This window comes from Giraffa tippelskirchi, chromosome 9, assembly GCF_054371585.1.
Source record: "Giraffa tippelskirchi isolate mGirTip1 chromosome 9, T2T-mGirTip1v1.2.pri, whole genome shotgun sequence".
Taxonomy (NCBI): Eukaryota; Metazoa; Chordata; class Mammalia; order Artiodactyla; family Giraffidae; genus Giraffa; species Giraffa tippelskirchi.
Window position 1 is genome coordinate 50,780,797 of NC_137283.1, and position 258,006 is coordinate 51,038,802.

Sequence of the window (258,006 nt, forward strand, 5' to 3'; positions counted from 1 at the left end):
TGAAGATTTTTTTTGCTCCAAGCCATATGTTCACGGGTTACTAGCAGCATTTGGTGACACTTCTCTGCATGAAATACACTCTTAAAGATGAAATGCATAGGGACTTCCCTGGTGGTCCAGTGGTTAAGACTCTGCACTTCCAATACAGGGGGGCGAGTTAGATCCTTGGTTGGGGAAGTCAGGTAAGATCCCACATGCCATGCAGCCAAACAAACAAACAAAAAAAACAAAATGGTGAAACACATAAAATATCATTGTAGTTCACCATTAATAAAAATTTGCAATTGGTTTTTCTGTCTTAAAATTAATTTAGTTTTGCCCGGGGTTTTCACTGCTGCATGCGGGACTTTTCCAGTTGTGGTGAGTGGGCTGCTCAGTGCAGTGGCTTCTCTTGTTGTGGAGCGTGGGGTTTAGGGCTCATGATTTTGGGGTTTGCTGAATTTCAACATGAATTGAGAGATTCATCAGCACTCTTACAAAAAAGTTAGACCATAGATTTGGGAGTGAGACCCTGAAAATATACAAGGGGGTATACATTTGGATAGATTTAGGAAACCCTTACCCCCAGCCACATTGAGCCTCTGTTGCTAACAGAAGCAGTGCCTCCTCCCATTTGATAAGGCTGATCTCTCTGCCTTAGAGACACTGTAATGACTTCACGTGAGTAAATTACATAATGAGGGCACACCAATTCTCTGCCTATACCACCCCAGTCTTTACTGCTTCTAGACCTAATAACTAGTGTAAGATCCCAGCATGCTCTAGGACAGGGGCAAAGTATAACCCAGGGTAGAAGGCTTCCTTACAAAAAGAACTGTAAGATTTTGTTGATCTACATTGGGACAAACAAGGGGTATATGTATAGGATTGGATATGAGGGATTCTTGATTGGGTAGGGTTGGGACCAAATTTATGAAGAGCACACTTGTAGAAATTTGAAATTCAGTTTGGTGGTTCAGGCAAGAAGGAATGATTCTATGGATACCTGTTTATTGGGTTGTCTTAAACCTATGCAGTAGTGGACTGTTCAAAAGGAAGTTGATATGCCAGAAATTCCCTGGCTTAAAGTTGAGAGAGAAATGCAGAGAGAGAGGGATTTAGATAATAACCCCCTCAAGAAGACATTGAAAATAAATTGTGAGAGGAACACCCACATCCTCAAAAATTGTAACTGGCAATCCTCTTTTGGGTGGGGAAAAGTGGGAAGTACTGAAACTCAAATGTTAGTATTGTTGTTTTTCCCCCTGACTTCAACAGGAATAATGAAACCCAGAGAGGCGGAGGCCTGGTAGAAGCACTTAAGCAACAAAGACTAATAGACATCAGGGACACAGAGCTAATAAGAATGGATTGACCCACAGGTATCTTTGCTGGAGGCTCATTTTAAAAGGTATTCCCATGACGGAAAGAGCATGGCAGCCAGGTCCTTTGTCCAACCCACTTCATCTGCAGTCCCCCTACCTCTAAGTCTAGGTCTGGTGAATGAGGTCCTGCCTTAAGGAACTATTGTGGTGAATTAAGGCTCCTCTCAAATTCCTAGACTGCCCGTCCTCACCAGCTCCAGGTCAGGTACCACACCAAGAAGGGCAGGGGTGTCAGGAAGCACCTGCCTTTTAGTTGTTGTTCAGTTGCTAAGTGGTGTCCAACTCTTTGCGACCCCATGGACTGCAGCATGCCAGGCCTCCCTCCCTCACTATGTCCCAGAGTTCGCCCAAATTCATGTCCCTTGAATCGATGATGCCATTCAACCATCTATCCTCTGTTGCCCTCCTCTCCTTTTGTCTTCAATCTTTCCCAGCATCGGGGTCTTTTCCAGTGAGTCAGCTCTTCGCATCAGGTGGCCAAAGTATTGGAGCTTCAGCTTCAGCAGCAGTCCTTCCAATGAGTATTCAGTGTTGATTTCCCGTAGAATTGACTGGTTTGATCTCTTTGTTGTCCAAGGGACTCTCAAGAGTTTTCTCCAGCACCACAGTTCAAAAACATTAAATTGGCAGGCCCCTAGCAAGGCCAGTCTCCTCAGATGGACTCTAACCCTTCGGTCTTGGGCTGATTTCTGGGTGGAGACAGTCTAGCATGAGGCTCTGAGAGCGAGAGCTGACTGTGCGCTCTCAGGCCGGCTTGCAGCGCTGAGATGCGCCGTGGTCCCCATGCCGCTACTCAGCTGCCGGCTGCGAGGGGGCGCCCCATGGCGCTCCCGGGCGGCCCCCATAGCCTCCTGGTCTGGCTTCTGCTCCTTCAACCCTGGCTCACGGAGGCCTCGGAGGATGGGTCGGCGACGCCGTTGCCCCCTCCAGCTCCCTCGGGAGGCGGCATCAAGAGCCTCACGGCGGTCCAGCCAACCCCCGGAGGCGCTTCGGAAGTCCCCAAGTTGGTGGGGTTTAGCTTAGGTGACTCTGCGTTGGGCGTCCAGAGGGGCAGGCTGAGGCGCCAGGGTGGGAGCTGCTGCTCCCCCGGAGCTTGGGAGGATTGGGGTCTGAATGAGTGCAGCCCTGCAGTGGAACCCGAGGCCGGGTGCGCCTCGTGTGCGGATCCAAGGCCTGTGGATTTGGAAGCGCTGCCCTGGAGCCTAGGAGGAGGCCTGGAGCCTAGGAGGAGGCCTTCTTGAGTCGGGGCCTGTTTCTCAGAGGTTCTCCTTGCCACCCTGTCCTCACCCCAGCGTGCGGCCAAGTGTTCCTGAAAATCTTGGGAGGACAGGAGAGCGAGGAAGGGAAGTGGCCCTGGCAGGTGAGCCTGTGGGTCCGTGGCAGACATGTGTGCGGAGCTTCCCTCATCACAGAGAAGTGGGTGCTGACTGCAGGCCACTGTATTTTAAGGTGAGTAATGACAGTGGAGATGCGAGAGTCCTGCCCTCTTCAGACACCCTTTAGTTTCTATTGCCCTGCAAGTTGATAGAAAACCCAAACTAAACCAAAGCCCGCACAATCAAAATGGGAGAGATTCTGCATTTTGGTAGTCTTGTTACCAGGAATGCTAATTTGATGATCAAAACCAGTTGTTTGGGTGAGCAAATCAATTTTGAGAGTCATTAGGAGGGGTTTTGGGGGATAGGGGCATGGAGAGAGTGGTGAGGGAGGTTGGGGCCAGATTGGGAAACAGCTGATGTGTGTGGAAAGGCACAAAGGATGCTTCCCAGGGTGTCTATGAGGGACATGTCCTCTTCCCACAGCCGTTACCAGTACAGTGTCATGATGGGAGATTGGAATATCCAGGGTGGATTATCAGGGTTGGTGGTCCCTGTCAGCCACGTCATCATTCACCCTCAGTTCTCAACAAGTGGAACCGTTAAAAATGACCTTGCTCTTCTCCGGCTCCGCTACCCTGTAAATTTCACTGGCCTTATCCAGCCTATATGCATCCCTGAGAAGACTTTCCATGTGCAAGCTGGGACCAGGTGCTGGGTGACCGGATGGGGAAGGAAGCAAGAATTTGGTGAGACTGTGAGGAAGGTAGTAACCTTGGGTAGAGGGGGGCAGCCTTATCTTTGGAGTAAGCAACAACCTTAAAGTGATGGGGCGGGAGGAAGCTGACCACCTGGCAGGTGGGTATGGGGGCAGCCAGGTTGATGGTTCCTAAATGGCTGGAGCCCAGAAATTGATTGAGATCTTTTGTTGCAACACAAATATTTGATGCCAGCCATTTGTGAAAGGCATCAGTCCTGGGAACCAGAGCTGTTCTCTGAAGAAGAAATACATGGGCGAAGCCTGCTTCTTCAGATTTGTGGGGAAGTGTGCCTGGCTGGTTTGGGGGTATTTTTAGGTTCCTTGGGGACAGAACCGGATGTTCTGGAGTTCTCTCCAGGGTTAACTTCTGCTCAGGGCGTGATGAGTTGTCTGCCAGTCAGAGCTGTCTATTGCTGGAAGTACTTGCCCTGGTGCATAATGAACTTCCTGTCCTTGGGGGTCTTGGCAGAGCCAGAAGACCCCTGCTGGTGAGGCTATAGGGCCTCTTATCTCTGGAAAGAACCTGGATTGTTGCTTTTGGGTGTTCCTTGTCTGAGCATCTGTGATTCTGCTTTAAAGTAAAGACACTTTTGCTGATGTACGGGATGCCTCTCATTATTACTATTGATATGCAGAGTGACAGATGCTTGGTTATCATTTCTCACGATGGTCAGGCTTGCCTCTTCCTGTCCTGATCTGTTCTTCCTTGTTTTGTCGTGGATTTGGTTCCTACCTTCTCTTCTCCCCTTGTTAGCTTGGGGCTTCAGTTTCTTCCATTGTCAGATGGGGACAGTAACCTCTATAATGCCTTCTTCAAGGGGGATTCAAGGTGTTGGGGGCTTATCATTCAGCTGTGCAGATCTACCCACTGCAGAGTTTCTTCTTTGTTTGTAGAAGGCCCACTTGTGTCAGAATCTCTCCAGGAGGTCGACCAATATATCATGTACTATGAAGAATGTAATGGGCGGCTCCAGATGGCCCTACACACAAATAAGGATGTAGTACAAGAAGCAGTGATCTGCAGCTATAATAGTATAGGAAAGGATTCTTGTCAGGTAAGTTCATGGGTCCCTTGCCACCTCTGTATTGAAGTTGTCCCCTCAAAGTATCCTTGTTCCCCAGGGACAAGGCCTGGGTTATTTCCTACCTTATCTTTCAGGCTTTACTTAAGGAGATTCAGGGGAGAACCCCTCAAGATACCCGTGAGCTGGCCTGGCCTGTTTCTCCAATAGGGAGGAGCCCCACATCCTGGGGGTGCTGCCAGGGTGAAGTGAAGTTGGGGGTGATGATGATAACCGTGTAGTTCCTATAACTGAGTTCTTTCTATAGTCACTTCCTGTGCCAGTGTCAGCGTTCACCCACATTAGCTCAGTTTCCCAGCTCACAACCCTGTCACCTAGACATTATACATCTTATTATACAGATGTGGTCCCTCCAGAGACATAAGTTCCAGATCCCCCTGGGAGTGTCTGTAGGAGCCCTGGGCCCACAGCCTCCCCTCTGCCCCGAGCAGCCTTCCTGAGCAGGGGACCGGGGACAGGTCTCAGAGGATGAGTGTTTGGATTCTGGCAAGAGGAGAACATCCCTGTTGGGAGAGGGGGCAGTGAGTCCGAGGCTCAAGGTCTGAAGCACTGGTCATGTTTAGGGAATGGATTTCAGGTCTGGAGCAATGAGGAGGCCAATATGGCCAGAGTAGGGGCTGGAGTCAGAATGTGTGGCCTACAGTGCTGTGCTGTGGTTTTTGGTTCTGTCCATGAAGGACTGTAGGCCAGGGGTTTGTTTTCTCCATGTGGGCAATGGTGCTGAGTCCCAGGTGGGACCTGGGCTCATGGAGGGGTGGAGGGGATCTCAAACACATTGTCATCAGTTCTTGGTAACCGATTGCACATGAGGATGGGAGTGAGGGAGAGCTTGAAGAGAGCTCTGAGTTTCTGACTGAGCTGGTTGATGGCGAGCACCAGAGCAGTTTTGGAAAAGGATGTGCAGTGTTTGCATGAGCTGGGATGAGTATGTGGGATGTCTTGAGAGTGTAGCTTAATATATGGAGGCAGCTGGCTATATGGTCAGGAGCTCTAGAGAAACTTAGGCTAGGTGTACGGATTAAGGGGCTCAGTGCAGAGGTGGTATTTGAAGTGTTTAACAACCACTGTAGTATAGGAGGGCTTCCCTGGTGGCTCAGTGGTAGAGAATCTGTGTGCAGTGCAGCAGCTGCAAGAGACCTGGGTTTGATCCCTGGGTTGGGAAAATCCCCTGGAGGAGAGCATGGCAACCCACTCCAGTATTCTTGCCTGGAGAATCTCATGGACAGAGGAGCCTGGCGGGCTCAGAGAGTCAGACATGACTAAAGCAACTTAGCGCATATGCACGTAGTATAGGAAATGACCAGTCATAATATCTTCAGAGGATACTAAAATTTTCCAATTGACTCTTCAGTTCTCAGTTCTTATAATCACAGAAATCTGGGCTTGGGAGATGTCTGGGGAAGGCTCACAGTGTCTTGAGTGCCCGTCTCCCAGTGTCGTGCTGTGCAGTCAGCCTGCCCAGATGTGGGTGCTCTTCCATTCCTGCAGTTTGATTTCTTTCTCTTTTTCAGGGAGATTCTGGGGGCCCTTTGGTCTGTCGATACAGTACCACATGGGTCCAGGTAGGGATTGTGAGCTGGCGCATTGGCTGTGGTCGTAACAATATGCCTGGAGTTTATACAGAAACTTCCCTCTACGCTAAGTGGCTAGTTGCAGTGGTGAACGAGGCTACCTCTTTGTATCCAGTGGTGCTGCTGTTCCTATTGCTGTGTGTGGTGTTGTCCCTGGGCCTCCTGGTGACCCTGTGATCACCCTGGTCCACGGTCCCCCTGTTTCTGAGTCTCTCACCTAGCCCTGCCTCTGACCTCCCACTCCTACTTTAGTGCCAATTCCTGGATTCCATTTGGTATCCACTGATCTTGTGGAGATCCACATGACAGAGAGCTGGCAGCAAGAAGCCCTGGAAGTTTCCCAGCCTGGTGCTTCAGGAACATGCCTCATTCATGTCTACACCTTGGCCGTGCTCTGCTTTCCAGGAAGGAGTGGGTGAAACCATCCCAGCTGGATGGACAGTGACCTGCCAGGTGGACATGATGCTTCATCCACATCATGAGGAACATCTGGCAAAGAAGAGACATCATCACCGGTGAAGCAGTATTAGATCTGACACTTTTATCAAACCAGTCTGTGTGGTCATTGTTGGGAGAGAGCAAGGAGGCGTTACCACCTCCACATCTGACTCAGTTATCTGGGTTCAGAAAAGATCCCCTGCTCCCCAGTGTAGATCCACCTGTGAGTATCTGCCTCTGCCACACAAGCCCTCCGGGGGCAACTCAGTCTTGGAACCCCCTTCCCAGGGCTCCAGTGGCCACATCCAGGCTCACCCCAAGTTGTGTTAAAGTATTAAGGAGTGTGGAGATTTCTGATGTCAACCCAATAAATGTTCGGAGAGTCATGTGTGTGTTCTGCGTCTCTACTGGTCTGGGGTCACTGAAGAGAACTTATCTCACGTTTAGCTTAGGAAGGTGTTCATGGTCTTTTAAAACCCTGGAGTGATGTGATGTGATGTGAGAGGACAGATGGCTTTAGCAGTTGGGTCCTGCTGCTGTGTTCCTCATAGCCATTAGCATCTCTGCAGGGAACTTTGCAGGTGAGTTTGCTAGCCACTGCATCTGGGAAGGAGGAAGTGAGAGAGAAGACTGGAAGCTGGAGAAGGGTCAGGGCATAGTGCCCAAACATCACCCCACTTTTATGTGTGTTTCCGTTGCTCCCCTTCTAGGTATATGGAGCCTGGCGCACCAGACTGCCTTGGCCAGGCCATGGAGAACAGCACTGAGACTCAGGGAGGGGACAGTTTGGGGTGCTTACTGGTGGTTCAGATGGTAAAGAATCTGGCCGCAATGCAGGAGACCTGGGTTTGATCCCTGGTTCGGGAAGATCCCCTGGAGAAGGAAATGGCAACCCACTCCAATATTCTTGCCTGGGGAATTCCTTGAGCAGAGGAGCCTGGTGGGCTACAGTCCATGGGTCGCAAAGAGTTGGACACGACTGACACACACACACACTGTGTCTGTACTGGCTCGTTTCCCTCACTACCATATGGCCCCAGATTACCTCTCTGTCATTGTGCAGAGCATTTCACTGTTTCTTGATTTCTTTCATGAAAGTTTGAGGTTGCCTTCTTTTAGGAGGGGATTAGTGCATTTTGCATATGAGGAGAAGGTGCATGTGAATAGTTAGGTGAATAAAAAAGTCAACTTGATAGTCTTCTCTTAAGGCTTCTTTCAGATCCTTCCTTCTGGGCATATACGGTATTAGGATAAATAATACATTTCCAACCTTCCCACCTATCTTAAATTTGGCAATAAGTTCTGGTCAATAAAATGTAAGTATTGATGTTGAGTATGAATTTTGGAAGGTATTAAAGATACCTTTTAAAGAAAGGAGAACAAGCCCTTTGTCACTTTCTTCTTTGCTGACTAGAGTATATTCATGGTGACTGGAGCTTGAGCAGCAATCTTGGAACATGAGGAACATGTTAAGGGTATAGAACAGAAATTCAGGAGGAACTTCACTCTCTGGAATTTATAGAGCTGCCATCACATCTCTTTATGCAAGAGAGAAATAAACTTCTCTTTTAATTGAGCCACCATCATCTTCAGTCTCAGTTACTGATAGAAAAATCTCACTTTAACTAATTCAGATGGTATTATTTATAGCTTTATTTCTGGATTATTATGAATATAAGCTTTTAAAATCATTTCTTGTTTAGACTAAATTATTTTTATTCCTACTTTGCTATGTGCCATTGCTTCCTTCTCTAGTCATATTTAAACATTGATAAGGTTAGAAGTTTATGTTGATGAATGACTATTATCTCAATTCATTTCTCTATTATTTTCTTTATTGAGGTATAATTTATATATAGTAAAATGCACATATTGCAGTGTACTCTTTTATGAGTTTTAAAAAATACATACCCATGTTAACATCACCAAAATCATGATGGAGAACATTTCCATCAATCCAGGATGTTCCTTTATATTCCTTTCTATCATCCCCTCCCAGAGATAACCTTTGTTCTGCTTACTGTCACATTAGATTTGCAGATTATTGTATCTTACATTAACAGAATCATACAGTCAGTGTTCTTTTGGTTTGCCTTCCACATACTGTTTTTGTCTTTTTTTTCTTCCAGTTTTATGGAGATACAATTGACACATAGCACTGTATAAGTTTGAGGCGTACAGAATAATGATTTGACTTACATATATCATGAAATGTTTACTGTATTAAGTTTGGCGAGCAGCCATCATCTCATATATACAAAATTAAAGAAATAGAAATACAGTTTTCCTTGTGAGAACTCTTATGATTTGTTCTCTTTGCAGCTTTCATATGTAACATACAATATTGTTAATTATACTAACCATGTTGTACATTACATCCCTAGAATTTATTTATCTTATAACTGGAAGTTTGTACCTTTTGACTGCGTTCATTGAATTCCACATACTGTTTTTGAGATTCATCCATGTTGTCATGTGTATCATCAGTTGATTCCTTTTTATTGCTAAATAGTTATCTATTACATGAGTTTTCACAGTTCATTAATTCTCTTGTTGATGGACATTTGGGATGTTTCTAGTTAGGGGCTATTATGAACAAAGGTACTGATAAACACTCAGGTACAAGACTTTTCGTGCCTATGCTTTTGCTTCTTTTGGGAAGAAACATAGGAGTGGAATTGCTGGTTCATGGAATAGATGTATGGTTAACTTTATTAGAAAATTCCAGAGCTTTCCAAATTATTTGTAAAGAGGCTGAAGTTGAACAGTTCTGTGAAGACCTACAACAACTTCTAGAACTAACACCAAAAAAAAGATGTCCTTTTCACCATAGGGGACTGGAATGCCAAAGTAGGAAGTTAAGAGATACCTGGAGTAATAGACAACTTTGGCTTTAGAGTACAAAATGAAGCAAGGCAAAGGCTAACAAAGTTTTGCCAAGAGAATGCACTGGTCATAGCAAACACCCTCTTCCAACAACACAAGAGATGACTCTACACATGGACATCATCAGATGGTCAATAGCGAAATCAGATTGATTATATTCTTTGCAGCCAAAGATGGAGAAGCTCTCCACAATCAGCAAAAACAAGACTGGGAGCTGACTGTGGCTCAGATCATGAACTCCTTATTGCCAAATTCAGACTCAAATTGAAGAAAGTAGGGAAAACCACTAGACCATTCAGGTATGGCCTAAGTCAAATCCTTTATGATTGTACAGTGAAAGGGACAAATAGATTCAAGGGATTAGATCTGATAGACAGAGTGCCTGAAGAACTATGGATGGAGGTTCATAACATTGTAGAGGAGGCCTCAAGAAAAAAGAAATGCAAAAAGGCAAAATGGTTGTCTAAGGAGGCTTTACAAATAGCTGTGAAAAGAGTAATGAAAGGCAAAGGAGCAAAGGAAAGATACACCCATCTGAATGCAGAGTTCCAACAAATAGCATGGAGAGGTAAGATAGCCTTCCTAAGTGATCAATGCAAAGAAATAGATGAAAACAATAGAATGGGAAAGACTAGAGATCTCTTCAAGAAAATTAGATACCAAGGGAACATTTCATGCAAAGATGAGCATGATAAAGGACTGAAATGGTATGAACCTAACAGAAGCAGAAGATATTAAGAAGAGGTGGCAAGAATATACAGAAGAACTATACGAAAAAGGTCTTCATGACCCAGATAACCATGATGGTGTGATCACTCACCTAGAGCAGGATATCCTGGAATGTGAAGTCAAGTGGGCCTTAGGAAGCATCACTACGAACAAAGCTAGTGGAGGTGATGGAATTCCAGTTGAGCTATCTCAAATCCTAAAAGATGATGCTGTGAAAGTGCTGCACTCAATATGCCAGCAAATTTGGAAAACTGAACAGTGGCCACAGAACTGGAAAAGGTCAGTTCATTCCAATCCCAAAGAAAGGAAATGCCAAAGAATGTTCAAACTACTGCACAACTGTACTCATTTCACATGCTATCAAAGTAATGCTCAAAATTCTCCAAGCTAGGCTTCAACAGTATGTGAACTGAGAACTTTCAGATGTTCCAGCTGGATTTAGAAAAGGCAGAGGAACCAGAGATCAAATTGCCAACATCCGTTGGAACATAGAAAAAGCAAGAGAATTCCAGAAAAACATCTGCTTCATTGACTACACCAAAGCCTTTGACTGTGTGGATCACAACAAACTGTGGAAAATTCTTAAAAAGATGGGAATACCAGGCTATCTTACCTGTCTCCTGAGAAATCTGTATGCAGGTCAAGAAGCAACAGTTAGAACTGAACATGTAATAACAGACTGGTTCCAGATTGAGAAAGGCTATATACTGTCACCCTGCTTATTTAACTTATATGCAGAGTACTTCATGCAAAATGCCAGGTTGAATGAAGCACAAGCTGGAATCAAGATTTCCAGGAGAAATGTCAATAACCTCAGATATGCAGATGATACCACCCTTATGGAAGAAAGTGAAGAGGAACTAAAGAGCCTCTTGATGAAAGTGAAAGAGGAGAGTGAAAAAGCTGGCTTAAAACTCAACCTTCAAAAAACCAAGATTATGGCATTCGGTCCCATGACTTCATGGCAAATAGATGAGAAAACAGTGGAAACAGTGACAGATTTTATTCTCTTGGGCTCCAAAATCACTGCAGATGGTGACTGTGGCCATGAAATTAAAAGATGCTTGCTCCTTGGAAGAAAAGCTATGACCAACCTAGACAGCATATTAAAAAGCAGAGATATTTCTTTGCCGACAAAGGTCTGCCTAGTCAAAGCTATGATTTTTCCAGTAGTCATGTATGGATGTGAGAGTTGGCTCATAAAGAAAGCTGAGCACCAAAAAATTGATGCTTTTGAACTATGGTGTTGGAGAAGACTCTTGAGAGTCCCTTTCACTGCAAGGGGATTAAAGCAGTCAATCCTAAAGGAAATCAGTCCTGTATATTCATTGGAAGGACTGATGCTGAAGCTGAAACTCCAGTAATTTGACCACCTGATGCAAAGAACTGACTCGCTTGAAAAGATCCTGATGCTGGGAAAGATCCTGAAGGCAGGAGGAGAAAGGGACGACAGAGGATGAGATGGTTGGATGGCATCACCGACTCAATGGAGAGGAGTTTGAGCAAGCTCCGGGAGTTGGTGATGGACAGGGAAGCCTGGCGTGCTGCAGTCCATGGGGTCACAAAGAGTCGGACATGACTGAGTGGCTGAACTGAACTGATAACTCCTACTAGCAATAAATGGTGGTTCAGCTTGGTCCATATCCTCCCTCATCAGTACTTGGTGAAGATTGCCAGTTCTAACAGGTATGAAGTGGTCTCTCACTGGGGTTTTAATTTGCATTTCCCTGTAACGAATGATATTTAGCGCGTTTTCCTGTACTATTGCTCATATGTATATTTTCTTTTTTGAATCATCTTTCTAATTCTTTGGCTCATTTTAAAACAAGATGCTTATCTTTTTATTGTTGGTTCCTAAGTCTGTGGGTTGCTTTTTTTCACTTTTTAACTTGTGGTTGCAAAGATTTTTCTTCTATTTTTTTTCCCTAAGCTTTGTAATTTTAGCTTTTACGTTTAGGTCTGAGGTTTATTAGATTTGGGGATGCAGTGTGAGATAGGGAAGAAGGTTTTATTTCCTGTAATGTTTATCCAGTACCAGTACCATTTGTTGAAAATACGTTTATTTTCACATTGATTTGCATTGGCGCTTTATCAAAAATTAATTGACAGTATATACATACATCTATTTTTGGACTCTGTTCAGTTCCTTATCTATTTGTATATTCTTACGCTAACTTCACAGTGTCTTAGTTACTATAGCTTTGTAGTTAGTCTTGAAATTTGGTAGTGTGATACTTCCAAATTTGAAAAAATTTCATGTTTTTCAAGCCTGAGCTTTTGTTGTAGAAATTGAAAAGTTGATTCTAAAATATATGTGGAAAAGCAAAGGGCCTAGAATAACCAAAATAAAGAACTACAGGATGTCAAGACTTAATATATAGGTATAGTAATCAAGACAGTGTGGTATTGGCATAAGGGCAGACATACAGATCAAGGGAATATAATAGAGATTTAAGAAATAGATCCACTTTTATACGGCCAGTTGATTTTAACAAAGGTGTGAAGATAACTCACCTGGAGATAGGATAGTTTTTGTTTTTTTTTTTACAAATGATGCTGGAACAATGGGACATTCCTATACAAAATAAATAAAAAATAAAGCACCTCAATCCTTACCTTACATTATATAGAAAAATTAACTCAAAATGGATTATAGAACTAAATGTAAGAAACTTGGAAGAAGAATCTTTGTGACCCTTGAGTAGGCAAAGATTCTTTATATAGGACAGGAAAAGCATGAACCATTTAGGAAAAAAAAGATTGGATTTCATCAAAATGAAAATCTGCTGTTCTTTCAAAGACACTGTTAAGAAAATGAAAATAAAAGCCACAGACTAGAAGAAAGAAGCAACAATGTGTAGTCAAAGACTTGCGAATGTTTATAGCATCTTTATTCATAATAGCTCAAATCTGGAAACAACTCAAATGTCTGTCAACAGATAAATGATAGTCACTGAAATACTACTTGGCAATAAAAGAGAATAAAGGGCCATTATATGCAGGAACATGAATGAAATTCAAAAACATTATGTTGAGTGAAAGAAGTCAGAACTGAACGAGTACAGTATTCTGATTCCACTTATATGAAGACCAAACAAGCAAAACAGGTGACCAGCAGTTGCCTGTGATGGATTTGAAGAGGACACAGAGACACTCTCTGGGTTCTTGACATCTTCTATATCTCTTTTTAAGATTATTTATTTACTTAATATTTTTTTTGGCTGCACTGGGTCTTCATTGCTACAAGCAGGCTTTCTTTAGTTGTGGTGAGTTGGGGGCGGGTATTCAGCTGTGGTGTACGGGCTTCTCATTGTGGTGGCTTCTCTTGTTGCAGAGCTTGGACTCCAGGCATGCTGGCTTCATTAGTTGCGGCTCGAGGGCTCTAGATCATAGGCTTGGTAGTTGTGGTGCGTGGGCTTAGTTGCCCGGTGGTATGTGGGATCTCCCCGAACAGGGATCAAACTCGTGTCCCAACTGGCAGGCAGATTCTTAACCGCTGGACCATCAGGGAGCTCCAAAATTTTCTGTATCTTGATTGAGATGGTGGTTACAGGGTCCCATATATTCATTACAACATTAAATCATGCATTTAAGATCTGTGTATTTCACTGTATGAAACTTTCACCTCAGCTTTTAACAAAAATAGGCTAGTGTGGCATTCTAATTAGCCCCACTGTCCATTCTCTTCTCCTTTCATAATAGTGGATGTCTTATGCAATGACCTGATGCCTTAGGTAATTCTCATGAGGTGCTTGCAAATATTTAACAAGTTGCTCTGTAGGGAAATAAAGTCCTGATCTCTAACATTTGCACATTTCCGTGATAGAAATACTTCCATCCAGGCTGATTTCAAGCTATTAACATGACATTATTGAGTCTGGAGTTGGGAAGAGATGTGCACCATTATACAGAATTTCTACCATACGGCTACAGTAGATATAACCTCAAGAGCACAGGTAAATACAGTAAAATAATTAAAAAGTGATGGATTTTGATTATTTATTACCTTTGTTTTTAATGTAATTTCTTTAACTGTAGGTTTTATACTTTAATTTTTAATAATAATAGTAATTTAAAACAGCCAGCTCACAAAATTGCTGCTAATTAACAGCTGGCTCTCATGAACTGGTACAAGCCAGCTCCAGCACCCACTGGATCATTTCCCTAGAAGCAAATTCTGAGACAGGGATTCATGTTCAAACACTTAAGAGGGTCATTTTCAGGGGGAACCTGTATGAGTGTGAAGGAAGCAGGATAGGAAAGGGGAAGAAGTTTAGTAATAAAGTGATGATAGGTGAAGTCTATGCTCAGCATAATTCTGGGATCTGTGTTATACTAGAGAATTCTTCCAATCTTAAGGCACAGGAGCTGGGCTTTTGTGCCCTAGTATCACTAAATCATTGGGCACACTGGGAGCCAGGAAGGATCGGAGGTAGGAATGCAACTCCTTGTCACCTCCTGTAATGAGACTCCATATTCCCAAAGGTAAACCTCCTGAGAATGATGCCGGTGTGAGTTCGTAGTAGCTGTAGCCAGAGCAGTTTGGGGATGGGTACCCCAAACAGGTAAAATGGATCCTCAGTGATCTGGGTGGTCACCCACTTAAAAATTACCTCTGTCAGCTTCCCTTGAAGCTTAGGGGGACCATGTATCTAATTTATGTTTCATTAGATATAAATAGAAGTAATTTGTGCTTTTGTGGGGATGTGCCCTTCAAAGGGATGTGGGCAGACTTTCTTGGCTCTTTCTCCTTCCCAAAGTGGAAGATGAGAAAGATGTAGGTGCCATCTTGGATACAAAAGTGTATGCCCATTTTAAGGGTGGCAGAAACTGACCTGGGTTGCCTATAGTTGAACTGGTATGAGAGAAGTAAACTGTTTTTTAAGCCACTGTATCTTCGGATATCTCTGTTACCACATTTTAGCCTGTACCTTAACGAATAAAGTGAACAAAGAAACAAGAAATAACAGATATCTAAAATCATGACTGTGTAAAACAATTTATAATTTTTATGTTTTTTTTTTAAGCAAGACAAGACTAACCCAAACAGAATAAGAGAATGTTCATGAAGAGCAAAGAGAACATGTTCATTACAGAAAAAATATAATTATTTGTACATGACCTGGTTGTCAATATAGAAACCCACCAAAATCTACAAACTGTCCAAACTGACAAAGTAATTTGATAGCATTATTAAATAAAAGAATAACATAAAATTGCATTTCTGAAAGATGTGCGTGACTTTATGGGAACACTTATGAAATTTTATTGAAAGATGTGAAGGAAGATCTAAATAGGGGAGATACCCCAAGTTTATGAATAGGAAAGGATAATACCATGAATATGGCAGTTCTCCCAAAAATGGTCTTTAGATTTAATGTAATTCAAATAGAATGTTCAACAGTTTAAATAATTGTCAAACTTATTTTAAAACTTGTATGGAGTACCAAGAGTAGCCAAAACCCTAATGAAGAGGTTGAGGTAGAAGAATGCATTCTCTCATATGTTGATGCGCAAAAGCTCTGGTGGTCAAGAAACCATAGTACTGGTATAGAGATAGGTAAATTGAATGATGGAAAGACTAGAGAGGCCAGAAACAGACTCAGTAGCTATGGACACTATAGTATATATAAAACAGGTGACATTGTTGATGAATGGGAGCATAGTAGGCCGTTCAATACATAGTGTTAGGAGACATGGTTAAGTAGAAAAAAATGAAACTGAATTCCTATCTCATACTATGTATTTAGTAACTACATGGATAAGAGACTAAACATGAGAAACAAAAGTTTAAAACTTTTAGAAGAAAATATAGGACAGTATCTTTAAAACCCCAGGGTGTGGAAGGCTTTTAAAAGTAAGACCCCAAAAGCATAAATGATAAAGGAAAAGATGGTTACTTCTGACTGCATTACAGCTAAATAACTTTCATTCATCAAAACATGTAATCAAGTGAAAAGACAAATCATGATTATGAATGATAGTTGAAATACACATTACTAACAAAGGATTCAGTTCAGTTGTTCAGTTGTGTCTGACTCTTGAGACCCCATGGATTGCAGCATGCCAGACTTCCCTGTCCATCACCGTCTCCTGGAGCTTGCTCAAACTCATGTCCATCGCGTTGGTGATGCCATCCCACCATCCCATCCTCTATTGTCCTTTTCTCCTGCCTTCAATCTTTACCAGCATCAGGGTCTTTTCCAGTGAGTCAGTTCTTCGCATCAGGTGGCTGAAGTATTGGAGCTTCAGCTTCAGCATCAGTCCTTCCAATGAATATTCAGGACTGATTTCCTTTAGGATGGACTGGTTGGATCTCCTAGCAGTGCAAGGGACTCTCAAGAATCTTCTCCAAAAAAAAAAAAAAAAGAATCTTCTCCAACACCAACACTCCAACAAAGGATTAGGATGCATAAAAAAAAAAACTAAACAGAAAGTACTTTAAAATCAGCTCAAATGTAAAACTGAGTAGATGTTATGAGCAAACATTTTATAGAAAGAAGGCAAAGATGACAAGTAAGGGTATGAAAATACACTGAACTTCAGAAGTCTCTTTCACTTCGAATGGATCTTTGGAAACTATGCATAATTTTGTAAATCACTGAAAAATATTGGTTCACTTTGTTATATAGAGTTCCCAAATGTTGACACATTTCATTACACAATATCAAAAAATCACACTCACTCATGTTACCACTACTGTTGTGAGAAAAATATTTAATTATTGGAAAGTTGTTGAACTCATGATAGCAAATATAAATTTTCTGAAACTTTTCACCTCTAAGCTCAAATCTTATCATTGGCAACAAATACTGTCAGTTGTTTTCTTAAAAGTTGCAGACTCTTTAAAGAAACTTTATTCTTGAGCATATGTCTGCCAAATATGCAAGTCTAAATTATCACAATTTATTAGTCACTCTTTTAAGTAAAACTGATGTCCCATGATAAAAGCTTAACAGATGTACAGTTTGCTTGAGTGAACATCCTACTTTTTTATACAGCAGAAGTGCTTTGTGCATAATTGTCATTTCATTACCCAAAATCTTAAATAAATGTGGACCGAAAGGTCACTACTTAATAAAATTAATCATTTTTACTTCCCCATCAAGGACATTTGAAAAGTGAATCTGGATCGATTGATTTCAGGAGTGGGATGTCACCCTTAACATTATGTTGCAATATGTAAAACTCTTATCTTGCTGAGGACTCATTCTGTGTGTCTTTCTCTCCCTGGCTAGCTTTGAAAAAGCAAGCTGCCATGAGTCCCACAGCAATAGAAAACAAATTCAGGCAACAACTGATTGAGCTTGGAAGGAAACTCTTCTCCAGTTGAGTTTCCCAGTGGATGAGAACCTGGCCCTGGCTGACACCTTGATTGCAGCCTTACAGAAGACCCACGTAAACTGTGCCTAGACTCCTGGCCCACAGGAACTGTAAGATAGTGTTGTTTTAAGCCACTGAATTTGTATTTGTTATAGAACAGTGAAAACTAATACAGAGGCCATTCCAGTATTTGATCAATCCTCTAACTTCTATATAATGAAGTTTATGATTGTTCCAGTGATCCTTTAATCATGTACCTACTCGGCACCTTCCTGATCAAAGAGCAGACCCCTATATGTCAGGTGGTGTTACTCAGGATTCCATGATGGTAAGTTACACGTTTCATGAGCCCGCTGATAGTGGTGTCAGCAAAGGCATTATCAGCAGGCAATGCTAGCTATGTAAAGAATATACATGTGTATATGTAACTACTCAATGAGGTTCTAGTGCCACAGCTGCCTCTTTTCAGCTAGCACTAAGATTTTGAGCCCATCTGTGAACCAGGCCCAGGCTTTTTCTTCTTTCATCAATTGGTCGTAGATACTGCCATTCGGGCTATGGGTGTGAACTGATGGAGAAGCTTCAGTTTAATACAGATAAGTGCCATGATGGGGGATGATGGTGACTACGCCTTTTCTTTGCACAGCTTACTTGTGTCTTCAAGACCTGCCATGAACTAATCCCAAATGTATGGCTTCCATTGAGTGATGAATTGCTTTTTCCAACTGAGTTTATGACTTAGTTTGGCTAAATATTCACCTTATGATAGAAGGCACTGGTCTCTTAGTCACATAATGTCCTGTGGTCTGGCATTTAGTTTCTTTTTAGGATTCAGTAGTGTGCCAGAAGTTGTTTTTCAAAGAATATAGTTTCTTTGCAGCATAGAGTGTGGTCTTGCTTCAGAACTGTAGGGATCTATATTGTGACTCTATAAATGGACATAGCAAAGACTTCTTACAAGCATTTTAATTCACCACAGCAAACTCTAGCACCATAGTATTTGCCAGGTCATATAGACCAATACTTTGACCACTTGATGTGAAGAACCGACTCACTGGAAAAGATCCTGATGCTGGGCAAGATTGAAGACAGGAGGAGAAGGGGACGACAGAGGATGAGATGGTTGGATGGCATCACCAACTCAATGGACATGAGTTTGAGCAAACTCCGGGAGTTGGTGATGGACAGGGAAGCCTTGCGTCCATGGGGTCACAAAGAATCGGACATGACTGAGCGACTGAACTAATAGACCAAGTGGGGCTTCCCAGGTGGTGCTGGTAGTAAAGAACCCTCTTGCCAGTGCAGGAAACATAAGAGACGTGGGTTCAATCCCTGGGTTGGGAAGATCCCCTGAAGGAGGGCATGGCAATCCACTCCATTATTCTTGCTCAGAGAATCCCATGGACAGAGGAGCCTGGCAGGCTGCAGTCCGTCAGATCGCAAAGAGTCGGACATGCCTGAAATGACTGAGCACAACACAGCACATAGACCAAGTGATGTGGCTGCTTCTATCACAGTCTGACTTTGCCTCTCTCTTTTTTAAAAGAACTATTGAGTTCTCTTCCTAGTCATTTTTAAAAATTATTTTATTTCTTTAGTTTTGGCTGTCTGTGCTGAGTCTTCGTTGCTGTGTGGGCTTTTCTTTAGTTGTGGCAAGCAGGAGCTACTCTCTAGTCACAGTGCGTAGGTTTTTTATTGCAGTGGCTTCTCTGGTCTCAGAGCATGGGCTCTAGGACTCACAGACTTTAGTAGTTGTGGCATGTGGGCTCAGTAGTTGCAGCTTCCAGGCTCCAGAGCACAGACTCAGTAGTTGAGACACACAGCTTGGTTGCTCACGTCACGCAAGATCTTCCCAGATCAGGGATCAAACCCATGTCTCCTGCATTGGCAGGCAGACTCTTTACCACTGAGTCACTAGGGAAGCCTCTGATTTTGTCCCTTGACAGAAGGAACTGCAAAGCATTGTGGCCACTTTTATGTATGCAATCTAGGTTAATCTTCTTTTCTCAAGAGTTTTAAATTTTATCACATTCTTTTTGCCATGTAAGGTAATATAGTCACAAGTTCCAGTGATTAGAATGGGAATTTCTTTGGGAAGCCATTATTCTGTCTACTACGAGGTTGTTTCCAGATGTTGGCTACCATGAATTTAGCTACTATAAACATTTGTAAAAGTATTTGTGTGTTTGTGCCTGTATGAGTGTGTACGTAAATCTTTATTTCACTGGGATAAATGCCCAGGAGTGCAATTACTGAGTCATATGGCAATTGTACATTCTGTTTTATAAGAAACTGCCGATCTGTTTCCCGAAGTGGCTGTAATATTTTACATTCTTACCATGGTGTATGAGTGATCCAGCATATCTGCATCCGTGTCAGTATTTGGTGTTGTCACGATTTTCAAAGTTTAGACAGTCTATTAGATGTGTAGTGATATCTCACTGTGATTTTAATTTGCATTTTACCTATGGCTCTTTGCATGTGGATGTCAATTTTAAAAAGATATCAGTATCATGCCTAATTCAGTGTTGCTAGCGTTCAGTGCAGCGTTTATATTGAGGACTTTAAATTTTTACTGCCAACAAGAAGGAGAGGGAAATGCCAGGAAAGGCCTAATCCAGCCCCTCAGGAAGTGATGGACGCATCTCTGTGCGGCAGTGGCATGGCTGCCAGTCTCTGAGGCCAGGGACCTTGGCCAGGGGATGTCAGGCATCTGGGAGTCACTCATTAATGAGTCCTCTCAGAGCCGAAGAAGAGAAAGGAGTCGCCTGAGTCACAATTCCGTGGCCCTGCCCGGCCCAGGCCCCGCCCCCCTGCTGACCCCACAGGCGGGGGCGGGGCGGGGTGGGATGGGTTTCCCCTCCACGACGGAGCCTTGTTTCCCAACCATCAGGAGGGCAGGCGTGCAGCCGCCCCGAGGGGTCGCCGCAGAGCCTGGAGGCCACTACCAGAGGTGCCATGGCATCTCCGGGTGTCCTCCAGGGCGGCAGCGGCTCCCTGGGCCTCCTGGTCTGGCTCCTGACCCTTCAACCTTGGCTCAGTGAGGCCCTGGTGGGCGGGGAGGGGGCGCAGGGCAAGTCAGCTCTGCCCTCACCCCCTCCACCTACCTTGGGGGGTGGCCGCGAGGACCCCGGAGCTCGCCGTTGGGAGCTGCCTCCTCCAGGAGCCCCGGGAACTTCTGGGGCCCCTGAATCCCGTATGACTTCGGTAGCCCCCAGTTTGGTGGCGTTTACCTTAAGTGACTCTGATTCATACAAGGCTATGACACCCTCACAGGCACCAGGAGAGACCAAAAAACCCCTCTTTCCTTCAGGTGATGTTTCCTGGCCAAGCCCTGTGGCAGAGAACTAGCCTGGCGTGAGGGGCAGTGCCCCCGCCCCGGGGGAGGAGACTCTCTCAGGAGGCACATGTTTTCCCTGGGCCATCGGAGCGGACCCGCTCTGCCCCTCAGATCTGAGAGGCCATGGCCATTCTCTGGGGAGTCTTAGGGGAATACAGATCTGACCTGGGGCTCGGAGGGGACACGGCATTGTTTTGAGGGTTCTGAGACTTATGAGGCTCAGCAGACTCTAGTGGTGGTGGTGTCAATGGCTTTACTTTCAGTCCTCTCCCTTCATTGACCTGCTCTAGCGTGTGGCCATCGGTCTGCGAGGATAGTTGGTGGAAGGCCGGCCGCAGAGAATAAGTGGCCGTGGCAGGTGAGCCTGCAGGTCAATCAAAGACACATATGCGGAGCCTCCCTCATTGCCAGCCAGTGGGTGTTGACTGCGGCCCATTGCATATTTGGGTGAGTTTTGGGGGCTCTGGGCTTTTGGCTTCAGATCAGGCTGTGTGGCCTGGAGCCAGTCCTAACCCCTTCCTGAGCTTTCTCTTCCTCATCTGAAACCAGGGGTCACAGTCCCTGACTATAGCTCTTCAGGCTATAGTCAGAGGTAGGTAATGTTAGGGCCCTTGATAGGCTGGAAAGTCAAAACCCCAAATCAGGTTCAAAGCTACTTTTTTTTTTTTTTTAAAGCCTGTGCTGATTAGCCTTCAAGTCAAGTGGCAAGAAGTGGGGAGAGATGCCAGCTGGGAAACAATATGGGCTCAAAGACTTACAAGAGGAAATATTTAAGGGGAATGGACAGTAGCTGATCAATTTGGCTTTGCTTCCAGTGGTTTCAAACTTCAATGAGCATGGGTACACCCACAGAACTTGTTAAAACAATAACTGTGTGTCTCCAACCCCAGAGTTTCTGATTCAGTAGGTCAGGAGTGGGACCTGAGAATTTGTGTTTCTACCAAGCCCCCATGTGATGTCATTGCTGCTCATCTGGGGACCAAACTTTGAGAACCACTGGATCAGGGGTCTGGGAAGGGATGTGGTCTGGAGGGAGGGAGGTGACTGATGAGCGGCTTTGGAGATAGGACCAGGCTGGGAGCCTAGAAGATGTGGAAGGGGAGTGTAGAGCTTCCAGAATCTCTCTGCAGCCATGTGGAATACACAGCGAAGATGGGAGACACACAGTTGGCGCATACCTCCACAATGGCTGTCACGGTCCCAGTCCAAGATATCGTTATCCACAAACATTTTAATCCTCTCGGACTAATCGAAAATGACATTGCCCTTGCCCTGCTCGCCTTCCCTGTGAATTTCTCCGTGAGCATCCAACCCGTGTGCCTCCCTGAAAAGGCTTTCATGGTCCAAGCTGGTACAGAGTGCTGGGTGACTGGATGGGGAAGACTAGAGGAAGAAGGTGAGACTGTGAAGCAAGATGGCACCAAACTTGGGCTAGGGAAGGGGCTGCCTGGTGCCCATGTGTGGGCCTCCAAGCTAAAGGGAGAGACAGGGAGGCAATTTTCTAGCAAGTAGGTAAGGGAGGAGGGTGGAGAAGATGCTGGTGGGAGTGATTTGATGGTGTTACAAATTTTTGTTAGTATGTCAGGACCTGGGGGCTTGAGTGACAAGCAAAGTGGGTTCTCTCCAGGGTGGATTTTTAAACTCAGAGGATGTTGATCTGCCTGCTAATCTGAGCTGTCCCAGATGGAAGTACTTGTCTTGGTGGACAGGGAGCTTCCTGTGACTGAGAAGAGGCCATTGAATGCCTCTGGAAGAACCTGTAGAGACTTCTATCCCTGGGGAGAGGGTGGATTTGGTACTCTTGGGGCACTATGTGTCATGAGAGTCTGATCCTGCTCCAAACTAAAAATATTTTACTGATGGACAGGACACCTGTTGCTATTACTAATGATGCTCAGAGTGACAGATATTTAGTTTTGATTTCTCAGGTTGCCTCTATCAGTTCTTCTCTACCTGTCTTGGTTTTGATTCTTACCACTCCTCTCACCATGTCAGCCCTGGGCCTCATGTCCTATAGTGTCAAATGGGAACAATATCCGCTGCCCCTAAGAGGGTGTCTGTATGTGAACACACTGTATTAAGACCCAGAGTGGGTACCAGGGGCACCTGTCTTGTCCCACTAGGCAGATCTAAACTACTCCTAAATTCTCTCTACAGACAAATCACCAGATTCTCCACAACAGCTTCAGGAGGCTGAGCTAAACATTCTTCGCTATGAGGCTTGTAATGAGGTGCTCAGAGAAAAGATGGAAAGTCAGTTTGATGTGGTCAAGAAGGGGACTGTCTGTGGTACCAGCTCCAAAGGAAAGGATGCCTGCCAGGTGAGCCCATGGGCCCTTTGCTGCCTTTGCATTTTGGTTGTCCTCCCAGATGTTCCTCATCCACAGGCAGTAGGACCTGCATGATCTGGCAGTGCCTCTGTCACTGTCTTCAAGTTGAGGGTTTAAGGGGACAAGCCACCAAGGCTCTGCTGGTCTGGTCTGACCTGATGCTTTGGTAGAGAGGACCTGATGCTGCCTAGAGGGAGACGGGAGGAGAGGAAATTCAGGCATGACATGCCAATAATACAAGTCATGTGTTATAACCTATTCTAAGTGACAGGCAATGAATACAGGGAAGGATTTTATTCATTATTAATATCTCAGAGTACATACATTTTCTTTGAGAATATTCAGTTTTTGGTATAGACTTTATTGATGACATATACAACTTTGGTAAATGTTATCAATTCTCAGATCTCATACACATGGAAACCTAGGGCTGGTGGAGCCCTGGTGGTGCCTGGGGAGCCACATGCATGTCCATCATCCCAGTGCCTTGCAGTGCTACAAGGCTGTTATGACGTTGATCCTCTTCCATCACTGTGTTTCTTTCTCTTTATCTAGGGAGATTCTGGGGGTCCCCTGGTCTGTGAATTTAATAATTCATGGGTCCAAGTGGGGATTGTGAGCTGGGGCGTTGGCTGTGGTCGCAGAGGGTATCCAGGAGTTTATACAGAAGTGAGTTTCTACAAGGATTGGCTCATTGCTAGAGTGAGTCAGGCCACTCATACAGACTCAACGGGCTACTTCAGCCTGACTCTGTGTCTGGTGCTGCCTTGGAGCATCCTGCTGACCCCATGATCACCCTGGTCACATTTCTTCCAGTTTCTGAGTCTCAGACTAGCACTGCCTCTGACCTCTGACTCCTACTCAATGCCCTATCCTCAGTCTCATTTGGAATCCACTGACCGTGTGGAGACTGAGGAATGGAAGCAAGAAACCTTGAAAGTTTCCCAGCCTGCTGCTCTAGAAACCTACCTCATCCACACCTACACCTGGGTTGTGGTCTGCCTGCTGAGAAGGAGTGGCTGAAACAGTCCCAGCTGGATGGACAGTGACCTGCCAGGTGATGCTTCATGAATCTTGGAGACCATCTTCACATCATCCCCGGAAGCAGCATTATCTGACACTTTATCATATCAGTGCACATGGTGATTGTTGGAAAAGACCGAGGCATCACCTCGTCCACATGTGACGCAGTTGTCTGGGGTGGCGAAAGGTCCCCTGCTTCCCGATGTGGACCCATCTTTGAGGGTCCAGCCTCTGCCACGCAAGCCTTCCTGGGGCAACTCAGTCTCGGAACCCCCTTCCCAGTGCTCCAGTGGCCACATCCAGCCTCACCCCAAGTTGTGTTGAGATATTAAGGAGTATGGAGGTTTCTGATCTCAATTCAATAAATGCTTAGAGAGTCTCTTCTGTGTTGTGAAACTGCTTTTCTGAAGGTTGTGGGGTTGCATATAACATGCTATAGAGAACTAGTTTCCCATTTAGCTGAGGGACCTTTCATGGTGTCCATTACTCTCTAGAAAGTGGGAGATGAGGAGCCTGTCTACCTGGATGGAAGTCTGATGGTGTCTTAGGCAGTGGGTCCAGCGGCCTCTTTTAGGCATTAGAGCTCCTCTTGTAGGCGTCAGCATCGCTCCAACTGGGGCTGTTGGAACTGAGTTTGGATGGGAGCATGGAGGCAGGAGGGTAGAGACGAGGGTGTGACCCACTCACACAGCCTTGCACCGCTCACGCTGCCCTGTGATGGACATGCCTGGAGGAGACCCCGTGGTCCTGGTGACAAGAGACCTGGAACCCAAAGACCTGAGTTCTCACAGGGTTAGGATGGAAGGTCTGGCTCTGTGTGTGTGTGTGTGGCTTCTCCATCAGCAGACCTAGGGCCCCATAGTCACCTGGACTGGCTGCTGATCTTTTCCCAGGCTCTGCATCCTGTCCACCCATCCTTCCTTGGTCTGTGTTCAAGCTTCCAGATATAAGTGGACTTCAGAGGAACCATGGGCTTCCCAGGTGGCTCACTGCTAAGAATCTGCCTGCCAGTGTAGGAGACGCAGATTCGATCATGGGTTGGAAAGATTCCCCTGGAGTAGGAAATGGCAACCCACTCCAGTATTCTTGCCTGGGAAATCCCATGAACAGAGGATCCTGGCAGCTACAGTCCATTGGGTCGCAAAGAGTCCGACATGACCGAGCACGCACAGTTACGTTCTTGTACTGATGTTTACAGAAATGAACAGTCGAGCGGACTCGGAGGCCTGAGTCTGGCTGTTCCATAGCATTCTCACATGCAGCTTTCTTTCAGAACAAGCTCCCCTGTTCTTTCCAGTGATGTTCTGTTGCTGAGAATGTCAGTATGGCTCCTCATTTCCCGCTCTCTGCCTCCACATTGGCTGAGACTCAATATGAGCACTGAGTCCTCACCAGAGTGTCTCCTGTGGACGACCCTGGGCTGTGAAATGTGGTTTCTCCTGGGCTCCCCAGACTCTGATGGCCCTGGGCAGGTTCCCTACTCTGGTTTCCTCTTGGTGACATTTTGTGCTCAAGCTTAGGAGACTCTGTGTTTCCCTCCTCAGTCTTCCCCCTTCCAGTTCCAGGTTTCAGATAGAGCAATTTGAGGGAGTGAATGAATGGAAAGTGAATACTGACCTCTCCTCTGTCACCTTACTCCTTTCTCTCAGGGTCTCTCAGCTCATCGCTCTGCCCCCCTTTTCCCTCCCAGGTTGTCTTGTCAAAGAGGGAAAATCCCACATGGGAAGCAGATGTTACAGCCCCTGCTGGGAGGAGAAGTCACAAGCCCTGGGAAGTCTACAGCCTCAGTGTGGGTGCACTTTGTTTGCTGATAGTAGAATGTTCTTCCTGTGGTGGGCAAGGGATTTCAGTTCAAGTAACTTAGATGTTGAGCATCAGCCTCTGGGTCCTAGAAACATCAGGCACGGCCTCTCAGAAACATGAGCAGCAACTTCCAGTGTAATGGCAGTCATTTTTACCCTTTCTGGCAAATATATATGGACTTTCTGTTGTGAATTAGGGACTAGGCTCTGAGCAGAAAGACGTGGGGCTCAGGAGGGAGGGAAGAGGTGGTTATTAGGATGACCCTTAGGTCAGGGCTTGGTGGCTGGATAGAACCACCCTCTGAAAGAGCTAGGTAATAGGGAGAGGAGGAGATTGACAGGCGGGAAGTGAGTTCTAGTAAAATTGTTGGACTTCAAAAGACAAGGACACAAAACCCAACACAAAATGCTGCAGGTTTCCAGTCATAAGGAGTAGTGAGGCATACCAATGTGAGTTTCTAATGCCCAAATTGTGGTTTGAAATAAAAATTTTCTGCCCACAGAAACCAGGGCTTCTTAGAGAAATAGCTTGAGTAATATCCAGGGGTGGGCCAGGAAATGTGTGAATTCACCCTGAAATATCCTGTCACTCCAGATGGTGAGCAAGGTCTCCAAATGACAAGGATCCTAGGATCATGTCCGAAGGACTCAGGAGCTCAGTAGTGAAGTGTGGCATTTCTGCCAAGTCACACCTGTTCTCCAGCATCTGTGAATATGGTCATAGCTCCCTCACTGGCAAGCGCTGCACTCAGTTCACTCAAGATGACACCCCTTCACAGCAGGTAGCCCATGTTAAATGTCTGTCTGTCAAGCAGGAATGTGAAGGCCCAGCCTCCTTGCCTCCTTTTAGGACAACTTGGAAGGGCTTCCTGAGGATCAGCTGAGACCTCAGTTGCAACCCCATGACTGCTAAGCTTCTATTGCCCAGTTGTGCCTCACCTGCTCCCTTCCTGGTGTGAATCCTCCCCAGAGCCCTCCTCAACAAACCCTGGCATACAGATCTGTCCCAAAGTGTGTTTCCAGGGGACTGATCTAGGACCCTTGGTCAGGCCAAGGTAGGACAATCTGACTTTCAGTGAGTGCTTCAGTTACCGATTGCTGGGTGACAAACCACTCTAAGACCTCGTGGTAAAATCTTCAGGTTTTGTGGTGATATGTTGTATGAAGCAGCTCTGAGCACTGAATTAGCCAACTCTGAAGAGTTGCTTCTCAGGCAAATGCAGGATTAGACTCCTGGGAACCTCTGATCACAACATTTTCACCAAGTGATAAAAAGGGAATCTTATTTTATGTTTCTTTTTGCTTAAAAGCACTTTATTTGATACACTCTGTTGATTCAGTGCCATTGACCTCGTGGCCAACAGCAGGGTAGTTCATACCTGTGTGGAGGTGACCTAACCCATCTGTTTTCTCTGCAGTGTGCATCCCAGGCTGGAGCCCTCAGGAGTGCTAGATAGCACTCCAGCAATATGAGTGGAGCCTTTTAAAACAGTGAACTCACCAGCAAATAGCACAGAAATGCAAAAATATGTCACTGAGTAGACTAGGATTCGGACATCTGTTTATAATATGAGAACTGAGACAAGAATGCCCAGCAACACCTTTGGTGACTTCACCTAAGAACATTACTTCCACTGTATCTACTACGAAATGTCCCGTCATTTTCATTTTTTTCTTCTTACTTTTTTGTTTTAAGAAATTTTCTGATATTGTACTTTGATCTTCTTGTTTTCATGTTTCTTTATTTGATGTTCATTGAGCTTTTTAGCTCTCTGGAGTTACAGCTTTTATCACATTTGGAGAGTATTTGCTATTTCTTCTTACAATATTTTTGTCTCTTCTGTCTTGAAACACTTTGGAAGTTCAGTGACCCACATATTAGTCCCCAGCTCACAGTGCTGTTTCTTTATGCTTTCTTACTGGTGTTTCATTTGAGATGTTTTTTTTTAATTGTCATGCCTTTGAGTTTGTTAATGGCTTCTTCTAAATGTTTATTATGGTGTTAATCCCATCATAGTGTATGTTTTCCGTCTCACACATGCAGGCTTTTATATCTAGAGTTTGGTTGGAGTTCTCTTAGATCTTCAGCATGTCTACCTAATGTTTGAGTGTGTATGTAGCACTCAGTCCTAGTGGCTGTTTTACTATTCTGTTAATGCCTGTGCATTTAACGTTTGTGTCAGTTCTGGGTTTGTTGTGATTGACTGACTATTGCCTTAATGGGTTGTATTTTCTTGCTCCTTGAGTGGTGAGTATTAGGTGATTAGATACCAGACATGGTGACCTTTACCTGGTGTTTGATATTTTCCTAGAAATATTCTTGGGCTTTATTTTGGGATGCAGTTAAATTCCTTGGCAACTCTCCCCACTCTCTGTCTGCACTGCAGCCTTGAAACTGTCTCAGGCAGTCAGCAGAGGCAGTAGTAGGGCTCACTCACTCAATCAGCAGTCTGTCCTTCGTGGCCTGATGTCTAGTGTCTTAAAAAGGGTTGTTTCATATTTTTGTCATTTTTTGGCTTTTTGAGGCAGGAAGGGCAATGCCTGTTGGTCTCTCTTGGCCATAGGAGAGTTCACAGATGCATTTAGTAGTATTCTTTAAGGATTAAACATATGCTTAAGTTGCTTCCCTTTTTTCATTTTGTAATATGTTTTTTCTCTTGTTTTCTAAAATGTCTCTTATTAAGCTTTTCAAAGAACAGAGTTCAGATTGTGTCAATACTCTCTTTAATTTTTCTCTATTTTATTTTTTCCTGTTCTTGTTTTTCATTATTTCCTCCTTTCTCCCAAACTTTTTCAATGAGTTTACTCTATGGTTTTTCCCCCATTTTTAGTTGAGTTAGCTCATTTGTTATCAGTTCTCTTTGTTTTCTGATATAGTCACGGCTATAAATTCCTTTCTGGGACTACTATGGGTGTATCACGTACAATTTCATAGGTAATGCTTTCCTTGGTATTGATCCCCAAAATGTCAAATTCCCTCATGATTTCCTATTTTTTTTAAAATAATTTCTTAGTTTTTACAGGAGGACCATTATCTAGAGTTTTGGCTTTGTTTCAGGAAGAGGTTTTTTTTTTTTTTTTTTAAGTTGATTTTCATGTTATTGAAGTGTGGCTCATGAACAAATCAACACATTGATTCCTTGAGATTATTGATTTTTTTGAGGGCCTTGATTCTGAAAGTTCCCTATGTATTCAATAAGAATTTGTGGTCTCTGTTGGTAGTTGTAAAATTCCTCATAGTGCAGTTAGGTCTAGGTGATGAGTAGTGAGTCAAATAGTCTATATATTTGCTTACTTTTGCCTATGTAAGTTGTCAGCTCCCCAAGAGCAGAGTATAAGAAGCCCCAGTTCCCATAAGTTGGTCCCATTTGCTTTACCTTTTAAAGGCTTGTCATTGCATCCTCTTCTTCATGTCTTGTTCTTACTGTAATTCCCGTTGTCCCTTGTACAACGTTTGCCTGAAATGCTCCATCTAATAACCAAATTGTTACTCTTAGCTTTTTTTTTTTTTTTGGCACCAGTGTGACCTGACATTTCCCTTTCTATTCTTTTATTTTCCATATAAAATAAAATAAAATAAAATAAAATTCATTTTATTTTCCATGTATCTCTTTGTATAAATTTGTCTCTTCAGAGAGTCTATTTCTGGACCTTGCGTGTTTCTCCAATATGAAATTCCTTTTGTTGTCTGGTATGTTTTACTCATTCACATGTATTGCAGATGCTACTATATGCAGACTCAAAACTGCTGTTTTCCCCTGTATTTTCTATTTACCATACTTTCTTCTTCTTCTTTTTTTTAATCTTTAAATCATTCATTGGGCAGATTGCTTTTCTTTTCTTTCTTTTTTTTAAAGGGTTCCTGTGGTTATATCACGCTGAGGGATATAATCCAGAATATCTCTAAGGTGAAGGACTTAATTATATGTTGAGGGGTCTTAAGAACACGAGCTAGAACAGGTCTTTGTTGAGTAAGCTGGAGGGGAAGATCTTGGAGGAACCTCTTTGGGATTCGTCCCCGGTCTGGTGGTGTGATCCCGCCAACAGGAGGGCAGGCGCGGAGCCTCCGCGAGGCGGCGCTGCAGAGCGCAGAGGCGAGCAGAAGTGCCCATGGCGGCCCCAGGTGGCCCCCGCTGTGGCGGCTCGTTGGGCCTCCTGGTCGGGCTCCTTGTCTTTCAGCCTCTTCTCAGTGAGGCCCGGGCAGGCAGGAATGAGAGGAGAATGGTCTTGGGCTCCTCATCTGGGGGTGGGGGTGGGGGTGGGTCATGGGATTTGGCGGGTGGGTCATGGGGGATGGGAAGTGGGGTTTGAGGGTGAGCAGAGTGCCATGCCAAGAGCCCAGTGATGTCTGGGGTGCATTTGGGTCAGCGCCTCTTCCCATTGTGCTTTCATCTTCCCCAGGTGAAGGTGATGGACCCAAGGAGGCTTCTACAATGAGCCCCACATTGCAGGGGACCCCCTCAACTTCAGGACACCCGAAATCCGTGAATGTTCCAGCACACACTGTATCTCCTGTTCCTCCCATAACTCCAGCGGGAGAGACCTTGAAACCTGCACAGACTGCTACTTTTGAACTGCTGCCTCCTCAAGGTACCGCTTCTGTGCAGGATGGCATAGGCCTGCCTGGAATCCCCTGAGGCATACTGCCTGGCCGACAGGGTGCTGAAGGGTCAGGCTGTCCTGGCAGAATTGAGAGCAAACCTGGCTCTGCCCTGAAGCAGGGTGGACGTGGTGTCGGTGATGTTAGAGAGGTACTGGTAGTAGTGGGGGTGGAGGAGGTGGAGGAGGTGGAGGTGGTGGAGGTGTTAGAAGGGAGGCAGCAGCTTCACCTCCAGTCCTTCTTTTTCCTGAGCCCAGGAACATGTGGCCATCGGATTATGAGGATAGTTGGTGGAGTGCTATCCCCAGAGACAAAGTGGCCCTGGCAGGTGAGCCTGCAGATCAGCAATGTCCACAAACGCGGAGGTTCCCTCATTGCGCCACGTTGGGTACTGACGGCAGCTCACTGTGTAAGAGGGTAAGTTTTGGGGCGGTGGGCTTGGGCTGCAGGTCATGCTGACTGACAAGGAGCTAGGCCTGCCCCCTACCTGAGCCTCTACCCGATCTCTCCATTCTTTACCTTAAAATGAGGTCACAGCCCCGAGTTTGTATTCACTCTGAGTGAAACACGAGTCTTGGATTTCTACCAAGATCCCGGGTGCTGTTCTGTGGTCCTGGGACCTCACTCAGAGAATCACTGACTCCAGTGGTTAGGGATGAGGAGGGGATGTGGTTTAGAGGGAGGAAAAGGCTGATGGCTGGTGTAGGAGATGGGAACAGGCTAGGAAGAACCTGGAGCGGGTGGAGGGGAGTGTAGCCCCTCCAGCATCTCTGTGAGGGGCATGTTGTCTTCCCACAGCTATGAGGAATATACAGTGCGGCTAGGAGACACATTGTTACAATCGAATTCCCAAAAGGCAGTGGTCATTCCAGTTCAAGACATCGTTTCCTATAGCTACTATACTTCTTACACTATGAGGCATGACATTGCCCTTGTTCTGCTGGCCCACTCTGTGAATTATTCTGCGTACATCCAGCCAGTGTGCCTCCCTGGGAAGGATTTTGAAGTGAAAGCTGGGACACCGTGCTGGGTGACTGGATGGGGCCGAAGTTTACAATTTGGTGAGACTGGCAGGCAGGATCTGAGGGGGGATGTCTGATGCCCTGGGGTTGGCCTGCAGGCTGAAGGGAACCCGTGGGCATTGCCTGTCCTGGAGTCTGTGCCCTGTACAGACACCTGTCACTGCTACTGTGGATACTCAGAGTGACACTTGCTTTTGTATCAGGCCTTGTAAGAAGCCTTGTCTCTTGGTGTCCTGATACGTTCCTCCTTCTGACTTGGCTTTGCTTCTTACCTCGTCTGCTCCCTGTGTCAGCAGTTGGCCTCAGGTCCTTCTGTGTCAAATGGGACAGAACCCACTGTCCTTCCTTCTCTAAGAGGGAAGGAGTGTGAATGCCCTGATCAAGACCCACCGTGGGATCTAGGGGACCCTGTCCTGTTCTACTCATGCAGACCCACTGATTACTGAATGTCTCTCTGTAGAGCCATCACATTTACCTACTCTTCAGGAGACTGAGCAAGTCATTCTTTACTACATGAAATGTAATAGGATGGTCAAGAAACAGGCAAATATATTTCCCAAGGTAGTTTGTAAAGGAATGATCTGTGGCTATCATGAAAAGAGTGGAGGTCCCTGCAAGGTGAGTTGATGGGTCCTTGTCATCTCTGTATTGAGGTTGTGCAGTTTCCTCATTCCCCAGTAGCAGGGCCTGGGTTATTTCCTATCTCTTCTTTCAGCCTTTACTTTAGGAGATTACCCGGGGAACCCCTCAAGACATCTCTAGCAAGCCTGGCCTGTTCCTCCAATAGGGAGGAGCCCCACATCCTGGGGGTGCTGCCAGGGTGAAGTGAAGTTGGGGGTGATGGTGATAACCGTGTAGTTCCTATAACTGAGTTCTTTCTATAGTCACTTCCTGTGCCAGTGTCAGCGTTCACCCACATTAGCTCAGTTTCCCAGCTCACAACCCTGTCACATAGACATACATCTTATTATACAGATGTGGTTCCTCCAGAGACATAAGTTCCAGGTCCCCCTGGGAGTGCCTGTAGGAGCCCTGGGCCCACAGCCTCCCCTCTGCCCCGAGCAGCCTTCCTGAGCAGGGGACCGGGGACAGGTCTCAGAGGATGAGTGTTTGGATTCTGGCAAGAGGAGAACATCCCTGTTGGGAGGGGGAGCAGTGAGTCCGAGGCTCAAGGTCTGAAGCACTGGTCATGTTTAGGGAATGGGTTTCAAGTCTGGAGCAATGAGGAGGCCAGTATGGCCAGAGTAGGGGCTGGAGTCAGAATGTGTGGCCTGCAATGCTGTGCTGTGGTTCTTGGTCCTGTCCAGGCAGGCCTGTAGGCCACCAGAGCAGTGCTGGGGAACATCAAGCAGTGTACATCACTCCTTGATGTGCAGTATGTGTGTGAGCTGGGGGTTTTGCAAGTCTGGATGTGTTTGGAGACAGGGGCCACTGGTAGAGTATGTAGTTGAATGTGTGGAATTGGGACTGGGAGAGATTTCAGGGTAGAGGTGAGGACTGTGGAGCTCCCATGCAGGAATGATAGTGAGAGAATTTCACAGCTGAGGAGGTCCAGGACTGACCAGTGGAATAGACTCTGGCCTTAGCGCCCAAGAAGGGCTCTGGAAGCTACTCACAGTGCCAGGGGATGCCCCTTTAGTTGTTGGGTAATGGAAGGTTTGGAGAGGGGCAGGGGCAGGGGAGGGTTAGGGCACTGAAGGAGAATTTGCACATATCCCGACAGAACTGATGTTTAGGGCTTACTGGCCTTATAGCTCCTGTAGGTTCCTGAGCACCTGGGAAGGAATAGTATTTCGCAGGTGATGTTAAAGTTTTCAGCTCTCAAATGTCATTCAAGGAAACCTGGGCCTGGTGGGTACCTGAGGAAAGACCTTGGTGCCTATCTCCCCAGGACATTATGAACTATCAGTCCATTCCGATGAAGATCCCTATTCGTTCCTGTGTTTGTTTGTCTCTTTTTTTTTCTCCAGGGAGATTCTGGGGGTCCCCTGGTCTGTCAGTTTAATAACACATGGATCCAGGTGGGGATTGTGAGCTGGGGTGTTCACTGTGCTTTGAAAGAAGTGCCTGTAGTTTACACAGACATTAGATTCTACAAGGATTGGCTTTATGGTACAATAAGTCAGGCTTCTATTCTGGGTTCAGGAGGATTCTTTATCCCACTGGTGTGTCTGGTGTTGGCCCTGAGCATCCTGGTGACCCTGTGATCACCCTGGTTGATACTGCCTCCTGTTTCTGAGTCTTATGCTAGTACTGCCTCTTCCCTCCCACTCCTACTCAATACTGTTTCCTCAAATCCATTTGGGATCCACTGACCCTGTGGAGATCCACATGACAGAGAGTTGGCAGCAGTAGTGAACTCTGAAGGTTTCCCAGCCCACTACTCCAGGAACCTTCCTCATTCACGCTACACCATGGCCACACTTTGTCTGCCGGGAAGGAGTGGCTGAAACAGTCCCAGCTGGTTGGACGGTGACCTGCCAGGTGATGCTTCATGAATCTTGGAGACCATCTTCACATCATCCCCGGAAGCAGCATTATCTGACACTTTATCATATCAGTGCACATGGTGATTGTTGGGAGAGACCAAGGCATCACCTCATCCACATGTGACACAGTTGTCTGGGGTGGCGAAAGGTCCCCTGCTTCCCAATGTGGACCCATCTTTGAGGGTCCAGCCTCTGCCACGCAAGCCTTCCTGGGGCAACTCAGTCTCGGAACCCCCTTCCCAGTGCTCCAGTGGCCACATCCAGCCTCACCCCAAGTTGTGTTGAGATATTAAGGAGTATGGAGGTTTCTGATCTCAATTCAATAAATGCTTAGAGAGTCTCTTCTGTGTTGTGAAACTGCTTTTCTGAAGGTTGTGGGGTTGCATATAACATGCTATAGAGAACTAGTTTCCCATTTAGCTGAGGGACCTTTCATGGTGTCCATTATTCTCTAGAAAGTGGGAGATGAGGAGCCTGTCTACCTGGATGGAAGTCTGATGGTGTCTTAGGCAGTGGGTCCAGCAGCCTCTTTTAGGCGTTAGTGCTCCTTTTGTAGGCGTCAGCATCGCTCCAACTGGGGCTGTTGGAACTGAGTTTGGATGGGAGCATGGAGGCAGGAGGGTAGAGACGAGGGTGTGACCCACTCACACAGCCTTGCACCGCTCATGCTGCCCCGTGAGGGACCTGCCTGGAGGAGACCCCGTGGTCCTGGTGACAAGAGACCTGGAACCCAAAGACCTGAGTTCTCACAGGGTTAGGATGGAGGGTCTGGCTCTGTGTGTGTGTGTGGCTTCTCCATCAGCAGACCTAGGGCCCCATAGTCACCTGGACTGGCTGCTGATCTTTTCCCAGGCTCTGCATCCTGTCCACCCATCCTTCCTTGGTCTGTGTTCAAGCTTCCAGATATAAGTGGACCTCAGAGGAACCATGGGCTTGCCAGGTGGCTCACTGCTAAGAATCTGCCTGCCAGTGTAGGAGACGCAGATTCGATCATGGGTTGGGAAGATTCCCCTGGAGTAGGAAATGGCAACCCACTCCAGTATTCTTGCCTGGGAAATCCCATGAACAGAGGATCCTGGCAGCTACAGTCCATTGGGTCGCAAAGAGTCCGACATGACCGAGCACGCACAGTTACGTTCTTGTACTGATGTTTACAGAAATGAACAGTCGAGCGGACTCGGAGGCCTGAGTCTGGCTGTTCCATAGCATTCTCACATGCAGCTTTCTTTCAGAACAAGCTCCCCTGTTCTTTCCAGTGATGTTCTGTTGCTGAGAATGTCAGTATGGCTCCTCATTTCCCGCTCTCTGCCTCCACATTGGCTGAGACTCAATATGAGCACTGAGTCCTCCCCAGAGCGTCTCCTGTGGACGACCCTGGGCTGTGAAATGTGATTTCTCCTGGGCTCCCCAGAGTCTGGTGGCCCTGGGCGGGCTCCCTACTCTGGTTTCCTCTCAGTGACATTTTGTGCCCAAGCTTAGGAGACTGTGTTTCCCTCCTCAGTCTTCCCCCTTCCAGTTCCAGGTTTCAGACAGAGCAATTTGAGGGAGTGAATGAATGGAAAGTGAATACTGACCTCTCCTCTGTCACCTTACTCCTTTCTCTCAGGGTCTCTCAGCTCATCACTCTGCCCCCCTTTTCCCTCCCAGGTTGTCTTGTCAAAGAGGGAAAATCCCACATGGGAAGCAGATGTTACAGCCCCTGCTGGGAGGAGAAGTCACAAGCCCTGAGAAGTCTACAGCCTCAGTGTGGGTGCACTTTGCTGACAGTAGAATGTTCTTCCTGTGGTGAGCAAGGGATTTCAGTTCAAGTAACTCAGATATTGAGAATTAGCCTCCAGGTCCTAGAAAAGTCAGGCATGGCTTCTCAGAAATGAGAGCAGCAACCTCCAGTGTAATGGCAGCCATTTTTTACCCTTTCTGGAAATATATATGGACTTTATGTTGTGAATTAGGGACTAGGCTCTGAGCAGAAATAAGATGTGGGGCTCCGGTGGGAGGGAAGAGGTGGTCATTAGGATGACCCTTAGGTCAGGGCTTGGTGGCTGGATAGAACCACCCTCTGAAAGAGCTTGCTCCTTGGAAGAAAAGCTATGACCAACCTAGACAGCATATTAAAGAGCAGAGGCAGTACTTTGCCAATAAAGGTCTGTCGAGTCAAAGCTATGGTTTTTCCAGTAGCCATGTATGGATGTGCTGCTGCTGCTGCTAAGTCGCTTCAGTCGTGTCTGACTCTGTGCGACCCCATAGACGGCAGCCCACCAGGCTCCCCCATCCCTGGTGTTCTCCAGGCAAGAACACTGGAGTGGGTTGCCATTTCCTTCTCCAATGCATGAAAGTGAAAAGTGAAAGTGAATTTGCTCAGTCGTGTCCGACTCTTAGCGACCCCATGGACTGCAGCCCACCAGGCTCTTCCATCCATGAGATTTTCCAGGCAAGAGTACTGGAGTGGTGTGCCATTGCCTTCTCTGATGGATGTGAGAGCTGGACTATAAAGAAAGCTGAGCACCAAAGAATTGATGCTTTTGAACTGTGGTGTTGGAGAAGACTCTTGAGAGTCCCTTGCACTGCAAGGAGATCCAACCAGTCCATCCTAAAGGAAATCAGTCCTGAATATTCATTGGAAGGACTGATGCTGAAGCTGAAACTCCAATACTTTGGCCCCCTGATGCGAAGAACTGACTCCTTGGAAAAGACCTTGATGCTGGGAAAGATTGAAGGCAGGAGGAGAAGGAGAGGAGAGAAGAGAAGATGAGATGGTTGGCTGGCATCACCGACTCAATGGACATGAGTTTGAGCAAGCTCTGGGAGTTGGTGATGGACAGGGAGGCCAGATGTGCTGCAGTCCATGGGGCTGCAAAGAGTTGGACACAACTGAGCAACTAAACTGAACTGAACTGAAAGAGCTAGGTAACAGGGAGAGGAGGAGATTGACAGGTAGGAAGTGAGTTCTAGTAAAATTGTTGGACTTCAAAGAACAAGGACACAAAATTGAACACAAAATGCTGCAAATTTCCAGTCATAAGGAGTAGTGAGGCATACCGATGTGAGTTTCTAACGCCCAAATTGTGGTTTGAAATAAAAATTTTCTACCCACAGAAACCAGGGCTTCTTGGAGTAATGATTTGAGTAATGTCCAGGGGTGGGCCAGGAAATGTGTGAATTCACCCTAAAATATCCTGCCACTCCAGATGGTGAGCAAGGTCTCCAAATGACAAGGATCCTAGGATCATGTCCGAAGGACTCAGGAGCTCAGTAGTGAAGTGTGGCATTTCTGCCAAGTCACACCTGTTCTCCAGCATCTGTGAATATGGTCATAGCTCCCTCACTGGCAAGCGCTGCACTCAGTTCACTCAAGGTGACACCCCTTCACAGCAGGTAGCCCATGTTAAATGTCTGTCTGTCAAGCAGGAATGTGAAGGCCCAGCCTCCTTGCCTCCTTTTAGGACAACTTGGAAGGGCTTCCTGAGGATCAGCTGAGACCTCAGTTGCAACCCCATGACTGCTAAGCTTCTCCTATTGCCCAGTTCTGCCTCACCTGCTCCCTTCCTGGTGTGAATCCTCCCCAGAGCCCTCCTCAACAAACCCTGGCATACAGATCTGTCCCAAAGTGTGTTTCCAGGGGACTGATCTAGGACCCTTGGTCAGGCCAAGGTAGGACAATCTGACTTTCAGTGAGTGCTTCAGTTACCTGTTGCTGGGTGACAAACCACTCTAAGACCTCGTGGTAAAATCTTCAGGTTTTGTGGTGATATGTTGTATGAAGCAGCTCTGAGCACTGAATTAGCCAACTCTGAAGAGTTGCTTCTCAGGCAAATGCAGGATTAGACTCCTGGGAACCTCTGATCACAGCATTTTCACTGAGTAATAAATATGCAACCTTATTTTATGTTTCTTTTTGCTTAAAAGCACTTTATCTAATACACTCTGTTGATTCAGTAAGGCGATGGCACCCCACTCTAGTACTCTTGCCTGGAAAAGCCCATGGACGGAGGAGCCTGGTGGGCTGCAGTGCATGGGGTTGCGAAGAGTCAGACATGACTGAGCGACTTCACTTTCACTTTTCACTTTCACGCACTGGAGAAGGAAATGGCAACCCACTCCAGTATTCTTGCCTGGAGAATCCCAGGGACGGGGGAGCCTGGTGGGCTGCCGTCTATGGGGTCGCACAGAATCGGACATGACCGAAGCGACTTAGCAGCAGCAGCAGCAGTTGATTCAGTGCCATTGAACTTGTGGCCAACAGCAGGGTAGTTCATACCTGTGTGGAGGTGACCTAACCCATCTGTTTTCTCTGCAGTGTGCATCCCAGGCTGGAGCCCTCAGCAGTGCTAGATAGCACTTCAGCAATATGGATGGAGCCTTTTAAAACAGTGAACTCACCAGCAAATAGCACAGAAATGCAAAAATATGGCACTGAGTAGACTAGGATTAGGACATCTCTTTACCATATGAAAGCTGAAACAAGAATGCCCAGCAACATCTTCTGTGACTTCAACTGAGGAACATTGCTTCCACGGTTTCTATGTCCTGTCATTTTTATCTTTTTCTGACTTTTTCATTTGTTTTGAGCAATTTGCTTACGTCGTACTTTGATCTTCTTGTCTTCATGTTTCTTTTTTTTCGTGTTCAGGGAGCATATTGTAAGATCTCTGGAGTTACACTTCTTACCAGATTGGAAAATATATAGAATTATTTCTTTGACTGACTACTTTTGATCCTTCTGCCCTGCTATACTTTGGAAGTTCAGTCACATGTGTATTTGTCCCCAGCTCACAATGTACTTTATGCTCTTGTATCAGTGTTTCATTATGAAATTGTTTTTAACAAAATTGTCCATCTTTGAGTTGCCCAATCCATTCTTAAAATTGTTTATTATAGTGTTAAACCTATCATCAGTGTACCTTTTTCATCTCATACATGCAAATTTTCATATCTAGAGTCTGATTGGAGTCCTTTTACATCTTCAGAATGTCTACCTAAAGTTTAATTGTGTATGGTAGGACTCAGTTCTAGTGGCTGTGCTATTGTTCTTGCCTGTGCATTTAACATTTGTATCAGTTCTGGGTTAATTATGATTGTTTGATTAATCCCATGATAGGTGTATTTTCCAGCTTCTCGAATGTGGGTGTTAGGTGATTAGATACCAGACATTGTGACCTTTACAATGGTGTTTGATATTTTCCTAGAAATATTCTTGGACTTTATTTTGGGATGCAGTTAAATTCCTTGGAAACTGATGTTCTCAGGTCTTGTTTTTACCTTTTTTAGCAGGCCTGGAGTGATTCTCAGTGTAGAGACTATTCCCTGTTGCTGAGGCAAGACCTTCCTAAATACCCTAGGGAATGTTCTGTGAATCTTGAGTTTTTCCAGTCTGGCAGATGGACCAAGCACTATTCTTGGTCACCTGTGGCCTTGCAGGCATTCTGATTCGAATCTTCTCAAGAGGTTGTTTGTCTGGATTTCGGGTAGGTTCCCAGCCCAGCATTCAAGGGGGTGCCCTCACTGATCTCTGGAGTTCCAGCTTCAGCATCAGTTCTTGCAATGAATATTCAGGACTGATTTTCTTTAGGATGGACTGGTTTGATCTCCATGCAGTCCAAGGGACTCTCAAGAGTCTTCTCCAATACCACAGCTCAAAGGCATCAATTCTTTGGTGCTCAGCTTTCTTTATAGTCCAGCTCTCACATCCGCACATGACTACTGGAAAAACCATAGCTTTGACTAGATGGAACTTTGTTGGCAAAGACGTCTCTGCTTTTTAATATGCTGTCTAAGTTGGTTATAGCTTTTCTTCCAAGGAGCAAGCATCTTTTAATTTCATGGCCACAGTCACCATCTGCAGTGATTTTGGAGCCCAAGAAAATAAAGTCTGTCACTGTTTCCATTGTTTCTCCATCTGTTTGCCATGAAGTGATGGGACCAGATGCCATGATATTCATTTTTTGAATGTTGAGTTTTAAGCCAGATTTTTCACTCTCCTCTTTCACTTTCATCAAGAGGCTCTTTAATTCCTCTTCACTTTCTGCCATAAGGGTGGCATCATCTGTGTATCTGAGGTTATTGATATTTCTCCTGGCGATCTTAATTCTAGCTTGTGCTTCATCCAACCTGGTATTTTGCATGTTGTACTCTGCATATAAGTTAAGTAAGCAGGGTGACAATATACAGCCTTGAGGTACTCCTTTCTCAATTTGGAACCAGTCTGTTGTTCCATGTCTGGTTCTAACTGTTGCTTCCTGACCTGCATACAGATTTCTCAAGAAGCAGGTAAGATGGTCTGGTATTCTCATCTCTTTAAGAATGTTCCACATTTTGTTGTGATCCACACAGTCAAAGACTTTAGTGTAGTCAATGAAGCAGCAGTAGATGTTTTTCTAGAATTCTGTTGCTTTTTCTATGATCCAACAGATGTTGGCAATTTGATCTCAGGTCCTCTGCCTTTTCTAAAACCAGCTTGAACATCTGGAAGTTCACTGTGGCTGTATCATATATGATTTCATAGGTAATGGTTTCATTTGCATTGATCTCTAAAATGTCAAATTTCCCTCATGATTTCCTAATTTTTAAAGGTGCACCTTTATCTAGAGTTTTGGCCTTTTTTCAGGAATAGAGTATTTTTTAAAGTTGGTTTTAATGTTATTGATGTGTGGCTCATGAAGAGAATGTGTATCACAGTGGTTCCTTGAGATTATTGATTTTCCTTAGGGCCTTGATTCTGAAAGTTCCCTATGTGTTCAGTAAGAGTGTTCTCTCTCAGTACTTGTAAAATTCATCATAGCGCTGTTAGGTCTAGATGATGAGTTATGAGAGTCAAGTAGCCTATATTTTTGCTAATTTTGCCTACATAAATTGTCAGCTTCCTAAGAGGAGTGTATAAGAAGTCCCTGTTTCCCATAAATTGGTCCCATTTGCTTTCTGTTTTAAAGGCTGTCACTGTATCCTATCCTTTATGTCTTGGTCTTACTGTACATATCTCCCTTTGTCCCGTGTATCATTTTTGCTTTAAACGCTATGATCTAATGACCATGTTGCTATACCAGCTTTTGTTTGTTTGTTTTGCACCAGTGTGACCCGGGCATTTCCCTTTCTATTCCTTTATTTCCTGTGTGTGTGTATTTCTTTGTGTAAGTTTGTCTCTTCAGAGAGTCTATTTCTGGACCTTGGCTTTTTTCCTCCAATTTGAAAGTTATGTTGTCTGGTATGTTCAACTCATTCACCCTTATTGCAGATGCTACTATATTCAGGCTCAAAACTGCCATCTGTTCCTCACTTTGTATTTATCTTGTTTCTTTTGATTTTCTTCTACGTTTCATTGGACAGATTGCATTTGTGTGTTTGTTTGTTTGTTTGTTTTAAGGGCTCCTCTGTTTAGATCACGCTAAGATATCTAACTCAGAATATCTTTCCTTTAAGATGGAAAATTAATCATAAGTCAAAGGCCTTAAGAACACAACCAGAATAGATTAAAGCTCATGGTTGAGGAAGAAGGAAGTGAAGATGTTGGAGGAGCAGCCTTGGGATTAGGCCCTAGGCCTGTGTTCCTGGCAACCGGAGGCCAGGTGCGGAGATGCCGCGAGGGGGCGCCGTAGAGCGCAGAGGCGGTTAGAGGAGCCCATGGCTTCTCTGAGCGACCCCCGCAGGGGCGGAGGCTCCCTGGGCCTCCTGGTCCGGCTCCTGGTCCTTTGGCCCCAACTCAGGGAGACCACGGCAGGCAGGGATTGGACTCGGATGGGCTAGGCTGCTTGCGTGGTGCTGAGGGTGGGGGTTGCTCGCAGGGGGCGCGGGTAGGTACTGGGGACTGGGAGGTGGGGTTCGGGGGTGGGGGTTGGGAATTTGGGTTTGGAGATGGGACGGTTTCCCGGGAAGAAGCCGGTGATGAGGGTCCTTGTTGCGGCCAGCTGCTTTTCTCACTGGACCCTCATGTTCCCAGGTGAGGGTGCCAGACCCAAGGAGGACTGTGCAATGAGCCTGGCAACCTCAGAGGCATCATCAGCTTCAGGGCACCTGAAATCCTTGCAGGTTCCAGTACCCACTGTTGATCCTGTGCCACCCACACCCACAGCGAAAGAGACTGTGGGATCCAGCCAGACCCCTGTATTGGAAGGGTTGCCTCCTCTAGGTACTGCCTCTGTACAGGGCTGGACTTGTGCTTGGAAGCCAGCTGGGATCATGTCCTGGCCAGGGGTGGGGGAGTAGGGGTGGGGTGGGTTGCAGGGTTAGACCATTCTGGATAATTTGAGAGGAAACCTGGCTCTGCTTTGGGAGGCACAGGTGGTGGAGGTGGAGTTGGAAGTGGTGTTGGTGTTGAAGGTGGTGGAGGTGATGGAGAAGGTGGAATGGAGACAGCAGATTCACTCTAGTCCCCTTTACTGAGCCAAGGAGCCTGTGGCAATCGGATTTTGGGGATAATTGGTGGAAAGCCTGCCCCAGAAAGAAAGTGGCCCTGGCAGGTCAGCATGCAGTTCAGAGATCACCACAGATGCGGAGGTTCCCTCATTGCCCCACGGTGGGTGCTGACAGCAGCTCACTGTGTAGAACAGTAAGTATCTGGTGCGGTGGGCTTCATGTGTTGTTTGGGTTACATGAAACAGAGCTGTTCACATCCCCCTACCTGAGCTCCTACCTGAGCTTTCCTTTCTTTACCTTATAATGAAGCCATAGCTCCTAATTTGTGTTCACTGTGAGTGAAACATGAGTCTTGCATTTCTGCCAAGATCCCAGGTGCTGTTCTGTGGTCCTGGGACCTCACTTGGAGAATCACTGACTCCAGTGGTTAGGGGTGAGGAGGGGATGTGGTTCAGAGGGAGAAAAAGGCTGATGGCTGGTATAGGAGACGCGAACAGGCTGGGAAGAACCTAGAGCGGGTGGAGGGGAGTATAGCCCCTCCAGCATCTCTGTGAGGGCGTATTGTCTTCCCACAGCTTTCGAGAGCTTACAGTGAAGATGGGAACCACATATTTATATTCACATTGCAAAACTACAGTAGTCGTCCCAGTTAAACACATCAGTTAACATAAGGATTTTGATTGGAACCTTACCCCAAATGACATTGCCCTTCTTCGGCTGGCCCACTCTGTGAATTATTCTGCATGCATCCAGCCAGTGTGTCTCCCTGAAAAGAATTTTGAAGTGAGACCTGGGACACAGTGCTGGATAACTGGATGGGGCCGAGCTTTAGAATTTGGTAAGACTGGCTGGCAGGATCTGAGGGGGGATGTCTGGTGCCCTGGGGTTGGCCTGCAGGCTGAAGGGAGGGACAGGGAGGCTGGTTCTCTACAGGTGGGCAATGCAGGAGGTGGAGCTGAGGCTGCCTGGGAGTGACTGAAGTGCAGTGGGGCCTCCTGTTAGGTTAGACCTGGGGGCTTGGGTCCCAGTATGGTGAGTCCTCTCCAGGGCGGACTTCAGCTCCAGGATGACAAGCTGTCTGCCAGTCAGAGCTGTCCTGCTCTGGAATTACCTGCCAGGTGGGGAGGGAGCTTCTTGTGCCTGGGTTGTAGGTCTAGCTAGAGCAGCCCTGGGAGAAGGCTGGGTTGGTACCTGTGGGTTGGTATCCCAGAGTCTGTGACCCTGCCCTGTACAGACACCTGTCACTGCTATTGCTGATACTCAGAGTGACAACAGTTGCTTTTGTATCAGGCCTTGTAAGAAGCCTTGTCTCTTTGTGTCCTGATACGTTCCTCCTTCTGACTTGGCTTTGCTTCTTACCTCGTCTGCTCCCTGTGTCAGCAGTTGGCCTCAGGTCCTTCTGTGTCAAATGGGACAGAACCCACTGTCTTTCCTTCTCTAAGAGGGAAGGAGTGTGAATGCCCTGATCAAGACCCACTGTGGGATCTGAATGACCCTGCCCTGTTCCACTCATGCAGATTCTCTTACTCCTGAATTGTCTCTGTAGACCCAACTTCAATGTCACCTAAACTTCAGGAAGCTGAGCAACTCATTATCCCCCTAAAGCAATGTGCTGAGATGGTCGAGAAAGCAGCAAATGAATCACGTAATCGGGTTCAAAAAGGGATGGTCTGTGCCCAGAACATAAAGAACGAAGGTCCCTGTAGGGTGAGTTGACGGGTCCCTTGCCACCTCTGTATTGAGGTTGTCCCCTGAAAGTTTCCTCATTCCCTAGTAGCAGGGCCTGGGTTATCTCCCACCTTCTTTTTCAGCCTTTGCTTTAGGAGATTCAGTAGAGAACCCCTCAAGACATCTGTGAGCTGGCCTGGCCTGTTCCTCCAGTAGGGAGCAGCCCTCCCATCCTGGGGGTGCTGCCAGGGTGCAGTAAAGTGGGGGTGATGATGATAATTTGAGTATATCCCTGCAGGACCAATGTCCAGGGCTTACTGGCCTTATAGCTCCTGTGCGTTCCTAGAACTTGGGAAAGAATAGTATTTCTCAGATGATGTTAAAGTGTTCAGCTCTCAAATGTCATTCACAGAAACCGGGGCCTGGGGAAGGACGTTGGTGCCTGTCTCCCCAGTACTTTCATAGTTGCCAACCTGTTATGATGATTATCTCCTCCATTCTTTTGTTTGTTTCTTTTTTTTCCTCCAGGGAGATTCTGGGGGTCCCCTGGTCTGTCAGTTTCAGAAATCATGGGTCCAGGTGGGGATTGTGAGCTGGGGTGATCGCTGTGGTTTGAAAGAAGTGCCTGCAGTGTACACAGATGTTAGTTTCTACAAAGATTGGATCACTGCAAGAATGAGTCAGGCATCGGGTCTGGACTCTAGATTCCTTACTCTACTACTGTGTCTGTTGCTGCCTCTGGGCATCCTGGCAACCCTGTGATCACCCTGGTCCCTGCCATTCCTGTTTCTGAGTCTCATATTAGCCCTGCCTCTGAGATCCCACTCCTACTCAATGCGCTGTCCTCAAATCCATTTGGGATCCACTGATCCTGTGGAGATCCACATGACAGAGTGGCAGCAAGTGGAGACTGAAATTGTACCTGCCCGGTGCTCCAGGAACCTGCCTCATCCAGGCCTATCTGTAGGCCGTGCTCTGCTTGCCAGGAAGGAGTGGGTGAAACCATCCCAGCTGGATGGACAGTGACCTGCCAGGTGATGCTTCAGGATGCTGCACGAGTCTTGGAGAACATTTTTCCATTGTCACCGGTGAAGCAGTGTTAGACCTGGTACTTTTTCAAACCAGCCTACCTGATGATTGCTGGGAGGGAGTGAGGAGGCCGCGTCATTTCCATATCTGACTCAGTTGTCTGGGTTGGGAGAAGGTCCTCTGCTGCCCGGTGCAGATCACTCTGTGAGTGTTCAGGCTCTGCCGCACAAACCCTCGTGGGTCAACTCAGTTTTGGAACCACCTTCCTAGTGCTGCAGTGGCGACATCTGCACTCACCACTCAGCATTTAGGAGAGTGGAAATTTCAGGTATGAAACTAATAAATGTTTGGCGAGTCTCTCATATGTTCTGAAGCTGTGCTCTCCTGAAGTTTGAGGTGTTACACATAGCATACTAGGAAACTAGTTTCCCATTTAACTGGGGGAGTTTTCATGGCATCCATTACTCTCCAGAAAGTGGGAGATGAGGAGCCTGTGTACTTGGCTGGAAGTATGATGTGTTAGGCAGTGCAAACTGGAACTTCTTATATGCTCCTCTCAGGAAGGTGACAAGTTATGTAGGCAAAATTAAGCAAAAACCCAGAGGAGTTGCCTCTCACAATTTATCATCTAGACCTAACAGTGCTATGAGGAATTTTACAACTACCGACAGAGAACACTTATTCTTATTGAATGCTCAGGGAACTTGCAGAATAAAAGCCTAAGGAGGGACTTCCCTGGTGGTCCAATTTTAGGATTCTGCATTCCCACTGTGGCGGGATGGGGGGCCTGTGTTTGACCCCTGGTCAGGAACTAGATCCTACCTTTTGTAGCTAAAAAGATCATGTGTGCCACAACTAAACACAGCGCAGTTATAATTTTTTAAACGAGCCTATGGAAAATCAATAATCTCAGGGAATCTGTGTGATACACATTCTGTTCATGAGCCACATATCAATAATATTAAAATCAATTTTAAAAAATCCCCTATTTCTGAAAGTCAAAACCCTAGTGAATGGCCATCCTTTAAAAGGGAAATCACGAGGGAATTATAACTTTCCAGTTTCCCATAATTGGTCCCCCGTGCTTCACCTTTTAAGGGCTTTTTCTTATGTGTCTTCTTATGCATCTAACTCATCTAACTCCCTCTGTCCCTTACACAGTCTTCTTTTCATGCTCTCATTTAATAACCAAATGTTAAAATGTTATCCTACCTGTTTTTGTTTCTTTTGCACCAGTGTGTCCTGGCATTCTGCTCTCTATCTCTTTATTTTCCAGGTATCTGTATCTCTTTGTGTAAATTTGTATCTCCAGTGATCTACTTCTGGACCTTGCCTTTTCCTCCAGTTTGAAAGTTGTTGTTTGGTATGTTCAACTCATTCACGCTTATTGCAGATGCTATTATATTTGGGCTGGAAACTGCCATTTTGGCCTGTGGTTTTCTATTTATCACACTTCTATTTGTTTTTCTTTTATGTTTCATTGGGCAGATTGCATTTTTTCTTCTTTTTTTTTTTTAAGTCTCCAGTGTTGAGATCACGCTGAGGCATCTAATTCCTGATATCTCTACTTTAACGTGGAGAACTTAATTACGAGTTCAAGGGCCTTAAAAGCACAACCAGGCTGGATTGAAGAAGCAGAAAGTGAAGATGTCGGAGCCGCAGGCCCTGGCTCTGTGTTCCCTCCAACAGGAGGGCAGGCGCGTAGCCCCCACGAGGGGGCGCCGCAGAGCGCGGAGGCGGCTAGAGGCGGCCATGGCGTCTCCGGGAGTTCTCGGCGGCGGCGGCGGCGGCGGCTCCCTAGGCCTTCTGGTCTGGCTCTTGTTCCTTCGGCCACAGCTCTGTGAGACAGGGCCGGCAAGGACTGGAGGTGGCTAGGCTGCTCTGCATGCGTGGCAGCTGGGGCTGACGGCTGGGGGCTGGGGGGCGGAAGTGGGAGCTGGAGATGGTGCCCTGGGCAGAGGCCGGTGCTGACGGGCCGCTCTCCAGGGAGCTCCTTTCTCACTGGTCCCTCGTCTCCCTCAGGTGAGGGTGCCAGACCCACGGAGGATTCTGCAATGAGCCGGGCAATCGCAGAGACCCCCACAGCTCCAGGACACCTGAAATCTGAGGAGGTTCCGACAGCTCCAGGGCTGCCTACACCCCCAGCGGAAGATGTTTTGCAGACCCCTCCTACCTTTGGAGGGCGGTTTGTACAAGGTACTGCTGCTTTCTGCACAGGGCTCTACAGGCCCGCCTGGAACCAGAGGCAGCACATCCCTGGCTGGGTGACTATCCTGGTGGGTTTGAAAGGAAACCTCAGACCTCAGCGGTGAGGGGGTGGGGCGCAGATGCAGAGATGGTGGTGGTGGTGGTGGAAGGTGGTGGAGGTATTAGAAGGGAGACAGCAGCTTCACCTCCAGCCCCTCTTTTTACTGAGCCAAGGAACATGTGGCCATCGGGAAATGAGGATAATTGGTGGAGTGCCAGCCCCAGACAGAAAGTGGCCCTGGCAGGTGAGCCTGCAGATCAACGATGAACACCTGTGTGGAGGCTCCCTCATTGCTCCACAGTGGGTACTGACTGCTGCTCACTGCATATTTGGGTGAGTGTTTTCGGTTCTGGGCTTGGCCTGCTGCTCAGGCTGTGTGAAGTGGAGCCATTCCCGCCCCTTTCCTCTTCTTCATCTGAAAAAGAGGCCACAGCCCCTAGTTTGTGTTCACTGTGAGTGCTACATGAGTTTTGCATTTCTACCAAGATCCCAGGTTCTGCTCCAGTGGCTGTGGGACCTCAGTTGGAGACCATTGACTCCAGTGGTTAGGGGTCTGCAAGGGGATGTGGTTTAGAGGGAGAAAAAGGCCAATGGCTATCATGTGTGCTAAGTCACTTCAGTCGTGTCCGACTCTGTGTGGCCCTATGGACTGTAGCCTAACAGACTCATCTGCCCGTAGATTCTCTAGACAAGCATACTGGAGTGGGTATCCACGCTGTCCTCCAGCGGATCTTCCAGACCTGGGGATCAAATCCAAGTGTCTTATGTCTCTTGCATTGGCAGGCAGATTCTTGACCACTGAGCAACCTGGAAAGCCCTGATGGCTGTGGTAGGAGATGGGAACAGGATGAGAAGAACCTGGAAGGGGTGGCGGGGGGCAGTGTAGCCCCTCCAGCATCTCTGTGAGGGGCATGTTCTCTTTCCACAGCTTTGAGGAATATACAGTGCGGATGGGAAGCACATTGTTACTTCCCCAATCGGGAATGGTCATTCCAGTTCGAGACATCGTTTGCCATAGCTTTTATGATGTTAGAACTTTGAGTAATGACATAGCCCTTGTTCTGCTGGCCCACTCTGTGAATTATTCTGCATTCATCCAGCCAGTGTGTCTCCCTGAAAAGAATTTTGAAGCGGAAACTGGGATGCGGTGCTGGGTGACTGGATGGGGCCGACAGATGGAAGACGGTGAGACTGGCTGGCAGGATCTGAGGGGGGAAGTCTGGTGCCCTGGGGTTGGCCTGCAGGCTGAAGGGAGGGACAGGGAGGCTGGTTCTCTACAGGTGGGCAATGTAGGAGGTGGAGAGGAGGCTGCCTGGGAGTGACTGAAGTGCAGTAGGGATTCCTCCTGTTAGGTTAGACCTGGGGGCTTGGGTCCCAGTATGGTGAGTCCTCTCCAGGGCGGACTTCAGCTCCAGGATGACAAGCTGTCTGCCAGTCAGAGCTGTCCTGCTCTGGAATTACCTGCCAGGTGGGGAGGGAGCTTCTTGTGCCTGGGTTGTAGGTCTAGCCAGAGCAGCCCTGTTGGTGAGTCTGTAAGGCCTCCTATGTGGGAAGAAGCTGGGTTGGTACCCATGGGCACTGCCTGTCCCGGAGTCTGTGACCCTGCCCTGTACAGACACCTGTCACTGCTATTGCTGATACTCAGAGTGATGACAGTTGCTTTTCTATCAGGCCTTGTAAGAAGCCTTGTCTCTTTGTGACCCGATACGTTCCTCCTTCTGATTTGGCTTTGCTTCTTACCTCATCTGCCCCCCATGTCAAGCAGTTGGCCTCAGGCCCTTTTGTATCAAATGGGACAAAACCCACTGTCCTTCCTTCTCTTAGAAGAAAGGAGTGTGAATGCACTGATCAAGACCCAGAATGTGGGACTTCCTTGCAGTCCAGTGGTTAAGACCCCATGCTTCCACTCCAGGGGGTGTGGGTTTGATCCGTTGGTTAGGGAGTTAAGATCCTGCATGCTGCACAGTGCAGCCAAAAAACTCAAACAAACAAACAAAAAAGACCCAGAATGGGATCTGGGGGTCCCGTTCTATTCTACTCAAGCAAACGTTTTATTTCTGAGTTGTCTTTCTGTAGCCACAGTGCTGCCAAAAAGTCTTCAGGAGACTGACCAAATCCTTCTTCGCCACACGTTATGTAATGAGAAACTGCAGACACGGTTAGGAGATCGCCGCACATTAGTTCAAAAAGGGATGATCTGTGGCTATCACAAAGATCTTAAAAACCCCTGCAAGGTGAGTGGATGGGTCCCTTGTCATCTCTGTATTGAGGTTGTGCAGTTTCCTCATTCCCCAGTGGCAGGGCCTGGGTTATTTCCCACCTCCTCTTTCAGCCTTTACTTAAGGAGATTACCTGGGGAACCCCTCAAGACACCTGTGAGCTGGCCTGGCCTGTTCCTCCAATAGGGAGCAGCCTTCCTATCCTGTGTGTGGTGAAGTTGGGGGTGATGGTGATAACCGTGTAGTTCCTATAACTGAGTTCTTTCTGTAGTCACTTCCTGTGCCAGTGTCAGCATTCACCCACATTAGCTCAGTTTCCCAGCTCACAACTCTGTCACCTAGACATTATACATCTTATTATACAGATGTGGTTCCTCCAGAGACATAAGTTCCAGGTCCCCCTGGGAGTGCCTGTAGGAGCCCTGGGCCCACAGCCTCCCCTCTACCCCGAGCAGCTTTCCTGAGCAGGGGACAGGGGACAGGTCTCAGAGGATGAGTGTTTGGATTCTGGCAAGAGGAGAACATCCCTGTTGGGAGGGGGAGCAGTGAGTCCGAGGCTCAAGGTCTGAAGCACTGGTCATGTTTAGGGAATGGGTTTCAAGTCTGGAGCAATGAGGAGGCCAGTATGGCCAGAGTAGGGGCTGGAGTCAGAATGTGTGGCCTGCAATGCTGTGCTGTGGTTCTTGGTCCTGTCCAGGCAGGCCTGTAGGCCAGGGGTTTGTTTTTCGTGTGGGCAATGGTGCTAAGCCCCAGGTGGGTCCTGGGCTGGTGGGGGTGGGTAAAGGGGTTGTGTTTGAGATTATGTCACCACTTGTTGGTGACCAACTACATGTGAGGATGGGGGTGAGAGAGAGCTTGAGGAGGACTCTGAGTTTATGATGAGCTGGTCGGTGAGGAGGCTACCAGAACAGGGTTGAGGAATGATGTGCAGTATGTGTGTGAGTTGGGGGTTTAGCAAATCTGGATGTGTTTGGAGACAGGGGCCGCTGGTAGAGGATGTAGTTGGATGTGTGGGTTTAGGGCAGGGAGAGAGTTCAGGTGACTCCAGAGGTGAGGACTCTGGAGCCCCCTTGCTGGAATGATAGTGAGACAGTTTCACAGCTGGGGAGGCCCAGGACTGACCAGTGGAATAAACTCTGGCCTTAGAGCCAGAGAAGGGCTCTGGAAGCTACTCACAGTGCCAGGGGATGCCCCTTTAGTTGTTGGGTAATGGGAGGTTTGGAGAGGGGCAGGGGCAGGGGAGGGTTAGGGGCACTGAAGGAGAATTTGAGTATATTTCAGCAGGACTGATGTCCAGGGCTTACTGGCCTTATAGCTCCTGTGGGTTCCTGAGCACCTGGGAAGCAGTAGTATTTCTCAGGTGATGTTAAAGTATTCAGCTCTCAAATGTCATTCAAGGAAACCTGGGCCTGGTAGGTACCTGGGGAAGGACCTTGGTGACACTATCAAGGTCCCTAAGTGCCTTGCTAGAAATCAGCCTTTTTTGATGATGATCCCCTTCCATTCTTGTTTCTTTTTTTTTTTTTTCCTCCAGGGAGATTCTGGGGGTCCCCTGGTCTGTGAATTTAACGACACCTGGGTCCAGGTGGGGATTGTGAGTTGGGGTGTTGCCTGTGGTCACAGTGAATTGCCTATAGTTTATACAGAAGTTAGCCAGTACAAGGACTGGATCACTGATCACATCATTAAGGTGTCCTCTTGTGCCTCAGCTGGATTCTTCATCCTGTCACTGTCTCTGGTGTTGCCCCTGGGCATCCTAGTGACCCTGTGATCACCCTGGTCCACGCTCCCCCCTGCTTCTGAGTCTCACATTAGCTCTGCCTCTGATCTCCCACTCCTACTCTGTGCCATTTCCTCAATTCCATTTGGGATCCACTGACCCTGTGGAGATCCACATGACAGAAAGTGATAGCAAAGAAGGAACCCTGGAAGTTTCCCAGCCTGGTATTCCAGGCACCTGCCTCATCCATGCCTACCCCTTGGCTGTGCTCTGCCTGCTGGGAAGGAGTGGGTGAAACCATCCCAGCTGGATGGACAGAAACCTGCCAAGTGATGCTTCATGATTCTTTATCCACATCTGGGCATCATCTAACAAAGAAGAGACATCATCAATGGTGAAACAGCATTAGACCTGACACTTGATCAAACCAGTCCACGTGGTGATTGTTAGGAGAGACTGAGGAGGCCTCACCGTGTCCACTTCTGACTCAGTTGTCTGGGTTGGCAGAAGGTCCCCTGCTGCCCAGTGTGGATCCGAGTCCCCATCCTCTGCCACACAAATCCTCCTGGGGCAACTCAGTCTTGGAACCCCCTTCTCAGTGCTCCAGTGGCCACATCCAGGCTCACCCCAGGTTGTGCTGAGGCAGTTATGGAGTATGGAGATTTCTGATGTCAGCTGAATAAATGTTCTTTTGTTTTCTGATGCTCTTCTTTCCTTGCAGTTGTGGGGTTGCATATGACATACTCTGTAAAAAACTAGTTTCTCATTTGGCTAAGAAACTATTCATAGTACTCATTAAGCCCTAGAAGGGGAGGTGAGTCCACACCTATTCATTGATGAGTCTAGGGATGGTTTTAGCTAGCAGGTTCCTGCTCCCTGTACTCCTGTTATAGTTATCAGCATGTCTGTGGGGAGCTTTGTACCCTAATTTCATAGCCTTTATAGCTTCGAGTAGAAAATTAAGAGAGACTGGAACTGGGAGTAAATAACTGGGAGTAAAACTTACTCAGGCAGGGGCATGAGTAATATTATTCCTCCTCCCCTGCTTCTGCTTGCTGCTCACCTCCACTTTATTACCAAAGGTCTGCATTCCCATCAGTTCAGCTCAGTTCAGTTGCTTAGTCGTATCTGACTCTTTGAGACCCCATGGACCGCAGCATGCCAGGCCTCCCTGTCCATAACCAACTCCCGGAGTTTACTCAAACTCATGTCCATTGAGTCGGTGATGCCATCCAACCATCTCATCCTCTGTCATCCCCTCCTCCTCTCGCCTTCAATCTTTCCCAGCATCCGGGTCTTTTCAAATGAGTCAGCTCTTTGCATCAGGTGGCCAAAGTATTGGAATTTCAGCTTCAGCATCAGTCCTTCCAGTGAACATTCAGGACTGATTTCCTTTAGGGTGGACTGGTTGGATCTCCTTGCAGTCCAAGGGACTCTCAAGAGTCTTCTCCAACACCACAGTTCAAAAGAATCAACTCTTTGGTGCTCAGCTTTCTTTATAGTCCAACTCTCACATCCATATATGACTACTGGAAAAACCATAGCCTTGACTAGACAGACCTTTGCTGGCAAAGTAATGTCTCTGCTTTTTAATATGCTGTCTAGGTTGGTCATAACTTTTCCTCCAAGGAGTAATCGCTTTTTTTATTTCATGGCTGCGGTCACCATCTGCAGTGATTTTGGAGCCCAAAAAATAAAGTCTGCCACTGTTTCCACTGTTTCTCCATCTATTTGCCATGAAGTGGGACTGGATGCCATGATCTTTGTTTTCTGAATATTGAGCTTTAAGCTGACTTTTTCACTCTCCTCTTTCACTTTCATCAAGAGGCTCTTTAGTTCTTCTTCACTTTCTGCCATAAGGGTGGTGTCATCTGCATAACTGAGGTTGTTGATATTTCTCCCAGCAATCTTGATTCCAGCTTGTGCTTCATCCAGCCCAACGTTTCTCATGATGTACTCTGCATATAAGTTAAATAAACACAGTGACAATATACAGCCTTGACGTACTCCTTTTCCTATGTGGAACTAGTCTGTTGTTCCATGTCCAATTCTAAATTGCTTCCTGACCTGAATACAGATTTCTCAAGAGTCAGGTCAGGTGGTCTGTATTTCCATTTCCTTCAGAATTTCCACAGTTTATTGTGATCCACACAGTCAAAGGCTTTGGCATAGTCAATAAAGCAGAAATTAAAGCAGAAATAGATGTTTTTCTGGAACTCTCTTGCTTTTTCGATGATCCAGCAGATGTTGGCAATTTGATCTCTGGTTCCTCTGCCTTTTCTAAAACCAGCTTGAACACCTGGAAGTTCACGGTTCACATATTGTTGAAGCCTGGCTTGGAGAATTTTGAGCATTACTTTGCTAGTGTCTGAGATGAGTGCAATTGTGCAGTAGTTTAAGCATTCTTTGGCATTGCCTTTCTTAGGGCCTGGAATGAAAACTGACCTTTTCCAGTCCTATGGCCACTGCTGAGTTTTCCAAATTTGCAGGCATATTGAGTGCAGCACTTTCACAGCATCACTTCATGGCAAATAGATGGAGAAACAGTGGCAATAGTGACAGACTTTATTTTTGTGATCAGAGGCTGGATGACATGTCCCCAACACCAGTCTGGGGATTTGGATGTGCCTTCACTGGCCAGGTTTGGGGGTACAGTCACCAACTTAAGGCACTTGGGGGTACTTCCATGGCACCGGCCACTGCGGAGGCAACGAGAGGCCCAACGCTCCGCAGTCATCTTCACGGAGCCCGCAGGAGGTGGGCCTACGTGTTGCTAAGCGTTCATGATTCCAGGGGCATCATCGCGCGTCATTGGCGTCATCACGTGCTGGACGGGCCGTCACGTGTCTGAAGCTCCGTCATATCCGGCAAGTGAGGGTGACGTCGTCGCGGCGTCCGGGGTTCACGCTCGCCGCCGCTGCCGCCGCTAGAGGCCGCCTCAGGGGCCTTATGGCCGCTTCACTGTCCTACCTCAGCGCAGGGCTTGCAGTCTCGAGGCCCTCAGGGCTGAGCCGCAGCTTCCTGCTGCTGCTACTGCTGCTGCTGAACTCGGGTGAGAGTGCCGCTCCCGCTCCAGGTCCTTCTTCCCCGACGCCGCCCGCCTCCAACCCCCAGTAGAGGCCAGGATGGGCCCTGCGCCGCCCGCCAGCCCGGAGCCCCTTCTCCTCTAATGAGCCTTCCGACCTCTCTCAGGGCGGTTCCCGTGGTCCAGGGCTCGCAAACTCCCGCCCTCTCTGTGTCTACTCTTAGGCCCGCCAGCCCTACAGCCTCCTGAGGCCTTGTGGTGCGAGGGGAGTCACCTCTGCGGTGAGGGCTAAGCTCATGGTCTCCACACACTTAAACCAGTGTTGCCTCCTTCACTTTCTTCTCAGACCCTCTGTTCTTCGGAGGGTGCCTCACTAGCAGTGGCTTCCTTCCCTCAGGAAACGCAGGCCCTCAGGTGCTGTCTCCCTTGACTTCCTCAGCCCTGAGGGCCCCTCCAAACCTGACTGTTACCCTTTCTTTAGGAATCAGAGACAGGCCTCCTGTTCAAGGTCAGCTTGCTCACCCCTGCTCTGGACTCTGGGCCCTCTGCTCTCATAGATCTGTATCCTCTTCCTTTCTATTTACTGTGTTTCTTCACCTTGTCTCATCCCCTCACTGCCAGATTTCTCGAAGTAAGTTTTCACTTCATCTTTCCTTGGGGTGCTTCCTCACTTCTCACTTAATCCTTAGCTCGTTCCTGGCATGTATTTGCCCTGTCATCCCTGACCTTTCCACTCCTCCCTCTTTGATTTTCTCTAATCCCTACGTTTCTCTCAGGCCATGCCTCCTGATTCTCCTCCCGTGGTCTTCTGTGTTCCTCCCAGGCCCCCTATGTTCTGTTCATCCCTGACTTATTGGTGTTCCCAGAAGTCTTGTCTGGGTTCCCTCTTTACTGCTCCCTGAGTGAACTCACTTGCCCTGGGTATTGAGCTGCAGCTGCCATTATGTGATGCTCCCTTGTGAAACAATGTGCCTGGATGCACAGCAACATACTGGGCATCTGTTCTTGAGTGACCTAGAGCCATCGCAGCTCCTTGGGTTCCAAAGTTGAGATCCTCTTCTTCCGATAAACTGGGTTCTCTTATTCTGTCCTCTTACTCAGTGGATAGTAGTCATTCTTCTCTAAAATCAGAAATTGGGGAGTTATCCCTAGACTCAGCTATCTTCCTTAGTCCCACATCCAGCTCATCAAGTCTTTTGCCACTGCCACTTCGTTTAGCCCTCATTTCTAGCCTGGCTTCTGCCAAGTCTTTGGTGGAATCTTACTGCATTCAACCTTGTCACCTTCCTATCTAATCTGCATACTGCCTTCACAATACAAGTCTGACCCTGTCACACCTCCACTGGACTTCCTCCTCCCAGAGTCTCACCCAGGCTTCTTGGCCTGACATATGAAGGCACTTTTGATTGACCCCTGACTTTCTTCCCCTGGTGTCATTTCTTGCCATCGCAGGCTTTGTCCTTTATCCTCTAGAGTCTCCAGCTTACACCATGATGTTTCTTTAATAAAGAATGTCATTGTCACTTTTCATTTCTGTTTTACTCTCTCATCTTTAAGATCTGGCACAATAACCCCTCTTTCCAGAATCCTCTCTGTCTAACTCTCTGTCGTCTTCTGGGCTTACCTGACACCTGGGGCCTTGTCCCCACATTGATCTCACATGAGTGACTGTGTGTTTACTTGTGACTTCTCAGCTGGACAACCTGCCCCTCAAGAGCAAATACAAGATGTATTTGATACGTTTGTGTCCCCAACCCCCAGCCCCTTGGCCTTGGGCTCCAGGGCTGGGAACAGAGTGGGAGATTAGGAAATAATTGGTGAAGGACTGAACTAATGAAAAATGTACTTCTTCAGTGTCATCCTGTTACAACCTCTTATTTCATATTTCATCTCTGTTCCCTGTTTCTCCTCCAGGTTACAAAGGAGACAGCACCAAACCAGGTGGGTAGGGTAAGACCGTGCCTCAAGAAAACCTTGGATCCTGGGAGGGTATATTCTGAAGAGGGTCACAGAGATAGTGTTTCTGGGTCTATAGGAAGCAGAAACTCAGTGTGAATGGGCTGCTTTCTAAAGAACAACCTGTGCCTACCAGGAAGTACAGATTCAACAGTACACAACGAAAGAGTATCTGGGCCTCCTGTGGGAATGCAGAGATTCTTCAAGTTCAACTCCGGCTGTATCCCATCAGGGAACATGCCCAGGAAGAAACCTTTTGAGCTCTGAACTGTTCATTTGCAAATGGAGCCTCTTGGGCCTTATGGAAGTGTCTGCAGAGCCTGGCTCTTCTGGGATCTTCCTGTCTTTTTCCTTAGACTTTAAGGGTGGAGGGTTGTGTTGCTCCTGTTTGTTCATAGGTTTCCATCGTCACAGGTACACCCCGATTTATTGTGGATTGTTTGGTTGATTAAGTTCGTTATTTCTTCTTATATCTTTGCCCCACCCCTATTCCTTCTCTTCACTCTCCTCCCAACCTTTCTTGTGTGTTCAATGCATGTCTTTGTGTTTTGGTATAAATGCATATTGTGGTTTTGTGTGCATATATTTTTAACGTACATAAACAGTATGTGCTCTAGCTCTCTTTCTGTTTCCTCCTCTTTTCATTTAGCTCCTTTAAAAAATATATTCCTTGGAAATAATTTTAAACGTACAAAAGACTGTAAATAGTACAAGGAACACACACATATACATAATTTTTTTCAGAATCAGTTGAGAGTATCATACAACTCTTAATCTCTGAATACTCTGATGTGTATTTTCTAAGGATATTCTCTTAGGTAATCACAGTACAACCTATGAATTTCAAAAATTTACATTGATATCATATTTTTATCTATTGTCCATATTCTAATTGAGTCAGCCCTCTGCATTCCTACCAGCAGTTTGTGAAGGTGTATATATTGTTAATAGACCTCCCACCCCTTGGCTTCATCCAGCTTTTGCCTATCTAATAGATTAAAAAACTGACTCTTTGGTTTAATTGAGATTTTTCTCATTACTAATGAGCATGTCTCATTGTGCTTTTGGCCTCTTGAATTTCCTCTTCTGATAAACTGATTGTCCTTATCCCTTTGTACGTAGTCTATTGTTCTTTTTTTTGATGATTTCCTCAAGTTCCTTGTATATTCCTAACAAAAGCATTGATTTTAGACATTGCAGATATTACCTACTAATCTGTCATCTGTCTGTTAACCTTGTTCCTGGGGTCAAAAATCCTTGATTTTTATGTAATCATGTTAATCAGTTTAATGCTTTTATGGGTTGTGGTTTGAGGTTTGTTTAAAGAGTCCTTTTCCATCCCATGTCACGTGTTTGGCTGTTAACTTTACAGTTTTACCTGCAAGGTCTTCAAGTACTACTAGAGAGGAATTGAGTTTTTTCTTATTTATTTTATAATGAGCCAGTTTTCCAGCACCATCTGCTCAGCAATCCGTCATTTACTCAGATCGTGGTAGCTCCTTTATTTACATTAAGTTCCTGTATTCTGAGGAACAATTTCAAGTTCTCTGTTCCTTTTTTGGGGTCCACTTGTCTGTCCTTGTCAGTACCACAGTTTTTGTTACTATGGCTTTGATGTGTGCCTTAGTATCTGCTAGGACAAGTATCCCTTCTTTGCTCTACTTTATGGACCTTTGTTTTTCTATTTCAATTTTAAAGTAAGTTTATCAAATTTCTTACAAATTCGAACTGGGAAAGTGACTTTACAGATTAAATGGCACCCCACTCCAGTACTCTTGCCTGGAAAATCCCATGGACGGAGGAGCCTGGTAGGCTGCAGTCCATGGGGTCGCGAAGAGTCGGACACAACTGAGCGACTTCACTTTCACTTTTCACTTTCGTGCATTGGAGAAGGAAATGGCAACCCACTCCAGTATTCTTGCCTGGAGAATCTCAGGGATGGGGGAGCCTGGTGGGCTGCCGTCTGTGGGGTTGCCCAGAGTCGGACACAACTGAAGCGACTTAGCAGCAAGCAGCAGCAGCAGCATCTGAAATATTTAGTTATTCTATTTAAAAACAATGGGTCTTTCTCCATTTATGCCAGTCATTTTCAGTGTCCTTTATTAGAGTTTAAAATGAATTGCCACAGACATCTTGCTTAGTGTTGAATAATTGAATTCCAGGGTATTTTATAATTTTTAGCTATAAAATATATCTTATTTTGAATATAGTTGTGCTATAACCAGGTTGGTTGGGGTAGAGAAATGTTACTGATTTTACAAATCACACACACAAAAAGTGCACAAATCATGTGCCCAGCTCATGAAATGATCACACAGTGGATGCATCTGTGCAGTCCCCACCAGTCAGAAAGTAGAGTGGTACCAGCACCCAGAAGCTCCCTTCTGTCCTCCCAGATACTTCCTTTGCCCTCCTCCCACAAAGTATCATTACTCCTGGCTTCTGAAAGTATAATTTTTTTGGTCTGTTCTTTAATGTTGTATGATGTTTCCTGTAGGTTTGTTGCATGTAAATTTTATAAATAAGGATTTTCTTTCTGTTCCTAGTTTGCTAAAGTAAGAGTTTGTTTTGTTTTTTAGTCATAAAGCTGTGTTGAATTTTTGAAATGCCTTTTTCTATATCTGTTGAGAAAAGCATATGATTTTTCTTTAGAGAAAAAGAACTATTTATGTGGAGAATACACCAAGAGTGTTTCCACTGTGGACTGCCCTTGTGCCCTGGGACAATCTCTACATGATCATGGTTCATTATTTTAAAAAATATAATATCGGCTAATATTTTATTTACAATTCTGCATGTATGTTCACATTCATACAGTCATACAACTTGATTGTTGAAACTACTTGCAAACTAACAGTGTGTAAGCTGTGAGTGGGAGGCCTCTGTTGGCTCCATGCTCGGGCTTTTTCTTGAATCCTCTGTGTAAAGATTTCTGACATAGAAGTCTGGAGATTTTCTTGACTCTGAGTAGTATGGGGAAGGAGACTTTTTGCATTTAAGAGATGCAGAAAACCTTTTAAGAACATGGCCTGAGGACATAAGAAAATACATTTCCTCTCTTGGGGCTGCTTCTATGCTTCTCCCATGTTTTGAAGTTCTGTGCTTTTTGCTCCCTGTGTGTCTCAGTATCTCTCTCCTCCTCCTGTCATGTCTCTGTTTTGATGCTTTTTATCTCTGTTATTGTCATTTTCTGTCCAGCTCAGTGCCTTTGGGTAGGAGGCTGCTCTTCTCTCACCTTTAGTTTCCCCTTCTTTGAAATGGAAACAAGTCCCCAAGTTTACAGCCTTGTGCAAATTCCCCTGGGGGCATCTTGGTCTTAGTCATACTCAGCCTCCTCTGGCCACTGTATCTCCCTGGCACACTGTTCCTGAAGCTTGTGGCCAACCTTGGTGGCCGAAGAATTTGGACATGGCCCGCCATTGGCCCTGGGAAGTGAGCCTCCGAGTGGAAAATGAGCACGTGTGTGGAGGGGCCCTCATTGACCTCAACTGGGTGGTGACTGCTGCCCACTGCATCCAAGGGTGAGTATGGCCTCTGGAGACCCAAGACTGTAAAGGACCCAACCTAGACTCCTTGTTTCCTCTGTGAAATAATGTGGGAATATAGGAGGTTGAGGGAGCAGGAAGGGATGTCCAGAATAGGAGAGAGTCACTCTCATGATCTCACAGAGGCCAGGGAACTGAGCCAGGGCATGAACCCAAGCAACAGAGACTATCCTAGCCAGGGCAACAGGCAAACCCAGCATGCACCCCACCCCTCACACACATGAGAACCTGCGTGCATGCTAATAACTGCATGCTTAAACACACAACACATAGACCAGGCCACTTGATCAGCTCCACTGATGAATGAGGAGGCAGTCATGTCTCTGACCCTGAGGGCCCCCAGGCTAAATGGGCAGGATGGAGTGAGCAGGGCAAATCAGGCAAGACTTCTGCTAACAGGAGCATCCTTGGTGGAGGTAGGAGCATAGTGTTGCTTGAGAACCTGACATCCACCAGATGGGGCTCTGTGTCTCCTGTAGCACAAAAGAGTATTCAGTGATTCTTGGCACCTCCAAGCTGATGCCCCTGAACTCCACGAGAACCCTCTTGATCCCTGTGAGGGACATCATTATGCACCCCAAGTACTGGGGCCGGACCTTCATCATGGGCGATGTGGCCCTTCTCCAACTTCACAATCCTGTCATCATCAGCAAGTATGTGCAGCCCATCTGCCTTCCGGAGCCCAACTACAGCCTGAAGGTTGGGACACAGTGCTGGGTAACTGGCTGGGGCCAGGTTAAACAGCGCTTCTCAGGTAAGGAGGATGGGGTTGGGGGTCAGGTATGGCACCCCAGAGGGTACACTCCATTCTGTTGGGGTCTTGCCTGCTGAGTCCCTTCATGGTGCCTCTCACGAAGCTGTTACCTCTGACCCCTGGTTCTTTGGATGTGTTAGGATTGCTCCTCACATGAGAACTGTTGCCATGGTTTACACCATTGCACTTGCTGTGGGCACTTAATTTAGACCTAGGAAAGCCTGATCATTTGCTTCTTTCAGAAGCTTAGAGTTAGGGATTCATAAATTCATTCACTTATTCGTTCTCCTGACAAATGTCAATATTCAGGCATCTGCCACATGCCAGACTCTTGGCACTGAGGGTGTATGTCCTGCCTCTTGGGAACTCATAACTGAGTGTGGGTAGGGGCACAGAATCACAAGGAAAGAGGCAGAGACTTTGTCAGGTGATCATGAGAGTAAGTCAGGAGGAGTCTGGGATGAGCGCTGGGCAGAGGGTCTGCCTGAGGTGCCAGAAGGAGGAGTGAGTGTCAATCAGGTGACAGAGGGCACAGCCGGTACAAAGCTCAGAGGCTGGAGAGAAGCAGCATGGTGTTGGGCTCTCAATTTCGGAGTAGTTGCACTGAAACTTGTATTGTATACTGCTCGGTTCAAAAGCAAAAGATTCCCAGAGAAAAGGATTTTGGAGTAGAGCTTTAGAGAGGTGCTTGTCAGACATGGTCCACACCACAGGGGAAGGGCCAAGTGAAGGAGGGCCTGGAGACGTGAAGGGCTGTGGCCAAGTCTCGATGCTGGAGGTGACAAGACCCTGGGAAGAGGCAGGGTTGAGTGGAATGAGGAGTCATTTCTCACCCCAGTGGATTCCTCCACAGCCAACTCCACGCTGGCCCCAGAGCTGCAGGAGGCCGAGGTGTTTATCATGGACAACAAGAAGTGTGACCAGATTTACCGTAAGAAGTCCCACATCCCCCGCGTTGTCCCCCTTGTGCTGGGGGATATGATTTGTGCCACGAATTACAGAGAAGACTTGTGCTCTGTGAGTTTCTGGGAGGTTCTGGCAGCTGTCCTTTGGTTGGGATGACTCCAGATAGGGGGGCAGTTCCCCAGGGAGGGGTTTGCTTGGCCTCCCTCTTTGTCGTCATCATCAGGCAGAGCCCTTCTCCCATCTTCCTCCTCCGTGACTTTGATTTTTGCCTGATGTTCTGGGGTAAGGTCCTCAACTGAGGAGTGAAGGAAGATTCCAGGTAGTGAGATCCTCAAGGAATGAAACAAGCTTCCAAGCAGAACTCAGAGGGTGGGCATTCTGGGTCACCCAGTCCCTTGGGCCCCAGCTGGACCGGGAGCCTCCATCACTTCTTTCTCTTTGCCTAGGGGGACTCTGGGGGTCCATTGGCTTGTGAAGTCGAGGGCAGATGGATTCTTGCTGGGGTGTTGTCCTGGGAAAAGGCCTGCGCCAAAGTACGTAATCCCGGCGTGTATACTCGTATCACCAAATACAGCAGATGGATCAAGAAGCAAATAAGCAATGGGATTCTCTCAGTTCCCTGCACCTCTGCCTGGCTCCTACTCCTGTTCTGGCTGCTGCAGCCCCACATGGGCCCCTGATCTTCGCTTTCCCTTCTCCATGCTTTGCCTTTGCTGAATGAGGCCAGATCAAGATTAGATCAAGGTCATGGGTCTGTATTCAACAAGAGTCAAGATGGGGAAAACGTGGTCCCTGGGACTGAGTCCAGCTTTGGCCTCCTAGTTGGGAGGGAAGTGGTGGATGACTAGGCCTTGAGTGACCAGGAGAAAGGCAGTGTGGCCTAGAAGCGCTCTGGAATTGAGGACCAGGATAGCAGGGATTAAATTTGTGAAAACATAAGCTGACTCTGTTCTCTTTTCTGGGTGGCCCTGGGGATTGGGGGTCGGTGGGTGGGCAGGGCCTCCTGGAATTAATTCTCAGGAGGCTTCCCAGAGTGGAGACTGTTGGTTTTTGCTAAGCCACTTGTGCTGGGTCTTTGGGAAAGGGCCTGGGCCAGAGGCATCAGTTTTCTCAACTGTAAAGTGGGCGTGAGGGGAGCAACTGAGACATGCACTGAGGTGACAGTATTCCTACTGTCCTATCGTGCTCTAAAATCAGCTTTCTTTTTTTTTATAACTGGCATATAAAAAATGATTACAAAAGTCCTGTTCCTATATTTTTTAAAAATTAAAAATAATTAAAAGCAATATCTGAATTTTTGTTGTGATTTGCTAAAAACATTCAGAAATACACATAAAGATTCCCCCTTGCTCGTTAACCCCCCACCAGTAATGCTGCTCTCCTCTTCAAAAGTAATCATTGTTAGCATCCTTAAATATATCAATGATTTTCTAAGCAACTAGATTCATATATATATTATTAATAACCTACATTAAAAAAAAACTATATGCCTTGAAAACCTTTCTATGTCAATACCTAGAGCTATCATAATTTTACATTATTTCATGTGTACCGTGTGAATGCGTGTATGTCATTTAACCAGCACCAGGTTTTAGGCAGTTTCTGAACTTGTCTGCATTGCAGCAGTGTTGCCATGAATGTATTCCTGCACACTTGGGGATGGAGTGGAGGGGACACACACTGCAGCATGTCTGCAGCTGTCTTCCTAGGAGTGTACTCAGGGGAGGACCGTCAAAGGAAACACAAATGTAGTAATTTTGGATGAATACTGTTTGTAAAATTTACTCCTCCCAAAAGCTGAAGCAGTGTACATTTATTTATACCTATAGTATACAAGAATGAATGTTTCTTCTTTTTTACTAAAAATGGATATTATTAATCTTCAAAAATTTTGCTTATCCAGTGGTAGAAAGTTATATCATTGCTGTTTTAATTTGCATTTCCTTGATTGGAAGAATACCTTTTCATGTATTTATTGAAAAAAAGACATATCTTTCCCCTGATAAAGGCTTTGCTCGTATGCCTATTTTAGTAATTAAGTTGTTTATCTTTTTTTAATGGAAGGTCTTTCTCTTTTCTGAATATTTTTTGTTGTTGTTGTTCAGTTGCTAAATCACATCCAACTCTTTGCCACCTCATGGACTACAGTCTGCCAGGCTTCCCTGTCCTTCACTATCTCCCGGAGCTTGCTCCAGCTCATGTCCATTGAGTTGGTGATGCGGTCCAGCCATCTCATCCTCTGGTCACCCCCTCCTCCTCTTGCCCTCAATCTTTCCCAGCATCAGGGTTTTTTCCAGTGAGTCAACTCTGAATATTTAGCTTTTGAAAAAATCATTCATTTATTTATGACTGTGCTGGGTCTTCATTGCTGCGCATGGGCTTTCTCTAGTTTAGATGAGCAGGGGCTACTCTTTGTTGTGGTTCATGGGCTTCTCTTGCAGTGGTTTCTCTTGGTGAAGAGCACAGGCTCTGGGTGCCTGGGCTTCAGTAGTTGTGGTGCTCAGGCATACTTGCTCTGTGGCAAATGGAATCTTCCCAAACCAGGGATTGAACCTGTGTCTCCTGCTTTGGCAGGCAGATTCTTATCCACTGTACCACCAGGAAAGTCCTGAATATTAAGTTTTTGTCAATTACTTTACAAATACTCTCCCCAGTTGTTGCCACTTATCTTTTAGAAATACGTAGAGTAGAAGGGTAATCCTCCTGTAAAGACTTCAAAAATTATTATTGAATGAAGTCAGTCAGCCTTTATTTTCTTTAAGAATTTTGGGGCTTGCTTAACTTGGCTATTCCACCTCCAGATTACAAAGCTGTATTCACATATTTAATATTTTAATAAATTTGTTTTTTATGTGTAACTGTAATCCATTTGAAATTTGTTTATGTATAGTGTGAGGTCAACCTCTAACACTGTTTACTGTAGAGTCCATCCTTTTCCTGCTGATTTGGACATCCATATTTATAATAACAAAATTCCAATATATTTGTGGGTAGATTTTTTTGAAATCTCTGTTATTTCCCACTAATCTGTCTGTCCCTGGGCTAATGCTGTACTGTTTCAACCAGCTTCATGTTATGTTTTGTTAAACGGTAGCAAAAGCTCTCTTCTTAAAAAAAAAAAAACCAGCTCAATCTACAAAGTTTGCTTTTCTTATAAACTTTATAATCTGTCAGTTTTCATTAAAATTTTTTCCTTAATATTTTTCATTAAAAATATTATTGGTATTTGAATTAAAATTAAATACACAGACTAATTTGAGGAAGACTGTCATTTTTACAGTATTGAGTTACTAACCAGGAATATAGTATATGCCTCCATTCATTCAGCTCATCTATTCATGGATGTCTGGAAAAATACTGAGTTTATTTCTCAGTAGTTTACAAGTTTTGATTATGTTTTTTAGAAATGGTATCTTTTCCATTACATTTAAAAAACTCCATGTATTAGGTATTTTAAAGCTGTTGATGGATTAAAAGCATAATGATCTTGATTCCTGGTCATCTTGCAAAGCTGTGTATTTAATTCAGTAGGTTTTCAGTGATTCTCTTGGCTTATTTTGGGGTAATCAAATTACTTAAAATGGTCACAGCTACCTCTTGTCCTTTTTGAAATTCACACCAGTTATTTCTTTTGCTGTCTCATTGCTGGAGACTCTAGCACAATATGAATTAGTAGCAATAATGGTGAGAGTATATGTGTTGAATTCTTCTTTTATTCATTTCATAGATACTTACTGGGACTTTCCTCTGTGCGAGGCACTGTTTTGGGCCCTGGTGACACAGTTGTGAGCTATTAAGATATTATTTTTATTAAATTTGTTCACGTAATGAAATACATTACTAGATCTCCACTAGATTGCTTAGGTAAATTTATAATATTCTCTGGATTCATTTTTCTACCATTTTGTTTAGAATTTTTGTTCCAGTGTTGGATTGGCCTACAGTTTTCTTTTTTGTTCCACTCTTGGTACCATTACTATACTGGCCTCTTAAAACATGTTGAGGAGCTTTCTAGTATTTTCCTGTGCCCGATAGCAGTTTATATAACACCAGCATTATCTGTTCCTTACGTCTGATAGATAGTAAACATAAAATTCACTGGGCCTGATGCCTTTTTTATGGGGTAGATCTTTGACTGTTTTCAAAAACCTTTTATAGTTATTGGCTTAGTTGGGTTTCCAACCTCTTTTTGCATTAATTTTAGTAAAAAACAAAAAAAGCAATTTAGCTTAGATTTTAATATTTCAAACTGATAAGTAAAATTTGAACCTATAGCTCCTTTCCTATTTTTAATTGTTACTTACATGTGTAGTCTGTCACTTTTCTTAATTATTAAAGGTTAGATTTATGAAATTTTTGTCTATTTCATGGGTATTTTCCAAAAAACTCCACAAAACCTGATGTAGTATTACTGGTTAGCTTTATGGTAGCCATCCTTCCTTCATGTTACCTCAGATCCAGACAGCAGCTCACACTGTCTGCCATGTTGCTCATCATCTTCAGGGAGAAGCTGTCACACTCCCAGCTCCAAAGCTGGGTGGCTCATTGGCTTGATATAATTAGCATAGCCAGTGCTCGGCCACCTGACCCCAGGTGGGTTATCCCAGTCAGCATAAGGTATGGTCCAATTACTTCATGGCAAATAGATGGGGAAATAGTGGAAACAGTGACAGACTTTATTTTTGGGGGCTCCAAAATCACTGCAGATGATTACTGCAGCCATGAAATTAAAAGACGCTTGCTCCTTGGAAGAAAAGTTATGACCAACCTAGACAGCATATTAAAAAGCGGAGACATTACTTTGCCAACAAAGGTCCATCTAGTCAAAGCTATGGTTTTTCCAGTAGTCATGTATGGATGTGAGAGTTGGACTAGAAAGAAAGCTGAGTGCCGAAGAATTGATGCTTTTGAATTGTGGTGTTGGAGAAGACTCTTGAGAGTCCCTTGGACTGCAAAGAGATCCAACCAGTCCATCCTAAAGGAAATCAGTCCTGAATATTCATTGAAAGGACTGATGCTAAAGCTGAAACTCCAATACTTTGGCCACCTGATGCAAAGAGCTGACTCATTTGAAAAGACCCTGATGCTGGGAAAGATTGAAGGCAGGAGGAGAAGGGGATGACAGAGGATGAGAGGGTTGGATGGCATCACCCACTCAATAGACATGAGTTTGAGTAAACTCCGGGAGTTGGTGATGGACAGGGAGGCCTGGCGTCCTGCAGTCCATGGGGTCACAAAGAGACACGACTGAGCGACTGAAGTGAGACCTGAGAGGAGAGAAATACATCCTCTCTCTCTTAACATGGATGATGAAGCAGAAGGATGCTGGCCACCATTTTTCAATAAGGGGACTGACTCACAATGAAGTTGCCAGCACTGAAGTGGGGAGACAGAAATTTTAAGCCTGTTTAAGTGAATGTTTTACTTGGGAACTCCTAAATGGTACAAACTGCCTTTTGATTATAGTGATCAAATTCCCTTCTTTTTGTTTATTTAATGAAAATTCTTTTAGCTTTAGTAGTCCAGTGTTCCCCTTTGGGGGGCTTTATTTTATTGTCCTTTTTCTGACTTCTTGAGTAGTATGCTTAATTCATGCATTATTTTTGGTTTCTGATATTTTTGGTTAATTCCATAAAATTTCCTGTGAGTCTCACTTTGGCCTCATTTGATATTTGACCTCGTTGTCGTTCGTTTCTATATTACTTTTAAATTTCACACTGTATTTCTTACTTAAGCCAAGAGTTCTTCTATCTGTGTGTTGTTTAATCTCTGGACAGATAGTTTGGGAGAGGGATAGGTAAAGAACCTGCCTGCCAATACAGGAAACATAAGATATGTGGGTTTGATCCCTGGGTCGGGAAGATCCCCTGGAGGAGGGCATGGCAACCCAGTCTAGTGTTTTGCCCGGAGAATCCCATGGACAGAGGAGCCTGGTGGGTCCCAAAGAGTCAGACACAACTGAAGTGACTTAGCAATCCCTAAAAATAGTTTGTGCTGCCTGTTTTTGAACTTCATGCGATATGTACCTTTTGGTGTTTGACTTCTTTCAACAATATGTTTTATGAGATTTACCATGTTGCTACATTCTCATTGCTCTTGAGTATTCTGTGCATTCATCCTGCCTTTGATGACAGCTGGTGGGTTTCTAGTTCTGGCTATACTCAACAGAGCCACTGTCAACAGTCTCATGTGTCTTTCCTGCTGCTTACATGCATGATATTTCCAGGGCACACTACAAGAAATGGACCTGCAGGTTGTGAGTTAGGCACATTTTCTGCTTTACTAAATGATCCCAAAGTTTTTCACAGTGCTGGTCCCAGTCCATCTCCTGTAGCAGTGTAATGATAGCAATCTCATTACTCCATGTTCTTGACAACACTAACAACAGGGTGAAGCAGGAGTGAGTCATCCTCCTGTATAGTATGAGGAGCATGGGATTCTTGGGGTGGGACTTCAGTGGAGTGATGAGGAGGGGTCCCAAGATGTCACTTACTTTGCTGATACATGAAGACCCAGGCTTGCAAACTGTTTCCTCTCAGAAATTCACCTTCTAGGCCCCAGACAGCTCACCTCCCTCCACCCATGAGCTGTTCTCTTAAAAGTGCAGAGAAAAAGTGTGGGAAAAAGGAAAACTCAAGTTCCAGCTCAGTCAGTCTCAGCAGGAACTAGCCATCCCCCTGTTGAGCCTCAGTTTCCATACCTCCAGGGAAGCCATGAGAAGGGCTTTGAGGATCTTGAACTGGGCAATGGGGATGCCTCACAGGCCAGGGAGTAGGTACTGTCACAAGCCAGATACCTTGCACTACCGCAGACTCAGGGTTAGGCATACAGCGGCACTGTCAAGGCCAAGGCTGAGCCCAGGAGGTACTGTCATGGGCCAGACACCAGGTGCTGTCACAGGCCTTGGGCTTGGCAACAGGTGCACCATACCAGAGAGGTGTCTGGCAACAGCATCACATCACAACCCTGGCAGGTCATGACCCAGACCACATTGTCTCCTTAGCTTCCTGATTCTGCCCCACTTCCTGCTATATAAACAAACCATGAGTTCTAGAATTCTCATGCAGTGGAGATGCCCTGCCCCCAAGTCTCATTATGAGAGCCAGTGAGAGCTGTTCCCTTGCTTGCTATGGCCTGTGGACAGGGAGATCTTCAGGGCCTCACATCTCCATTTCTTTCTGCCAGGGCTGACAATAACCTCTATGTTGAAGGTAGGGCTTTGGGAACATGAGAGAGAGGCAGGAGGACTCTGCCTGGGTGCCCTTGTCAGCCGTCCTCATGCCTGAAGGGCCTCCATTTGTTCTTGATGGGCACCTCCTCACCAGACTGCATGGTGTGCCAAGCTTGGGGACCCAGACAGTGTCAAGACAGTTCCTATTTGCAGGTGACCATGAACATGAGGAAAGAGCCTTACTAAAAGTAGAAGAAAACTAATAATCTGTGGAATGGATGAGCTTGTTAGGGAGGCACAGTCTCAGAGAACCAGGACTTGTGCTGAGAACAGTGTGATATGTAGGTGACTGCTCACCCCATGGAAGGCATCATTCACATGGCTTATGTCTCAGCATCCCATGAGGTGGACCATTTCACAATGGGAACCTGCGGCCCAGAGAACTAAATGCTTATGGAGCCAGGATTCAATACCAATTTTCAATAGACTCTTGGAGGGTAAAAAGTTTGGGACCCCATGTGACAAAGTCTGGGATCCCACCCTAACTGACCACATGTAATATTGTGGTGGCAGCCCTGGTTCAGATTACCTGCCAGCTGCCCATTCTGTCCCTTGGCAGAAAATATGCTGGCATGGCATCTGTTGGTAGGGATGTGTCCCCCAGCTTAGGGACTTTGTCCTTTTCCCTTACTGTGTGACTTGCCTTCCCAGACCAGTTCCTTAAATGAGGGACTAAATGAATGAGTGCCGTCCTGCTCTCTGCTGTCCTCAGGCATCTGTGACGTTTGGGGCTGGCGAGGATGTGCCCTGCTCCTCGTTGCTGATGGCTGTGTCTGTGATGATGTGAGGGTGAGGAGCTGTGACCTTGTAGGGATGGAAGTCATGAGCCAAGACAGGTGTCTCCATCATCATGTGTGAGTGCAGGTGATGACTTCAGAATACAGCTTGTGAGTGGGAGTGCTCGCACTCTGGAACTCCAAGAAGGAGTGGAGGTGATCGGCAGTGGTCTCTTGGAGCCACTGAGTGTCCCCTGTGTGTGGAATGGTATCACTGTGCCTATGAGAAGATTCATCTGCAACATCTCATGCCCCCAAATTAATCCATCTTGGTTCCCTAAAGATTCAGCTGCTGTACTTGGTGCTGGCATCTTCAAGCTGATTCCTGCAAATCTTGCATAAGCTTTTAGGGGAAGAGATTAGAGTCAGTGTTGTCCTGGACATGAGTTCTGAGGAGTGCTATTCTCTGAAACTGAGGAACCCACTACAGTTGTGGAGCACAGAGGCAAAGCCCAACCCTTCTTCCTAGAGCTGTCAGCTCCTTCCTTGCTACTCACTGGCCCCAACAGCGGGAGTGGGAGGAGAAGGGGATGCATTGAACTAGATATGAGATTTAGATTTTCAAGTGGTGAAGTTCATTCTGTGGAATCCTGGCTCTCCAGGGCCTTAGCCTTGTGAGAAAGGAAAGGGCAAGACTTTGGAAGCCTTCTCTTTCCTCCCAAAGTCTCCATTAGGGTAGGCTGTAATCTGAAACAAGGTAGCCATAAATCCACCACAGTATATGAGAAAGGCTGGAAAATATAGCCACCCCACCTTGGGGCAGACAGAAAGTAGGACAGCAAGCCATTGGCCAGAGACATGGGCAAGAATGGAGCAATGAGAGAGCGAGGTAGACAAAACTCCATGAGATGTGGGACCTGCGTGGGGGCCTGTGGGTCCCTGTAGGGAGCCACTGGTTGAGGGTAAAGGTAACCAGCCTCAGATGTGGCAAGGAAACCAGCCACCCACATCTGATAGCGGTACCAAGAGCCCTTGGACATGCTGGAGCAAGATCAAACATCAGTGGTTTGGGACTCTCTGAGGGATTGCTATGAGGCATGGCCCAGTAGATGTTTCTGCTAATGTATGGGCCGCAATAGATTATTAGCCTGGTCTGTTCATTGTTGTACCCTCTCCACCACCACCATAATTCCCCTCCTGCCCCTTCCCCTCATTCCCAGGCAAGGACAAGCTTCGCTTGCTGCTGCTGAGTCCCTGAAGCTCTGGTTCGCACTGCATGCTGAACTGCTTAGGGAAACACTTGCTGGAACCACGTCTGCCTGAGACAGTGTAAACACAAGTCCAAGTTTGCATGTAATGAGGAGGTCTCTGACCTCCCTGTGATGGCTTCTAGACCAGCCCAAACTTGAGAGCAGGTTACACATTGATAAAAAACCTTTTTGTCTTTAATCTCAGTCTCCAACCTTTGCTGTAGAATTTCTCCTTTTCCTGTCCTCAATGATGTTGAGTTATTAAATACTAGTCCAGGAAGGTTCAGTTCAAAATCTCAGTCTCATAGCCAGTTCAGTGCAGCCCTGTCTCCTCCCACTCACGCTGTTGGGGCCAGTGAGGGGCAAGGAGGGAACTGACAAACATCTTTACTCATTTCCTGGAATAGTCACAGAGAGCGCACCTCCAGGGCTGGTGGTCCATGGAGGCAGGCCCTGGAGTTATACAATGTGACATCACTGTCCGTTGCTTTCTGGCTACAACTGACTAGCAGCCCTGCTCATAGTGCCCCATCACTTAGTCCTTGACTGACTCTCACCCCTCTGATGGTTCTCTCTTCCCCTTCACTCCCCTAATCTTTTGCTTGTGTTAACAAGGGAGGCAGGATGACTCCTGGGCTGTTGGATCTGAACAAGCCCTGGAGAGGTTGTCTGGTCCCCATTATTTGGAGGCTGTCTTTTTAGCCTGGGGCTCCTGCTGCCTCTGGGCCTTTGGTTGCCACTTGGGGGGTGGTGAGAAAAGACCCTCCCCACACGTGCATGTGGCAGTGGCTGCTTGTGACAGCTGGAAGTCTGAGGGCTGCCCCTTGCTGCCTGAGAGGCTGCATGAGGCTGGCATGGCCCCCTCTCTACCTTTTTTCTAAGGGTCCTGGATCCGGGGTTGTGGTCAGACTAACATCTCCTGCAAGAATGTGAACGGAAAGCTAGTGGAGGTAGGCAAGTGGCCATGGCAGGTGAGCATCCTATTCCTGGGCATGAACATCTGCAGCGGCTCCCTCATCCACCACCAGTGGGTCCTTACAGCTGCGCACTGCTTACAGAGGTCAGTCAGGGTGGCCAGCGGTCTCAGGGGCTCTGATTTTTGGCCTGGGAGGCCCTGCTGAATCTAGTGATCTGGGAGTAGGGGCCTGGCTGGGTGGGCCTGGCTGGGTAGCCCTATGCTCAGCTTGTGTCTCTACCCATTCCATGTTTGACCTCACTGCTGGTGATCTGCCTCCTACCCATGACCCTGCAGATCCAAGGACCCCTTGTCATACTCCGTGAAGATGGGAGTTCAGAGCCTCTCAGAAAATGGTACCGAACTCCCAGTCACTCGCATCTTGATTCATGACGATTTCACTAACCTGTCCCAGGATCTTGCCCTCCTGAAGCTCAGGAACTCTGTCTCCTGGTCCCCCCTCATCCAGCCTGTCTGTCTACCTAACCCCAAACTCAAGCCATCTTTTGGATCCCTGTGCTGGATGATTGGGTGGGGAAAAGTGGATATTCACGGTAAGTGAAAGCAAGCTGAGGTCCCAAGACACCTGCCTCTTCAGAACATAGCTCCACCAGGGGCTCCTCCATCCCATTCCTTTATTCACTCCATCAACAAACATTTCCTGAGCACCTAAATGTGCCGCACATTGTCCCGAACTCTGTTGATGGGAGAATATATACAGCACCCTGGTGTAAAAGACACCCATGATGTCCATGGACCTCAGTTAAATCTAATGTCAAACTCTCCCCTTGCAGCCTGGAAGGAAATTAACTTTGTTACTGGGATTCCCTGTCTGCAGGTGGCACAGGGGCCATGGTCTTAGGGGCTACCTAGACATTGGATATCCATTTACACACTTGTTGCCTTGAGCACCAACATTTCCTGTCCCCTGTTGGTGTCACTCTGAGGTCCTAGAATTGAGGAGCCTTTGTGGGGTCCTGCCTTCCAGGGGGAGGCTCAGTCTAGGCTTTAGGGTCTTGCCACCTTGGCAGGTAGCAATGGAGCAGTGCTCAGCCACCCACTCATGCTCATGAAACCTGGATCCTTGGCTTCATTCAGTGCCTGGATGTTGTTCTGAGCCCCTCAGGAGACTTTTGCTTAGACTTTTTAATGAGCTTGGGCATTTTCAAAAGTCAGACTGCGGAGTGGGGCCTTTGTGAATCACTATCCTAGGAAATGGCCCTGCCTCCCTCATTATGAATCAGGATAGCTCCAAGATGGAGATGAGCTGAAGAGATGATGAGGCAGGATCTCTCTCTCTCTAGCGAACCCACAGTCCCCCTACAGCCTTCAGGAGGTGGCTGTCAAGATCATAAATAATGATATCTGCAATCAACAGTACAAGTTCCTCTTCTTGACAGACCAGAAGAAGTTACTTGGGAATGACATGATTTGTGCCAGCTCACATTTGGGCGTGGACACCTGTCAGGTGCGCAGTGTCTAGACTTGGGCAAGAAGGTGACTTTTAGGGGTCATGCATTCTTTCCCACATAGCACTGGGAGATTAAAAATCACCTTTCCCTGGGCTTCCGTTTTCCCACTCTGTAAAATAGGGATGAAAATACTTTTCACTCCTCTCCCCAATTATAGTTAATAATGGCAGTACTTACAGGGAGCTGATGGGTGATAGGCTGTGTGTACTTTCATCTTTAATAGTCATTGCCAAATTGTTTTCCAAAGTGATTGTATTAATCTATATTCTTATAGCAGTGTTTGAAAATTTCATTGCTCTATATCCTTGCCAATTTTTGGTATTGGTCAGGCTAAAATGTTTTCCATTCTGAGGATGAGAACTAGAGAAATAGTATCCTATGGTGGTTGCACATGTTCTAGTTACTAGTGTACTTGTGCATCCTTTCATATGTTTATTCATGATTCTTTTTCTGTGAGTCACTTGTTCAGATATTTTATACATTTTCTATTGTTTGCTGTTTTCTTTTGATTATGTTTTTATATTTTGGATACTGATTTTATGTTCATTATATATATTGAAAATATTTTCTTTTTGAAATCATTTTATATATACTGTCTTTGCTGAACAGCAATTGAGATTTTTTAAAACATTTTTTTGAAGTATGGTTGATTTACAGTGTTGTGTTAGCATTTAGTTTTTATTTCAGTCAAACATATATCCATTTTTTCCCCTTTGGCTTATGCTTATTTAAGAAATCCTTCATTTTCCTGAGGTTATAAAGACATTTTCCTATGTTTTCTTTTTCCTAAAAGTTTGGAAATTTTGGTTTCTACATTTAAGTCTTGAATCATGTGCATTCATTTCGTGAATAGTGAAAGTTAGAGGTCTATTTTAATTTATTTCTGTGTATGGACTACCAGTTTTCCCAATGTCATTCAGTGAAAAAACCATTTCCTCTATTGGCTGTCACCACTAATCTCATAAATCAAATTTCTGTATACACAGAGGATAATTTCTTGAGTTGGACATCTTAACTTTTTTTCATCTTTAGTACAAGTGTTTCTTTTGGTTTTTTAAAATTGAAGTATACTTGATTTATTGTGTTAGTTTCAGGTGTATAGCATAGCGATTCAGTGTTTTTGCAGATTATATTCCATTATAGGTTATTACATGATAATGAGTATAATTTCTGTCCTGTACAGTATATGTTTATTGCTTATCTCTTTTATATATATTGAATAGTAGTTTGTATCTGTTAACCCCATACCCCTAATTTGCTCCTCCCTGTGTCCCTTCTCCCTTTGGTAACCACAAGATTGTTTTCTGTATCAGTGACTGTGTTTCTGTTTTGTGTACAAAACAATACATTCATTTGTATTCTTTTTTAGATTCCACATATAAGTGATATCATATAGTATTCGTCTTTATCTGACTTATTTTACTAAGCATAATGTTCTCTAGGTTCATCTACATTCCAAGTGGCATTATTTCATTCTTTTTTATTGACTGAGTTATATTCCATTGTGTATGTGTAGGTATCATATCTCCTTAAGCCAAATGTCTGTTGATGGGCACTTGGGTTGCTTCCATGCTATTAAAGTGCTGCACTCAATATGCCAGCAAATTTGGAAAACAGCAGTGGCTATAGGACTGGAAAAGGTCAGTTTTCATTACAATCCCAAAGAAAGGCAATGCCAAAGAATGTTCAAACTACCACACAATTGCACTCATTTCACGTGCTAACAAGGTCATGCTCAAAATCCTCCAAGCTAGGCTTTAACAGTATGTGAAATGAGAACTTCCAGATATACAAGATGGATTTAGAAAAGGTAGAGTAACCAGAGATCAAATTGTCAACATCTGTTGGATCATAGAAAAAGCAAGAGAATTCCAGAAAAACATCTACTTCTGCTTCATTGACTACACTAAAGCCTTTGTGTGTATCACAACAAACTGTGGGGAATTCTTAAAGAGATAGGAATACCAGACAAACTTACCTGCCTACTGAGAAGCCTGTATGCAGGTCAATAAGCAATAGTTAGAACTGAACATGGAACAATAGACTGGTTCAAAATTGGGAAAAGAGTGTGTCAAAGCTGTTATTGTCACCCTGTTTATTTAACTTATATATGGAGTACATCATGTGAAATGCCGGGCTGAATGAAGCATAAGCTGGAATCAACATTGCCAGGAGAAATATCAATAACCTCAGGTATGCAGGTGACACCACCCTTATGGCAGAAAGTGGAAGAGGAACTAAAGAGCCTCTTGATGAAAGTAAAAGAGAAGAGTGAAAGTAAGTCTTTCAGTTATGTCTGATTCTTTGCGACCCCATGAACTATACAGTCCATGGAATTTTCTAGGCCAGAATACTGGAGTGGGTAACCTTTCCCTTCTCCAGGGGATCTTCCCAACCCAGTGACTGAACCCAGGTCTCCTGCATTGCAGTCAGATTCTTTACCAGCTGAGCCACAAGGGACGCCTAAGAATACTGGAGTGGGTGGCCTATCCCTTCTCTAGTGTATTTTCCTGACCCAGGAATCCAACCAGGGTCTCCTGAATTGAGGTTGGATTCTTTACCAACTGAGCTATCAGGGAAGCCTGGAGAGTGAAAAAGCTGGCTTAAAACTCAACATTCAAAAAAGTAAGATCATGGCATCTGATCACATCGCTTCATGGCAAATAGATGGGGAAAGAGTGGCAGACTTTATTTTCTTGGGCTCCAAAATCACTGCGGATGGTGACTGCAGCCGTGTAATTAAAAGACTCTCGCTCCTTGGAAGAGATGCTATGAGAAAGCTAGACAGCATATTAAAAAGCAGAGACGTTACTTTGCCGACAAAGTCCCCCTAGTCAAAGCTATGGTTTTTCCAGTAGTCATGTATGGATGTGAGAGTTGGGCCATAAAGAAGGCTGAGCGCCGAAGAATTGATGCTTTCCAACTGTGGTGTTGGAGAAGACTCTTGAGAGTCCCTTGGACTGCAAGGAGATCAAACCAGTCAATTCTAAAAAATATCAACCCTGAATATTCATTGGAAGGACTGATGCTGAAGCTGAGGTTCCAATACTTTGGCCACCTGATGTGAAGAATCAATTCATTGGAAAAGACCCTGATGCTGGAAAAGATAGAAGGCAGGAAAAGGGGATGACAGAGGATGAGATGGTTGGATGGCATCACCAACTCAATGGACATGAGTTTGAGTAAACTCTGGGAGACAGTGAAGGACAGGCAAGCCTGGCATGCTGCAGTCCATGCGGTCTCAAAGAGTCAGATACAATTGAGTGACTGAACAACAACAAATTAAATCTGTAGATTGCTTTGAGTAGTATGGCCATTTTAATAATGTTAATTTTGAAGTCCAAGAGCACAGATTATGTTTGCATTTCTTTCAGTCATCTTCAGTTTACTTCATCAGTGTTTTATGGTTCTCAGTGTACGGGTCTTTCACCTCCTTGGTTAAGATTATTCCTAGGGTTTTTTTACATGATTTTGAACAGGATGGTTTTTTTACTTTCTCTTTCAGATATTTCAGTAGGGTACAAAATTGCAACAAATTTCTGTATATTAATTTTGTATCCTGAAAACTTACTGAATTCATTTATTCTAAAAGTTTTGGATGGAAACTTTAGGGTTCTCAATATAGATTATCATGTCATCTGCAAATGTGACAATTTTATCTCTCCCCTTTCAATTTGCATATATTTTATTTCTTTTTCTTATCTGATTGCTATGGATAGGGCTTCCAGTACTATATTAAATAACAGTGACCAAAAAAAATAACAGTGACAAGAATGGGGATCCTTGTCTTCTTCCTGAATTCAGGAGGAAGGCTTTCAGCTTTTCACCATTGAATATTATGTTGGCCCTGATTTTGTCATAAATGACCTTTATCATGTTGAGATATGTTTCCTCTATACCCACTTTGATGAGGGTTTTTATTATGAATGGATATTGAATTTTATCGATGTATTTCTCAGCATCTACTGAGATGATCATGTGGGTTTTCTTTCATTTTGTTAGTGTAGTGTATCACATTAATTGGTTTGTGTATGTTAAACCATCCTGTGACCCTGGAGTAAATCCAATTTGATCATGGTGTATGATCTTTTTAATGTATTGTTTGATTCAGTTTGCTAATATTTTATTGAGGATTTGTGCATCTATATTCATAAAAGATGTTGACCTGTAATTTTCTTTTCTGATCTTTGTCTAGTTTTGATATTAGGGTAATGGTGGCCTCATAGAATGAATTTTGGAGTATCCCCTCCTCTTTAGTTTTTTGGAATAGCTGGAGAAGGATAGGTATAACTTGTTTTTTCTGTGTTTTATAGAATTCCTCACTGAAGCTGTTCAGACTTGAACCTCCAGGGAAGTCCCTAAAAATAAACTGATTCTTTTTTTTTTTTTTGCCTCATGTGGGATCTTAGTTCCAGGACGAAGGATCGAACCCATGCCCCCTCAGTGGAAGCACAGAGTCTTAACCACTGGACAGATCTGAACTTTTGTTTGCAGGCAGTGTTTTTGTTTGTTTTACAGAATCTGTTTCACTTGTAATGATTATGATTAGTCTATTCAAATTGTCTGTTTATTTTTGACTCAGTATTGGCAAGCTATATGTCTGTAGAAATTTGTCCAATTTTGTCCATTTCTTCCGTATTGTCCAACTTGTTGACATTTAAGTGTTTATAGTATTCTCTTATGATTTTTGTACATCTGTGATATTGATTGTTACCTCTTTTCTTTCTTTCTTATTTTGTTTATTTGGGTCCTCTTTTCTTTTTGGTGAGTCTGGCTAAATGTTTATCAATTTTGTTTATCTTTTCAAAAGAAACAGCCCTTGGTTTCATCCTTCTTTTCTATTTTTTAAAATCTCTGTTTTACTTATTTCATCTCTGGTCTTTATGATTTCCTTCCTTCTGCCAACTTTGGGTTTTCTTTGTTCTTTTTCTAATTCTTTTAGGTGGTAGGTTAGAGTGTTTATTTGAGATTTTTCTTTTTTTTCCTTGAGGAAGGCCTGTATCACTATAAACTTCTCTCAGAATGGTTTTGTCTTTGATATCATCATTGACTCATTGATTTTTAGTAGCATGTTGTTTAGCCTCCATATATTTTTTTCTGGTTTTTCTGTAGTTGATTTCTAGTTTTATATTGTTGTGGTCAGAAAGATGCTTGGTATAATTTCTATTCTATTAAATTTGTTGAGGTTGGTTTTGTGACCTAGTGTGTGAGATAACCTGGAGAACATTCCATGCTCACTTGAAAAGAGTGTGTATTCTATTTTTTTTTTTTTAAATGTGGTGTCCTGTAGATGTCAAGTACAACTGATCTTTGGTGTCACTTAGGAACTCTGTTGCCTTATTGATTTTCTTTCTGAATGATCTGTCCATTGAGATCAGTAAAGTATTTAAGTCTCCTACTGTTATTGCATTATTATCGGTTTCTCTCTTTATGTCTGTTAGTATTTGCTTTGTATTTAATTGCTCCTGTATTAAGTGTGTGTGTTAACAAGTGTAATATCCTCTTCTTGTACTGACCCCTTTATCATTATATAATGTGCTTCTTTGTCTTTTATTATGGCCTTTGTTTTAGAGTCTTTTCTGTCTCATATGAGTATTGCTACCCCCACCTTCTTGTCATTTCCATTTGCATGAAGTATCTTTTTCTGTCCCCTCACTTTCAGTCTGCATATGTCTTTTGCCCTGAAGTGAGTCTCTTGTAAGCAGCGAAATGAAAGGTCTCATTTTGTTTTTGGTATCCAGTAAGTCAACCTATGTCTTTTGATCAGAGGATTTAGTCCATTGACATTTAAAGTTTTTATTGGCAAGTATGTACTTATTGCTGTTTTATTCCTTGCTTTCCAGTGTGTTTGTAGTTCTTACTTGTTCCTTTCTTCTTCCTTTTGCTTTTCCAATGTGGCTTGATAATTTTCTTTAATAGTATGCTTTGAGGTCTTTTCTATTTGGTTTTTATGTATACACAACCTATAATAAGTATGTTTTTGATTTGTGGTTACCATGGAATTTATATATGTTGATCCATAATTAAATCTAGTTGCTTTAAAAAGAAGTCATTCAAGTTCAAATACATTCTAAAAGATCTATTTATTTACTCCCCTCCTCCAGATTTTGTGTTTTTGATGTCATATTTTACATCATCATGCTTGCCCCTTTACTGTTTATTGTAGTGATAGCTTACGGTGAACAGTGTCAGATTCGTGATCTTTGAAGAAGATTTAGCTTCGGGACCAGGGACCAGGCATGATCACTCAAGAGCTTTTGTGTAGCAGAATTTTATTAAAGTGAAAAAGGGACAGAAAAATCTTCTGACATAGACATCAGAAGGGGAACGGAAAGTGCCCCCCATCCCTAGTCTTAGCAAGGGAATTATATATTTTTTAATTGGTTATTACAATAAATCAAAGGAATGTCTCAAGGTTGTAAAGATCTTACTAGACCCACTCCCATAATATACATTTTAAGATAACAGGATTAGTCAGAAGGTTTTCAGGAAGAAGAAACATGTTCTCAAGCAGGCTACATTATTGTTATGTAATCCTTACTAAAGAATGTAGAAAAAAAAGTTTGTCCTTTCCTCCTCCTTGAGAGACCCAGGCCCCTTTCTCCTTCTTGGGGACCCCAGACCTTTTAATCAACCTGCCTAGGAATTGACTGTCTCAGTAGTTATAGTTGCTTTTATAGTTTTTTGTTTGTTTTTTATTCTATGTTTTGAATTATTTAAGTGATCGTCAGTGCTTACTATATAGTTTGCCTTTCCTATTGGGATTTTCCTTTCCCTATAGATTGTTTCTTTTCCTTTTTTTAAAAATATTAATTTATTTATTTTAATTGGAGGCTAATTACTTTACAACATTGTAGTGGTTTTGCCATACATTGACATGAATCCGCCACGGGTGTAAATGTGTTCCCCATCCTGAACCCCCCTCCCACCTCCCTCCCCATCCCATCCCTCTGGGTCATCCCAGTGCACCAGCCCCAAGCACCCTGTCTCATGCATCGAACCTGGACTGGCGATTCATACATATAATAATATACATGTTTCAGTGCCATTCTCCCAAATCATCCCACCCTCGCCCTCTCCCACAGAGTCCAAAAGACTGTTCTATACATCTGTGTCTCTTTTGCTGTCTTGCGTATAGGGTTATCATTACCATCTTTCTAAATTCCATATATATGCGTTAGTATACTGTATCGGTGTTTTTCTTTCTGGCTTACTTCACTCTGTATAATAGGCTCCAGTTTCATCCGCCTTATTAGAAGTGATTCAAATGTATTCTTTTTTAATGGCTGAGTAATATTCCATTGTGTGCGTGTACCACAGCTTCCTTATCCATTTGTCTGCTGATGGACATCTAGGTTGCTTCCATGTCCTGGCTATTATAAACAGTGCTGCAATGAGCACTGGGGTACACGTGTCTGTTTCAATTCTGGTTTCCTTGGTGTGTATGCCCAGCAGTGGGATTGCTGGGTCATATGGCAGTTCTCAGAGAAGGCAATGGCACCCCACTCCAGTACTCTTGCCTGGAAAATCCCGTGGACGGAGGAGCCTGGTAGGCTGCAGTCCATGGGGTCGCGAAGAGTCAGACACGACTGAGCGACTTCACTTTCACTTTTCACTTTCCTGCATTGGAGAAGGAAATGGCAACCCACTCCAGTGTTCTTGCCTGGAGAATCCCAGGGACAAGGGAGCCTGGTGGGCTGCCATCTATGGGGTCGCACAGAGTCGGACACGACTGAAGCAACTTAGCAGCAATAGCAGCATGGCAGTTCTATTTCCAGTTTTTTGAGGAATCTCCACACTGTTCTCCATAGTGGCTGTACTAGGTTGCATTCCCACCAACAGTGTAAGAGGGTTCCCTTTTCTCCACACCCTCTCCAGCATTTATTGTTTGTAAACTTTTGGATAGCAGCCATTCTGACTGGCGTGAAATGGTACCTCATTGTGGTTTTGATTTGCATTTCTCTGATAATGAGTGATGTTGAGCATCTTTTCATGCGTTTGTTAGCCATCTGTATGTCTTCTTTGGAGAAATGTCTGTTTAGTTCTTTGGCCCACTTTTTGATTGGGTCGTTTATTTTTCTGGAATTGAGCTGCAGGAGTTGCTTGTATATTTTTGAGATTGTTTGTCCGTTGCTTCGTTTGCTATTATTTTCTCCCATTCTGAAGGCTGTCTTTTCACCTTGCTTATAGTTTCCTTTGTTGTACAAAAGCTTTTAAGTTTAATTAGGTCCCATTTGTTTATTTTTGCTTTTATTTCCAATACTCTGGGAAGTGGGTCATAGAGGATCCTGCTGTGATTTATGTCAGAGAGTGTTTTGCCTATGTTTTCCTCCAGGAGTTTTATAGTTTCTGGTCTTATGTTTAGATCTTTAATCCATTTTGAGTTTATTTTTGTGTATGGTGTTAGAAAGTGTTCTAGTTTCATTCTTTTACAAGTGGTTGACCAGTTTTCCCAGCACCACTTGTTAAAGAGATTGTCTTTTCTCCATTGTATATTCTTGCCTCCTTTGTTGAAGATAAGGTGTCCATAGGTGCGTGGATTTATCTCTGGGCTTTCTATTTTGTTTCATTGATCTATATTTCTGTCTTTGTGCCAGTACCATACTGTTTCTTTTCCATTTAGAGAAGATGCTCAACACTTCTTTTAGAATCGTTTAGTGTAACTGAATTCTTTTAGTGTTGCTTGTCTGAGAAATTTTTTCTCTCTATTTCTGTTGTAAATTATAATCTTGTTGGGTAGAGTATCCTAGGTTTCAGGTCTTTCCCTTTTCATGAATTTGAGTATATTATGCCACTTCCTTCTGGTCTGCAAAGCTTTTGCAGAGAAATCAACTGATAGCTTTAAGGGGGTTCCCTTGTACATGACTCTGTTTTTCTCTTGCTGCCTTTAGGATTCTCTCTTTAACTTTTGCCATTAAAAATATTTATTTATTTATGGCTGTGTTGGTTATATGTTGCTGTGAGAACTTTCTCTAGTTTCAGCAAGTGGGGGCTAGTAGTTGTGATGCAAAGGCCTCTCATTGTGATGACTTCTCTTGTTGCAGAGTGTGGGCTCTAGGGTGGGTGGGCTTCAGTAGTTGTGGTGCACAGGCTTAGTTGCCCCACTACATGTGGAACCTTCCCAGACTAGGGATCCAACCCATATCCCCTGTGTTGCAAGGTGGATTTTTAACCACTGGACCACCAGGGAAGCCCTGCTTTTTGCCATTTTAGCTACAATATGTATTGGTGTGGGAATGTTTTGATTCATTTTGTTTGGGACCCTCTGTGCTTTCTGTACCTGGATATGTTTCCTCCTTTAGGCTTAGGAATTTTTTAGCCATAATTTCTTCAAATACATTTTCTTTTTATAAAAATTATTTTATTTATTTATTTGACTGTGCTGGGTCTTTCTTAATGCATGGGCTTTCACTAGTTGTGGCAAGTAGGGGCTATTCTTCATTGTGGTGTGTGGGCTTCTTATTGTGGTGGCTTCTCTTATTGCAGAGCATGGGCTCTAGGCACACAGGCTTTAGTAGTTGTGGGGCATGGGCTCAGTAGTTGTGGCTCATGGGCTCAGTTGATCCGCGGCATGTGGGATCTTCCTGGACCAGAGATTGAACTCATGTCCTCTGCATTGGCAGGCGGAATCCCAATCACTGGACCACCAGGGAAGTTCCTTCAAATACATTTTCAATCCCCTTCTCTCTCTTCTCCTTCTGGAATCCCTGTTATGCATACATTGGCACCTTTTATATTATACCCATAGATCTCATATTTTGCTTTATTTATTTATTTTTTTGGTTTTTCATTTGTCTCTCTGCTGTTCAGTTTTGGTGATTTCCATCATTCTATCTTCCAGATCTCTTATGTATTCTTCTTTGTTACTTTGTTGGCTATTCATTACCTCTAGAGTGCCTTTTATCTCAGAAATTGATTTATCTATTTTTGATTGGGCCTTCTTTGTAGTTCTACTTTCTTGTTAAAATCATCTATGTTTATACTGATATTCTTTCTCAATTCATTTAGCATTTTTATTACCAACTTAAAAAACATTTATTTACTTGGCTGCACCAGATCTTAGTTGTGGCACAGAGAATTGTCAGTGTTCATTTCAGCTTGTGGTATCTTTAGTTGGGACATGAGAACTCTTAGTTGCAGCACGTGGGGTCTAGTTCCTTGACCAGGAATTGAACCCAGGCCCCCTGCATTGGGCATGCAGAGTCTTAGCCACTGGACCACCAAGGAAGTCCCTATTACCAACTTTTTGAACTCAGTGTCTGATAGACTGAAGATCTCTGTTTCATTATTTGTTCAGGGGTTTCCTTTTGTTCTTTCAGCTGGGAGTAAATTTCTTTCTTTTAATTTTACTTAACTTTCTCTGTCTCTATGAATTTAGGTGAAACACAGTTGTCTGTTGTGGTCTTGAAGGGGTGGTGTTTTTATGTGGAAATGTCCCTTTGTAGACTGTGTGTGCCCAAGTGTCTTTGGTGTGAAGGCTGGATTTGATGTAGATGCCAGCCAAGTCTTTCCTCATGGTGTGCTGGCCACTATCACCTTGATGAAAGGTGTGGCTGCTGTTAGAGGAGCTAGAGACTGTGCAGGGTGTGAGCTGGGACTTCCTCTCTGCTCCCTGGCTGTGGCTGCCCCGTCAGGGGTGGGGTTTGCTCCCACATTGCTAGGAAACCCTGAGGTCGAGTTCAAGCTAATTCTGTTCCCTTTAAGTATGTGATTTTCTTCTCCCTACACTGGGGCTTTTGCCCCAAAGGAAGGGAGTGCTGAAGTAGTGGGGCTTGTGTGCTTACACAGGTCTGTTGCACTGCCAGTATAGGCTTCTGGGGCTCTGCTCACACATAGCCCAAGATTGAGTCTTTTCCCCTGCTTGGTTGTCCCACATCTGGTGCTGTGTCGTAGTGTGGAATGGGAGTGGGGATGGTGGTGTTGGTTGCAAGGGTTCAAGTGGCTGTACTGCCACCAGAGGTCCAGGCTGTCTCTGTGGTGCTGTTTGAGTAAGTGCCAACCATGGCCACCGTCCCCACATCTGGACCCCACCCCAGACCCCTGTCCTGCCTCTGCCTTGCTAGACTGAGTCTTTTCCCAGGACCCAGCTGCCCTCCATTCTGTGCCAAGCTGTGGCATCACGTGAGTGGGGTTTAAGTTTAAGGCAGTAAGGCAGCAGTCATTAGGCAGACGTCTCTCTAACTTGTCATTAAGCTAGCACTGGCACACTCCTTGTGCGTGACATCTAGGCTTCTCCTGCCGATCTGTCCCAGTGGTTCTCGCAACAGCCAGGGGGGCTTGTCTCCTCCATGTAGGATCCCAGAACTGGGATGGCCAGTCTATGGCTTGACTTGCTCACTCCTCAAGGTGAGGTTTTACTGTGAAGTCTTTCTTCTCCTCTTAAGCCCCTTCCAGGGGCACAGGTCCTGACCCGACGCTTTTTTTCCTGTCGCACTTGGTTACATGGGGATCCTTCTTGCAGCCTTGGTTGTCCAGGAGTTCTGCCAGTTCCAGATTTATCTTTTTTAGTTTCTTTTTCCGTATGGAGCATTACAGAGTATTGAGTAGAGTTCCCTGTGCTATACAGTAGGTCCCCATTGGTTATCTACTGAGAAGTTTAACTTTAAATCAAGTCTAGCTTTGTGCTCGGAGAAGGCAATGGCACCCCACTCCAGTACCCTTGCCTGGCAAGTCCCATGGACAGAGGGGCCTGGTAGGCTGCAGTCCATGGGGTCGCGAAGAGTCAGACACGACTGAGCGACTTCACTTTCACTTTTCACTTTCATGCATTGGAGAAGGCAATGGCAACCCACTCCAGTGTTCTTGCCTGGAGAATCCCAGGGACGGGGGAGCCTGGTGGGCTGCCGTCTATGGGGTCGCATAGAGTCGGACACGACTGAAGCGACTTAGTAGTAGTAGTAGCTTTGTGCTTATTGTGTGGATGTGTATATTCTGATTTCTAAACTGAGAAGTTTATATGACAATGTAATCACAGTGATTATGATTACAATAATCACAGTGAGCAAAACATTCTGATTCTGCCCAGTTTTTACCCAGGATCAAGGAAATACATTTTAAAGGAACAAAAGGGGTACAAATGAAGATGCTTATTGTGTTCAGTGTACCATTTACACTTTTCCCTGTCCTTTACCCATGTTCTAGTAAACTACTTTTCTTTTTATTGATTTGTAAAAACTGTAGATATTATATGCTGTGGTAATTACTGGTAAGAAACATCATGTCTTTTTCAACTTAATTTTAGTGGCTTATAAAATATGTGTATGTACACACGTACTTATGGATAGAGAAGATAGAACAAATATGGTTAAACATTAAATCAGTGGGTCTGAGTAAAAATATTATACTCATAACTTTTTTGTAAGTTTTTTTTATTAATTAATTAATTTTATTTTTGGTTCCACTGGGTCTTAGTTGCTGTGCTCGGGCTTCCTCTAGTTGCAGCGAGTAGGGGCTGCCCGTTGTTGCAGTGGGGCGCTGGTTTCTGACTGCAGTGGCTTCTCTTGTGGAGCACAGGCTCTAGGCTTGGGCTTTAATAGTTGTGGTGCATGGGCTTAGTTGCTCTGGGCATGTGGAATCTTCCTAGACCAGGGATCAAACTCATGTCCCCAGCATTGGCAGGCGGATTCCTATCTACTGCACTGCCAGGGAAGTCCTATAAGTCTTAAATTACTTCGAAATCAACTCCTGCAGCTCAATTCCAGAAAAATAAATGACCCAATCAAGAAATGGACCAAAGAACTAAACAGACATTTCTCCAAAGAAGACATACAGATGGCTAACAAACACATGAAAAGATGCTCAACATCACTCATTATTAGAGAAATGCAAATCAAAACCACAATGAGGTATCATTTCACACCAGTCAGAATGGCTGCTATCCAAAAGTCTACAAGCAATAAATGCTGGAGAGGGTGTGGAGAAAAGGGAACCCTCTTACACTGTTGGTGGGAATGCAAACTAGTACAGCCACTATGGAGAACAGTGTGGAGATTCCTTAAAAAACTGGGAATAGAACTGCCATATGACCCAGCAATCCCACTGCTGGGCATACACACCGAGGAAACCAGAATTGAAAGAGACGCGTGTACCCCAATGTTCATCGCAGCACTGTTTACAATAGCCAGGACATGGAAGCAACCTAGATGTCCATCAGCAGACGAATGGATAAGGAAGCCGTGGTACATATACACAATGGAATATTACTCAGCCATTAAAAAAAATACATTTGAATCGGTTCTATTGAGATGGATGAAACTGGAGCCCATTATACAGAGTGAAGTAAGCCAGAAAGAAAAACACCAATACAGTATACTAATGCATATATATGGAATTTGAAAAATGGTAACGATAACCCTATATGCGAGACAGAATGAGAGACACAGATGCATAGAACAGTCTTATGGACTCTGAGGGAGAAGGTGAGGGTGGGACGTTCTGGGAGAATAGCATTGAAACATGTATATTATCATATGTGAAACAGAACACCATTCCATGTTCGATGCATGAGACAAATGCTCAGGGCTGGGGCAATGGGATGACCCAGAGGGATGGGATGGGGAGGGAGGTGGGTGGGGGGTCCAGGAAGGGGAACACATGTAAACCCATGGCTGATTCATGTCAATGTATGGCAAAAACTATTACAATATTGTAAAGTAATTAGCCCCCAACTAAAATAAATAAATTTATTAAAAAAAAAATTACTTCAAAATCAAAAGTTTTTTTTTTTCAACTTTGGAAGCAGGAAGTTTTAACCCTTTGTGAAATGCTTTACAATTTCACCCTACTTGTTCATGATTTACCTTCTTTGGGTGTGGATTTGTTCTCATAGAGTTAATTAAAATTTCCATATGTTCACATTTATCATTATTTCCCTTAGTGATTGTAGTTTTTGTGCTGTGCTTAGAAATCTTTCCCACCCTAAGATTTTAAAAATTCTCATACATGTTCTTAATTATTTTCTTTAAATATTTTAATTTTGATTCATCTGGAAGGGTGAGAGAAGAAACCAGTTACGTCAACAATTTTTATTGAATATTCTTTTGGGGCAATGAATTAGAAATGTCCTCTTTATTATATGATACATTTCCATCTTATTTTGTGTATTTCTTCCCTTTGCAGTCTCATTCCTATGCCACCACCACTGTTTTAAAATTATTATAGCTCTACATTTCCTTTTTGTGTGTGGTAAGGGAAGTCCTCCTTTATTATTTTTCTTTTTTAAAAAAATGTATTTATTTTAGTTGGAGGCTAATTACTTTACAATATTGTAGTGGTTTTTGCCATACACTGATATGAATCAGCCATGGGTTTACACGTGTTCCCCATCCTGAACCCTCCTCCCACCTCCCTCCCCATCCCATCGCTCTGGGTCATCCCAGTGCACCAGCCCTGAGCACCCTGTTGCATGCATCAAACCTGGACTGGTGATCTGTATTATTTTTCTTTTAAAGAATTTACCTGGATGTTCTCCCATGTTCATTCTAATTGAACAATCTTTGTCTCAAGGTATTTTCTAATTTCTTCTTTGATTTCATTATTGACCCATTGATGTTTTAGTAGCATGTTGTATAGTCTCCATATGTTCTTTTTTCCCCATTTTCTCTTGAACAGTCTTAGTATAATATAAAAGGAAAATCATACGGTGATTTTGGTGGAAATTAATAGACTGATTTAGGGAAAATAGACCCTATTTTGCTTTATTTCTTTGTGTCCCTAGAGCAAGAGTTTATATAGCTTTCTCCATATAGTTATTGCATGCCTGCTTCTTAAGTTTATTCCTAGGTGTTTTATGTCACAACTCTATTGTGAGCAGTATTTTTTTTCAGTGTGTTTTCTGTTTGTATTATATCAATATATTGATTTCTGTGTGTATTTACTTTGTAGTAGGCAAACTTCCTAGGTATAGTGGATTCTCTTTAATTTTGTAGACCCAGAGACATATCATCTACAAACAGTGAAAAATTTGTCTCTTACTTTTCAATATTATGCCTCTTATTTCTTTTTCTATTGTATTGCAATGTCAAAAATCATATTCCAGAACAATTCCTCTGTCTTCCATGAGACACTGTGCTATCTTGTTTTAGTTATATGTCTTATAAACAATATACGGCTCAGTGCCTTATACTTTCCAACACAGTTGGGAGGCTTTCCTTTAATCCATTTACCAAGAAGAAGGTTTCTTTTTGTACCCCTCACTTTATGTATTGGTTTGATTTTTTTTTTCCACTCCACTTTTTCCCTATAGTGGTTTAAAAGTTGTTGTATCTCAGTGTCATTCTCCTGTTGGTCACCTGATATTTTCCACACATGTATTTAAATTTAACACCCAGAGTTAATCAATGTCTACAGCTTCCTCAGCAGAACAAGAACCTTCCTTCCTTTTGACTTGCCCCACTTCCATCCACCAGACTCATTTTGTTGAAAACATCTAGGAGTTCAGCTCACTGAACCCTTTTATTATATCCCAAGAGTTTTTGTTGACTCTCTTGGGCTTTCCAGGTCTATGCCCATATGAGCTATGATTAGTGATGATTTTGCCTCTTTCGTTTTCATGATTTTTACTTTTTCCATTATTCTGGGTACTGTCCCTGAAAGCAGCCTGGAATTGTGGCTCTGCTTTTTCTTGTTGCTGACCTTCTTGGACGTGCTTCCCACACTTCATTATGAAGCATCTTGCTAACATGGCATATCACCTGTGGAGGAGAGAGCGATTGCTTTCTGTTTCACTGTGGCATTTTATTTCAGGAACAAACGCTAAACGTCATAAAACGTGTTTTCTGCAGCTATCAAGATGACTCTATACTCTTCAGCATGCTAAGTTTGTTCTATGAACAGGTTCCTCATGTCCGTTTACCCTGCCTGCTAGGATCAGCCCTCCCTGGTCATAGTGTGCTTTGGTTTCATTCATCTGTTGTATTCAGATTTATAATATCCTTTTTCAGGATATGTTTAATTTATTTCTTCATCCAACAGACCACCCTGTACTGGGCCCTGGACCAGGCACAGGATAGTGCTGGTGCATAGCCCAGGAAAGGTACTGGCCCGGGAACAGCAGTCCTGTGAGACATCATACACGCAGTCTTTGCAATGTGTTTTGTTTTCCTCCAGTGAGACTGGACTGCATTTGAAGTGTGTTGAGAAAGGCACTCCCCTTGTCAAATTATAGAGTCACAACTATGCTTCACTTAAAAGTACAATCTGTGTTCTAGAACATTTGAAATGACATAAATTATCTGCTCCTTGAACTCTAGAAAGAAGTTGCCTATAAAACCACATAGACCTGTTCTCATTTGAATGGGTAGTTCTTGAGCAGTATTTTACGTTATTTTGTCCATGGTTATTGGTTTATGATTTGTATTTTCTTAGAAATTATTCATTTCATCTGGAATTTAAATCAATAAAGAGAAAGTTATAAACAGTCTTGAGATCCTAGAAAGTGTATTTTCCCTGGATCTGATTTTAATCTCTTCTACTTACACTACAAAATATTTGCATTTTCCTTCTCTTTCAGTTTTCCTTGGTAGGACTTAAAAGGTGTTTATCTATTCTGTTGTTTTTTAAGAAAAAGTGATTGATTTTATTTCTCAAGTCTATGATTTTTTTGCTTTCTAATGCATGACATCTCCTTTTTGCCTTTATTAATTCCATTGTAAGTGTCTTCAGCTGAATGTGCAGTGATAAATAATTGATAATAATTTATTTTCATTCCCTCTTGTTTGATGTTAAAAGTATTTAGACTAAGACTATTCTGTGTGCAATTTTGGCCCACTTCCCATGGGCTTTGCAATATATGGTATTCTTATCTTTCTGCATTCCAATTGTAGATTTTAATTCTGTTTTTACTTTAGCATTTTTGAAAGTTTATTTTTTTCCCCTCTGATGGGGGCGTTTCACATTTTGTTATTAGGTTCTGTCTTTATTTCACTGTGGTAAGAGAATGTCCACATACGATCTTTCTTTTGCCTTCCAATTTTCTCTCTCTTTCTCTGTGAGTTTTCTTTAACTCTGGATTCCCAGAGTCCAGTCAACCATATCTCTCAGGTAAGCGTCCTCACACTATTACTAGCTTAATTATCACTGGCTTGATTTTCCCCTTCATCTTCCATTTTCTCTCCCCACATAAGGACCCTACTGAAATGTGTTTAGTAATGTCTTTAAAGATGTCTGTATCTTTGAAAAATGTGTAGCGTGATGTTTGGGTATTTTAATTTATATAACTGATGGTGTTCTACATTCCTCTCCTGTATTTGTTTGTTGAGGAATCTCAGTTTGTTAGAGAATCCACATTAGTTTTATTCTCTCGAGTCATTTCCCCTGTGTGCCCTATGTCAAATCTTTCTCTCTTCTCCATTTTGGGAGGAGCCCATAATTTTCAGTTACTTTCAGTTAGTAAATGCCTTGTCCTATTATAAGTCTCAATTTAAAAATCAGTTTGATTTAAACTTCACCAAGCCCGCTCTACCTCCCTGGAGTTTTGTTATGGAGGGGTCCAAATTAATTTTTCTCTGTCAGTTTCCCTACCATCTACAACAGAGACCTCCTTTTCCACAGTCATGACACTTTCTGGAGCATGTGCCAAGTTTCCTCACTTGCAGGCCTCTGGCTGGCTCTCCATTACCCCAGTGGTCTATTTTTCTGTTTCTGTGCTAGTGCCATAGTTTGTATAATTATAGCTTTGAAATAGATCTAACTCTGGTTAGATATATCTCCAGTCCCCAGCCTCTCCAGTTTGCTCTTTTTTTCTCAAACTTGTCGTAGAATTCATGGCCTTTATCCTTAAATATTAGTTCTAGAATCAGATTGTCAAGGTCCTGAAAAAATCCTGGTAGCATTTTATTTGGAATTGCTTGAATGTTAGAGGTCAACGCAAGAACTGACATTGTCACAATATTTTGACTGTTTTACTCTCTAATGAATAGAGATAAAAGATATTTATAAAATGTGTTTGGAGAATAAAGAATAACACAGTCAACACCCATACCTTCACCACCAAGCCTACAAAATAGTGCATCACCAGAAACTTTGAGGCCCTCATGATGATTTCTGAATACCAAACTGTGAAGGCTCTGATGCTGCTTTTGGTTTTTTCTGCTGGCTGGCATTTGCTCTTGGTGCCTCAACTTCCCTGTGTGCGGGGTGATGTTTTAAGAGTGATGACATGCTGTTTAGAGTATTCTTCATGGGAGTTCACTGAAGCATGGCTTGAAAAGTGAGGTCCTTCAGACAGAATCTATATTTGCTTCTGCCAGGTACCAGGGCATAAAGCCAACCAAGAACCGCTTTAAATGATGTTCTTGGCTCAATTTTTTTTAATCACCCAGACAGTGTGAATTTGAATTACAAGTTCACATGAGGGCAGGTGTTCCCAGTTTATCCTCACGCAGAAGGTGTGGTCCTTTTTGGCAGGAATAGCTTTTTGCAGGAGGTTTCCTCTTGGGCTCCCCATCTTGAGCAGGCTCTGGGTTTTGCATTTTGTCTTTTGCACCCATGAATGAGGCTGTGAAAACCAAAGCTCAGTTTCACTGGGTTTCGCCCATGGCCTTGGGGCAAAAAGTCATCTTCTGGGCTTTGCTGTCAGCTCTCTGGGTTTCAGCCCTCCCTTGGGTTTTGCAATCTGAGGAGTCTATTTTCTTGCCCGCTTACCCATGCATTTAAAATGATAATTAAAAAAAACTCACATGTTATCTTCAGCAAGGTGGGATAGATGATCTAGCCTTCCATGCTGCAGGAAGCCAGATGCTGAGAATTGACAGTTTTACATTGTTTTAAATTGCCTCACCTAAGAATAATAGTATATCTGTTCATTAATGTAGATATTCCTTTATCTTACTAAGTATGATTTTGTTGTTTTTCCTTACACATCTTATGCACTCTTCATTAGATTATGTCTTATGAGACGGTAGCCCACCAGGCTCCTCTGTCCCTGGGATTCTCCAGGCAAGAATACTGGAGTGGGTTGCCATTTCCTTCTCCAAATCTTGGTTTACATTACATTAAAATATATATGTATACATATAGGGAGGGACGGAGAACATGGGCTATTTTTCTGATTTATAAAACTTTTCAACAAAACTGAAGAGTGTAGGATAGTTTAAAAAATCATAAACCCATCATCAGCAGAAATAAAAGCTGTTACCTTTTGATGTTTGCTGTTGTAAACTTTATTCTTACATTTGTCTCTGCTTTGCACGAAAAGAGAGGGGGCAGATTTGCATTGCAAACAGTTCATTATGCTAGCAGGATGGTAGGAAAGGAGAAAGTCAAGGGTAACAACTTGGAGGCCCACCACAATTTAGAGAGAGGGCAGAAGAGGGGACTGCGGAGTTATGGTCAGAGGGTTAGCAGGGGAGTGAAGAGAGAGGCCAGTGTGATCCTGAGCTCAAGCCCCAGAACAGTGCTTCCATGTCACAGGGCAGGCTCATAGCTATGCCTCATTATCAGGGACAGCACAGGCCTAATAAGGCTTGTGTTAAGGACATGGCCTGGGAAGGTGCAAGTTTATTTGTCCAGGACCTGCAAGGAGGCCCTCCTGCTGTCTCTCTTATGCCGCCCTTGCTCCCCTCCTCAGGGTAACTCTGGCAATTCCCTGGTCTGCCAAATGAACAACGCCTGGATTCAGATGGGGGTGGTGAGCTGGAGCTTTAGCTGCAACCGGCGCCACTTCCCGGGTGTCTACACCAGCACCTCCTACTTCACTGACTGGATGAAGCAGCAGATCGGTGATGTGAAGTTCGTTAGCAGGGCCGCGCCAGCCTTCCTTAGCCCGGTCTTCCTCACTAGCTCCATCCTGCTGGTCTCCTTGGGCTGCCTGTGGCTCCTGTGAGTGATGTTTCCCGGGTGGTCCCTCCCGGATGCAGCTGCTTCCTACCCTCTGTCTGTCCTGGGAAGTGGAAACGGAGGAGCACAGGACATCAGGGCAAGTCCATGAGGGAGGGTTCCAGAGCCACTGTTTTTTCAATTGTTCAATGAAGATGCTCTTGAACTTTGTGTCAGTGAAGTCATCATCTTTTTTCTTGACTTTGGCCAGACCCTCAGAGCCTTCCCAACCCCAAGAGGCCTGGCTGTTTTCTCAAGGGGAGCCTCCCTGATAGCCTTCCTTGTACTTGTACTCATCCCATTCCCCTCTCTGGGCTACAGTTTCCTCTTCTACCAATATGAAGCTGGACTCTGTGATCCCCACTCCCTGCTTAGTAATCCCAGCACTCCAGCAATCCCCAGGTCCCCATGGCCCTCCCCTGGGTCTCTGACTAACAGTTTCCCCTCAGTTCCATACCATGAGGGTTGGTTTCTTCCCAGGAAACTCAAAATGACCAAACCTGCACTTGTGGACTCAGTTCCAGAATCTGTGGGCCTCTCCCAAGCCCTCATATCACGCTAAGAGTCTACAGAGCTTGACCAGTTCCTCTTCCCTCCCCGGCAGGAATGAGTGATGATGGGGGGCAGGGAGGGGCAAGGCAGAGCGCCTGCTTAGGTGACTGTTGGGGGTGACTGCACCCTAAGCTCCTGAGCTGCCTTAGTGACATCTGTCATACTCTGAAGAGGAAGAACAGGCCCAAGCTAGCCATACTGAGAGGGCAGAGCCCTACCACCTCAGTGGGAGGTAGCATGGGAGCCCATCAGGCCTGGTGGGCCTCAGGTTCACAGTGGCCGGCTATCCTTGCCCTCGGGCTCCAGAGCATAGTAGGTGTGGTTTGCTGGAGACTGGAGTACTGAATGGCCAGCCCTATTGTCTGTCCCAAGAGAGCAGGCCCTGGCAAAAGTTAGATTGTTCTAGTCTGATTTAACTTTCACCTTTTATTGGGCTAGAATCTCGCAACAGCTTTGAACCAAAACTTCTCATAGGATTTCCCCAGACTACCTTTTAACTGTATTATCCATCTGTGTCACTGAGCCATCAAAATGTTCCCCGACTTCCAGCGTACCAAGAAGAGCCCGTTGGTTACCATCACTCTCTTACTGTCTTTGGAAACCTCACCTGTGCCATCTTTCTAAGCGGATGGATCTGCAAGGGAAGGGCATTTGCTGAATGGAGGTTGAGGGTGGGGGCGGGGGGGGAACAATGCTTAAAACTATGCACTTTTGAAAAATCGTTATTGAAAACATTTCAATCTGCTTAATTTCAGTACCCTGGGGCAAGGCCCCACTAAAGTTACCAGACTGGAGGGCAGATGGGACCGCTTGGAAATCCCGGATGCCAGCCCCAGGGGTTGGGCCTTCATCTCACCGGGTAGGGATGGAAGTGGGCTGCCAGAGAAGGAGGTGCAGAAACTGGCCGAGGTGAGGTTAAGGGACTCCAGGAAACTGCTTGGCCAGACCGCCTGGGAGCGACGTGCTCCCAGGAGGGCAGAGGTGTGGCCAGGAGCCAGGCAGTCCTGAGCACCAGCAAGCCAGAGGGCGACGGCAGGGGGCCACTGGGGGGCGCCCGCGAGGCCGCGGATGCCCGCGCCCGCGAAGCCGCGGATGCCCACACCCGCCACACCACAGAAAGCCGTCATGGGCCGCCAATGGGGGGCGCCTTCGTGGGGCGTGTCCCAGGAGCGCCGTAGCAAGAACGCCGCGGCGCAGTCGCTGTTTCCCGCAGATGGAGCTTTGGTGTGAGCCGCTGGCCGGCAGGCGCGGCCCCCCACGCCCTGGGACGTCCACCCTGGCCCTGGCCCTCGCCTCCGCTGCGCTCCTGCTGCTGCTGCTGCGGCCCCTGGGTGAGGCCCGCTCCGCCCCTCCCCCCACCCCTCAGCTCTGGCCTCCACCTCTGATTCCCTGCCTCCTTCCACAGGTTGCTTGGGCGCTGGCGACGCGCTGGGGTCACTGTCCACGGATGTCCCCACCGACCTTGATGCCCCATGTGCCCCCAGCGCCACCTGTCCCTCGGGCAGACGTCGCTTCCCCCGGCAGGTCACGGGTGGTAGCCAGCCGCCCAGTATCACGCAGTACTCTACTTCTAAAGCCTCTGACGGCGAATTCCTTCCCCGTGAGTACTGTGGCCTCCATGCGGGAGGAGGTGCCCAAGCAGCATTGAGGACCTTAAGGGACAGAGGAAGAAGGGGCAGGGAGAGTGAGAGGAGAGGAGGCCTTCCTTTCACTAGTGCGCACTGAGCACCTATTGGTGGGACCGCGCATGCTGTTGAGGTAGGAGGCAGGGAAGGTCGGGGAAGCCTGGGGTATGCTGTACATCCTGCTTTCCTGAATGGCTGGTGGGGACAAGCTCCCAGCCAAGGCCTCTGGGGGTCTCCAGCACCGCTTTCAGGGAGCCTTCCCTTGTGTGTTTAGGGGCACATCCATAAGCGTTCTCTCTAGCAGTGCCTTCCAAGCTGGTTGAAGTAAGACCCACATAAGGAATACTTCTCATCCTGGAACTCATTGCTCAGAATTTAAGTGTCATAGGAAGTCTCACACTGAGGACCCCGTAGCACTCTGCAGTGCATGCTGCCGTTCCCTCTCTTGTGTTAGCCTTTACAGCTGCTGCTGATGGCCTACTTACACTGATCTCACAATCTACTAATCCATTTGGAACACCTAGGAGTGGGTCTGCTGTGGTGTTGGATACGTGCCTCTACAGTTGAAAGAATTTTTCCGTAAAAGTTCTTCCAAAGTGGCTACACCCGTTGACCTTCCCTCGAGCAGTGAGTGAGCAGTCTGGGGCTGTGATCCTCACCAACTCCTAGCATCAGGGATGTTTAGTTTTGCCTGGCAGGTGGTGGAGAGCAGAATTTCACTGTGATTTAAGTCCACGCTCCCCTGAGGACTAATGGAGCTGAAGAGCTGGGTTCATTTGCTGTTGGGGTTTCATCCTCAGATGTGTGTGCCTTCATGTACAGTGCTCATTTTTCTCTTAGGTTATCTGCCTTTCTCTCACTGAATCACAGGAGGAGGGTCCTAGAGAAGGAGGGAAAGGTCTTCTTGGCTGAAGTAGGGGAACCAGATGGAAACACAGATGAACTTGTGAAGGGCCTAGCCTAGCCAGAGCTGAGGCCTGCTTGACCAGGACAAAGGAGCCAGTGATGCCCAGACTGGTCAGCCCTGGGACCTGAGAGGGATGCCTGGGGGGTGCTGAGGCCCTTCTAAGGCTGGAGACCCCAGTCCTCATGTGAACAACACCATTATTTGATGACCGATGAAGAAGGAGAGTCGTTGGATGGGTGCAGGCCAGCTAGAGTGGTGGGAGATCAGGCTGAGGAGAGGGAGAGGGAGAGGCGCTGTGAGATGTAGTTGGGAGGGTCCGCTCCTTATCAAGCTCCTTTCACTTTCCTCCTCAGCCTGTGGCTTCTCCTATGAGCGGGACCCCACCCTCAGGGATCCGGAGTCCATGGCTCGGCGGTGGCCGTGGATGGTCAGTGTGCGGGCCAATGGCACACACATCTGTGCAGGAACCCTCATTGCCTCCGAGTGGGTGCTGACTGTGGCCCACTGCACGACCCAGTGAGTCGGGGCCTAGACAGACGGGTGGAAAGTCATGTGGAGCCACTGGGGCCTCAGTCATTCTGCCAGCTGGCCCATCAGTGTCAGAATCCCATAATCCCAGCCTCACTCCAGCTTCTAGCAGGGTGGAGCTGAGTCCTCTAGATTCCTTCCTAGGAACTGGAGGCTTGCTCCCCTAATCTGATCCCCTAGTCCTGTGCAGTCATTCCACAGATAGGAAACGAAGACTTGCAAACCACTGTCTAGGCCTCCTTCCTCCTGTGCACAGAAAGAAGATTCTGATTCTTCTGTTCCATACCCTTTGTTTCACTTATTCCTTCCTTCATTCAATCAGTAACCTTGACAGTCTTTGAAGCCAGGCCCTGGCCTGGGCACTGGTAGCAGAAGAGGGCTGTAGCACTCCTCTCAGATTGCTGGGGAAGACAGACAAGAATATAGATGCTCACAGTCTGGTCAGTGTGGGGACAAGAGAGCAGGCGTGCCTGTGTTCTGGAGCCGGGGGCGACCCGAGGGTCACATCTGGCCGTGAGGGCTGGCCAGAGGAGAAGTGATTTCCACGCCTAAGGGACACACTGAGAAAGAAAGCTAGAGGGAGGGTTGGGTGATTGCACAAGGTCTCTGTCACTTCTGGGACCCAGCATGGGTTGTTGGACAGAGTCTAGAGTTTGGAACCAGAGAAAACTGGGTCCACATCCCAGCTCCACCACTTGCTAGCTGTGCAGCCTTGAGTCGGTCGCTTAAGTCTCAATTTCCCTCTCCGTAAAGTGGAAGGTTGTTGTCAGGACTGACCACACAGTATGTGTGTGTGCAGGGCCCCATTCACATCTGCCCTGAGGAGTGGGCTCCAGGACTTGAAGCAGGTGTGTGGCTTCCCTGGATTTGCTCAGAATACAACAGTGTGGTGGAGTTTAGGGGGGTGCAGGCTGGTGTGGGGTTTCTGGGACTAATGGAGGACTCCCCTTGCCCTTCCCCTAGGAGTGACGTTACCTATTCAATACGGGTAGGGAGTCCGTGGATTGACCAGATAACGAAGACTACCATCGATGCCCTGGCAGAAGAGGTCATTGTGCACAGCCGTTATCGAGCCAGTCGGTACTGGTCCTGGATTGGCCGGGCCAACGACATTGCCCTCCTCAACCTTGAGCGGCCACTCCAGTACAGCAAGTATGTCTGGCCCATCTGCCTGCCTGGCTTGGACTATTCGGTGAAGGACTACTCCCTCTGCACTGTGACAGGCTGGGGACTCCCCAGGGTTGATGGTGAGTCGGAACCTTCCTACCCCCAGCAGGGTGGATGGTGTGGGAGAGAACCTGGGTGCAAGCCAGGGTCTACCATGGACAGGCATTTCTGAGACACCTTCCCCAGGGAGCCCACCACCCCACTCCTGTCAGACTCTTATCTCTTTTTCCCTTTGAGGGTTTCAGCAGTGAATGTGTCTAGGGGACCCAGATTGCCCTTGAAACCCTCAGGCCCAGGTCAGGGTATGTAAACAGGCCTTCCTTGAAGGCATAGTGGGCACAGAGTAATATCTTGCTATCTGCACACAATCCCAGGGTATCCATGTTTTGAAGCAGAACAGGCAAGGTGAGAGGAGAAGGGGTCTATGTCTGTAATAGGCTCCCCAGAAGATCCATGGTCTGGCTAAGGGCAGTCTGCACCCGGAAGCTGGGAGTCACCGAGGGTTCCCTCGTGTCTCCCCCCCTCCCACCAGCAGTGGCCCTCAATCTCTTATCATCCCAGTTTAGGAGCCCAGCGGGAAGGAGGGTTGTCCCAGGGCCATCCAAGGGCCCATTTCCTTAGGAGCCCAGGAAGGTCCATCCTCTTCAGGGAACCCCTGTCCCTTTCCCACAAGAGAAGTGCTCTTCCCTGTGGTCTCACAGAGCCAGCATGCCTGAAAGCACCCAGGATCTCCAGCCCAGGTGGGTGGCTTGTCGTCATCCCCACCATGGCCTGTCTGGTGAATAGTTGGGAACGGTTGGAAGTCACCTATCCCCCGGAAGCTCAGACTTAGGGACAGACACACACTTGTGAGGGTGGGGAGGGGAGTGAGGAGTGCCTGGGACCACAGAGGCGAGTCTGGGGAAGCTCAGGGAAGGAAGAGGCCTTTGGGGAAAGCTTGAAGAAAAGGCAGGATTTGGACCTCAGATAGACTTGGTAGGCTTTGGGGATAAACGGAATGCAAAAGCCAAGATGCTGAGATCAGAATGAACTTGATGGATTGGACTCTGCCAGACGTGAGATCAGGTCCAGCAAAGCCAGATCCTGGGTAACCTGTTCTATATCAAGGGGCCTTTGGGAAATGTCAGCTGGAGTGGTAGGTGGGCTAACCCTGGAGAGATCTCCAGGGCTGCTGTGTGGCAAGGAGACGAGGCTAGAGGAGTGGCAAGGAACAAAGGGAAGATGGACGTGAGGCCGGTGGCTGCGGGCAGGAGCTAAACAGCCGAGCCTGAATGGGGGCCCCTGTCCCACAGGTGTATGGCCCCAATTTCGAACCATCCAGGAGAAGGAAGTCACCATCCTGAACAGCACAGAGTGTGACAGGCTCTACCACAGGTTCTCTAAAATCCCCTCTCTGATTCAGATCATCAACTCCCAGATGATTTGTGCAAAGGACGTCGACAGGGAAAAATTCTGCTACGTGAGCATCTCTCGCTCTTGCTCATTTGCCTCCAAGGGCACCTAGCCAGAATTGGGGTGAGGGGCACAGCAGAGGCAGGACCTGTGGGGAGGAGAGAGGGGCCAGGGATGAGCAGGGGTGAGTGAGGAGGAAGATGAAGGAGGGGAATTTTGACAGGGAATGGAGATTGGGGGGAATGAGATGAGAGTTGGGGAGAGAGAGATGGGGAGTGTAAGGATGGAGGCTGGAGATGAGGGAGGAGGATCGGAAGGGTGGGAAGATGCAAAGTGGATGTTAAAGAGATGGAGGGTAGAGAGAGATGGAAGGTGGAGCCTTTTAAGGAAGGTCTCCTGGGTCAGGACTGCGAAGGTACCTCTCAGCTATGAGACACTTGGAGACTGCACAGGTTTGGTGAGGGCACTCTGCTTGTTCCTGAGCTGGATCAAGTCTCCTTTGGACCACATTTGGCCTCCCTTTTGTTCCCCACCTCTCCCCACAGGAGATAAGTGGTGAGCCCTTGGCCTGTCCTGTGCAGAACATATGGCACCTGGTGGGAGTGGTGAGCTGGGGCCCAGGCTGCAAGAAGAGCGAGGCTCCGCCTATCTATGTCCACATCTCCTCCTACCAACAGTGGATCGGGGACCGCATCAACGGGCAGACTCTGCCAGCCCCATCCCGGGCCCTGCTCCTGGCACTCCTGATGCTCCTCAGCTTCCTTGCTGCCCTCTGACACTTGTGCCATCCCTAGGTGCGCCCTTCCTTGCCCAGGCGCTTCCTCATCCTCTTGTCTAGAATGCTACAGGTGCAGTTCTCACAGCCCTCATAGGCAGGGCGGAGACTAGGTGTTCAATTAAATGCTTCTCTTCCCCATGCCTCCTCCTTCCTGGGCCTGCTGCAGTGGGAGATGAGAGAATGGGGAAGGGGTGGGATGGGTGGCTCCAGGCAGTTGATACTGCAAAGTGCAAGAGCCCCAGCTCCATCCAAAGGCTCGGGGTGGCTCCTGCAGGTGGTGGAAGGGAGTGTGTGGGGATGATACTGGAGTCAGATAATTCAGGGCCTAGAATGTACTGCCCAGGCTGATGCTGGGGCTGCCAGGACCCAATGTGAGGCTGGGCCTAAGGGTGCAGCTCTGGGCCACGGAGGTGAGTGTGTTCTCCTTAACTTTGGCCCATCTTCTAGCCTGTGACTGGAGCATACTCTGTCATTACCCTGAAGCACTGTGGTGAACTTTGACCTTCCAACCCTGTCCCCTGCCTGGACATGGGGCAGATGCCCACTGGGATCAGACATTATCCCCACAATCAGCAGACATGCCTGTCATTAAATGGCTAGTGGAGACCCAGGTCAGAGGTCAGGGAGGCAGCTGGTGGGGGAGATGTAGCCTGGGCCTGGACTTACCCCAGGCAATACCAGCTGCTTCTCTGACTTATAGTGGCCCCCACTCCCCTGGGCCTCTGCTGCCCAGCCAGCAGGAGGGCTCTGGCTTGTACAGGTAGAATGGTCTTTGCCACAACTGTATGTATGAGAAGCCCACAGGCTGGACCCCTGGGCAGAGCCAGGGTTCCCACTTGGTGGTGCAGTGAGTACTCAGCTTCCACAGCAGGGCCTTCTGTAATCTCTGCCCTGCCCCTCCCCACTCCAGGCCGGGGGGGCTCAAAGACCCTGTGCCCCTTTCCCTGTGTCAGCCTGGTTCCGTCTCCTCATGTAATAATGATTTAGGTCCAGGTTGGAATCCAGGTTTGACTCCTGTGTCTCAAGCATCCGTCTGTTGACACCAGGAAGTGGAGCAGAGGCAAGCACAGAGTAGGCAGCTTCCTTCTTGGTCCTGCTGCCCTGCCTCAGGGCTGAGCCCCACTGGCCACAGCTGACCCTCTGCCTCTTGGCCTACCACCTCTTCCTCCAGCTTATCTTAATTCAGAATGGGAGAAAAGTCAGGAAAGGGAACGACAGCCTGGCCTTCACCGCCTATCACTGATCACTGCATCCCCCTCCACGTAAATGCTCCAGGGACGGAGTACCTGAGTGGTCATCTCAGGTCGCTCGGGTATGAGAAGGCACTCAGCTTTATTTACAAATCTCTGCAGGCTGCAGAGGCAGTGTGAGCTTTGCCAGCAGCTCCCTCCGGCTCGGAAACCTCCAATATCTCCTAAGTCTCCAGGCCCAGGTCTGAGTTCCTCAGGTGATGTTTGCTGCCATCTAGATACCCCTCTCTGCATGTCCCCTCCCCAAGGATCCAGTCTGCAGGTCAAGTTTGAGCCTTCACCTTCTGGTCAGCAGTGCTGTTTCAGGCATCGTGGTTGAGAGCAGAAGAGGAAGCTGTGCTGTTATATTCAGCAGGTGGAAGGCTGGCTGCTACCTCCATCCTTAACTGCCCCCTGTGGTGGTCTCCTGGGGCCCTGCCAGCACAGCTAAGCCTAGAAAGGGGCCCAGAACAGCCTCAAGTCCCCGTTGGCTCCTTAAATATTCCCTGGGTCCCAGGTGCCAGCTGTCTTCTCGTCTCTCTCTGGTCCACTGGCCTTAGCCTTTTGCACCCCTGGAACCCCCAGTCCTGAGCCCTTGGGTCTCATGCTAGGCCCTCCAGCAGCCTCAGCTACATCACAGTAAGTGAGACAAGTGCGTCCACTGCCTAGAGCTTGGTATCTGCTGGGCTGGGGGTTCTGCCTCTGGTCCTTCTCTGCTCACTGCTCTGGGCTAGAACCCATGCCAGGCTGGGGGCAGCCCCTCACCAGCAGGGCTGCTATCCAGCCAAGTCTGAGAGTCTCCTACTGCTCCTGCTTCCTCCAGTGACCCTCTCCCTCCTTGTGGGCAGCCCGGTGTGGCCTCACATTGGCCCATCCAGGCCGGCCATCCCCTTCCAGAAGAAAACCCACATCCCATCACCCCTTAGCCACAGCTGTTCCTGGCAGAAGAGGAGACAGAGGCATGTCTGGGTGCTCAGAGGCCACTTTGGATCTACAGAGGGACAGGGTCTACAGACCACCTCTGCTGAGCAGCCATGCGGACGGGGTGAAAGGAGTTGGTGTCCAGGCCAGGAGGTGGCACACCTGGTACAGTTTTGTCCTTGCTCCTGTAGGATCTAGGACAGGGTCCTGGGCCCCTGCAACTCCCTCTCTACAGGGAGAGGGTTCTCTGCAACCTCTGGGGTCCATGTGTGAGCTTGGAGTCTAAGATGTCTGGACTCTGGCAGGACCATGAGCCCCAGGGCTGGCCAGCCCCAGCTGCCACTTCCAGAAAGCTCTTCTCATTTCCCTCCTTTCTTCTTCTTGGCCTCGTTCTTCTCATCCTCCTCTACCTTGATGGCCACTGTATCCACACTGTCCTTCTTCTTCTTCTTCTTATCCTCTGTGGAATAGAAGGAAAAGCGTTCAACAGGAGTGAAACAGCCTCCTAGGACCCACACCAGAGCCTCCCAATCCAACCCTTCATTCCTTTTTCCTTCCAAACCACTCCTACCTGCAAAATAGCTTCTTGTTTTCCCTGCCTCACTCTGACCCATTTCTTTGCTCTGGTCTCCAGAACAGGGATGGGTCCCCTCCTTGATCCAGGTGGAGGGGAGGAACAGGGCACTCTGGGTGGAAAGATCAAGGAAAGGGCCAGCTTGGCAGGGTTGGGGGTTGGCGGGACTGGGGGCCAGGCCTGCTCACCTCCAGGGATTTCTGTGAGCTCGTTGAGGGGCGGCACAGTCTCTAGTTTGTCCGTGTACATCTTGGCTGCCTTTCGCTGCAGATACCGAGCTTCAATCTCCTTCCGGGTCCGTGGCACGCGGCAGTTGAAGACACAGCAAAGAGTGATAACTACAGGGAGCACAGAGCAGGCTTGGCAAGGGCCAGAGCTCAGACACTCCAGGAATGGCACCCAAATTCCAGGCCTGTCTCCATCTATCTATGTGTGTCTCACCCAAGAGTCTGTTTCAGGAGGTTCCACATTTTGACAAAACCCCTTTGGACTCTGAAATTTTCAGAAATATCTTTCCTGAGCAGGGCTGGCTTTAGGTAGTAGGCCTATTCTCAGAGAGACCTTGTGCTTGGTGTAATACTCTGCTGTTACTTTCTTAAAACTCTTAATAATCTTTAGACAGGGATCTCATATTTTAATTTTTCACTGGCCCCATATATTATGTCAGTGGTCCTGGCTCTGGCAGTGGCGGGGGGCGGGGGGGTCTTTCTGACTAGATTGAGAGGTCCTGGAGAGCAGGTGGTGAGCTACACCATGACTCAAGCTACAGCCTTCTGGAGAGTGTCCCCTACTTGCAACCCAGGCCTCTGGGCTCCTAGTTCATCCTAGTTTTTCCTCCCCAGGCTCTTGAGAGCACCTCAGACCCCAGAGGACAGGCTGCATCCTCCTCAACCTCCCTGAGGACAAGCCGGGGCTCCTCCTGGCTGTGAGAGCCTGCAGGAGGGCACAGACCTTGCCCTGGGGCGTTCACCTCAGACAGAGTTATTCCAGGAGTGGTTTTCTGGCTCAGGGCGGCTGTGCCCACGCAAGCTGGGCCAAGGCATGGAGCTGGCCTGTCCAGGGACAGGCAGGGCAGGGCTGCCAGGACCCGGCTGGACTGAGTTTATTTTTCTAAGGCCCCCACAGTCTGACCACCCCTCAGGGGGAGGGGATAGAGCTGCTTCCTATTATAAATCAGATGACCAGACATAACTTCCTGGCAGACTTCTCGAGGCAGGAGGGCCAGGCAGGACAAGCCAGGCCTCTTTTGGGGGAAGATAGATCAGACCTATGTGGCCCAGGCAGGAGCACCCTTTGGGGTCATCTTGTGCAACCTCCTCAGCCAGTATTGTGGCCCCATTGAGTCTTCTCCAGACTCACAGAATGAAAGAAAAAATGAATGAGATGGTTTCAAAGCTTTTGCAACTCAGGACAGGACTCCTGAATGAATGGACAGGTTGTCAACAGCATCCAGAAACACATGGTGGGGGATAGTTGTGTGAAGGCCCTAATAGTAGGTCTAACTGTGCACTGCTGCCCAGGGATGGACCTGGGAAGACAGTAGGCCTTTCTTACCCAAAGAGCTGGGCTCTGGTTGTGTCCAGACTCCTGTATGCCAGAGGTCCAGGGTTGGTCCCCCACCCCCACCCTACTTGCTTGAACCACCTCTTCCAGTTACCCCATCAGGTACCTTCTCAGGACCATGCCCAGGCGCTCAGCAAAGTCTGGTCCCAGTCCCTGGGGGGCCTGGACTTTAAAGGGAGCTCAGCCGCAGCTATTGGCAGTCAGAGCAGGATGGAGGCACAGCCCCTCACTCTGGACCTGTCCCGCCCAGCCTGGCCTGCTTACTTCTCTTCAAAGGAGAGAAACAAAGTTTCTTGGATGGAGTTCCAAGCCTAGGAAGAGGCTGGGGATAGGAGTCCCCAGGCTGGAGGGGAACCAAAGAGGCACCCCATCCAACTCCATCCTCTCCACAAGGTTCTGGGAATGATGCTCCACTACTAACAGCTGTACACCCACGCCCAAGCAGACAGGGAAGTGGGAAAAATGTTTCCTCCCCAGGAGCCAGGGTCCCCAACTCCCTAGAGCCCTGCATAGAAGGTAACAAGTGCTGACCTGTTGCTCAGAGGCCTTTGGGACTATCCCTTACCTTTTTCCAGGAAATAGGGTTAGGAATAGAAGTCAGTCTGTGTAGTTGAGGTCCAAGTGCCTCTTTGGGCCTGACACTGCAGCTTTCCTACATGGCCCTAGGCACTTCCACCATCTTGGGCCAAGCAGAGCCCGGGAGAAACCATTGTGTGTCTTGAGGCCCCATGGTACCCTCAATCCTGCTCCTCAGGGTGCCCTGGAGCTGCTCTTTGGACTTGCACTCTGGACTGCTCCTGTGGCCCCTGCAGGCAGATACCTCCCCTAAACCTGCTTCTTGGTACTGGGGGGTTGTTCCCCTCTCTGAACACCTGGCTGGGGCTGCAGCCACACCTGTCTGTCTGTGGGGCCTCCACTCAGAAACCTGACTACTCACCAGCCTTGGCTAGGAACAGAAGGCAGCCTCTTGCTCACCTCCTCCTCCCACTCTGTGAAAGTCGCTCAGTCGTGTCTGACTCTTTGCGACCCCATGGACTGTAGCCTGCCAGGCTCCTCTGTCCATGGAATTCTCCAGGCCAGAACACTGGAGTGGGTAGCTGTTCCCTTCTCCAGGGGATCTTCCCAACCCAGAGATCGAACCCAGGTCTCCCACAGTGTAGGCAGATTCTGTACTGTCTGAGCCACCAGAAAAGCTCTCCCACTCTAGCTGTGAAGAAAGAGTGGGGGTGGGGGTGGGGGTGGAAGGGCACTTCTGGTGCCAGGAGAAGCACATGCAAAATAGATGTCCTTGTCTCCCCTGGAGCCCCTACATCTGGATGGGCCCTTGTGTTCAGCCCTGCCCCCGGGGGACCTCATCCCAGGATAGCTCCTACTAGAACTTAAATACCCCTGTAGCCCCTGAGCCAGGGTGCAGTCAGTAATCGTCTGAGAGGGATTATCTGAGACCTGTGTGGAGGCTGTTTTCTCCCATGTCCGCCCCCACTGTACCTCTCTCCGGAATGCCTTGCTAGCTGCCTGACACAAACCGCCATCCATCCTACCCATCTACAGCTTAGAGGACCCCTCCTCCATGAAGCCTTTACTGGGGAAGTGTGTTCTTTCCCTTTACTGCCTGTGCCCCACCTCCTCCCTTTGGCCCATGGGAACCTCTTTGTACACTGGTGGCCTCTCCTATCCAGTCAGCATTTCTCAGCCCCCCTTTTCTCAACTCCAGACCCCAACTCTGGAAGGACAACTGAAAGAAGCATCCCAAACTGGCTTCTGTTGCAACTTCGCATCAAGCAACTCCCAGATCCAAGAGAGGAAGCGGGGGGGGGGGGGGGTCTCCTGTTTTTAACTGAGGTAGGTGTGAGTCATTCCAAGGAAATGGTATTTGACAATGCTGGGTTTGCCGCCTGGGAGCCACATCTGCCGGGCGTCTGGGTAGCCCTGGGGCTGAGCTGCAGCCAAGGGTGGCCTTGTTGGGGCCCCTGGGTGTGGGTGTTTTAAGCTGGCCAAGCTGCAGGAAAAGCATGAGGAGGCCAGTGATAGGGAAAAATGACACGTCTTCGTCCTGGTTCAGTGGAGTCCCCTGTAATTACCATAATTGCCATGTGGCTGCATCCCCCGTCAGGCAGAATGCTTCAGGTCACCACCAGCCTGTCAGCCCTCCACAGGGACTTTGTGTGGATCAGGAGGTGCCAGAAACCACAGAGGGCCTCCTGTGGGCACCAGGCCTGCTTGCACTGCCCGGAATTGCTGCTCTGAGCCCCTGGGGGTGGTGCTGGGGGGTAACGGGGTGCTGTGCTCCCACTGTGGTGTGGCAGCGGCAGGGGGTAGTAGAGGGGGGCAGCCGCTACTTACTGATGGACAACACGAAAAGCGAGAAGATGCCCACCACGTGCCACAGACGCATGTCCCAGAACACCACCGTCTCCTTGGTCAGCGGGGGCGGCTTGGGCTTGGGCGGGGCTGTGCTGGGCTGTGGGTCGGGAGAGAGCAGAGTGAGCCAGGCAGAAGCCAGAGCCTGGGACTGGCCTGAGAGAGGCCCAGGTCTCAGCAAGGACTCACTAAGTCTGAGCATTTCAGAATCTCCCAGAATCAAGCAAGGGTCTTAGACATTCATAACCAATGCCTTAGACCTTGGGAAGTTCCAGCCTTAGAGCAAGAGAAGAGGGCAGAACCCAGAACCACGGAGCTGGGAACTTGGGAGTGCAAGGGTGGTTAATGCTTGGGGAAACCGAGCCCAAAGGGCAAATGTGGATGGTTTGTTTCAATCAGGTTCAAGGCCTCTTCTCTCCTGCTCTAGGCCTGGGGCCCACACAGGAAGATGGGGTCTCAGGACCAAGGCCAGAGACAAGGCAAGTCCTGTACTGCCCCGTGGAATTTTTTTCTCATGTCCCCCCAGTGTGGGATAGGGTGTGGAACTGCAGCCAGGGCTTCATAACTCTCTTACTTGACCAGGACCCCCACCAGGTGGCCTCAGCAGTTGCCTGTCCTACCTGAGTCACCTCCTCTGACCAGAAAGCTAGGCCAGAATCCTCACCAAAAAAAGGGACTAGATAATTTGTCTGAAATGCAGTAGCGACACCTGGAGGCAAAAAGTTGTAAGCACGGCTGGAGTGATCATGGGCACAGCGCGCCACTTCCCACCTTCCCAGTGGGACACCTCCCTGTCCTGGGGTTCTGAGGACAGAGATAGGGTCATATCCCTCTCAGCCCCAAGGTCAGGGACACGGCTCTGCTCTGGAGGGTATCAGTGAGACCTGTCCCTGACCTGTGGGCCTGAGAGGGATATGACCCTATCTCTGTCACCGAGTTTGGCTGAGGGGTATGGAGGGGTACTTGGAGGGAGAGGGGACCCCCCCCCGCCCCGGGCATCAGTGCAATGCCTTGCCCCTTGATTAACCAAATAAGGACAGACAAGAGGAGTCTCTTCCAGCTGTCTGGAAAGGAAAGGCAATCCGTAGCTCAACCGTCTGTCCAGTCTTTCCCCTGGTCCGTAAGCCTGGATGGAGCACCTACCAAAAGCCAGGTACTTCTTCACCTTGTGGACACCACCCCTCAGCCTGTACTGGGGACACTTGGAGAGGACCAGCAGCCTGTCCCAGGTAACCAAGAAGGTCTATGTGCCCGGGACTGGTACATGATTCCCGACTCTCTTCTCACCTCTTAACCAAGGTGAACTGGTGTAGGAGCCTTCTTTTCTTTAGTCCTCAGTTTCTCCATCTGTAATTTGAGTGGAATGGTTCTAGGGGTCTCTGAGAAGCTTCCTACACAACCTGAGTGGTAAAATGGACAAGTAGACACCCTTCCTCAGCATCATCCCAGGGGCCTGGACCCATCTGTGGAGTCAGACACATGTATGTGGGGTCTGGCACATGTGTGTGGGGTTGGGGCTGGGCATTGTAGGTACAGGGCACATGCGGCTGGAGTACATGTGCATGTGGTTGGGCACGCATCTGTAGAGTCAGGGCCAAGGTCTGGGCAGTGGCAGGGTTCCATGGTTCTGAGGCTCAGTGTGTTGACCCAGCTGGTTGTAAGACTGGGAGATTCTGGGGGCCATGGTAAAGATCTCAGATTCAGAGCCTGGACAGCCAGGAACTCACTTATGACACATTCATGTTCCAGCTTTGTTCAAGACACCCTGATAGGGTCTTGGGTAGGGGGAAACAGGTAATAGTGGGGCACCTGTTTGTGGTGGACACAGCTGGGAGTCTGAACTCTGACGCTTGGGGGCCTGGCCTCCATCAGAATTTCACAGGCTGATTGGAGGGTGATGCCTGTGGGTAGGGGGGGTGGTACCATGGACCCCAGCACCGCTCATATTTCTGGTACTTCCTTGGATCGCCTGGGCTCAGCCAGGCCCTTGTTCAGACTGTGGGCAGATGGTAGGCAGAGGGACTCAAAATGCAATTTCCCTTGATGAACTAGGAGAAGACATTTTCCTGGGGACTGAGGGAAGAGTCCTTGACTCAGACCTGAGACGACCACCTCTGTCGGGCTTCTCCTGTACCCATCAGTTTCTGCACCTGAGGCCTCAGGACAGCTGGTGGGGGCCTAAGTGCACTCCATGGGGCTCAAACCAGCTCGACTCCCCTTACAGACACCAGAGCTGATATCTGACTCCAGCCCAGCCTTCTGATCACACCCCCTGGTCAGCAGCAGGCACAGACTAGCACGGGGGTGCAGGGCTCAGTCTCCACAGAGACTGAGAGAGCCCGACAGAGGTGGTCGTCTCAGGTCTGAGTCAAGGACTCTTCCCTCAGTCCCCAGGAAAATGTCTTCTCCCAGTTCATCAAGGGAAATTGCATTTTGAGTCCCTCTGCCTACCTTCTGCCCACAGTCTGAACAAGGGCCTGGCTGAGCCCAGGCGATCCAAGGAAGTACCAGAAATATGAGCGGTGCTGGGGTCCATGGTACCACCCCCCCTACCCACAGTACCTCAGACCCACCAGTGCAGGGGTGTGTCCCCTCAGACCCCAAAGATAAGGCTCTGTCCTCCCTCTCCCATCCTGTTGCCGAGCACCTGCCTCTTGAGGGTTCTCTGGGGTGCTTGACTATCTCATGCACTTCTGCTCTCTCCACTCTGCCCCTGCCTACACAGGCTCCTACCCCACTCTTCCCTGGCCCTACCTCTGGCCTTCTTCCTCTGGCTTGCTGCTCTAGAATCCTGGGTCTGGTCAGCCTCATCAGCTCCCCTTCCTGGCTCAGCAGGAATGGGGTACAGAGAGGCCAGCCAAGGGGGCTGCAGATGGCCCCCACCCTTCCCTTTCTGGCCAGCCCCTCAGCCATCCTTTTCACCTCTTCCTGGACTATCTCAGCAGCTCCTTCCAGTTCTCCTGAGTATGGGCCCTTTTCTAATTTATTCTCCTTCCAGTCCAGGACTCATCCTGATTCTCCTCTGCTCACACACCTTTGCTAGCTTCCAGTTATCACCAGGACCAAGTAAGACCCTGAATCCCTGGGCCCTGCCCTGCCTGCCCCTCCCTGCAGTGTGGAGTCAAACTCAACACATGGCTGCTCTGCGAAGGGTGTCCTCGTCCTCCTGCCTCCGCCCCCCACCTGCCCACCTCTGGACACCAAAGAGTAGAGTACAGGGACTGAGTGTGTCCCATCAGACACTCGCTGATGCCAGGCTGTATCTCCAATCAGATTGGGAAGCCCTAAGGTCAGGGTGAGTCTCCCCCATCAGAATAATGTTCCTGAGATCAGGGGCTGTGCCCGCCCATCAGAGTAAGGACACTAAGACTGGGGCTGAGTCTCCCTGCAACCTGGAAGCGCTTGGGATGGGCTATGTCTCCCCATTAAGTCAGGTCTCCTAGGCCAAAAGAAAGGGAAAAACCAGCTCCCCGTCAGAAAGGCACCGCCTGGCTCTGCCTGGACGGTGACAGCCACCCCGAACCCCTCTGTGCCGGCCCACCTCACCTCCACCAGCTGCCCGGCGACCCCTGCGAGGCAAACCCCCAGGGTGGCGCTTCCCAGCACCCAGAGGAGCCCAGCGCCTCGCTTCGGCCCCGCCATCTTCGTGCGCGCCGTGCTGCTCCGCTGCAGGTCGCAGGTCCTGGGAGCCGAGGGACGCCAGCCGGGCCGCCTTGGCCGGGTGACTGCCCCCTGGGCAGCCGGCGCTAGGCGCTGGCGATCTGGTCGCAGGCAGGCTGCGAGTGAGCATCATTTATTCATCGTCCGGTGTCCGGTTCCTGGGCTGCCCGCCCCTGCATCACTCCGGGTGGAGGGCCCGCCCCTCTCCAGAGATCACACTCCAGACTCCCTATTCCCCTAATCCGACCAAGACCGACATAGGGGCGGGAGTGGGTGGGAGGGGGGACAGGTTGGGGTCAGGTCCTTGGGCAACAGGTTCCCCCCTTCCCTTCCCCACTCGGGCCTCAGTGTATTCATTTGGGACAAAGGGAGGGGCTGGAATCTGCTGATCTAGGAGGCCCTTCCCATTCTGACGTTCTGAATTTGAAAAACCATACTGGACCCAGGTGGGGTGGGGGTGGATGGCTTGGCAGGCAGGTTGCTATGGTGACAGGCGCTCAGGGATGTCCTGGGCTTTCTGGGCTGGCTTCCTGCCCAGAGGCAGCTCTGGTCACCCTGGACACCAGAGCAAGGGAGAGGGGGAGGGGGAACGGGGGATTATATGGTCAGAGCAGCCAGCTGCGGGTGTGATAGAAGGTTCCTGAAGGAGCCAGCATCTGTGGCCCCACAGGACAGGGTGGGCTCCCCCGAAAGGGCTGGAAGACCATGTTCTGATTGATCCTCAGTGTCTGTCCCAGCCTGAGCTCTGACTCTCACTCCAGTCTGAGCCATGACCCTGACCTCACACTGAACCTGGCCCACACTGCACTCTGGTCCTGACCTCAGAGTGAGCCTTGACAACCCAGGGATTCAAGGAGGATTGGAGGAGCTGTGGAGACCTGGGGAGGACTTTGAAAGAGAAGTGGGGAGGCCTGAGACAGGGAGATTCCTCTGGTCCATCCTCCCCCTTCTCTCTTTCCTTCTTTTGTGTTATTATTAATCTCCTTGCTGAGTGCTAGAGAAGCAGCCCAGGTATTAGACCCCTGCATTCCTCATCCCCAAGGACACCAGTGTAGACCTGTGCAGGCTGTGGTGCTTTGGGCCTTGGGCCTGCTGTTAGAACTGGGAATCCTGCAGATCCAGAGCCTTTTATGGCTCCTGCCTGGTGGTGCCATGTAGATGGGCAAGGACCAAGGCAGGCTGCAGCAGAGAGGAGAGGGCCAGCTGTAGATACCGACAGGCATCAGGGCTGGGACATGCAGGGCAGGCAGGAAAGTGGGAGAGCCAGCAGTGAACCATGATGGCTGTCCCAAGGGGTCCATCGAGAAGACCCTTGACAGTGGATGGCAAAGTCTGGGGACTTTGGCTGGATCACCTCATCCTCCCTGGGTCTTGCCCTAATCAAGCAAACAGGAACTTCACCGAAGCCCAAACTGCTTGCTGTAGCTCTCTGCCCACCATTTTGACCAGCTAGGGAGGTTACCCTTGGGACATGAGGTCAGAGAGGCCTTGGCTGGATTGGGCTGAGGTTAGTGTGCCTAACAGTGGCCTTGGGTAAACCATTACTCCTCTCTGCTTTGATGTCCTCATCTAAGGAATGGAGAGGCCAAAACTCTCATCACAGGGCTGATGGGAGGATTATATAATATAACAATTGTGGGAGTGATGAGTACAGTCTGGCTTGCCTTGATGAGATGGCTCAGCCCAGGAGGGAAGGGTGTTATTGCTTCTTTCCATCCAAAAAGTAGGGAGAACCCAATGAAGAAATCTGAAAGGGAATACAATCATATGTGTCCCCTGAGATGGCCACTGCCCCAAGTGGGATCTACCTCTCCTCAGGCTGTTGAACACAGCTGAAATCTCACTGTATGCCATTTATCAATATACCTTTTTCCCCAGAGGTTGTTCCCAATACAACATCCTAGATCCCCACCTTCCCTAAACACAGTGTCAGTACTGTCATGCAGGCTTTGGAGTCAAACGGACTTAAAGTAACAATGTGGACCCAAAGGTTTAGTGTAGTTTTAAGCTTTAATAACCTCAGAAGTATAAAGCTATAAACTTACAAAAGACCACATTTGAAAGTTTATTTAAAGTTTCTTTTCTGCCTCTGAAGGTGACAAAACTTGACCAAAAATTAGTTATCCAAAGTTCACAATGAAATCAGCTTGAAGAAGATATGTGATGAAACTTTTAAATTGCTTTTATGTAAGTTTGAGCTTTATATTTTATAACTTCTGAAGTTATTAAAGCTTAAAATGAAGACCTCTGGGTCATGGTCATATTGACAGCTGTGAGCCCTCGGTGGGTTAGTGAATCTCTCTGAGCTTCAATCCTTCATCTGTAAATTGGGTATAACTATAGTATCGTGGCACCCGCTCATTACAAGCCTTCAGTAAATGCAAGTCATTATCATTATTGCTCTTGTTGTTAAAGGCAGTCTGAAATTACACTGTATAAAACCCACCTAGAGGGAATTCCCTGGTGGTCTCCGTGCTTCCACTGCGGGGTTCACATGTTCAATCTCTAGTCGAGGAACATAGATCCCACATGCCATGTGGTGCAGGCAAAAAAACAAAACCCAAAACCAAACAAAAATCCTCAGCTATACTTTATTCAATCAGTTCCCTATTCTCGAATACTTGTGTGTTTCCAATTCTCCAATGTTAAACACCATGGTGAGAGGAACATCCTGAAAGTTAAAACCTTTTCCACCTTTTATTCCTCTCCTCTGTTTACATCCGAGAATTGAAGCCCAGGGAGACGTTGTGTCCTACCTAAGGTCACTCAGGAACTGGGGCCTCAAACTCAGTTTTCAGCTTGTAATCCAGTGAGCTCTGCTCATTGTTCAGTACTGTTTCTACTTCTTCTGAAGGTCCACACATACTCCTGCGCTCCACTCCCAGTTGGGCCCATCAGGTCTGGGGAAACAGAGCTCTGGACCCCTAAGCTCTCCAGCCTGGCTTCCCTGAAAGATAGTGTCCTCCTATACATGGTGGCATGAATGCTGGCTTGCAGAAGCCTGTTTGTCCCTTGTGTATTATTTTTAGCTCCTGTGGGTTTCCTGTGGGGATCCAGTCCAGCCTCTAGGGCCTCTGGGTTGGAAGCTGTGGGCAGAGTCATTTGGCAGTGGCCAGGGGACCCTGCAGACATTCTCTTCTGGAGTCTGAAACCCCAGAGTTCAAAGTTCAGCTCTAGGGAAGCAGGGAGTAGGAAGGGAGGATCCCCCTTGTCACAGAGCCAGGCTGAGATCCAGTGCATCTTGGACTTAGCCTAGGCTAGGGTGGGGGCTGGGTGGCTTAGGGCTGTGACACAGTGGTTGGGGCCTGTTGGGAGCTGGCAGCCTCTGACCTTGTTGGCCTTGGGCCTGGCCCAAAATATCTCTGGGGCTGAGCTGGGCCTGGGTGAGATCTGTGTGTTCATCAGCATGTACTTGTGTCCAGGGGCACTTGAGTACATGGGAGTACACGAGTATTCTGCACTGACTTCTCTGCATGCATGGGTCTGAGTCTCAGTGTGTGTTCCGTGGAGCAGTGTGTGAGTCTGTACACATGTACCTATGGACAGAGCTGCCACCCAAGTTGTGCAACACAGAAGCCCTGCCTGTGGGTTCAATAGCAGATGGGTCCATGTGACACAGGTGAATGTACTGTGGAATCATGTGTGTGGGGAGGGGGGGAGAGAAGTTCAGGTGGGTATGTGCACATTTGTGATGGGATTGGGTAAGGGCCCTGGGCTGTACTGCAGGGGGTCAAGAGCAGGGGACCCAGTGGAAGCTGTCTTTGGGGCACTACCAGGGCACTTCAAATTACCCACAACCCTGGAAGGAAGGCTGGGCAGGTCTTGCCCCGTTTATGAGACAGTAAAACTGGGCTTAGGAATGCCTGTGATGTTATCCAGTGAATGGGGAGCGAGTGAGGGAAGACCATCCAGCATCCTTTCTTCATTTCCACTGCCTGTCTCTGGAGGGGGCCTCTTGACCTCAGTCTTGTCAGTGACACGGTTATCCCCTAGAATCCTCATGCTGCGGGAAGTGATTGGAGGACCCAGAGGAAGACAGCGGGCTACTTTGTTACAGGCTTGAACCGTGGGTCCTCCCCCTCCCAGGAGGTCCTCCGGGATAAGGCTTCCTGCCACCTTTTCCAAGGTCGCAGGCCCTGGCGCGCAGACAACCGCTGGCTGACTTCACGGTCTACCGGGCCATGTTGAGAGTCGGGAGTAGGGGCAGAAGACTTCCCCAAGGTCATTCAGACAAGAGTGGCGGCTGGCCAAAGACACCCTGCCCACCAAGAGCAGCCTCGGTTTACCCTACTCTCGGCCACAGGTTTCAGGAACCCATCTGGTGCACCTAGGCCCGTAGGGCGTCAGAATGGCGGGCCGGGGGGCGGGACGCAGATGAGTGAACAGGGAAAGACTCCTCCAGGATGCTTCCTAAGGCGTAGCTGGGCTCTCCTGAGTGTGAGTGTGTGTTGTGTGTGCGTGTGTGTTGGCTGGGGCGGGCAATCAAGTTCCCACCTCCTCTCCTTCTCCCACCCCGACTGCGTCCCAGACCCTAGAGGACGCCAAACTGAGACCTCAGGAAAGGCCTCGTGCGCGGGGCAGACTGACGCCACTTTCCGCCTCCTCCCAGGCGGATCCCTATTCTGGACCACGAGCAACATCCCGAGGCGGGGCGGAGGCAGGGGAAGCGGAGTTGCCTTCGGGGGCGGGGCCGGGAAGGAGTGGGGGCGGGGCCGGCGAGGGGCGGGGCCGGCGAGGGGCGGGCGTCCGCGAGCAAGCAACCGCAGCTCACTTCCCCGCGTGGGTCCCCGCGCCTCACAGGTAAGGGCGGGGTGGAGGTCGCGCGTCTGGGGCAGAGCCCTTCTGCTGTCCCCTTTCCTCGCTCCAGGTGAGACTTCCGTCTCCGCGCCCCCTCGGGCCGCCGCTCGCCGCCCCTGCACGACTACTCAGTCCTCAGCAGCACTCACGCTCGCTCGGGGCCCGTCAGAGTTTGTCCGAAGGCCCCTCCCTCCCAGCGGGGTTCAGCTTCGTCCTCCCTGCCCCTTGGTCACCCTGTCACCACGGGACAGCCTCCCTGGTCCTTGCTTGACAAGAGGGCAGTGCCCAGGGGCTTGGCCTGGGCTGTGGGGTGACCTCGTGGGCAGCACCCAGCTTGGGGGACTTGGCGCCAGGAGGTGACGCAGTCTAGTGTTGCCACAGTGAGAATGGCATGGGCAAACGCCTGGTGACTGGAATAAGATCCCATGTTTGGGAAATTCCAGTGACTGCGTGTGCCTGGCCAGGGAGAGGAAGCAAGGCTGTGAAAAAATGCCACCAGGGAGATCGGGAGGGTAAGTGGGGTCTAGGACAAGGTGCCTGGAGCCACTGAGGCCCAGAGGAAGGGTGTAGGGGAGAGGCCCAGGTGGAGACTGGGACCTGTCAGCTGTGACAGCTCAGCGCCCCCTCCCTTGGACAGCTACTCCTCCCTCCTCTGTCTACCGCAGAGCTTGCTGGATAATCAAGGGGGTTCCAAGGCAGCCCAGGCAAAAGCCTCCACAGCAGGCAGCACTTCCTTGGCTGGCCAGACCAGGAAATCATAGAGTACGGTGACAGGGTGTGGCCAAGGGGCCTGAGGGGCCAGGCCTTGGAGAAGGCAGGGGAGAAAGGGACCCAGCATGGACAGAGGCCAAGAATGCGAGAGAGAGAGAGAGCGCGCGCGAGCCAGAGTGAGCTAGCAGGTCTGGCTGCTGGTTAGATAGCCGCAAGGACCGGTAGCTGACTCACCTGGGCATGCCAAGACTAGCCAGTCTGTCCTCACCCTGCCCCATGGTGAATGTGAAAGCTGCCTGGGGAGCCTAGGTATTTGCTGTGTGCCCTGAGGTGAGTCACCCAGCCTTTCTGAACTGCCTAGCTCAAGTGAGCTTCATGGGACTGGGAGCTGGAGGCCTGGATCTGAGCCATGTATGTGCTCTATAGTTAGTGTCTTTGGGCCCTCCCATTCCTTTCTGGGCCTCAGTTTCCCCATATGTACCTCACATGCAGACTCCTAAGGAACCTTAGAACTGGATGGAGTGAGAGGGTAAGAAGGCCATGCCCTTAACCAGTGAGCCGTGGCTTGGTGATGGGACTGGTGTTTGAGGGAGGAGACTCCTGCTGGGTCCCTGAGGTGTTAGGTTCAGCACCTCTTTCTCCTTCCTTGTACACACTCAGGCACACTCATGCTTGGCCTGGCTTCGGCCCTCACACTTCATTGCCTCTGGGGTGAAGCCTGGGAGCTTCTTATCCTGGGAGCAGAGGCTCTCGGGACTACCAGACCAGATGTTTAGCCTCAAATGCAGTTTTCTCCCCACCCACCACCTCACCAGCAATGCTTAACCTCTGGCCTTTCCTTTGGGCAGTGTGACTCAAAGGTTAGAGGTCCTTCTGGGGCCACAGACCTGGAAGGGTCCCGGAATAGTGTTGCCAGTCTGGGTCTGTAAGACTCAGCTCCAGGGGCCCCAGGCTGCACTGAGAGGTAAGGGAGGCTGAAGAACAGGTCCCCTTACCCAGAGGAGCTCCCCCCATCAGTTTATCCTTTCTGAAAGTGTTGGTCACTCGGTCATGTCTGACTCTTTGCAACCCCATGGATTGTAGCCTGCCAGATTCCTCTGTCCATGGCATTCTCCAGGGAAGAATACTAGAGTGGGTTGCCATTCCCTTCTCCAGGGGATCTTCCCGACCAGGGGACCGAACCTGGGTCTCTTGCATTGCAGGTGGATTCTTTACTGTCTGAGCCACCAGGGAAGCTCCTTTATCCTTTCTAGGGAAGACTGAAAAAGCTGTGATTTAGTCAGAGTAAAAAGCTGTAATTTAGTCTTCTCCATTTCATAGAGAAGGTGATTGAGGCCCAGAGATGAGAAAGGCTCTGAATAAGCTGGGAAATGGCCAAGACTGGGCAGAGGTCAGAAGGGAGCCTGTGGGAGCTGCTGAGGTGTGAGCCACGCGTCCAGGGTGGGGTAGCAACTGCCAGCCCCATGTGGCAAGGGGAGCACCTCTAATGTGGCTTTGGTTGGGGTGGGCCTCACATAGTATCAGGGATCTGATGTTCAAGGCCTCCCAACAATGAGTTATTTGCTGCAGGTCCCCAGCTCACCCTGATCTGGTCTCTAGTCTGTACCTCCTATCTTAACCACACTTTCCCCCCTTCACTTTTAGCCAGTGTCCTCACCTGTCAGCTCTGACCCCAACAGATTACCAGCTAAGGTTGGAAAGTTCACCTTCCAAAGGTTCTTTCCATTCCACCAGTGTCTGGAGATGTTGGTGAGAGTCAGATGGACCCAGGCCACACTTGCTGCACCTCTGACTCCTAGGCTGGGCTTGCTTGGTCTGTCTGAGTTGACTTGGAGCAACCTTCCCCTAGTCCTCCAAAGTAGGCCGGGGCTGCTGCAGGGCCAGCAGGAAGAGAAGGCTGCAGCTGGGTGTCCAGTCATTTCTCCTTCCTGCCTCTCCCTCCCAAGACCTCACCCTCCTGAAACAACAACAGCAGGAAAGGTGGGGCAGGAATGCCTGGGCCGGTGGCCAGAGTTCTGAGACACTTGCCTCACTTTGTTGTCCCAGAGCCAATTCTCTGGGAATCATAGGCTCTGCCAGGGGCCTGGAATACCCTTCAGTGTCTTTGGGGCTGGGTGGGGTGGAGGGCATGATGAGACTGCTTCCCATTTGGTCTTTTGGGTCTGCCCGCATTGCCTCAAATTATGTCTCTAGTTCCACCTGGGTCAACCAACTCAGAGTGTCAGAGTCAGAGACAGTCCGAGTCTGAGGGTCTGGGGTTAAACGAGTATTTAATTTTCAATCCTAAGATGTATAGTCATGAAATCTGGGCAGATGACCTTGTTTGCCAGTAGGAGAAGGTAGGAGAGGGCTTGTGTCTGATTGGAGGCTGCAGCCTGGCTATGGCAGTGGGTTTGAACCTAGGCCCTTTGCTTCCTCTCTCTCCAGTCAGGAGGCTCCTTTCTCAGGTGATCCTGCCTTCTTGGTGGGTCCCTCTCTCCAGAGCAGGAGGTATAAAGACCTGCTCATCCCCAAAGCCCCCACATGTGAAGTAGGACCCGTCCTGCAGGATCAGCCAGGTGGGGAGCATGGAGGGGCTGGCTCCTGCCCATGCTGACCTCACCCTCTCACTGCTTGGCATCTTCTCATCTGCAGCTGTCACCAAGTCTGTGTCCCCAAGTCTGACTTTGAATATCACCACTCCCCCACTCTGAGCCCCTCCATGGCTCCTCTGTCAGCCACTTAGGCAGCTCTTGGTGGGCCCCTGCCGAGCCTGGGTCTTCATGCTGTCGAGCCTTTGCTCTCATGGTTCCCTCACCTTCATGCCTTGTCCTCTCTGCCTCTTTTATTTCTTGTTCATCCTTCATACTCTAGCAGGCAGTCCCCTACTTCCCCCAGACCTCTTCTTGCTTACAAGGCCCTATTGTTTGACAGGGAGTCCTGAGTCATGACCTTGAGAAAAAGGTCATGCCCTTCTGACAGTATCCTTGTTTCCAGAGACTCTGTGGAGAGGGGGCTAGGTCGGAGCACTACTAGATGTTACTCTGAGCCCTTGGGAGCCATGGTGGGTGTTCGAGCAGGGGAATGAACAAGCCAGAGGGCTTAAGGAGCATCTGCCTTTTGGGTAAAAATAGATGTTTCCTTTGGCAATTCTGAGCCCTCTCTACTACTCCTTCAGGCTCCCCTCAACTGAGTCCAAGTGGAGCATAAACAGGAGTCACTGGTCTGTTTAGAACTTCCCTTTGGGCTGACCTGGGCTCCCTGCTCAGTTCTGAGGCAGGGTGGTCATGGGCCTTGCTTTGGGGCATAAGGCCTGAGAGGAGCACTGACCATGCTCCCACAGCTGCTCTAATCTGTGCTCTGTCCACAGGCCTGAGTCCGGCACCCTGGCCATGTGCAGCCCAGAGGAGGCGGCCCTGCTGCGGCTGGAGGAGGTTTTCTCAGCCACCCTTGCCCGCATCAACAGCCTTGTCCTCCAGCCCCTTCTCGAGGCCGGTGAGTTGAGGCTCTCCAGTGAAAAAGGTGGGGGCCACAGGAGCTGTCCTCCTAGGGACAGGAGTCCTCCCTGGTTGGATCTTCTGAGCTACGGCTTTCCCAACCGCAGATGGGAGTATTGGCATTTGAAGTGGGTGGCTTTCGATGGGTCGAGGGTTCTTGCACCCAATTGTTGGCTGCTTCCTTCTCAAAGGGACCCCGGGGAGCTAGACTCTAAACCCCATTCTAACCTAGGTCTGCTGTGCATGGAGATGATATTCCATTTCTCCCAGGGCACAGGTCTGGATTCTCTGCCCAAATTCTCATCTTGCTCTCACCCAGGGCGTGACTGGAAGGCAGGATACCCGGTCTGTGAAGTGACCTTAGGCGGGTGCCTTCATCTTAGGAGCTCTATCGGCGCATCTGTAAATGTCAGGGGACCACTGCACATTCTGGACCTGAGGAAGTTCTGAAACTTGGGGAATGCGTGTACTTGGTGGCCATAGGTCATCAGTGCTGCCCCTATGTAGTGAGAAGGTGGACCTGTGCTCCTGTTTAATCCACAAGGGTACCGCCCAGTACTGCAGCCTGCCTGTCCCTTGCTGAACTCCAGGGGGCATGTGGGCTTCCAGTCCTGTCCCAAGGACCTCCAGGGCTTGCGAGGCTGCTGCCCCTCAGGTGACCAGCCAGGGTGTGTGCGTGCTCCCTGGAAGGTGGAGCGGCCCTGTTCCCCCTCAGACGGTGCTTGTGTTCCTGCCCCAGCTCCAGAGGCCTCAGACCCCTGGGGCCGAGAGTGCCTGCAGCTCCTGCAGCAGCTGCACAGGAGCTCCCAGCAGCTGTGGGACGTGACGGAGGAAAGCCTACACTCACTGCGGGAGAGGCTGCGCCGACCCGAAGCCGTCGACCTGGAGTCCCTGCTGCTGCTGAATAGCGCGGACCGTGTCCTGCAGGTCCACCTGGAGTAAGATAGCCCCGGCGGGCTGGGGGCTGGCGCTGGGACTCACCTGGCTCAGGGGTTCGGCAAAGGTTTGCGCTCAGCCCTGGGGTTGGGTGTTAGCCTGGTGGCAGGCTCAGACACCCCAGATCTGAGCCTGGTGACCTCCCAGGGAAGAAAGACTGAGTTAGAATTGTCCAGTTGGGTCACTGAGGACTCAAGATCAGCAGTGCCCAGAGCCAGGCCCTCAGGGCTGTAGCCACTCAGCAGGTAGGATCTAGGAACCCCAGAAGGGCAGGCCCTTGGGTCTGGAGCTGAGGGTGGGGCCTGCAGGGTGTTCCCCGGTGCTACCTACAGGTACATCGAGTCCTACACATGCTGCGTGGCAGTGCAAGCCTTTCAGAAGGCAGCAAAGAGGAGGAGGTGAGCACAGGGTGCTGCGGTGGGCCTCTGAGTGGGACGTGTCTGGGAGGGAGGGGTTGCAGAAGCCACGACCCCAGAGCAGTGAGTGTCACAGCCCGGGACTCATCCTGAGCACTCCTGGCTCTGGCAACCCCCCGCTGATCCACACCCCTGAAGAGGGGCAGGGGAAGCCTCAGGAGGCTGTGAGCAGAAGCCAGACACCAACTAGCGGGAGTGACCCTGGGGCAGGGGAGCATTCCTAATTCCTCCTCAGGGAGGGCTGTTGTAATCAGTGATCCCTTCAGTCTCTGAGATGCTGCTCCCAAACCTCAGCCACTGTTCTGATGGGAGAGAGCTTTGGGGTCTGGGATTGGTCCTGGGATCTGAGGCAATGGTGGTGGATGCGGAAACAGAGGAGGGGAGAGTGACGGGGCGCTTGGCCCTTCCTCTACTCAGTGAGTACTGGCAGGGCCAGCGGAAGGTGTTGCGGCAAGTCCTGTCGGGCATGAGCTCCGAGGGCTCGGTGGGCACGGCCCTGCTCCAGGCCCTTCGCCAGCCACTCGCCCATCACGTGCAGCAGTACTTGCTCCTCCTGCTGAGCCTTGGGGACACCGTTGGGGAGGTAGGTAGCAAGGGTGCCAGGGGCAGGGGGCCAGGGCGGTATCAATGCTTACCAGACCTGCCTCCGTGAGGAAGCTGAGGGGTGGGAGAAATGGGCCTCTGGCTCAGGCCTTACTCAGGACCCCCTTGTTTGAAAAGGACCTGGCCTGCCATGGGAACATCATCTTGTTCTGGGGATTTGAAGGGACATGTCCTTGCCCTGGGGTATCTGAGTTACATGGACCTGCCCTGGCGGAGCCAGTGGAGACCCAGAGAGCAGACATAGACTCATGTGCTGGGTGTGAGGACACGTGGCCCAGGCCCAGGTGGGGCATCATCAGATGGTCCTGAATCCCTTGGAGGCATCCTCCTGCTGACCTCTCCTCGGAGGAGGAGCCAGCAGGGAGGAAAGAACAAACTCCTGACCAGCTAGGCCAGGGCAGGGCTGGGGCAGTCATCCCAGAGTGGGGGAAGGTTCTGATAAGCCCCCGCCTCAGTGGCTCTGTCCCCCCACAGCATCACCCAACCCGGGAGCTGGTGATACACGCTGCTGGCCTCTTTGGGGACTTGCAGTCCTTCATGAGGCAGGAGCTAGACCAGGCCACAGCCACGCGGGCCCTCTGGCCCACTCTGAGTAGCCGGCTGAGGGTGAGTTCCATGCCTGAAGGGTGCTCTGAGAAGACCTTCCCATCCAGCAGGGGCCCCCTGGGTGGCTTGAGCTGCCTGCTGCATTCTCCATGCTTCAGTTTTTGCACCCGAACGGGGCAGTGGCTAAAGCAAGTGTCTGTGACATTTCTCTGTCCAGCCATCCTCACGCATTTGTTGAGCACCTCCTGGGCTGGGATGTGAGCTGCTGGCTCTGAAAGAGCGGTCACAGAACCGACACTCTCTTCTGGGATGTCACTGAATGATTGCACCCTCGAGCCACTGCCTATACTGCCCCTGCAAGGGGAAAATCCCCTGTGCTCTGACAAGGCATGACAGGCTTGGGGCCCAGAGCAGAGAATTAGGAGGACAAATGAAGGGGATAAGAATTGCCAGAGAGAGGCAGGGATCGTAGAATCTTGGGTGAGAGTTGATGGGGGCTTGGCCGTGGCCATGGCCTGAGATGGGGTGGAGGAGGACAAAGTGGGGCTTCAAGAGAAGTTGTGACGTCTTGCTGGGAGTAATCCAGGAATGAAGCCCCACCAGCTCAGAGCCCCAGTGCCCATCACTGACCTGGGGGCCTCCAGGAGATGCTCAGAGTGTGGGCGGAGGTGCCTGGGGCAGAGGCGAGCAGTGGAGTGGCTGGTGCAGTGTCAAGGATGGGGGTCCCTGAGCTTTGCAGTTCCCTCCTCATCTCACCAGGATGTGCTCTGCACCCCCGCTCGCCGACTCTTGCAAGACAGCCAGGACGTCCCTGTGACAGTCACCCCACTGCGGTCAGAGCGCGTGCTGCTCTTTGATGATGCCCTCGTCCTGCTGCAGGTGGGCTGGGGCAGGCCAGAGGTCTTGGGAGTGGTTGAAAAAAGGAGGAAAGAGACAAGTGGCTGGGGGAGATGAGGGGGCTGAGGCGTGGAAGGGGTGCTACTTGCCCATCCAAGTCTCCAGAAGCCTGATTTGGGGGTTTTGATGCAGTTTGAGTTTTCCTCCACCCCCGAGTACCCCCTCTGTGCTCCAGGTACACTGACAAGACACTCACTAAAAGGCGCCAAGCCCTTTCTCACCTCTGGACCTGGGCACGTCCTGTTGTCTGTGTGGGACCCTCTCTTGTCCTTGCCCATGTCTGGCACACTCCTTCTCCGCTTCAGGCCTGGGCCTGGAGCCACTTCCTCCTGTGGCTATTGCCAGGCGGGAGAGGTCACTACACAAGATCTTCCAGAGGAAGGGAGGTTTGGTCTGGCTCTCAGAGCAGGGATGACATTCCAGGTAGAAGGAGCAGCACAAGAGAAGGTTCAGGCTGAGGAGAGTTTGTGGCAAGTGGAGAAAGGAGGGGGAACATGACCTGGGGCTGTCTGTGTGGTCTCCGGTGTCAGGCTTAGCAGTAGGCACTTGAGGGAGGTTTCCAGCAGGGGCTCACAAGGTCCAAGCTGCATTTGTGAAAGACCACTCTGGTGGCCCTGATGGACAGGACATGGGGGTTGCGGGAGACTGATCCTGGGTCTTGGGTGGGAAGGGAGGTGGAGGGGCTGCCCTGGAGATGGGAACAGGCAGGGGTGGTGGGGGACTCAGTGCTAGGCAAGCTGAACTGAGCAACCTGGGGACACTCAGGGCCGTGCTGAGCTGGTGCTTGGGAGCAAGGCCAAACCGGAGAATAAGTGAGCATCTTGCCCACCTATGCCCCATCTTCTTTCAGGGCCGCAACATCCACACCTTTGATCTGAAGCTGATGTGGGTAGAACCTGGGCAGGACAGGTGAGCGCCCCTCTCCAGTGACACCTCAGGCCTTCCCTCCCTCTACCCCATGATACCTGCCCACTCCAGGCCTCTGACTTGGACCCGCCCCCAGCTCCCTTCTGAATAGAACTGGGGCCTACTCATCACCTCCATCTGTCTAGGTGCACATTTCACCTCCTCACACCGGAGGAAGAGTTTTCCTTTTGTTCCAAGGACCCGCAGGGCCTGGTGAGTGTGGGTGGACTATGAATTCGGGGCCTGGGGTCAGGGGAGTAAGGGAAGGCGACAGGAGGGTAAGGAGAGGGCACAAGTGTACTGCCCTGGAGGCTCCTTGGGAATGTCAAGCCTCTGGAGTCATGGCCAGAGTGAGTCAGGTGTCCGCCTGGGCTCAGGTTATCAGACTGCCATAGAGAGCAGGTGTTTTTCTCTGTAAAGCCAGGGCTGGGGCCTGCTTGATGGTTTTGTTTGGCCTCTCTGGGCAGGCCCAAAACTGCAAGTAAGTATCTCAGGTCTAGGTGAGGCCCTAGGGAGCAGTGTGGAACTGTTGGAGGTTCCCCCAGGTGACAGAGTGGGGAGTGGGGGAGTGGTACCTGGAGCCACCCCAGGAGGCTTCCTAGAGGGGCTGCCTCCAGCAGCAGTGACCTGTCCTGTTTTTCCCCTGTCCTCCCCCAGGTAGTCTGGCAATGGAAGGTTACCCAGGCTGTGTGCCAGGCCTTGCGTGGAAAGAAGGACTTCCCGATGCTGGGAGCAGGCCAGGAGCCTTCTGAACCCCCCACCTGCCGCTGTGAAGCATACACCTTCCGTGCAGAGGGCCGCTTCTGCCAGGCCACCTATGAGGGCGAGTGGTACTGGGGTAGGCCCCATGGCAAGTGAGTGATTGAGGCTCTGGGCCAAAAGGCAGGGGTCCTCCTGGGTGTCTGGGGGGCACATAGGACCCGGATGGACCTTATTGCCTCAGGGCATGAACCAGAGGCTGTTACCCTCTCTGGTCAGTTATGTTTCCCCTCCAGAGTCTCTCCTAAGTCCTCTTGGACAGCACTGGCCCATAGTAGGTCTGTGCCAAGCAGTCTTGATGTCAGTGAGGGTGGAGAGCTCTGGACAGGCATCGGGAGACCGGACTGCAGGGCCCGCAGTTACTGTTCTGTTCTCAAGGCGGGTGAAAGAATAACTGGTGTCTGCATAACATTTTCTGGTGGCCCTTACAAGAATGGCCTGAGGGAGTGTTAGCACGCCCTTTATAGATGCAGAAACCGTGACTTTCTCCAGGCCACAGGGTAGGTTCTAGGGGGAGCCTGGCCTCAACTGCCAATCTATACGACCCCACAGGCAGATAGGCTTTTGAAAAATGTGGCCCTAGTTTGTACTACAGCTGGTGAAACCAAGGCCCAGAAAGCAGAAGGGATTTGCCAAGGTTACGCTGGCAAGCATTCCACTCATTTCTGATAGGCTGCCTACTTCCAAAAAGGGGTTCAGGAAGCCTATGAACAGAAACACAGAAAAAGCAATGCCATGTCAGAAGAGGAGATGAGGATGGTAGAAACCCCACTGACTCCTAGAGCTTGGCTTGAACTTGAATAGCTCTGAGCTTCTTGTTGGTCAAGGGAACAAGGCAACCTGGATGCTTCCAGAACTTTCCCTGCTAGGTGTAGAGTGCCCTCCATGAGGCTTTGGGGGCCGCTGTGCCAGGAATAGGGAAGGGCTGAGAGCCCGTGCAGGGTCATAGAGCTCAGGGCAGAGGCCCAGTGGGAGCAGAGAGTCCAGTCCAGGGGCGATCGAGGCCTCTGAGAGAGTCTACGGTGGAGGCCGGCTGGGGGACTTGTGTATGCTAAAGGATGATCTGGTGGGCCTGACGCCCATGGACCTGATGACTGTGGACCTCGACTGTGTTCCAGGGGAACCCTGAAGTGGCCAGATGGGCGGAATCACGTGGGGGATTTCTGCCAGGGCCTGGAGCACGGGTAAGGCTGGGGCTGACACAGGGCTGTGTGGTGGGGGTTCCTGCCCCCACCACTGTCACCAGCCTGGCCCCACCCTAAATTCCCAAACCTCCAGCAGAAACTTGGAGGCCATCTGGTCCAGCCCCACTAATTGTCCGAAAGGGGAAACTAGGCCCCGAGGAGAGGGCAGGTCATGGAGGGAGTGGTCTAGGGGTAGAAGGCCCTCTCAGGGTGCTTGGGGGAGGGGTGGAGGTGAGGTGTCCTGAGGGGCCCTTAGGAAGAAGAGGGACCTGATCACCTGTAAGATTCTCCTCATTGTCTGCGAAGGCCCCTTGGAAGCAGGGACACTCCTGGGCATGGAGGAGGTGTGACAGGTGTCTGGGCCAGGGCTGTGGCCCCAGGGCTGACCTCCCTCCCTGCTCACCCACACTGGCAGCTTTGGCATCCGCCTGGTGCCCCAGGCTTCCGAGGATAAGTTTGACTGTTACAAGTGCCACTGGCAGGAAGGCAGCATGTGCGGCTATGGCATCTGTGAGTAAGTGACCCTCATCTGACGGGGGGCAGCCTTGTGGGCTGGCCATGTCCTCTGGGAGGCAGGGCCAGCCATTGGTGACCCTCCTCAGGTACAGCACCAGCGAGGTGTACAAGGGCTACTTCCAGGAGGGCCTGCGCCATGGATTCGGGGTCCTCGAGAGCGCCCCACAGGCCCCTCGGCCCCTCCGGTACACGGGCCACTGGGAGAGGGGCCAGCGGAGTGGCTACGGTATCGAGGAGGACAGTGACAGGTGAGTGCTCTGCAGCCCCCCAGCAGGATTGAGGGGAGGAGAGGACTTCACAGACCAAATGCCTCCAGGCGTGGGTTCCCTGTTGTCAGTGGGTCCATTCTGTCTGTCCCCCAGAGTCTTTCTGAAGCCCCTCACTTGCTCTCCATGCCCTCAGTTGTTGCTGAGGCTCAGGTTGAGGGACCCTGACCTTGACTGGAGGTGCACCTCCCCCACCAACTCCAGCCCTTCACTGCTCTGTCAGAGAGGCGTTTGTGCCCCCATGATCTGGTCCCATCAAAGGGTCACAGCCCTTCCAGGTTCTCTGGGCTGAGACAAAGCCCAGTGTCCTTGGCCTGGCATCCAAGGCTTGCCTGCTCCTCTGACCTCATCTGTGCCATGACACTTGTGTACCCCCCAGCCTTCTAGACCACTGAAGTGAAGTGAAGTGAAAGTTGCTCAGTCGTGTCCGACTCTTTGCGACCCCATGGACTGTACAGTCCATAGAATTCTCCAGGCCAGAATACTGGAGTAGGTAGCCATTCTCTTCTCCAGGGGATCTTCCCAACCCCGGGATCGAGCATTAGCAGGCAGATTCTTTACCAGCTGAGCTGCCAGGGAAGCCCTCTAGACCACTGAACGTCCCCACATATCTGACGTATACTGCTACCTCCGTGGCTTTGCATGTGTTACAGTGGCACTCTCACTCCATCTGTCCTTCCTGCCACCTCTCCCAAGAAGCCTGCCAGGATGCCCTCCCCCAGGCAGGCTTCCTTTTTCCTCCACCCTTTGTTCCTCTTGTGGGTCCTGATCTCACCTCCCCATGTCTGACTTGAGTAAATTCATGTCCTTGCTCCTTATCTACCTCTTGCCCCCCACCCCCGGTCCCATGCCAGCAGAGCACACAGAAGGTGCATGGGAATAATTCTGATCTAACTCCGCCATCCTCTCTCCTCCTCCAGGGGTGAGCGCTATATTGGCATGTGGCAGGCTGACCAGCGCCATGGCCCAGGGGTCATGGTCACCCAGGCGGGTGTCTGCTACCAGGGCACCTTCCAGGCAGACAAGATGGTGGTGAGTACAGTGACCCACATGTGTCCTGAGCCACCCTCTCCCTGCTCTGGGGCCCCAGAGCTGAACTGAAGCTGGTCAGGGGTGGATGTGCCCAGGAATCAGGGTTCTGATATGCTACAATGAGCCCAAACCCAGGCCGGAATCCAGTTCTGCCACCTGCCTACCCTGGCCTTGGCCAAGTCCCTGCCCCTCCCAGCCTCAGTTTTCCCTTCAGCAGCTCAGGTTACCTATTTATTGTAATGACTCATTGGAATAGCAATAATGAAGTGAATGGTAATGAGGATGCCAGCAGCCTCCACTGCCCACATTTATAGACCGCTAACTGGGTGCCTGAAAAAAAAGAAAGTGGGAGTGTTAGTCACTCAGTCATGTCTGACTCTTTTGTGACCCCATGGACTATAGCCTGCCAGGCTCCTCTGTCCTTGGAATTCTCTGGGCAAGAATACTGGAGTGGGTTGCCATGCCCTCCTCCAGGGGATCTTCCCAACCCTGGGATTGAACCCAGGTCTCCTGCATTATAGGCAGATTCTTTACCATCTGAGCCACCAGGGAAACTCTGGTGCCTAGCTCTGGGCTAAGCCTCCCAGCATGGTCTCGTGGGGTCCTCCCAGTAGCCCTGGGGTTCATGTCGTCGACCCTAGTGTATAAGTGACAAATGTGAGGCTCAGAGAGGTCAGAGAACCTGCCTAGTGTCACATTCTGTTGAGTGACAGAAATGAGTCTCAAGCCCAGGTATCCTGAGCATGGGCATATCAACCCCCACCTTCTGCCTCACCCACAACTTGCCAGGTGTTTGGCACATAGTATTGCTCGGCCTGATGGCTGTTATTGGTATTGTGGCTTGTTCGTTTAGCTACACTTTGTTCTGGAAGGAATTGAAAGAAGAAAAGATAAGAATAGGCACATAAAATAGATTCAAAAATAAGAACACAAATTGTATCCCATTTGGCTCTGAAGCTTCCTGGCAGCCAGAGCCGCAAGGGAACCTGATGAACTCCGCTGCTCCTGGCATCAGTGACAGGAAAGTAGAGATGGTTCAGGAAAAGCCCAGCGCTTCCTAAGCTGTAGGTGGGAAGGAAGGGTCCCCCAGAAGGCTTCCTGAGAGAGGCCGCTGGAGGGGAGAAGCCAGGTCTGAGGGTGTCAGTCAGAGTAACCCAGGATTGAGGTGCATGGGGCTTGTGCAGTCCAAGGGCTGGCATCCCACCTGGGCACTGTCCTAGGAGGTGTGCCAGGGCTCAGGACCTTCTCCTCTCCCTACCCCCAGCCTCTGGCCCTTCCTAACCCACTGCTCCTACCCTCCCCACTCCTTCTCTAGGGCCCAGGGATCCTTCTCTCTGATGATGACTCCTTATATGAGGGCACTTTTACCAGGGACCTGACCCTCGTGGGGAAGGTGAGAGCCACTGAGACCCTAGTCCACTCTGCGCTGTGACCTTGGCAAGAATCTATAATCTCCCTGCTTAGATCCAGAACTGAGGTTGGGTGGAGAAGGAAGGGGGCCCTCTCCCATCTCCACTATATCTAGGGGGCATGTGCTGCGACCTTTTTCTGCCACGAAGGTGCAATTTGATTGGGTATGAGTCAAGAGGGCATAGGCAGGCTTGCCTTGGGTGCAGAGGGTCTGGTGGTCTCTTGTGTCCCCTGCTGACTCCAGAGTTAAGGATCCACCCCCTCTACTACCACCATAAGTGCCTTGAGTGGGGTCCCCTGAAGGCATTGTCCTTCAGGAAGTTTCTGCCTGAGCTGACCCAGCAGAAGGCAGTTGTATCCCTCCTGGGGCCTTTGGACACTTGGGGGCTGTTTTCTCTTTGTAATGACTGGAGGGTACTGTGGCATCTAATGGATAGAGATCAAGAATGTTGTGAATGGTACAGTCCCATGCAGCAAGGAATTGCCCCTCCTTGGGGCCAGTAATACCTCACGCCCTCCCTAAGGCCACTGCCTACTTCTGGACTTATTCCCTGCTCTCAGCCTCAGTGGTGGTCCCCCTACTCTGATTTCTGAGTCCCTGCTCTGACTCCCTTGCCATCTTCTACCTCAGAGACAAGCCCCTTGGTGGTGGGCACAGCACTTGGTCAGGGCTTCTGCAGGGGTGAAGGATTATGAACCCCTTGGGGTGGGGCAGATTGAATGGATGGTGGGAAGGCCACTCATCAGTTTCTAGCCTTTGTGACCCAGGATGATGGGCATGAGGCCTGTTGTGATTGGGTGGAAGGGCAGCTGGACAGACGGATGGACAGACATCCCTGCATTCCTCTTCCGACTTCCAGGGCAAGGTCACCTTCCCCAATGGCTTCACCCTAGAGGGCTCTTTTGGCAGCGTGTCAGGAGGAGGACTGCATACCCAGGGTGTGCTGGACACAGCTGCCCTCCCTCCAGATCCAAGCAGTACCTGCAAGAGGTGAGAGCCTGACCGTCTGGCCTGTGCATTCTGGAGCCTTTCTTGGGGGTGTGCTTGTGGGTGCCTGTGTTTCTACCCCAAAGACTCAGGTCTCGTTAGAAGCGCTTTTCTGTACCTCCTCTTAGCTCTTTGGAGAGTTCAGAAAGCTCAGGTCACACAACCCTTATCAGAGACTCTGGGAATCAAGGGCTATGTGGTGATAACTCCACATGCCACAGAACTGAAGAAAAATGCTATGTATAGCCTTTGCTTAGACTCGGCTTTTTTTCTAGGGAGGTACAAGATAGTTAAGCAAATGAGAATAAAATAGACAATTAAAGTATGAGTTGAGCTTAAAAGAAAGGGAGGGGCAGATAGGCACTATAACTGAGCATTAGCCTGACTCTGAGTTCCCTGGCAGCCAGGGTGAAAAAGGAAACTTGGAAGTGGATTCACACTCCTTATCATGGGGTATTTGAGAAGTGGATAGACTTCTTCCTTATGGGGACAGAGTTCTTCCTTGGAAAAACAAGTGTTCAAGTGGTGACTCTTGCTATGTCTGTTGAGATGTGGTTGGTGGTTCTAATGGTGCCAGCCTGCATTTCAGAAGTTGATTTACCTGACACATCATCCCAGCATGTTTCTTTTTCTCTGATAGCAGGAGCTAGAAGTGGATGGCAAACCCTAGGGGCATGAGCCCGGGTCAGGTGCAGGTGTAGGAATATTTGTAAGTGTGACAGGGGAGGGCAGGGCTCACCAGACATGCACACAGCCAGACTTGTGGGCCTAGCGACTGAGACAGGATCAAGCTCAGGAAGGAACCAGGTGTGGGAGGAGGGAGAGTCGGGAAACCCTGGGCTTTGGGCCCTTGTCTCTCTTAGGCCAAGATCCCACTCTCTGGACTTGGCCTTCAGCTCTCCAGATCTTTCTGTTTCCTTTCCAGGGCTCTGTGTGCCCCTGTCTCTTTTCTCTACTGTGGAGTAGATTCTCTCTGACCCTTCTCTGCCTCCTGTTTCTCCTCCTGGAGTCTTGGAGGTCAGACCCCTCTGCATACCCCAGTCCATCCACCCTACCGGGGTACTAACTCTGGCCAGGCTGGATATCCCCACCTCTCTAAGGGCTGGACAGGGTCCTACACGGCTCCCTCCCTGTCCACGTTTCCTACCATCTCCATCGCAGGCAGCTGGGTCAGGGTGTCTTCCCCGTGGAGAGCCGCTGGCAGGGTGTCTATGGCCCCTTCTGGGACTTTGTTCGTGCCGGCTGCCCTGGGGACCTGCGGGAGGCCCTGCTGGGCTTCCACGTGCAGAGCTCAAAGGAGCTGCGCAAGTCGCAGGAGTACCTGTGCTGTGAGAGGTGAGGCCCAGGCGTGTGGGGTGTGTGTACCCACGGGGTGTCCAGACCCAGGGCTGGGGGCAGTGGGCTCTGAGTGGGCAGGGGGAAGAAGGCTTTCTGGAGGGGGCGGGCCCGGGCATGGGTGAGATGTTGTGTGTGGTGCCCCAGGACTCGCCCTGAGGACCAGGCGGGCAGGATGGAGGACCTCCTGGAGGAGCTGCTGCAGCACCGGGAGCCCGAGGCCCTGCAGCAGTACCTCAGGAAGGTGAGGCCGCAGGGGAGTGTGCTGACCACAGGGGCCAGGCCTTGCTGAGAGGCCTCGGTGCTCCTGTCCGAGAAGCGGGGTCTTGCCCTGGTAGTGAGCATCTCTTTGTGGCCATTGCACCTGCCTAGGCTCTGAGCAACTCTCTACATCCCCTGGGGAAGCTGCTCCGGACTCTGATGCTGACCTTCCAGGCCACATACACAGGTATCGGGGCCAACAAGCACCTGCAGGGGCTGGCGCAGGAGGAGGTGAAGCAGCACGCCCAGGAGCTCTGGGCCGCCTACAGGTGAGCTCGGTGGCACTTGGGGACAACCACTGCCCTGTGGTCCCAGGGTGAGGGGCTCTGCCCTTTCTAGGCCTCAGCTCTGCCTGCTGCCCTGGGTAGAAATGGTGCCTCTGCCTTGGATCTGGATTGAGAGAGAAACAGAGGATGGGTTGGTTAGTGTGCAGCTAGTGAGCATATGGGTTAGATAGTGGGGAGGTGATAACAAGGCCTGATTGCAGCCGGAGTCCAAGCCCCAGCCAGGCTCTGGGCTGGTCCTACCCCCACTGCAGGCTGGTCCTGACCTGGGCTCACACCCCAGCTTCTGTCCTGTCCTGGCTGAGCTGTGACCCCATCAACCATTATAAACTGAAACCTTAAATGCTGTAGTTCATTCTATTGTGGGGTTCCGGGACACTCAGGTGGACATCCTGTATTCCCATCCCCCTCACTGCTGAGGTTTGGGCAGCTGGGCTCTGCAGGCCTCACGCTTCATGGTGAGCAGAACCCACCTGCCTGGGCTTGGGTGACTCGTTCTGTTGGAGATGGCAGCCATACCGTCCCTCTCTTTGGCTCACAGGGGCCTGCTGCAGGTTGCCTTACAGCGCAAGGGCCAGGCCCCAGAGGAAGATAAAGATGCAGAGACAAGGTGACTGCCCCCAGGAAGTCTGTGAGGTCTTCTCCCCTGCTGCAGCCAGGCTCAGGTCCAGGGGATCCTTATACCTTGCTCCTGGGACTTCCCTCAGGGAAAAGAGGTGTTTCTGAGGAAATATTGGGGATTCATGCTATTGACTACACACTGTTCGTTGACCATTCAGGAATCATAAAGACCTGTGACCTCTGTTCCTTGAGCAGCCTGGGAAGGGGCAATGCCACAATGCATCAAATGCACCTTTGTTCTGAACACATTATCCCAACCCCTCATCTCTTAGGTGCCTGGAGGGTGAGCAGCTACCTCAGGCACCTCCTTCTTCCTGTGCACAGATAGAGAAACTGAGGCCCAGCAGAAGCTGAGCCTGAGGTCACACAGAGCAGGAATTAAGTGGGTCATTAAATCGCTTGGCCCAGTCCCCCTGAGACCAAACCTCACACCTTGCTTTCAGATTCCAGGCCCAGGGATCCTGATCAGAGGGGGCTTTCTGTTACTGCATTGCAGGAGGCATGGGAAACGGGGTTAGACCTTAGGGAGAACTTTCCCCTGAGTCCTAGCAAGCACAGAAAGCTAGGAGGCCGAACTAGACTAGCCTGGAAATGACTGCTGACAGCTTTGCTGCAGGTCACTGGTCCATCAGGGCCGGGTTTTGCTTTCAGTCAAGTGCAGATCAAAACCCTACCTCGCCTGCCATGTTGGTTCTCAGAGTTGAATGAGAGCGTGAGGTGGTCACAGATGTCAGCTGATTGTGAAATGACTGAGAATGGGGCTGGGGAGGGTTTTCTCAGGGATGGGGGAGGTTGGAGGCAGGAACACTGAGGTGGGATGAGGATTTCTTTGGGCTCTTGGGGGCAGCCCAGGTAGATCCCCACACCCGCCCTGCTGACCCTGAACTGTCCTGGTGGCTCTCACTCAGGGGCCTGCGGGTGCACAGCTTGGTGCTTCCCCTCATGCTGCCCAGCTTCTACTCGGAGCTCTTCACTCTCTACCTGCTTCTTCATGAGAGGGAGGACAGCCTCTACAGCCAGGGCATCACCAACCTGAGCCTCTTCCCCGACACCAAGCTGCTTGAGTTCCTGGACGTGCAGAAGTAAGCCTTCCCACCATGCCACGTTGGCCAGAGTTCTTGTGTAGCAGAGGATACAAACTCAACTCCAGTAGTCTTCAGAGAAAAAGGGAAGAGGTTAATTGGCTTATGTACCCATGAAGTTCTAGGGTGTGGCCAGTACGGCTAGATTCAGGTATGCCTGGATCTAGGTGTTCAGCTGCATAAAAAAAGGAAGTGACGGCTCTCTTTCTCTGTTGGTGTGTCTCTGGTTTCCCCATATGGTGACACACAGCACCAGCCACTTGAGGTTTATACTCTCTCAGCGCAGTCCCCACAAGGAGCTGGTGTCTCCTTCCCAACAGCTCTAGCAGAGTCTCTAAAGTTCCTCCCTGGCATGGCTAGGTTCTTGAATGTGCTCCTGAATGCCGGCTGTGGCCCAGATTGGCCAGGCTGACCTCAGTATCTACTGCTGGGGCTGGGGTAATATCACCTGCTCCTAGCTCTTGGACTGAGAGTGGGAGAGGGATGATCCTCAAGGGGGAAACCGAGGACTATTTTGGAAGCAGGTCAGGGCCTCCCTTCTACCCTCAGTAATCAGAACATCCTTTATCCTCCATGCCCCTTCGATCTCTGAGTGTTGAGGGTGTGAATGCACTCCTGCCTCCCACACCTGGCCCCCCTTTTCTCAAGGTAATGGTGCTTCCTATCCCCCCTTCCCCCAAAACCCTTGTTTCCCTTTCTGTTGTGGTGAATGTTTCCTGTGTCTGACCAGTCACCAGCCCAGAGACCTGATTGTCAACAGCTTCCCAAGGGTTTTTCGTCTGCCGCCTCAGTGCCACTTCCTCCACGCTGCCCTCCCTGCTTCATTGGCTCTACTTCCCTTGTATGGCATCCCTACTTCTCGCCAGCCTGTGCCAGCTCACCGAGCCCGTGGAGCAGTCTCCGCAACTGAGCTCTCTGGATGGACCCCCAGGACTTTGCGCAGGAGGGACCCTGGCCTGCACCACCCCTCTCTCTGCTCACTGTGTTTTGGGGCTGCATAGAGGGCTGCCCTCTCAAGGAATCCCTCCTGGCCTCCTATAGCCTGGGTTCCACACAATTGCTCCCAGATGCCATTGTGCATCTCCAGCTCCTTTCCCATGCTCAGCCCTCCTGGGGCACATGGGGGTGCAGGGAATTTGCCCTCTGACTCAGAGGGCAAAGCCTCCCATCTCCCGTCTTATTTCAGGCACCTGTGGCCCTTCAAGGACCTCACACTGACGACCAATCAGGTGAGAGGGTGGGCCGGTTACCTGCCCAGGAGAGAGGGGGCTGAGCCTCATCTGGGCCCCGGGTTTACTCAGGCTTCCGAGCAGCTCTCTGCCCTCATGGTCACGGTCTCAGGCCTCAGAAGCGGATGAGGGAGAAGACAGCAGGCTTTCTGCACTGTTCTGGTTTTCCATGTGGGTGAGTGTGCAGCCACAGTGACCAGCTCAAGCACAGGCTCCACCCCTTTTACTGGCTGTATGGCCATGGGCGAAATACTTGATCTCTGTCCCTCAGTTTCTCCATCTGTGGAAGTACCCACTGCTGCAGTACTAGTACTCCCTCATGCGGTTGTTGTGGGAAGAGGGGAGTAGGCTGAAACAGAGGAGGCACTGGTTTTCAATGTGCTTGCTGGATTGGCAGCATTAGCATTGCTGGGAACTAGTTAGAAAGGCCAATTCTTGGACCCACGCCAAACCTACTGAGTCGGAAACTCAGGGAGGGAACTTGGAATTAGTGTTTCAACAAGCCCTGGGATTCAATAGCTGTTGACATAGGCACTTAGAACTGGGCAGCACCCAGTGACCATTGGCTGTTAATGATTCTTCTCTATCCACCTTGATCTCCCACCTCCTGGAGACCGTTTACCTCACTTTACAGTCGAGTAAACTGAGGCTTACAGTGGAGCTGTGACTTGCCCTGGGTCGCTCAGACCTCTGGGCAGGGCTGTGCTGAAGCCAGTGATGAGGAAGGGGTGGGTGGTGAGGGGCTTGGGAACCAGCCCCAACCCTGGGAAGGGGAGGCTTCATCTAACCCCCTCCCCCGACCACACAGAGATACTCCCTGGTCAGAGATAAGTGCTTCCTGTCGGCCACGGAGTGTCTGCAGAAGATGATGTGAGTCCACAGCCTGGGGAGAGGGGCGTGGGGGGCAGGAGTGTGGGGATCCCCGGTTGGGACTGAACCCGAGGGCCTTGATCTGGAGCCAGTTACCCTGCTGCAGCACCACGGTGGACCCCCGGGAGAAGCTGGAGGTGCTGGAGAGGACGTATGGGGAAATTGAGGCCACCGTGTCACGGGTGCTGGGCCGGGAGCACAAGCTGCCCATGGACGACCTGCTGCCGCTGCTCATCTATGTGGTGTCTCGTGCCCAGTGAGCCCCAGCTGGGGGTGGGCCCAGGAGTTTCCCTTCCCACCCTGCCCGCCCCCAACCAAGACATACTGCAAAGCCTTTAAACACTGGGGTCTATGGGCACAGCCTTTCTTGGGACAGATGGGGAAGCTGAGGCCCAGAAAGGCCCACCTAGAGTCCCATGGGTACCACACACAGCAGGGACCACAGCCCAGGTGTCTAGCCACCCAGACCAGGGCTCCTTCCCAGCTGCTGGGCGCCTGTCCTGATGGGTCCCCTTCTCCCTCTCGTGGTGGTGGCGGTGGTGCTCCAGAATCCAGCACCTGGGAGCCGAGATCCACCTGATCCGTGACATGATGGACCCTCTCCACACAGGAGGCCTGTACGACTTCCTGCTCACGGCCCTGGAGGTGAGGGATGGAAGCGGTTGGCCCAGGCAGGAATGCCCGGGCCTCTGGGGAGACCTCTTTCATCCCAGACACCATCATGGGGATGCACTCACATTCATAGCTAGTGTGTGTCTCCGTGGGAGGGGTCTTCACAGAGCCCCTGCTCCAGCCCTTGTTAAAAGGAGCTGGGTGGGGGAAAGTAGACATGGCACATCCCGGCCCTCGGCTCCCCAGGGCTGAGTGTGTTCCAGGCTGTGTTCCTGAGCACAGGAGGAGAGGGAAGGACCCCTCTCCTTGCAGACTGTGGCTGAGGGCTGAGTTGAAGACACAGTGGTCCAGACCTGGGAGGTGGGTACACCCGTGTCAGGCCTTAAAGCCTGCACACACGGCTGGGCGCGGGCAGGCCAGCTGGCTTCAGCCTTGCCTCTCTCCTGCCAGTCCTGCTACCAGCACATCCAGAAGGAGGACATGAGGCTGCATCGCCTGCCTAGCCGCTGGAGCTCCAGGAAGCCATGGTAGCCCGGCTTCTCCTGGACACACCGCAGAGTTGAGAGGGCCGCTGTGGAATGCCCATGGCCCGGGCCTGGCCCAGCCTGGCCCAGGGGGCAAAAGGCAGGATGGGCCCTGGAGGTGACTTTTTGAGGAGATGAGCGTCCAGTTTCCCCAGGGAGATGCTGCTAGAGTCCTGACTGGGGCGAGGGTGACGGGTGTGGCCCCAGAGCTGGTGGTCTGCCCCCCACCACTCTCCAGGCCAGCCTTGGATGACCTCCTTGACGCTGAGGGCAAAGAGACCCTGACTTCTCCTTGCCTGAGCCTTGCCTGAGCCTTGCCTTCATGTGACTGACCCACTCTGGGCCTCAGTGTTGCCATCTGTAAAATGGTGGACTAGGGGATCTGTAAAGAGCCTTCCATCCATCTTGCTGACTTCTGGCATCCTTCCGTAAGTCTGACTTTACTCTGTTGGGCTGTAAGTGAAGTTCCTGTGTCGGGGGGGTGTCATTCCATTTCTCTTGTCCTGGTCAGAGGCTCCAAACTGCTAGTGACTGCTTCCTTTATTGGGGTTTTTTTTTTCCCATGAGTCATCTTCCGTGGTCCTGCTTCCTTCCCAGCGTAGCCCCAGGGTGGAGCGGCCTCTCAGGCCCTCAAGGTAGGAACTGTTCCAGCTCTACCCTACTGGGTGGTCTCTGGCAAGGCCCTCCCCTCATTGTGTATGCTATTGAGGGAGTGGGCTTGGGGATCTCTGAACTGCAGTCCACATATAATGGCCATGCTGGAGCAGGCTGGAGGGAGAGGAGAAAGAAACTCACCTTGCTAGCCTCACTGTCAGCAGGTGCCAAGGGAATTGGCCTCTGTGGACCTGCATGCAGGAAGGACAGCAGGGGCCCAAGGGTTCCGGGGGGGACTGTGCCCAAGGATTCAGGGGGCCAATCCAAGGACCCTCAGAGACACTAGGGAGCATTGAGCGGAGAGCTGCAGCTGCCTCCAGAAAAAGAGACAAGGTTCCGCCAAGTGAACAGCTGGAATGGAGAAAGGTTTTGGGCTCTGGTTTTGCCAGACATGCCCATGATGTCCTCACAGAGGTCCCTGGAAGAGGACTGAACTGGTGAAGAATAGGGATCCCCAGGATGCCACAGGCATGCCCCTCACCCAGGACTGTGGTAGCTCTCCAGCAGTTGTCAGCTGGTTCTCGTCCTTTAACGAGTGACAGCAGCCTTGCCTGAGGGCAGCCCTGAGAGGTGCAATGCTGCAGCCTCACTCCCCACACACTCCCCAGCTTTGTTGGCATCGGTGCCCACTCACCATGGTTCAGATTCACCAGGGCCTTTTCACCCATCCTCTAGCTGGGCCTCGCCCACACCTACTGAACTGGGGCCTCCCGACAGCGCTTCGGGAGATTCCCAGGGCAGCTCTGCTGTCAGACCCTTTCAGCACAACCGCAGAGCCAGCAGGGGCCTTCAGATTAGACAGCAGATTGACAGCTAAGGTTAGTGCTTCATTTACAGACGAGACACCTGGAGCCAGGTGACCACCTGCCATGTAAGTCCCTTGGGGAGGTTGATGGAAATGGCCACCTCTGGGCAGGTGTGTCCACCCGCAGTGATGGTGTCTCCCAGCTGCTGCAGGAGCCCCTTGGCTGCGGTAAGAGCACTAGTATCCACTCTGCGAGTCTGATTGGAAACCAGGGACTCTAGCACCTCGAGTGATCCGGTTGATGTCAAAAGCAGCCTCTGCCCCCCCGTCTTTCTGGTCCCCATCTCCTCTCCAGAGTGAGGATTCTGCTTTCAGCAACAATCGCGAGGAAGTGGTAGAATTCTTCACAGTCTGTCTCAATCAAGATGCGTGATCACCAGGGCTGGAGAGGAGAGAGGCCAGGAGAGATACTTCCCACTGATGGAGTTCTGACAGGTTCCTAAGGGCCACACTGGCCTTCAAGGGCCTGGACTTGGGGCTGAGAAAGACAGAGACACCTGAGAGTTAGTAAATGGCCTCTCAGTGAGCAGATGTGTCCGAGTCACACAACCCAACCCCTCACTTTTCACTGCAGCCCTGACTCTGGAGTCCCACCTTTGCTCTGGCCCTACAGGCAGTCTCTCATGCAAGCTCTCAACCCCTGCTTCCCCCTGCCCCCTGCCCCACCCTGACTACTTCCCTTCGATAGTCAAACCTGTCTGCTGCCCTTCCTCCTCTCCAGCTCCTGCCCCTTGTTCTGTCCCATAGAAGTGTCCTTCTCTGGTACCACTGGGTCCCAGTCTGCGCCATCCTCATAGGCCCTGCTCCCATGAAGCCCCATGTCCCAAGGCAGGAGTCTCCCTGCTCCCCAGCCCTCTCTAGGATCCCTTCTCCCGCTCCGTCATGTTACTAGTGTGTGACAGGTGGGTGCCTGCTTCCCCTCAGTTCACCAGGGACACTGCTCCCTCTGCTTGCTACGTAGAGAGAAGGGGGAGCTGGACCCGAGTTCTGACCAAGTGTCCCTGGCAGAGGCCTCCCCGGCTCAGGTCCAAGGGGGGCTGGCAAGAAACCAGGAGGGGGGGGTGGTCCCACCAGCAGGACCAGGTGGGGGCTGGCGGTGACAGAGCCAGCAACCAGTTCAGTTCTGCAGGAAGTACACAAGAGGAGTTTGTTTTTGTTTTGACAGTAGAGAGTAACCACAGGGCACCAGCCGTAATAAGCTGAAGCTAAGGGAGTTCATTTCAGCATCTAGAAAATATTGTTTTGTCATTTGGTGGAAGCCATCCTGCCTCCCCAGTCAGTCCTCAATTCAGAGTGTCCTAAGAGTGGGTGTCCAGGACTCAGATCGGAAGGCATGGCAATGGTCTGGGATGAGGTTGTCAAAGCATTCTGAGAAGACAGGCTGAGCCAGGGGTCCTGCAGATGATACCCAAGTCACTAAATGCCGCGCCCCCCTCCCCCCCGCAACATCTGTGACCTCAAGAGGGTCCGAGGTCTCCTCCCACCAGCAGAACAGCTGTCCTTTCACGGCCCCATGGTCAGTATCTGTATGACCTGTCCCTGCGGCACGGGAGTTTTAACCCTTTTAAAAATCCTTGCTGTTTCTTACTCTGGATGGACTCATCCCTAGGAGATTACTACATGGCATCTCAGATCATGCTGGCCATGCTGGCAGGACCACCCTAGAAGCTGTCACCTTGTGCTCATGCTCATTATGTCCCAAACTGCCTGGCCCCCAGCTCGGCCTCGTGCAGATCCTGTGGCCTGGGTTCCTGCAGGTGGGCACAGGAGGGGAAAATGGAGGTGGGAGAAGTCTCATTGTGTGGCTGGGATCTCTTGCAGGCAGGGTAGGCCTTTTCTCATCCTCCGTCCTAATTAAATAGTGTACTTAAATGGTGGTACATTTCTGGAAAATTGCCACAATTAGGGTCCACTTATTATTTCCCCAGTTTTTAAAAAAGAGTCCACTTCATCTTTTCATGGTTTCTATTGTCTGTGGGTGATACTGGGCATGAAATGCCACATGAATGCCAGATGTTGGCACTTGTGACCATGAGGGGGGCATCGCTGTCTGACTGGACGTGTTCAGGGAGTTCAGATATGCAGCAGCACATTTCGGAGTTCTCGAATGGCATGTCCTGCATCCACTCTGCAACTGGGAATTGTTGTGTGGTACCCAGAAAGGAGATCACTGTAGTTGACACACAGTGGTACCCCTGGGACAAGGGTAAGGGGTCTCCAGAGTCTGGACGATGGTGTATGCAGGTGGCTGCGGTCTTTACCTGTGTGATGCAGAACTGGTCATTGGTTCCACTGATGTTAGTTAATTGCCAAAGGGTCCTTTTCCGTGGGTTGTGAACAGAGCGCGTGAATCCTGAGCAGTCTGCCGCCCCAGAGTTTGTCCCTAAGGGGCTGGGACTCTGTCCAGGTTGTTCAGTTGTCAGGTGCCACACTGACGGCCGTTGGCTACTGGCTGCAAGTTGCTGAAAGTATAACAAGGTGTGTTCAGGAGGTGTCTTCCAGGACAAGCACCAGTCTGCATCTCTGTTCCTGGGCAGAGTTTTTTTTGTTTTCCCCCTACACGCTTTAGCTCTTTCCTGGGCATCCTCTAGGACAGTGTTATACTGAAGACCCCACATCGCAGGGCCACACTTCCACGCAGGTGGGAGAGTCCGTTGACGGCTGATTTACTCCTTTCTTGTATGTACTGTTTTCATTTAATAATAGGGGCTTGCTGGGCAGGGCCCACTTTATTCCATGACAGACATGCCAGGGAAGAACAACACAAGGGGAGCTAGTCTCTCTCCCTCCACCAGTGCCCAGTTACAAGCCAGAAACTGGCCCTCAAATGGGATCGGCTGAGCCACAACTCTCAGGCAACTGCCGATCAAAACCCCAGGTGTCCTCTTTGCTGAGTGTCAGCTTCCTACTGCCCCAGGCTCCAGGCTGCGTAATTCTCAGTCCCCCACACTTGTCATCAGAAAGGCTCTTAGGACAAACTAGCCTGAGCGGGAGGCAGCCTGTACAGCCCGTGGGTTGTTTTCTCTAAGCACTTCTGCGTCCACAGCTCTTTGATGTGCAGTGAGCTCCTTCCTCATCCACCCTTGTCTTCTAAACTCCTTTACCACCACCATGTAACTGGGCCAGAGAGCCTGGAGGGCTCCTGTTGGGCACTTGCCCCCATATCACTGCCCTAACCATGGCCTTTCCCCAACAGCATCACCCCTCGCAGTAAGAAGTGGTTCTTATCCTAAAACCTCTATTTCCTGGCTGTGTGAACTGTCCTCCACAGGGAATAACACTGGTTAGTTTCAAGGGCATGGTAGGGTCAGCGTTGGTGGAAGCCACATCTTTGTACCCTGAAAAGGACAGGCTGGAGCCCCAGCATTGTCTAGAGAGGAGCCGTCAGAGATCTCATCAGAAAGAGGCAGGGCTATGGCCTCATGGAGTGTGGCTTTTATCCCTGTTAAGACAGCCTTCTGACTGGGGTTACAAATCCCACATATACTGACAGCTTCTGCCTCAGAAACAGTTTCTCCATTGTGTGATGGATAGCAGTTTGAGGGTTTTTTTTTCCCTTTTCAGTGTGTGGTAGACAGAGAAATTGTCCTCGGAAGGTGTCTATCACCTAAATCCCTGAAGCTGTGAATATGTCACATCGCTTTTGTCAATGTGATTAGGTTGAGGACCTTGCGAAGGGAAGCTGATCCCGGATTTTCTGGGTGGGTCCAATCTAATCACAAGAGTCCTTAAAATTTGAAGAGAGAGATGGGAGAGTATCAAAAGGAGATAACGACCACAGAGGAATGGCCCGGGAGATGCAGGGTTGGAGCACGAGAGTATAAGAGCCTTTAGAAGCTGGAAAAGGCAAATGGATTCTGTCCTGGAGCTTCCAGGAAGGAACACAGCCCAGGGAGAGCCGTGTCAGATTTCTTACCTACAGAAATGAAACAGAGCACATTTGTGTTGTTTCAAAGCCACCAAATCTATGATCATTTGCTCTCTTGGCAATAGAAAACACATATGCTGCTTCTATATTAAATTCTCTTTGTTACTGTAACTGTTGAGGTTTCCTCCTCCCCACCCTGGGCTAATGCAGAGACTCCCTCCAACTCCCTCACATCCTGAATGGTCCTGTCCCTCCAGATGGTGGGCAGTGTGAGCTCAGGGCAGACTCCACCTCTCCCACCTCTATCTCTTACGCTGACTGGCTCTGAATTGCAGGAATTTCTTCCGTCTGATGCGCTTCTGTGTCTCTCTAATCTTGTGTGTCCTATAACTGACCCCTGGGTGGCCCAGATCCCACAGGATTCCCAGGCTCCCAGGAAACTAAGATTCTGTTCCCTCCTTGCTTATGACATCTTCAGCTTACAAATTGCACTGTCATCATATAGGGCCTCCCCAAAGTTGGGGCTTTGGGCCCCAACTTCAGTCTTTCACTTTAGGCACTTCTGTTCAATAGACCTGACTCAGGACAGATAGCAAACCACACACCCTCCAGTTCTCTCTCTTAAAAAAAAAGGGATGGTGTAGCTTCCTTCACAAACCACAACAAACACCAGATAAACTGAATAGTTAAAAGGTAAAAATTAAAGTCTAAATATATTAGAAGAAGAAATAGGGGAATAAGTCCCCGTATTAGTATGTGAAAAGCCATTTTATTTAGGGATGAGCATTAACTTCTATTGATGGTGCCTAAAGGTTTTTGGGACCAAATTAAAATATTAATAGTAGACCACCTGGTAGATTGTACCAACTATCAGTGTCTTGGCTAGAAAATTCATTCAAAAGCTGAAGGGTAAAATGAAGTTTTTGTACATGTAAATAGATAATAGGGATAATAGATTTAATTTTGAAGAGTGGAATATCTAAGATAACTTTGAAGTTTCAAGAACTGTTGACTGAGCATAGCTGTGCCCCTGGTATACTAGAGAACATAGGAGAAAAACCTCTGCTAACTGAGGAAAAGGTGAAATTATAAGTTTGGTTTGGAATCACTATCTCTATAAAAATGGTGATTTTTTTCATGTGTCTGTTACCTATCTATTTGAGAACCATAAGATGAATCTCTGAAATGTTTATTGACTCCAGGGCCTATTTTACTCCTTAAATAGACCCAAAAATAAACCCTGCAAGGTTTTCTTATCAGTACTCCACAGAATACTGATGTAGCACTCAGGTGGCAAAGATGCAGCCTAGTAGTCCTGCACTGGAGGCCAAGAAGACAAAGGTCTGCGTGGTCACCATGGTGCTGTGATAGACAGGGAAGGAGGTGACCCAGACACTCTAGGACACCAACATGCTTGATCTTGGCTTCACCAAAGGTGTCAGGTAGATTCCTGACAGGGGAATCCACAGCAATGCTTCCCAGGGCCAAGGATCCCATGCATTCCAGGACACAATAGAAGGCAGTGACGGAGCCCTTAGTGTATCCAGCGATGATGTGTGTAGACTCATCGAGTGTGTGTTCATTTCAGTGAAAAGAGGAGAGAGTCCCAACGTGATTCTAGATTCTGACTTAGATCAAGGCATGATGGGACAGACAGAGTCAGTGCTCCTGATATCCTTTCCCCTTTATTTTGAAAGCCAAAACCACAGTCATGATTTTAGCCTAAACAGTGAAAATAACCACAGTAAACACAAATGTAAATGTCATTTGCTGAGCTATGCAGGTGCCTGTGTTGAGAGGGCTGATGGAGGGTAAGAACAGAGGAAAAGCAGGAAGAGGAAGGTGAGCAGGATGTAGCTGAGAGTTGGTTGCTGGCCTCGATGCTCGAGTGTCTCAGTGCTTCACAGAGACCCCGAGGAGCACAGCTGTGAGAACAGAATAGCACAGAGTGGTGCTGGCCAGAGCCATCCTTAATGGGTCTTGAGAATCCAGGAAGGTCACTTTCTTTGGGAGACAGTGGTCTTGATTTGAGTTTGAGAACTGATGATCAGTGTACCTCACACATTGGTGTGTATCTAACGAGGAGAGAAAAGACGTACAGTGTCTCCAGTTCAGGGACTCCTACTGATGCCCAAGGAAAAGAGTCCCCTTTGGGAATTTTGAACATCCTGTTCTTCTCGATGCACAATAGCAGACAATAGCAATGAAATTTACAGTTTCTGTTGATGCTGTCTAAAATTTTTTTGAACAAAATGAAAATTTCTGTCACTTTTTCCCTTGTGTAAGGGAGATATTTTGGTTCTTTTCACAGGGAAACTATTATAGAGTCTTAGATATATAAATATAATATCTTCAGGTTCTCTTCCAGATTACAATGTTTCTCCAACCATAGGTTGAGTAATTTATTGTCGAGAAATATGATTTTTACTGAGTATTAGATAAGTTTAAGGAATGACTATTGGTATTGTTAGGTGTTATAGTTTTATACTAGTTATGTGGGAAAATGTCAGATTTTCAGAGAAAATTTCAGAGAAACCTAAGGAGTGAAATGTCATTGTATCTGTAATTCATTTTCAAAAACATTTGCAGAACAGTTATAGGTAAAGCAAACATGGCAAAATGTCAGCAGTTGTTAAATTTTGATCACATATATATGCATATTCATTATACTTTAAATCTGAAAATGCTTATAACATAAAGATCAAAAAAGGAAAGGAAAAAAGCCTCATCTGGGGCAAATTCTCCTAAGTTAAACAACATAATTAAGTTTAATTTCAGTGGAAAATTGTTAATTCATTCCAGAGCCCCAAATTTAAGCACTGAGTTAAAATAACACAAAATTATTTTAAAGTTGGCACAGAGGACTTCCCTAGAGGTCCAGATGTTAAGACTCTGTGCTTCCAGTGCAGGGGGTACAAGTTCAATCCGTGGTTGGGAAACTAAGATCCCTCATGCCATGTGGTGTGACCAAAGTCGGGGGAAGAAAAGCAGGTACAGTTATTCCAGTTTTTAGTGTTATCTGTTATAATCTGACATACTAAGACAGGCTAATTTTGTTAATTTATTTCATGTTTGTCTACCTACACTGCTTCAGGTCTTTTGTGCCTCTTACATATTATATACCTAAAATTTTTATAAATTATGCACTTGACTATCAGTGTATGTTACTTGAGTCTTTCATCCAAGAATCAGTCAGAAAGCACAGGATAGAATTAAAAAGTCTACAAAAATAATGTCAATGAAGCACCAAGATTGCCACCATAGGAAACCAGCAAACCAGGATTAAATCAATGAGACATGACACTGATTCTCCCATTCCTCAATGTCCTCAGCACAGCTCCTTTAAGGAGTAAGATTCTTGGGGCAGAGGCCAGAGATCTTTATTTCCCCCAGAGAAATCAAAGGCCATACACGTCTTTTCAAGTATGCTGGGGAAGCTCAGAGAAGGGAAGGACTTAGGGCTCTGTTTCATGGCTCATGGCTCTGTTGGATACAGACACCTGTCTCCATCCTGTCAGGCCCACAGGTGACTAGTACCTTGGGGTTGTCATAAGAGACCTTTGAGTGCTTAACCACCGGCGGCTCCTGTAGCCTGACAACTGCTGTGTGTATGTGCATGCTAAGGTGTTTCAGTTGTGTCAGCTTGTTGTGATGCTATGAACCGTAGTCCCCCGTCTCCCCTGTCCATGGGATTCTCCAGGCAAGAATACTGGAGTGGGTTGCCATGCCTTCCTCCAGGGGATCTTCCTGACCCAGGGATTGAACCCATGCCTCTTAAGTCTCTTGCATTGGCAGGCAGGGCCTTTACCAGTCTTGCCACCTGGGAAGCCCCTGACAATTGCTGAGATCTCTTCAAAATGAGGCTACCATTGTTTGCTCAGACTCACTATGTATGTGGACACTGAGGGCACTTTTCCCTCCAATGGGAATCATCCAGTTAGAAAAGGTGATGTGAAAACTTGTCCTTGATTTCAGCTGAAGTGATCAATGCCACCACCTCGTCTCTGGAAGATGTTCAGGGCAGCCTTGGCTAGCAGGCTGGGGCTGTTACAGATGGTAGAACCTCCCTCAGCTTCCTCCTTGCAGGAGAAAGTGGAGTCTGCAATCCTAATACACCCTGTGTACCTGGATAAATGCCTTGGGCCAAGGAGAAAGGTCAGTGTAGAGACAGAAAAAGCCCTTTGGCGCTTTCTAAAGTACACATCATCAGGGTTGATGGGATTTATTTGGCTGATGGGTCCTGGACCCTGAGGGACGAGGTTGAATCAATACTGTTGGAGGGTTTCATCCAGCAACTTGAGATCCTGTTCAGTCAGCTTAATTACCTGCTGTGTGAGTCCAACAAAATACATTTGGCTGGCCTGTCAGTGAGATGTATCAGATCAGGAATCAATTTTTCTAAACCCTTTGCATGATTCTTTCCAAAAAAACTGTACTTTCTCTCATTCATGGATTTTACTTCCTTCAGTTCATTCTCTGCCTTCTTTGTATCCTTCCCTCTTCTTGTCCCAAGTCCTCACTAGACTCTGGAGCTGTCCTCCAAGATAGCCTTCTGGGGCTAGAAGGATCTGAATTGGGCCCCTGTCATGAACAAGGAACAGGGACCACCCATGGCTAAAGCCACTCAGGGCTTACATATACATTATGTTTAATAGGGAGAAAGTACCAGCCAAGAAGCCGCAGGGCGCACCCAGAAGTGGGCTCAGGCCTGGCACAACTGAACTGGACCCATGTGAAAAAGTTCTAGAAGCACCACGCCACTGTAATGCCCTTCATTTTTTAGGCCGAATGGAACCAACTGAACAGTTATGAAATAATGAAATCTTCCTGGTCAGGAAGTGCCCTTGTAAAAAGGAGAAGCCCCTGAAGCTTAGCCACTGACATCAGCCTGTTTTATGTGAACTAATTCAGACAAACTGAGAGTTCTCTGCTGAAAGGGGGAGCAAATGTTGCCCGAGGTGACAACCATTCAGCCTCCTTGGCCCTGCTGTGAATGGGGTGTTGTTGAGGAGTTTCTCATAGAGCAATGTGCTTGTGTGAACACTCCATTCATTCATCCAACAGGTAAATTGTATGTCTCGTAACCTATTATGAGTGTGGTTCCAGACCCTAGGGCTGTACTGGATGCCAAGGCAGCCAAGGTTTCTGCTTTCACATTCAGCCTCAGAGCCCCCTGAGGTGAGTCCTGGGTCTTCCTGGCCCCAACTTATCTTACCCTTTCCCCACAGCCAGACCATGTATCTGGAACCTTCCTTTCCTGGTCTTCTCCCACTGTTTGTTTCTCAAGTTCTCCCAAAGCTGGTCTTCAACCTGGTAGATGCATTATTCTGGTGACCTTTCCACAGATTAGAGAAAAGGAAGCAGTGTCTGCTCGTTTCCAAAGAGCAACATCTAGGACTGTTCAGATCTCTGAGAGGACACAAGCCAGAGGGACAGAATGGCTTGGGAGCTGAGGTTCAGGGCCTGATTCATCCCTTAAGCCTCTTTTTTGACCTCAAACAAACTAATCCTATGTCATACAGGTATTATTTTCAAGCACTATACAAGATTCCATAAACATGTTTTTTCCCAGAAGAGAATTCCAATGGAACTTTAAAAATGATAAGTTACATCCACATAGGTGGACATGACCAGTTGATTTTATGATCAGTCCTAAAAGAAGAATTTCATTCTACTTGTATTCACGTGCTTCACAAAAAACTAAACTAAAACATACCAACCAATAAAAATCTCTTCGGGACATGTTCAGCCTAGGAATAGGATAGAGCCCCACCCAGTCAGCAATGCTTGGGTATTTCCAAAGAGAGACATCCCTTTTTAATACTCAGAGATGTGACATTCACAGACTGTTCCACCTGCCAGCACACCCATAAAACCTATCCCCATAGAAACGGGATCTCCAAGTCCAAGACCTCTTCTTCCCACTCATCGCGTCCTTGACTGTGAACTCATCATTCTCTCTGACGGGTCATAGCCTTTGTGCTGGAGACCAGCATGGAACTAGCCAAGACTTCTGATGAGTCTCTATCCCCCATTTAGGAGACCAGGTAGACACTGAAACAGAAGCTTCTAAGATATCCATTTTTACGGTATCTAAGAAGTGTCCTGAGGAGGTAGTGCTCCAAAATATCTGAGCAGTGGCCTGGAAATAGAATTCTTTCTGTCTTTCACACTCTATTTAAAAAGTACCACTTCCATCAAGCTTCCTGAGGGACCTACAGCTCACCAACCCAACTCCCTTGCACCCATCCTAAGTGAACCATTGCTCATGGAAAGGGGGCAGCACTTCCCAAAGAAGGTGTCCTTGGGGGAAGTGGGTGGCTCTGACCTTCTCTTATAAATTAAGCAGTATAAAGATGATAAATTTTAATTGTGTTAGTTACTGTCACCTTTGAACTAGGGTGTAGTGGTCTCATTCTAAACCTTATGAACTTAAGAACCTTGTGAATTTTGAAGGTAGAACTGGCAGGATTTGTGAGTGGTTTAGATGGAAGTTTAAGACAGAAGAGCCAGGGTGACTAGGTTTTAATCTGAGTAACAGGGTGACTGGGGCACTATTTATGGAGATAATGAGATGGGGGTGGTGGAATATGGGAGTGGGAGAGGAGAAACTTTCTCAGAAAATCTTAGAAGAAAGAATACTTTGATCTTGAGCATTTAAATGTGGGAACAACCTTTAAGTGCACTCACTTGAAGCCTATTTGTAACTCTAGAAATTATCATTCTTAGAAGTTTAGCAATCTATTCAGTTGCTTTACACCTCCATTTGCACCATCAATTTGCCCACCATAACTTAACGATGTGTCAGGCACTGTACTTTACTTATGAAGAAAGTAATTTTTAACTGTATTATTTTAAAGATGAGGAAACTGAAGCTCATAAATAACTTGACTAAGGTCACCTAGCTAGAATTATGCACAGTAGAATTCTCTTCTGTACGTTTAATATGTTATACAGAAAGTTAGCCTGACACAATTTATTAGATGCTTTGTGGCTTCAGAACAAACAGCACCAGCTCCCTGGGCCCTGTGGAATACATGCTCCCCTGTCCAGTAGCTTCTGATGTCTAATTCCTTTATGCAGTGTACGCATAGTACTTACTTGCCCAGCCAAGAGAATCTACGAGAGATGTCTTCGAAAAATCCTTGGAATCCTGTTGGAGTATATTTATGGTGACCACATTTCTTCACCAAAAATGGTGACACAGGAGCAGATATTGGCAACACATTCGAAATCGGGGACTGCTCTGGAGAACCCAAGGTATTTAGGCTGCCCTTGAGATAGAACTGGGAGAGGTTTGTTGGCAGAATTTAGTCCATGAGTTGAGTGGACTCTGGGTGCTCTCCTCCCAGTAAGCAACCTAGCACCAAACTTATGAGACTGACTCTTTCCCCTAGAGCACTGTGCACATCTGGGGCCTCAGGTCCCAGCAGACTTCACGGGTGATGTGGGAGGCCCGGTCTCTAAAGAACAGCCCCATCCCCTGATCCAGACTCTGAAATCTCCTTTGAAAATATATATATGTCTATTTATCTTTGACTACACTGGGGCTGCCGTCTATGGGGTTGCACAGAGTCAAACATGACTGAAGTGACTTAGCAGCAGCACTGGGTTTTCACTGCTGGGCTTGGGCTTTCTCTAGTTCTGGCGAATGGCAGCTACTCTTTGTTGTGGTGCTCAGGCTTCCTGTTGCAGTGGCTTCCCTTGTTGCGGAGCATGGGCTCTAGAACAGGCTCAGTAGTTGAGGCACAAAGGATTAGTTGCTCTGCGGCATGTGGGATCCTTCCAGACTGGGGAAAGAACCTGTGTCCCATGCGTTGGCAGGTGGATTCTTAACCACTGGACCACCAGGGAAGTCCTGAAATCTCCTTTAATCCATATTGTTTGTAACTCTGTGAATAAGAGAAATGTGTAGGCAGCTTTGAAAAGGGAATTTATTATACAGATGCATCAGTACCTTATGGAGCCCAAGTTGGGTAAGCGGTCAGGCCCTGGGAAGGATGAGAAGTGGGAGTGGAAGGCCGCCGAGAACCTTGGAGGACACTTTTTTCACCCCTGTATTTTTCTCCAGGCATCTGCTTGCCTCTTATTTCTGAGCAGCTAGACTTCTCCGCTTTACAGTCTGAGGCCATGGTGGCCCCTGGAGCTCTCAGGTTTCCGTGGTATTCATTCAGATGCTCACAAGGAAATGGATTCTTCCTTGATCCACCCCACCTTACCCTGGGGAAATGTCTGCTGGGTCTGTACCATGCTCTTTTCTGAAGCCAAGTCAGGACAGGGCTCTACAGTATAAGCCTGGCTGCTGTGGGAACCACAGATTTGGAAAGGAAAGCCAGAAAGGAACTTCTCTGAGTTTAGCTCTGAGCAGATGCTGCTCAGAACAGCTAAGGGTGAGAGTGTGACCACAGATCTGTTGAGGTCCTGTGGGTGTTTGCCATTTGGTCATGGTCCCCTTGGATCTATGGGGACAAATTATTTTCTGCTCAGTACACTTTCTGCTTTTTATTTGAGGAAACTGCTCCTTCCCCATTCCATGCAAGCCTGGTGGGAAACAGTACTTGTTCCCTCATGACTAGCTTATTCCACTTAGCCTAATGTCCTCAGGGTTTATCCATGTTGTACCATGTGTCAGACCTTCCTATTTAAAGCTCCATAGTGTTCCATTGTATGGATATACCATATTTTGCTTATCCATTCGTTCGTTGGTAGATACTTGGGTTGCTTCTACCTTTTGGCTACTGTGGATAATGCTGCTATGGACATAAGTGTGAAAACACCACCTTAAGATCCTGCTTTCAATTCTTTTGAGTATATATGCAGTAGAATTGCTGGCCCATGTGATAATTCTTCATTTAGTTTTTTGAGGAACTGATACACTGTTTTTCACAATTGTATTATTTTACATTCCCACTAACAGACAGGATTTAAGTTTCTCCACATCCTCACCAATACTTATTTTCTGTTTTTTGGATAGTAGCCATCTTATGAGTGTGAGGTGGTATCTCATTGTAATTTTGATTTGTATCTCCCTAATGATTTAAGGATGTTGAGCATATTTTCATGGGCTTATTGGCCACTTGCATGTTTTCTTCGGAGATTTCTATTGAATTTCCACTTAAATATAGCTACTCAACTACATTACCCATTTTTGAATTAGGTAGTTTGTGTTTTGTTGTTGAGTTCTAGTTCTTCATATATTCTGGCTGTGAAACCCTTATCAGATATATGATTTGTATATATTTTCTCCCATTCCATGGGTTGCCTTTTCACTCTATTGATTGTGTCCTTTTATGTACAGAAGTTTTTAATTTTGATGTAGCCCAATTGATCTATTTTTTCTTTTGTTATCATATCCAAGTCAAACTAAGAAATTATTGTCAAATTCAATGTCATAAAGTTACCCCCTATGTTTTCTTCTAAGAGTTTTATAGTTTTAGCCTTTATATTTAGGTCTTTGATCCATTCTGAGTTTATTTTTGTAAATGGTATAAGTGTCCAACTTCATTTTTTTCCATGTCGATATCCAGTTTTCCCAGCACCATTTGCTGAAATGACTATCCTTTCCCTATTGAATGGTTTTGCCACCCTTGTTGAAAATCATCCGACCACATATGCAAGAGTTTATTTTTTGGCTCTCTATGTTATTACATTGGCCTATGTGTCCGTCTTTATGCCAGTACCACATTGTTTTGATTACTTTAGCTTTGTAGAAAGTTTTGAAATCAGCAACTATGAGACCTCCAACTTTCTTCTTTTTCAGGATTGTTTTTGGTTATTTGGAATTCATTGAATTTTGAATTTTATGGCAGATTTTTCTATTACTGTAAAAATCACCATTGAGATTTTGTTAAGATTGCATTGAATCTATAGATTGCTTTGTATAATACTGGCATCTTAACTGTATTAATTTTTCCAGTCCATAAACATGAGATGTCTTTTCATTTATTTGTGTCTTTTTAAATTTATTTCAGCAATATTTTGTACTTTTAAGTGTACAAAGTTTTTGCCTCTTTAGTTAATTTAATTCCTAAGTATTTTATTCTTTTTGATGCTATTACAAGTGAAATTGTTTTCATAATCTTTTTCAGATAGTTCATTTTTGGTATATTAGAAATATAACTGATTTTTGAGTATATTTTATATTCTTCAACTTTTCTGAATTCACTTATTATTAGTTCTGACAGTTTATTTTGTATTTGTGTGTAATCTTTAGGCTTATCTTGATATAAGAACAAAGATAAACCTTTTATTTTCTTTTTCTTGGCTAGTTGCTCTCACTAGATGTCTAATACTATGTTGAACAGAAGTGGTGAAAGTGGGCATCCTCTCCTCTTGGGACTCCAGTGACACAAATTTCATATCTTTTGCTATTGTCCCACAGGTCCAGACACTCCGCTACTTTTTGCCTGTTTGTTTGTTTTGAGAAAACTATATTCAGGGCTTCCCTGGTAATCCAATGATTAAGGCGGGGGTGTGGGTTCAATCCCCAGTTGAGGAACTAAGATCCCACAAGCCATGTGGCACTGACAAAAAAAAAAAAAAAAATTAAACAAAACTGTTAACTGTGTTCTCTTTCTTATTCAAATTAGATAATTTTATCAACTATCTGGAACTTCACTGATCCTTTTCTCTATATTTTCCATTCTGCCCTTGAGCTCATCCAATGTTATTTTTGTTGTTTGTTTGTTTACCTTGGTTATTAAAGCTTTCATTTCTAAAAGTTCCATTTGATTCTTCTATATATCTTTTGTTCTTTTGCTGATATTTTTTTACTTTTTTCCATTTGCCTAAAGAGTTCTTGTAATTGCTTGTTGAAGTGTTTATATAACTGCTTTAAAATCCTTGTCAGATAATTTCAACCTCTATGTCATCTCAGTACTAAGTGTCTGTTGATTATCTTTTCCCATGTGAGTTGAGATTTTCTTGGCTTTTGGTATGAGCAATTTTGGACTGTATCCTGGACATTTTGAGTACAAGGTTAGGAGACTCTCCTTTTCATATAACTATTTTAATAGGCAGTCAATCTATTTATGTTAAGAATGCGTGTCCTGGCCCACTTTTGTGGGCTATGTTTTAAATATCAATTACTTTTCAAAGCCTTTGCAGTGCTTTTGTGGTCTGTTGCTTGTATGCTACCCAGAGGTCAATTTGAAACCTATGCCATTCCATGCCATAGTTCAGTTATCAAAGTTTTTGCTGTTTGATCCTGATCAGTTTGATAAAATGGGCTCTGTCCAGGACTTGATATACAGATTGAAAGCATCCCATTCTGCTATGGACTGCAGTGTCCTCCCTATCCCCAAAATCCTACCCCTTCCCAAGTTCATATCATGAAGCCCTAACCCTTCATAAAGACAGGTATTTAGAAATGAGGCCTTTGGGGGCTTATTAGGTTTAGATAAGGTCATGCAGGTGCGGCCCTCATGGTGGGATTAATGTCCTTGTAAGAAGAGATACCAGGCTTCCTGGTGCCTCAGTGATAAAGAACCTGCCTGCCAATGCAGAAGAAACAGGTTCAATCCTTGGGTCAGGAAGATCCCCTGAAGTAGGAAATGGCAACCCACTCCAGTATTCTTGCCTGGAAAATCCCATGGACAGATGAGCCTGGTGGACTACAGTCCACGGGGTCACAAAGAGTTAGACACGACTTAGTGACTAAACAACAACAAGAAGAGACACCTGAGAGCTTGTTTTCTCCCTCCCTCTCTTACCCTCTCTCTCTCCCTTTTTCTCTCCTCATGCCGAGTGAGGACATAGTGAGAAGTGGCCATCTATAAGACAGCAAAGAGCTGTCATCAGAAACCAACCATGCTGCCACTTTGATCTTCGACTTCAAGCCTCTAGTATTGTGAGAAAAGACACTCCTGCTTCTCTCCCCATCTCTTTCCCCCCAGTCGCTGCTGCCAGGGCACTGAGGACTTCGTGTGAACCTTCTTGCCTCTTGAGAGGCATCTGCAGAAGCTCCTGGCTGGCCTTCCCACCTTTGTCCTGACATCTTTTTGTGCAAAGTAATCCTCCTGAACCATGTCCATTTTGGCACTCCCCTGGCCAACACCGTTAAGTGGCCCCCTCCAGTGGCTGGCCCTCGGGAAAAGCTCAGATGCTCAGCCAGCAAAGCCCGAATGCTGATTTCTTCAGATTCAGCTCTTGCTACATTTTCTCCTCACTCCTATTCTAGCTTAGCTAAATGTATTCCCTCAAGACACCCAGGACCTGAGTCCTGAATTTTGCGTTCACTGGATCATGCTCAGCTGGGCTTAACTAGCCTGTTCTTAAGAAGCCCTCTTTCGGCCAGAATGGGTCCCCATATCAGGTGGGCACCTTTGCTACTGTGGCTCCAAGTGTTATTTAGTTCTTCACACTTATTACCTTGGCTTTTCTGCTATCTTTTCCCCTAGACTTGTAGCCTCCAGAGACATCACTTCTGTTTTTTTTCTGCTGTGTTTACAATGGCACCCCACTCCAGTACTCTTGCCTGGAAAATCACATGGACAGAGGAGCCTGGTGGGCTGCAGTCCATGGGGTTGCTAAGAGTCGGACACGACTGAGCGACTTCACTTTCACTTTTCACTTTCATGCAATGGAGAAGGAAATGGCAACCAACTCCACTGTTCTTGCCTGGAGAATTCCGGGGACGGCGGAGCCTGGTGGGCTATCGTCTGTGGGGTCGCACAGACGACTGAACATGACTGAAGCGACTTAGCAGCAGCTGGGCATGTGATGAGTCAGAAAATCCACAACAAATTTTCACCTGCGTTTTCTGCTTCACTTGATTGCATTTACATTCCGGCAGCAGTGTTTTGCAGTTCGTGGTGGTAGGCCTTTTCTTCTAAGAGCCTCTCAGACAGAGCCTGCAAGTTCTGTCTTTTCTTCTCCTTTTTAACTTCTATTTCCCTCTTATGGGGCTTCCCTGGTGGCTCAGACAAGAAAGAATGTACCTGCAATGCAGTAGACCCAGGTTCAATCCCTGGGTCAGGAAGATCCCTTGGAGAAGGGAATGGTACCCACTCCAGTATTCTTGCTTGGAGAATTCCATGTACAGAGGAGCCTGGCAGGCTACAGTCCATGGAGTTGCAAAGAGACACGACTAAGTGACTAACACTTTCACTTTTCCTCTTATACCCAACAAAAATTCCTCTTTCATCAGAATGCTCTCAATGATCCCAACTGAAATTCATGGTTTATTCATTGAATTGAATCCCAAGTTGAATGAGAGACCATAGCAGGGAGAAGGGCTCTGAGCCCTGTTTCTAGGATCATATAAGTGTAATCTGAGGAAGTGCTCCCCTAACTCTTCTTGCCTCCCACTGAGATGGTGATTCCCACCTGGGCCCCCTGGGGATGTTAACGGAAGCCCTTTGTGGTATATCAGGGTGTTTAGAGGACTGGAACACCCCACTGTCTCTGTTTAGAATTGCCTTGCCTTGCTCTCTGTGTCTCCTGGTAGCACTGCTTCTTGAATATGTAAGACTTTGCAGGTGCTAGCTACCTACAGCCATCAAGTACTTTACAGCATACGTCTATCTCTCTGCTCCTTTGCCCTGTTTGGGAAGTGCACCAGGCCTAGTTATAATTTTCACTTTAAGAAGCAGCAACTCTATAAGGGGATCTGAGAGATAACTGGGCAGTGACAATGATATTTCAAAGTCCAGAATCTATGTGACAGACATTTTGTTGGGGTGGCAAGATACACCTTAGCTGAGCTGCCAGCATGTGGAGATTTAAAGCAACAAAATGAAGGCACATGGGACTTCCCTAGTGGTCCAGTGATTAAGACTTCTCACTTTCACTGCGGGGGGTGTGGGTTTGATCCTAGTCAGGAGAACTAAGATCCTGCATGCCTGAATGGCCAAAACAAAGAGCACACATGCCGGCAATGGCATGGCAACCAAGTTATATTAAAATTACCCCAATCTTATTGAGTGGTTCTATGTGAACGTGTTTTTGAATAAGCCAATTAAATTCATGTGAAGAAAACATAGTATTAGGTCAATTAATTTATAAACCTTATACTAATGACTATTTACAATATTTTTTATTGCTGCAGATAGGTGCATTTCTCTTATAAAAAGAAAACAAGAGAAAGGATTACATGATCTGTTTCTTAGGAGAAATGTCGAACAAAACTAATGTGCAAATGTTTAAAGTATTGGGTTGGCCAAAAGTTCATTTGAGTTTTTCCATAAGATGTTATCAAAAAACCTGAGTGAACTTTTTGGTCAACTCAGTATGACCGTAAAAATCATCACCCCCCACCTCATGTGCTTAGAATTTCAAATACTGGGATTTCAAAATTAGAAGATGATAATATGGAAATAAAGTAAGCTGCATAGAGCTTTGATGTTAGATAATTCCATCTTTAGAGGTACTGGGAATAATATTCTGGCTCCCAGGAAGAGAGGACTATCTTGGCTAATAATTTCCGCTCAGCACTGGAGAAGGATTCACAAGTAAATCCCCTCACAGGTGCAGGAAACAATAGTATGGGATCTGTATGGTGTAGCAAAGGGACTAAGGGATTTGCACTGGCTTGTCCTGGCAGAATGACCTCAGTGCTTTGTATCCTCTTGTGTCAATGAAGCTCTTGGCCAACGTTAGCCTGCTTTTCTGTCTCATCTGGATTGTTGCGTAGTCTCAGCTTTGTTTCCACTTTCTGCTTCCATTCTTCCCTGAGCCTGAAAACAGAAACAAAATATACACAAATGGAGCATTCCTCTCCATGACTTTTGGTTCAGGGAAGCTCCTTTCCCTTTTATTCTGAAGGTGTTCTATGTATGCTTGTGTTGCTTGTGTGTGTTTGGGTTTTAAAAGGTATGCAGAGGACTTGCAAATTTAAATATATACATATTTGAAATCTCATTTCTATTTGAGCCCTGGTGGCTCAGATGGAAAAACGTCTGCCTACAGTGTGGGAGACCCGGGTTTGATCCCTGGGTTGGGAAGATACCCTGGAGAAGGAAATGGTAACCCACTCCAATACTCTTGCCTGGAAAATCCCATGGACAGAGGAGCCTGGTAGGCTACAGTCCATGGTGTCGCAAAGAGTCGGACATGACTGAGCGACTTCACTTTCTTTCTTTCTATTTGAAGACTATTTTAGTCTTAATTTCTAAAATTTCCTTTGAAAGTGCAATATCTTTAAAATATAAGAGGGAGGGAAGAGCCCTGCCAATCTAGAATTGTTTACCCAGCAAAGCTATCTTTCAAAAACCAGAGGTGAGATAAAATTGTATTCATATAATTGCAAGGTTCATACCATCTACAGGAAATGATGTATCACTTGAAGGTAGACTGTGATAAGTATATAAATCCTAAAGCAACCACTAGAATAACACACAGAGATATAGTTAAAAAGCTAACAGAGGAGATAAAATGGCTAGCATACATATGCCCCACAGCCCCTGGCTATACAATAGCTGTGGTCTTAGTGAACAGACAACAACTGAACTGTTCCCTCTGAGGGAACAGACAAGCTGGCCTGTCCTTTCCTGTGGCCTGTAGGTGACTCCCTGCAGTCATCGAGAGGCTGTATGTGTGAGGGTGGTGAAGTGCCACTGTTTCCAGAAACAGCAACTCAGGTCTGCTCGTATGAGTCACTGCTCTCCACTCAACTTGCTTGGTTAGAACAAGGTTGCACACCAGAGGGCCCAGAACCACACAGGACATCCTGTGTCATTATCCAAATGAGCACTGAGCATTAATTGGTCATTGTCTCCTTTGTTTGATTGCTCTTCATGGATACATCTGTTGCCATGCTCCACAAATTTGATGTAACCCTCACACACTAGAAATGGTGACGGAGAGGAGAGATTTTTCTGGTTATAAAGATAAGAGCTGTGTACACTTGTTAACTTGGAAGAATTTCTTAAATTACTGCCCATAACCATAGATGGTGGCAGGACCACATGCAGGGAAAATTAAAATAATTGCATCCTCTAGGATTGGCATTTTTCTGGGGAAATAAATTTTGCTTTCAAAAAACACATAAGCAAAGGTCATTATGATGTGTCTGTGCAGGTTCATGAATTGTAACAGAGTACCCTCTAGTGGGGCATGTTGCTGGTAGGAGAGGCTGTGTGTGGTGGGGTTTTGCTGTGAACTTAAAACCACCCTAAAAATCAAAGTTTATTTTTAAAAATTAATAATAAAAAAGTAGACAAGGCACATACTTTCTCAGTGCACTTCTTCCCAGCCGATGTTCTTCTGATTCTCGGTAGTAAGTCTGTTTGCCAATTTCCCTTTCCCAGAAGCGTTTGAGCTCGTGACAGGTGTTCCGGCAGAAGACCTCCCGGCGGACGTACTGATTGTTCATCCCCTGAAAAAGAAAATATTGACTGAACTTCCACAGAACATGCTCCCTTGTACTCTGAAAGGTACAGACCCTGCTGTTTAACACCTGAGGGAGACCCCAATCAGGCGTAAAACCTCATGATAGGGAACACTGGTTTATTGATGGGATCCAGGGATGTGACTGCAGAAGCTCCCCACTGAAGCATGTCACAAATGAAGTGAAAGTCACTCAGTCCGATTCTTTGTGACCCCATAGACTATAGTCCATGGAATTCTCCAGGGCAGAATACTGAAGTGCATAGCCTTTCCCTTCTCCAGGGGATCTTCCCAGCCCAGGGATCAAACCCAGGTCTCCCACATTGCAGGAGGACTCTTTACCAGCTGAGCCACAAGGGAAGCCCAAGAATACTGGAGTGGGTAGCCTGTCTCTTCACCAGCATCTGACAAATACCTCTGTCCTTCCTTCCCCCTCACAAATGAATGAATTCTCAGCTTTTTATCAGCAGGAAGTATGAGCCAGGCATTTTATGCTGTTGGTCCCTTTAGTTATCATATCTCCATGAGTCAATATCCCCTTCCTCATTTTCTAGCCGAGACATTTGAGGAGTGATTAAATTCGCTTGAGGTCTCATAGCTGTAACAGACAGAAGGCAGGCTGCACACCTCTGAACATTTTCAGGCTCTTTACTAAAGAGATTTGTCACAGAAAATAGTCCCAACATCTGACACAACAGAGCAAGCAGCTCGGTGTGCACGTGCATGTGTGTACACCCACGTGTGTGTATATGTACGCTTGTGTGTGGAATCATACATGCCAGATAATCAAGAATGCTCACTTTTTACATAAAGAGACCACTGCCCAACTCCTAGACCTCGGTGGGTCCAGCAGACAGGTCAAAACAGGGGCTGAGGGGTGAGAGTGGGTGCAGGTAAAGGAATTAATGGGCAACTGGAATTGTCCAGGGAGGAGCTATGACCAGGTGGCAGATGCAAGGGTGATGGAGACATTCTGAAGAGGTCAACTCCACATGGTGATTGAAAGTGAGGGATGTCAGTGGAGCTGCCCTGGCCATGCCTGTGCAAAGACAGGAAACCAGAGAAAGAGGGTTGTGCAGAGCAACCCTGAGCAATGCTGGACAAAGTTTGAGTTGTTTGGACACTAACATCCAAGGGAGCTACTGAAGGGGCGTGTGGATACTCGGTCTGGAATCAGCATGAAGTTCTGGATCACAGCTCTCCAGAGGGACTAGCAAGGACACTAGGGCAGGATGGAAGTGAGGCAGGTTTGAAACCAGACGTTTACTCCAGACCTATCAACTTGATGCACCTTCTGTTTGCCAATAATTCTCCAGGTCTCATTCTCCTCATCTTTAAAATTTCTCTGAAGATTTAATTTGATCATAAATGTAAAAGTGTTTTGCAGTTTATGAGTTCTGATCTAAATATACATAGCTTTTTGTAATTCTAAAACCTCGAATTGTACAGGATATAGGACAATAATTAGCAATAAGTAATCATTACAACCTCCCCCCAACTTTCCATAGACATGAAATAATTATACTTCTCTTTTCTTTCTGAATCAGTGTCTGTTGACCTTCACTGAATTTGGAGTCACTTGGGGAGCTTTACAAAAAATGGATGCCAGGGATTCCTCCTTAAGAAGTTTAATTTCATCAGCCTTGAAAATGTACTGGGTGTCAGGGTTTTTTAAAGTTCCTCCTGTAATTCTAATGTGCAACCCAAGGTGAGAACTCATTCTTTGATCCTGTCTTCTCATGTGTTGGTCATGTCTGTGTCCAGAGCTGGCTCCAGGGAGGCTAAGGTAGTGAAGGCTGGGCCTAGGTATGTCTCAGCAACAGCTGTCTTTCAGGATAGACACTATTTTGCAGGTAAGGAAGTTGAGTAGCAATCTGACCTTATCAAGATCATACAGCTGGTAAGTGGGGTACCTGTCATACTCAGGGCCAAGGCCCCATCCTGTGCCCCAACTGTCCCCTAAGAAGGAGGAGAGTGACTTTCTTATCTCCTGGAAATGCTCAGTGATCTCACATTTTCCAGGCAAAAGAGCAGAGATCCAACTGACCTTGCAGAAAGCTGCCGGAGCTTTTAGGAAATGAGATTATCCTATGTTTTATTTAAATATATTAAAGTGTGTACTGGTGCTCAATAAATACTTGTTGAATTGAATAAATTCCCCCCACCTCCAAGTTATCTTTATCCTGAAGGTCTGGCTGGGAAGTGGCAGTGGTCCCTGTGGCTGTGCTTCAGGCATTGAGGGCCAGTCTGTGGGGCCAGTGAGGAGCACCCTGAGGTCACCTGCCCTGGCCTGAAGGCCTCAGGGTGCTTCTTATGGGCAGGGACATGCAGGAAGAGGGGGTAGGAGCACCCAGGGTGTGGGAAGTGGACTCTGCAGAGGCCTATGGTGAGAGTCCTGCAGAAACAGAGGGACAGAAGCAGATGGGGTGGCCTGGTAACTTTTTCAGGTTGTGGAAATGTTTTATATCTTGTCTCTCATCATGGTGACACAGCTGTATACAATGCTGAAACTTATCAAACTGTACACCTAAAACAGGTGAATTTTATTACACATAAGTTATGTCTCAATAAATAGAGAAAAACTGTCTTCTATCTTTGGACTAGAGATTCATCCAAGTTCCCCAGTTCTAACTTCCTGGGAGATTCAGCATCTCATTGTTAGGATTTAGCCCATTCCCTCACAGATAATACACATTTCCGGGAACATTTGTGTTTTCTGGGTTCTGAAATGAGGATAACTACTCTAGCTTGCAGAAATGTGACAAAGAAGATATCAGTAGTCGGAAGGTCCTTTGAAAATGTGGAAGATTAAAAAAAAAAAGAAAATGTGTAAGATTGTCCTCGATGAATAAGTGACTATTCATCTGTATCTGCTCAGCCAACAATACCATCCACCAGACTGCATTCCCAGGTGGCACAGTGGTAAAGAATCTCCCTGCCAATGCAGGAGACGCAAGAGATGAAGGTTCGATCCCTGGGTCAGGAAGATCCCCTGGAGGAGGAAATAAGACAACCCATTCCAGTATTCTTGCCTGAAAAATTCCATGAACAGAGGAGCCTGGCAGGCCACAGTTCTTGGGGTAACAAAGAGTCAGACATGACTGAACGGCTGAGCACATAGCACATAGCATTCCTGTCGAGAGACTCAATAGTATTCCTTCCAGTCTATCACCACCAACTCAGAAAAGCCAAAACTTCAATGACAATTATAAACTTTACTTCACAAAATTAATGCATGCTTAAATAGAATAGCAGCATGTAACACCTTCATAGAATTCAGTTAAACAAAGTGTGTTGAATTTTTCACCATCTGTGAGGCATCAGTACTGCCCCAGGGGCCAACTGATTTTAGTGAGTCAGCTGAGACAAAGGCACATTTGCCCATTGTGAGAGCTAATTGCTGTGCCAATCATTTAACTTCCCAAGTCTCTGGTTACTCAGAGTATTGAACCCAAATTGAGGGATGTGAGAGTTATCTTCAAGAATCCTATGACTCTCAGCTAGTTGTGGTTCACTGTGTCCCAGCTGACCGAGGAAATTCCAAGCTGAGGGAGCTTGGCAGCAGCAATGGAATGAACCAGCAGCAGGGCCTGCAGAGATGCAAAACTCACCAGCTCTGATAGGAGGAGCTGTGGTCCCACTGGGTGGAGTAGACCCTCACTACTTTTCTCTCTGTCCTCTCAGCATGCTTTATTGACTATGCCAAAGCCTTTGACTGTGTGGATCACAACAAACTGGAAAATTCTTAAAAGAGATGGGAATACCAGACCACCTGATGTGCCTCTTGAGAAATCTGTATGCGGGTCAAGAAGCAACAATTAGAACTGGATGTTGAACAACAGACTGATTCCAAATCAGGAAAGGTGTACATCAAGGCTGTATATTGTCACCCTGCTTATTTAACTTATAGGCAGAGTACATCATGAGACACACTGGGCTGGAGGAAGCACAAACTGGAATCAAGATTGCTGGGAGAAATATCAAAACCTCAGATATGCAGATGACACCACCCTTATGGTAGAATGTGAAGAACTAAAGAGCCTCTTGATGAAAGTGAAAGAGGAGAGTGAAAAAGTTGGCTTAAAGCTCAACATTCAGAAAACTAAGATCATGACATCTGGTCCCATCACTTCATGGGAAATAGACAGGGAAACAGTGGAAACAGTGGCTGACTTTATTTTTTGGGGCTCCAAAATCACTGCAGATGGTGACTGCAGCCATGAAATTAAGACGCTTGCTCCTTGGGAGAAAAGTTATGACCAACCTAGACAGCATATTAAAAAGCAGAGACATTACTTTGCTGACAAAGTTCTGTCTAGTCAAAGCTATGGTTTTTCCAGTAGTCATGTATGGATGTGAGAGTTGGACTATAAAGAAAGCTGAGTGCCGAAGAATTGATGCTTTTGAATTGTGGTGTTGGAGAAGACTCTTGAGAGTCCCTTGGACTGCAAGGAGATCCAACCAGTCCATCCTGAAGGAAATCAGTCCTGAGTATTCATTGGAAGGACTGATGCTGAAGCTGAAGCTCCAATACTTTGGCCACCTGATGTGAAGAACTGCCTCGTTTGAAAAGACCCTGATGCTGGGAAAGATTAAAGGCGAGAGGAGAAGGGGACGACAGAGGATGAGATGGCTGGATGGCATCACCGACTCAATGGACATGAGTTTGAGCAAACTCTGGGAGTTGGTGATGGACAGGGAGGCCTGGAGTGCTGCAGTTCATGGAGTCGCAAAGAGTCGGACATGACTGAGCAACTGAACTGAACTGATAGAGAGAAAATCATCACAGATACAAAAAAACTGAGCAACAGCAGCTGCCAACTAGATCTAAGTGTAATTTATAGATCTCTATCCAATGATGAGAGAATACAGATTCTTTTCAAGTGCACATGGGGAAAGTCACAAAAAAATTCCTAAAACTAGTAAGTGAGTTTAGCAAAGATGCAGGATATTAGTTTAATACACACAAATTAGTGTATGCTACCATTGGGCAATTGAAAATTGAAATTAAAAAGATAATACCATTTACAATAACACCCCCAAATTAAATACTTAGGTATAAATCTAACAAAATGTGGTTGCTAAAAACTGCAAAATGCCAATGAATAAAATAAAGCTTCAATAAATGAAGAGACATATCATGTTAATGGATTAGAAGATAGCATAGCAAAGATATTAGTTCTCCAAAAATAAATCTATAGATTTATTGGAATTCTAGCAAAAATCCAAACTGGATGTTTAAAAATAAATAAAGGCAAACTGATTCTAAAACTTACATGGAAAAGCAAAAGGACTAGAGTAACTAAAGCACTTTTGAAAATGAGTTAAGTTGAAGAAATTACACTACCTAATGTTAAGTCTTACTGTAAAGCTACAGTAATGAAGATGTGTGATTTCAGCAAAAAAAAAAAAAAACCAAACCAAAAAAAAACACATCAAAGACATGTCTCAACAAATAGTGTTGGAACAACAGGATACCAATATGCAAAAAAAAAAAAAAAAAAAAAACCAACCCCAAATCCTCTAAGGCCCACACCATATATAAAAATTAACTTATTATAGATCTAATATAAAATGTAAAACTATAAAACTTTTAAAGAGAAATTCTAGTTGTTTTTTTTTTGTGTGTGTGTGTGTGTGTGTGACTTGGGGCTAGTAAAGAATTCTTAAACATGACATAAAAAGCACACTTCATGAAAGGAAAAAAATTCAATAAATTGGGCTTCATCAAAATTAGAAAGTTTTGCTCTCCAAAAGAGAATGAAAAGATGAGATACAAATTGAGAAAAAAACATTTGCAAATCGTGTCTATGACAAAGGATTTGTGTCCAGAATATATGAAGAACTATCAAAACTCAACAGTATGAAAGCAAACAATGCAAGTAAAAGACAGGAAAAACACTTTAGCAGACACTTCACCAAAGAAAATGAACAGATAACAAGTAAACATTAAAAGATGTTGAACATCATTAGCCACTAGGAAAATGCAAATTAAATGAAAAGTGCAGAGATACCACTACATCCTTTTAAGAATGGCCAAAACAAAAATTTATATATTGACAATATCAAGTGCTAGAGAGGAGAGGTGTGGAGCAATTGCAACTGTCAATGTATGACTTGTCAAGTTAAACATATTCCCACCATATGACCAAGCAATTGCATCAGAGAAATGCAACCTATGGCTTCCCAGGTGGCTCAGTGGTAAAGAATCCACCCTCTAATGCAGAAGAAGCAAGTTCAATCCCTGGGTTGTTAAGCTCCCCTGGAGAAGGAAATGGCAACCCACTCCAATATTCTTGTCTGGGAAATCCCATGGACAGAGGAGCCTGGCCGGCCATAGTCTATGGGGTTGCAAAAAAGTCAGACACAACTTAGCAATTCACCAACCAACAACAGTGAAGGCAAACTAATGTTCTAGCAAAAGTCTGTACACCTATACACAGTTCTATTTTTCATGCTCGAGCAAAAATCTGTACACCTATACACAGTTCTATTTTTCATGCCAAAAAATGGAGACAACCAACAGTCTTTGAATGTATGAATAACTGTTGAACATCTGTAGGATGAAATACTGTGCAGTAATAAAAAAGAATACTGTTGATATTTTCAATAACTTGGATGAACTTCAAAGGCATTCATGTTGAGTGGAAGAAGCCAGTCTCAACAGACTACCCCTTATAATTCCATTTTTACGATATTCTCGAAAAGACAAGCCTATAATAACTGCCTGGGGTTAGAGATGGAGGAGAGCATAACTTCAAAGCCAGAGCATGAAGAAATTAGGGGTGGGTGTGATGGAATTTTTCTGTATCCTGACTGTGTTGGTAGTTCCACAGAGCTGAATATGTGATAAATTCTTAGGACTGAGCACACACAGAAGAGGCATTTTGCTCTACGTTAACATACAAATCAAAATTTAAAAATAGAACACAACTGTTTTTGGTGTTTCACTGATTTGATAAGATTCGGTCATTGAAAAGTCTAAAGATTATTTACCATCCCTGAAACACCACAGAACCTTCTTAGTTGTTCATAGACCGGCTCCACTGGTATCACCTAGGAGTTGTTACGAATGCAGAGTTTATCAAGACCAAAATCTGAATCAAAACATGCATTTTAATCTGATCCATAGATGATTCACGCACATGGGAACATTTAAGAAGCTCAGCTTCAGAATTACAAAGACCAGAATTTAGTACATCCTCTTAAGCATCAGTCTTCTGAGGAGCCCACTGTAGCTGAGCATCTCTATTTGAACAGATGTTGATTCCTCTGAGGTTTAGCATCTCCCCCTCAATATGCACTGTTTTTGTTTACAGGATTTCGTCTTATCAGAGCCTTGTTAAATGAACACTGGAACGGATTTCTGGTTCTCTCACAGAGCTGTTTTGAATGCATTACTTAAATATATAAACTAGATATGGAAAAGCCCTGTTGAGATTTCTAAGCAGTGGAATTCCACCATTCCCAAACAGGTGTAAGGTGAGAGTTCAGAGGGAAAGATGAACCCCAGTGGCTGAAAAAGACAGGGTTACAAGAACTCTCTCCATTCACTTCCCCCCAAGAAGTGCAAGATGAACTTCCATTCCACGCACACTCAAGTTCAGCATCCTTTACCTTTGTGATGAATCTGTTGCTGTCTTGATACGGTGTCAAGGAGGGTGAGTATTGCAGCTAGGGTTTGCAACAGCCCTGGTCTGGTCCTGAAACCTCAGGGCATCAACCCTTTATATGTGGAGAGGAGGTATTTCAGAAATGACTCAGCCTTTCAAGGTTAAAGGCACCAAATTAGTAGCAGAATCACAGAGATATCATTCCAGGCACACGATGACCTCCTTCCTGGTGAAAAATAGCCCCCATCGCCTGGTCCCCCTACCCACCCCAGGGCAGGTAAGCTTCTGCTTTGGCAGACCCTTCAGGGACCATGACTTGGCTGGAACCAGAGTTATTGTGCAAAATATGCTCTGGATTATCTGTGAGCTTGAACCTGCTGTGCATCAGGCTGCCCTCTGCCCTTCAGAGAGTAAACGAGCCCAGGATGGTGTGACAAGCCACCCTTTGGGGTCACTTTACAGGATGACTTAGAGATGTGTATTGCCCTTTGGAGCTGCTAATCCACTCAGGGAGCTTGGTGATGACATTTCACAGTTTGCTTAGTTCTCCCCCAGTGGGAGCAGGAACTGGACACCGATGACCATCTTCCAGCAAAGGCATTAAACTGAGAAGGGCTTCTCAGTTGAAAGGGACCTTCAAGCAATTTCAAGGAGCTTGTTGTGTTCTTGGATTAAACATCTGAAATGGTCCCTATCTGAGAACAGTCAGGTCATCATCAGACCCTGCTGGGCTACTAGTAAGTGTGCTTATAACTTAGTTATGTGAGTGTCAGTGTCAAAGCTCAAGCCTCCACTGTAAAATCCGAGGGCAGTGAAGCAAGTGGAATTGCTGATGCTCAATCTTCAGAGGTATTTTAATAAATCTTTTCTCTCCTATTGTGAATGCCTCATGGAATAGCAGAACCAGATGGTGCAGTGGAGATTTTCTTATCAGGGAAAGAAGGAGCTACCCCTCAAAGCATCACCTATTCAAAACGATAGCAACAGCAACACTGATATCACTGGACTATGTAAAGGTAAAGATACCCATTTTGCTTTTACTGTTTTTCTGCTGATACATGTTATAGGCAAACAGAGAGGATAGGATAAAAAAGCTGTTAAAATATTTCTTCTGTAAGTTTTTAACTCTGTTTTCCTCTTTAAAAGAAATCCACAACGGAACGATATTTAATAGGTGAAAGATTGTCTTGAAAGTTTTTTTTTAAACTGAACATGCTATATGCATATCTTCCTCAGACTTTAGACAAACCATTAGCAAGTCCTTTAAGAAAAAATGTATCAAACTGAGCTTCTGAAGAGTTGCTGCTCCTTTGGTGCTCACAAGTGATCTGAAAAACCTACTCAAGGCCCTAGCATGGAATTTCACAGCCTCCATAATTTGTTTACTCCAAAGGACAAACATTTCTGATTTTCTTAGTTTGACTGAATTTTGAATTGACAACACAGAATCAAAAGATTGGCAGACCCATGTGACCCATGACATTGCTGAACCACTGAATTCACCAACCCTAGAGGCTTCCAACCTTCGGAAACCATAATAAGTGAGAACATGAATTTCCTTTATAGTCGTTAAGTCAGTTGAGATGTTCTTTCACATCTTTTTCCCTAGAATATAATCTATTCTCTCTCCTTTCCTAATCTTTCTGAATTTTCCTTCTCCTCATCTTTCTGGTAAGGTTTCCATACACACTGGCTCAGACATGCACATGGGAAAGGGCATACACTTGGAGGCTTTGGGCTTCCTTGGTGGCTCAGCTGGTAAAGAATCCGCCTGCAATGCAGGAGACCTGGGTTTGATCCCTGGGTTAGGAAGATCCCCTGAAGAAAAGAATGGCTATCCACTCCAGTATTCTGGCCTGGAGAATTCCACGGACTATATAGTCCATGGGGTTGCCAGGAGTAGGACATGACTGAGCGACTTTCACTTTCACTTTCTTTTGGACGCTCTGGATTTGAATCTCAGCTCTGTCACTAGTTGATTCACACTAGTTAAGTAGTTTTGTTAAGTCTTAGCTTCTTCGTTGTAAAAGAAGAATGATAAAACCTATAGACAGGGACTTCCCTGGTGGTCCAGTGGCTAAGACTCTGAGCTCCTAATGCAGGGCGCCTGGGTTTGATCCTTGGTCAGCGAACTAGATCCTACATGCCGTGACTAAAGATCCCACATTCCACAATTAAGACCTGGCACAGCCAAATAAATAAATAAATATATATATTTTTTAAAAACCTGTAGAGAGATATAATAACGGTAAACAATTGTTTTATTATATTATGAATAAAAACTAACATTTATTAACTCTTTTTAGGTGTCTGGTACTGTTCTAAGCTTTATAGGTACGAACACAGTATGCTATACATTGTACACCTAAGACTGGGGACTATCGTCACTCCCACTTCATAGATAAGACCGCCGCACAAAAGGGTAAGCATCTTATCTGAGGTCACATCAACAGTAAGTGACAGATTGGGGTTTGAACCCAAGCAACGTGACTTCAAAGCCCTTAATCCGTCGTGAGCTCCAGCATTGTTAAAGGTCACACCCAGATTTCTCTGGGTCTCTGCCCTGTGCTTCCATCATCTGTTCCCCAGTGATAAGTTACATGGGGATGGGGGTTGAAACTTCATGCAAAGCTGTGGGGCTGCCAGATAAAGTGAGAAGAGAGGACAGCACTCAGGCCAGACCCGCCTCCCCCAGGGGACGTCTCTTGGGCACCGAGGTCATGTCAGTACTACCAGGGCAGCCCATACAGGCTCTGTCCGGGACTTGCTGTTTTCTTTGAACTGTTTCTTTTGAAATAATTATAGATTCACAGGGAATTACAAAGAGATGTACAGGGTGGTACTGCACACCCTCCACCCCGTTTCCTCCAGAGTTAGCACCTTGTATAACCACAGTACAAGAGCAAAACCAGGAAATACACTGGTACCATCCACAGAGCTTCTTCAGGTTTCCCTCGTTTCACAAGCACTTGTGTGTGTGTGTGTGTGTGTGTGTGTGTGTGTGTGTGTGTGTGTGTAGCTCTGTGTAGTTTTATATGTGCAGATTGGCACATTCACCATCACAGTCAAGATATAGAGTTGTTCCATGGTATGGATCCCCTGTGTTTTCCTTTTATACTCACAGCCACTTCCCTCCTTCCTTCCACCCCAAACCTCTGCCAGCCACTAATTTTTCCTTCATCTCTGCAATTTTGTCATTTCAGTAATGCTATATACTGCAGCAACCATGCAGTGTGAACTTTTGAGGTTGACTTTTTGCATTCAGCCAGATTTCCTTGAGATCCTTTTAAACTGTTGTGTGTATCAACATTGTTCCTCTACATTGCTCAGTAGTAGCCCATGATGTGAATGCATCAGCTTCTTTCATTATTTACCTATTGAAGAATGTTTTGATTGTTTCCAGTTTTTTGGATATTATACCCAAAGCTTCTATGAACATCCATGTTACAGGCTTTCTGAGAACAGACAAAAATCCTTCTCTGGAGTAAATACCCAAGAGTTGGCAATGGCACCCCACTCCAGTTCTCTTGCCTGGAAAATCGCATGGATGGAGGAGCCTGGTAGGCTGCAGTCCATGGGGTCGCTAGGAGTCAGACACGACTGAGTGACTTCCCTTTCACTTTTCACTTTCATGCATTGGAGAAGGAAATGGCAACCCACTCCAGTGTTCTTGCCTGGAGAATCCCAGGGACGGGGGAGCCTGGTGGGCTGTAGTCTATGGGGTCACACAGAGTCGGACACGACTGAAGCAACTTAGCAGCAGCAGCATGGTAAGTATTTGGGCTTCCCTGGTAGGTCACCTGGTAAAGAATCTGCCTGCAATGCAGGAGACCCTGGTTCGATTCTTGGGTTGGGAAGACCCCCTGGAGAAGGGATAGGCTACCCACTCCAGTATCCTTGGGCTCCCCTGGTGGCTCATATGATAAAGAATCCACCTGAAATGCAGGAGACCTAGGTTTGATCCCTGGGTTGGGAAGGTCTGCTGGAGGAGGGCATGGCAACCCACTCCAGTATTCTTGCCTGGAGAATCCCCATGGACAGAGGATCCTGGTGGGCTACAGTCTATGGTGTTGCACGAAGTCAGACACAACTAAGCGAATAAGCACAGGCCAGTCCATGGTAAGTATTAATACATGTTTAGGTTTTTAGGAAACTGTGAAACTACTTTGCTTTGTTTTTTAAAACTATTCTTTTTAAAATAATTTCACACAACAGAAACTTTGTTAAGAAAGAATAGTACAAAGAGTTTCATACCGTCACCAAGATTAACCAAATGTTAATTTTGCAACATTTGCTATAGCATTTCCTACATCTCTCTCTCTCTCTCTCTCTTTCTCTCTACCTATCATCTCTCTGTCTCTGCCTATCCTTGCATCCATCCATCCATCATCTCATTTCTGAACTGTTTTAAAGTAAGCTGCGTACATCATGTCATTTTCCTCTTTGCTGTTGTTGAGTCACTAAGTCATGTCTGACTCTTTGCTACCCCATGGACTGCACCACACCAGGCTTTCCTGTCCTTCATTATCTCCCAGAGTTTGCTCAAACTCATGTCCATTGAGTTGGTGATGCCATCCAACCATCTCATCCTCTGTTTCCCCCTTCTCTTCTTGCCCTCAGTCTTTACCAGCATCAAGTTCTTTTCCAGTGAGTAGGTTCTTCGTATCAGGTGGCCAAAGGACTAGAGCTTCAGCTTCAGCATCAGTTCTTCCAATGATCATTCAGGGTTGATTTCCTTTAGGATTGACTGGTTTGATCTCCTTATAGTCCAAGGCACTCTCAAGAGTCATTTTCCTCCTAAATGCTTCATATTTCAGTGTGTATTTCCTAAGAACAAGGACATTCACTTACATAACCACCATATAGTGGTCAAAATGAGGAAATTTAACAATTATTATCTCAAACACATGTTTTTCAGATTTTTCTCAATGCAACTGATAGCAGTTCTTCCCTCTGAAATCCAATCCAAGATCATACAGACATTGCATTCACTTGTCATGTCTCCTTGATCTCCATTAATCTGGAAAAATTGCTCACCTTTTTAATTTAATTAACTAATTAATTTAGGTCTTTTGTGACAGTGACAGTTTTTAATATCATAGGTCAGTATTTTGTAGAATACCCTTCAGCTTGGCTTTGTGTGATATCTTGTCATCATTAGAATCAGATTATGGATTTTTGGCATAAGTGCCACTGAAGTGACGTTTCCTGTTCAGGACACCCTAGCAGGAGGCACAGATAGCCATTTGTTCCAGTGTTGGTGGTGTCAGTGTTGATCATTGATTAACATAGTATCTGCCAGTTTTATCCACTGTAAAGCTATTATTTCTCCCTTTATAATAATAAGTATTTTGTGAGGAACTAATATGAGACTGTGTAAATATCTTGGTGCTCATCAAACTTTCAGCCTCTAGGTTTAGCATTCACTGATGACTCCTGCCTGCAACATTTTTTATAATAATAAACATTTTTATAAATCTAATTCGATCTTTCCTTCTACATGTATTAGCTGGCATTCTACAGTAGTGTTTGCTCTTCCCAATTATCTGTCTGTCTATTGGTCAGTCTAGATATTGTCAGTATGGACTCATGGATTATTATTTTATTCAATGGATTATAATATGTTATTACCATTTTTTATTTCAGTGCCCAGACTATTGCTGATTTGGTGAGGGGTAGCCTCTTCAAGCTGGCTTCTATGTTTTTTGACACGTCCCCATCCTTCCCTGGTGGCTCAGACAATAAGAATCTGCCTGCGATGCAGGAGATCTGGGTTCAATCCCTGGGTTGGGAAGATCCCCCAAAGAAGGGAATGGCTACCCACTCCAGTATTCTTGCCTGGAAAATCCCATGGACAGAGATGCCTGGCAGGCTACAGTCTATGGAATTGGAATTGCAAGCAGTCTGACATGACTGAGTGGCTAACAACAAAAACAACATCCTTCTTGAGGCTTTCCTTACTTTTTGGCACAAGATGTTCCAGGCTTATCTTCTACCTTTCCTGCCCAAGCCCTGGTATCCGCCACTTCTCTTTGAAGCCCTGGCTCCTTTTACAGAGAAAGGTGTTGATGCAGCAAGACCAGGGTGCTGGGTGTGCCCATTGCATTGGAGAGGTCACAGCTTCCAAGCCCTCTCAGCATCTGGGTTTTGAGCTTTCTGAAGTTGAGTTAGGGGGATGCTGTATAACCTAATGCTGCTTGATTGGTTTCTAGTTGTATTAATTCCTTAGACAGCCCCATACACTGGAAATGGGATGTTTTCTGAGTTGAGGGTTGGAACAATGCCCTCAGTGAACTTGGCTTGGCCTAGCAGGGCAGCTGCGAGAGCTATACAGCTGAAGCAGTCCTTGGAGGATAGGAGCCACAGCCCGAGGAGAAGACTCCCGAAACAGCCACCAGACAGAGCATTTGGAAAATGCAGCTGCTTTGCTCCTCACGTAGCTCCTGTCCCAGAGGAGACCCTGCTAGATGGAGATGTTGTTGCTTCTGCTGTTGATTTTGTTGTCATTGTGCACAGCCTTTCTCCTTTCTTAAAAACAAGGGATTTGTGCTGATTCAATTTTTGTCTCAAAATGGTGAAGGAGAATTCCAGGGGTTGCCAGAGTCCAGCTGGATTTTGTGATGTTGCCCTTAACATGGCATATACTCTTAGCTCTGAGAGCTAAGTTATCAGATATGGTGGTGGGGATGGGCAGAGAGAGAGCAAAATAAATAGCATGAAAACAGGACTCTACGACAGAAGATAACTACCCAGGTTTAAAAACCCTCCTCCAAATGGGCCAAGGGAAACCCAGTTAGTAAAACCAGCCTGCATACCAGGTATCCTAATCATCAAGAGTCATTCAGCTCTAGGCCAGTGGGGACCTGGTCTAGCCAGCAGGCTCACAAATGGAACTTTGTGAGATCCTATTTATAAGGAACAGGGCTGCTTTACTAAGCTTAGGGGCTTTGTGAAAGCAAAAAAGTTATGAATCATTGATTAGAAGAGGGCTGGCAGGAAATATACTTGCAGCCCAGACCAAGGAAGTGAAAGAGTCCCCAGGAAGGGCCACACCTGACCTTTGCGATAGGGCTCTGAGAAGCCCCTCATTAGAGGAAAGTACTTTCATTCAGTGCCAAGATGCAAGTACTGCCCTTCAACAATGTTAGACCTTTTACAGGCAAGTTCAGGGTCAGTAAGGCAGAAATTGGGGGAGGCCAACACAGCCTCTTACTAACCTGGGTTTTGCAACACTGCAAGTATTTATATGGGTTGCATGATATTTCTCGCCCTTAATTCAGCTGCTTTTCTGGGACAAGCTCACTGGAGCAGGAAAGGCCTTCCTAGGGCTGGTAGCACCGAACTTCCCTGTTAAGAAAATGGTTGTCTCTCTTTCTAATACTTCACGGAGTGAGTTTCATTCCCTAAAAAAATCTCACACCACTTTACACATGACATATTAGTTATCCCATTGTTTCATACTTGCAAAGAATGTAAAATTAGTAACATGATAAAATATTTAAATTGAAGTAGAGGAGACTTTACTTTGCCGACAAAGACATTGCTTTGTTGCAAAGAAAGGTCTGTCTAGTCAAAGCTATGGTTTTTCTAGTAGTCATATATGGATGTGAGAGTTGGACCGTAAAGAAAGCTGGGTGCCGAAGAATTGATGCTTTTGAACTGTGGTGTTGGAGAAGACTCTCTTGAGAGTCCCTTGGACTGCGAGGAGATCAAACCAGTCAATCCTAAAGGAAATCAACCCTGAATAGTCATTGGAAGGATTGATGCTGAAGCTGAAGCTCCAATACTCTGACCACCTGATGTGAAGAACTGACTCATTGGAAAAGACCCTGATACTTGGAAAGATTGAAAGCAGGAGGGGAATGGGACGACAGAGGATGAAATGGTTGGATGGCATCACCGACTCAATGGACATGAGTTTGAGCAAGTTCTGGGAGTTGGTGATGGACAGGGAGGCCTGGCGTGCTGCAGTACATGCAGCATGAGTTGCAAAGAGATGGACACGACTGAGCAACTGAACTGAACTGAGAGGAGACTAATTTTCTATGAGGGGGTCAGAGAAAGATGAAACTAATATTTATGTATGTTCTACTGTGAAGCATTTGATGCTGTAATGTAGTTATTTACTGATTGTCCTCACATGAGGTTCTTGTCCCTATTTTATAGACATGAAAACTGAGTCTGGGAAAGACTGAACAACAAGCCTATGATCTCACAGCTAGAAGTGGCAGAGCTGAGGCTCAAACCTACATCAGTCTGATCTCAAAGTCTGCAAGTGCTGTTGAAGCTGGTATGTTTGTACCTGGTTGAAATTGGCCTGTATATTAGGCACATAGGATATAAATAGTAAATGTCCATGTAACACGTGATTAACATTGTGTAACCTGAGCCACACTTGAGGATGCTTCTACTTAAAGATTATGATCTGTCTTTTTTTCTGAGGTGGCTCAGCAGTAAAGAATCTGCCTGCCAATGCAGGAGATGTAGGTTCAGTCCCTGGGTCGGGAAGATCCTCCTGGGGAAGAAAATGGCAATGCACTCCAGTATTCTTGCCTGGGCAGAGGAGCCTGGTGGGCTACAGTCCATGGGGTTGCAAAAGAGTCAGATATGACTTAGAGACTAAACATACATGAAACGTGAAATACAGTCACCACATGCAAAGAGGTCTCTGGATGGCTGGGCCAAACCCAAGAGAAGTCTGGAAGCTGTGTTAGCAGTCCACAGCAGTGTTGTGTCCCTGACTTTGTCATCTCTGGATGACTTTAGCCTTAAACCTGTGCTCCTTCACTGGGACCTGCGGGGTGGTTAAATAAGAAGTAGCTTACCATCTTTCATCTCCCTTCCTCTTCTCTCAGCAATTCCTTTTCCAGGGATAATTCTTTACTTCCAGGCTCTGCCTGACCTAATGGAGAGTCTGGGAGCCCTGAGATATGACTGTGATCCTGCACAGCTGAACATTTAATATTGATTTTGTAGGACGATTTTTAATTTACAAAGTGCTTTCAATCACATTGTCTAATGAGTTATCAACAAGGGTTAGGAAAAGTGGTAAGAAGTGAGGCAAAGATGACAAAAGGTGTAAGATGAGCTTGGGAATGAGGCTGATCCTCTGGAGAGGGGGTGGAAGCTGATGAAGAAAGATTGTGTTGGTGAGCCAGCCCCCGAGCACCAGGCAGAGGCAGGACAGGACTTGACAGAATCACTGACCCACAGGCCCCATTTCCCATGACCCTTGCCCACTGCAGACCCCAACAGATACAGAGCCAGGATCTGTAATTTCTCTAAGAGACAGCTACGGTGAACTCTGATGGAAGCTTCCCTCTGACACAAGCTTCCCTCTGATGCTTCACATGCCTTCGTGTGGTCAGGACCACAGGACCATTTTGTGATGCATTTATCTATGCCCTAGTGGCTTATCCTTAAGAACCTCATTTAGAATGGTGCTTTGCCAAAGATAAGAGTTGTGAAGTTGACAGGGCCTGGGACTGTGTCTCTCTTGGCCTGACCTTTTCCACTCCTTTATGAGTCTGATCCATATTACATTACCTTCAGATGAGCTGTGCTTGCTTGGTGGGGAGTGGGTGCCAGTGAGTAAGCTGCCTGGATTCTACCAGCATTTTCACCAGTCTTCCCTGCCATTCTCTACAGAAAAATGAGAATGGAGGCCGATTTTCCAGCAGTGCCGTGGGGAAAATTATTCTGGGCAAGGACTTTATGAACTCTTTCCAGCCACCAAAATGAGGCTGCTGAGTCCAGGCATGTCTGGCCAAGCACGTCCTTACGTTTCAAGGGCACAGCTTGGGAAGGGCGGGGTGCGGCCCACACAGCAGCCGCTCTCTGGCCAGCCCTGAGGCTGGCCGCGTGGAGGGGGGTCGGGCCAGTGACTGTGTGATGGCACTCCTCCTCCACTCCCTGCCCAGGATGCGGGTGGGTGAAAACAGGTATGCAGAGGGTGGCATCCTGATGCCCTCTGTCAGGGGTGCAGCTGGTGGTCTGTGAGCCAGCACCCAGCCAGGGCCGCCTCTGCACAGCAGTGATACCAGTAGCTGGACCCGAGGGCCTCCCCCCACCCACAGACAGGACCCTGTGCTCTCCAGGATTTCCTGACGATGGTCTGCTCACTGCAGTGATGAGACGTGACTTGCTGCATAAAGTGGGGATTTATTCCCCACAGAGTGATAATACTACCGTTTCAGATTTGAACGCTGAACCTAAGTATTTCCATTTGCTCCATATTTAGCACCACCTGCTCTGTACTTTTCCCCTTTGTGTAGTTGTCTCTCTACACCCCAGGCTATGAGCACCATGGTCTGTGGGGGTTATGTCCTGTGTGTCCTGGTGTGTTTGTCCCAGACATCTAGGACAATGCTTTGTTGCTGTTGTTCAGTTGCTAAGCTGTGTCTGACTCTTTGCAACCGCATGGACTGTGGCACATCAGGCTTGCCTGTCCTTCACTACCTCCCAGAATTTGTTCAAATTCATGTCCATTGCATCAGTGATGCTATCTAACCATCTTATCCTCTGCTGCCTTCAATCTTTCCCAGCGTCACGGTCTTTCCCAAAGAGTTGGCTCTTTGCATCAAGGGGCCAAAGTATTGGAGCTTCAGCTTCAGCATCAGTCTTTCCCAGTGAATATTCAGGACTGATTTCCTTTAGGATTGACTAGCTTGATCTCCTTGCTGTCCAAGGGCCTCTCAAGAGTCTTCTCCAGCACCACAGTTCAAAAGCATCAATTCTTTGTCACTCAGCCTTCTTTTCGGCCCAATGCTCACATCCATACATGATCACTGGAAAAATCATAGCTTTGACTATATGAACCTATGTTAACAAAGTGATGTCTCTGCTTTTTAATACACTATCTAAGTTTGTCATAGCTTTCCTTCCAAGGAGCAAGCGTCTTTTAATTTCATGGCTCTGGTCACCATCTGCAGTGATTTTGGAGCCTAAGACAATAAAATCTGTCCCTCTTTCCACTTTTCCCCTTCTATTTGCCATGAAGTGATGGGACTGGATGCCATGATCTTCGTTTTTTGAATGTTGAGTTTTAAGCCAGCTCTTTCACTCTCCTCTTTCACCCTCTTCAAGAGGCTCTTTAGTTCCTCTTCACTTTCTGCCATTAAAGCAGTATCATCTGCATACCTGAGGTTGTTGATATTTCCCCTGGCAATCTTGTGGGGTTGTGATTCATCCAGCCTGGCATTTTGCATGATGTACTCTGCATATAAGTTAAATAAGCAGGGTGACAATATTCACACTTGTCATACTCCTTTCACAATTTGCATACAGCAAGCATTTTTTCCCCTGCTAAATGTTTGTTAGCTCAAGAAAATCAGTAACAGTAGATTTAATTCGATTCAAACCCATATTTGGGGGATGAGAAGGGGCTAGGGATAGAGGATAGCGTTTAAGGACCTGGAATGTGGAGTCAGTGTTGGAATCTGTCTTCACCTACCAGCTGTGTGGCCTTGGGCAGGTTAGTCACCCTCTCTGAGTCTCAGTTTCTTTCGCTGTGAAATGGAGGTAATAATAGTTACTCAACACTCGTTAAAAGCATCAAATGGGATCACAAGTATGTACACATTTTCTAGCAAAGTTCTTGGCAAAGTAAGTCCACAATAGATGGATGAGTATTGGAAGCTGTTATGAAAACATTAAGAACCAGAGGGGTTAAATGAATTGTCCCAATTAATACAATGAGTACTGTTTATTCAATTACACTACAGTGTGGGGTATGCATGCTTAGCCGTATCTGACTCTTCATGACCCCCTGGACTGTAGCCTGCCAGGCTCCTCTGTCCATGGATTCTCCAAGCAAGAATACTGGGATGGGTAGCCATTCCCTTCTTCAGGTTGCAGCAAAAGAAGCCATTGCAATGAGAAGCCTCGGTACCACAACTAGAGTGTAGCCCCTACTTGCCACAACTAGAGAAAAGTCTGCCTGGAGCAATGAAGACCCAGCTCAGCCAAAACCAAAAAACCCCATGGATAAAAAAGAAGATGATGAAGAGGCTAGCTCGGGCAGAGAGCTGAGTCCCAGGCAGCTGCTGTTCCTTCACTTCCAGCCTGGGAGCCAGGAGACAGGCCTGGTCTTTGCCCTCACCTTGGGGAAGGATGGACCCCTCTACCTGCTGGGGCAACACTGGGCAAGTGTAAACATTGGGCAAGTGTAAACATTGTTTTCGGGCAAGAGCAACAAAAAAAATGCAGTACTCCTGATATATTCGGGGAAATCATCTATTGGATTTTAGTCCAAATATCTCCCGAGGTGGAGGCTGTGCACAAAAAGGCTTAGGTGAGCCTGGCCACCTCCCGTCATGCCAGGTGTCTTGCCCAGGAGTGGAGCAGAAGGGCGCTGGGAGCTGAAGGAGATGCCCTGAGGTGTGAACTCAAGTTACTCAGTACTGCTGTGTGGGGGTTGAACTCTGAAATGTTTTGCCAAAACTACTGCAGAAGAATAAATAAAGGGAAGGAAAGAAGAAAGGGATACAATCCTCTTAATGATCCAGTTAAAATGAGAACCTCATCTGCCAACTTGCTAAAGCCATTATTTTAGAACCAGGCCATGTGCTCAGCTCTGTCCCGTGTTTGGCCAGGGGTGTTTAGCACACGCTGCAGTGAGGCAGCCAGAGGGAAAACTGTTTGGACGAGACTTACAGGAAGAGAGCTGATTCCTGGGAAGCACGGTGGTGGGACCTCCCCGCCTCCCTTCCAAAACCTTTCTTGAGCACCACTTACATGCTGGCACTGGTGCTGGTGGGGATGACGATGAGCAGCCTGCCCCGGCCCTCATTCTGCCCGCAGCACATGGAGGCTCAGGCCTTTAGACAACTTTCTGGCAATGGAGGGGCTGAGACTTGCTCCTAGGCCATTGGAGTCCAAATCCACTGTGCTGGGAAAAAGACCAAGCTTTGGACGGCCAGCGGTTGGCAGCCTGAAAAGGTGTGTCTGCGGTTTCCTGCTCTTCTCCATCCTCTTTAAAGGCCCTTCTTTCTCATCACTCCTCCTCTTCCCAGCAGAGGCCCCACCCAAGGAGAAGGCTTTTCTCCCCTGTGTGCAGGAAAGGGCTTGCTTGCCTTCTTCCAGGGCCAAAGGGAAAAGTGGCTCTTCAATAAGAATTATCCAATCTACTTCATGATCTCCAGGAGCATGTGTATCTGTTGAGTACCTGTGGCTCTGAGCCTCCTTTTGGCCATTTTTCAATGGGCAGTTGGGACAACTCACTTCCCAATGAGAGCCACCTGCCTCAGTGATTGATAGACACCAGAGGAAGGGCCACATCCATTTCAAAGAACATCAGTCAGGTCTGCCCACCTAGCAGTTTCAAATTGGAAGGAGGCTGGGGACCAGTAACACAACCATACAGGGAGATGGTGCTGTCTTCCCAACTCTACACACTAGATGTGGTTGCTGGCCCTGCAGACCAGCGTGCACCGGGCAGCTGTCATTCCTTTTCCTAAGAAGTGAGATGAGGCACAGCTGAACTCAGAACCAGCTCCAGATAGCTGTGCAGAGTGATTCTTGCAGAGAAAACAATGAGCTTCCTATGTTTTCCTGTGAAAGGTTGTTGCTGAACCACAAAAGACGCTGGGATTCTTGGCCTCTGGAGGAGAAGAAATCAATCCGGGGCCAGAGACGAGGCTTGATTGCTCAGAGCTTTTGTGTAATAAGGTTTTATCAAAGTATAAAAGAGATAAAGAAAGCTTCTGACATAGACATCAGAAGGGGGCAGAACCTAGAAATTGACCCTCCCCCTTGGCTGGTGTGCATATCACCTATTGCTATATTACCTGATGCTTCTAACTTGGGGCTTTTAGAAGCTCATGGAGTTACAAGGCAATTAGTTTTATCTTCCTTTGTGGACTTCCCTCCTTCCCCTGCCCAGAGAGGGAGGAATCTTGGACTTGGGGTGACTCTGACCCTTGGTTAGGTTGTGCCTAGCCTGACAGAGATGAAGCCAAGACCGTCAGCAACTGTGAGTGGAGACAGAGCCAAAGCTTTGCGGGAAGGGTCTTAGACGAAGAATCTAACCGAGGCTGTGATGGGGCAGTTGACATTTCTATTTATAACTGGGATGTGTTTGTATAACTGGGTCACACTTCAGAGCAGGAAACACCTTTTATCCAAATATCTCCAAGTACTACAGAAAAATGGACATCTTACTTTTCATGATTCCAAACAAAATTTGATTTTCTTCTCATAGCACATGGGTTTTATTTTGTTGAGCTAGTCTAGTAAATCCTATAATAATGTCAGTTTTTCTGATTGACATTGATTACTTGCTGATGTATCTAGTCTGTAGTTCTTGGCTTTTTTTTTTTTTTTCCTGAATAAAAATAAACCAGAGTGATTTGGAATTAGATAATATCTCACTTGTCTTCTGATTCCTAGTGCATGGAGGGTTCCCTATGCAACTGGGGTTAATCTGTGATGGGTTCATTTACATCACACATTCAAAATAAGAAATAATTGTGTGGCTTAGAAGTGCTGTATCACTTAGGAGAAGAATTATGACCTCCCTCTTCTGCTTTCTTTTCTTCATTTTTTTTTTTTCCTGATCTGGTTTGACCTAGTGGGTGAAGTGGGCCAAGTCTCCTGGGAGATGCAGAGGCTCCTGGAAGCGACCACATTTGGGGAGGTCCCTCTTCTCTGAAGGAACCACAGACCATACTGAGGTCAGTTTTGTCAAACAGCATGCTGCCTGTTCTTCCTATCTTTATCATCTTCCCTCTCAATGGGGATATAGGAGATGGTCTCCAGAAGTGTTAATTGTCTTTAATGCAGCTGTTAATGAGAAAGGAGACGATAAGAGGGAACCAGTTCCCTTCCTGCCTTCCTCCCCCTCTTATTCCCTCTCTCCTCCTTCTACAGTATCTACAGAGCAGCTCTAGGGTCCCTGGAGGTTTGGCACCCAGGGGCTGAGGATGCTGACAGACTAGTGTGGGAGACAGACAGGAAAACAAATCAGGGTGTTGGAGTGTTACGGGATCTATGAGAGACCTGTTGGGGGATTTAGCTCACAGAGTGGTCCTTCCCCCACAGTAGTTGGAGTAGGGGTGGGGGGACAGGAAAAGTAGAAGGGGAAGAAGGGGTAGAGGCACAGATCGTATTTATCACCCTATCCCTTGTGAGATGCTTGTATTATACAGGCCCAGCTGTACCTCTGCCAAGGTGGATATTGCATTTTTTTCTTTTCCATTTATGGTTTATTACAGGATATTGAATATAGTTTCTTGTGCTATACAGTAGGACCTCAGTGTTTATCCATCCTATATATAATAGTTTGTATCTGCTAGTTCCAACTCTCAATCTATCCCTCCCCCACCCATCCCCCTTGGCATCCACAAGTCTTCTATATGTCTGTGAGCCTGTTTTATACATAAGTTCATTTGTGTTATATTTTCAATTCCCTATATAGGAGATGTGATATGGTATTTGTCTCTTTCTAAATTATTTCACTTTGTATAATCATCTCTGGGCCCATCCATATTGCTGCAAATGGCATTGTTTCATTTTTATGGCTGAGTAATATCCCATTGTATTTATGTATATATATGTACCACATCTTCTTTTTCCGTTCAGCTGTTGGACATTTTGGTTGCTTCCATATCTTGGCTATTGTAAATAGTGCTGCTATGAACATAGAGGTGTATGTATCTTTTCAAATTTTGTCCAAATATAGGTCCAGGAGTGGGATTGCTGGATCATATGGCAACTCTATTTTCAGCTTTTTGAGGAACCTCCCTACTGACTTGTTGACTCAGGAGTCCAAAGATCTGGTCTCAACAGGAGACAGCTCTAAAGGGCCATCCCAGCCCTGGAGCTCCCAAGGCATCCGCTGAGGCCTGTTACACATAGCATCTCTGCTGCACAGCAACAGTGCAGTTAACTTCTTCCCGAAGGCAGCTGCCTGAAAGTGTTGTTTCCAGGAGCTCCTCCCAGGAAGCTCCTTCTGAACACCCACAGCTCAGCTTCCTGGGAACCTGACCCAGGACTCATCCTAGAGTAACCATTTTTCCCTGTGCTGTGGTTTCCTCTAGCTTCCTTTTATTTATTGACGTTGTCATCACATAAATCTGTCATGATTTTCACTGAAATAGAGACAACCCTTCTCCATCTAACCACTCATCTTGAAGTAGATTTTTTTCCCCTGTAATTTCATAGTTGTCCCTGGCTAACTGCCTTGCTCTCCCATGAACACTTTCACGGACCTCACAAATTTTTAACCTCACAAATATAAATATTATAAATAATTCTTGCCTTTCCTCTTTACAAAATCTTAACTTCCCATTATAAAATCAGTTATGTGCAATTGTAGTTAGCTTAGAAAACAAGATGAAAATTTACTCATAATCCCTCTACTTGGAAATGACCATTTCAATATTTTCATGTTTCTTACCTTCTATGAACTCTAGTTGAAGCTACACTATACTCTGCCTTTCTCACCTGACATTGTGTTTTACACATTTCAAGTCATTAAATATTCTAAAGATGGTATTTTAAAGATGGTCATATTCCAAGGTTAAGGTTGAGTTCTTATGCAAGAAGCCCTTCTCTGATGTCAGGCCTCTTGGTCAGCAACAGTGATTTGAGTGAACCAGGGAAAGTCCACCCACTTGGAGTAACAGGGCCAGAGGACAAGATGCTTTCCAGCTAGTGTGGACCCAGGTGTGTCTTTATTGTTTCCCATGTGGACACTTTGAGAAGTCTGTAAGGCTTTTGAGGGTAGAATCTAGAGTCTTTTGCATCCCCTTGAACACCATTTCTCAGAATATACTTTTGGTTCATGATTTTAGATAGATATAGGTGAACGTTATTATTATTCATTTTTGTTTTTTAAAATTTAGGGACTGGTATAAATTATTCAGGCTTCACAAATGCTGTTGTTTTGGACAAGTAAAAAGCACTTAGAAAAATAAGTGGATATTCAAGATCACCAATCACTGGGGAAATACAAATCAAAACCACATAAGATACTACTCCATACCCACTGCTGCTGCTGCTGCTGCTGCTAAGTCGCTTCAGTTGTGTCCGACTCTGTGCGACCCCATAGACGGCAGCCCACCAGGCTCCACTGTCCCTGGGATTCTCCAGGCAAGAATACTGGAGTGGGTTGCCATTTCCTTCTCCAATGCATGAAAGGGAAAAGTGAAAGTGAAGTCGCTCAGTCGTGTCCGACTGTTAGTGACCCCACGGACTGCAGCCTACCAGGCTCCTCTGCCCATGGGATTTTCCAAGCAAGAGTACTGGAATGGGGTGCCATTGCCATACCCACTAGGATAGCTATTATGAAAAAAATAAAAGCAGTGCCCAGAAAGCAATAGGGTGCAGGAAAATTGGAATATTTATGCATTGCTGATGGGCATGTAAAATGGTGAAGCTGTTGTGAGGAATGTACAGTAATTCTTTACAAAATTAAAACAGAATTATGATATGATCCAGCAATTCCAGTTGTGAGTCTATACATCAAAGAACTGAAAGCAGGGACTGGAAGATATATTTATACACCAATGTTCACATCACATTATTCATAATAGCCAAAAGGTAGAAACCAAATGCCATTAATGGACGGAAAACCAAATGTGGTATATACATATAATGGATTATTTGGCCTTTTAAAAGAAATGAAGTTCTGACACATGGGTGAACCTTGAAGATAGTGTACTAAGTGAAATATGCCAATCACAAAGGGATGTGTATGACTACTTATGTGAGTTGTCTAGAATAAATTCATGGACACAAACTAGACTAGTGGCTGCCAGGGGCTGTGGGGAGGAAAAATGAGTTGTTATTGAATTTCAGTTTGAAAAGATGAAAAAATTGTGGAAATGGACAGTGGTGATGGTTGCCCAATAGTGTGAATGTACTTAATGTCACTGAACTTTACACTTAAAAAATGGTTGAAATGATAAGTTTTATGTTATGTATATTTTACCACAATACAAAAATGAGTGAATATAAATTAAAATTTTAAGCACAGATGATGTGGCCCAAATAAGGTGGAATGTGAATGTCCAAGTTTGGAAAACACAGTCCCAACAGTGTTCACATTATGGTTAGGAATCACAGCAGTTTCATGCAAATGAGACAAAGCCTTATTTCAATACTCTGAGGCCTTTTTAAAAAAATTTTTTCCATTTCTGGGCTAAAAATATTTTATAGCAATTTGTGGTAAATAGGAAGGTAGAGAAGAACTGTGACATTTGTTGAGGAACTTGTGCTCGAGTTTTAGTTGGTTCACTTAATTCTAACAGAGTGGTGTAGTGACCAGCATGGTTCAGACTAGGAAACTGGGTCCCATTGCCAGTAAGTGGCCAGACCAGTCCTCCCCACTGGGCAGCCCCCTCTGCAGCTCTGAGCTCTCTTGGTGGTATCTCTCACTGCTTCCTTGCTTATCCCATTTCACCTTCTGTCACTGGACATTGCAAAAAACAAAAGAAAATTCCACTCTTTTGGAATTTTGCATCTGTAGGGCATTCATTTGGAAAAACACGAATTATGTACCCAACAGTATGTAAAAAGCGGATGCAGATCTTGTCCCTCATGGCAGAGCACACAAACCAAAGCCACAAAGAAAACTGGGCGCCTCCTTAAGATCTTGGCCTTTCCAGTTCCCTCAGCTTTAAGCCTGTTGTAGTCATCACGTTCCATATGAAAAAAATGACACACCCTCACTGCAGAAAACAGAGAAGTGAGAGGAAAAATGCTACCACCTAGAAGTAACCACAGTTCACACATTGGTCAACGTACTTCCCACTTTTACTGGACAGAACAGATACATATTTTTAAAATGGGCTTTACAATATATGGTTTTATCACTGGCTTACAACTAAACATATTGTGAATATTTTCTTTTACTACCATTGAAATTGCCTAGTATAGAGAAATCATAATGTATTAAGCAATCTTTATATATCGGGGGAATTTAGATAGTTTTTTTAAAGGAGACTTTATTCTTTTTACAAATCCTTCAGAAAACAGGTACCCTTGTTTCATACAGCTTCCAATAGATGATAGAAACTTGCCCTTCAGCTTAGCCTTTTAACTTGCTTTTCTGTAGCCACCGGATCAACCAAGACATTCATTTTATTTTCTCAAATCTCTCCCATTTGCTTCCACTTTTCTACCTAGTCACCCAGGATACACGCACACCTCTGTTACTCTAGCATCCTGTCTCTCGCCTTGGATATCTGCCCCCTCCCTTCTCCTCTGCTCCCCTAACAGGTCCTTCCTTTCCAAGATACTGTCTTAACTGATGTCAATCAACTCCATCCAAAGCCTTATGCTCAGTTCCACATTGAGAGTAACCTTTAATAATCTGAATATAAAATTCAATTGTTTAAAGGAAATTATCTGTAAGCCCTTGGCAGAGTTACATGTATCAGAAACACAGGAATCGGGCACAAGATATGGCTTACTCTTTTATTTTTTTAATTAGTTTTTTGTAGAGGGCAGGGCAGAGGAAAGTAATTGGTGTTTTAAGGAAATCTTAGGGACCACAGGGAAATCTATTCACTATTTCAAGGCAACTAACAAATTATTGTCTCTCAGTTGGGCCATTAGAGAGACAGACTTTACAGGTCATGAAATCTGCATGACAAATGTTGAAAACAAATGTGGGTTAATAATAATTTTGTATAGCGAGGCAGATGCCAGGTAGCATAAGAGCACATGCAGACAGTGTTAATTCTGGAGTCCTGGAAGCTGTGAGGTGCTCATCCATCACATGGCCGTCTGGAAGATAGAGACACTTGGTCATTAAAGGAGATCCCTCTGGCACTTTATCCTGTTGCCCACACGTGTGACTCATCTACATGAGCCCCAAAGCAGTTAGGGTCCAAGATTGAGTACAATGTGTTTATGGGATCAACAGTACCTACCAATTATGTGCAGTCAGACTCCCCTGAAAAAATATTTTGACAGACTATGCCACAGGCCCACTGTTAACTTGGTCTTTCTCAGACCTGGTAATCTAACCCAGCCGGTGACGCCTGTAATTGCTGGCGTGTGGCAGAACTTGGTTGGGGTCTGATGATAAGGAGACAGCACATTTCGGGTTCCAAGTTCTGGGGAGAAAATATGGTCCCTACCTACCTAACCGTTCCACCCACACCTTCCAGTCGCCTACCCTGGGTCTGATGTGTATGTGTATGTGTATTTGTGTGTGCGTGTTCGTCACTCAGTCATGTCCAACTCTTTGCAATCCCATGGACTGTAGCCTGCCAGGCTCCTCTATCCATGGACTTCTCCAGGCAAGAATACTGGAGTGGGTAGCTGTTCCCTTCTCCAGGAGATCTTCCCAACCCAGGAATCAAACCCAGATCTCTAGCATTGCAGGCGGATTCTTTACCGTCTGAGCCACCAGGAAAGCCCACCTGGGTCTGATATCCAATGCAAATAGAAAAGACAATCCCTGCCTGGATCAGTGTCCCATCTTATACTCAATGAAGCATTTGTTTTCATTTTCAATTTGTTGAATACTTTCAATTTCTAATATCCGCAGGGCCAGGACTAGGAGAGGCCTCTGAACTAAGGTGGCCTCTGAAATCTGGCTCAGGTTGGGGTGGGGAGCAAACCCTCTTCTCTTGTTCTCCTTTATGTCCCTGCCCTTCCTGTCACTGTTTTCCTCAAATCCGTAAAAATCAATAAGGTGAAAGGGTTCTGAGACCAATCACCAGGGAGTGCCGTGCAGGGACCTTTTAGGATCCATGAAGAAGCTCCTGTGAAAGGAGAAGGGGGCTCAAATCCTCCCGTGGAATTTAAGGACAATACTTGAAGCTGGGTTTCCCCAGCCCCACCCTGGGCTTCCCTTGTTGCTCAGCTGGTAAAGAATCCGCCTGCAATGCAGGAGACCTGCGTTCGATCCCTGGGTTGGGAAGATCCCCTGGAGAAGGGGAAGGCTACTCACTCCAGTATTCTGGCCTGGAAAATTCCAGGGACTGTATAGTCCATGGGGTTGCAAAGAGTTGGATATGACTGAGCGACTTTCACTTGCAAATTAATTAGCAGATGGCTGCCTTCACTTGCAATCCCACTCTGGGGTGGGCACTAACTGAACTGTCCCCCTGGAGTCTGTCTGGGTCTCCCTGCCCAAAGAAAGGAACACCAGAGAGCATCTCTTGTTGTTTAAGAGGCCAAGGCTTTTCTTGTTGATTTTCCTCTACAGAGTTTCACATCCTATAAAGTGTCAGGTAGACTCAAAGTAACTCTCCACCTGAAAGGTGGCGCAACTAGCCACATACTGAGGAAGTAAATATCAAAGGTGCCAGGATGAACATCCAATCTGGAGTCCTTGATGCTTTTACAAGCAGACCTTTGGCTGACAGTCTCCAGCAAGCCATATGGTAAGAGGAGAGACCCTATTAACTAACTGTCCACTGGCCACTAACTAACCTGAGAGGGTAAAAGAGGGGACCTTCTGCTTACCACAACCAGGTAGGAATGACTGAGGAAAGCAGCGAAGCTGGCCATGCCAGCATTTACACATGGAACACTTCCTGGGCAGCCAGGTGTCATGGGGCACAGACCCACAGTTCCTGAGGATGAATGGACATGCAGATTTTAAATCCCCACTTCTCCTTCCCTCTCCGCCCCCAGCCCCTTTCAAGGACTTACTCTTTGCGAGAGTCATGCTCACAGTTGCGTCCGTAGAAAGAGGGAGGGCAGGCACAAAAGGACCCCAGCATGCAGGTTCCCCCATTCAAACAGCAGGTTCTGTTCAGCTCCTTACCTGAAATGTAAGAAGAGGCGGCTGAGAGGGGTGGAGGGACTGAAAAGTGAGTTCCCTTAAAAGGTTAATATGGCGGTAAGGACTTAATCTCCCCAAAGTGTTTGCAGATGTCTAAACATTGTAAATCTCACTGAATAAGACCCTGCTTTTTAGTGTTCCTTTGGCTACCTGTGCTTTTGAGCAGAGAAATCTTTTTTCATGCACAAGCCGGTGGTGGTACCTGAAATCCCCAGCGTGAAGTGGGATCAGGTGAGGGAAACTTGTCTTCTGTGAGGGAAGCTGTGTTCTGTGGTGGGGTGGGGGGCAGTGTGAAGCACATGCCTGTATTGTCCCCAGAATCAGAACCAGTCCAACCATCCATCTACCCAGCTCCAGAATCAGATGCTCACTCTCTTAGGTGAAAGTGTCAAAAAGATACTCAGAAAACACATAAAGGACCACTAAGGTGGGTATGTCTTACTCTTCTGGATTCCCATGGATGCTACAAACTGGGAAGGCTGGTGACGAATTGCAGGCTCCTCTTGGGACCAAAGGCCATCATCTCTGAAGGCCAGGTCTCCCTGTGACAGATGGGCAAGTTCAAGGTCGCCCAATCCTGAATGACAAAATTAACTCCTTGAGTCTGCGTTCCAGGCCACTTGAAAATTGCTAGTGATCAGAAGAACAAAGTCTCTTACCAGCAACTAATCCCAGTTCAAGGGCTCTGCAAAAGGCCATGATCAAAATCACACTAGGAAGAGGAAATCAGACCTCCATTAGCAAAACAAAGCAAATAAAATCCCTTTGAGTTAACACCATAGGCCACTAGGGAGAGAAATCCTAGAGCACCACTTTCCCTTTTTTGTCCCCTTTCTTTTTAAATGATTAATTTATATAACAACCCAAAGAAAGATGATGAGAATAAAATCCAACTAATTTCCAACTCTTTCCAATACATATCCTCATATGCATATAATTTTAAGTGTCTTCTACCTTCTATATCATATATTTTTCTCCTGCACCTAGTTTTCATAGTAATTTTAAATGGCTGGATGACATTCAATGTCATTGACGAATCACATTTCACAAACTATTTCGTTTATACCAGCCATTTAAAAGGTGCTCAAGGTTAAAATACATTTCCCACTATTCTTATCGGTTTCCAGCTTCAACCTTCTCAGAAGTATATTTTAAATGTTAAATTTCATTGTAATGTTGACCTGTTCTTACAAAAGAGGAGGAAACCACTAGTCATGTCATAGGCAGAGCCAGTAACCTGACTGAAGATGTTAAAAGCCAATAACAAAGGTAGATGCAACTTGAAGTCCCAGGTCTTTTGGAAAAACAGCAGCACTGTTGGCAGCTCTTTAAGGTTTGAACGAGATGAAATAGAACAACGCAGAGGTATAGAACACGTTTCCTAAGCTGGCAAACTCTAATAATAAAAAGTTCACCCTCAAGATCGGTTCATACCTGTAAGAGAAGCGCTCCATCTTCCTCTGGTCTGTGGCCCCTAACAATTTAGAAGGAAAAAAATATTAACCCGGCTTTAATTCACAGTCATTGCCAAAACACCCAAAGGAAAATGTTAATTTCTTGATGTGAAAAAGAGCATTTTAAAAGAAAAATATCCCAGATGAGAAATATGCTTTCCCCCAAAGTTCTTAGAAGCAGAAGTCGGGCCGTCCGGCGAAACTAGGGGACTCCTCACGGGGTCTGTCCTAACAAATGCTTGGACTATAACCTTCAGGGAGATTCTCCTTCCTCAGCCGCAAGCCCCCGGGTTGTGGGGACAGCCCTCCAGTGGGCGGGGAGGCGGCTGCCCGTTCGCATTACAATGCTTAAACACTCCGGGGTGGAGGTGAGAGGCTGTGAGGCGGCCAAACAAAGAGAGAATGGAAAAGGCCATTCTTGTAAAACTGTTGCTAATTAGCCCTAATGTCTGTATCATTAGTTTCGGGTTAAAAATATCAGATTTGCTGTTAAAAAAAAAAAATGGCAAACCAATTACTGTATCGAGGTGGTGGAAAAGTATTGCTTTAATCAGGAAAACTGAAACACCAGGTTTGGGTCTCCCAAGGAGTTGAAGTTTTATAAGTTTTATTTCCCGAAATTTGCTTTCATTTTTGGTTTTCCCAGGAAAGGTGTGTTGAGCCTGTGCTCCGAGAAGGGTGTTGTCTCCGCGGATGGGAGGGAAAGGTGAGGACTCAGGGAAAATTAGGGTTAGGACAGAAGTTCAGGGTCAGGAAGGGGTTCCTGCCCCCGCTGGAGTGAATGGGTGTAAATTCCAGGCTCACCTGAATTGCAAGTGAGGCTGGAAGGAAGCACAGCCGGCGCCGGGCGGGGGGGTGGGCTAGGGGAGGCGGGCAGGGAGGTGGAGTGTCCGGCCAGGGCCTGGCCTTCCTGGTGGACCGCAGGCCGGGCCGCAGCCGCTAGTGGTCTGCGCACTGAGTGCCAGGCCTGCTCCAGGTAAAGGATGTAGAAACACGCAGTCTAGCCTGGGAGGCCATTTCAGCTTTGCCACTGGGTTTCACTGCATTTTAGCAGTCTCCCAGTGCCCAGTGTGCAGTCTCTTCCATCCCCTTAGTCTGTCTGTCCCCACCGCCCCCCACCACACCAGAATTAACCCGATTTAGCTGTGTCCTGTATTACCCTAAAAGTATTTGGTGATTTCAGTAAGCTCCAGATGCTGCTGCTGGAGAGGCCTGTCCCTGAGCCCGAGGCCTCTTGAAACAGAGCAGGACCCTGTGGGACCCTCCCAGGTATAAAAAGTCCCTCCGTGTCCCTTGTCTCCTGTAAGTCACACTGGAGCAGGCTCAAGCAGTTAATGATTAGGACAATAGAGTCACAGAATCTTTAGTTCTTCCCTGAAGGAGGCAGATAACAGTGTTTGATGCACATTCCTGAGCTGTATTGCAGATACCAGAACTGCCACCAAAGGGAAAAGGCTAACTGCATGATGACCAGACTATAGCCATGACATAAACCGCTCCATCTTGAGCAGCACTGATTCTCTGAAAGTGAAAGTGGCTCAGTCGTGTCCAACTCTTTGTGACCCCATAGTCTATACAGTCCATGGAATTCTCCAGGCCAGAAGAGCAGTTCCAGGGGATCTTCCCAACCCAGAGATTGAACCCAGGTCACCCACATTGCAGGTGGATTCTTTACCAGCTGAGCTACCAGGGAAGCCCTATGTCTGGCCAGCACAATTCCAAGAATTGGCCTCAAGAGAATGGGGAAAAAAAACTGATCCTGGAGTTAAGATTAACTGGGCTTGAAACAATCAAGATGACGCTGACACAACCTGCTACTTGGCTCCAACAGATCTTAGCCCACAATACTTCCCTATTTCAAGGTGGATGAGATTGGTTTACTAACCTACTTTCTTGAATTTCCTCTGGGAGTGGGTCAATGCTTGAAGGAATCCTTAAATTGGAATTTTATCTTCTAGTCAAGGGGATCATAATTGGCATGATGACTCTTTGCAAAATGATTACTTAAAATGTTAGTAATGAGATGCATCTTTTGGAGTCTCAGTGGGCATGTGAGGGAACCAGAGAATATTTCTTACACCATGTCAGATCCTTCCATTCTAACAATTCTTTGTTGCCCATGTTCAGATTGAAATTACAGAAGACTTCTTCAGCCTTTTTCCCTAGACGTGGAAGGAAAATCTGACAGTGGAGGTTGTCATTGAGGAAGTGAGACTCTAGGGACTGTCAGCAACTCAGCATTCCAAGTCGATTTCTTTTTCTTTCTTTCTTTTCTTTGGCTGCACTGAGTAGCTTTTGGGCCTTAGTTCCTGATCAGGGATCAAACCTGTGCCCCAACAGTACAAGTGTGAAGTTCTAACCACTGAACCACCAGGGAACTCCTCCAAATCTATTTCTTAATTTTTTACTTCTACCATTAGCTTGGCTTAGCTTGCTACAGATAGAAAAAGCTGTTGATGTATATCAAGATTGAAGATTAGTTTTTCTATAGGTCCCACTTCTGTTCCTTGCTCTCCAGGACTAGCTGACCAAAGATTTGTTCCAACTGCAAGCATGACCTGATGGCTACTTGGAACTCGGTGATGGGGACAGTCATCTCCGAGTATAAAAGACTGCCCCCTCCCCTGCACATAGCCCCTTCCTCTTTCCCCTGGGTAATCTCTGAGCAAACCTGGGGATTTGTTTCTTTGTGACATGAGTCTCTGTCTCTCCAGGGTTGCTGGCTTCCCTAATAAGGTTGTCTTTCCTTTTACCTAACACTTGTCTCTCAGCACTGGACTCGAGAACAAAGAGCCGCTGGGAGTGGGTTTGGTAACACTTTCACCTAACACCTGAGTGCTCCAGATTATTTAATTTGTCATTAAATACCCCCTAAGTCATGAGTGAAAGTGAAAGTGTTAATCGCCCATTTGTGTCCAACTTTTTGCAACCCCATGGACTGTAGCCTGCCAGGCTCCTCTGTCCATGGAATTTCCTAGGCAAGAATACTGACTGGGTAACCATTCCCTTCTCCAGGAAATCTTCCTGACCCAGGGATCAAACCTGAGTCCCCTGCATTGCAGGCAGATTCTTTACTGTCTGAGCCACCAGGGAAGCCCCTAAAGTCATGAGTAGTTTTTAAATATCATTTATGCCTAATTTCTAAAGTAAAAGCCCTGAGTTTACCTAATATTGCCAGGCACACAAATGTGAAACTTTTATCTAGTGCTGAAATGGCCCAGTTCATCTGAGGACTTAATGAAGCTCAGGTTCTTGATGTCTTGGTGCAGAAGGAATTCAGTAAGAGGCCAAGTGATAGGTAAGAAGTATAGATTTATTAATATACTTTGTAATGAAGTTGCAGGAAAATGGAGCCCGAAAGGATGGTCATGCCCCAGGTCTCAGGTGAGTTCCTGGAATGGGCCACCAAGTGAAGGTGCTTGGCTTTGAGTACGAAGGAATTCAAGAGTGAGCCATAGTAAGGTGAAAGCAGAAACACATATTCCACAGGCGGAATGCGGTCCACCTCAGAAGGCAAGAGCAGCACTGAATTGTTGGGGTGGTTAGTGGGAGGATTCTTTCATCTATTTTAAGGAATTAGACCACAGCCCCCCTTTTGGCCTTCCCTCTCAAAACAGTCCTGGTGCCACTGGATGTGTCATTTAGCACATGCTAATATATTACAATGAGCTCATAATAAGGCTACCGGCAGCCAAATCTTCTACCATTTCGGGCCTCGTCAGCTCTAGCAAGTTTCTGTCGTCTGCAGTTTTTGTCAATGGCTGTGTCATTCTTTAAGGACTGTGCTCTGCCCCCTTCCCACGGCAGAACAAATTGCAGCATCTGAGACCATTTCATCATTCCTGTCTACCTGTGTGAATGTCACGAGTCCACAGGTGCTAGAGAAGAGTGGTTATTTGCTTCTACACCAGCAGTTTAATTCTTGGGGGAATTAAATTTTAAATGATTTTTATTGGAAGGTAGGTCCCCATCAATGCAATGGTGGAATGGGATGCAGCCTGTTTACTTAAAGCTGGTAGTTACTCCACAGTGCCTGACTAATTCCTGTTGTGCTTCAGCTCCCTGTGTGTCCTTCCAACTTGTTAAAAAGCTTCATGTGTCACTCTGAGATTCAGAGGGAATGAGGAACTTGGCCTGAAGCTCTAGAAGCTGGATGTAGGGGAGGGCAGTGCAGAAGAGAAGGCTAATCAACTAACCCAGGAGCTTCACGGAGGCTTAAAGAAAGAACAGTACATTCTTAGCACACCTTGTGCTTCACAGTCTTCAATAATCTGATGTGCTAAGCAGATAACAACATTGGCAACGTTAGTCTCACTTTATGGATGAAACAATGGCTCCCATCTGTGGATTTACTGGTCTTTTCCACGGAGGCTGGGCAGGTCTGTGGCAGAACTGGCAGAGGGACACCACCCCTGCACTGACACTTCCTTGTTTAAGGGGCTCTTGTGGAACTTTTAGAACTTGGAATAGAACCCCTGGAAATTACCTCCTCATTTTCAGGAGGGAATCAAGGCCCTGAGTCTGGTGACATTTGCATGACTGGTGTGAGTTCAGCCTGCAGCCCACATAGGATCTCTGCATACCCAAAGACTGGAGCTCACTGAAAAGATCTGTGTTCCCCACAGGGACAGATGGCAGAGAAAGTCTAGTGTATGCAGTAGACAGAATCTGGGCTAAGTTTTAAGACAGGAAGAGGATAAGGGGAGGGGAGGGCTGAAGTGTCTGAGTGGCTAGATATTTGCTGTTGGGCTGGGGATCCACAGGCTGTTCATTCAACAAGTATTTAATGAGGCTACTGTGTTGCTGGTCAAGGGCTGGGCTCTGGGGACACAGTGGTGAGAGGTGACCCCACTGCTCAGTGGGGGAGAAAGGATAGTCATGACTGTAGTTGTGCTGCTGTCTCTGGGTGGGGAGTTGATTGACATCTCTGAGACAGTCACTGGACACCTCTGCTCAGTCACTACTGAAATTGACAGAGGCCACCCAGCCTCTGGCCAGTAATTACTGTGTTAGAGATCCATGAAGGGTCTGAGGTTAGGAGACCCTGGAATGGGGGGTCCCCAGTCACTGGCAGCCCACATTCTCCCTTATGGAGGGCACTGACAGATGGTCTTGGTCTCAGGATGGTTCACTACCACCCTCTTGTCGTCCAACCCAAGTTATTGTGCCAGTGCACAAGGAGGCCAAACAAACCTAAACGTGTATTGGGCACGTGAACTTGGGTTCGACAACACTCTGAGTTGTCTTGCATTAAAAACTGGGGCAAAAGAGAGTTGTGTGTGTTTAAAATATACAAATAAGAATTTGACTTAAAACCAATCAACCAACCAAGACTAGTCAAAGCAAAAAAAAAAAAAAAAAAATCCCAACAGAGATTTCCAGTGTCTGTCTGAATTTCAAGGAAGACAACACCTTTGGAGGTAGGATAAGTTTTTAGCTTTAAAAAGTCAATTCAGTGTTTCAGTGGTGGAGACCATTTAGAATTAAACCTCAACTAAATAGTTAATAAAAAGAACAGCCATTTCTGCAGTGCGATGATGAGGTTTAAGATCAAAGCCTACTTTTTTCATAGGACTCCTAGGGACAGTTGTGTGAAGAACAATGAGCCAGGCTGGGGAACTTCAGCTGAGGAATGTAGATGCCACCAAGCTCAGCACCCAACGGCTTATGATAAGACCCAAGTGACACTCTGGCAGAAGTGGAGCCCTTACCCGTTCATCAACAAGTAAACGGCTTTCTCTTTTCACCAATTAACTTAGCAAATAACCACTGGAAGCCTCTTCTGTATTTGCACAGACCTCTGTGTGGGGTTTAGAAGAATAGATTCTTGTTCTCAAAACTCTGCAGTCTCAGAAGGGAAGACTGTTCAAATGAGCCAATTTAATGCTCTATTGTTATAGTAATTGGGTAAGAGGGACAGAGAAGGCCTTAGGAGGAGACTCCTTGTGTGTGTGTGTGTGTGTGTGTGTGTGTGTGTGTGTGTGTGTGTGTGCGCGCGCGCGTGCGTGTGCGCACATGCGCTGTATGGAGGGTATAGCATATAAATATCTATATAGACATAAACTATCTTATCAAGAAATACTTGGTGTGTTTCTACATTTACAGTGAGCTCCCTTGAATGTATATCCTGGTGACTTTTGGAGAATATATCTAGCCAGTAAACTTCTAGAACTGTAATTGTTTGGTTAAAGGGAGGACATTTCCAAATTTATTTTCCAAGAGGCTTGTGCTGGTTTCCTCTGCCTCCTTTCCCCACACATCCCCCAGGTCCTTAACAGCTGGCTGCAACAAGCATCTTGTGTGAGCGTGCTAAGTCGTTTCAGTTGTGTCTGACTCTTTGCGGCCCAAAGAACCATAGCCCACCAGGCTCCTCTGTCCATGGGATTCTCCAGGCAGGACTACTGGAGTGGATTGCCATGCCCTCCTCCAGGGGATCTTTCTGACCCAGGGATTGAACCCAGGTCTCTTAACATCTCCTGCACTGGCAGGTGAGTACTTTACTACTAGCGCCACCTGGCTTGCAGGATCTTAGTTTCCTTACTGAGGATCGAACCCACAACCCCTGCAGCAGAAGCACAGTATCTTAACCACTGGACCACCAGGGAAGTCCCACAACAAGTATCTTAATTTTTGCTGAATCTGTTTGTGAAAATAGTATCTCGTTGTTTGGATTTGCATTGTTATGTTTACTGGGTGCTTGTATTTCTTTTTCTATGAACGGGCACGTGGTTCTGAGAGGGCGTTTGAACTGGAGTTTCCCTCATTTTGTCAACCCTGTTGTTAACTACCAGTTTTCTTGTCTTTCACCAGCCCCTCTCCTTATGCTTTATCCCCCACACCAGGAGATCCAGAAACCTGGTCTTCTGATTTCTCACTTCCCCAACCTCTAGAGCAGTGTCTGTCTGTCTGTGCTGGTTTCCTTTTGGCTAAATCTTATTCTGTCTGCCGCATCTGTGGCTGACACAACATTACCTTTCGGCCTTACTTTCTAAATGAAAAGGTGGGGTGGGCGTGGACCAGGTCTTTGAGAAGCTTCAAAGGAAAACAACTTGCGCCCCCTAGCCTGAGCTAGGAAATACAACAAAAAATACTCCCTGCCCACAACAGTGAAGGAAAAAATAAGTGAATCTTAAGTACTCTAAGCAGTGCTGAATTCTGGGCAACTTATTCAAGAGAGGTCACAATGTACAAGACGAAATAGTCTTGATGCAGTTACCGGAAACCATGTTAGGGTAGGGGGAATTCTGATTTAGACTTCTTAACATAGCTATGGTTTAGAATTCTCACCAAAATGTTTCCCTTTTCAATCAAATTAATCAAATATTTACTCTGCTGAGCACACTAGAGGAGACAGAGATATCCTAGATTGGACTTTCCCACTTCCTTTCGCACTTCCCCCGGAGAAGATGAGCCCAGTAATGTATTCCAAGTACCATTTTAGTGTTATCAAAAAAACCGCTGATGGGGAAGTAGCCGTCATTTCCTGATGGCCCACTGACCAGGTCAAGGTCAGTGGCCCAGGACAGACAGACAGATAGATGGGCAGACAGACTCTTTGAAGGGACTTGGGAAGGTGAACTGGGGTCCCACTTGGTTTCACAAGACCTGGAGGATCTCATTTTAAAGTGCTTCTTAAGTAGATTTTGTATCAGATTGCATTCAGGCATTCTTCACAGCTCTTAATGGTTTTGAAATGGATGAAATACAAGTGGAGGGACGGAGGGAGGCCAAAGTGCAAAACCCAAGCTGTATCAAAGATGGGTTAAAGTGCTCCAGGGAGAAGATTTCCTGTATGCAAATGACCCTGGACACTTTGAGGTGCACCCCACTCTGGAAACTCAGTTGATCCAGGATAGATATCTGATGTACGGGAACTGTGAATAAATGATATTCTATTAAGCCACTGAATTTGTGAGAATTTGATACAGCCATATGAGATGAATAGGTAAAAATTTTTTTAATGAAGTATGTTTTACATTGATAAAAGTCTACAAGTAATTAGGGTTACAGGTTAGTGAATTATTCCAAAGTCAGAACCATGGAACCACAACCCAGGTCAAGAAGAAGAATATTACTAGAACCCCAAAAGTCCACGTCCTGTTTTTTCACAACCACCACTCACTCCTCCTTCCCCAGAGCTTTTACTTTTTAAATTTCTAATCCCAAAAGTTGGGTTTTCATGGTTTTGACCTTTTTATAACCATCAGTGTGCACGTGTATCTGCTTCTTTTTGCTCTTCTTTGGTGAGAGTAATACATATTATTTGTAGAAGCTTGTTCATATTCAATTGCTGTATAGTATTCCATTGCATTAAATCTATACAAAGATTCAGCACCACTAATTGAAAAGATCATTCCTATAATACTGATCTATCATGCTATTTCATTAGCAATCAGTTGTTCATGTGTTTGTGTGAAGTGGTTTTTTCTTTTTTAATGCCTTATTCTCTCTTCTTTTTTTTTTTTTTTAGTAAGAGTATCACTGTATTTATTCTCATTCAGGCAATTTTTCTATAGCTTCAACATTTTCCTCTCAAAACATAAGAACAAAAGAATCCCAAAGTTTAGAACTGGATCACTTGGCCCTTTCTCTTCTTATCTCCTCCGAGTTCAAAATGCTTGCACCTCTTAATGGCCAGCATCCTCTTGGATCTGCAGTTGGGCTCAACACATTCAAGCCTCAGCATGATATCCTTTGTGGTTTTAGCCTTCTTCTGGAAAATTGGCTTGGTTTGCCCGCCATAGCCACTCTGCTTCTGATCATAGCACTTCTTTCCCTGGGCATACAGGGAATCTTTGCCCTTCTTATACTGGGTCACTTTGTGAGGCTGATGCTTTCCGCACTTCTTACAGAAAGCCCTTCGGGTTTTAGCTACATTGACCATCTTTGCAGTAGAGGTGTCTTCGCGGTGGAAATGAGAGACCCGTCGTCCACATTCCTGCCTCACTTGGCTTGCTCCTCACAGGAAAGGGCTATTCTCTCTTCTTATACCAATATCATTCTGTTTTTAATACTATAGCTTTATACTTTATAATTAAAAAGTCCTTGATATTCAGCATTGTAAGTTATCTCCCTTCCATATTTAAGCTTATAGTGATATTCCTGACCTTTTTTACATTTCCATATAATTTTTAGAACATTTTCTAAATTTCTAAAAATTTCTGCCAGCATTTTGATAAAAGCACACTGATCCTTTAGAATTACTCTCTGTGTCATATTGAGTCTTCCAGTCTATGAAGATTTGTTTAGGTGCTGTTTAATTTCTTTAGAAAATTTTGTATTAATAATTTCTATATAGAGATATTATAGATTTTGTTGGATCATTCCTAAATATTTATTCTTTTAATGTTAAAGTGAATGGTATCTTTTTCTTCCATTTTTGTGGTACTGATTTTTATATTGATCTTGTATCCAATGCTCTTAAGAAATTTACTTATTATATTAGCTAGCACTGCCATAATAAATACCACAGACCAAGTGTCTTAAACAACAGAAATTCATTTTCTCACAGTTCTGGAGACTAGAAGTCCAAGATCAAGGTATTACGAGGTTTGATTTCTTCTGAGTCCTCTCTTCTTGGCATGCACAAGTCCATCTTTTTGCTGTTGTCTCCCAGAAATTTTACAAACTAAGAACTCTGACCTATATGAGAGATCAGGTCATCAGTGATTATTCCATTATTCTTTTTCATAGCATTCAGGTTTTTTGATTCATCTCATTAACCACAGTTTACTGTTGGATATTTAAACGTTTGTTTAGAGGATACTCTTCCAACAAACTGTGACATTCCAAAGGGCAAGATCCTGTTTAATTCACTATCAAATCTTTAATACCAAACTTATTTCCAGGAACATAGTAGGCACTTAATAAATATTTGGTAAATTAATAGATGAATCCCTGTGGAAGAAAATAAGTATGTATGAGAGATTTCTTTCAATTAATTTTATGATTGCAGTTTCCTCTTCCGGTAATGATAGAAAAGGTAAATCAGATCTGCAGAAACCAATTAGAAAGTTGGACAAAATAATTTTGAAAAACTGGCTTAATAATCAGTAGATCACCTGGATTCAATAACTAGTGCAGCCTTCCTGAACCCAGGGCATTGAGCTCAGGCACGACTGAGTGACTATGTCAATGTCAACTTAGTATACCATTTAAAATGGTAGCTTAATTAAAATGCCAACAAATAGAAAATGTTCCATATAGAAAACAGTCCCTCAGAAATCAAACTATTTTCTAATTAGAGTTATTATGTATATATTAGACAAAGGTGTTTTGCTGTTTTAGGGTGAACTGTATGAGGAACTTTTGCCATGAAGGGGCACTGAGAGATTGTGTGGACATGATTACTACTTATTAAGTGACTATCACATTGTCCCAATGTTGGATATCAGGAAAACATATTTGCCAAATTAGTAAAATCTCTAGAGAGAACCTAAACTCATATATGTTTTAGGAAATTAATTTCTTAATTAAATTAAAAAATGTAACATGAAATCAAGATTTTGGACATCTGTTGCTTCAAATACTGGGGGGAAAAAAAAGAAAGAAAAACAGCTCTTATATTTCCTTGGTCATATGGGTTTCTTATCCTGCTTTTTGTTTGGTTCCTAGTTTAGCGGGCTAAGAACGCGGCACCCTTGGCCTTCTCTGGCCTGTTTCATTTAACACTCTTCAGGATTTCCAATGTCAGAAGGCACGGCTGACTGCAGGGAGGTGCAGATAATCCCAGGTTATAGGGCTCAGATTGGCCGGCTAGTCGTCTGCCCTGTGCCAAACCCTCCCCTCCCAAGTCTGTTTTGTCTCATGCCGGGCTGAGTCACATAGAATAGATAGATAGTTTATCAGCACATGTCCTACAGATCATATTATCAGCTTACAAATATAGCCCGTTAGCGCACAGGCGGGCAGGCTCCCTTGGTCGGAGCGTTTCCGGCTGCAGCGTGTGGCTGCTGCAGTGTAAACAGGCAGGCTCAGATTCCGCTCAGAGAGCCGCAGCAGGGGTTCAGGTGTGCAGCGTGATCACAGGTAGGTGGGCGTGGGGGGTGGTGGTGTCAGGGTGCGGCAGCTCCTGAAACTGGGGGGAACTGTGGGGAAAGCGAAGTAGGGGGTGTGTGGCACCTGAGGAGGTGGCGGGCAGTGCCTCCTTGTTTATATCTGTCCCTGCTGTGCCAAGGCTTGAACGTGGATGCAGGCAAAAGATTCTGCATCTATCTGCATTTTAGGGCAGGGCCTGGGATTGAAGGAGAGCCTGGGGGCTGGCCTGTCCAAGCTGCGGGTCTGCTGGCGCCGGCTCCACACACTCCTGCTCCTGCTTAGTGAGTTCACTCCCAGCGTCACCCTTGTGCCCAAGAGTGAACTCAAAACCTTCTGATCCAAAGTGCTGTCCAGGGGAGATAAATCATCTTTGTTTGTGCTTCTTCAGTGCCCGGGAGGGGATGATGATCAAGTGGCCAGAGAAGTCTGTCCTGCAGGAGAGGCTGGGGGTGAGGGTGGGAAAGTGACTGGAAACCCAGAGGAGAATTGTCTAGTTTTGTAAACAGTTCCACTGTGCTGGTGGCTCTTCTAATGACCAGATCCTCTCTGTTAACTCAGAGGCTGAGTGTTCTCCTAAAGAACATTCTGTTACCATGGCTGATAGAGAAAAATCCCCAGATGCTCCTGTATTGTATCTCTTGTGCTTATCTTATGTTTAATTGGGAACAATGTCTGTCTTAATTTCTTCTTTTCTTTAAATAACTGACAGCTTTTTGAGTTTTACTAGATGCCAGGTACTGTCTTAAGCACTTGACACAAACGATCACTCGTGATCCTCCCACTAATCCTGTAAGCTCAGTGCAGCTGTTACAGCATGCCCGCTTGAGAATACCGGGGTTCAGAGAGGTTAGGCAGCCCTCTCAGGATGCAAGACTCCAGCCCTGCAGGCCGACTCTGAGACTGTCTTCTTAATCCTACCTGGAGCCTCTGCCTCCCGTGGCCAGATTTTCTAGACTAAAATATTGCCATAAAATAATGGGTGTGAGGATGGGAAGGAATTTGTGAGCCACTAAAGACCCTAGTCTGCCATATTATTCTCCCACTGTTCCCTGGTGTCACTGGAAGTTCCTCTTGGTTATAGTCATTCCCTTGGATCCAGCAAGGCTGATGATAGGTGTGTTTTGCACACGGAGAACACACCTGGAAGAACACTATGGAAGGCCTGGAGCTGGTCAGTCCAAGGGGATGAGGGTCCCTGGGGGCTCTGAGGGCAGGTGGGGAAGGGGAAAGCCAGCCCTCTCTCCCTGTGTCTGGTCCAGGTGACCCCTGACACCTTCTCCCTCCTCCCCCGTTTGCTACTGTCCCCCCAGCCTCACAGAGGCAGCACCAAGATTGGCTTGGCACCTGAATCATGGAGTTCGTTGAGTCTCCTCCCAGACGCCCCCAGATCCTCCCCACTTTAAATTCTCTGAGATGTAAGCCCTGTGAGAGGACTAGGTGACCCGTAAGTCCCCCTCCCACCTGGAACCCTGGCGTATGACTCTAAGTGGAGACTAGAGTTCTGGGCCAAAGGACGTGTTCTTCCATCGCCCTCTGGCTTGGGATAGCGGACGATTCTGTAAAGTGGTTCTGATATTCCTGACTTGGGGAGGGAGCACGGAAAATCATTCAGCTAAGCCCAGAAGAATCGTCCTTTCCGCTCTCTCACAGTCCCTGTGGGACTATCCGCCCTCCTCCCAAACACACTTGAGGGCATCCGTCCTCTTCTGCCTCCCACAGCAGCTCCTTCAGTCTCTGTGGTCGAATCCACACGCCGCACTGAAATGTATCCCTTTAAACATCTATTCGTCCCTCCAGATTGAGAGCTCAGAGGCAAGGACGTTCATCTTTCTGCATTTAATGAGTGTCTCTTAATGTCAGTTATTTAGGGTTCCTGGGAATCAATGAGCAGAAATACACACCAAGTAAACAGGCTGCATACATGGGGTCTCTGTGTTGAGGTTCAGAAGCAGGAGCCTGGCGCTTGTAGCCCCCTCTAGTTCCTGTGTCTGTTACTGTGTGACTTAGTGTCAGTGGCTGACTTGAAGGGTCAGGCTCTGAGCCCCAGTCTGGAGCCCCTCGGGTGGCTGCTCCTGTCAGTAAACCGTGTTTCTGTCCGTCTGTGGGGAGATAAAGTATAATTGAACAAATGGTCGAATGACTCAACTTGTATGATATGCTGTGAAGTAAGTAAGGAACAGTCTGAGAGACAGAACAGCAGGAGGCTCTACCTTAGAGGCCAGGGAGGCCACGCCAAGGAGAGAACAGCAGAAGCTGAGTTCAGGGGTGTAGGGGTGGGGGGAGTTGTTTGGATAGGGGAAATGTCTAGGCAGAGGGAGCTGCGTGTGCCATCTGAGGGGGGAAGAAGCAGGGGTGGACAGGCTCTGAGGAGGAGAGCGGTGGGGGTGAGTGGGAGGGGATGGCTGAGGGGAGGTCACGCCAGGGTCTTACTAGGCCTTGTAAGGAGCTGCAATCTCCCTCTCAGCCCAAAGGGAAGTCTCTGGAGGACTTGGGCCAGGTGGCAGCATGGTCTGGCTCTCCTCAGATGGTGATGCTCACCATTGTGTAGCAAATAGATTGGACGTGGGTGTGTAGGAAGTCTGGAGACCAGCTGTAAGGCTTTAGCACAACTGGGGCCAGATGTGGCCTGGATTGGTGGTGAGAAATGCATGCCCTCTAAGACCTACAGGATAGATTGGATGTGTGAATGAGTGTGTGTGTTTGTGTGTGTGTGCACGTCTTCATAGTGGGTGATCAGGGTGAGGAAACAGAAAGCATAAAGAAGTGACCTCCAGATAAATATGCAGTCATTGTCTGGTGGGGAATTAAGGCAACTAGGGATGGATAGATTCTAGATGAGTAAGTTTGGAGGGAATTGTGTTTCTTTTGAGATATGTGTGAGATGCCTAAGTGGGTATGTCAAGGAAGCATAGACACCAGATGCCACTATAAATTAAGATTAATTTTTATAAGTGGCTCTTTTTTACTGTCTTCTATATCATTTATTTATTGCTACATAAAAATTATCTCAACATTTAAAAGGATAAACATTTGTTTTCCCATACTTCTGAAGGATCCAAAACCAGGAGTGCCTTAGCTGAATGGTTCTGGCTCAGGGTCTCTTGTTAAGTCTAGATTTTGGCCAGGGCTACAGTCATCTGATGGCTTGACTGGGGCTTGAGGATTTGCTGTTAAGACAACTTCCACTCACGTGGCTATTGGCAGGAGTCCTCAGTTTCTCTCACGAAATTTCTCCACAGGGCTGCTTGAGCACCCTCAGAACATGGTGGCTGGCTTTCCCCAAAGTGAGTGAACTGAGAGAGAGGGTGATAACTCATTTCAGAAGTCACACACCGCCACTTTTACCACATTATATTCGTTAGAAGTAAGTCTGTAAGTCCAGCCCAAGCTCAAGGGGAGAGGAGTTAAGCTCTACCTTTTTAAAAAGAAGAAAGTCGATGCATTTGTGCATATAATTTAGAGCTCTCACATCCACCAGAACTTTGTGTCCAGGAACAACAAAGCCATTCGGGGAGCAGAGAGGAGGCAGATTCAGGAGCAGGGGAGCAGGTGCCACTCAGTCAGCAGCTGGGGGAATGAAAGCTGCTCTCTCTTATTGTTCATGAAAGCTGGGGTCAGCAAATGATCACCCACAGGCTGGGCACAGGGGCACTGCCAGGGCAACGTGAGCCGTGGAGACCATACCGGAGTAACGCCCTTTGTTCCCTTTCCCCCTAGACTCTCAGCACCTGTCTACCTGGCCATTTGTATCTCAGCGTTGCCCAGGGCCCACACTGGTTGCCATTCACATATTTGAGACTCTACTGTGGGCAACTGCCAAGCCCCAAGCAGTTGAATCTCTGCTTGAGAGTTGGTGAGTTAGCCTGTCACTGACCTTCAGCCCGCTGTCCAGCTTGAGATGAGCGGGAGGGGAGGACACACAGGCATCGCTGGGGCAGAGAGTGAAGCTGACTACAGCAGGTCCCCCCTCCCCTGCCCCAAGCTCGTGGCCTGTCAAGCATTTTCCTCTTGGGTCTGCCGCTCGCTCTGGTCCTGAGAATGTGTCCAGTGGGCAGCAACTGGGTGGAAGCATAGATGCGAGCTCGTTGCTTGGGCAGGCCCATGCCAGACAAGCAGGGCGACCAGGCATTTTCTCTTTTGTTATATAAGTACTTTCATAAAATATTTACTGTCTTGCCCTTTACTAAAAGTTTGCTGATCTTGCAGTAAAGCAAATGGTTTTTCCAGGAAAAAAGTTGTTTTTCCACTGTGAATCCAAACTTGGAGCCTCTCTGAAGGTTGACATTGTCACTCAGGGCCTGGAACACTGGAGGGGAGTGAACCTGACCACACTTTGTACCTGTGTCCTTTTCTGTTGTAGTGAGGGGCACAGTGGATCCCTCCCCTCTCACAGTCCCAAGTATTTTCTTCTCTGAAAGGTGCTCCATGGTTGTAGACACTATGGCCAAATCTAGGGAGGCTTGTTCTCATGATTCTGTGCTCACCTTGTGAAGCCAGATCTCCAGCATAGAACTGGCATGAGAGTCCTCTTGGAACCATGAATCCTTGCTGTCAAGTTCTGTATGGGCCCAGCCTAAACCTCTGCCTTCTTATGCTGCCTCAGGAGAGTCTCCTCGGTTGTATTGTTTTCTCTGAGAGGTTAATGTTTTCTTTGTGTCCAGGCTTTGCAGACTGGACCCTGAAGAGGTTAATTTTTCTCTTCTGCTATGGTATAGTATTGCTGTTGTTTAGTCGCTCAGTCGTGTCCAACTCTTTGCAACCCCATGGACTGTAGCCTGCCAGGCTCCTCTGTCCATGGGATTCTCCAGGCAAGAATACTGGAGTAGGTTACCATTTCCTTCTCCAGGGGATCTTCCCAACCCAGGGATCAAACCTACACCTCCTGCCTTGGCAGGTGGATTCTTTACCACTGCGCCACCCGGGAAGCCTTTGGTGTACTATACTTTGGTGATATTTCTATAGCTCTGCAGAAAGTTAATGCTTGGAAAATTGCATTTTATGTAATTACCTGAAAGAGTGGATTGAATGGAGGTCATGCTACAAAAAAGAGATTAGCTTTGTGAATTTGCCAGGGGACCCTCATTCCCCCCAGGCTGCTAAGCAAGTGGCACCTGCGTCCGTCCTTGAATCTGCCTCCTCTCTGGCTCCCCCACCCCCGCCCTGGCTCCAAATGGTTTTTTATCCCTGGATGGAATGACTCATGGGCTCTTGTCGTAAAACCACTTTCCCAGTCTCAGCCCCACCCATGGGGCTGCGACCTCCTGGGTTAAGGTCAAACCTGTTCAATTGTCTAGGGGCCCCTGGACTTCAGCCCTGTCCTGCACAGGGTGCCAGCAGCTGGGTTGGACCTGGGACTCAGGAGCTGGTGTTTCTCTGCTTCCCAGGATCTCTGCTTGTTACAATGTAGATCCCCAGCATACATAGTCACCACTTACTGTTCTTCGAGTCTCTAGTTTTCATTATGCACATTTGTAAGCAGAACACCTGACAGGCAAAACTTTGACTTAAATCCTGGCACATTCAGAACCCCCTTAATTGAAGGGTAGTACCTCTTTTTCTGCTTGGCAGAAAATGAAAATAATGAACGTGGTTAGACGACAATCAGGATAGACTCTTTCCCACCAAAATACCGAGACTAATGTTGGTTTAGTGAAAAGTGTCAGTCGCTCAGTTGTATCCAACTCTTTGTGACCACATGAACTGTAGCCCACCAAGCTCCTCTGTTCATGGAAGTCTCCAGAAAAGAATAATGGAGTGGGTTGGCCATTCTCTTCTCCAAGGGATCTTCCTAACCTAGGGATTGAATCTGGGTCTCCTGCATCACAGGCAGATTCTTTTCTGTTTGAGCCACCAGGTTTACAACTATTTAAAAACAGAACACTAAGGCATCAAGAAGAGGCATTCTCTGTAATAGAGAGACTTTAATTACATATCTCTAAATGCATAGAAATTAATGTACAGATCTGGTTACTTTTCGTGGATTTACTGACCTAAGAAAATTAAAGAAATACCACAAAAGAATCAGAGCCATGACTGGCTGATCTAGAACACACACCCTGGACAGCAGGCAAGTCTTCCAGCTTTAGTTATTCTTGGATGACTGGCTGTCTACACCATTCAAAAGCAGTTCACTTTATTTTGGCTGTTTGGTTTGCTTTTATGTGTAGACTTGGATTCTGTGCAGAGTTTTCCTCAAAGAAACTAGGCTGCCTGATTCTTTCTCTTTTAACAAATATTCTCCATTACTGGCTATAGTCTTTAATCTCTTGTTTTCAGGCTGATGCTTGGCATTCCTTTGTGAAAGCTTTGTTTGTCAAAAGTCGAAGCCTTAAGACTTTTGCAGCTTAGGGGAATTCCCTAGTGATCTAGCGGTTAGGATTCTTTGCTTTCACTGCAGAAGATGTGGGTTCAATCCCTGGTTGGGGAACTAAGATCCCACAAACCACAGGGTGTGGCTTTAAAAAGAAAAAAGTGCTCCTGAGCTAAAGGTAACAGAGTAAGGAAAGTGGTGAAAGGAAAATTAAATGCAGAGATTTCTGGTTTGGAGTAAGATGGAACAGGCAGATTCTTTACTGTCTGAGTCAGCAGGGAAGCCCAAGATGGAGCAAGCACACTTAACCCATCTCTCCCACTAAATGCAGCTTTAAAACCTGGGCATACTGCACAGAACAGCGATATGAAGTCCCTGAAAAGTAAACAGTTGCAAGAGAAGAAGGGAAGGACACCAGAATTCAAAGTAGCACAGAACCTGTGGTCTCTTCCCCATTTTTCCCCCTCAAGTATTCCCCAGCCTGGACTCAAGGCAGCCTGAAACCCAGAATTGAAGACAAAGTACTTAATTTTGCTCCAGGAGTGAGAATGGGGCTCCTAATGCTCAGAGACTGGGGGTAAATCCCTGTCTTTTACTTTTTTCTTTTCTCCACTCTCTCATGCCTCAGCCCACACAGGATTGTGTAGCAGTAGCTGTGAAGGGCGTTGGGGAGAAGATAGGTAGTGGAGGATGTCAGTCACCCAGACTATGAGAGAGAGGATCCTTCCTTTCTGATCAGAGAAACTGTGGTCCCCAGAGGGTGGAGGAAACTCTCATTGAGTTTTCCCTCTCATTGTCCTCCTGCTGCTTGAACCAGTACAGTTGTAGGACATGCACAGTAAAGCAGGGTAGCTAAAGTCTCAGGTCTCTGACCAGAGGACTGAAAAGTGAGCCCCAGGAATCTGGAAGGACCAGAGAGATCACCAAGAGGGAGGGGCTCTGGAGAACAACTCCAAAAGGTTGCTTATGAGCTCCTGGGCTCATCCCCGAGCTGCACCTCTTCGGATCTGACCCTAAACAGCATGTCAAAGTCTGTTAGAACTGACCACCAGGATGGACCATCACGCCGTCCCCGGTGGCCACTAGGTGGCACCCGTGGAGCAGCTGAATAGTGCTGCCAAGTCAAGAAGGATCTGTTGTGCGAATCACAACCTCAGGGGGCAAGTTGGAATTCGAGGTCTGAACGCAACCAAACTCATCACCTGCTGTGTGAGCTATCACCTTATCGCCTCTCAGCTCAGAGTGCATCCTTCAATGTGTGAACTCTGTGGTATACAGTGGAATTCCTCTAAGTATTTGTCCTCTGGATTGAACATCATGTTAACCTTTCTCCCGAGAGGACACTGCAGGGACTGTGTAGTAGGAAGAGGTTTCCTGATTTTCCTATTTGCAAATCATATATCTGGCAAAGGACCAGTATCTGGAATATGTAAAGAACTGCCACAACTCAACAATAAAAAGACAAACAGCCCAATTTAAAAAATGAGCAGAGAATCTGAATAGCTATTTCTCCTGAGAAGGTATACAAATGGCCAATAAGCGCATAAAAAGATGTTTAGCACCATTAGCTATCAGGGAAATGCAAACAACAAGACTCCTTTCACACCCACTGGGATGGCTGTAATACAAAGGGAGATACTAACCATGTCAGCGAGTATGTGGAGCTACTGGGACCCTTAGACACTGCAGATGGGAATGTAAAATGGTGCAAGTGCTTTGGGAAACAGCCTGGCAGTTCCTGAAAAAGTTAAACATGGAATTAACATATGACTCTCCAGTTCTACTCCTATGTATTTACCCAAGAGAACTGAAAACATGTGTCCACACAAAAACTTGACCTATTTGCACCTTTGTCAAAAATTGTCTTTAGGTAGAAGAGTTTTAAGGGAGACAAAAGACAGTCCCAGATGTCAGAAAGGAAAGAGGGGAATCAATTGAGGTCAGTATTTTCAGCTCTTTAGGCTAAACTCATGGACCTCAAATGTTCAGCTGCACAAACGTAAGCCAATTCCCCACTCACATTGGCAAGCCATTTGTGGAGAGCACAAACTTGAGGCAGAAGAGGAAATATTTGGTTTCATATCCCCACTGACTGCTACTTAAAAGTGTCTGGAATTGGAACAGAGAATATTCAATAGCCATTCTATTTGCCAACTGACGCTCTGTGTATTTTGCAGATCAGGAAATGGATTTAGCCAGATTTCAATGCTGTAGGTAGGGGAAGTTTAAAACAATATCTAGAAGCTTGTATTACTTCAATAAGGGAGAAAGTACACCTTAATGGAATGAATATCGAAATGTACTTTTGATCTTTTTTTTTTGCAGTGAGCACTTACACGGTAAAGTTGAGGTGGGAAAATAAAAAGAAGAGAGAAATGTCATTGAGTGGGCTGAGAGTGAGGCAGCCTGGGTGCAAATCTTTTATTCACTTTCATTCTTTCATTTATTCACTTATTCTTTCAATAAATATTTATGGAGAACCTACTATGTGCCAGGTGCCATGCGTGGTGTCACCAAGAGGTGATGACCAAGATGTACCTGAATCTGAATTTTCTTGCATTTAGAAAACCACATAAACAGAGATCAGCAGCTTGTGAGGGTTCATGTCACAGGAAAAACCTATAAGACAAGTGCCCAGGCCGTGTGGTTAGTCCCAGGCAGGAAAGTGCTCAGTGGGGTTTGGTACAATGCTTGCTTTGTTACTTAATGGTGGTTGGTGTTTAGCCTCAGATAACTGGCGTGTGTGTGTGTTTTAATTAATTCATCAAATTTATCTTTGAGCATGTTACAATGTATTTGGAAGATCAGATTCCAATAAATTTAATAGATTGTGGAACCATGAAGCTTGAGGGGGCTTTGGGAACCCATGTTTCAGCTGAGGGGTAAAGAGATAAGTGTGATGTTCTAGAGGAGATGACTCAAGTTGAGTGCTGAATTTTGACTTACAGACAAGAGTCCTCTCAGACGTTAAGGACATTAGAAACTGCCATTCTGGAAGTAACAGGGCATTTCACCATTAGTGATAAAATTGATTCACTCATATTTTTAAAGTTCAAGTTAAAACTATTTTCTTCTCTGTGTGTATGAAGCTGACATATATATGTTTCTTAAATAGGTAATTTCATGCTTCCAAAATGGGACATAAAGTGGTTGTATTCGACATTTCCGTCATCAGAGCCTTGTGGGAAACTCGTGTCAAGAAGCACAAAGCCTGGCAGAAGAAGGAGGCAGAAAGGCTTGAGAAAAGCGCTTTGGAAAAGTATGTGTTCTCTGTACTTGCTTGGCACTTTCTTCAGCGAATAGGGAGGCTGCAGTTATGTTGTGGAGGCGGTGCCTCTCCTCTGAGATTTCTCCCTGTCAGTGACACGTGCTCACTGGACTTCAGAATCTTCACGCCGTTGCCCACAATGAACGTTTGATTCCTGTAACAGTAACACGCGTAGCTACAAGGACCCACATACAGTGCAGGCACCGTGCTAGCCATGGAAGGACAGCAGTGACACGATCAATGTCTCCATAGTAAATTTCGAGAAGACTGCTTTAGCTGCCCTCAGCAGGCTGTCTGATGCTCTCCCCCTGTGTGCCACGTGGGGGCTGCTGTCTGTCCTGCACTCAGCCTCCCCTGTTGAGCTGAACACTAGATAAGATTCATTGCGTTGTTGCTGTTTTTACTTGGATTGGAATGATGTGGTTTGACTGCTATCACATACTCATGAAGTATGAGTAAAAGAGAGTTATTGTGTATGAGAAAACTAAATTGAGTGCTTTGGAAAAACTACGTGTGTGATCAGTATTACCACACAATTGAATTAACACCATACAAGACGGATACAAGTACAGTGAGCTAGAAAGATTGCACAGTCAGGTGGCTTTGCACGTCTCTAATTTTTACTCCTTGTGAAGAAACTCAAACTAGAAGTCTTGGATGGTGTGTTATGGGTGTGGTTTATATAGGAAAGGCAGAGTGGGATTCTGATTGCAGATCCATTCTCAAAGGCAGTCCATGACAGCTGTATCAAGTTGGCAAATGGTGACATATGTTGATGCTTTAGGATAAAATCAAAATGTATAGGATGTGAATGTCTCTTGGTTCTCCACTTCTCTGAACTATTTTGACCAAACGAATACCTATTCTGTCTATGCTGGATAATGAAGCTGCTACTTGTAAACATCACTGTGAGGGGCTCTGTTACCTCACTTTGTGGTGTTTCATTTTGTAATACTATATTTGTCCCAACACTTAAATGTTATAAGTAGAGATAAAATAGAGACCATCATTCTACATGAATGAAACTCAGTCATTTAGAGGGAGAGCTAGAGATGCTGTTGTTAGGCTCTAAGTGAGGAATTTTTCATCCAATGAAGCTACTGCCATCTAGGCTAAGACTGTGGGCTCATTTCCTAAGGAAAGAGTTTTTATTTGCACATTTACTGATTTAATTAATAGAGTCCTAATGATATTATTTTGTATGTTTATATTGGGTTTGAAATTCTATTAAAATTGACTCAAGGGGAAAATTATTCAGTTACATGAGTGACAGAGTATAAAGACAAAGACATTTTATTTATGTTAGTTACTCTCAAGGAAGAGAACAGCATTGTAAAAATAGTTTATATTCTCATTGTGACTTTCCTCTCATTAGGTTTCAAAGGGACTAAGACATAAACATTTAAAAAATAAATCCAAAGAAGATTTAGTGTTTAAATATTTTTAAAGTCACATATCTGATTTCCTTTTTTTCCTCTGTTCTATGTTGACTGTACCAAGATGTGTGAAACAGTTCCATCAATTTGTAGTTTGTGATACAGGAGAGATGTATTGGATAGGACTGAATGGGTATCATTTCATTGCATTGCCAGAATCTACTTTCATGTTCAGTCTAAGAAATGAAGAGGGAAAAATTAGAAACATTAGGCTGAAAAGTGCTCAGTGAATAGAAGACCTCGCTGTGGCTGTGCTGTTGGCTGTGAAATTTCTGGAGGACTTCTTCTGTTAGTTCAACCAGTGTCTTGTATCTAGGGTCTGGCCTGAATCCCTGACTGCTATTAGAGCTAGAGCTACAGGCAAATATTTAAGTTCATTTTTATCATATGGTATTAAAATATTTAAATTATACTGAAAAACTAATAATGAAAAGCAAATCACCCCAAGCCCCTGCTAGTATTTTCCAGAGGAGTCCACTTCTAACTCTTTTCAGCATTTTCTTCTGGTATTAAATTCCTATCTCTCCATGTGCTGGTATTTTTAAATGAATCTGTTTTATTACATTATTTGGTGCAGTGGTAAAGAATCTGCCTGCCAATGCAGGAGGTGCAGGAGATGTGGGTTTGATCCCTGGGTTGGGAAGATCCTCTGGAGTCAGAAATGGCAACCCACTCCAATATTCTTGCTGGGAAAATTCCATGGACAGAGGAGTCTGGCAGGCTATAGTCCGTGGGGTCACAAAGAGTTGGAGATGACTGAGCACACACGACATTATTTATAGACTTCATATATAGATCCTGAAGCACTGGCTAGTTGATTACCCAGTGCTATTCTCCAGCTCAGCTCCCTGTGACTAAGACCTTCGTAGTAGTGTGCTAGCCAATGCCATCAGCAAGATAATTTTCTCAAATGCTCCTGTTCTCCTAGATTAATGACAAAGCATGAATTTCCACTGATACCTGTGTTTCTGAAGAGCAAAAAGTCTGATTAAGGGGGAAATATTTGCACACAGTCCTGGGGAACCAGCCCTGCAGAGATATAGGATCAAGAACTCCAAGCCAACATAACAGCAAGTGCAAACACCCTCAGGCAGGGGTTTGCCTGGGTGGTTCAGGGAAGAGCCAGGAGGCTAGAGTGACTGGGCCAGAAAAAGTAAGGGAGGGTGCAAAAGTGGATGAGGTCAGATAGGCAAGGGGAGGGCACAGATCTGCAGGGCCTTAGGCCATAGTGAGACAACTGCTTTATTGGGTGAAATGAGAAACCAGTGAGAGGTGTGGGCAGAGGCATGACGTGGTGTGACTGATACTGTCACAGGTCCACTCAAAATGCTGGATGAGTGTAGACCGTCGGGAGGCAAGAGTGTTCCCTGCTTAAAGATGCTGGTGACTTGGACCAGGATGGGAGCAGTTAAGATGGTGAGGAGTGGCCAGATTCTGGTAAAAATGACTTATTTGCTGATGGGCTTGATGTGAGATATGAAAGAAAGCACAGAGTCAAAGATGACCCTGAGGTTTGGGGTCAGAGCACCTGGGAAGTCTTTTTACTAAAATGGAGAAAGAAGCAAGTTTCGCAGGTGGAGATCAGGAGTTTGGGTTGGAACTTGTCAACTTTGGGAAGCCTTTTACTTATTCAGGTGGAGCTGTTGGGAGGCGAGGAGGCTGGATTCACTGAGGACGCCTTGGCTGGAATGATATCATTGGGACTCGTCAGCATATAGATGTACTAAATGCCAAGAGACAAGATGATCTGTATCGCTATCAATTTTCTACAAGTTAACGTCAATCCCTGCCGGGTTGTAAAATAGGTTAGCCTAGTCAACGACAAAGGTGCATACCCCTATAGGATTGAATAAAATCCACCAGGGCTCTGGCATTCCAAATAATGATATCTACCAGTCTCTTGCTTTCTTGAGCCTTCCATTTTTTTTCTTACAATTGACAGTGCCTGGTAGTCAGGGAAAAGCCCAGCCCCCAGAGATGTTCCCACGCCGGATTCTTTGCTCTATTTCTGCCCCTCCTGATCACTTGGCTCCTGGGCTTGCCTGAGACCCCAGAGCCAACTGTGATTCTAGTGCATTTCTCCTTCAGGTACCACTTGAGAGTTTTCATGCTAGGACTGACCCTCTACTACAGGGTTTTTGTTTGTTTGTTCGCTCAGCATTTGAGTTGCCTTGGGTCATGTAGAGACCAGGGCTGCAGTCGCAGCCTGTTTCTGAAACAGCTCCCTTTTTAAGCCCGGGACCCCGCCTGCCACCAAGTCCCTGAGTTGGGCTAAGAAGGGCCCAGATGCCTTCCTGCATGTTTTTTGCAGCAAGTTCCTATCCAAGGAGGGCTACTTATTTTGAGAGTGTCTCTGTGTGATAGATTTGAAGGACAACCACAACAAAACTTGTTTTGTATCACACAGAAGGTTAACCTATTAAAGGCTCCAAGCAGATATCAAATCTCTAAATGGAGAAAGACCTCCCTAGGTGCACAGCACTGTTCTAATGACCGTGTGGGCATCAGAAGGGCAGTGAGATGTCCATCGTCATGGAGCTTACGACCAAGCTGGAAAAAGAAGAAAACTATAAAATGATAAGTTAGAGAAGTATTCTGGCCTGGAGAATTCCATGGACTGTATAGTCCATGGGGTTGTAAAGAGTTGGAAACAACTGAGGGACTTTCACTTTAGGGAGGTAGCAACGAGAAGGTACTGTAGGGAGTAATGGGGAGGCTGAGGGGTCCTGGGCCAGCTCCAGTGTCTGACTGAAACTGGAGTTTATGAATAACAGGTTCATCTGTAGGAGTGAAGTTTCCCAAGGTGGTTGGTGGTTGACCTTCTCAAGTTATATTTTATAAACTGGGGCTGTCTGTATATTTCTATCTATATGCTCCTGTGTGCGTGCTAAGTCGCTTGAATCGTGTCTGACTCTGTGCCACCCTATGGACCACGGCCTGCCATGCTCCATGGGATTCTCCAGGCAAGAATACTGGAGTGGGTTGCCATGCCCTTCTCCAGGGGATCTTCCCAACCTGGGGATTGAACCCAAGTCTCTAAAGGCAGGTTTTTTACCACTAGCACCACCTGGGTTGATGGCTCCTGGAAGATCAGCAAACTCCTGCATTTTTAAAAGTTGCATTTAAAAAAAATTTGGGTTGGCACCTTATAATATCAAAGGATATTGTAATTAATCAAAGGAATAGGTAATTTTGGTAAAAAATTTCAGCCCTGTAACTCCTCAAGTCAGATTTGCTGATAATTCACAACTCTGAAGGTTTAAGATTCCTACCCACTTCCCACCCCCAGATCCCCCACTGCAGAGGAAACAGGAAAGGAGGGGCGGGGAGAGGGGGCGGAAGTGGAGGGGAGGGCTCCTCTCTCGCTGCTGGGAAACTGCAGGTGAGGAGGAGGACTGCGCATGCGCCCAGGTGGCCTGCCCGGCTTCTCCAGGCCGGTGACCGCGACCTCTGCTGCTCCGTTTTAGGATAAAGGAGGAATGGAACTTCGTGGCCGAGTGCAGGAGGAAAGGCATTCCCCAGGCCGAGTACTGCAAGAACGGCTTCGTAGACACCAGCGTGAGGCTGCTGGAACGGATCGAAAGGCGCTCTCTCGCTGCGCAGAGCGCGCTTTCCAAGGAGAGAGACAAACGGAGCAGTGAGTTTGTGTTTGAACTTTCCGGCGATCACTGGAAGGTGAGTCCACGCGCTCCTGTCTCCGCAGCAAGTGGAGGCTGGGTGCCGCGCTGCGGCCGATGTCGGCTGCTTAGGCTGAGCTCAGGGCATTGACCTTGGTCCAGCGCGCGCTCTTGTCTTTAGAGAGGTTTTCTCTGGATGCGGAGGATCCCTTGCCTACTGTAAGCTGAGTTCCTGCATCTTTTCTCGGTGAAAGACTGTGTAGTCCTGAAAAGAGCAGCAGGATCCCCTTGGGTCTCTCTCTGAGGGACTGGGACCCCAGCGGCTCCCCAGGCTGGCGCAAGCCTTTAAAATGCCTTTTTTGGCCATCTTTCCCCACTGACGTTAAAAAATAACTCTTTGCCTTTTTTTTTTTTAATTTGAAAAACCCTGAGCATGTAACCTGTGTAACACTCCTCTGACTTTGCTGACTTGTCACAAGAGTGCAGGGCTGCAAAGGAATTTTGCATTCAGATTTTCTCTGAGATTCTGAGGCCAGGGCAGAGATGTCTTCTCTCTCTTTCCTCAAGTCTGTATGGGTGCTTCCTGCTCCGACTCCGCCCAGGTTGCTGCTTGGTTTGGAGAGGCTGCCTGTGGTCTGACAGTTCCTGGTCGAGGCAGCACCTTGGGTGGGTATGCATGGGGTAGGGGAATGAGCTCAGGCTCTCTTCCCTTCAGTGGGACAGGTTTCTCCGGACCTGCCCTGCATCTCTCTGTATGCCACCGTTTTGGCCGAAAGGCCTCTGGACCGGAAACCGAGTATTTGGGGGTGATCCTTTATTGGCCCCGTGACCTGAGGCAGTTTACTCCACTTGCATGCATTTCACCTCCTTCTCTGTCAAATGGTGCTGCTGCTTGCCTTGACCCCCTCTGAGGGCCCTTGTGAGGATTAAATGAGCAGATATTCTGTGACATTGACCCACTAGTGACACATCCCTATAAAAATGGGAGGGACTATGACTAAAACCTCTTCAGTGGCCTTTCTCCTGCATCCCCATCACTGAGATCCGTGGATAGATGGACACCGCCTTTTCTGGGGCAAGAAGGAGGGCCTGTCTGGATTTCTAATTAAATATCACTGATAAATCATTCTCATGTACCATCATCAGACCTGACCTCAGACCCCTGGGGAACCTGCTAAGTCCTCTCGGCTTACAGCACCTTTGGAAAACCACTTTACAGAGCATTTAGTGAGTGCCTGGTGTGATAAGGGGATAGTAAGAGGGTTATGAGCCAGGCAGCTCGGGAGACTCCAGGGTGAACCCTGTGGACAGTGTCTTCATTACTTACAGCCTTTTCACTCTGCTCCCTGAGCTGGTACCCTATCCTCACTGGTAGAGACTCTGGAGCCTCCAGCATTCATCAGTATGAATTTCAGTTGCTGTTTTCCCTCCCCAGAGAGATTTGTGTTTCAGTCTTGCTTCTACATAAGGAGCGAAAAGCTCCATTAAGGGATTTTCACCATGAGTATTAGAGTGCTCGTGGCAGCGAGGGAGTTCTGGCCTCTAGCATCACTCCAGGCAGCAGGCCTGGTCCCTGCAGGAGGCCAGCATTGGATGGACAGGGCAGAGGAGCTTCTGGGGCTTTGGGGACTGGGTGGGGAGAGCTCACCTGGAGTCCCTTAGAGCTGGCTCTGGGGCCGTGATCTGTGACTTTGGGTGCTTGTTTGGAGTTGGAGCTAGGGGGCTAGTCATTCCTTGTGAGCTGGAGGCACCCAGGCCTTGGGTTCTGTTCTCTCAGGGAGATTTCCCCAATTTTATTGAACAACTTTTCAATAGAAAATTTCACTTCTACTATCAGGTTTTTTAAGAAAACTTTTTATTTTTTTATTGAAGTGCAGCCAATTGACAAAGTTATGATAGTTTCAGGTGAACAGCGAAGGGACCCAGCCATACACATACATGTATCCTTTCGCCCCCAATCTCCCCTCCCATCCAGGCTGCCATATAACATTGAGCAGAGTTCCCTGTGCTATACCTGTGCTATTCCCTGTACTATCAAGTTTTTAATGCCCAAGAGATATTTGTTTTGTAAATGAATGAATCCTATGATGTGGCTTTATTTTTCTACTTTTATAGGTAACTCTTTAAATTGGCCTTTAAAAATTTTGTCCTCTTTTCATGTCATGGGGACTTTTCTTATTTATCTTGGGATTGATAGCTTTTTTGGAAGCAATTTCCATCTTTCAGGGTCTCCTTTCTCTTTTAGGGTGTTTTGTTTGGTCTGGCATTTGGGACTATCTGAGAGCTCTGGAGACACGGGGTGTCGGGAGCACTGAGAAGCTAATTGGAAGGTCCAAGTCTGTGTCAGGTGGGGGCTTTGTTTTTTGAGGGAGCCCCCGTATCACCAGTGTGCTCCCCTCCACCCCTGCCCCAGGAGTACATATTTATGATTTGTCTGCAGCTGGTGAGAGCCCACAGAGAGAATACTCTCCCGTCCTGCAGGCAGGGACAGGCCTGGCAGCCTGTGCTCTGGAGAGACGAGGGCTGGGGGCGGAGTCTTGGCATCCATCACTCATCCTATGGTTGCTGCCTCCCCCCTAGATGTGCCTGAAGGTCCCCAATGCAGGGACTCCGGTTAACCCTCCAGCGGATAAGCCTCAGTCTCCTACAGGGACAGTAGCTCTGTGACGTGGATAGGGGCAGAGATCTGGTCCCAGACTTTGAACCTGACCTCCTTCTTTCAGCCCTGCCTTCCTCCCTCACCTCCACACATCCCTGGCTCTTCCACTTTCTAAACTTTGGGGGCATCTGGGGAGAAGTTCAGGTTGTGTCTTTTTGTTCCTGCTGCTGCTGGCCTAGACTGAGCAGGTCGAGGGCGCTGGGTTACCATCTTCCAGCTTTCTAGCTACCAAGACTGTTGCTACTGCCTCTCTTCTCTTTCTCTTTGCCCTCTTGTAAGATTTATGCGTTCAAAAAGAAATTCTTTTACTGTCTTTTTTCGTAGAGAGGAGCAGAAGTGTATGTGTACTTTCAACCTGACATCTTCACCCTGTTCCTTTTATTTTTATTTAATGTGCTATCTTAAGATTTTTCCCATGTTATTTAAAGTGGTTATGGATATAATTTTAGAAGGCATTGTAACTTTTGCAAGCATGCCGTTATAGGAAGAGCAATATGAGGGAAGTTATTTATGAGGCACTTGACCATTGAAACTTCAAGAAAGAGAGCGTTGTTATGACCTGGGGTCAGCTTCCTGATGCCCCAGCTCCTATCTTGTCTGAGGTGCAGAAGGAAACTGTCTGGTCTGATGTGGGTGTCTTTCAGATCAGGATGAGGAGATGCTGAGATGGGTTTGCCAGGCCTGGGTGCTTGGGTCAGTCATACAGGGCCCTATACTGGGAAGGGCCCCGGGCTTGATTTAATGCTCTGCCATCTCCATCTTGAAATTCTTAATAATTTTTAGAAGGGGCCTGCATTTTCATTTTGTCCTAGTTCCTGAAACTATGTAGCTGGAACTTACCCTAAGTAACCCATTTAAATGTCTTTGGATTTCAATGTTCCTCTTTCATTTATTTTAATAAATTTTTTGGCTATGCTGAGTCTTCATTGCTGCTCGGGCTTTTTTTCTAGTTGCGGCAAGCAGAGGCTACTCTCTAGTTGTGGTGCGTGGGCTTCTCATTGCAGTGGCTTCTCTTGTTGCAGAGTGCGGGCTCTAGGGTGCATGGGCTTCAGTAGTTATGGCTTCTGGGCTCTAGAGCACAGGCTCAATAGTTGTGGTACATGGGCTTAGTTGCTGCACGTCACGTGGGATCTTCCTGGATCAGGGATCGAACCCCTTGTCTCTTGTATTGGCAGACAGATTCTTTACCACTGAGCCAGCAGGGAAGCCCTCAGTTTTCTTCTTTAAAACGGGCTTCAGTCATGCCCACTTTGCCTATTGTACAGCACTGTTATGTGAAAGTATATTAAAGATGAAAGGAATTCTGTAAGTTACAAGCTTAATCCACATATCCAATAGCAGTGATCCTAAAGCCCATTCCAAGTACAGGTACCAAGCAAAGGGTCACTGAGGACTCTCTGATTGCTGCCTCCACCCCGCCCCACCCCTCCCCTGTACATTCCTGCCCCATTTTGCTGATGGTGAGCTGTGGTCAGCTCTGTAAGATCAGGGGACATGCATGTCCCTCAATGCTCAGCACACCTTGTTGAAGTGGGAGCTCGAAAGCCCATGAACTGAAATTCTTCAGGTGGCCAAATAGCCCCTCTAAGGTCTAAGGCACTTCTCAATACCTTTACGATTTTATCCCAGAACACTCGAGGCAGGGAAGGTCCCGGATACGGCTGAGTTGCTCTCTGTCACTTCAGAAGTGAGGACCAGAAAAGGGGTGCCCTTGAGATGTGGCTCAGCATCCAGGTCTCCCCACTGTCCTTCTCGGCTCTTATCCTGTTAAAGACTCAACAAAATTTAGAAATTTGGCATAGCAAATATTAAGTCTTTATCAAATGTTTTAAAAAGCAACTATTAGTAGTACAGAGGAAGGGAAATGGAGCACACATTTTAAAATCTAAGTCGTGGCCAGATTTTATTTTTAGACGACATTAAATCCGTATGTTGTAAATAAATAATATGTGTGTGGCTTGGGGTGGGAGCCTGGTTGTCAGTGTCCACCCAGCATTTGATTTTAATAATATGAATTCATGGCCCTTTTGAAATTGGGCTTATCTGCTACTGTGGAGTTACTGACAGCCACAGCATCTTGCTTTCTCTTTGGAATGGCTGCAGAGCTGGGGTGCGTGCGTGCTTGCTAAGTCAGTTTTAGGCTAACGCTCTCACCCATGCTCCCTCTCCTCTGGGTTTTGAAACAAGCTTGTGTTTTCCTTGGCTTCATGCATTCTGCCTCTGAACTCCTACACAGGGAGGAGCTAGTTCTGACAGATGGGTTCCCTTCTGTTCTAGGAGTTCCCAGATTCTTTGAAGGAGCAGACGCATCTGAAAGAATGGCACATCAGCAATACTCTGATTCAAATCATTCCTAAGTATATCGAACTGTTTCAAGCCATGAGGATTCTGGATCTGCCAAAAAACCAGATCTCCCATCTTCCAGCTGAAATTGGTATGTTGCTTAGCTGGAAACTTCAGGCCCCTTGTCTGGGAAGCAGGTGACCTGGAGAACTCTTCCTTCTCCTGCTGCCCTAGGATGTCGCTAGGTGGGGCTGTTTCATGTTTCTCCAGAGCTGCTGGTTCACAGTGTCCCCTCTGGGAGGTGATGCCAGGATCTCCCTGCGTAACTCAGCGGTGCTGACATCTGCCAGTTCCTTAGAAATGGCAAGTCTCATGAGTGAGCAGCACTGTGTTTAGAAACTTTTTGTTTTTTTTATTTTAGCTTTAGAAATACAAACATGCAATAATGTATTTATTATAAATATAAGATACAATATATTGTTGCCACATATTAGTCCATTGATGAGTTTAGTTTAGCTTATGGTATTATTTTGGTCCAGATTCTTTATTTTCAATCATTTTCGTTGTTCACTCGCTTCACTGTAAGTGAAGTCCATGATAATGATCGTCACTGCTTCTCTTTCTCTCACGTGTGAAACACATGGCTGTTCTGGGCTCATAGTTGTTATGATTCTTCTAAGACACTCAAGTCTTTCTGGAGACATATCATCCCCATAAACCTCTGTCATGAGCAGGGCAAAATAATTAAACATTCTAGAAAGACATAAAATGTAAAGTCAACTCTCTCAGCAAGGATTGTTTCCTGGGTGTCAAAATTATACACATATCCAGTGTTCTTCTAGAGCTCTACATTGTAGCCATATTTATAAATATATGTTAAAATATATGCCTATTAAATATATTTATATGTATGCTTATGTTAACGTATATGCACACTAAACATACTTTCATAGAAGAGCTTACACCATGTTCTCCAGCCTAAGCCTTGTTTTCCCTTATCATACCATGAAGATGGGGATGGACTCTAGGGTCAGGCTGATTGGGTCTTTCACTTACTGGAAGGTCACCTTAGGCAGGTAACTCACTGGTTTCAGTTTCTCTATCTGTAAAATGGTGATAATAATAATATCTACTTCACAAGGTTGTTGTAAGGGTTAAATAGTTAATACAAAGAAAGCATTTAGAACAGATAAACCCTCAACATTTGCTAGCCACCACCACTATCATCGGGCTTCCCTGGTGGTTCAGCTGGTGAAGAATCTGCCTGCAATGCAGGAGACCTAGGTTCAATCCCTGGATTGGGAAGATCCCCTGGAGAAGGGAAAGGCTACCCACTCCAGTATTCTGGCCTGGAGAATTCTGTGAACTGTATAGTCCATGGGGTCACAAAGAGTCAGACACAACTGAGTGACTTTCACTTCACCACTCTCATCATCATCATTGTTATCTTTATATAAATGTTATTTTTCAATATCAGAATATCCTATCCTTCCTCATTCTCCCTAATGGCTGAGTGATGATTATGGTATGCTTTATTTAACTTGTTCTTTAAATATTTTACATTTAAACTAAGTAATTGGATACTAAATCTAAGATTCTGAAGACACAATTCTAGTCTGAGTAACTTGGGCAAATACTTTCGTTGTTTTGCATCTTAGTATCCTCCTTTGTAGGATAAAGGGTCAGACTAGGTGATTTTTTAATAATATTTGCCACCTTTAAAATTCCCTAGTTGAGTGTTTTTGCATGTCAAAAACACTGTGGGAGGGGAGGGGAAAGAAATCTCAGCAACTTTACACATTCTATACTGGATATAAGTCATACATAAATATCTTATCCAACTTGTAACTTTGAGTCTATTTCAAGTCAACTGAATGTAATTCAGCCAAATATACCTGTGACTTTGGCTGAGTCACAAAAATTCTCCTCACGTGGCTGAGAAATATATCATATCCCTAGTTTGAAGATTCTTGTGATGGATGAGTATAAAATTTTTATCATTACATAGGGCATTCATAAGAAAAGTAAACGTCAAATAATAAAAAGAGTGTCTTGGAATCATTTAGGCGATGTAACTAACCCTTGTTTTATTCTAGGGAGTTATTTTCTGTTGCTTGCTTGCTTCTTAGATGCTAGTTGAGATATTAACTTGGAGTGTTTGGAATACATCTTCTTTTCAAACACAGCTATTGTGGACATTTAGGACAAATCATTCCAAATGTGCTGAAAAGAACTAAACATATACTAATTCAAGACATGGTCGTTTCCTGGTGGAGTAGGTATAACTCCTTACACACTAGAAACAAATTAAAAAAAAAAAAATCAACAGAATGTGATAGGCCAGAAAGAGGACTGAAGAGTTGTGGTTTTTTTTTTTTTTTTTTTTAAGCTCTTTTATGTTGGATGGTTGTCTTTTATAAAGGAGGTGGAACTGGATCTCTTACAGAGCTGACTTAGAGAACAACTGAGCATTGGCTGAGCAGAGGGGGTGAGGGGAAGTGGTCACGAAATGGTATATTCTGTTTCTCATTATCAGGACAAGTATTTCTGACATTTGACATCAAGGAATTAAGCATGACAGTTAGTGGTCCTCTTAACTCTGAGGAATTATCATTAAATGGGTTTAAAATAGCTAATTATTGAAGTAGCTTAAAACTGTTTACTCAACTAATTTAAAGTATGTAAATTCCTTAAGGCTTTCTTTGGGCTCTAGAAGCTAGAAGCCTCTGGACAACAAATTGTACCCCAATTGGATTATATTCTGCTCACTGGCAATTAGGTCTGAGTGCCCTGGGAGAATGGGCTATATAAGTAGGGGGATTTCATTTCAGTTGGAAAAGATCCTGGAACATTGCAGGAAAGGATAGACTCATTAGCTACTTGGAAATGTAATATGCTGGAGCTATGATGCCTGTCTTAGTCCATTCAGACTGCTATAAAAAAAACAGACTGGGTGGTTTATAAACAAAATAATTTTTCTTGCTCACAGTTCTGGAGTCCAAGATCAGAGTGCCAGCATGGTGGACGGAGGGCCTTTTTCTGGGTTGCACACTTCTTACTGAATCCTCACGTGGTCGAAGGGGCCAGGGAGCTCTGTGGGATCTTTTCTACAGACCATGGATCCCTCATGGAGCTCCACCCTCATGATCTTACCCGAACTTAATTAGCTCCCAAAGACCCCACCGACTAATAATAACAGCACCTTTGGGCTTTAAGATTTTAACATATGAATTTTCAGACCATAGCAGTGCCTTAGAAGTTTTATTTTGGTTTTTGTGATGGGACTCTTGTCAAACTGAAAAACTGTTTTTTCCCGGAAACTCAAGCTCATGGTGCTTGACGATAATGCTATTCACTACCTCTGATGGGGACTACTGAGTTCATCTCAGATGAATAATGCCAAGTTCTTACCAGGATGTTGAGAGAGGAAAAGTAGTGTTTGTATAATGAGATCAGGCATCATGAAAATAAGTGGCAAGAACAGCAATGTGAATACAAACGTATACAATTTCTTTATGTCTGTAAATTATTAAAATGTTATATCTGAGGTAGACTTTCCAAAGCTACTACTTTTTCTTTGCGCTAGCTAGAAGGGACTTGTATACTGTTTTCTCTCCAGTTATCTCATCTTCTCTTTGCATCCCCTTGCGACAGATGCATGTACAGTCGGTATAAATGTGTCCTTAATGTACTGGAGCAAAGGCCTTCACCAACCAGATCAGGTAACTCTTTAATAGACAAATTTACTCTCCTGAATCTGGAGACTAGACAGCTTAGAACATTCACACTATCTGTGCCAATCTTAACTTTCCTTATTTAAACTAAAGAAGGTTTGTGCAGTGTGACCCTGTCTTACAGCAGCTGGGCCTGTGGAGAGCGTTAGTCTGATCACATGCTCCCCAGCCCTCCCCATAAGAGAAACAGTCTTTTGTTATTTTATATTAGCCCCTGAATCCATCTTGCTATTTTGACACCAATACCTGACTATAAGGTCGCAGTTGCAGTGTATACCAGGTAGGTAAGTTAGAGGGGCCACTGATTTTCACATCATAATCATCATCATCTTCTAACAGTGAGACCACAAAAATTGACTCAGAAGTGGCCCTACCTCCAATATACTGTCTTTCTTTGTTTCCATTTCCCATTTATAAAATGGCAAGAAATTTTGTATTTTGAGTGCCTGCTCTGCAAAAGTAAACAATATTTTGGTTTTCTAACTTTTAAAATTAGATTAAGAATGTCAAAGTAATGCTTTAGATCATGCGTGACATGATTTTTGGAATATTAAATATATTTACTCTCGTACTGGTTTCTGATTTGAAACTGGTCATATGTTTAGTCAGTCAAGACAGAAGTGGGATGCGGTGTTTCTCCATCAATCTGTTATTGCCTAATATTCTTAGTGTGTTCGCTTCCCTGTGAAAGGGCTTTAGGCTTTTTAAAAGAACACATATTCTTTAGGAAGCACAATATGTCATAATCACTAAATGCAAATATGAAGCCAAAGATAAATGAATTCCATGCATGTATATTGAGCTTTGTGTGTATTTCAGTACTTAGCTTGCCTCCCATCAGAGTCTGCCCCTAGGAACTGGACCACTTCAAAGCCATTGCCTGTTACTTCATTCATCATATGATTTCAGAGAGGTTTGCACTCTGTGGGTTTTCGGCCCTGACTCAGTCTATGTCGAGGAAAAATCCCCTACATCCCCCTTGCCTATAGTTTCACAAAGGATTAAACAGATAAAAAGTAAGCAAAAAATGCTCTGATCTATGACCAAAATGCTCAGGATAAAAGATGATCAGGCATTTAATCAGAGTGCTTAGAAAACAAACACAAAATTATGTTTCATGCCTTTGCCACCATTATTTACACAAATGTTTTACATCTTCGTTTTGCTTTTTGTCCTTAAAAGACCTTAATGAACCTGCACCATGCCTGTTGATTTTTTCTGATAACAGGTTGTTTGAAGAACCTCAGGGAACTCAACGTGAGTTTCAACCATCTGAAGAGCATTCCTCCAGAACTGGGAGACTGTGAAAATCTAGAGAAACTGGATTGTTCTGGAAATCTAGAATTAACCGAGCTCCCTTTTGAAGTAAGAAAGAAATATTTTTGCATGGTGATTTACTTTTACTTGGTTTATGACATGGAATGGTCTATAATACAGGGAAGAAATTTTGAAAGAAATCCATCTTTACTTATATCACATTTTGCTGACATTTTAATCACCCTAAACCAGCCAATATAAAGTCTTTAGAAACGTGCTTATACTTGGCTACAACCCAAATTTAAGTTCAGAGCTGCTATCAAAAGAAAACTAGGCAAAATAAATCCTATTTTCATGCAAGGTATTTTTATCTAATGTCTATTTAATATGTGATGCCTGATGTCCGTAATGCAGATCCCAACTTGTTTACCCATAATGGAGAATAAAATTGGAAACAATTGGAAATAAATGAAATGGATAAAATTTTTTAAAATTTAAATACAGATAAGTAAATCAGTCCAGAGATATGATTCCAAAAGTCCATTAATTAAAAAATATCCACTTGTTTCTCTTTTGTCTGTATTCATTGAGGAAATGATTTTAACTCATTTTCTGATAAAAGGGAACAGATGAAAGGCAACAGTTTTAGTTGTTAAATAAAGCTCAACAGGCTTCTTGTGCTTGAAGAGAGATAAGGATCTCACAAATCCTGCTGCTAATGAATAGGCTAAAAATAGTGTCACTGGTGAGGCTCTGACAAGGCCCTGGCCACTGACTCTGTCTAGTCCTAGAAGGCATATTCTTCTTCTTTCCTGGAAACTTCTGGGTGAAAGGGAGTGGCTGCTTCCACTCTTCACACCTGTGTGATCCAGGAAATGCCGAGGGATGGTCCTGGGGAGGGGGCACAGCCAGGGCTCAAGATTCTCCCACAAGCTTCTCATTCCCCAGTCCTCCCATCTTTACAGAGAGGCCCAGTCCTCTCCCAGTTGTGCGGGCTGATGGCAAGTCAACTCTCCTTTGACCTTTCTTGCTCCCGTGCCCCATGTCCACTCCATAAGTAAGTCCTGTTGGGCATGCCCTTTGGAGTAACAGTGGAGATTTCTGATTGTTTGCCATGTCTCTTTACCAATTCAAGTGTGAGTCTCCTGAAGATTTGCCAAAACCCATTAAGACAGGCTTTACTAGGTCACACTACTCTTTGAGGCTTACACTTTCTGTCTTCTCTGGCTTTGCACATGCTGTTCCCCACCTGGAGTTTCCTCCCCTACCTTTCCACCTGTCAAGGAACCTCAGGACCCAGTTGAAACACTCCATTCTCTGTGACGTCTTTCCTGACCCCTAACTCTCACCTCACTCCTTTCTGTGTTACTGAATGTTGCAAAATGGAAACTTCTTCACACTAGTTCTTACTACATAAATTTGCCTTGCTCATTTATAAAAGTATAAACCCCTCAAGGGCAGCCACTGTGAGCTATTCGTCTTATCACCCCCAGAATGTAACACAGTAAACAACACAAAATAGGTGTTCAGAATACAAACTATATTCATCTGTTTTGCATATGTTCATATAAATGCCTTTGGGAAGAGACATCAATCTAAAAATGATTTGTTGAACTTAATTTCTACTCTTAAAAAGTAATTAGACACAACATTGTAATAATGATACCCCAATAAAAGTTTTAAGAAATAAATAAAAAATTTAAAAAGTAATTAGAATATTTTGTTATTCCTTCCTAGTTAAGTAATTTGAAGCAAGTTTCATTCGTAGATATCTCAGCAAACAAGTTTGCCAGTGTCCCGATCTGTGTCCTGCGGATGTCTAATTTGCAGTGGTTGGATATCAGCAACAATAACCTGAATGACCTGCCACAAGATATAGACAGGTAGCTACTTGCATTCTGAAGGTGAGGTATATGAATTAGTCACTAACATTTTAAACATGGCTGACACATGAACGTTTTTGAAGATCAACTAATTTTCCAGAGTTTCTTGTTTCTGAGAAATTAGTTTGGTTCTTTATAGAACAAGACAGCTGTCAGTCTACATCATACAGATACATGTACAGCTGACCCTTGAAAAATGAGGAACTTAATCTGCATATAATTTCTTGTTGATCTCTGTACCAGGGGTTCCTCTGCATCTGTGGATTCAACCAACCACAGACCCATGCAATACTGTAATATTTACTGTTGAAAAATATCTGCATGAGTGGACTCACACAGTTCAGACCTATGTTGTTCAAGGGTCAACTGTACATATATATATATATATATATATATATATATATATATATATATACACACACACACAGTTTAAACACAATACATATACACATATATATGTGTATGCTGCTAAGTTGCTGCTAAGTCATGTCAGTCGTGTCTGACTCTGTGCAACCCCACAGACGGCAGCCCACCAGGCTCCCGTCCCTGGGATTCTCCAGGCAAGAACACTGGAGTGGGTTGCCATTTCCTTCTCCAGTGCGTGAAAGTGAAGTCGCTCAGTTGTGTCCGACTCTTCACAACCCCAGGGACTGTAGCCTACGAGGCTCTTCCGTCCATGGGATTTCCCAGGCAAGAGTACTGGAGTGGGTTGCCATTGCCTTCTCCAATATATGTGTATATATATATATACAATTTGAACACATCTTTGTTTTACTTTAGTCCTCAGTAGAATGGAACTTTAGCTTTCCCTTACTCCTCAGGAATAGAAAAGTAAATTCATTATGTATGGAATAGAAACATATCATTCTATATAGGATATCAGGATAATTTTTATTAATTTCATTTTTTGTTTTATTATACATAATGTTTCAAACAAAATTGATATGCTTAGTAAGGTTTTCAAATTCTATCCTTGTAGCTATTTCATTTGTTAAAAAATATTATACGCAGTCATGTATGATAGATTCATTCATTCATTCAATCAGCCAATATTACTAGGCTTCTGTATGGCAGGCCCAGAGAGTGGACTGAGTTCGAAGTGTGAATGAAACAAACTTTCTGGCCTCCTGGAGTCCATAGTGTTCATCATAAAGTAGAATAGTAAGCTGTTGGAACATAGAAACTGAAAATGGCTTGGTCGTGAATGCCATCTCATATATCCTTTCTCTACTCCTGGTACATGTGATATATATGGATGCTTTCCTGGTTTATGAGACTAAGTGGGAATTGTTTTAGTTTGAAACACAAGGGGAACTTTGTGAAATATTTTGTGGGATCAGTAAAAATTTTGCAAATGAGTGAAAGAAAAAGCTAGAGAGGCAGGCACTGAGCTGGAAGAAAATGGAAAACAGAGTAAAACATATTTGAACCATATTTTGCTCATTTTCTTTACACTTTTCAGGTTTATTTATATTTTAAAGTTAAAGTGTGATGAGAGAATAACAACTGTGTTCTCACAAAAGGAAATATGTTATCAAAATTTGTTTATTCTCACTGCAGCTCTAATATGATTTCTTTCCCATGTCTATCTCTGGGAACAGAGTAGATACTAGGTAGAATGGCAGATAGACAGATTTTTTAAGTTCCATCATGGCCTACTATATATTGTGTAGTTTGCTTATCCTGCTGTATCTTCCATTACCAATTAAGTCAGTAAAAACTTAAAAAACAAAAAACCCAAATCATGGCACACGGTATGACTTTATTTAAATCTTATAGCCAGTTTATTCTTATAAGGGTCATATATAAAAAATAAACTAAGTAGGGATTTCCTACTAGAATTTATCTGTAATTCACTTTTCTTAGCTGTGAGGCTAAGTCCTTGAGTTCTAATCCCTTTCACGTCTTCTTAGGCTAGAAGGACTGCAGACCTTTCTCCTGTATAAGAACAAGCTCACCTACCTTCCTTACGCCTTGCTTAACCTAAAGAAGCTCACCTTGTTAGTCGTCAGTGGGGACCACTTGGTGGAGCTCCCAACAGCCCTCTGTGACTCCTCCACACCTTTAAAGTGAGTAGACGGCCCAGTAGAGACCCATTCAGGCACAAGGTAAGAGCAAGGAGCCCCTGGAGCCTGGGCCTCCGTCTCAGGAACCATGTTCATTGGTTCTCCTACTCTGAGAACAAGAAATTCTGGTGCTTTCATATGGAATTTTGAGGTTTTTGGCCAATGGCATGGGGAGGTATAGCTCAGAGAATTTCTGGATAAATGCTACCTGCTGGCTGAAGGCATAGAGGGATGTGTGCCCAGGGCACAAATACACACACACACATAGATAAATACATATAAAATCATAAGTAACATATAAAAAGAAATCTGGATTAAGCCACAAATTAAATATTGGAAGGAGGCTATAAAATGAATGAGAATTGCCAGGTTAATGATGATAACGATGATAGATACGTGATGATGTATTTAACACCTGTCCATCTTGAGACCCCATTAAAATGAAGGGAAAAAAAATGTACAGACCCACAATGATGAAGGAAGCAGCTAAGGCCCTCACAGAATGAGAGGTCCCAACACATTTCTGGGAGATAACTCAGCAGAGGCACACTGGTGACTGATGGAAATAGGATGAAATAGGCTGAAGCTCAGAGGGCAAACCGAGAGATGAGCCATATCCTGGAGGACTCCAAAGATGCGTGGTAGTCGGATTTCAGGTATGGAAGGTGTAGACTGAGTCATGGTGCTAAAAACAGAAGGAGCAAAAGGAAAACTTCATACAAACAGGTGATCCCCTGCCTTGCAGATCGCCTCCTTGATTTCATTGGGCAGATCACTCAGCACCAAGAGTCCAGCCCACTGATCAAAAGTGTGAGGTTTGCTTTAGGGAGGCCCTGAGGCAATGACCCTGGAGTTTTGTGTTTGGAGATTCCCCAGGGGACTGATTTGCTCCCTGAGTGGTCGGCCACGGTGGGGCTGTCTGCTGGGCAAACACTGTCTGCATATAAAGATGCCCAGACAACATTTTGCTGTCTCATTTTCAAAATACGAAGGTATCTCTAAGACTTACCAGATAATTGTCACAAACATATAAATATTATAAACTGGTTTTCAATTCTAGAATCAAACTGCAAACAAGATAAAAAAGTTAAATGTGGTTACAGATCGGAACATGGATGGTGTTGACATTAACAATGTAAAACTACACAGTGTCTGTGATGTGCTTTGAAATGCTTCAAAAACTCAGGTGGCTTGATGGGTGGCTAGAGGGTTGGCTAGATCGGTGGATGGGTGTGTGATAAAGCAAGTATAGTAAAATGTTAAATGTGGAACCTAGGAGTGGGTACAGGGGTGTTCATTGTAACATTTTCCAACTTTGGTGAATGTTTGAAAAAGTTTCATAATAAAATGTTGAAAAAATAAAAGTATAGATAAAAATCGGGAGGGAGGAAGGTTAGGGATATAGAGGGAGTTGAAGATAAGGGGAGGAATACTTTCACCTGTTTGAACAACGTTAAAGTGTTTTTCCATGGTCAAAGATAATTTCAAATAGATTCAGTAGAAACAGTGATTGACCAATGACAAATTTCTTTGAGATGGGAGAAGAGTGAAGGGGTAGGGCTGCTTTACATAAAAAGTATCATTATGCTATTCAAATTTTAAGATATGTACAGTGATTACTTTGATAAAAAATGAAGGATGATAAAATATAGGTACATGTCTTATTTTTGGATTAAAAAAGTGATAAAAATTCAATGAAAGAGATTGCAAATAAAAAGTTAAATGGATCTATCTATATAAGAAGTAAAGCCTTTTTGCTTTCCCCATATTTAGCTATTAAATAAAGTTAAAAGGAAAACTAAGTGGGATATATATAAAGCTAGCAGCTATGTGGCTGATATCGTATATATATACATATATGTATATCGTAATATATGTATGTAACATCTCTTCTACAAACCAAAGAGAATAGACTAAATTCCCCAAGACTTAGTGGGGCCTACAATTGCAACCAAAGACTGTTTGAAAGATTTCCTATTTTGAATAGAAATATTTGTATAATCTTTTACGTCAAAAGATCTTTCAAAATTGTAAAGAAAATAGATCAAATGCCATTTTGGCTTGTCTCCTTTAGCTTCTTTTTTTTTTTTTTTTTTTTGGTTACAGTAGTCCATATTTTAAATATTTCTTTGACGAGGATTTCATCTGAGTCCTTTTCAACGTAGCCACAACATTTTAAGAGTTTGCTGTCACTAATTGGGAGTAATATCAAACATAGTAAGGCATCATATCTGATGGAGAGGTTAAGTGTTATTGTTGACCTCATGGCTTCCTGCCCACTGTCCTCTGTCTGTGGCTAAGTACCTTTCATTTTCCCAACAAGTCTCTGCACAGTCTGGTATAAACTGAATCCAGTAAACCTATTGGATTACTGCACAGTGAAATTCCACCAGTGACACTATTATTATGTGGTCAGCTGTGACTTCCAAGAAGAAGTGAGAAATTGGGATTTAGTGCCACAAAGGTTGACTTCTGAGAAGATTTTTGCACAATTACAAATGCACAGGTGAAAGTGGTGGTATTTTCCATATTCTCTTGAATAGATTTGTAAGTCTTAAGGACAATCCTCTTGAGAATACCCAGTGTCAAGATGGTGATGAAATGATGGAAAGTGAACGAGATCGCCAACATTTTGATAAAGAATTTATGAAAGCCTATATTGAAGATCTTAAAGAAAGAGGTAGGTTATTCATATTTAAAATTATTTAAAATGAGTGTATAGAATTCCAATCACTCATGCAACACATTTATTGCTGTAAGCCAAACTAAAGAAAACTTGATTGGTTAGGGGCAGGTTACTTTGTAAATTATTTTCTGTTTTACCAAAAAAGAAAAAGAGAGAGATACATTTCCTTTCGTTAAATAATGAAAATTTCCTAGTGTATTAGCCTGCTTAATATATCCTCAACCGTGTGACAGAGAAGCTGGGAAACACACACTTAAAATGTGAAGGTTGCGTTGCTGACTTTATGTGGGATTGTAATGAAATGCTATTGATAAAATAGTATTTTAACTAATAGAACGGAAGTTTCCATGTCAAAATCCACTTAAATTTAACTTTTTAAAAAAGTCATCTCTTATATAAATCAAAGTACACCTGTAAAATATCACAAAAGGAAAAAACAAAATGACAGATTAGTATGTGTATGCTAAGTCGCTTCAGTCGTGTCTGATTCTTTGCGACCCTACACACTGTAGCCCTCCAGGCTCCTCTGCCCGTGGGGATTCTCCAGGCAAGAATACTAGAGTGGGTTTCCATGCCCTCTTCCAGAGGATCTTCCTAACCCAGGGATCGAACCCACATCCCTTACATTTCCATTGGCAGGCTGGTTCTTTACCACTAGCGCCACCTGGCAGATTAGTAAGTAGATGCATTTAGTTTTGGTTTCCCATAACTAAATGATACAGAGGAACAGGGCGGTCACAGTACCTCAGGAAAGGGTGGAAGTGTTTTTCCTAGTGGCTGTTTCTGAAGTGTTCCAGAAGCCTTAGAACCCCGTCCTCCTGTCAGAAACATAGACTCAAGGAAAGGTATCAGTTAGTCTTTGTTCTTCTTTTTTGCTACCTCTTTTCTTTTTTTCCCTTTTCTGAGTGTGGGTGCCCACAAGTTATCTCTTAATTTTTCCAGTTCTCTTTTTTTTGATAAGCTGAGTGCAGACCTGAATGAAAGATGTCATGCATGTGGATTTAGGAAGGATGTAGCCCTGGCCCCGTGACTCTGAAGACAAGCACTTGTGGACAGGTTCCCTCAGTCACTCTCAGAAAGTATCATACATGTGAGCTTACTGCTCCCTTGTTAGTAGGTATCTGAAGATGATAAGTCACATTCAGATATTCAGGTATCTCATGACATTAATGAAAAATACCATTTATTGGCAAAGTAAAATTTTTCCAGTTAAAATAAGAAAATTTCTATACAGTTATCTCTCATGTGTTTGTCCATCCTTAATCCCGAATCCTGAAATGTTATGAAATAAATTAGAAATTTATATTAAACATGAAACTGAAATACCAAAACCATTTATTTGTCAAAATTTACCTTTGGGTTGTATAATTTTCCTCTTGCAGAAAACTTTTTTATATTTTATTCATTTGTTCATAATTCTGTTACAGTGCTATTATATAGAAAGGTAAGAATGGATTAGAGAAAATAGGTATTAATATTTACATCTATGTGGCCAGCAATAAAAATGGTTTGATTTTAAAAGTTAACTTTAGTGATAATAGGTTTTGAATCCATTTGTTTATTTCTAAATAATTATCATAATTCTATCCTTCATATGGGCTTCCTGGTGGCTCAGCAGTAAAACAATCTGCCTGCAGTGCAGGAGATGCAGAAGATGTGGGTTCGAATCCCTGGGCAGGGAAGATCCCCTGGAGAAGGAAATGGCAACCCACTCCAGTATTCTTGCCTGGGATATCTCATGGACAGAGGAGCCTGGTGGGCTGCAGTCCATAGGGTCGCAAAGAGTCAGACATGAATGAGCAACTGCACGTGCATGCACACACTCACTCATCCTTCATATATTCATATTAGGCCGAACTAAATGATATTGCCAATATTCAGCTGTGTTTGACCTACAAAAATGGTGATTTCTTAATAGATCAACCTAGATATGGTTGGACATATGCTTTGAATTTTTTTAAGTTTCTTTCTTCTTCATCGTGCTGTCTTCTCTCTTTTCTCTCCCTCCCTTTCAGACTAATGTCTGAGTTACAGAGTTCATCACTGTAAGGAAAAGAACATAGATTTAGTGGGATTTCCTTGGCGGCCCAGTGGTTAAGACTCTGCCTTCCAATGCAGGGGGTGAGGGTTCAATCCCTGGTTAGGGAACTGAGATCTCACATGCCGCATGGTGCAGCCAAAATAAATAAATAAATAAATTTGTTTTAAAAAGTGGATTTAATGAGTCTGTGTGGATGTCCAACCTTGTATGATTCAAGAATGTTGAAGAAGTGAGGCCTCTCCTTGGTCCTCACACTTTAGTGAACATGAGAATCAGCTACAGGCTCCACTCTCAGAATTTTTGAGTCATCAGGTCTGGAGTGGGGCCTGAGAATGTGCATTTCTAACAAGTTCCCAGGTGATACTGATGCTTTGAGTCTGAGAACCATTGGTATAGACCAGCCTTTGAAAAAATTTGGCTGTGAAGAGAGAAAGAGTGTGCAGTAACCAGTGGGAAGAGCAAGAATGATAAAATGATTATTAATGTGATGGTGCTTGGTTTAGGAATACCCCAGACTTCTCTTAGAAACCATATTCCCTTCTACCTGGCATCTATAGTCCTTGGCCATATATTTCTGTTTTATCAACTTTTATTATTTTAGGCTCATACAGTTTCCAGTATGTTGATGTAGCTTGTGTCAGGTGGTTGGAAAGATTGCAAAAGAATGAGAATTAATAATAAGTTAATCTTCAGGACTTCCCTGGTAGTCCAGTGGTTAAGAATCCGCCTTCCAAGGCAGGGGACACAGGTTTGATACCTGGTTGAGGAACTAGATCCTATATGACACAGAGCAACTAAACTTGCATGTTGCAACAAAGACACAGTGCAGAAAAAATATATATATAAATTTAAAAATTAAAAATCAATCTTAAAATAATAATACATTCTTCTATCTTCTATCTAAATATCTCTAAAGCATGACTATACATTTGTCATGATTGACTTAATGGTGATAAATAGATGCGTTTATCTCTATACTTGGACTATGAAATGGCAATAATTTGTATTTTGATGTAGTTACACTTCATAATAAGATGTGGAGTGGTTGAGTATATTTCTTTCTTTTTGTTGCAGAATCTGTTCCCAGCTATACCACCAAAGTATCTTTCAGCGTTCAGCTTTGATGCCATCCATCAGAAGACTACAGAATCTTCCTGACCTGTGGAGCTGTAAATCTTCCTGTTAAGGGTTGTCATAGAGGAATAATGGCTTGGGCTTAAAGGCAAAGTCTAGAAACCACTGTCATAGTTGTTAGGAAAAATGATTTTCAAATTTCAAATATGTGAATACCTCTCTCTGTGGACTGGAGAATAGATAAATGGGTTTATATATTGATATTTAAAGGTTCATTTGCATTTACTTGTTTCCAAATAATACACATTTAATGTTTTAGAAAATGTGTTATTTTTTAAAATTATCACTTAAAAGACCAAATTTTGAAGTTGACTGCATTGTTTTCAGAGATCCAGGGATAAAGGGGTGTTGAAAAGAGTATTTTTATCGACAGATGAGAGTTTATTTTGTTATTTTGAAAGAGTTTTAATGCATCATTTCTTTTACTGAGGACGGTTTTCCTTGGGTTTATACAAATTGCTATTTTCATATGTTTTAAGTTGTATTTTACCAAGTTTAGGCTTTCAGGAAAGACTTTAGGTATAATCTGGGCCTTGAGGGTGGACAGACGGGCTGGAAGGTCTGCCCAGGCATTGGGCTCAGATGGTGCCCTGGTGGCTCTAGTGGAGGACGTGTGGGCCTGGCTGGTCATAGGAAGTCTGGTGGGGCCTACATGGATGGTCAGCCTGCCACGAGTGGGCATCCTGGGGGTCCCAGGATGCATGCCAGAGCACAGAGCAGAGGCATTGCCTCCAGGGACCCGTCCTCCAAGATGGTCATATAAGGTAGCAGGAATGACTAGTCCACACTGATGAGGAATCCCTCGCAAGGCTTCCCTGCAGGTGCCACAGGAAAACTGCCCAAGGGTGAGCCACTGCAGTCCAGAGAGAGCAGAGGAGACTGAGTTTACATTGGCAAAGAAGGAGTTCATTAGAGGGCCTTGAACTTTGGTATCACATTATAGGATTTGGAGAAATTATACAAATATCTATTTTTATGCTATTATCTTGGGCTAAAATAAACAAGATTGTGAATGTGTTGAAGATAAGTTTAAACAAGTAACTTTTGTGACTAAGATGGAAAAATTGCATATATTCATATATGTTTATATCAGTCCACTCCTTTGTGGTCTAGCCGAGTGCTGTCCAGTAGAACTTTCTGCTGTGAAGGAAGTGCTCTGCATCTGTGCTAATTTAGTAACTGACAGATGTATGTGCTTCTTGAGCTCTTGAACAATGTCTGGTGTGACTGAAGAACAAATTTTTAATTACATTTAAATTTAAATAGCCAAAGGTAACTACCATGTTGGACAGCACAAGTCAAGTCAGTTGGGTTTTTCAGAAGTTAATCGGGACAAAAAGTGAGCAATTTTTATTTCTTTATCTGAAGAACCAAAGGGGTTAATACTGACACTCAATATTTTGTCTTCATAGGTTTAATCCTACTTCTAAATATTTTATCCTCAACAGATATAAAGCAGGCAGAACAGTCTAAAGCCACATAGTAATGGTTCCATAGAGCACTGCTTCAACTTAAAGGCAAACTCTGAGAGGTAGGTTAAGAGATGAAAAGAGTAGGAGAGTCTCTTTTCTCAATTAAATGAGAAGTCACTTTAATTGAACCTCAAACAGTTGTGTTTTTATTTATAGCACTTTACAAATATAATGCAAACTTATCAGTTGTACTATGTGAATGACTTTGGAATTTTATTTCATGCCACAGTATATGTTACATAACAACCAAATAGAAAGTGTATCTCAAAAGGGGGGAAATGAGGGCTTTCACATAAATTGACTGTCCATAACTCATGTGAAATTTATTTCAATAAAACCAGTTTTTTGTGCGAAAAAAACCCTTATATTAATGTTACATAAAAATAACTGAAAAAGTACTGAATACATTGATATGTAATTATTTCATATTACATAATATCCCATAATGTTTATTATGTTTAATAACATAATTAAAGAAATATAGTTTAAATATGAGGCTTGTAGAAATATTCTTTACTTTACTCATATAAATGTAAAAATGCAGAAAGATTCTAGAGTAAGCATCTTAGTGGAAATAAGAGAGATCTGAACATTTGACAATGCGTATGGATTGATTCATAATTTGGAAAAGTAATTTACATAGACTATAGATATGAATATTAAAGCAATATGAATAATATTAAATATGAAATGAATTATATGAAATATTTATGAATTATTATAAATATGAAATATGAATTATAATATGAAAATATAATTCTTGGGGGAAAAATGTTCTGGTTCCAAAAGCTTATTATGATACCTATTTTTTATATGTTGCAAGTAAAGGGGTAAAGACACTTCAGTGAAATCATTGAGTAGTGCATTTTAGTTAATAACAAGACCTACATTAGATTTCTTGACTTTAGCTGTCTAGAATGACCATTCGACATGTTTGCCAAACACCAGTTTAGGGTAACTCAGGACTGTGAGGAGTAATCTCTGGAAATAAGTCACTGTCTTTCCCTCCTATTCTTTCCTGCCTATTCTTTCCTTCCTATTCTTTCATCTCCCTACTTTTGAGTGGAAAGAAAACTTAGATACTTTTAGTGATTTTTTTTTTAATTGAAGTGTAGTTGATGTATGATGTTGTGTTAGTTACAGGTGTACAGCAAAGTGATTCAGTTATACATATATTCATTCTTTTTCAGATTCTTTATAGCTTATTACAGAATATTGAGTAGAGTTCCTGTGCTCTATGGTAGGTTATCTATTTTATAGTCTGTATGTTAACCCCAAGCTGCTAATTTATCCCTCACCGCACATTTCCCCTTTGGTAACTGAAAGTTTGGTTTTGAAACCTGTATAGTCTGTTTCTGTTTTATAAATAAGTTCATTTGTATTATTTTTAAAAATTAGATTCCACATATGAGTGATATATGTGATGTTTGTCTTTCTGTCTGGCTTGTTCTCTTAGTTTGATGATCTCCACGTCCATCCATGTTGCTGCAAATGGCATTATTTCATTCTTTTTTTATGGCTGAGTAATATTTCATTGTATACACATACCACATCTTTATACTTTCCTGTGTCAATGGTTGTTTAGGTTGCTTCCATGTCTTGGGTATTGTAAATAGTGCTGCAGTGAGCATTGGGGTGCACGTATCTTTTAGAAGCATGTTTTGTGTCAGATATATGTCCAGGAATAGCATTGCTGGATCATATAGTAGCTCTATTTTTAATTTTTTAAGGAAACACCATACTGTTATCCAGCTTTCCTGGTGGTTCAGTGGTAAAGAATATGCCTGCCAATGCAGGAGTTGTGGGTTCAGTCCCAGGGTTGGGAAGATCCCCTAGGGAAGGAAATGGCAACACACTCCAGTACTCTTGCCGGGAAACTCCCATGGACAGAGGGGCCTGGTGGACTACAGTCCATAGGATCACAAAGGGTCGAATATGACTGAGCGACTGAACACACATACTGTTCTCCACAGTGGCTGTACCAATTTACATTCCCATCAACAGTGTAGGAGGGTTCCCTTTTCTCCACACACTCTCCAGCATTTATTGTTTGTAGATTTTTTGATGATGTCACACTTTCTGACCCGTATGACGTGATACATCATTGAAGTTTTGATTTGCATTTCTCTAATAATTAGTGATGTTGAACACTTTGTCATGTGCTTTTTGGCCATCTGTGTGTCTTCTTAGTTATTGTTCTGTGGTGTACATAGGTTTAAATGCTTATTTTATGGTATGTATATTGGTTTTATTTCTAAAAATTAGGAAATTACATCTAAGCTTTAAAATTTGAAATGGTGCCAAACTTCAGTGTTCATAGGCAACTCAAATATCTCCGCTTAGAGTCTCCAGCTGTGTCATCAGAATGAAAAGTTGAGATGTTTCTGTCATTTTATTGCAGTGTAATATAAATTACAGGAGAAGCAAATTACAGTTGAGTAGGCCTTAGCACCACTCATAATTCTTAGGAAAGAAAGCAGCAGAACCCTGGTACTGGGACCAAAGAAGATACGATGTTACATAGATGAACTTGCCTTGACTGTGAAATTCACCAGGGTGACAGAGAGGACCCAAGGCTGAGCCTGCACCGGTAGAGGTGTGGCTTTGAGGGAAGGAGGGACACTGTCTGGGTTTAGGATTTCAGTCTTTACTAATCAGCTGCTACACCACAAATCTATTTTCACTTGTAACTGGTCAACCCCAGGTGGCTCCTGTAACTCAGGTACTAGTGATGGATTGGTCCAAAATAGATCTGGTTCTCACTGAGAGCACATTTATTCTTGTGACTTTCTGAATATATTTGGTAACCTCCTGAAGGGACTGATAGTCAACATTGGAACTCAAGGAGCCAGGATTGCAAGGCCACCTCTTTTACGAATGCACTGAACTGTCCTGAGAAGAATCACTTTACTTTGGGGGAGTCTCAGTTTCCCCACCTGCAAAAAATAGAGGTGGAGAAGACAATCTTTAAGGCTGATTCCCACTTTAAGATTTAATGATTTGCCTTCCACTAGGAACCCCCTTTTTAAAAACAATTTTAATTTAAAATTTTTTAATTTTGTTTTTTATTTTTGGCTGTGCTAGGTCTTTGTTGCTGCTCAGGCTTTTTCTCTAGTTGTGGTGAGCTGGGGCTACTCTGTAGTTGTGGTGCGCAGGTTTCTCACTGTGGCGGCTTCTCTTGTTGTGGAATATGGACTCTAAGGCACTCAAGCTTCAGAAGCTATGGCATGTGGGTGCAGTAGTTGTGGCTCCTGGGCTCTAGAGCACAAGCTCAATAGTGGCACAGGAGCTTTAGCTGCTCTGAGGCGTATGGGATCTTCCCAGACCAGGGATCGAACCAGTGTGTCCTGAAATGGCAGGTGGATTCTTTACCACTGAGCCATCAGGGAAGCCCTGCTGCTGCTGCTGCTGCTGCTGCTGCTGCTAAGTCGCTTCAGTCGTGTCCGACTCTGTGCGACCCCGTAGACGGCAGCCCACCAGGCTCCGCCATCCCTGGGATTCTCCAGGCAAGAACACTGGAGTGGGTTGCCATTTCCTTCTCCAAGGGAAGCCCTGAACCCCTTTTTATGTTAATGATCCAGCATGCCTTCCCCACCTCACTGGTCACCCAGCTTCCAGGTGTTTATGGGCTGTGGGACCCCCTCATTTTTCTTACATGCTTGTTTCTTGGGCATGTGTTTGTTCTGTCTTGTCTTGCTATTCATTTTAAGTCTAATAGCAGCTTATCTAATACAGGTATGTAGATTGTGCTCAAGTCTGTGAAAAATTTGCCCACACATTTGTGTTGTGTTCCCACTAGTTATCTCTGTGCTGAGTTCTTACAAATATTATTTCTGATATTGCCTTGGAAGATTAAACTTACGTCATAAAAAATTGCATTGTCTAGAAATGCAAATCAAAAATACTATAAGATATCACCTTACACCACTGATATGGTATTACATATTAAAAAAAACAGAAAATAAATGAAATAAATGTTGGCTAGAATGTGAAGAAATTGGAATCCTTATGTTGGGATTGTAAAATGATGCAGTTACGGAACAGTTTGGAGGTTTCTCAAAAAATTAAAATAGAATTACCGTATGATCTTGCAGTTCCACTTCTGAGTATATATCCAAAAGAGTTGCAAGCAGAGTCTCAAGAGATATTTGTGCACCCAAGTTCACAGAAGCACTAGTTCCAACATCCAAGAGATGGAAGCAACCCAAGTGTCTATCAACAGATGACTAGATAAACAAAATATGGTACATACATAGAGTGGAATATTATTCAGCCTCACAAAGGAAGTGAAATCCTGTCACATACTACAACATGGGTGAACCTTGAGGGTATTATGCTAAGTGAAATGAACCAATTACAAGAAGACAAACACTATGTAATTCCACATATATGAGATATCTAAAGTAGTCAAATTTAAAGAAACAGACAGAAGAATGTTGGTTAGCAGGGCCTAGGGGGAAGGAGAAAGGGGGAGTTGTTGTTTAATGGCTACAAAGCTTCAGTTTTGCAAAGTGAAGTAGTTGTAGAGATTGCCCCAGAGGGAGCAGCCTGCAGGCTGGGGCTGTACAAGACCAACCCTGTGCTTGTGGAAACCACTGACATTGATGAGGGGGGCAGACAGATGGAGAACGGGACGAGGGTAAGGGAAAAGGAGCATTTGCTGTAAATGACTTTTGCTTTCATTTTAGCCACGTAAATGGGAGGGTTCCTATTTCTACATTTAAAAAAAGATGTGAGAATGAGTCTTAAAATAGTTCTCATTAATCAGAACAGCAAACTTGTACAAAAACGACTAGGTTTCAGAATCTTGATAAGGATCCATGCACAGGGCTCCACCCTTGGTCCTTCAGAGCAGGGTCACCCTACCCTGATGATTTTGATTGCGCAACCCTGTCAATGAGAAACGGAACACACATGCCAAGTGGGTGTGTATTTATTTATCATATCACTGTCCCATTCTACTAATAACATACATTACAAAACTTGTGACAAGAAATAGTAGAGTACAAAGAATAAGATAAATGGACATTGGGAGGATAACTGCCGACCTTGGCGGAGCTTCCTGCCTCACCCCTCAGCTGTGTGTTAGCTCCTCGGTGGAGACCTCTGACCTAGAACCCGGATTTTCAGGCAAATTCTCAGGGTTTGCTCTGAACAGCAAACACCTCCACAGACTGACAACAGAGGGTCTGTGTAAAATTTTCTGGTGAGAGGCCCCCGGGGTTTCGTGAAATTTCCAAATGGTTCCATGGGCTGTAAACGGCTCAGTCTCAGTTTTGTAGGGAATGAATGAAATTGCAGTGTTTTTGTTTTTTTAAATCGAGGTGAGCTTTACATTAAATTAACCATTTTAAAGTGAACAATGCAGTGGCATTTGGTGCATTCACAGTGTGTGCAGCCATCACCTCTAAAATATTTTTGTCATCCCCCCAAAAAACCATACAGATTATATAGTTGTCCACCATTTCCCCTTTCCCTGTCCTTTGATTGGCATCCCCAAGTCTACTTCCTGTCTCTAGATTTACCTAATTTGAATATTTTGCGTCAGTGGGATTATACAGTAGATGACTGTGTGTCTGATTTTTTAAACTCACTGATCAAGCTTTCGAGGCTCAGATAGTGACTTTTACCAGAATTACAGTTATGATGATAATTATAATTACAATTAAAATTAGGATGAAACTGCAGCAACGCATGCCTATGCTCCTGGGATGCTGGGCTGGGTGGGAATAGAAGCTCTGATCACAGGAGGAATCCTGGTCTCTTCTCTCCCTCTGGAAGCTGGTGTTTGTTCTTGGGCTCCAGGAAGTAGGGAGGCTCTCAGCTGCTGTGGGCTCAGGAAACCACGAGCTGGGTAACACCTTCTTTTTCTTCACTGCCTCCCCTGTGGTGCTCCCGCTCATGGGAGAAGGCATTTCAGCAGTGATCCCGAGGGTGGGTGAGCTTATTGTGGGAAATGATAGGGTTATTGGTGACTGCACGGCCAGACCTACGTCATTCTGGACACAAAAGCCCTGAAGACATGCCTCACAGTTCTCACTGTTATGTGGCCCTTTGAGAGCAATGTCCTTGATCATAGGACTCTTCACGAACTTAATTCCTTCTCTATAGCATTTCTTCAGAATTTGCAACACCAGGTTATTCAGGATCCTTGAGATGTTCTCTTCTGTGAACTCGGGAACCTCAAACGAAGGCTGGGAGCACTTCTGACATCTCTGGGCAAAGACTCTCATCTTCGCCTGCCCCCTGGAATCCCCCTCACTCCAGTGCATGTGGAAAAGGACCTGAACTTGGGCGGAGGCCCAGTTTCGAGAGCACAAGGAACACTGGAACCTATGGAGACAGAAGACAAGACCCATAACTTGGTTCAATGTGACCAAGTTGTGGGCTGTGTGGGAAGGATACATAGAGACGTGATTTGATAGGGGTTGTGGATTAGCGGGGAAGAAATCCTGACCCCCATTGGGTTCCTATCTCCATTGTGCTGCCGACATGCAGTGTGACCCACGGGTATGTCTGCCATGAAAACAGCAAATCACAAACCATTGGAGCTGGAAGGGACTTTGGGCAAATTCCAAGTCCAGTGTGATCATTTTAGAGATGAGGCACACCCTGGAAACGTGTCATGCCTGGAGACCCAGCAGGTGGAAGAGCCGGGACTGGAGCTCCAATCTCTTTACCCCAAACCAAGGCTTCCTCACATGTAGATGTAGGTGGATCAGAGGCTGCAAGTGTAAGAGCCCCAAGAACCCTGAACTGAAATCCGCAAATAGATACAAGTGGATGTGGGTAAGTGCAGCAGTCTGAACGTTTGTGTACCCCCTAAATTCCCATGTTGGGATCCTAACACCCAAGGTGATGGTGTTAGAAAGTGGGGCCTTTGGGAGGTGATTAGGATGTGAAGGCAGAGCCCTGGGGAATGAGATTAGTGATCCTATAGAAGCAACCCTGCAGAGTACCTCAGCTCCTTTTGCCATGTAAGGACACAACAAGAAGCCTGTGGCCCAGAAGAGCAGCTGGCACCTTGATCTTGGACTTCCAGCCTCCAGACTGTAAGCAGTGAGCTGAGACTCTGCTCTGATGCTCCTGGCCTGGGAAAACCATGCACCACCAGGAGAGAAGACTTCTGCTTCCTCTGCCTGGACCCTCTCCTGGAGAAGGGATTGAGCACGGCCCCAGTTCCGGGATAGAGCCCCAGGCCCCCACCCCCCAAATCCTTGAGGTTCCACTCTCCCAACTGGAAAAGAGAGGGCTAGACTTTGAATGACCTCAGAGGGTCCTATTTTAAAAAGACTCCATCAGACTTCTGCAGTGGTGCAGTGGATAGGAATCTGCCTGCCAGTGCAGGGGTCATGTGTTCAACCCCTGGTTGGGGAAGATCCCACATGCCTCAGAGTATCTAAAGCCCATGCGCCACAGCTACTGAGTCCATGTGCTGCAACTACTGAAGCCCGCGTGCCTACAGCCTGTGCTCTGCAACAAGAGAAGCCACTGCAGTGAGAAGCCTGTACAAAAGCAGTGAAGACCCAGCGCAGGCAGAATAAATAAATAGATAAAATTAAGTTTAAAAAAATAATAAAAAGACTCCATCAGCTCGGAGTAGAGAGGCAAGGTTTGCTGTGTGTTGCTCAGCTCCCCACTGCCCTCTACCCCTTCTCTAAGGGAGTCTTAGCACACAGGCCCTCTCCCCTGTAGACTCTGTGTTGGACCCCAGGTGTCCCCAAAGCAGGGAGCATGTGCCCTGAGCCTTGCTCATCCAGCTCTCGTGTGGTTGAGCACAATAGCCTCTGTTCCTCCCTTTCTCTTTTCCTCACTGCTTCTCACCCTCAACACTCACAGCTTGTTTTTTCTCTCTCTGGGCATTAGCTCAGTCTTGCTTTCATTTTGGGGTTCAGTATAATAAGGAAAAAAATTTTAATGAAGCTAAAACATCTTGGATGATGGGCACCTTCCTGTAATCTCCAATTTACAAGCATGAGCAGAAGAAAAGTAACGAGTGTATGAAGTAAGAAGAAATGAACAAGAATTTTCTGGAATATGATCATCGCACTCCCTACTCACCAGGCGAAGGTCCACTGCTGGTATTGTGCCCACCCTGGCTTCAGGATGTTAGGAAGAAGGCTCTTGTCCAGTGTGAGTTGCCATGTGTGCCATGGCTTCACCTCCCGAATTAATTCCTGGAACACTCGCTTCCACACCTTCATGTCCAGATCCATCTCTGCCGTCCCAGTGAGCTGGCTGTGGCAGTGTCACCCCAGCTCTGACGAATCTGGAGTGTGACGTGAGGTTTCCTACTTTAGAAGAGCTCCGGTCCACCCTCTCCTTATGTCCCTGGACTGGGCTCCTGAACCAGGTCTTTGCCTCAGGGACAAAGGTCAGTTGATTCTAGCTCAGTTTCAAGTAGAGTCCGTGGCTCCATGGGGGATTTTAAAAGACGTGGAATGTGTGGCTTCATCCAGCGAAATGTTACCAAAGGAGTGCCCTGGACTCTGTCAGGAGGGGCGAGTTTCAGCCTGGCTCTGCTGTTTGCCCACCTTTAACTGGGAACACACCTTTCTATCTCCAAAGCCCTATTAGTGGTGGAGACAGGCTGCAGTTGCCCTTTCTTATTCTAACATTTGAAAGTCCTTATCAACTGGGCTGCTGTCCTCAAAACCCGGGAGGAGAGACACAAAGTAAGACATCGCCATCCAGGGCCCTCGCTCGAATGTCTGTACCTCTGCATCCTCACTCTTGTTCTTTACTTCTTTGCTTGTGCCAAGCCCCTGTGGGACAGTGTTTCAGAGACACTAAGCTGTCCGAGCCTACTCTTCCACCCACTGGAGACAAAAGCTGTTGCAGTTCCTGTGCCCTGGAGATGAGGCTACAAGGTCCCCACGTGGGTGGGAAGGCATGGCCACACCCTGAGGTGCTTCATCCCCTACTACCTTCAGGAGAGGTTTGGGGCCCTCTGAGACTCGAGGTACCTGACTATAGAGCTCCCCACCTGCTCTGGCCGTGAGTATGGAGACCCCCGAAGTGGGCAAAAATACTGGAGTGGGTTGCCATTCCCTTCTCTAGGGGATCTTCCCAACCCAGGGATAGATCCCAGGTCTCCTGCATTGCAGGCGGATTCCTTACCATCTGAGCCACCACGGAAGCCCCTTTGTCCTCTCTTGGAGCATCTTTATTTGTGTTTTGAGTTTTATTTTTCCATAATTCTGTTAACATTGCAAAAAAAAAAAAGTGAAAAAACAAACAACCATTATTTTTTATTTATTTGGCCAGACCAGGTCTCAGTTGGGGCACATATAATCTTTTAGTTGTGGCATGTGGGATCCAATTCCCTGACCAGGGATGGAACACAGGCCCCATGCATTGGGAGCATGGAGTCTTAGCCACTGGACCACCAGGGAAGTCCCCTCTTATTTTTTAATAAATGTTACTATTAAAACGTCTAACAGCCCTCTGTGTTAAAAAAATTAAACAAGGAATCCATTAGAACGAGGTGGTCGTGCTGCCTTGGTAGCCTTAGAAAGCAAACTGAAACCTCAGCCAAAAGTAACACACTGGAATCCGAGAAAATGAAACTTAAGAACGACCAGTCACAAGCAGTCAACTAGACTTTGTCATATTAGGCCACCGCACAATCTATAGCCAATCAGATAATTTCCTTGTTTAGCTTCTCTGTCTTCTCTATAAAAGTCCCCAGCCCCTGTCTGTGGAGCACACACCCAGCCATCTTCAGTTTAGTGCTGTCTGATTCCGGCTGATATATGCTCAAAATCTTGAAAATGTTAATGTGCCTCAGTTTATCTTTTAACATGTCTCTTCCGCAGTAATATGCATGTGAGATTCATCCATGTCGTGCCATGTCGCCATATTTTTTTGATTCTCAATCTTACATATTCCATTGGATGAAAATTGCAGTTGATTTGCCCATACCAATGTTTGCTTATTACAAATAATAGGAATGTGTGTACTCTTAAGATATATTTTCTCATGCCTTTCTGTTGGTATATAGTCAGAGTGTTCTCTTGCTCTCTGTACATCCTCTCCCCGACCAGTTCCTGCTTCACCTGTACCTTGCTTACGTGACTGAACTTCCCACACTGTTGTCTCCACTCCAACTGCTGATTGTTCTTATCAAGGGGTGGTGAGGGGTGTGCCTCTCCATTAGCTTCCCTGGTAATTAATGAGCCCACATGACCATCAATCTTCCCCCTGGGAGCAAAGACTGTCACCATGTTCTGCCCGCCTTCCACCACACATGTGGGGTGTTGCTCCCGGATCTTGCTTCAGACAGGTAAGCTCCCCCATCCATTAAACTGCTGGTGACTCTGTTCCCAACTCCAAGCTTGCTCTTTGGTATTGAGGTGGAGCATGCACAGGCATTGTAGGTGGGAGGGGTGCAGCCCACCATTTGGGTAGATACACCAGTTTTTTTGTGTGAAAGTTTATGAATGTTTCAATTGCTCTAATCCTCACCAGGACTTGGAATTGTCCAGCCACCAGCCCAGGGGCATGGCCACCAGCCTGAGTCTGCATTTCTCATCTCACTGGCCTTGGTCCCACGGGGCCGTGATGGGGCAGCTTTATTAAATCAGGATGTGTTTCTCTGGAGCCAAGGCTAACTGTCTCTCCCCCAGGGAGTCCTCCTAGGGTAGCAGAAGAGTTAATAAATAATAATATAAGAGTAACTCTAAGGTATAAGGAAACTACATAGTATTATAGGGCTGAGGGAAAATGCTGAAGAGAGGACAATCTTGCAAGGGGTCTGGGTCTCCCTGGAGAAGGTGTGGTCAGTCCAGGGATAGCAGAGGTGGTTACCAGGGGCCATGGGGCCAGGAGGCCTTCTGAGTGCCTGAACTGTGTGGAGCCTTGCCCTGCGGCTACAGGTCAGTGTGTGACCCTGGGCTTGGAGAGGAAGTCTGGGTGCCAGCGCAGAGCAGGCCACACAGGCTGCGCGGGCCTCCCGGATCTGTGTGGAGAGGGCTCTGGAAAAGGTCATCACCAGACCCAGGCTACAAATGGGCAGCCCAGACCGCCTGGGCTCAGGCCCCCCCGCCCTCCCCCCGCCAGCGCTGGAGAAGCAGGACGCCTTTCTCCTGCTGTGTTCTTCCAGCTCCCCCTACTGAGAAAGCTCACTGTCACGCTCCCTCTAAAGGAATTCCAGCTCAGGGCATGCGCTGACCGCTGAGACTGCTGACGGTGCATTCTGAGCTGGGAGGCAGTAAGCTGGTGACTGACACAAACTGTATACAAATGCGTGACAGGACCCCATTGAAGCGGCTGATGGGAAAAGGGGCTGATCTGAATCACTTTAGAAAACAGTGTTTTGCCTGGAAATTATAAGGCTAAAGATGAAAGGAGTTGGAATGAGTGTACTCTAATTGTAATTGGTAAACATGATTTCTAGAGGGCTGCAATTCCAAAATTGCCTCCCAGGTGTGCTGGGATAGAACAAAGAAGTAGATGGGTGATAGAAGGTTGTACCACAGGAGAGGGAAGTTACACACCAGGAAGGAAGGCTGGAGTGAATCCTGAGGACAGCTTAGATCGTCTGCAGCTCAGTACACACTCAGCTGGGTAGATACAGAAACAATGTGAGTACATCTGTGCATGTGCTTTACACACGTTACCTTTACCTTTGGTGCCTCACTCTGTTGAGACAGGCCAGCAGCAACAAGAACAGCTGGTGTTAAGACTTTGGTTTCTGATTCTCATTGTCCAGGAAAAGGAAGGAAGAATCCTTGGTAAAATAGCTGATTGTAGGCTTGGGACAGGAAACATACAAGATCAGCTTGTAGCATCTTGTGGTGCCAGAAAATAAGGAAGTTCTCAAAAAACAAAAGGTTGGGGGCATGCCAAAAGGATGTGGGAACCAACTTGAAACAGATCCCAGCTGGCCAAAGCTGGGGCTAACATTTCTCTAATGGGCCAGACACTGTGCCAAGTTTTTTTTTAAAAAAAATATCAAATCCTCTCTACAGCCCTGGGAGGTTATTACTCCCATTTTAGAGATGTGAAAACTGAGGTCCAGAGAGGTGAATTGAAAACGCCTCTCCTGTATAGCCCAGGTGCACTGTTGGAAGCTGAAGGCTGCCATTTGTCTGTGGCTGGTTTGGGTGGCCCCCAAGTTCCAGGTGACTGGCCCATCTGAGACCATCCATCCCTTCCCAACCATAACATCATTTCTCCCTTGGGCCGTCCTCCCCCCAGCCTGAAAAGGCCCTGCTGTGGGTGAGGAAGCAGGAAACCAGGTTGCTTCCTTGTTCCTGCCTGGCCTGAGGGTGGGGGTGAGGTGTCTGTCTGCGTGGCTTCCAGGGGGTGGGCTGGCCCCAGGTGGAGCGCAGCTGTTCCCCGAAGCAGCATCCGCTCTTCACAGAACCCAGACATCTGTGCTCCCTCCTCCCCTCTCACTTCTAGAGGACAGGCCGGCCTTCTCCAGTTGTCCTTCCTCTTCCCCGGCTGTGACAAGCCTTAAAGGATTCCGAGGAAGCTTCACCAGGGCAGTTTCTCTTCTAAGACCTTTACGTGGAGGGCAGCATCTCTGGTGTGTATCTCATTGACGTCCTCCCAGCTTCAACTCAGTCTACTGCCTCAGCCCCCTACCCCTATCCCCACCTCCCTGGAGCCCAGGATGCCTTGGTTCCCACCTAGCCAATGTTAGTAACAGCTAATGCGCTGCGAGTAGCCAGCATCACAGCAGTGAACCCTGACCCAAAACTTTGAGAAAGACGACGTAGGAGGAACCACTTTACAAGTGTGACCGCCAACATGCGTGGGAACAAAGGCGCCAGTCAGCATGCGTGGGTTCTGTAAAGAGGCTGTACACACGGAGGGTGTGGCTTTGCTGGCTTCCTAGGGGACAGGTACCTCCTGTGGTCCTCTCCTTTGAGGGTGCCCCCTCCTCACCTTAGGAGCCATGTGAGTCCTCAGAGCCGCACCCCACCCCCACCAGGATCAGCCCTGACCTTAGCACCCTTAGTGATTGACATTAAGCCCATGGTGGTCCCTCGCTGCCAGTAGCAGGAAGGACAGGAAGGAGCTGTGGGGACATGCTGTGTAGCAAGGCTCCCTGCTTCCCACCAGTTCTCCTTCTTTGCCCTGCACCCCATTCCTGCTCATGCTTGCTTGGAGAGCTCTGCTTCCCTCCCCAGTGGACAGTGTCTTGCAGATCCTCATGGCTGGTCTGGGTAGGCCCAGAGCATGGCTGCAACCCAGGGGAACAAAGCCTGGAGCCCAGCCAGCAAACCTTGTCGTCACCCTCCAGGCTGCCTGCCTCTGACTCAGCCAGCCTGCACCCCTGAACTCTCTGCTCCCAGCTTCCCGGATCCCTGTTCCAGCTGATCACAGGACTGAGGTCGGGCCTGATCAAGAATTTAATCCACAGAGAGAAAGGAAGAAGGCTGGCAGGGGCTCAGGAGAGCAGGGGTCTGGTCAGGGAGGAAGTGTGGCCTTGGGCCAGGCCCAGGGGTCATGGAGACTCTTTCCAGTCGGGAGCTGGCTCAGCAGCCCCTGAGGGCATGGAACAGTTGGCCTCTCTGCCCCAGGGTGGCAGGTTCTTGCCCCGCTGGACTCTGAGGTAGGCAGGGTGGGGGCGGGGGGTGAGACAGACTGTGCAGCTCGAGGTATCAGCCCTTGCTGGGAACGTTCAGCTCGATGTTTCAGTTGTTTCCTTATTCTTCCTGTGGACCCCTTTGATGTCCCTGCTTCAAATGATGTTCACAGCTCATTGTGATCAACAGCAGTGTGCTGGGGCCTCTAGAGTGTGGAGGCTCATTGCCAGTGTGGGAGGAAGGTGGACACTGCCAGGACATTCAGGCCCTTCTTGGCACTGCTTTCCCAGCAGGGACACAGAGTTTCCTAGGGGAGCAGGGGGGCGGGGTTGGGGTGGGGTGAGGAGAGCACACAGCCCCTGGGATCTGAGGCAGCCTAGAGGGGCTTTGGTGTCACCTTGCTGCCAGGCCTCGGTGTCCTCATCTGTAAGATGGGCAGAATGATGGGGGGACCCACCTCACAAGAATGGCTGAATTGTGCACACACAGCGTCCAGAACAGCGCCCGGCACTGTGCTCAGGGGTTGGGCAGGGTCTGCCAAGCTTGCTTGTTTCTTTTTCTCTCCCTCTCCCTCATCCTCCTCTCCCTTCACTTCTTCTCCAGAACCTGTGCCCAGCTCAATACCATCCCACTGCGGCTCGAGTAACCACAACTTTTGTCCATTTGCAAATATCCTTCCCCTTCCTCTCCCCTGGGCTTTCCTGGTGGCTCAGATGGTAAAGAATCTGCCTGCAATGCAGAAGACACAGGAGACATGGGTTTGATCCCTGGGTCAGGAAGATCCCCTGGAGGAGGAAATGACTACCCACTCCGGTATTCTTGCCTGGAGAATCTCATGGACAGAGGAGCCTGGTGAGCTACAGTCCATGGGTTGCAAAGAGTCAGACACGACTGCAACTAACACTTTCACTTCACTTTCCTCTCTCCTATGGGCTTCCCATGTGGCTCTAGTGGTAAAGAACCCATCTGCCAATGCAGGAGACTTTAAGAGATGCAGGTTCAATCCCTGATTCATGAAGATCCCCTGGAATAAGAAATGACAACCCACTCCAGTATTCTTGCCTGGTGAATCCCATGGACAGAGGAGCCTGACGGGCTACAGTGCATAGGGTTGCAAAGAGTTGGACACAACTCAAACGACTTAGCAAATTCTCCTCTCTGCTTTCTCTCTTCAGCCACTTTCAAAGGTTGCCATTTGAGAGAGGGAGTTGTTTTTCTTTTTTAACCTTTTTATTTTGTCTTGGAGTATAGCCAATTAACAAACAATGCTGTGATTGTTTCAAATTCAGTGATGGTCATCCACATTGATGATATGAAATCAGTCACCTTGGGAACTGGCAAATGCTACAAATCAGGGCTTAATAGACAGCTGTTTTTTAGTGATTGTCTAGAGTTAGACTTAAGAAAGTGGCAGAGAAAAGCCCCATAATGCAGATTAAACTAATGCGTGTGTCATCTCCATAGTAATAACATTGTAAATAGCACAAAAAATTGAGAAAATATTTTTCCAACACTGGAAAATGCTTATATATCTGATTCAGGAAAGATGTTGCTCACATCATTGACAAATAATTGAAGTTTTGTCATGCGTCTAGTTGTTTCTCTTTCATCTTGCTCTTTAACGTAAAAGAAATGTATCAAACATAGTCATGATGGAACTACACTCCCAGAGCAGTTAGTAAGTACTTTGTAGCCCAGCCCTGGTCATGGGGTGTACTGTGCTTCAACTCATACCGCCCAGTGGGTCTCCAAGGGGGGTTGTACATGTTTATATGTTCGTTGGTGGGGTTTTAAACAAAATTCAGTTGTACTTTGTAGTCATATCTCAGGACCAGCAGTTTCCTAGAAACTAAGTCTATCACTGAGCAAACTAGCTGACCCAGACTGGTTGAGAATTACCTGCAATAGATTCCATAAGCAAAGGTACTTCCATAGGGCCACTTGCTGATGTGGGGCCCGGAAAGGGAGGTGGGCCACAGGAAGGAAGAGGTGACGCAGGTGCAGCTGCTCAGCTTCCTGGAGGGGGCTGCTCTTGGCTAGCCCTGAGAAATTTTTATTTAATTTTAATTTTTTTTTAGTTATAATTCCCCCATTTAATATTTGTTTATTTTTAATTGGAGGATAATGGCTTTACAAGATCGTGTTGGTTTCTGCCATACATCAACATGAGTCAGTCATAGATATACATCTCTCTCTTGAACCTCCCTCCCACTTCTCACCCCATCCCACCCCTCTGGGTTGGCCCTGAGAATCTGAGTGGGGAAGGGAGGCCGCAGGCATCAGGGCAGGGGCAGCCCATGAGCACTGCAGGGCAGAGTCCAGCTAGAGCATCTTCCCACAGACAGTGGCAGAGGGCACAGAGTGGGGGGCAGCTCCCCTGGCAGTGGTGTCCCCACTGTCTGGGGCTCCTGTCCTGTGTGCACTGGCCGCATGGCCCACCTGGGAGGAAGCCCCAGCTAGGCTGTCCCGGGGGCAGAAGCCCCGGATGAGGAAGCCATGCTCGCCTCCTTAAGGCTTCTTGAGTTTAATTCATTGGTTTAATTCTCACATCTTATGGATCACTGCCCAGATCTGATCTCAGTAAATCCTTTAGTGCCCTGAAGTCTGTGGGCAACACAGAGCAGCCTGTAAAATGATGAGTAACCATTGTTCAGAAATGCACAGAAACCCTTCAGGGGCTTGTGAATGTGCCCATTGTTCTCCCTGCAGTCAGGGCGGGCAGTTCCTTCTCTCACTCTGAGAGATGCCATGATGTGGTCAACAGTCAATCACAAAGCAGGGTTAGTCCTGAATCTCTGAGAGTAGGCTCTGTGCTAGGTGTGGAGGACTGTGCGGAGAAACACTTCAGCACCGCTGAGTCCCTGTGCAAGGAAGGAACCCACATGCATGGAACAGCGCGGATGAGCCAAAGGCTTGAATGGGAGACAGTCTGCACTCTACTGTTGCTGGTGAGGGTAGGGCAAAGGGGCAGAATGGTCAGGGGGAGCTCAAGGGGGCCATTAGGGAAGTTGTCCCAGACTCCCAACATGTAAGAATGAGACATTGACACGATACAGTGTTTCAAGCGCCCCTGGTGCTGGACACTGTTTTGGGTAATTAGGCATCAGCATTATCTGGGAGAAAACGGATCCATGGTCCAAAAAATAGTTTTAAATAAAGCTCCAGACCTCTCTGCCTTTGGCCCTTGTAAGATCAGCATACTCTGGGCAGCTCCAAGTCAGGGAGCTTCCTCTCTCACAATCCACCTGGAGGTCTAAGGGTCTGTCAATATGATGGTGCCTGGGATGGAACTTCTGGTCCACCTACTCCCAGTCTGTTCCATCCATGGTCTTCCCCATCTCAGTTAACGCAAGTTCATCCTTTAGCTTCTCAGGCCAGGCACCTTGGTGTTGCCATCTTCCACTCCTGACCTTCATACTCCATATCCCCTGGAGATGTAAGCAAATCCCATCATGTCCACCTGTAAATCACGCCTAGAGTTCAACTTGTCTTGCCGCTTCCTTGCTGCTTCACCCCAGATGAAGCTGTCTCATCTCTCTCCCTGATTATTGATGGTAACTGCCTGCTCACTTACTTGTCTGTTGTCTTCGGGGGCTGGGACCAGGTCTGGTCGACCCTTGTGACCCCAGCCCTTGACAAGTTCCCGGACCACAGTAAATGCTCCTTCCACTGTAGGAGACGCCCCTCTTCCCTTAGTGCAAGGAGTCAGGAAGCCATATTCTACCTAGCCCTACCAGGGTGGGTCCAGGGCTCTGGGGTTAGAGACCCCATTTGTAAAATAACGTCAAAGGAAACATTCAGCTCTGAGAATGTCTGATTTTTTTTTTTTTTGGTCAGATTGTTTCATAGGAGCAACCTCGAGCCAGAATATTTCCAAATATCCTGAAAATTGCTCACTTCCCCAACTCTTTCCTCCATTTCCAAATAGCCATCAAGTTCTGCTTCATGTAGCAGGTCCCCAGGCTTTGCTACCTGTCCTTCATTCTATGAGTCATCTGCCACCTTTAAGCCTTCATCTTGGCCTCTGGCATCCGTGCGGCATCCTGCTGCTGCTTTCTCATCAAGGTGCCCTTTCCCAGATGACCAGGGAAGGACGGTTCAGAACTAGCTGGCCCTGGACTCACTCTCAGTCCCTAGTACTCTCCATGGCCCCTGCAAAGCACATCACCTGTCCTTAGTCACCAACGTAGTGACCCTCTGCTCCTGGGGAAGTGGCCAAGTGGCCACTTGAACTTTACTTGGGACTCTGGGACTCTGGGACTCTGGGAAAAGCCACTTGGACTCTAGGAAAGCTTCCCGTGTAGCCCAGAGAACTCTGGAGGCACCAGAGAGAAGATGAGGAGCAGAGGTAGGGCCTGAGATTCAGGAGACAGCTGGATAAGAGACAGATTAGGAAGTGCCAAGATGAGCCACAGAAGCTGCTAGGAGGGGCCTGAGAATTAATAAGTGAATTCAATGAGGTTGCCAGATATAAGGATAATGTTCAAAAATAGATTGTATTTGTAATACTGGCAATTATTAGGAAATAAAATAAGAATCAGAAAGTTGAAAAAAAAAGGATGATCTCGCTAACATAAACGTTGCCTGGAAGGAATCAGAAACGAAAGAATACATACTGTGTGATTCAGTTTAGGTAAAGTTCAAACATAGCCAAAAGTAAACTATAGTGTTAAAAATTAGGATAATAGTTTTAACTTTGGGGATGAGCGAGAGGGTGTTGGTTTGAGTGGAGGTATAAGGGGGCTTCTGAATGTTGGCAGTATTTTCTTTTCAGACCTAAGTGGTGGTTACATACATGTTCTTTTTGGGATAATTTATTGAGCTGTACATTTATGTTTTTACACTTTTCTGTATGAGAGAGATTTTTTTTTTTTTTTTAAGTTTAAATAAAAGAGTACTCGGCCAGCTTGAGTAAGTGAGCCACAGTTTAAGTTAGTTGACTGTAGCCAGATCAAAAGAGCCATGTGATTCAAAGGTAGCCCTTTGCAGGGCAGTATGAGAAGGGGAGGGAGAGATATGGGGGCGGTGAGAGCCAGAGAAAGTGATTTCATTTCATGGGGGGGATGTTCCCCAATTAATAATGGGTTCTTATTCTCTGTGTGTGTGTGTGTTTCCCCCTATATCTGAACATACACATTTGTGTTACTCAAAAACTTGGCTTGTCTGCTTGTTTTAAAACTAACTGGGTTCTTATTCAGAGTCATGACTTCATTGTTGTTTGGGAGGAACTCATGCTCCCCATTTTTGACTCTTTGACCAGTTGATTATGTAGAAGTATGATGCTAGGTTTCCGAGTGTTTGAAGGTGTTCCTATCTCTTTGTTCTTGATTTCTAGTTTGATTTAGTTGTGATCAAACACATTTTGTACAATTTAAATTCTTTTAAATGGGTTGAGGTTTGGTTTGGGTTCCAGGATGTAGTCTGTCTTGGTAAATACTCTGTGGGTACTTAAGGAGAATGTGTATTCTGCTGTTGGGCAGTGTTCCACAAATGTTGATTAGATCTTCGTTGATGGTGCTGTTGTGTTGGTCCTTACACAGTGCTGATTTGCTGTCTCCTTGTTCTATCAGTTGTTGAAAGAGGAGTTTGATGCTTCTGACTATAATTATAAATTTATCTGTTTCTCTTTTCATTTCTTTCTTTTTTTTTTTTTTAATATTTATTTGTTTGTGCTGGGTTTTTGGTGCAACATGCAGGATCTTTAGTTGAAGCATGTGGGATCTAGTTCCCTGACCAAGGATCAAACCTGGGCCCCCTGCATTGGGAGTGCAGAGTCTTAGCCACTGGACCACTGGAGAAGTCCCTCTCTTTTCATTTCTAGAGCTCTGGTTTTTGGTGCATACACATTTAGGATTGTTGTAATGTCTTGATGTGTAGAGTCATCATTATGTAATATTTCTTGCTGCCTGTAATAATGTTCTTTGTTCTGATTTGACTTTATCTGATATTAATATAGCTACACTTGCTTTCTTTTTTTGTTGGTACTGTTTACATGGTATATATTTTTTCCATGCTTTCACTTTCAACCTAGCTATGTTGTTATATAGTTTAGTGAGTTTCTTGTAAGCAGTCAATGCAAGATTATTTTTTTTAAAGCACTCTTCCAATCTCAGTCTTTTAATTGGGATGTGTGTGTGTTAGTTGCTCAGTCGTGTTCAGCTCTTTGCGACCCTGTGGACTGTAGCCTGCCAGGCTCCTCTGTCTATGAGATTTCCCAGGCAAGAATACTGGAGTGGGTTGCCATTTCCTTCTCCAGGAGATCTTCCTAACCCAGGGATCGAACCCTGGTCTCCTGCATTGCAGACAGATTCTTAACGTCTGAGCCACCAGGGAAGCCTCTTAATTGGGATAGTTAAACTATTTATATTTGATGTAATTATTGATATATTAGAGTTAAGCCTGTCATTTTATTTTTGCTTTTTGTTTGGTTTCCCTGTTTTGACATTTTCACTGTTTTCTTTCACCCAATATCTCGTAGGTTGTCTAAACATTTTTTAGAATTCCATCTTGATTTATCTGTAGTGTTTTTGAGTGTATCTCTTTGTATAGTTTACCTAGTGGTTGCTCTAGGTATTATCTCATACACACAGTTTATCAATATATACTGGTCTGATAGGTTGAGTATGAACCCCAAAGATGTACACGTCCTAACTCTTAGAAACCTGTAAATATGTTACCTTACGTGACTTTGCAGATATGATTAAATTATAGATCTTGAGATGTTTTTTACCCAGTGGGCCCAATGTCATCACAAGGGTTTTTATAAGACAGAGGCAGGAGAGTCAGAGTGAGAGACTGGGCTATGATGATGGAAACAGAAGGGGGAGTGAGACAGGGCCAAGGTGCACCGAATACAGTCAGCCTCTAGAAGCTGGGAAAAGCCAGGCTGCAGGCTCCCTGGGGCCTCCAGGAGGAGCACAGCCAGGTATCCTGTAGCCTCTGAGTCTGACTTCAGCCTCTGCTTTTACAACTATGAGATGATTCATTTGTGCTGTTTAAGCCACTGTTTCTATCATTTCTAGGGTTTAAGCTGTATTAGCGGGGGTTGGAGGCGGGGATAGGGAGAGATGTGTCTACTACATTGTGGTCCAGCACTGGAAGCTGCGTATGCTGCTTTGGGGTTCTGGTAGGACTTCAGACAGAGTGGTCTGGGTCACGGCTGAGATGAGATCTGGGTGGGCAGTACGGTTCTGGGAGGTTTCAGCACATCCCAAGGGGGAAGAAGGATGAGATTCTTCAGGGACAGAGTGCAGGGACAGGAAACAGGGTCAAGCAGAGATGCCTTGGGATCGCTATTAGCTCTGTGCTTCTGAAAGATTGATTACTTCCGGGACAGACTGCAGCAGGAAGTCGAGAGGCAGGGGAGAGGTCAGGAGCCCAGGGCCATCTTGTGACCATGGGATAGAAAGGAATGTGTGGGCACAAGGGCAGAATGAAGAAAGCCCGGGTGCAGTTGAGCCCTAGATCGCACGTTATGGGTGAAGGAGAAGGGGAATCAAAACACACACAAGTATTTTAACCCCGTGAGACTGAGAACCTGAGCCCAGCCTTGCCAGACTGGAGTGAAGAGAAGACAATGGGGAAGGGATGTGTATAGAGAAGGGGCAGGAAAGACAAGCAGAGAAGCCCTTTGATCGCTGAGTGTCCTTTACAAATGGGGCCACCATGGGCAACACTGCTATTGGTTCAGAGCCCTTGCTCTCCTGGCCCCCAGACCCCTCCCCTCAGATTCCTCCAAATCCCCCACAAACACCATAGCTCCAGGGGGTCAGCTCTCTTTTCAAGAGGGCCACCAGGTGGCTGAACTTTAAGAGTCTTTTCTCAAATGCATTTTTTGGAAATTAATTCTCACTGAAGGAAGATTTTGCTCAGAGTCACGATCAGTCTCGGTGGGTGACAAAGAGGAGGCATCTTGCTATCCCTCCCCCCACCCATCCGCTCAGGCTCAGTGTGAACACACTGGAGGTTAAGGATGAGTGAGGGATGCACAGAGGGAACCTTGGGCTGGTGCCTGCGGAGCGACCTTGGGAGTGTGTCATTTCCGGAGTAAGACACGCTTGTAGGATAAAGGCCACAGCTCTCAGGCAAGCAGCTCCTGAAGGGCCCCGGGTTTGTGCTAGTTCTACTTCTGGTTGCAGCCACAGACCCTTTCCCCTAGAGCTCAGCATCGGGGAGGTGGGGTGGGGGTGCCAGAGATGAGTTAGTAATTGCAATGACTGGGGTAGAAGGAAGCTCAGCCAGGGTCGCAGCAGGATCCAGGCAGCAGGGAATCCAGGACAAATGCAGACGTGTGTTTCAGGAGGGAAGGAGCAAGAGACACAGCTAGACATGGAGAAAGAAGCCAAGGAGAGAGAGACAGAAAGTGAGAGGGGGAGGAGAGGAGGCAGGGGTTAGAGACAGAGACACGGAGAAGGGGCCAGAGAGCAGGGCAGGGTAGGACTGAACACTCTAGAAAATGGGGCACCTGGGGGCACCCTAGGCGGGCTGTTCCCGTGTCTGTCAAGGCTTCCTGCGACACCTGTGTGTGCACCTCTCAGCACACACAGCCCCTCCCGCTGGGCCAGGTGCCCCCAGAGGCCATTTCTGCTTCCCTTGTTACCCTCTGCTTAGCCAGGCCTCACATGGCCAGGGCTCCTGAGTGTCTGTAAATATGAACAATAGCTTGCCTG

At 46.5% G+C, this 258,006-nt stretch overlaps 15 protein-coding genes and 2 long non-coding RNA genes across 69 annotated transcripts; 10 read left to right on the forward strand and 7 right to left on the reverse strand.

Moving 5' to 3' along the window:
• Positions 1 to 2,185: 2,185 nt before the first annotated feature.
• LOC145520138 (putative serine protease 42) lies at positions 2,186 to 6,917 on the forward strand. The gene is made up of 5 exons (XM_081525909.1): positions 2,186 to 2,387; positions 2,657 to 2,813; positions 3,167 to 3,429; positions 4,338 to 4,495; positions 6,034 to 6,917. The coding sequence occupies exons 1-5, from the start codon at positions 2,186 to 2,188 to the stop codon at positions 6,268 to 6,270; spliced, it is 1,017 nt and encodes a 338-aa protein (XP_081382035.1). The 3' UTR covers positions 6,271 to 6,917.
• Positions 6,918 to 20,353: 13,436 nt separating this feature from the next.
• On the forward strand, positions 20,354 to 24,541 carry LOC145520140 (serine protease 44-like). The gene is made up of 6 exons (XM_081525910.1): positions 20,354 to 20,782; positions 21,100 to 21,256; positions 21,940 to 22,205; positions 22,967 to 23,130; positions 23,695 to 23,808; positions 23,956 to 24,541. Exons 1-6 carry the CDS (start codon positions 20,428 to 20,430, stop codon positions 24,160 to 24,162), a joined length of 1,263 nt encoding a protein of 420 aa, XP_081382036.1. The 5' UTR covers positions 20,354 to 20,427; the 3' UTR covers positions 24,163 to 24,541.
• Positions 24,542 to 30,038: 5,497 nt separating this feature from the next.
• On the forward strand, positions 30,039 to 38,960 carry LOC145520141 (serine protease 44-like). 5 transcript variants are annotated; one of them, XR_014064249.1, is made up of 7 exons: positions 30,039 to 30,153; positions 30,366 to 30,554; positions 30,822 to 30,981; positions 31,363 to 31,625; positions 32,047 to 32,204; positions 35,723 to 35,860; positions 38,373 to 38,960. XR_014064249.1 is itself a non-coding variant. In XM_081525913.1 (6 exons), the coding sequence occupies exons 1-6, from the start codon at positions 30,075 to 30,077 to the stop codon at positions 35,801 to 35,803; spliced, it is 930 nt and encodes a 309-aa protein (XP_081382039.1). In that variant the 5' UTR covers positions 30,039 to 30,074; the 3' UTR covers positions 35,804 to 37,174. The 5 variants fall into 5 exon arrangements, 4 of the variants coding, with proteins under 4 accessions (XP_081382039.1, XP_081382037.1, XP_081382038.1 ...); XM_081525913.1 differs by lacking the exon at positions 38,373 to 38,960 and having other exon boundaries at positions 35,723 to 37,174; XM_081525911.1 differs by lacking the exons at positions 35,723 to 35,860; positions 38,373 to 38,960 and adding an exon at positions 33,557 to 34,415.
• Positions 38,961 to 41,662: 2,702 nt separating this feature from the next.
• LOC145521863 (serine protease 42-like) lies at positions 41,663 to 45,480 on the forward strand. The gene is made up of 7 exons (XM_081530866.1): positions 41,663 to 41,786; positions 42,006 to 42,194; positions 42,455 to 42,614; positions 42,997 to 43,063; positions 43,094 to 43,259; positions 43,968 to 44,128; positions 44,618 to 45,480. Exons 1-7 carry the CDS (start codon positions 41,690 to 41,692, stop codon positions 44,849 to 44,851), a joined length of 1,074 nt encoding a protein of 357 aa, XP_081386992.1. The 5' UTR covers positions 41,663 to 41,689; the 3' UTR covers positions 44,852 to 45,480.
• LOC145520142 (serine protease 44-like) lies at positions 44,680 to 52,007 on the forward strand. 4 transcript variants are annotated; one of them, XM_081525915.1, is made up of 8 exons: positions 44,680 to 45,446; positions 46,395 to 46,481; positions 46,638 to 46,985; positions 47,141 to 47,314; positions 47,540 to 47,699; positions 48,295 to 48,551; positions 49,443 to 49,600; positions 51,120 to 52,007. In XM_081525915.1, exons 3-8 carry the CDS (start codon positions 46,766 to 46,768, stop codon positions 51,354 to 51,356), a joined length of 1,206 nt encoding a protein of 401 aa, XP_081382041.1. In that variant the 5' UTR covers positions 44,680 to 45,446; positions 46,395 to 46,481; positions 46,638 to 46,765; the 3' UTR covers positions 51,357 to 52,007. The 4 variants fall into 4 exon arrangements, with proteins under 4 accessions (XP_081382041.1, XP_081382042.1, XP_081382043.1 ...); XM_081525916.1 differs by lacking the exon at positions 44,680 to 45,446 and having other exon boundaries at positions 46,355 to 46,481; XM_081525917.1 differs by lacking the exon at positions 44,680 to 45,446 and having other exon boundaries at positions 46,480 to 46,958.
• Positions 52,008 to 54,193: 2,186 nt separating this feature from the next.
• Positions 54,194 to 62,430, forward strand: LOC145520144 (serine protease 45). Of its 5 annotated transcripts, none has more exons than XM_081525923.1 (6): positions 54,194 to 54,357; positions 56,245 to 56,271; positions 56,366 to 59,807; positions 60,311 to 60,585; positions 61,439 to 61,602; positions 61,938 to 62,430. In XM_081525923.1, exons 3-6 carry the CDS (start codon positions 59,695 to 59,697, stop codon positions 62,169 to 62,171), a joined length of 786 nt encoding a protein of 261 aa, XP_081382049.1. In that variant the 5' UTR covers positions 54,194 to 54,357; positions 56,245 to 56,271; positions 56,366 to 59,694; the 3' UTR covers positions 62,172 to 62,430. The 5 variants fall into 5 exon arrangements, with proteins under 5 accessions (XP_081382049.1, XP_081382047.1, XP_081382050.1 ...); XM_081525921.1 differs by having other exon boundaries at positions 56,423 to 59,807; XM_081525924.1 differs by having other exon boundaries at positions 59,485 to 59,807.
• A 6,122-nt stretch (positions 62,431 to 68,552) lies between these two features.
• Positions 68,553 to 93,101, forward strand: LOC145520146 (putative serine protease 46). Its single transcript, XM_081525928.1, has 5 exons — positions 68,553 to 68,702; positions 71,571 to 71,748; positions 71,941 to 72,197; positions 72,948 to 73,111; positions 92,683 to 93,101. Exons 1-5 carry the CDS (start codon positions 68,621 to 68,623, stop codon positions 92,935 to 92,937), a joined length of 936 nt encoding a protein of 311 aa, XP_081382054.1. The 5' UTR covers positions 68,553 to 68,620; the 3' UTR covers positions 92,938 to 93,101.
• Positions 93,102 to 94,624: 1,523 nt separating this feature from the next.
• On the forward strand, positions 94,625 to 100,017 carry LOC145520145 (putative threonine protease PRSS50). 3 transcript variants are annotated; one of them, XM_081525926.1, is made up of 7 exons: positions 94,625 to 94,813; positions 94,888 to 95,082; positions 95,632 to 95,734; positions 96,368 to 96,530; positions 97,506 to 97,789; positions 99,002 to 99,168; positions 99,647 to 100,017. In XM_081525926.1, the coding sequence occupies exons 2-7, from the start codon at positions 94,930 to 94,932 to the stop codon at positions 99,875 to 99,877; spliced, it is 1,101 nt and encodes a 366-aa protein (XP_081382052.1). In that variant the 5' UTR covers positions 94,625 to 94,813; positions 94,888 to 94,929; the 3' UTR covers positions 99,878 to 100,017. The 3 variants fall into 3 exon arrangements, with proteins under 3 accessions (XP_081382052.1, XP_081382051.1, XP_081382053.1); XM_081525925.1 differs by lacking the exon at positions 95,632 to 95,734; XM_081525927.1 differs by lacking the exons at positions 95,632 to 95,734; positions 96,368 to 96,530 and having other exon boundaries at positions 97,535 to 97,789.
• A 1,175-nt stretch (positions 100,018 to 101,192) lies between these two features.
• On the reverse strand, positions 101,193 to 110,551 carry TMIE (transmembrane inner ear). Of its 21 annotated transcripts, none has more exons than XR_014064254.1 (7): positions 110,074 to 110,551; positions 107,671 to 107,874; positions 106,510 to 106,627; positions 102,792 to 102,941; positions 102,601 to 102,744; positions 102,192 to 102,489; positions 101,193 to 101,561 (listed from the first exon to the last, which is right to left on the reverse strand). XR_014064254.1 is itself a non-coding variant. In XM_081525937.1 (7 exons), the coding sequence occupies exons 3-7, from the start codon at positions 106,559 to 106,561 to the stop codon at positions 101,418 to 101,420; spliced, it is 405 nt and encodes a 134-aa protein (XP_081382063.1). In that variant the 5' UTR covers positions 106,562 to 106,627; positions 107,815 to 107,927; positions 110,074 to 110,551; the 3' UTR covers positions 101,193 to 101,417. The 21 variants fall into 21 exon arrangements, 10 of the variants coding, with proteins under 10 accessions (XP_081382063.1, XP_081382062.1, XP_081382061.1 ...); XR_014064255.1 differs by having other exon boundaries at positions 101,193 to 101,426; positions 107,815 to 107,927; XM_081525937.1 differs by having other exon boundaries at positions 101,193 to 101,426; positions 102,440 to 102,489; positions 107,815 to 107,927.
• A 4,338-nt stretch (positions 110,552 to 114,889) lies between these two features.
• ALS2CL (ALS2 C-terminal like) lies at positions 114,890 to 136,851 on the forward strand. 18 transcript variants are annotated; one of them, XM_081525941.1, is made up of 27 exons: positions 114,890 to 114,987; positions 119,045 to 119,169; positions 119,911 to 120,109; positions 120,440 to 120,505; positions 120,941 to 121,106; positions 121,601 to 121,732; positions 122,432 to 122,551; positions 123,420 to 123,478; positions 123,622 to 123,688; positions 124,133 to 124,329; positions 125,353 to 125,418; positions 125,834 to 125,932; positions 126,021 to 126,182; positions 127,121 to 127,232; positions 128,548 to 128,625; positions 129,503 to 129,633; positions 130,792 to 130,965; positions 131,113 to 131,209; positions 131,338 to 131,495; positions 132,052 to 132,120; positions 133,040 to 133,213; positions 134,400 to 134,442; positions 134,555 to 134,617; positions 135,251 to 135,312; positions 135,419 to 135,568; positions 135,861 to 135,957; positions 136,375 to 136,851. In XM_081525941.1, the coding sequence occupies exons 2-27, from the start codon at positions 119,067 to 119,069 to the stop codon at positions 136,453 to 136,455; spliced, it is 2,925 nt and encodes a 974-aa protein (XP_081382067.1). In that variant the 5' UTR covers positions 114,890 to 114,987; positions 119,045 to 119,066; the 3' UTR covers positions 136,456 to 136,851. The 18 variants fall into 18 exon arrangements, 9 of the variants coding, with proteins under 9 accessions (XP_081382067.1, XP_081382069.1, XP_081382075.1 ...); XM_081525949.1 differs by lacking the exon at positions 134,555 to 134,617 and adding an exon at positions 119,491 to 119,826 and having other exon boundaries at positions 114,902 to 114,987; XR_014064262.1 differs by lacking the exon at positions 114,890 to 114,987 and adding an exon at positions 115,432 to 115,496 and having other exon boundaries at positions 133,944 to 134,442; positions 134,515 to 134,617.
• Positions 136,373 to 142,202, reverse strand: LOC145520154 (uncharacterized). Its single transcript, XR_014064273.1, has 4 exons — positions 142,076 to 142,202; positions 140,169 to 140,369; positions 137,737 to 138,385; positions 136,373 to 137,216 (listed from the first exon to the last, which is right to left on the reverse strand). It is a non-coding gene; the product is annotated as an uncharacterized LOC145520154 (long non-coding RNA).
• Positions 136,375 to 236,155, forward strand: LRRC2 (leucine rich repeat containing 2). 3 transcript variants are annotated; one of them, XM_081525951.1, is made up of 15 exons: positions 136,375 to 136,876; positions 159,649 to 159,809; positions 165,577 to 165,762; positions 166,616 to 166,730; positions 168,021 to 168,136; positions 173,881 to 174,004; positions 180,285 to 180,386; positions 209,376 to 209,519; positions 214,432 to 214,639; positions 219,518 to 219,674; positions 224,486 to 224,622; positions 226,252 to 226,397; positions 228,311 to 228,466; positions 231,007 to 231,143; positions 234,265 to 236,155. In XM_081525951.1, exons 8-15 carry the CDS (start codon positions 209,395 to 209,397, stop codon positions 234,312 to 234,314), a joined length of 1,116 nt encoding a protein of 371 aa, XP_081382077.1. In that variant the 5' UTR covers positions 136,375 to 136,876; positions 159,649 to 159,809; positions 165,577 to 165,762; positions 166,616 to 166,730; positions 168,021 to 168,136; positions 173,881 to 174,004; positions 180,285 to 180,386; positions 209,376 to 209,394; the 3' UTR covers positions 234,315 to 236,155. The 3 variants fall into 3 exon arrangements, with proteins under 3 accessions (XP_081382077.1, XP_081382078.1, XP_081382076.1); XM_081525952.1 differs by lacking the exon at positions 136,375 to 136,876 and having other exon boundaries at positions 165,421 to 165,762; positions 166,613 to 166,730; XM_081525950.1 differs by lacking the exons at positions 136,375 to 136,876; positions 159,649 to 159,809; positions 165,577 to 165,762; ... (2 more) ...; positions 173,881 to 174,004; positions 180,285 to 180,386 and adding an exon at positions 199,823 to 199,941.
• On the reverse strand, positions 152,445 to 158,150 carry FAM240A (family with sequence similarity 240 member A). The gene is made up of 2 exons (XM_081525954.1): positions 157,945 to 158,150; positions 152,445 to 156,450 (listed from the first exon to the last, which is right to left on the reverse strand). The coding sequence occupies exons 1-2, from the start codon at positions 158,085 to 158,087 to the stop codon at positions 156,348 to 156,350; spliced, it is 246 nt and encodes an 81-aa protein (XP_081382080.1). The 5' UTR covers positions 158,088 to 158,150; the 3' UTR covers positions 152,445 to 156,347.
• CRIPTO (cripto, EGF-CFC family member) lies at positions 185,333 to 188,913 on the reverse strand. The gene is made up of 6 exons (XM_081525953.1): positions 188,894 to 188,913; positions 188,119 to 188,171; positions 187,902 to 188,036; positions 187,327 to 187,441; positions 187,138 to 187,247; positions 185,333 to 185,445 (listed from the first exon to the last, which is right to left on the reverse strand). The coding sequence occupies exons 1-6, from the start codon at positions 188,911 to 188,913 to the stop codon at positions 185,333 to 185,335; spliced, it is 546 nt and encodes a 181-aa protein (XP_081382079.1).
• LOC145521956 (large ribosomal subunit protein eL42-like) lies at positions 197,470 to 197,797 on the reverse strand. Its single transcript, XM_081530896.1, has one exon. The coding sequence runs from the start codon at positions 197,795 to 197,797 to the stop codon at positions 197,477 to 197,479; it is 321 nt and encodes a 106-aa protein (XP_081387022.1). The 3' UTR covers positions 197,470 to 197,476.
• On the reverse strand, positions 230,077 to 234,027 carry LOC145520153 (uncharacterized). Its single transcript, XR_014064272.1, has 2 exons — positions 232,862 to 234,027; positions 230,077 to 231,663 (listed from the first exon to the last, which is right to left on the reverse strand). It is a non-coding gene; the product is annotated as an uncharacterized LOC145520153 (long non-coding RNA).
• Positions 236,156 to 241,408: 5,253 nt separating the features above from the next.
• RTP3 (receptor transporter protein 3) lies at positions 241,409 to 244,039 on the reverse strand. Its single transcript, XM_081530867.1, has 2 exons — positions 243,858 to 244,039; positions 241,409 to 242,129 (listed from the first exon to the last, which is right to left on the reverse strand). Exons 1-2 carry the CDS (start codon positions 244,010 to 244,012, stop codon positions 241,409 to 241,411), a joined length of 876 nt encoding a protein of 291 aa, XP_081386993.1. The 5' UTR covers positions 244,013 to 244,039.
• Positions 244,040 to 258,006: the final 13,967 nt, after the last annotated feature.

Bases quoted from the DNA above. Each gene is read 5' to 3' on its own strand.
- LOC145520138 (XM_081525909.1), top strand. From the start codon at position 2,186: ATGGCGCTCCCGGGCGGCCCCCATAGCCTCCTGGTCTGGCTTCTGCTC. The intron at 3,430-4,337 runs GTGAGACTGTGA...TGTTTGTAGAAG, and splicing joins GGGAAGGAAGCAAGAATTTG to GCCCACTTGTGTCAGAATCT. The intron at 4,496-6,033 runs GTAAGTTCATGG...TCTCTTTTTCAG, and splicing joins TAGGAAAGGATTCTTGTCAG to GGAGATTCTGGGGGCCCTTT.
- LOC145520140 (XM_081525910.1), top strand. From the start codon at position 20,428: ATGGCATCTCCGGGTGTCCTCCAGGGCGGCAGCGGCTCCCTGGGCCTC. The intron at 21,257-21,939 runs GTGAGTTTTGGG...ATCTCTCTGCAG, and splicing joins GCGGCCCATTGCATATTTGG to CCATGTGGAATACACAGCGA. The intron at 23,131-23,694 runs GTGAGCCCATGG...CTCTTTATCTAG, and splicing joins AAGGAAAGGATGCCTGCCAG to GGAGATTCTGGGGGTCCCCT.
- LOC145520141 (XM_081525911.1), top strand. From the start codon at position 30,075: ATGGCGGCCCCAGGTGGCCCCCGCTGTGGCGGCTCGTTGGGCCTCCTG. The intron at 30,555-30,821 runs GTACCGCTTCTG...TCCTGAGCCCAG, and splicing joins TGAACTGCTGCCTCCTCAAG to GAACATGTGGCCATCGGATT. The intron at 32,205-33,556 runs GTGAGTTGATGG...TTTTTTCTCCAG, and splicing joins AGAGTGGAGGTCCCTGCAAG to GGAGATTCTGGGGGTCCCCT.
- LOC145521863 (XM_081530866.1), top strand. From the start codon at position 41,690: ATGGCTTCTCTGAGCGACCCCCGCAGGGGCGGAGGCTCCCTGGGCCTC. The intron at 42,195-42,454 runs GTACTGCCTCTG...TACTGAGCCAAG, and splicing joins GGAAGGGTTGCCTCCTCTAG to GAGCCTGTGGCAATCGGATT. The intron at 43,260-43,967 runs GTAAGACTGGCT...TTGTCTCTGTAG, and splicing joins GGGCCGAGCTTTAGAATTTG to ACCCAACTTCAATGTCACCT.
- LOC145520142 (XM_081525915.1), top strand. From the start codon at position 46,766: ATGTCGGAGCCGCAGGCCCTGGCTCTGTGTTCCCTCCAACAGGAGGGC. The intron at 47,700-48,294 runs GTGAGTGTTTTC...CTCTTTCCACAG, and splicing joins GCTGCTCACTGCATATTTGG to CTTTGAGGAATATACAGTGC. The intron at 49,601-51,119 runs GTGAGTGGATGG...TTTTTCCTCCAG, and splicing joins ATCTTAAAAACCCCTGCAAG to GGAGATTCTGGGGGTCCCCT.
- LOC145520144 (XM_081525919.1), top strand. From the start codon at position 54,255: ATGGCCGCTTCACTGTCCTACCTCAGCGCAGGGCTTGCAGTCTCGAGG. The intron at 54,358-56,244 runs GTGAGAGTGCCG...TTTCTCCTCCAG, and splicing joins ACTGCTGCTGCTGAACTCGG to GTTACAAAGGAGACAGCACC. The intron at 59,808-60,310 runs GTGAGTATGGCC...TGTCTCCTGTAG, and splicing joins GCTGCCCACTGCATCCAAGG to CACAAAAGAGTATTCAGTGA.
- LOC145520146 (XM_081525928.1), top strand. From the start codon at position 68,621: ATGGCCTGTGGACAGGGAGATCTTCAGGGCCTCACATCTCCATTTCTT. The intron at 68,703-71,570 runs GTAGGGCTTTGG...CTTTTTTCTAAG, and splicing joins CAATAACCTCTATGTTGAAG to GGTCCTGGATCCGGGGTTGT. The intron at 73,112-92,682 runs GTGCGCAGTGTC...TCCCCTCCTCAG, and splicing joins TGGGCGTGGACACCTGTCAG to GGTAACTCTGGCAATTCCCT.
- LOC145520145 (XM_081525925.1), top strand. From the start codon at position 94,696: ATGGAGCTTTGGTGTGAGCCGCTGGCCGGCAGGCGCGGCCCCCCACGC. The intron at 94,814-94,887 runs GTGAGGCCCGCT...CTCCTTCCACAG, and splicing joins GCTGCTGCTGCGGCCCCTGG to GTTGCTTGGGCGCTGGCGAC. The intron at 95,083-96,367 runs GTGAGTACTGTG...TTTCCTCCTCAG, and splicing joins TGACGGCGAATTCCTTCCCC to CCTGTGGCTTCTCCTATGAG.
- TMIE (XM_081525929.1), bottom strand. From the start codon at position 110,169: ATGGCGGGGCCGAAGCGAGGCGCTGGGCTCCTCTGGGTGCTGGGAAGC. The intron at 102,745-102,791 runs GTGAGCAGGCCT...AACCCTGCCAAG, and splicing joins GCTCACAGAAATCCCTGGAG to CTGGCCCTTTCCTTGATCTT. The intron at 102,490-102,600 runs GTAGGAGTGGTT...TCTATTCCACAG, and splicing joins AACAAGAAGCTATTTTGCAG to AGGATAAGAAGAAGAAGAAG.
- ALS2CL (XM_081525941.1), top strand. From the start codon at position 119,067: ATGTGCAGCCCAGAGGAGGCGGCCCTGCTGCGGCTGGAGGAGGTTTTC. The intron at 120,110-120,439 runs GTAAGATAGCCC...TGCTACCTACAG, and splicing joins GTCCTGCAGGTCCACCTGGA to GTACATCGAGTCCTACACAT. The intron at 128,626-129,502 runs GTGAGAGCCACT...TCCGACTTCCAG, and splicing joins ACCTGACCCTCGTGGGGAAG to GGCAAGGTCACCTTCCCCAA.
- FAM240A (XM_081525954.1), bottom strand. From the start codon at position 158,087: ATGAACAATCAGTACGTCCGCCGGGAGGTCTTCTGCCGGAACACCTGT. The intron at 156,451-157,944 runs GTATGTGCCTTG...TTCTGTTTTCAG, and splicing joins GGAAGAAGTGCACTGAGAAA to GCTCAGGGAAGAATGGAAGC.
- CRIPTO (XM_081525953.1), bottom strand. From the start codon at position 188,913: ATGGAGCGCTTCTCTTACAG. The intron at 188,037-188,118 runs GTAAGAGACTTT...TTTGTCATTCAG, and splicing joins TGAACTGGGATTAGTTGCTG to GATTGGGCGACCTTGAACTT. The intron at 185,446-187,137 runs GTAAGCAGAAGG...TCTATCTTCCAG, and splicing joins GTCATTCCTACCTGGTTGTG to ACGGCCATGTGATGGATGAG.
- LOC145521956 (XM_081530896.1), bottom strand. From the start codon at position 197,797: ATGGTCAATGTAGCTAAAACCCGAAGGGCTTTCTGTAAGAAGTGCGGA.
- LRRC2 (XM_081525951.1), top strand. From the start codon at position 209,395: ATGGGACATAAAGTGGTTGTATTCGACATTTCCGTCATCAGAGCCTTG. The intron at 214,640-219,517 runs GTGAGTCCACGC...CTTCTGTTCTAG, and splicing joins TTTCCGGCGATCACTGGAAG to GAGTTCCCAGATTCTTTGAA. The intron at 228,467-231,006 runs GTGAGTAGACGG...TCTCTTGAATAG, and splicing joins GACTCCTCCACACCTTTAAA to ATTTGTAAGTCTTAAGGACA.
- RTP3 (XM_081530867.1), bottom strand. From the start codon at position 244,012: ATGGATCTGGACATGAAGGTGTGGAAGCGAGTGTTCCAGGAATTAATT. The intron at 242,130-243,857 runs GTGAGTAGGGAG...CTGTCTCCATAG, and splicing joins CAGCAGTGGACCTTCGCCTG to GTTCCAGTGTTCCTTGTGCT.